The sequence below is a fragment of the Ahaetulla prasina genome, chromosome 6, assembly GCF_028640845.1.
Source record: "Ahaetulla prasina isolate Xishuangbanna chromosome 6, ASM2864084v1, whole genome shotgun sequence".
Classification (NCBI taxonomy): domain Eukaryota; kingdom Metazoa; phylum Chordata; class Lepidosauria; order Squamata; family Colubridae; genus Ahaetulla; species Ahaetulla prasina.
The window spans coordinates 75,996,088-76,241,908 of NC_080544.1; the positions used below are offsets into that span (position 1 = coordinate 75,996,088).

A 245,821-nucleotide genomic window follows, 5' to 3' on the forward strand; every position below is an offset into this window, starting at 1 on the left:
GCATCATCTTCCTCATCAGCGTATAGCTTTTGTTCCTCGTTAAACCTTTCTTTGTTCAGATTATGAGGTGCCATCATTTTCCCTAGCTCCTGAAATACAGATTCTAAAGTGGCAAGACTTTGGGGTGTGTACTGTTCTTCCACTATTTCATTTGTTCTTTTATAAGGACTATCTCTTGAATTTTCTTCAAAGTATGTATGTGGAGCCTTAAAATTTTTATGTGTTTGCGCAGGCCAAGTACGATCATCATAATCATCCATTATTCCATCCAGAAATATATTGTCTGAATTCAGAGGATTAAGTTTATTTTCTTTTGAGACAACTTTGGATTCTTTCTCTCTTTGTCTTATGGTTTCCAACATTGTCTTAACCCACTGGGAATCATCTTCTGGGAAGGTCTCCCTTAGGTTGTCGGGTAAATAGTGTTGGATTTTGCTTTCTTTTGACTGTAGAACAAATGGAGCATTTTGAAAGGAATTATAATCTGGACTTGTTTCTATATTGCTGGTTTGTTTTCTTAGACTTTCTATGTACTCCAGAGCTTTGATCATATCTGGGCTTGGAAGCCTTTGCAGGTTTTTCATTAGATAGTCTGGATCATTTTGAATGTTTTGTAAACTTTGAAATGAAGCGGCATTGGCATAAGAGATCAGCAGAAAAACTTGGGCAAGAAGCAAAAGTATTCCAAGCCAGGAGATTTTATCAGCCATATTTGAAATGTTTCCTTAAAATAAAGGGAAAAAAAATTGAAAATTAACAGAGAGGTATATTTTAAATATCTTATATGGTCAAGTATGGACAGCAATAACAGTTCTACGCTAAAGTAATTTATAAGTTACTTCAAGTTGAATTATATTTATTTATTTAGTTACATCTACAGATCAGAAAAATGAAACTGAATTAACCATAGTCTATACAAATAGTTACAACTAACTATGTTTGCATAGGTTGTCCATGAGGTCGTGATGGGTTGGACATGACTTCGCAACTAACAACAACAATGTTTGCACAGAAGTTATTCCTTGTAATTTAGTATCAGGTGTGAAAAACCAGGTTCACACATGAAGGTCCAATTAAACTGATTTATTGCTAAATAGTCTATGCACACAAATATTCTCAACTAATGGTTACCTCCTGCTTGGCATTAGATAAGAATCCACAGAATTCAAGGGGGCTTGAACTTAGTCTGCTTGTGTCTAAATAGGGATTCTAGGCTAATCCCTCTTTTAACTCCACCCCAGATTCTGCTACTCCTACAAATTGTTCTGTTTCCCTTATTGTTTGAGGAAACAGTCTTAGATACTTGAATAATCATGAAGCCTATCTCTGATTTTTACATTATTCTTTATGTGGGACAGCTCTTATTTATTAAACAATACTACTGATTTCCTAGACAGACCTTTAAATTCCTTATATTATGTATTGTTATGAACTTACCACTACTAAATTTTGGACAAAACGTTTTCAGAAACTAGAATTAGTTCCCAAAAATGGTTCAGGGGCCATCAAGGTATCTGTGAACATTTACCTTAATGTTTGCCAGGCTTTCTGAGCCACCTGATCTTTCACTTTTTTTTTTTTTAACTTTTAGTTGGAAAAAAAGGAAGCTGACATTTTGCTAAATTCAGGATCAGCCACTACTGTTATTTTTAGTTGCAATAATTTTTCTGGGCCTAATGGGTGCCATAAATTTGATGAGTGGTTACATTCCAGTGTTTGTCTAAAAGTGTACTTACTAGCCTAGAAAAGGAGAAACTAAGTCAGAGTAGTAAGTTTCCCTTGCGTTTGAGGGACCTGATGGATATGGCAAGATTCTGATAAAATTGCAATTTCTAACTGATTATGTCCTTCCATAGCATTTGTTTTCCTTTAAATGAAAAAGCCCAGCCCTTCTAGCAGCCATTTTGTGGGAGTATTCATAGCAAATTCTCAAAATTCCAAATGTGCCCACTAATCCAAAATGGTTACATCAATCAATAAAAATAAGTCTATTGTGATCACTCTGCAAATAATAAAATAATAAGCTCAGACATTAATAAAGTAAAGTCATATAATTGGAGCAATTGATAAGTACTGTTAGTAAATAAACACAATGAATATAACAAATGGGAATAAATATTTTATGGAAAATAAATCTCTATCTCTGTCACTAAATATTTATAACATACTCCCAAGTGCAAAATTAAAGCAATGTTGATAGTCAGGCCAGTTTTTTCCCTTGACAAAGAATATAGATTTTAATTGCTAGCCTGGATTATGTTTTTATAATGTTTAGATGTGCCTGAAATTGCAGCCAGATTTATCTAGTACATAAGCAAAGAGAACAAGGTAAATGCTTAATCAAAATATAAATATGTCCATAAAATAATATATCAAATATTGACAAATGTAGGTTTTCCTATCTACAGTTTATTGATTTACTCATTCCAAAACATTGCAATGAGAAAATAGAACCTCAAAGTAAAAAATAATCAGACATTAATAAAAATGAAGAACTAGACTTCTAAGATAATTTATTTTGAAATTTTGCAATATATTTTATTGTTTTAACTTTAACAGAAGAACATTTCACAAAGAAAGATTAGTAAACATCAGTCAGACTGAGTGGCTAAATGTGCTTCCCTAATATTTCATCACATATATGTTGTTAATAAAAAATATTTTTATCTCAAATGCATTTAAGCAAGCCTAGTGTTCTATTCAGATAGGGAAATTCTGAATACAACACAAACCTTCTGGCTTGAATAAACCATTTGCTAGACTGTGGCAATTTGCATTGGTAAATAAGTATTTATGTTAATAGTGGGAATTATTTTTTAAAAATCCTGTTTACAAAAAGAATAGTACACAGTCCACATGGGATTTAACCATTCTAATTATAAAATGATTGATCCAAGGTATTTATTTATTCAGAGTTATAAATGTTACCTCTATAACATTTGGCTGTATCATCTATGGGAATAAGTAGCAAGTAGAATAGTGATTTGAACATTATATAAAAACTGTTATTGTTTCTGGGTTACTGGACTAAAAGGACAGCAATCCTGTTTATTTAAATCTTGCTGAAAGAAAATCTAAGATTTTAGAGAGAAATTGTAATAAACAGACCAGAGAAAAATCAAATCCAGAATGGACATGTGCTTGATTCAACTTTTTTTTCCAGTCCATTCATTTTTCCTCACCCCTTTTACATATTTTACTTTAAAATATCCTGTTGATATAATAGTCATTCATGAGGTGGAGGAAAAAAAAATCAGTAATGCTAGTTTATCTGTTCTGAGTAAACGCACATATAACACACAAGGCTAATTATGCCATTCAAGCAACATAACTTGGCTTGCAGCACAGCATGACATGATTTTACATATTGAGCTAATTAAAATACTGTAACAGAATTGCTTTATTTTTTTATCCAACAATGCCCCAAGTAAGAATTTAGATTAATAAAAATACTAGTTAATAATCTGTTAATTCTCAAGACTCTATTCAATATCATTTCAAAATAGGAGGGGGGATTCTTTCTTTGCCAAGGTCCTTAAAAGAGAATAGCTTTTCTTACTTTACAATAAATATTGCAGCCCAAATGCTTGAATGGCTTTAGTCAAATAGCTTTTATGTTCTAATGACCAATGAAAGCCTGTGGAAGAAATGTAAATGAGATAGCAGATAGATTAAGCAGATAAAGAAAGAAAAATGTGAATGATTGTATGAAAGCCAATTTTAATGGTAGTTAAATATAAAGAAATCTGTAGGACTTAATTGATATACTTAAGTCCTAGTGAATTTAGTGAAGTTGTTTAGATTTCACTATAGTTGACTGGAATAATAACAAGTTAATAGCACCATTTTAAAATTGTTGAATAGATTTCTAGTTGCTTTGGATTGTTTCTACATATTTTAAACAATATATAGAAACAAAACTCTTGTTTTTATCCTGTACTCTGGCAGTCACTCTGAACTACAATTGTGCTTAGTAATGAAGATTTATTGCAAGGTAAAGTAATGTTAAGTTCCAGACATGAACAATGAGCAAAATGCATTGAATGTTTACAGTATTTAAAATATTCTTTTATCTTATTGCATGCTTCAGTTGATATATTTTTATGCTAAAAGTGCCATCTTTTAATTAAATGGATAAATACCAAAATGAAATATTTAAGGACTTTCCACTCTCCCTAATAGTAGCTGTATTATTTTCTACTTTAATACATGTGAAAGCACAATGAATTCCAAACACAATTTCAGTATCTCCAAATAACTGCTTATTAGAAAATCCTCTAGTTTCCCTTACTTCTGTATAGACATAAATAATATCCTTGAATAGAATGATAATTTTTAATATAGTCAATGCACTGAGGTTTTTAGATTTTAATATATTCAATAGAATATACTCTTTTCTGAGTATTCAGTAGGAATTATGCAGAGATCCAGTATACCTATTTTATCCATAAAGATATACATTTAACCATAAATTTATAAATTTTTACTTTTATCCAAATTAGAATATTAGAAATTTTATCTTACATGGAAGAACAGAGTGTTAGCAGCATTATGTTTTAAAATATAGTGACTTATTTCTGAGATTTAGTTGCACTAACTCTGATTAAAAATGATGCTTTATAAATACATGTTTCTGAACTAAATTATTAAAAATCCTCAAATTTTGTTTCCTATATAAGGGTTTTTAATAACTCTCAGGTATAATTATCAGCACTCTCATTGATCTGGTTTCTTATTATTTTTGATATATGGTTAAATCAAAAGGTATGAAAAATATATTTAACATTTACATAAAAGCCTGTTTCTGTGCTACTAAGTGAAGTGCATCAGGTTTCAATTTCATGTTTTCTGAGTAGGTAATTTGTTGCTTCTAGCTTATTCCCTGTTGGGAAGCTGCCTACAGAGAACATATACATTGATTCTTTCATTTGATTTCTCAATTAAAAGAGAAAGCATATATTCTTACCTGTGTCTGAGGCAATCTAAAGCATGATATTGACTATATCCATTCGCTCCGAGTTTACAGACTGTTTTCAGCACCAGGAGAGCTCCCTCCGCTTATAGTGTACATCACCTGACTCTTACTGACAGACTGACGTCACCCCAACTGGTTGGGGGGAAAAAACAAAACAAAAAACGACTTTCCTTTTGAGAAAGAACATTACAGAAAAAGCGTCGTTTGGCTTCACTATTTGAGGGGGAAGAAGGAAAAGATTTCCTTTGTATGTTTACGCCACCTGTCTTCCTCTAGGGAAAACTGCATTCTTCTTTACAAATTAAGCAGCCCCTGAAAACCTTTTTAAAATGACGAGTCTGGTCAGCAGTTTATATATTTCCCTGTCTCCTATTCCTTGACAGGAACCTGCAGGAAGTAACGTTGATCTGGACCTCCTGAGAGCAGAGAGAGATTTACAGGAAACTAACAAGAATTCCAGATTCCCAAATATTTAGAAACTGCTGTAGTAGAAGCACCTCCACTTGCACTCTGTAGGTTTCAAATGATGCAGCTGAAAGTATGAAAGCTTGAGAATAATCATGAAAAAAATGTGACAGAACGGTGATATATTTGGTACTGAATAAAAATTATAGGTTTTTCAAAATTATAAACCTGTCCTTTGCAGCAGGTTCTATTTGGTGAATCTCAGGACTTTAGGAAAAAACAAATGCAAGAAAAGGATTTGATTACTATGGCTGCTTTCTATTACATTCATTTGATTTGTTTTGGAGGAGTTCCTTTTAAAGTCTGTAATGAAATTATAATGAAACACACAGAAACATACACACATGATGAAAACAATGAATCTATTTTTCTCTATGTAATTATAATATGACTGCTAATATTGCAACAGACTATAAATTTTAAGCTTTCATCTGTAGCAGCTCCAATTTTATTGAGAGAGGTTTATGTGGAAAAAGCCAAACATAAATATAATCTTGCACGAAGACCTCAAATTCAGGAATCTGTCTTTTATTTTCCAGTAGTTATTCATTATAGGGATTTGCCACGATAACATATTATTGGAATACTATTTTAGATCATCGAAGTAGCAGCCTTTTGCCTCTTAATGATCCCATGGCCAAATTTATTAACTTTTGGTTTGAAACATCTAGAAGTACCAACTGCCAATCCCTGCTTTAGATGAAAAGTGATTATCTAAACATGGTTTATAAGGAAGAAGTGAAGATTTGTCTCATTCCTGAGTGAAGAACATACAGTATATTTAACTTATCAAAAAACAGATTCTGGTTGAATATTAGGAAAAAACTTCCCAACAATTTGACAGTGGAACCTGTTATCCAGAATGATACATAACTTTTATTCAACTTGATATTTTTTATTTATTTATTTATTTTTGTCACAACAGTATACACAATCATCAACATAAAAATAACTCATCATGAGAGAAACAATATATATAAGTAAAAGTATAAGTAAAAGTATGCATGTCATATTATAATGAAGAGAACAATAGGACAGGAACGGTAGGCACTTTTGTGCTCTTATGCACGCCCCTTATAGCCCTTATTGTCTTTTATATTTTTCATAAAAGTGCATAGTAGCAACTTTTTATATGCATGTGTGAAAGGAATGTGATCCTGGATATTGCTTTAATATTACATAGCTATGGCGTAGTAATAAGTCATCTGTTTGGCTGGCAGAGGCCAGGTTTTAATGTTATTTTTTTCTGCTACTGAGGATGTGATCCAGTGAGGATGTGATCCAGTGGAGATTACATGGTGTGAGTAGAACAAACATGTGTGATCAATTATCTGTGGATTTTTTTAGGTGGGTTGAGATTTTAAAATGGCAATAGATGTATTTTGTCAAACTCTTAATATTAGGATTACCTTTTTTTTGCAAAAATAACAAAATAAAAAGAAAAATCAGCTGTTTTGCTGCTCTGTTGTCATGGGTACTCCTCCATTTCCTCTTCAAAATAGAATCTGGAGTGGAACTATGAATTACCCATTCTTGTTGTGATGGTTGTTTCTGTTCAGTAGACAATTGATAAGAGGAAACGAATAATTTTGTTTTGCCTATTATTTATTTATCTATTCATTCATTCATTCATTCATTCATTTATTCATTCATTTTATTATTTACTTATTTATTTGTTTGTTTGTTTGTTCATTCATTCATTCATTTAACATTTTGGAACTGATTCTACAGTTGAGAAAAACCTGAATAGACAGCCAGCTTGCTCTCTTCTCAGTCACTGCCCTTATGGTCAATAATTTCTTTCTCTGCCCAATTACTGGAACAATGCTATGTTATCCTGAGATATTTTACAAAAGTTTAAGTAATAATTACCCATAACCCAATGCTAGAGATCTAACATACATGTATTCACAGTTTTCAGAACAAAGTATTCAAAATAATTTGCATGAAGTCAAAATGGTAGATATTCTTAATTTTTTAAAGTAAGAATAATAATAAAAACAATGAAAATTCAGAGCACATACTGGTAGGAAATTATTGGAATTGAAATCTAATACATTCAGAGTGTACCCAGTTGGGGAAAATATTCTAGTTGACCATTGACTTTTTAAAATTCTCCAGTTCTAAATCATTTGTGTTATACCTCTGAGGTATGGTCCGTCTTTCTTCTTTAAAAAAAGATTTTTAAAATGGTCAGTTGCACATTGTCAGTTGCAACAATTGATGGCCTGAGTAAAAGGAGCACTAGCATCCCAAGTTGTAGTATTGTTAATATATAAAAACAGAACTCTACTGGATAAAATATTCAAGGCACTAAATCAGCAACTTCAATATGAAAGCAACAAAAACCATCTTGAGGCTGTTCTTTTTTTAAATTAGTCTTTTTAAAAATGTCACTTTTCCAACCTTTAATTTTAATCTAGTTTGATTTTTTTTTTTTTGCAAGATGATGACAAAAAAAGTACCCAAATACAAATCTATTAATACCGACTTTGCAAATATGTTTTGAGCAAATTTTATGTATCTCCCAAAGAATTGCAGAAGTCTTCTTGGATCAAGGAATTGGGATTTCAGTGGGAGCTCTGAGTCAGACAGCAGTGTTTGAGTCTCTCTGTATGTGTGATATGTGTGTGTGTGAAAAAAGATAATGGGAAAGTCTGAGTCATATTGTAGAGAGGATAGAGGAATAAAGTAAGGCAGTAAATGTGAATGAATGGAGGAATGATTTTGTGCTGTCATTTCTTCATATCCAAATAACATTTATTTTTAGTACTTCAGAATTGAAAAGAAAATGTCTTATAATGTTAGATTGATATATGTAATTATATAGCTATAGACAGATGCACATATTTTTTTTTGTTTGTTTACATTTATACCCCGCCCTTCTCCGAAGACTCAGGGCGGCTTACAGTGTATAAGGCAATAGTCTCATTCTATTTGTATATTTTTACAAAGTCAACTTATTGCCCCCCCAACAATCTGGGTCCTCATTTTACCTACCTTATAAAGGATGGAAGGCTGAGTCAACCTTGGGCCGGGCTCGAACCTGCAGTAATTGCAGGCTACTGTGTTCTTAATAACAGGCTTTACCAGCGTGAGCTAAACCGGCCCCATATGTTCACATCAGTGGTGGTAGTCAGCTGGTTCTATCCGGTTCAGGCAAACCGGTAGTGGGGGTTGTAGGAGGCTCCGCCTACCCACCTGGACATCATCACATTCTGTTTTTTATGCTCTGTGCATGCACAGAATGTCCTGCGCATGCACAGTGATGTTGCATGCATTGCTTCGCTCATGCAAGCACACACGCGCTTCACATTTGCAAACCAGTAGCGAAGGTAAAAGAATACCACCCCTAGTTCACATACTTAATTTGCCATTTAATCACTTTTAACATTTTAGGAGACATTTGAGAAGTACTTGTAAATAGCTACAAAGAACTATTTCAAAGAGCTGTAGTTATTAAAAATTTGGGCTTTTCTGACTGTGTTGAACCTCCATGAGTCAACTGGAGCTATCTAGTTCTGTGCATCCATTTGCTGTCAGACTGGCATCATTGTTATTTTAGCCAATGGACGTTTCTGTTTATTTATGGCTATGTGGATGCTGGGTTGAATTATGGTTACTGATTAATACTCTGTTATGAATTCACGTTCAATTTATATTATATATATAGAACAAAATAGAATTCTCATTCATATATATATATATATATATATATATATATATATATATATATATATATATATATATATATATATATATATATATATATATATATATGTTTTCTGAGGTTTTCGCGGGTGTTTGTATGTAGGTCTTTGGTTATTCGGGTTTTCTCCCGCGTAAAATTGGAAGTGTCTTGGCGACGTTTCGACGAAGTCTCATTCGTCATCTTCAGGCTTCAACCGTGCTTCTGGGAGCAATGTGTGATTGCAGCTGTTTCTTCCTTTTAACTGCTAGTGGGGTTTGAACTGATTGGGTGGGAGCTTGGCTGTGCTCTGATTGGATGGGGTTTTTGTGCTCTGATTGGCAGGGGTGTGTCCTGTTTGGGAGGGGGCTTGGTTGTGCTCAGTTTAGTCTGAGTTGCAGGGGGATTTGAGCTGGTGAGCTGCATAGCTGTTGTTTGGCTTTGTGGTCGTGCTACATCTTCATAGTGGGTGTCAGTCTGCTGCATGTATGGATTGGAGGGGTTTGAAATGGCTAATGTTGCAGCTGCGGTCTGGCTTCTGGTCCTTGGTTGTGCTTCATGATCAGTGTGGGTTTGGGTCTGCTTTCTGGGTGGATGTGCAGTGGTGACATCCTGTGTGGACCTCGTGAGTGTGGGTCTGGTGTCATTCCTCGTGTTAGGGACTCGTTTGTCAATAAGGGCGGGTTTCCAAATGGCTGGTAGGCGGGAGGTATCATCTCGTTTGTTCATGCTGTGTGGGCGTTTTTCTATCTCGATGGCTTCTCTGATTATTCTATTGTTAAAGTGTTCAGTTTTGGCGATGGTTCTGGTCTTTTTAAAGTCAATATCGTGTCCTGTGGCTTTAAGGTGTTGGACCAGGGAAGAACTTGGTTCCTCTTTTTTGACTGAGTTCTTGTGTTCTTCAATGCGTGCACTTATTCTTCTGTTGGTTTGTCCGATGTATGTGGTGGGGCAGGCGGTGCATGGGATTTCATATACTCCTTGATTTTCTAACTCAATTTTGTCTTTGGGGTTTCTTAGGATGGTGGATATTTTTAGGTTTGTGCAGAATGCTGTCTTGATGTTGTGGAGGATCTTGCTGATTCTGTCTGTGGTGCCTTTTATATATGGGAGGAGGGCTGTGCCGTTTTCTTGTTCTCTGTCTTGGGTTTTAGTGGGGGGTTCTTTTTGGATTAGTTTGGTAATCTTATTTCTCTGGAATCCATTGGATGTTAGTACGTTTGTGAGAGTGTGTAGTTCGGTTTTTAGGTGTTGTTCGTCAGCTAAGCGTTTTGTTCTAGAGATGAGTGTCTTGGCTACGGAGTTGATCTGTGCTGGGTGGTGGTGTGAGAGTGCGTGCAGATAGCAGTTTGTGTGTGTTTTCTTCTGGTAGATGGTGTGTCCTAGGGAGCCATTGGGTTTCTTGTAGACTAAGACATCTAGGAATGGATTCCAGAGAAATAAGATTACCAGACTAATCCAAAAAGAACCCCCCACTAAAACTCAAGACAGAGAACAAGAAAACGGCACAGCCCTCCTCCCATATAAGGGCCGGATAGCTCAGCCTGGTAAGGCCTGTTATTAAGAACACAGAAGCCTGCAATTACTGCAGGTTCAAGCCCGGCCCAAGGTTGACTCAGCCTTCCATCCTTTATAAGGTAGGTAAAATGAGGACCCAGATTGTTGGGGGGGCAATAAGTTGACTTTGTAAAAATATACAAAATAGAATGAGACTATTGCCTTATACACTGTAAGCCGCCCTGAGTCTTCGGAGAAGGGCGGGGTATAAATGTAAACAAAAAAAAAAAAAAGGCACCACAGACAGAATCAGCAAGATCCTCCACAAACACAACATCAAGACAGCATTCTGCACAAACCTAAAAATATCCACCATCCTAAGAAACCCCAAAGACAAAATTGAGTTAGAAAATCAAGGAGTATATGAAATCCCATGCACCGCCTGCCCCACCACATACATTGGACAAACCAACAGAAGAATAAGTGCACGCATTGAAGAACACAAGAACTCAGTCAAAAAAGAGGAACCAAGTTCTTCCCTGGTCCAACACCTTAAAGCCACAGGACACGATATTGACTTTAAAAAGACCAGAACCATCGCCAAAACTGAACACTTTAACAATAGAATAATCAGAGAAGCCATCGAGATAGAAAAACGCCCACACAGCATGAACAAACGAGATGATACCTCCCGCCTACCAGCCATTTGAAACCCGCCTTATTGACAAACGAGTCCTTAACATGAGGAATGACACCAGACCCACACTCACGAGGTCCACACAGGATGTCACCACCACACATCCACCCAGAAAGCAGACCCAAACCCACACTGATCAGGAAGCACGACCAAGGACCAGAAGCCAGACCGCAGCTGCAACATTAGCCATTTCAAACCCCTCCAATCCATACATGCAGCAGACTGACACCCACTATGAAGATGTAGCACGACCACGAACACGAAGCCAAACAACAGCTGCAGCTCACCAGCTCAAATCCCCTGCAACTCAGACTAATCTGAGCACAACCAAGCCCCACCCAAACAGGACACACCCCATCCAATCAGAGCACAAAACCCCATCCAATCAGAGCACAGCCAAGCTCCCACCCAATCAGTTCAAACCCCCACTAGCAGTTAAAAAGGAAGAAACAGCTGCAATCACACATTGCTCCCAGAAGCACGAAGCTGAAGCCTGAAGATGACGAATGAGACTTCATCGAAACGTCGCCAAGACACTTCCAATTTTACGTGGGAGAAAACCCGAATAACCAAAGACCTACATACAAACACCCGTGAAAACCTCAGAAAACATATATATATATATATATTCAGAAAAGTTACTATATTTAAAAAACAGAGATTAAGCTTTGGACGATATTACAAAGGAAGTTCTCACTGTTCTTCAATGGGGATTTTTGTTGCTTAGAATTAAGTTAAACCTTGGTAAAAATGGTTCTATTGCTCCAGACTGATACACAGTCCATTAGCAGATACTGTACATCTAACCAGACAATAACTTAATAACAAAAATAATCTATATGCATAGTTATTTAGAGGAGGAAATACAAGAATCAGCACTAACATGGATGATTGGAGCTGACAAGAGGTCTTGAGAAAATATAATATGGATTAGATCATGCTCAATAGTCTCGGCTGACAGAAATAATATGCCAACTACAGCTGTCATTTTAAATTCCTCATTCATCTGTTTATTTTATTAAGACAAGCTACAATACTTAATCTGAATATGAGTTGTGATTCTGCACAATTGAATGCTTACAAATAACTTCAAAATCAGTAATCCAAAACAAAGCGCTAAGAATGCATTTTATTTGTTCAATTATTTTTAGATGTACAAGATGATTCAGATTAATATAAGACATTTCTCTTGCTAGAATGTTTTTGTGAACTTCCTGTTTCTTGTTTCTTTAGAGAAAACTTCATTAATTCATAACCTTCAGTGCTATGATATTCATCAAGCCATGCAGTGTTAGAACAACAGGTAGTTGTGTTTCAAGCCTGCCCACTGCACTTCTGTCAGATACCACAAATCAATCTGATTTATAGCCTTGCAAAGCAACCAATCAAGTCATGGAGAATTGGAATCAGTTTTGGTAGAGTCCACCTCCTTGCTTCTGCTTGATTTATACTCATTTGATCTTCTTCACAGAAGCAAAAACATTTTTCCATAGATTGTATGGAGAAAACCTCTAAACATACAGTAAGTAGTGAGGCTGTATTAATAAGTTTAGAAGACTCACTAAAGTAGGTAGTGCAGATATAGAACAGGACCAAGCAACAGCTACTTCAATAGCATCTGCTGAATATAATGGTGCACTTTTCTGTAAATTCCCTGCACTCATATATAGTAGAAAAGTATTTGTGTGTTTTAAAAATCATTATAGCTATTAGACACATGAAGAACACTGCCTGTAATAATAGAAATAAATAACCTAGAAGAATAACTTTTTGTGGTTATCCTAATGTGAGAAGTTTGTCATATTTTGAGGATAATTGGGAATGGAAAAGCTATATATTTTATTCAAAAACTGGTTACCTGACTGAGGAAAGAGGGGGAAAGCTATGTAAATGAGGTGCATGGTGATACTGACAATTAAGAAATGTCACTCACTCCTTTTTTTACCAGTACCAAAATGCAGGAAGATGCCACTACATTTTATTTTATGAGATGACACATCCCTTGTCTGGAGGTCACTATTATTAGTTTCCTTCATTGACTTAAGGTGCCTAACACAGGCTATTTTATTTCAAATTCCACCTGTTTACAGGCTCTTATTCCTGACCAATAATGTGGTTTCTTATTACTGATCCAAATTCTTGGCACCTGGTTTTAACTTCTTTGGTACTCCTAGCAAATTCCTAGCATTATTAAGGATATATGTTTGGTCCATATATCTCACTTTTTGTTAAACCTGGCTGACAATAGCTCTCCAGAAGTTCAGACAGACATTTTCCCAATTCTAAATCAAGATATTAGGGTCAGAAATTGGGCTATTATGCATGTAAAGTGCACCATCTACTAGTGAAGAAGTATGAAACAATAGCAATCAGAACCTTCAAACCAGTTTTTAATCTCTTTTAATGTGTATATAATGAATTTTTACTTGGCTGTACACCGCCCTGAGTCCTTTGGGAGAAGGGCGGTATAAAAATCGAATAAATAATAAATAAATAATAATAAATAAGTTCCAAAATGAAATAGGATTTCATGTTCTGGTTCAAATTCTGGAAGTAGAAGCTTTCTCATATTAATTTAACTTCTTCCTAAAAGCTAATGAATAAATCTCTAATTAGGTAATTGGAAACTATCTGATGTTTATAATATCATGGGATACAATGCAAGCTACTGTATAACTACAATATATAATTCTATATATTTTTAAAATATCCATTTCTGGGACATCTGGACATATTCTAATTCATATCCTGTGCTTCCATGAGACTCATCATCATATTTTTAATTTTTGACAAGAGACATAATAATGGAATTATTACTAGGTGAATGATTCCCCCCCCCCCCGCAAATTTAGAAAATAATTATTTTGGAACACAGATAGACCTAAAGAAAAGGATTCATTAATCCGTAAATATATCTGTGTATTTGTATATTCATCATATGGTACTGTTATTTCTAAATCTGTGAAGCCACCCTATATTGGGTGAAGCAGCCTAGAAAATAAATCAGATCGGTTATCTTTCCCTTCCTATGATTTCTAACCCTGCTTATTTGTTCTGTGACACCTCAAAAATCAAGACTTTTTGATTCAACCTGTGCTCACTAACTGAAAGCCACCCTAAAGAAAATAGAAAAATACCACTGCACCACAGATAGAAGGATTATCAGGTTGGAAGGATCCTGACCAAAAGTATGCTATGATCAATGGTATTGAAACCTGCTGAGGCATTCAAGAACCACTTCTGGCCCTGGTCATCAACAAATATGATCAATGCTGTCTCTGTATTATATCCCAGCCTGAAACCCAACTGAAAGGGGTCCAAATAATGCTTTATCTAGAGCCTCTGAAGCTACAGACCAACCTCCTTTTCAGCAACTTTGCCAAAAGGGTTGGAGACTGGATAAAATTGGTTCCAGTACTGTTGAATACAACAATGGCTTCTTGCACTTATCTGCGTATGCGCGACTAATGTAACAGTGTTTTAAACTCATTGCTCACCCTTTGGACTTTGGGCCTCATTGTCTTATCCTTTTGATCAGCAGCATAGGGTCAAAAGAGATGCAATTCTGCCACATTTATTTCAAAGTGTTTCAACCAGTCATATTCTTTAAGTATAAAGGAACTTTTGCTATGCAGATGATGGGAAGAAAACTGGTTAGGCCTTAGATGGCGAATGCTGGAAAGTGGCCTTCTATATATGAAGACTTTCTAAGCTTATCTATCTAAGCAAATCTATGTATTTATCCCTCACTCTGACATTGGGGGGAAAACAATTTTCTTTTACACTTATTACTGATGACCATGGAGACGTCTTCGGACAGCGCTGGCTCTTTGGCTTTGAAATGGAGATGAGCACCAGTCGTGCACACCAGTCGTGTGCAGCGACTAGCACGTATGTGCAAGGGGAATCTTTACCTTTACTTTTACTGATATCTAAGTATAAATATTGCTTCACAGAATGACAATAACCGGTATGAGCCAGTGACATGAAATTAAAGAACATCTCACTCCATTCCAACTTTGCTTAATTAGTACAACAAACAGAATGTCATCCAATGTGAAAGTTATTCTTTTCAACTTAAATGGCTTTCCAACATGAATTAAAATGAATTGGGAGGTAGAACTGTTTTATTATTCAGTCAGTAATTTCTTCAGGAGAAGGAAGCTTTGAGTTTGAAAAGCATGCACAGTGGAATAGAAGTAATTTCAGCTTAATGGAAACTCCTGAGATACTTAGTGAAGAGTCACATAAGGGAGTAATACATGGAGCAGAGGATATGCATATTTTTTAAAAACCCATTTTGGTCAAGTTACCAGGTTGCAACCCAATGAACCCAAGTGTACATACAAAGAACAACATACACCACCCTTCCTCATCATCACTCATTCTGCTGCCCATAAACTGAAGCAGCAAGCCTTAAGTTTTCCCATAGCATCTGGCATGGAACATGAATACTTAGGAAAGGGCAAAGGAAGAGAAGATATAATGGTAGCAACCTGCTGCCATTGCTATATGGTTACTGTTCTGTTACATTCTATGTTGCCTTTCATTTCTGTCTCCAGAAAATCAAGAAAATGGTATTAGGATACTAGCATATCTCTACACAGATGTATCTATTCTACAAGCTGCACTGTCTATCAATGAGATTCCATGTGTAATTCTAGGTGTTGGCTTTCACAGTAAAATCTCATATGAATTAGGACTTTGTTACATATGAGACGATCTTGCTATCATGATTTCTGCACAACCAATAAAATCTGAAAGAGTTGGTACAATCCATATTCCACTGTAAAACACTGACCTTGTGGGCCAAAGGAGACATTCTGTCTTGGTAAGTATACCTCAACGGAAGAAAAATATCAGTCTGTGGTTGTATGGCCCTGAGTTTGCTTCCGCTTGCACGCCCTGGGATATGGTGCAATGATTTACTCCCTACTTTATTCCTGGTTCTTTTATATTATATTATCCTTCCCACTGTGCTATATATTATTGTCTGGTTTTCTTATTTTTGCTACTTTTACACTTTAGAAGTAATGTAAGCCACATATAATTACTTTGGTGAATGAAGCAATATACAAATTGATTATTAATAATATTTTTATTATCTTTATTATTTTATTATTTTATTTTTTATCAATAAAAATAAGAACAAGAAATAAGAATAAAAATAAGATTCCATTTAATTCCTATAGATACAGGAATATCAATGAGTTTAACATTTGAAAGTTGTGACCAATTATTATCTCTTCTTTTTTAAATTAAGGGTCTATGAACAATTTTGTGGGGGAAAGGAGAGGAATACTTTTATATATCAAATATAATGATGCAATTATTAACTATAAAATAGCAATAGCAATAGCACTTAGACTTCTAGTATATACTGCTTCACAGTGCTTTACAGCCCTCTCTCAGAGGTTTACAGAGTCAGCATATTGCCCCCCAACAATCTGGGTCCTCATTTTACCAACCTCGGAAGGATGGAAGGCTGAGTGAACCTTGAGCCGGTGAGATTTGAACTGCCAAATTGCTGGCAATTGGAACCCAGTAGAAGTAGCCTGCAATACTGCATTCTAACCACTGCCCACTATGGGGCCACCATAAAAGCTGGTGTCCTAAGTCAGGAAGGGAGGTCATTTATCTGTTTCCCTATTGAGGCAATATATGTGCATTTTAAAGGACTGGTAAATATTCCTTATTGATTTGTACATTTACATGCTATATCATACATTTCTTTTATCCAGTCTAAATATTATGTTTTTCTGGAAGTAGGGGGAACATTCTACATGTTGGACCCTTTCAACAATTCTACATTGGAAGGGTCTTGGGAATTTTTCTAGATTGCCCCAGAAATTTGCTCTCTTTACAAATGATCTTTCCATTTAGTAAAGGAAATTAATGATCTATGGCTTCAGCTAAGTTCATGGCTTATTCAGAAACGGAAGGCATGTATTGTATATTCAGTAAAATTTTGTCAGAGGTTTGCAATATGGTTTAAGTATCCTTTTTTGACTAATAAAAGAAGGAAAAATCTTTGCAGCATTTGCAAAATAAGAGAACATATGCTAATTTTGGGGTTTTTTTGCATAAAAAGGAATGTAGCCAAACTGTTTGTGTCAGGAAAGCCTCAAAGAAACAGAAGGTTTGCCTGGAGTGCTCATTTGATTATTTGTTTTGAACATAATATAAAACTAGAAAGCAAGTGGGACTATTTTCAGAATCAATTCAACTGCTTTTGCCTCTTTGTTTTGATTTTTAAGTGTAATAAGACTTTTCCTACTTCTAGTCATCTGTTCTGTCTGGCAGTCTGGCACCTATTTAGATGGTAACTAAGATAATGGAAGTTATATCCTGTTTCCCCCAAAATAAGACATCGCCTGATAATAAGCCCAATCAGGCTTTTGAGTGCATGGCAATAAGGCCAAGTGCTTATTTTAGGGTTCAAAAAAATATAAGACATGGTGTTATTTTCAGGGAAACACAGTAACAGAAAAAAAAATAACAGCATAACAGTTGGATCTCTGTTGGAGATCTTCTACACCAATCCCCTGCTCATGCAGGAGACTCTATACTATTTCTGACAAGTGGTTGTCCAGTCTCTTCTTAAAAGCCTCCAATGATGGAGCAGCCACAATTTCTGAAGGAAAGCTGTTGGTTGACTAGTTGATTATTCTCACTGACAGGAAATTTCTTCTTAGTACTAGATTGGATCGCTCCTTGATTCGTTTCCATCCATTGTTTCTTGTCTTGCCTTCAGGTGGTTTGGAAAATAGATTGACCCAATTTGTAGGAAACTGACTTGGTCCTCTGTTGGCAATTCTTGAAGTTTTCTTCATCAAAAGGGTCTCAATATTTGTATTGGTTCCCTCAGTTCTAAAATCCTCTTCATACTTAAAGCTGAAATGCTCACATTCCAATGTAACATTTATAAAATACTTTCCAGTTGCTCAATATATTTTCCTATATACTGAAAGACTTGGAATACTGGAAATTTAAATCTAAAATGACTAAAGAATATCATTTGGGAAGAGCTTGCCTAAAAGTTTCTGTATATGGATTTTGCAGCAATTTGAAAGCAATTACAGATGCCTCTGATCGCATAATATCAGCAGTGATATACAACTGAACTGACTTGTTTCTGGCTCAGTTTCTAGATTCAGTGAATTTGAAACCATACCCAAGTTAGTATAGGATTTGTGCCATATACATTTGGGTGGGGGTTGTTTGGTTGTGTGAAATTCCTAACTGAAAGAAATGTGGAAGACAGTGATTGAAAAATGACTGTTGATAAATGAAGTGATGGGCTATGAAGCTGAATCCAGTAGAATGGTTTCTGAAGAGGGAAAACAGAAAACATGAGGGATATTTAACTGTTTGCAAGTTGACAAGAATTAGTAAAACAGTAAGAGAATGTTTGTTGATAATAGCTCTTAGGCCAGATTGTTTTTTAGGTTGGAAGGCAATAATTGTGGGGATAGATTTTCCATAGCTTTCCATTATGACACTATCTGCCATTATATATGGGGTCATAAAGATGATTACTAGTGAGGAACTACTTTTCATAATTGTAGAGAATATGAAAAACGAGTTTAACAGACAGATGCAGGATTAGTTGCATAAACAAAATTGTATAAAATGTTGTTAAAACCTAGAACAGGAAGATAATATTTGGAAATACCTCAAGCATGCAGTTGCTATCCTGAATCACTGTAGTTTAAGAAGGGAAGCTGTGCAGCACAAACAGATTTACAAGCTTCTGTTAATGTAACAACTCCCAATAAAAGTAGATTTAGCCTTTTTGTGGAGTTGATTTCCTGGTCTGATCTATTTAATGCAGCTAACGATAATAGACCAAAGTATATTTGGATATTCTAGAAAAAAGTCCTATATATAAGAGAGCAGAAAGGAAGAGAAGAAATAAGAAGATGCAGGGCTGAATTGGAAGAGAGCCGCAGGTGGGAGATACCAGAGACCAAGTGTGCACCATTTGTGATGGGAGGATGGTCTGAGGAAGGTTATAAGAGGAATGAGTGATTCCTCCCCCCATGGAGTGTGAGATGGAAGAGAAGAAAAAAGACCTACCCAGAGGTGAGTGTTAAGAGATAGGCTGCTTATCCAACAGTGAACATATAGTGCAGTGGTGAAATCTGAACACCAAATGCGAGGTGCGCATGCAGTGCACACCAAAAGGAGGCATGGGGTAAGTAGAACAGCATGCGCAGGGGGGGGCGTGATCAGCTGTGGCGCATGATCTTTTTTTATCTTTTAAAAGCATTTTTTTTACAACCTGTTCGGTGGAAGAGGTTGTAAAAAAATGCTTTTAAAAGTTAAAAAAAAGGCTCTGACGATTGCACGGCTCAGCTGGGCATGGGCAGGGGGAGGAGGGATTTTTACTACCAGTTCTCTGAACCACCCGCTGCCATTGCTACCGGATCGGCCAATCTGGTCCAAACTGGGAGCATTTCACCCCGATGTAGTGCACTAACATGGGAAACTGGGGAGTGGATTGATGGCTCTTGAGGCTCTAGTTTATGTTAGTAGATGAGTAAATATGTTGGAGTGGGTGAAAAAAATAGCATTCCATATTATTTGATATTATTCCATATTATGGGCGTTACGGAAACCTGGTTGGGCACAGAGGGGGGTGTGCCCCTTGTTGAAATGTGCCCACCGGGTTTCCGAGCATTTCATCGACCGAGGGCCCAAGGTAGGGGTGGGGGGGTGGCGGTTGTTATTAAAGGAAGTCTAGAGCCGAGGGAGACCACTGTGCCTCAGATTACCGGCTGTGAGTCCCTCTTTGTGAGGTGGGGTCATAGGTGTCAGATGGGCTTGCTGGTCACGTACCTGGCTCCTTGCTGCATGACAGCAGCCCTGCCCGAGCTTCTGGAGGTGCTTGCTGGAGTGGCAGTTGAGACCCCTAGACTTATGGTCATGGCGGACTTTAACTTGCCATCGGCTGGCATGTCATCGACAGTAGCTCGGGAGTTCATGGCTTCCATGACGGCCTTGGATCTGACTCAAGTAGTTGATGGCCCTACTCACATTGGGGGAGGCATGCTGGATTTGATTTTTATCTCTGGACAGTGGTTGAAGGATCTGGACTTGAGAGATTTAGTCACTGAACCTTTGTCATGGTCAGATCACTCTCTCCTTCGTCTAGACTTTCGGACCACCACTCAACACCACAGGGAGATGGAACCAATACAATGGTTCCGTCCCAGGCGCCTGATGGACCCGGAGAGGTTCCGGACGGAGCTTGGGCCGTTTTCTGAGAGTCTGGCTCATGGTTCGGCTGAAGAACTAGTCGCGGCTTGGGAACTTGCCGCTGCTGGGGCTCTAGACCGTGTCATGCCTTTGCGGCCTCTGACCCGGCGCAGATCTCAACCAGCCCCTTGGTTTTCCGAGGGGCTGAGGGAGATGAAACGCTGGAGAAGATGCCTAGAGAGTTCCTGGAGGTCCAGTCGTTCCGAGCCTGATCGGACACTAGTTAGGTCATATAATAGGACCTACCTAGTGGCACTAAGGGAAGCGAGACGTTGCTACGTCTCCTCCCTCATTGCGTCGGCAGATAACCGCCCGGCCGCCCTGTTTCGGATGACTCGCTCTTTCCTTCAACAGGGGGAGCGGGATGACCCGTTGCAGGGACGTGCCGAGGAGTTTAGTGGTTATCTATACGATAAAATCGTTCAGCTTCGGGAGGGCTTGGATCAAAATTGGGTGGATCCAGACGAGAGGTCGGAGAGCTGTCTTGTTGAGACTGTTTGGGATGAGTTTGACCCTGTGGCTCCCGAGGACATGGACAGGTTATTGGGGAGGTTGAATGCCACCACATATTTACTGGACCCGTGCCCCTCCTGGTTGGTGCTGGCCACACAGGAGGTGACATGAGGCTGGCTCCAGGGGATTACGAATGCTTCTTTATTGGAGGGCGTTTTCCCTGCCGCCTTGAAAGAGGCGGTGGTGAGACCTCTCCTCAAGAAGCCTTCCCTGGACCCAGCTGTTTTAGGTAATTATCGTCCGGTCTCCAACCTTCGCTTTGTGGTGAAGGTTGTAGAGAGTGTGGTGGCACGTCAATTACCCCAGTACCTGGATGAAACTGTCTATCTAGACCCGTTCCAGTCCGGCTTTTGGCCCGGATACAGCACGGAGACGGCTTTGGTTGCGTTGGTTGATGATCTCTGGAGGGCCAGGGATAGGGGTTATTCCTCTGCCTTGGTCCTATTAGATCTCTCAGCGGCTTTTGATACCATCGACCATGGTATCCTGCTGCACAGGTTGGAGGGATTGGGAGTGGGAGGCACCGTTTTTCGGTGGTTCTCCTCCTATCTCTCTGATCGGTCGCAGACGGTGTTGACGGGAGGGTAGAGGTCGACCCCGAAGCACCTCACTTGTGGGGTGCCACAGGGGTCGATCCTCTCGCCCCTCCTGTTCAACATCTATATGAAGCCGCTGGGTGAGATCATCAGTGGTTTCGGTGTGAGTTACCAACTCTATGCTGATGATACTCAGCTGTACTTTTCCACACCGGGCCACCCCAATGAAGCTGTCGAAGTGCTGTCCCGGTGCCTGGAGGCCGTACGGGTCTGGATGGGGAGAAACAGGCTCAAGCTCAATCCCTCCAAGACAGAGTGGCTGTGGATGCCGGCACTCCGGTACAGTCAGCTGCAATTGCGGCTGACTATTGGGGGCAAGTTATTGGCCCCAATGGAAAGGGTGCGCAACTTGGGCATTCTCCTGGATGGACGGCTGTCTTTTGAAGACCATTTGACGGCCGTCTCCAGGAGAGCCTTTTACCAGGTTTGCCTGGTTCGCCAGTTGCGCCCCTTCCTTGACCAGGATGCCTTATGCAAGGTCACTCATGCTCTCGTGACATCTAGCCTGGATTACTGCAATGCTCTCTACATGGGGCTTCCCTTGAGGAGCACCCAGAGCCTCCAGTTAGTTCAGAATGCGGCTGCGCGGGTGACAGAGGGAGCCCCTCGTGGCTCCCATGTGACACCACTCCTGCGCAGACTGCACTGGCTTCCTGTGGCCTTCCGGGTGTGTTTCAAGGTTTTGGTAACTATCTTCAAAGCGCTCCATGGCTTAGGGCTGGGTTACTTACGGGACCATCTGCTGCCACTGATTGCCTCCCACCGACCCGTACGCTCTCACAGGGAGGGTCTCCTTAGGGTGCCGTCTGTTAGGCAGTGCCAACTGGCGATTCCCAGGGGAAGGTCCTTCTCTGTGGGGGCTCCCACCCTCTGGAATGAACTTCCCCCAGGACTTCGTCAACTTCCTGACCTTCGAACCTTCCGCCGCGAGCTTAAAATACATCTATTTATTTGTGCAGGACTGGACTAGAATTTTAATTTTTAAATTTAATTTTAATGGGGTTTTATCATTTTAATTTTAATTTTAAATTTTGGCCTATTTAAATAAGTTTTTTAATTAGTTTTTATTTTGTATTATATTTGTATTTTTATCGGGCTGTAAACCGTTCTGAGTCCTTCGGGAGATAGGGCGGTATAAAAATTCGATTAAATAAATAAATAAATAAATAAATAAATAAATAAATAAATAAATAAATTTGAAGACCTTTTATGATAAAAAAAAACATTTTTAATAAACTTCATATTTGTTTAAGCCTTGAAGCATGTTTCTGTATTCCCCTAAACTGAGCACACTAAAAGGTTAGAAACAAGAAACAGATGGAAGCCCATCAAATAATTATAAAAATAAAAATTAGATGTTTTGACAAACAAATAGAGGTAAATTGTTGCCTAACTCATTGGGAATACATATGCATATATTATTCTGAATATCATTTGCTATTGTGTTTTTAGGAACAGCAGTTAAAGTTGAAGTAAATCAAGAATGCAACATATGAAATTTATTACCTTGAGACTTTATCTGGTGTTCTAAGTAAATTACTTATCAGCTTGTGTTAGTTTGGACCATCTGTTGATGATGTAATATAGATGAGCTTCTTGAATACATTTAGCTGCTTTGCAATATTTATATTTCTTTTAAATTGTATGACATAGAAACATTTATTCTTAACATGCTGGAGCTAACGTAGAAATATATATAATAAACCTACATAAGGATGAGTGGTTTATATGACATTTTCATTCTATTTTAATTGGTTAACAAACTTTGCTGACATTCAGTGAAATTACCTCAAAACTGTCCAGTTTTATCTTATTAGATGATGACTTGTCTACCTTGCATGATTCACTTCCTTCTTTGGAGGAAGTACTCTCCATGGGTTATTAAAATACAGATTAGTCATACTCTTTATTATAAATATAATTTATAAATAATACATTCTTTTTATGTATTTCAACATTTATTATAATGCTGTTCTTTCAAGAGGTCAATGAAACATTCTCTTCTGTAAAGTGAAATTTCACAGGAAAGACAAATGACTCTTTGTATAGCCTTGGACTTGTTTTCCTTTGTCCTTTCCTTTGCCTCTGTCAACTTCAAATCATATTGGCCTATCTCAACGGGTCTTGTAATAATGAATAATAGGAATAAGAAGTGCTTCTTATATCAAGAATGTCATAGAAATCATAAATAATAGTTCTTATTAGTATTAGCAAGTTTATTTGAGAACACATTCTAAACATATCAAGAACTGGCTATGCATTTTATTTCTGTTATTTGCTTCCCCACCCTGCTCAAAAAAGTCATATAAGATGTATCTGAAGAGATCAAAATCATGGAAGCAATATGAGTGGGTTTTTTTTTTAATAATAATTGGGTGTAAAATGCTCCTAGTTCAGACCGGATCATACGATCCGGTAGCGATGTGGGCAGGTAGTTCGGAGAACTGGTAGCAAAAATCCCTGCCCCCCCCCACTGCCTAGCCTCGCTGTTCCTCTTCTCTGTCCCTGAAGCTCTCGGTGGTGATATAGCTGCAAACGGCCTTAAATGACTGCTGCGACTCTTCAAAGGGCCGCACTACAGCTGATCAGCGCTGTAGGCAGCTAGTAGACCAGTGCCTCCATTTTTAAAGAAGGTAGACTGGTGCCTGCCAAAAAAAGGCACTTGGTAGACTGGTGCCTCTCAGTAAAAGGCAATTGGTAGACTGGGGCCTCTATTTTTAAAGAAGGTAGACTAGGGCCTCTCAATAAAAGGCAATTGGTAGACCGGGGCCTCTATTTTTAAAGAAGGTAGACCGGAGCCTCTCAATAAAAGGCAATTGGTAGACCGGAGCCTCTATTTTTAAAGAAGCTAGACCGGTGCCACCCAAGTTTTGTATACTTTATTATTTTTATTATTTATTATTATTGACGATACCCATTCAGTCACCTGACCACAAAGCCACACCCACCAATTAAGCCACGCCCACAGAACCAGTAGGGAAAATTTTTAGATTTCGCCCCTGGTAATAATGCAGAAATGGGAAATTCAGCAAAGGAATATTGGCTGAAATTTCTTTTTCAGCATAGGGCATGTTGTAAAAATACAGTACTTGTCATCCTGGCATTTCTTTATTGTTGCTTCTGTGAACAACTCACAATGGAAACCTCTATGCTTCCTGAATAGAATAATACATGGATCAACAGTTTAATCATGTATGTAATTCCTGTGTAAATGGAACAGGCAGAATAGAGCCTCCCAAACCTTGTTTCTATCCTACAATTTCCTCTAATTTTATTACCTTTATAGTTCTTCCATCAGCATGAGAGATGGAAATAAAAATACAAAGCTTTAAATTGTTAGTATTTTTCGCAAATAACAGGACACTATGATTTTGACAACTCAGCAAGGCCACATTTATCATCTATTGAGTGTCAGATAATCTGTAATGTTATAACCTCCAGATTGTTGGATGTGTGAGTGTGTGTGTGTGTATTCCATTGTAGTACAATATGCATACAATTTTAACATCTCTCTAAGGCAAATACCCTGATTGCTGCAGTTCAGCATTTGAAATTAGATGGTTGAAAGATTTTTTTTTCCAAAGGACTGGTCAATCTACCTTATTTGTCTGCTTGAAAACATGCAGTATGTAAGCCTTCAATACTTAACCAAGTCTTTATAAACATACTCTTACTTTTTAGTACATATATGTAGGAATTCATTGATCTTGATCTTCGATCTGGGGATTAATTGCTTGAATAGTAAATTCACCCTACTTTAGATCCAGATTTCTTGTTGATTTCTACTTGCACATCTCATTTTATTGCACATTTGTGCTCCCTGAAAAGTTATAATTGTCGTAATGATTATTGTAAAGGATCCTACAACTTGATTTGGGATGGGATATATGGTTTGCCCTTCTAAGAGGAAGCAATCATACTTACATGGGAAGTAATATCCCCTGCCCATAGAAATGTACATGTCTTTTACTTCATTTAGGGAGATTATTTCTCTCGTCTCACTAACTAATTTTCAGATCTAATTTCCCCGTCTAGATATGATATGATAATGTAACTCTGCAGTGGCTTTTTTACAGGGAATATTCCCTTGGTAAAATAATGAAAGGGAAATTAATCAAGAAAATACCTTCATTTGATAAATACTATGGGGCAGAATTGAAATGGTAGAGGAGAACAATGAAAACCGAATGATGTGACTCCAGAAATCTAGATATGATATTTTTATAATACAGGATGAGAAGATCTCCCAGTCAAAATCTATTTCTGTAATTTTTAAAGTAGCTTTACTACTTCATAGCAGGAATTATAATTTACTGCACTTTTGGGGAGGGCCGTGAGTTCTGTGACCCCCACAGTAACATTTAATATGGTTGAATATTTTATGCTCTTTAAATCAAATGTGTCAGCTTATGAGGCACCTGTGGAAAAGCAATGCAGAAATTGCTTGGCAACAGAAATCTCTGAGGATAAAGTGAATTAGTGCTGCTAGGATCTGCTTCTTGCCTTGTACAGTGTATTATCCAAAACTAAACAACTAAACATAGATTTGCTTGCTTGCTTATTTTATTACTGTTATTTTCTGTCTTTCCTTCAGGAGATCAAGATGGAGTATGCAGCATTTCTTCCTTTAATTTCTTTCCACAACAATTGTATGAGGTAGGTTGGGTTAGAATAGGTGAGTGGTCCAAAGTAATGCAGTGAACTGAGGGCTCACTTGACATTAGTTGTGCTCAGTCCTTTCCAGAAATCTGGCAAATATTGCCTTATGGAATTGCTTCATCCATCACTTGCTTCAAATGGGGAAAACATGCAAAATCTAGCATTGCGATTTGTTTGAAGCTAGAAATCTTCAGTGTGCTCTCAGCTTGTTTTCAGTTATTACTCAACTAGATAACATCATTAGTTGGGTCATGAAGTTATACCTGGTTGGGTATTGAAACGTCTGCAAGCAAACAGCCAAGCTCAGCCAAGAAATCCACAGTTCAACTTTGGGCCACAGATATTCTCTTATAAAGTTAGGATTTTAAATTGGTGCTAGTCATCCAAATTCTTTGAAAAAATTAGATTATCCTTATTTTTCTTCTGTTATCCACTTTTTAAAAGAAACCCTCAAGATCTCCCCCACTTTAGAATTTAGTCCTTATTCAGGTGAAAGAGATTCACCTGCATTGCAAAGGCCATCTGTTTTTCTATCTCATTTTTCAGAATGTCCATTAAAAGCAGAGGGAGTTTGTGTTGTTGACTTTTTCTGTTAATGAATCTTTTCAACCTACTGTAGTATCCTTGACTGTTCATACTTTATATTATGAAAAAGTCCACAAAAGAAACTCTTGGGAATTAATGAAAAAGTGGGAAGCCTGGTAGAATACAGACAAGCAGAAAAAATAATTGTATTATGAAAGACAGAGCGTGTTCAAAGCCCTTAGGCTGTTTTTAACTAAAATACAAGTAAAACACAATTCAGAATCTGCATTAAAACCAAGAGAACACTCACTCTCTCTCTCTCTCTCTCTCTCTCTCTCTCTCTCTCTCTCTATATATATATATATATAAATATATATATATATATATATATATATATATATATATATATATATATATATATATATATGTTTTCTGAGGTTTTCACGGTGTTTGTATATAGGTCTTTGGTTGTTGGGTTTCTCCCGTGTAAGATTGGAAGTGTCTTGGCGGCGTTTGACGAAGTCTCATTCGTCATCTTCAGGCTTCAGCTTCGTGCTTCTGGGAGCACGTGCTCCCAGAAGCACGGCTGAAGCCTGAAGATGACGAATGAGACTTCGTCAAACGCCAAGACACTTCCAATCTTATATATATATATATATATATATATATATATATATATATCTCCCAGAAGCACGAAGCTGAAGCCTGAAGATGACGAATGAGACTTCGGCGAAACGTCGCCAAGACACTTCCAATTTTACGCGGGAGAAAACCCGAATAACCAAAGACCTACATATATATATATATATGTGTGTGTGTGTGTGTGTGTGTGTGTGTGTATGTGTATGAGAGGGGGAGAGAGAGAGAGAGAGAGAGAGAGAGAGAGAGAGAGGGAGACTGACTCACATAAACCAGGGCTCCCAGCCCCTGGGCGGAATGTGTCTTGCGCTGGCCACACCCACAACCAGTTTAGTGAAGGAGAAAAGAGTCCTGATACGTCATGTGATGCTGCTGTGACAACCTGAGTTTGACACTCCTGATATGGAGTGGTGTGTCCACTCTAGAAAACAACTCCAATGGTGAGTTGTTTTCTATCAAATTAAATGAATATGGTGGGGAAACTGTAAGATAACTGTTAGATAACTGAGGTTTTATATAGAATTCTCATCTTATGAAACAAGAAATAATTACTATTAAATATCAAGTACCAGCATGAGGCTTAATGTTGTCATAAAACTTTAAAATATTTACTTCATGAAAAACAGGAGTAAATATGTTTTTATTCTTCTTATCTACTCAATTACATTTCTTCTCCTAGATGAGTAAAGATCAGTTTTGAACTAGTGCCTCAATATGAAGCAAATGTACCTCCACTACCTTTTGTTCAGATGGTCACAGATAAGGGTAGCTCATTTATCTCAGTGCAACCAAAGGTGAAATAAAGAGCAGAAAAAAATTATATTGAAATATCCTCAGTGAAGGGACAAGTTCATTCCCCTGTGGTTGTAAAGTTGACTCAATCTTGCTGAAGGAAATGAGTCATTTAAGTTTGAGTGCTTCAAAATGCATTTACCCTCTTAGTTTAAAAGCCTAAGTAACAAGATTCCATTTTGATTGCATTTTCAATAATGAAATTTAGCTTTAAAAAAAGATGAAACTTACTGTAAAATGGTGCTGTGAAGCGGTTTTGGACACTATGCCATTTTTTGGACATTTGTTGCCTTTGGAGGGAAGGTGGGATATGAATAAAGAGGATATCCAAAAAGACCAAGCAATAGATGAAAGCAACTCTAAGAAAACTGCCAAGAATGGAGAGAAGAAAAATTATAATCACTGGCTGTGCACATGACTGGTGAACCCATTTTTAGGGCATTCATGATTTATTCAGTTAATCCAATTTCCTGAATTTTCACAACACATTGAACCATAAGCTTACCATGCAGGTTATGCTTTCAAAATGCAGGAAAGATGTAGTTCAGCACGTCTTCTTAACTAAGACATGGTCTTCATCTTCTAACATAGGCCATTCAGAAAATGAAGCCTATAGTCTCAGTTATTATGAAATGCAGGGGAATAGAGAAAGCACAAAGCCACAAAACTCATCTAATCAATCTCTAGAAAGCTTTTTAACTGAGACAGGCTATAACATATACAAAAACATTTAATGCAGATTTAATTTAAAAAATATTCATGGTCTAAGATAGAGAATTTATCAGTTTTCTAGTATTGTTGAACTTCATAATCTCCAGTTTATATAGGGAATTTTTAAGGTGATGGTAGCTGCAGTCTAACAACATTGGGAGGACTATGGGGTCTTTGTCTTTTCCTTTGTCCACAAAGCATCTCAAGTTCCATTTAGTCCATATGGAGTAAAAAGCAATCCGAAGAGTCTTCTCTCTTCTTTTGGTTTAATGTAAATTAGAGTAGTAATATTATACCTATGAGAATCAGAATCAGACCTAGGGACATGAATTTAAGCTTTTCCTCATAACAACCATTTTTATGTATTCATCTGACAAATAACCAGTGAAATGTATACAAGATCCACTGATTTCATAAGAAGACTGAACAGTTATTGCTAACACTCCCTGATACTGATACTATTAGTATATAAATGCTAATTAGTGACCATATATTCAAAGTTAATAAATGGAACAAATTGAACTTTTGATGGCTACTTTTAATAATTAGGTTCTGAAGAATTAACATTTTTCTCTAAATTTTATTGTCATAGTACTTACGTAACCTCCATAAATGATACATATAAATTCAGTTGAATTGCATATATGTTATTGATTTGTTTTTATATAATTTAATTTTTATTTGTTGTTATAAAGATTGAGATACATTTTTCCTACAGTACTTTGGAGTTCTATCTATAAACTTTGAAGATTTTGCTGAACTCCTTCCCTGTTTCTTTAAAATTCTTCAGGCATTTTCCCTACATTTGATGCTTTCCGAGTATTTTTTTAACTTCAATTTCATTGGCTTGAGTTTATGGAAGATAAAAGACAGCATAAATTGGAGGATTCAGGTGAGAAAGCCTTGGGCATTGAGCCTAGTTTGCTTGTGGAAAAATATCAAAAGAATAGATCAAGAGGATTAGATTGAACCACAACTTTTGTAAGTTAGGTAATATTTTGTCATGCCATATGTCATTCTTGAAATTTATTTATAATAGTGCAAAGGCACTGTTCTTGGTAATTCCTCTGTCCATATGCAGTTTGTACCTAAACAAAATTATATCTTATGTTAAAAATAGAAATTTAATTTTTTTTTCACCCAAACTTTAGGCAAGGTTTTCATGAATGACTAACAGAGCAGATGCTGCAAACAAGCTTGGAGCTTCTGTTTGCTGCCCTATTAAGAGCAGTGACTCATTTTGGCATGACGTCAAAGCAATGAAAACAAAAGAGAATTTAAAACTAAGTATCATGGTCCAAGAATCTCAGCATCTGCTATATCATGAACAGAAGCTTGGCCAAAACTAATTTTTGACTAGTTGGGAAATTGGTGATGGAAAACTCCAGCCATAACTTTCTGGTGTGAAGATATGAGTGACTCTTCTATTTTTCTCTGAGAGAACTCCCATAACAAGGTAGCAATTCATGAACTTAATAGCATACATTTAGCTTTTTAGTATTATATTTGGATATGTGTTTCTGTAAAGTTAAGGTTGTTTCCAGTTAACTTCAGTTAATGGTGCAGAACAGTAGTCATACTTCTGAAACCTGCTTTACTTTTTCACCTAACAGTTTTCTATCAATATCCAGTACGTTTCTGAAGTGCACAATATAAGGTTAGAACCAGCGTCAGCAATCCAGAGTTCCAGAGCTGCATGGAGCTCCCTGTCCCATCTATGGCTGGCCCTGCCCCTTGCCTCTCCTCCCAGTCACAAACCCCCTGGCCTGAGAAGGCAAAGGTGACAGTGGAGGATGGAGAAGTGGCAGGGGCTGATTTTCTAGTGCCTCACTCTTGCTGGAGCTTCTTCTGGCCCTTGTTGGTGCTGGGCATGCCTCGGTCTCTTGGGGAGACATGCAACCACAAGCTTTTTGAATTATTGAATTGAATAATGATTTCAATTCATTGAATTATTGAATTATTGAATTATTATACCTGTTGTGATTATGAAATTATTCTTAACTCAGCAGCAAAAATTTTATCAGCCCAATTTTTACAGAATTATATTTATGCACCATACTTAACTGTATGTTTTATATGTATTTAAACATACAATATGAATTTTAAAAAGAATAATACTTGTGGGTTTTAGCTCCCAGAATTCTGGGAAATTAAAATCCATACACATTAAAGTTGACCAAGTTGAGAAACATTGATCTAAGATCCAGTATTAGCCCCTCCCCCCAATTCTAAAAAGTACCATACTGAGTAGGCTGATTTGCCCAATTTTTTGGATAGCTGAAGATTCAGAAAAGGACAGGTGCAGGTAGTAGGATTCATATAAGAAATTTAAAAAATCAAAAGTATATGTTCCATTTAAAAAGCCTTTAAACAGAACCACAACTACTACAAAACCAACAAAAACAGAAGAAAAAACAATAGAAAGAAATGTAAAAAGCAATATAACAAGAATGGATTCTCATGTGTGTATATGGATGTATGAAATATTACACAACCAACTTAATAGAAGACCATATGTTTTAATGATCCAAACATAATATTCATTTCTAAGCAACTGTTTTTTATAAATCACAAGTAACTTCAGAGTTTCAATCTACTGAATTTGGGGGATCATAAATTTACATTTCCAATGTTAAAGGATTACAGAACTCTGTTAAGAGCATACAAATTATTTTCATTGTCCAGCAATTTCTATGTAATACCTATGCAGTTCAAAAGAGAATAGAATAGAATAGAATAGAATATTTTAATTTGTATACCGCCCTTCTCCCGAAGGACTCAGGGCGGTGAACAGGCAGATAAAATACAAACATACACAATAGTAAAAACAACCCTTAAAAAACTGATTTAAATTTGCCCAAATATTAAAATAACATACACCCCCATATAATTACAAAAATTTAAATTTTAAAAACCCATCAAAAGTCAATTAAAATTTAAAGATAAAAAATCAAGCTAGTCCAGCCACACGAAATAAATAGGTTTTAAGTTCGCGGAGTATAAAAACAAATTAAACTTTGTCTCAAAAGAATAAAAGATGGCCTTGGAGAAGGAATAAGGTGGTAATAGCGAAAATGAATGTAGCCTGGGAAAAGACAAAGGTGTTAGAAAAAAACTTAAAGTAACCCTGCCTTGACTCTCCTTGATATAAGGAAAGAAAATATGCTGCAGCATTTTCAAGCTATTATATTCTAGCCAATATCAATAGAGTTCCAGTATTACTTGTGGAGTCTGTTGTCTGACCTCAAATGGCTGAAAGTAGAGGAACATGCTTCCTGAAAATTAATAGGAAGTGCCTACTTTGATGTTAGTATCCTAGTTCATTAATCTATAGTCTTCTGTAAAGATTGAACTGGAAAATTCTGGAGTTTTGGGGCTCCTTCCAAGCCAGGGTATGAGACAGTAAGGATGTTTACAATAATATTTATAATTTTTAACCAGAACTTAGTTGCCAATACTTTGGTCTTAATTCCACTTTTCCCTCCCTTTTAACAACTATAAAGTGGAATTAGGGCAACTGAATGGAGCTGTTTATTGACTGGATGCCCTTCCTGATGCCTACATGGAGTTCACAGCAGCTATTTTCTTTGCGCCAAAGAGAAAAAAAAAATCTGCTGCTACCTAGGATTGAATTCACAACCTCCTGATTGTGAGATGAGAGTTCTATCTCTAGAACCACCACGCCACTCTTGATCTTAATTCCACTAATATAAATATAAAAATTGATATAAAAATTGACAGAATCGATTACTTGGCTCCTTCAAATATATTTAATGTGTTTAATTGTAGTCAATCATCACATTAGTGAATATTGAAATATGTATAGGAAGTCCTTGACTTACAATCAATCATTTACTGACTATGCAAAGTTAAAATGGCACTGAAAATGTGACTTACAACCAGTTCTTATGCTTATAGCCATTGCCACATTCTCAAGGTCGCATGATCAAAATTTGCACATTTGTCAACTAGCATGTTTATACAATAGTGTCCTAGGATCATATGATTGCCATTTGTTGGCTTCCAACAAGCAAAGTCAATGGAGGAAACCAATAGAGGAAGCCATTTTAATTTCTTTTTTAATGACCAGATGATTCACTTGCTTAGCAATGAACATTTTGGGCTCAGTTGTGGTTGGTAAATCAGGTACTACTTGTAATATAGTTGCCAATAGCAAAACATACTAAAGTAAATTAGGCATCTTTGTGATTGTATGAATACTAAAATAAAATAACTAAATGTCTGCCTGACAGTTATGATGATCAATAATATAAAATTATACACACCTAAATAAATGCTCCATTCAAATTTCTTTTTTAGTCTTTGCAAAATAATTAACTAGGTTATTTGTTATATAAATAACAAAATAAATAACAAGTCCCTTAGGCAGTACTTCACATGGAGCCTTTTGCCTTTCTTTCTCACCAAGATACAATGCAACTTTATTCTGCAACCTGTAGATTGCAGATAGAGAGTGAACTTATAAGGATAAATATTTGTTATTTTTGAGGTTGCTGCAAGTGTTTTGCTAGAAGCAAAATTTACTACTACATCTTCTCTTTTCACAGGAACTGCCCAAATAGCTGCTGATGGATGAGAAAAGGCAACACATAAAAGTGTTTTTGAAAATCAAAGACATAGCTCCTTCTACTGCTCTCCACCCAGAGTTAAAATGGTAAACAGATAAATTCAGGGAAAAAATTGCAATTGTTTAAAATTGCATGAAGCCAAAGACACACCAGAGTAGATTTTCTAGCTTCCCCTTCAGGCTGTTTGTAACATTTTTAAAATAAAGCTTGCATGGAAGAAAACTTAGTCAAAAATTGATGTCAGAAACTTAATCGATCACTAAAGTTGAATATTATTTATAGTTTGGAAAGTGTCACAATTTCACAAATTCAGAGAAACTGTATACTACCAGAAATCCAAGATTCCTACTTAAATTGGCTGTCATTTTGCTTTCCTTTTTCAGGCTTTGTTTTTTTAATGGTGCTGTCTACTTATGAAATGGGAAGAGAAGTTCAACTGGACCAGAGGTTGGTGAAGTCATTGCTGAATATTCAACACAGGAAACAAAACATGCAGTCAAAGATAGTGGAGAAGACAGAACTAACAGCAATGTGGCCTGGGCATTTTGTAGCTCAAACTGAAAGATTGGCAGAAAAGATTGGATAAAGGCAGATGTGTTTCTTTCACTGGATTTGCACACGGTTTATTTAATCATTCTTTACTGAATAGATCACAGTGGCTGGGTACATTCAGTACCCTAAACAAACATCAGATTAATCCCACTGGGGATTAATGTGGAATGTGGATCCAATGACAGCAATGATATCAGTTGACTTCCTTCACGCTCAGAATCTGGACAGCACTGTATTTTAGAGAGCAATTATGGCTCATACCACCTAGAGTGGTAGCTAGTTGAAAAATATAGGAAGGGTTGAGATCTCTAGACACATGCAAAAATAGCTGCAACTATTATGTATACTACTTGCTGAAAAAAGGTCAAGAGAAATGCTTTTTCAATATTCTCTTCTTAAAATTCTATTTTTTAAAAAGCTACTAATTTTTGTAACTGAAACTGTTGTTTTTAAAATGAGCCATTTAGTATTGATGACTATAAGAAGCTATCTTATACCAAAGCAAACTCTTCAGCAGGCTTTACGACTTTGACCAATAACTTTTTTCTGAACTTTCTAACTGGAGTTACTAGTGACTTAATTTGGAGTCATTGCAATTCTAACATTGGGTTCCTTTCTATCTTCTAATTGTTAAACTGGTTAAGGTTTTGGGGTTGTTGTTTTTTTGTATTCAGCCTTATATTTTACACAGCACATAAAAACCCCTTTCAAATCTCTAATTATGTATTGAAAGAGGAAATGAAATCTCATGTGAATAAACCTTTTTATAAAACCGTCATTGCCTTTATTTCCAGAACAATTCTATTGCTACAATGCAGACTTTAGATCTGATTATAACTTTTTATTCTCTGGTCCCAGCATATTTAAGTTTAGATGCTCTGTCTAGCTGGACAGCAGGATTTGTTCATAGATTAAATTCATGAATTCAAGAAGAAACTGGTTCAAGTAGAAGGACACAATAGCTGCTGAACATATTCTCTAAACCAGGATTGTCAAACTCAAGGCGCGTGGGCCAGATCTGGTCTGTGGGGTGCTTAAATATGGCCCACGGAGCTGGTCTGGAAATAGCAAAGGACCGGCCTGCAGTGCCTCTGGCAGCCAAAGCGGAGCACAGTGGGACCACGTGCAGCCCCTGTGTGGCCCATTTCCAGACTGCATGGCCTCCTGAAGCACTTTGCTGGCCAAAACAGAGTGTGGGGGGCTGCATCCACCCTCTGCATCCCGTTTTAGCTGGCAAAGTGCTGCAGGAGCCTGTCCAGGCCAAAAACCGGCCATGAAAATGCCCTCCACCCCCTGGCCGGCCTGCAGAAAAGAACTATAATGCTGATCCGGCCCCAGAAGAAATCCAGTTTGACACCCCTACTCTAAACAAAGCTGTTCCAGGAAGCACCAGGAAAAGATAATAAAACTAAAGGAGTAAAAAAAGAATTCTCATGCCCTGCAAATTATATTTCTGTACTTCAAATACAATCTTGTGTAGATTAAAAAGAATATAAAACTTGACACCAGTTTGTCTGTTGCAGCGTGAGATAATTCCTTTAAGGAAAGCTGTTTTCTTGCTACCTGGGAACTAATGAATTGCCTTCCCAGTGATGAGGGGTAGATGCCCGGCCATAGCTAGCAAGAGGTCAGTGCTGCAGCTTGGTAGAGAAGAGATCAGGATTCTTCCACTATAGATTTGCTTTCAAACTAAGGTCAGTTGTGTAAGATTTTGAACATTCTTTCCCCCCATCCTGCCCTCCGCCCTTCAACATTTGATCCAGGCCATCAGCCCAGCCAAAAGGGGACCAACATGCTTGCTAATTGTTTCAGGCAATTAGCAAGCATGTTGATCCCATGGAGATGCATGCACCAAAAAACTGGGCATTTACAACTATTTTTCAAAGCAAAACAAATCAAACCAAGCCCAGCATCTTTTCTATTTTCTTCTTTAATTCATCCCGCCTTTACTTTTTGTTAATCCAAGGAAATGTACATACCCAATGCTTCCATCTCTTTTCCCTACAATATCACATCTGTGAGACGGACTGAGTGAAAGAGACTGATCCAAAGTAAACCTGTCACTCAAATGATAAAGGGTATATACTGCAGTAATACAAGTTTGCTTAACCAAGCTACTGAATAAGCTACAATTGCCTAGATTCACACAGCATGCCAAGTGGTATATTACAGTATATTTAGGTAACAACAGCTATAGTTCCGTAAGATGACATTGCCAAATCAAATCCATTAAGTCATTAGTGTATAATTGATGACTATATTCCATAATTTTGGAAAGGACCAGGATCATACTGGATGGGATGAGGATGCAGAATGAAAAGAGGCAATTCCCTTTCAATAGGTTTTGCAGAAATTTTGATGCAATGTTCCTTCACTCTTCAAAACAATATTGTGCTATTTAAAAGCTTATCCTACACTGTATTCCCCATCTCAAAATGTCAGGAAATAACAGACAGATTTTTGACATTTGGGGTGAGAAGGCATTTCAAAAAATGATAACAGGGCTCTGGAGTCTCAGCTTGTTCCCTATTGGCTTAAGGTGTGACCCAGACTTCTGTGAAAGGCATTTTCAATCCCTTTCAAAGTCACTTATTTATCTTCCATTAGTGGATCTGGAATCCTATTTTCTCTTCTTCTAAAAACCGTTTTCCTTTTTTTGATGGTTGCCAATCTTTCCTCTCCACAAAGAAGATTGTCAGGAAAAGGGCAGATTATCCTTGCAGAACTCTGAACAATTATTTATAAAGGACTTTGTAAATTAGATTTAGCATCGCATAAAGCCACGTCAATTCTTGACCTAGCAAATCAAATATACATTGTGTTTCATGATATTTTTATCCTTTTGACAATTCTGTGAAATGGATCATGACTGAATGGAAATTTGAACTTGAATGCCTTCAATACTAAACTGATACTATATAGATAGAAAGGTAAATATATGATAGATGATAGAGATAGATAAGAAAGAAAGAAGAAAGAAAAAGAAAAAAGAAAGAAAGGAAGAGGAAAGAAAGAAAGAAAGAAAGAAAAAAGAAAGAAAGAAAGAAAGAAAGAAAGAAAGAAAGAAAGAAAGAAAGAAAGAAAGAAAGAAAGAAAGAAAAGGGAAAACTCAGGGAAAGCTGATTAAATTGAATGACATTGACGCCAAAAAAGCACTTCATAAAAAACTGAGTAAAAGTTCTGACTTGTTACAGCAGGATGTCAAATTATCTGGCTATAAAAGGGGATTATCCAAATTCGTGGGGCAAACTATCAGTGACATTATTTCAAGTGGTCATGTTTTACCTCTAATGTTAAGAGGTATTTCTTGAAGAATAACTGCTGAGAAGCTCAACTAAGGGAATGGAGTCACTGCCATATTCTGCTTGTGATTTTTTTCATAGTCATCTGGTTACCTGTTATGAAAACAAAATCCTGGACAAGATATAGCTGAAATTGATACAGCAGGATTTTAAAGCAAACACATCTATGATCAAATATTGTAAGGTATATATCTGATATTCTTGTCAATGACACATACATGTATGCATGTGAACCCAATAGAAAATGTACAAAATATGATTAAATTTGTGTCTATGCATAATTTTTCAAGAGACAAATTGTCAGTAATGCAGGAATTACATCCCACTAACATATTCTTAGTCATATAAAAGGTTTCAGCAGAAAAGGACTTGGGAGGGCAATGACGGGAAGAGTGAAAAAAACCAGTAAGGGCCAATAAATGTGTGCTTGAAAGGATAATAGTTTCCTGTTTCCTCTTCTGATGAGTTCTATAAGTGTTCAGTCAGCACTCCAATCTATCTCTTTTCTTTCATTTTGTTTCCATTGTAAGAAAAATAAATACCGACATTCATTGTTATAAAAATTTGTGTGTTGCGGGGAGGGGGGGTATTTCTTGTTACATGCACGCACACAGAGACACACATACACACACAATACATACACCAGGACATCTTTTAAAAGGTATTTTGCCTCAGAGCACACATTTCTAAATGGACTGAATCCTAAAACAGAGAGTTTTATGTGCTTCTTAAGGCATTTTTCTTAGCTAACAGCATCAATGTGAAAAATATGTGGAATCACTGCGTTCTCATCCCGGGAGTAGTTGAACAGATGCAGATAAGATCTGTTTGGTTTGAAATACCAGGTGAAATTATTCTCCAGAAGTTCTGCAACCATGCCCTACTGCCTTCTGATTCTGTTATTCTTTTTTGTTACTGATTATTTTCATCTGTCCTGTCCAAAAAAACCAACTGAAGGGCAAAACAGAAATGCAGAACATCCTGTTCTCTCTCTCTCCCTCCGCCCTCCCTCCCCTCCCCTTCTCTCTTTCTCGGATTGGATGGCATTGGTAGGGATCTATCGTTTAACATTTTTTTTGCATCACCTATGTTTTTCTTTTCTCAAACAAGTTATTTCTCATAATTAAATGACTGTCACCTTTGAAAGTGAATTTTAGTAAACAGTTCTTACATCATGTGCATGACTGCATGGCTACATGAGCTCCTTATGTGCTCAAGAATTTTATAACATTTTCTTTAGTTTTGTATTTTCTAGGATTTCACCATCAGAACCTGATAATAACCTGAGAGGCTGTTGTGTCTCGTCCAATCTCACCTCAGCCGGGGACTTCTTATCTGCTTCCAAACACGGAAGAAGACATACCTCCAGCCCCCAGCCCTGGCTCCATGCCCAGACAGGCTGAAGAAGAAGAAATACCTCCAGCCCGCAGCTCTGGCTCCATGCCCAGGCAAACGGAGCAACTAGACCCCTCCCCCTCCTCCACAGCATGTGAGCCTGAGGAAGGTTTATTACCAACAGCTGCCGACTGGAGTGACCCTCGCGTCAGAAGACTTGATAGGTGGAGGCAACAGAAGGAAGGGAGGGGCAGGCCTAGATAAGTGCTGAGTCATGGAGCCACACCCCATGGCCTATATAAAGGATCTGCTTTCTGGCATTCTCTGAGTCAGGCAAAGTCTAAACATATCTTGCTGAAGTCACTTTCTGATCTCCTGCCTGCCCTGAGGACTTTGCTAGGACTTTGGCAGAGCTGCAGAGGCACGCCTGATTCGGATTTTCCTGACCCGGCTGTCAGTGGAGGAGTGGGACACGACAGAGGCTTTTCACTCTTCATTGTCCAGGGTTAAAGGGAGAGGTTCTTGGAAAATCTTTCTTTGTTTGTTTTGATAAATTTATATGACACCCATTTCGTCAGACTATAGTACTTGGTACATTCTGGCTAATTAGATTACAGTATTTAAGGAAGTTCAATCTGACTTGTAGTTATATTCCATGACAACTTTTTACCATGGGAAACCTTAGAAAAATGGGTTCTCTAAGATGAAATCCCCATACCTCCTAAATCTATAAAAGGCCCTGATGCAGTAAATTGACTAATAACTCAAGAAAGCCTCTAGCCATTGTACAACTGCATTTATATGTTTGTAGGTCTACAGCTGTAAGGATAAAATTCAGCTATTTCAATTTATTGCTTCACTGAAGAAGCTCAAAGCCAGGATAAAAATTATCTAAATTGGGGTATAATTGCTCTTTCAGCTTGCAGAAATGCTGATTAAGGAATGCTTGGCAAAAATTTGTATTCAATCTTGTAAAAAATTGATTTACCTTCAACACAAAGGACTATAATGTATTAAATTATCTACAGTCCAGGACACTTGCTGTCAAAAAAAAGTTAACAATTAAATCTATCAACACCATATGTTTTGTAAAAATATTATTAATATAGAAAAAAATGATCACATAACAAGTTTTGTTTTTACAAAATTATATTGAATTGATCAGAAACTGGTCCAGAGTCATAAATATATCCTTCAAAGATTCGAGTATCAATTTCTTAGAAGTAAAAAGTTGATAGTAAGAGTTTCCATAAAACTTTCAATCTAGACAGCCAAGAAAGATTAAATTAAAATAAACTCATATAAAGTATAATATACATGTGCTGCTATACTGACAGCACTGTGGCTGACCTTCATCTTGACAGTTGCATAGATAACATATCACTTTTAGAACTTGGGCAATGTGTATTTAAACAAAATCTGGCACTTGAAATGTTATGCCATGTTATATGGTCCCTTTAGCTGGTTCTGTAGTTTTGATTTAAAAAGCAGGCTTGCTCATATATTCTTCCATTGTCTGCAACAAAGAACAGTCAAGAAAAAAAAGTAGTTATCAGAAGTTACACATAGAATTCATAATGTAAGAACAATCAACCCATTCAAAACCAGATAACTGAAACTAATTTGCTAAACTAAAGAAAAATTACATTATTAATAGACTCATTCTGTTCTCACTAGCTTAATCTTCCAGCCTCGACTAATTCTGAATGTTAATATTATTTACTTTCAGTACAAAAATAAAATAAGTAGTTTTGAAATCATGACTCTTATGAACATGAAACATTTTGTTAATAAAATCCATAATCTTTCAATCAAATAATTCTAGTGTTTTCTTTCACCAACCTACAATCATGCTTGAGATAAATACATATCCATCATCTGGCAAAAATTAAAAAATAATTAAAAATAATGAATAAGTTAAACATAAAACAAAAAAAAAACACTCGAAGGGCAGACTCGATGAACCCATTAGGTCTTTTACTGCTGTCAGTTTTCTATGTTTCTATGCAGCCTAGCAATTTAAGCTTTTCTTTAAACACTGTCAATCTCAATCTTGTCGCCGGATTAAAAATGGATTATCAGCATATTTAGCATTAAGTCAACAAAATTTGTTTGTTCTGACGTGGTTTGATCTGGGTTCATTTTAGATGCTTCTATGGAAGTATTTAGTAATTTTCCACCATGATAAAATCATCACCAATACTTTTTAAAAAATTCTAGCATTACTTGTGCACAGATCAGCCTCAATGATGTGCTTATGTCCCATTGACTAATTTTACTATGTTACGTATTCAGCTGAGCTGCTGAACAAATGAGACTTAAGATTGTTTCACAAATTATACCTTGTTTTTCCATAACATCATTAGGTACATGCTATTTGAAATAAGTAGGGTATCCAACAGTGGTGGGATTCAGCCAGTTCGCACAACTTCGGGAGAACCGGTTGTTAACTTTCTGAGCAGTTTGGTGAAATGGTTGTTGGAAAAAATCATTAGGGCAGAGAACCGATTGTTAAATTATTTGAATCCCACCCCTGGTATCCAAGTATTAATTTATACAGTTGATAGTAATTATAATGATCATGCTGGACAGATTGGAAAAATAGTCCTGTCTCTTTTAAATCACTTTTTACTTAATTCTGGCCATGAAAGCAAGTATTTGAAAACACTAGAAAAGTTAATGAGTAGGCTATGCATTTTAATGTTTGAACTGACTATTAGGCACCCATAATATCTTACAGAAGTGTGTGTGTGTGTGTGTGTGTGTGTGTGTTTTGTACATTCCATAACATGATTGAGACAAAAGAAGGCATTTCTATAATAAATGAAGCACTTGTAGAACTTTTATTATTATTATTATTATTTGACTTTCTTGATTATCTGGCTGGCATCAGCAATAATTCTCTTATTCCTTGGGCTTTTCTAAAGCCAGTCAGATACCTGGCATCTCTGCTTCCATATAGGGCTGTCATTTGTTTTGGGTGATCCTAAGCATTAATTTTCTAGCATGTATAATTAAGTATATTGTGTGAATACTTGCTCATTCTGTTAAGCCTTTTCTGTTTGGTATTGATATGCAGTCACTTCTTCTAAGCTGCTGGCCACCAGGTCTTTCTCTTGATTAACTGGCCTTTGGTTAGAAATTTTATAGATTCTTCTGTTGCTTGTCATATTTCTATAGATATTTCATCAACTCCTATAGCCTTCAGACTTGATAATAAATAACTGATCTAACTTCCAGTATTAGTGGTGTTTATAAATATAGAGGATATCTTGTGGAGGTTGACATATATAGTGTACAGACTTTCAAAATACTGTTTTGGCCTTTGTTTGATAGTCTTTGAATTAATTCTCACCATCCATTGGCATTTTAGCATGCCAATTCAAGGCTGAAATCTCCTTCTGATTAAGAAAACTTTTGAAATACTATTCTTATTTTTCCATTTTTTTTGTTTGTTTTCATCTTTACTGTTGTAACAGTGCTTCTTGTTCCTTCTAATATGCCTTAGAAATGTTGTGTTGAGTTCTTCCATGAGATCTTTGTCTTCCTTGTCTTTAGTTTCTTTTCTTTTCTTTGCGATTTCCACCTTCATTCTGACATAAAGTATGCTTTTTTCTGTTTCCTGATCTTTGACAGTATGTTTTCCTATTTATCTTTAACACCATCTTTCATTCATTCCATTATTCACCTAGATCTGTGAAGTACAGAACTTCAAATGATTCCTGATGTTCTCCTTGAAAATAGTGGGTACATTTTCAAGATCATACCAGAGAAGCTGGCTGGCTTTCTTGTTCAACTTTAGTTTAACTCCCTCCCTCCTAGGAATCTGGGCCACATTCACCACATTTCTACAGTCAGATCCTGGCTTTTTTTTATTTTTGTATAAATGAGCTTTTCTACATCCTTATTCAAACAATCAACTGGTATAATATAATAAAGTGAATTTCATTTTTGTGTGCTCCAATTGATAATGACCATAGTGTACCAAAAATCAGGTTATATAAGTCAATCACAATATTATTTTTCAGAGAAAACGTTACTAAGAAATGTTTACTAATCATTCATCAAGAGTAAGGAAATGGTTAGAAGAAAATCGAAACCAATTCAAACATTTAATGTAATTTATAATTAAAATTGTTTATGAGGCCTGTACACCCTATATGTTAACGTAAGTTGGTAAATTTGAAGAATGTGTTAGTGATAAATAACTGGATTGGCAGAAATTGTTATGTCATTCTGCTTTATTTGCTTTCCTGGACATACAATTCAACTACATTTTCCTCCTTATGGTTCTAACTTTGGAATTACAGTCTCCAATATTATTTGCATGTTCAGTTAATTTCAAATTGAACTTCAACATAAATTTCAACTTCCTTTTTTCTGTACAAGTGGTATCAACATCAACCTGAATAATTGTATATTAAAGGCTGTCAATGAAGATTAATTGATAATTTTGGTCATTGGTTTAATTGTAGTCATGTATTGTTCTTTGCATATATCTTTCCTAACTAAAAAAGCAACATCATTCCATCATTGTTTTTCATGCCCTAAACAGTAAACAGTGTGGTCTCTTGACTGAAAGTGTCTAATTCTACTTTATCTCAATTTGTGGATGCTTAAGATATTAATGAGTAGTTGATTCATTTCATCTTTCAATGTGCAGAACTTTCTCATATTCATGCTTTTGAGTTCTATATTTTTGTTTTAATTCTGTCCTTGAAACTTTGAATTTTCTTTTTCTGCATGGCAACATCAACAAGATTCTGAAAGCTTTCATCTAGCTAAATCTAGCTACATAGTTACAGCTACACATGCAATTAATATCTGAAATATATCCTCAGTAGCATGTTGAGAACCATATATTGATATGGTTTTCTTGGTAAAATATACAAGTAGTAGGAAAATCTCTCTTTGCCATTGTCATTAAAGTGATCTTTGACCTGTATTGCCCTAATATGGGTTCTTGCTTGCTTTGTTGGGCAGCTGGAATGATTTAGGCGACTTTGCTGGGATTATACCCTGTTGGCATACATTCCCTGTGTTCTTTGATCAAACCTCCTATGAACAGCTTCTTCTCTCAAAAAGGAACATTATTTCTATACAGCTTTCTGTGGTGTGGCAAATAGCACCATCTACCCCACCTTGATTGATTGTCTAAACTAAAAAGCTAGTAAGAACTTAAATAGAAAATAACCATTTATAACGTGGAATGGGAAATCAAAAAATATCCTTGAAGGCAATGGCAAAACATTTCTGAATTTTGAACAAGAAAACTATAAGAACATCATGAAGTGACTAGGGATTGAATTTTTTATATAGTATTCTGACTTTGATATTGTCTGTTATATCTCTCATAAATTAAAAAAAAACCCCTATGTTTCAATTTTTTTTGTATTCTTCATCTTGTTAGAGTATGACTGATGGCCTAAAGCGGTGTGTCTCAACCTGAGCAACTTTAATAGAAGTGGACTTCAATTCCCAGAATTCCCCAGCCAGCCAGAATTCTGGGAGCTGAAGGCTCCCCATCTTAAAGTTGGTCATGTTGAGAAACACTGGCCTAAACAATAAGTAGGACAATAATGTTGTTTTTTTAAAGTAGAGAAAGGGAGGGGTTTGTTTTCTTCTCTCTTCTGCCTTACCTCTTGTAACATATCACCATCTTCTATGGCTTTCACCGCAGATTTTTTGGATGTCTCTTGAACTTCCCCGCCCATTAGAAATTCATCAAGTATAAAATATGCTTTCTCAAAATTGAAAATAATATCCAATTCACATACCTATTAAGGATTAGAGAAATAAATATTTAGAGTCAGTATCCTGCTTCTGAATATGTTAATTCAGACCCATCAAAACCCTGTGTGGGTTCTAGGGCTTCTAAATGCACTTCTAGGACACCCAGGGAACAAAGGATATATAAAATTAAATGTATCCTGGTGGTTTCAGGTTGAAATAATTAAGGACTATGCGACATTTCAAGATCATTTTATATCCCTAACTGTTGAGAGACTGCAATCCTTTTCATACTTTTCTAGAAATAAAATCCTATAGTTGGGTTTTATAAAAAGCCATCTAAAGGGTATGCACTGGCTATTATTTCTGTCTTTTTATAGACAAGCCGACCTTTCTTCAAATTCATTCATGGGAGCTGTAATATGCTGTCATAATAAACCAAATGAAAAGAAAACACATTATGCAATGTATTTCTTTTAGCATGAATTGGAAGTGTATACAGAAATTAATTTCTGGAGGGGAAAGGGGAGTTTTAAACGAGTTAGCCCTTCAGTATTCTGATATTCTCTCTATTCTACATTAAATGTTTATAGAGATGAACATTACATTAAGAACTGAAGTGCACAGAATGATCACATGTAAATAAGCAGTTATCAAGAAAAAAGATAGGATACAATAATAATAATAACAGAGTTGGAAGGGACCTTGGAGGTCTTCTAGTCCAACCCCCTGCCCAGGCAGGAAACCCTACACCATTTCAGACAAATGGTTATCCAACATTTTCTTAAAAATTTCCAGTGTTGGAGCATTTACAACTTCTGCAGGCAAGTTGTTCCACTTCCAGATACATAGATACTGATTATATACTTCCAGATACACAGGCAGGTTGATAAGAAGTGGTTTTATTTTAAAGGTTTGGTTACATTGTCTTCCATAATGCTATAACATGTGAAACTAAACGTGGCTGTACAATATGCTAGCAAAAGCTTTAATTTTTATGACAGATGATTAGTCCACTGGCAATGTATTATAAAATCACATCATTTTCTAAGATGGAAATATGTGAAAGGTCTTCACTTAGACTTCATCTTTTCCGTAATATTTTAGCATTCTTCCAGCAATAAAAAATGGAGAATCTCCACAGCCAGGTACATGAAACTGTCTTAGAAGATAACCCAGTAACTAATATTTAATAATTATATATATGTGCTTTCTGCAGATTGTTGCTAGCAAAAAGTTTAGCAGCTGTATTATGAACTAGTTGAAGTTTCTAACTAATTTTCAAGTTGCCCCAGAAATTATATGTTGCAATATTCTATTCTTAAGAGCTTGAAAATTAATTGCAACCAAGTACAGTATTCTCTTTCTAGGCAGGCAGGCTTATGAATCTCAGATGGTCACATATAGTCCATACTACTGACATTATGAAACCTTGGGTGAAAAAAAGTTCAGATATAATCCTTCAGGGAACAAACGATTGTCCATTAATTTTTACTTTATTTATATAGATTTTATCTGGGATATCTTTTTGCTATACTGTCCTGACCATTGGACAACTAATAAATTTTAGAAATATATAATTAAAATATGATAAATTGCAAATAAGTTAAATTATCTTTCAAAATGGACAGATTGTGCACCAAAAGTATTTCTATCTAAAACCTCAGAATTAAAACAATTTCAAAGTACTCAATGTTTCTATGCCTGCATACCTACTCTCCACTGAAGGAAAAAAAACAACCATAGCAAGACTGAATTCACTTATAGGCTTGTGGAATAAACCCTGATTGGTTAGATTTTAGCCATATTTTAAACTACAAACCACAATTTGCAAAGAACAATCATGTTAAAGTTGTTATCAGAATAGATGCAAAGAAAGTTATTTATGGAGCAATAATAAAGAAATAAGCTTACATTGCCAAAATATCTGTCCAATAGCTCTACATAACGATGGACAACTTCTAGGGTCAGTAGCTCATTGTCTTCTTCTTCTACTGCACAACAGAAATACAAACTAGCATACCTAAATTATAAAATAAGGAGAAATAAACATGACCATTAGTATATATTAAATATCAGTTTCGTTCTTTCTTCAATTTGGCTTGCACAGTACATCATAAAATAATTTGTCTTAAAAGCACCCTGAAAATATTATAGATAATATTGGTATAGGTAAACTGTTTTTAGGAAACAATTTACTTCATTAAAAGAAAGGGCAATTGTTTCTTTTTAAAAAAATCCCACATTCATACGCTTTTATTCAGCTTTTTCAAGATCATGATGAAATTTTAAATGCTATTTTGTGACCTTTAATAAATGGACTGCTCTAAGGTTAGTTAGAGCAATCCATGTTTCTCCATGTCATATAACATATGTGGGTATATGCATAATTTTGTACATTCAAAGTGACAATAAACTTATTCTAAGTCTAAGTCTAAACATATTCCTGATTAGCCCCAAGTTTCTCTTGAATATTCCATGGGCAGTTCCAGATCACCCTTTTTATCGCTTAGCAGCAGAATTTGCTAGGAACGTACAAATTAAAAACCATGAAATAATAGCAGAGATATATACATACATGTAAGAGAGAAACTGTCACACATAAAAGCCCTCAAATGATTCTGAAAGCCAATATTTTTCATCATATTAGCAAAGGTTAAGGTTAGAAAAAATTGTCTGCTGGCCAGGTCAGTGTTTCTCAGCCTCAGTAATTTCAACTCCCAGAATTCCCCAGCCAGCTCTTCAACCAGAGTTGAAGTCCATGCATCTTAAACATGTTGATGTTGAGAAACACTGGACTAGTTGTTTTGGTGATGTCATGACTTGAAAATGTTACCCAACCCTGAATGTCGATTTTTCTTCAGTATATTGATATGATTCCTGTAAATTTTCTCTTTCCACAAAACGCAATCAATTTTTAAAGAAGATGAAACTGAACTCATGTGGTTGTTCTTCAGTCTAGTGAATTGCTATTTATAAGCACTCTAGCATTGACTTACAGAGCATGTATTCCTCTTTCCTTTTTTATCACACATGGAAATGATCTGCTGTATATAAAAAGTTGATTTATAAAACTTCCCACACCTTTTATAAACAAGCTTGAGATCTTTCCAGTCAACAAAGCTGCTCATTTTTTGATTTCGAGCCAGAATAATCTGCACAATTTCTCGGGTGATTTTTTTCTTTTCCTTTTCAGGAAGTGTAATAAACCATTTCTGAAGTCTTAATTTCCCTTGTCGGCTGAACAGCAGGATAAAATGTATCTAGAATAAAGAAAACAAGTTGGTTATAGGGACACAAGTGTAGAAAGTGCCACAAGTTTTTCTTTTTTTCTAAAGACAGCTTGTTACCAGGGCAGATATATCCCACGGAGAATCTTGCTTGTTATTAATCAAAAGTGTAAAAAAAAAAGGGGGAAGGTACATTTTGCTACTTACCATCTTTTTCCTGGCCTGAAAGTCTTCAAATATCTACATCTTCAACATCTACAATTTCTGTCTGAGATGGTCAGTCCTTTCACTAATAATGCTTTCTTTAGTTTTACTGCTACTATGACCTTTGAAAAAAGAACTGAGCTGCCAAAGAAAAGCGATGGAAGGGATGACAGCACAGCACTGGAGTGTGTATTATCATAACATCAATGTACAAATATGCAGTAAAAGCAAAGCATCAACAATCAAATTAAACAAAAAAATATATACAAAATATCAGAGCTAAAGCAAGTACAAAACACATTTTACCTATGTTTGAATTATAAACCAATTTAGTTTCTGTGAACTTTGACCGAACCCAACTACCTGTCTTCAACATTTGAATAAAACAAAAGTGTAACATAGTACCAGGATTTGTGTTTGCTCAGTTACTTTTGGTTATTTCCACTTTGAGTCACATAGAAAACCTTTCAAAAGATCTTTTTAATTTTCTAACATTGGAGTTCTGCCATGACAATGGATGCATATCAAATAACCCCACTGAAAAATACACACAACGCTGCAATGCAAACTAGTGACTGCTAATACATTTTGCTAGTTCCAATTACCCATTGCCAACTTTGCAAACTCGGTATTTTAAAATCAGTAGGTCTATAATTCATCACCTAGGTAAACTATTAAAAACTACAAGTTTGGGGGTTCAAGAGGGTCTGAACATCATTTCATTCTTCACGAGATGGAGAACGCTATTTCTATCATTAATATTAGACAACCTTCCATTAAATCTGTTTTTTTTTTAAAAAATAATGCTTGCCATTGTAATATTGTAATGTGAAACATTCTTCCTATCTATTTGAATTCCCATTTTAATCCCCCTCTTTCCAACTAGATTATAACCATATAAGCAGATTGCCCAATTGTAAGCTTATAATTATAAAACATTTTTGATTCAGTGGCTGGGCTTAAGTTCACCCAATATCTTTCACAACTCCATGAAAACAGTTCTTCCACTCTAAATTCAGCACCCTTGCCACTATGTTTTATGTATTTTATACTTCCTCTTAATAACCTACTACTTAATAACCTACTACTTAATAACCTACTCTTAATAATCTACTCTATAGAGTAGAAATGTTGGATTACCAATGATTATTTAATATAAGATGGATGCAACTACACTGAAAAATGACAAAATTAAGTCCAGTCCTTGAATTGTGGAACCAAAGAATTAATTAAGGTAGATAGGTATTGATTTGTTATAAGCTTTTCCCAATATGTAGATTACTTTAATTCTAAAGTAATTTAATGCCCCTTTGATGTAGATGAAGCTGAAAAGATGAAGATATTATTTATGGATTCAGTAATAATTCATCTATAAATTGACGATGAATCTCAATGGGATAAACTATTGAGTCCTAATTCCCAGATATTGAAACTGAATCATTACCAGACACCAGTCCTATGAATCAGCAAGAGCTGATTAAGGGTAGTGGTTGATCCAGTTTGTCTGTTAGTGGCCAGAAGTGCCTTTCACCAGTTACGAATGGCTTGAGCCATATGTGATTTGGGTTTTGTAGGATGTCTGATGTTATCACTGCTTCCTCAAGTATATTCCCAACTTCATTATTACAGAATACTGTTCTTATGGATGTCTCTGAAAATGACCTGGGGCTTTCAACCACGTCAGAATGTAGGTAGTAGATGGTTAGCAGATACAGCCAGGTGAAATTGCACCAGTGCTGAGATCACTTATATGCTCTCAGGCTAATTCAGAATGGTAGCTTTTACCCTGAAAATATAAGTGGATAGCACCAAAGGATGCTTTTCTGTGTATCAGATCCAGAAATATCCTAATTCTACTAGGGAGGCCCTTCTCAAACATTTTAGTGTCAGCAAGGGAAGAGCTTAAAACACACTTATTCATTTGCGCAGGACTGGATTAGTTTTTAAATTTATATTGGTTTTAAATGGGTTTTTATTATTTATATTGCTTTTTAATTCGGCTTTGTAGAATAAGTTTTTTAAATGTGGTTTTAGTGTGTATTTATATGTCTTTTACTTGCCTGTGAACCGCCCTGAGTCCCTCGGGAGATAGGGTGGTATATAAATGTGATTAATAAATAAATAAATAAATAAATAAAACTTTATCTGCCCTGGTGCTAGATTAATTTTTGATTCTCTTATTATTTCTGTGGATGATTTTGTCTCTTAATATTTTATTTATGTATTTATTTTTCGCATTATAGAAACTTCTTTCCCTAACCTATCGGTCCTTTAAATAATGCGAGTTCAACTCCCAGATCTACTAATTAGCATGAAAATTGCTAAGAATTCTAGGAACTGAAATCCACATATCTGAAAGATGTATCGTATGTATGAAAGCTTATATGTCATTTAGAAGATACTAATTCTTCAGATATCTAGATACTTTCAAGTCTGTCTTTAGGACACTGCTCCATTATTTTAGAATAAAAGGCAGTTACATTTTTAAAAATAATTCAGCAACAGCAGCAATACCATTCATAGTTCACATATACTGATCTTATACTTTCACAAGGGACAATTGACAAAAAATGAAGAATTGGAATCAGCAAATCTGATTTCAAGAACTTGAAATCCCCCCCAACTCTTGCTATGATTCTTGCCCTCTGCCTATTAAGCCAGTTAAAAAATGGAGGAAGTATCATCTGAATTTAATCTGTGTCTTACAACAATTCTTCCTATCTCGGTTCATTTAGCATTTACTAGGTGAACATAAAACACAGCTAACTGAGATTTTTTTAGTCAAGAAACCAGTGAAACTTTAGTAATTTTATCCTTGCCTTGTGTTCTGGGCCTCTATTTACAAGGTGAAACAAGGTGTGTTATTGGTTTAAGTAGTGAGTCATTTTAGTGCTCTCCCATTTCAACAAGACTTTACAGTATCTGGATGATAATATTGTTCAGCTTGTACATATCAAGGGCCAATATGAAAGTTCAAAGAGGTAATAGGAGAACAGACTGTGCCTTTCACTCCCTGTCTTTCTGTGACAATGACATAATCAAGAGAGAGAATGTAACTGTCAATTGATTTAGGCTCTTGTACCTCGATGAAGTTTCTGGCCTATAGATTTGGATTATCAGCATTGAAAGAAAACGAATTACTGACAACATTTTCATGCTATACGTAGGTAAAAGACAAGACACAATTGATGCTATAATAGCTAAAACCTACAGCTACTATAGTTATAGTTTTATTATCGCAAAAAGTAGATTTTCTTTTTCCCTTCCCAGTCACTCCCTATTTCATAGGTCTTTTAAGCATTTTTAAAAGAAGAAAAATATTTGTATAATTGTTCTGTTTTGCAACAGATAAGGTCCTATTTTTTTTATGCTCTGATAAAAATAGCTCATAATGTTGAGATGCCCCTAGTTTGGAAAAAGGCCACATGACAAAAAGAAAAGCATATGTCAGTGTTGGCGAACCTTGTCAGCACCGAGTGCCAAAACAGGAGTGTGAGCATGCGTGCCGGAAACTGGAAGAGCAGCCGTCTGCTGTGCATGCGTCCACCAGCTGACTGGTGCACATGTGCATGCTGGGAAGATGATATTCCGGTTTACGGTACACACATGCGCACCGGTCGGCTGCTCTTCCATTTTCCAGTGTTCCCGCGTACGTGAAGACCAGCTGGCCAGTGTGCCAGAACCTGGAAGAACAATGGGTGACGGCTCGTGTGCCCAGAGAGATGGCTCTGTGTGCCACTTTTGGCATGCATGCCATAGGTTCGCCATCACAGGTGTATGGTTATATTGTTCTTTTGTGGAGTAAGCACTATCAATTGAGTTGGGAGCACTGACAGACACCCTCCTTGTGGCTGTCAGTGAAATTCAATCTACAAAATCCAGCTGATATACTCAACCTTCAGTTGAATATAAAGGAGGTATTGAAGGTGGCTGAGCCTGTATTCATGTCAATCCAGTTTTAAACAAGTTTGCAACATCCTTCCAGTTTGCCAAGCTTCTGTTTTTCAGACTAAATTGTAGTCAATATTATGAATTATAATGAAGACTTTTGAGTTAGATGCAACTGAAAACAAGAATGCAAACTATCCTGAAAGTTAAATGGAGGGTGGGGGTAATGTAATGAAACCATAATTCACACAAAGACGAATATTAAGTTATGATAAGTTTAATTGTAAAGAATTCATTTTGGTAAAAAAAATCAGCTTTTTCTAAAATAATACAGAATATTGTGCTCACTGGCCTTATTATTTTTATAAAAGGGAAAGGAAAAGCATTCATGGCAGACAAGAATGGCATGATTACTAAGAACTACAAAATCAGAATGGAGTTGATACGCCTTCTTCAAAGCACTTTTCCTAGTAAGAAATGCTGGATATTTTTACAATTTTGAGGGACAAAGAATTCAGGTGAGTATATCAACAGGACATGTGTCACAAACAATAGCCCTTTCTTTGATTGGCTTCTTTCAAACTCTATGAGAGTTCTTGTGCAGATTAGAAGAAGATAACAAGAAACAGAGAAAGAGAGAAAAAAAAACATAATACATGACTCAGCATCATTCTCTCTCTCCATTCTAGTTAGAGATCTCTTAGAAAACACTTCCTTCTGATCAGAAGATTGTCCTACCAGTAACTCAGTTTCCCTGTAGGGAAAATAAAAAGGAATGTGAGTATTTGATTTTAAGTTGACCTTTCTCTAGCCTTCTGAATTGCTGAATTACTCACAAGGCTTTCTAAGAGTTCAGATTCAGTTCAAAATTGTTTTCAATTTTGAGTCTGAAAATAATGGAATCTCTTCAAAGGACCCCAGTTCAATTTGTGTTTCTTTGAACAAAGCAGGTTAAGTTAATAAATCAAGCTATAATACCAGGAAACAAGATAAAACTATATCGTATGAAAGGTACAGCAAATTACACATAGAAGGTGCAGTTTTGGTTCATATTGTATGAGAAAGAATTGACAGAGGCATGAGTGAATGGGGGGAAAAATTTGGAACAGAGACAAAAATTTCACCTTGATGGGATAGAATATGAGCAGTTGGCAAGAAGAAAGGGAGACATAGATGAAAAACTAAGTAGAAGAACATCAACATTGAAGCTCTTGAACTTCTAAAAGGAGTATCTAACACTTCACAGATTTAACCACTGGGAAGAGTATGGGAGAGGCAAGTTTGTCTTGTTTAAATTTCAGACCAGAGTTGGATTTCAGCAGGTTCTGACCAGTTTTGGAGAACCGGTAGCAGAAATTTTGAGTAGTTCAGAGAACCGGTAAATATCACCTCTGACTGGCCCTGCCCCATCTATTCTCTGTCTCCCGAGTCCCACCTGATCAGGAGGAAATAGGGATTTTGCAGTATTCTTTCCCCTGCCACATCCACCAAGCCATGCCCACCAAGCCACACCCATAGAACTGGTAGTAAAAAAAATTGAAACCCCCCACTGTTTCAAACTACTACATTTGGATAATCAAGGGAAGCCCTATAAGAAGTAAATGAAATTGTAATATGTTTTCAACATTATTTTTTTTACTTTTTTTGCTGCTAGAGCTGCTATGCTATGTTTTATATCTGAGAAGATGCCAAGTAGAACAGTGCCTACTTAATACACAGATAAGCATTATACATATCAAAATTAGCTTATCTTTGTTGCTAGACTCTCCCCCTATTTTTGACTTATTAAGTAATCCATGTGGAGTCCTTGGTGCTTTCAGAGTTTAGTAGTTTTCTTGCAAACTTGCTTGTACTGATGATTTACCTAATGAAACCTAATGAAACACCTGCAAGAAAATCACCAAGTTCAGAGAGCACCAAGGACCCCTCCATCTAACCCCGAGCTACAACTATTCTCTTCTTTCATTAAATAATCCATCTTAAAAAGATAAGTTCACTAATAAAGTATTAAGTATTAGAAGTTTTTAAGTGCCTCTTTGATTGGAAACAAAAGCAACCACAGCATCAAAGAAGAGGAAGGACTATACCAGTGATGGCTAACCTTTTTGCCGTCTTGTGCCAAAAGCAGGGGGAGCACAGGGGGTCACGGACGTGCATGCCCATACCCATAATTCAATGCACCCCGCCCTCCCACGCATGCGCACGCGCCCCCTGTGCTCGTGCGCAGGCCCCCCTGTTTCCTCCTCTTTTGGCACATGATGGCACAGTGGACCTAGTAGGCACGTTTTTTGCCCTTCCAAGGCTCCAGAGGCTTTCTAGGAGCCTGGGAAGGGCGAAAACAGCTTTCCCCACCCCCCTGGAAGCTCTCTGCAGGCCAGAAATGGCGTGTTTTTCAACTTCCAGTGGGCCCAGAAGGCCTGAAAGTCAGCTAGTTGCCATGCAAATGCGCGCTGGAGCTAAACTAGGGCAACGTTTGCATGCCCACAGATATGGGTCCACATGCCACCTGTGGCACGCATGCCATAGGTTCGCCATCATGGGACTATACTGTTGATAAGATTAATGCATGGGTGAAATCCAGCACGTTCTGACAGTTTTGGAGAACCAGTAGCGGAAATTTTGAGTAGTTTGGACAACTGGCAAATACCCAGAGTGGGGTGGGAATGGATATTTTGCAATATCTTTCCCCTGGAGTGGGATGGGGATGGAGATTTTGCAGTATTCTTCCCCTCGAGTGATGTGGGAATGGAGATTTTGCAGTAACCTTCCCCTGCCACATCCACCAAGCCACACCCACAGAAAGTAAAAATTTTGGATTTCACCATTGGCCTAGGAAAGGAAAAAATAGCTTTTCTGCAAGCATATGTTTTGATAGATGGATAGAAAACTCCTAATGGCTACAAGAGAGAGAATTCAGATAATCAGCTGTTTGATATGATAAATGGGATCAAATAATTGAAGACACAAATATAGGGATTTCTTTTGCTGGATTAATACATCTAGGAGCATCAATCCTTTCTGTTTTATTCAGCTAGCATTATGCTGTGTCTCCTTACCCACAGATATGGCATGCTGTTTATTCTGTTAGTCTTCTACAGAGATTATATGTTCCCTGGAGTTAAGGACTTTGAAATCTAGTCAATTTAAATTTATTTTAATAATCAAAAGGCAGACTGTGATATGCAAAAGGAGAAATAACATGCCTAATAGCCTGTGGTGAATCAAAAAAAAATTTTTTTTTCTCCAGCCTTCCTCTGAAATTCTGCATTAAAAAATGTTTTACTTTCAAATTGTAACATACTTTGAAGAAATGATCCTTTCCAGAAGTGTTAACTTGCAGCCATAATCTTTCCAATATCCCCCCCCAAAGCATGTTGTAGCCCATCACATCAGGAGGGGATCAGGTTGAGGACAATTGCTATGGGTTTCAATTGGGAGAGAAAACAAACACTTTCAGGAAGAGCTTGGCCAGTTCCTGATTAAAACAAAAAGCTAGTCTACAGGGTTTTATCTGATTCATCAAGACAACTCTTGTGTTCTTAGTTCAGAAGGAAAAACACTTAATAGATGAAAATATTTGCCTAGGTGCCAGATGCTATGTGTGACACTAATAAGTAAATCTAAGTAAATCCTAAGTCAGCAGTTCCCTTTCTTAAAAACACATTCTCACAATATAATTAGAATTGAAAAATTGGCTCTGGTGGAACTGCTTTTTTTCAGATTTAATTGCCACACTGAAAAAATCAGCAAGCTGGCTGGGCAGGCTCTCACTGTAGCCAGCATGGGTGGGTCCTGTTGACAGCTTTCACTCTTCATTAGAAAGAACCGAAACACTTTTGACAGATGTCCTTTGAATAATGTGTAAGTGCCATTCATTTCTTCCCAAGCTTTAAATCTGAGTAATGTTTTGTTCAACCCACTTATGGCTGTGTGCTTTCACATACGCTTCAAATACATATGTTTCAAATACGTATGTTCAAACTTTCAAATACGTTTTTTGTCCTCCTCCCCCAAAAATGACCAAAGAAGAATAAAATTATTAAGGCTATGCAGAAAATGGAATTTGAAGAGCAAAATATGAAATGAGATGCACATGGAACAGCCACTGTGTCTTTTCCTAGGCTCTTCTGTTTGTTCTTCACGACCACTGAACATCTCAGAAAAAGACAGAGTTGGGCTTCTTAATTGTACAAAGTATGTGAACCCTACTATATATAGTAAGTTCAATGCAAAAAGGGCAAATAAAAACATTTACAATATCCAAATCAAAGGTCAAAATCCATCATTTCCTGTCCTTGAGGTAAATCCTCTTCAATTGAGTAGATTTAGTTGAAGAGTTGAACTAAATTTAATCAAGAGTTGGACTAAGAGTTGAGACCATTGACCAGAGTTGAGCTTAGAATGTAGTCAACCATCCTAATCAATTGGTCACCTCATCATTTGTTTAACTTCCCTTTTTTTCCCCTTCTCTTTCCTTGACTGCTTCCATACTTAGTCTTACCAACTTTTCTATCCTCATTCTGGGGAAGCAAAATGAACCTTTGCTTAACATTACCAAACACACATCATAAAATCTGTTAAGGAAGTACAAATTCCTGGACATCTTCATATATTAACCCCATAACACAAAACTCTAGCAAAGGTGTAGAATGAACAGGAGAACTATGTCAAGGCAAGCCTCACTTGCTTGGAAACAAAACTCCTGCTTCCCCTTGTAGAGTCAGTGCTGACATTATAATGGCATTGTAGGTATCGCAAACCATTGCTTACTGACATTCTCCACTTCACATGTGGGTAATAGCATCAAGTTCAACCCCAACTCAGTGCAGAATCCATTATAGCTTGTATGACAGATACAATCTATATTCAAAAATTTCCAGTGAAGAAAAACTAGCACAACCTGTAACAATCTATTCCACTAACCAAGAGCTTGCAAGTTGAGTCATCTGTAGTCTGAATCAGTGGTGGGTTGCTACCTGTTTGCACCAGATCGGGCTCCGCCCACTTGCCCGGATGCTTCTGCATGTGCTCACAAGCGAACCGGTAGCGACGAGTTTTGAAACCTGCCCCTGGTCTAAATATACAGTACTTCCTGATATCATTGATTCTGGTTCTGCCCACTGGATCAATAGAAAATAAATCCCATGCTGTCTTCCAAATGGCAGCCCTTCGTATAGCTGAAAACTATTACCATATTTTTCTTTGCGTATCTCTTCTATATGTTAAGCATACCTATAAACTGTTTTTTATATAGCTTGGTTTTCAGATCAGTCACCATTGTGTACTCCTCTCCTAAAATTGCTCCAATTTATAATTGCTCTTTTTATTTTTATCTATATCCCACCTTTATTATTTTTCCATACACAAGGCAGTGAACATATCAAAAACACCTTCCTCCTCCTGTTTTCCCCACAACAACATCCCTGTGGGGTGAGATGGGTTGAGAGAGAATGATTGCCACCAGATCATCCAGCAAGCCTTCATGGTAAAGGCGAGACTTCACAGACCCTTGCTTTTTAACCTGGTTCCTTAACCACTAGACCAAACTGTAACCAGAACAGGACAAAACATTCTAAGTAGGATCTAATCAAGGAAGAGCAGAGTTGGGACAGTTACTTTCCATGATGTGGACATTAGGTCCTGCAAATGTACCTTAAAGTGTCATTTGCCTTTGTAGCATCTATTCACCCTAGTGGTACACATCAAATTTGTGATCAACAAGAATCAGATTCTTTTCACGTAAATTGCTGTGAAGTCTGCCCATCTTATACTTTTGCCTATCCAGTTGCAGAAGTTTATGCTTCTCTACTAAGCTCCATCTTATTTACTTCAGCACACTCACTCAAGAATGTCTAGGTTTTTTGTTTTTAATTCCTTCTCTCTTCTTAAGTATTAACCATTCTACCTTTTAGGTCTCCTAAGCACTGATTTAGCTTCCTCATCCAAGTGCTTGATAAAAATATAGCAAGGCACAAGACAGAGCTCTGTGGACCCTCACAACTAAGTGGAACCATTTCGATCATTCTTAGAGTATGGTCATTCAGCCAACTGCAAATCTTTTAACAATAGTGTCATCTAGCTCTTATTAGAGTATTTGAAAGTCTTGGTATATTATGTCTGCAGCATAAGGTAAAGGTAAAGGTTCCCCTGGCACATATGTGTTAGTCGTTCCCGACTCTAGGGGGCAGTGCTCATCTCCATTTCAAAGCCGAAGAGCCAGCACTGTCCGAAGACGTTCTGTGGTCATGTGGCCAGCATGACTAAATGCCAAAGGTGCACGGAATGCTGTTACCTTCCCACCAAAGGTGGTCCCTATTTTTCTACTTGCATTTTTTATGTGCTTTCGAACTGCTAGGTTGACAGAAGCTGGGACAAGTAATGGGAGCTCACCCAGTTATGTGGCACTAGGGATTCGAACGTCTGCAGCATACCAATCATCTATTACACTCAGAATTTTCTCAAAAGAGAAGATAAATTTAGTTTGAATGATATCAAAACAGTATATACTGGTTGGGTTCACAGAATACAGTGAACAACAGACAATGATTTTTTTAGACTACTATAAGTTGTGAATGCAGCCACAATGTTGGAACAGATATTTTTTACATTCATGATTTTCCCCTTCCCCATGCTGGTGTTGATGAATGCCTTAGCTAAATAAGTGCTCATCACTTGCTGACTCAAAGTAGAGTTGAACTTTCCTATACCTCCTGTATTTCTAAACTTTTGATGTCCCTCTCCTTTGCTACATAACTTTCATAACAGTTGCTACCAACCTGCCTTCCATTGAGGACCTGCATACTGCATGAGTCAAAAAGAGAACTGTGAAATATTTGCAGGCCCCTCACATCCTGGACATAAACTGTTTCAACTCCTACCCTCAAAATGATGCTACAGAGCATTGCATACCAGAATAACTAGACACAAGAACAGTTTCTTCCCGAACGCCATCACTCTGCTAAACAAATAATTCCCTCAATACTGTCAAACTATTTACTAAATCTGCACTACTATTAATCTTCTCATTGTTCCCATCACCCATTTCCTTCCACTTATGACAATAGGACTGTAACTTTGTTGCTTGTATCCTTAAGATATATATTAGTATTGATATTGTTTCCTGATTGCTTATTTGTACCCTATGACTATCATTAAGTATCATTAATTCTTGATGATCTAAGAGCATATGCACCAAGACAAATTCCTTGTGTGTCCAATCACACTTGGCCAATAAAAAATTCTATTCTATTCTAATCTCCAATCAAGGAACCAATTTACCAACCAACCCACCAACCCACCAGTTATGGCTGTGTGTGATGAATGATGCAGCTCAGCCAAACCAGCTAATGTAATGTAATATGATTTAGCTTAAAATGTACTTAGCAAATACTGCCAGTGTATTTAAATTTAAATTTAAGAAATTAAAACTGAACGAAGTCGGCTACCATTACTTTCCCCCACTCCCTTCCAACCTGATATTGCCTAAGCAACAGGCAAAGAGAGGCTTTTCAAAGATAAGCGACTTTTGCCCCGTCCTTCTCTTCTGTTGAATTTTGCTGCAGCGCCCAGAATGGGAATTGAATTAACCTTCCAGCTACAAAGAAGCAGGAACGGGAAGGGCAATGAAAAGCAATCGGAGGGGGCCAAAGAGCGAATCAAGTCTCCTAAAAATTTTTTTGTCTTATTCCTCCCAGGCAATCGATCGCTGTCCCAGCCCAGCGAGCGAACGGAACAGCCCCTGGAACTTGCGGAGTTTGCGGGACGTTTAAAGGTAAGCCTCAAGCCCTACCCGCCCGCCGCTCCGTTCCGAAGGTTGCGGCTTCACCTGACTCCAACAGGTGAGATTCCTCCTGTGTCCCGAGAGCTCCCGTGTAGGTTCTCCTCCCTCCCTCTCCCGCCAGTCGCTTCCCACCACTCACCATGGCTGCCGCCGACCCGCTTCCCCGGAGGTTCGTCCCCCCCCTCCTCCCGCCTGATGCGGGTCTCCCCCCTCCCCCCGGCGCCACAGGTGAATTTCCAGTCGCTCGCTCCTCTTTCCCATCATGCCCTAAACTGAAAGTTCTTGACTCCTCCTCCTCCTCCTCCTCCCCCGCCCGGCCTCCCGTGTAACTCGGGCAACCGCCCCACGGGCACTTTGGGGGCACGCAGGAGAGGGCGCTCCGCCCTCTCCCGAGTAGGTGAATGGGATTTTTACCAGCGACGCCTGCCTGCCACCCTTCGTAACCCACGTTTCCCCGAGAAAACCCCAAAGTGCCCTTGGGGGCGGTTTTCACTTTATCTCTCAGGGCGCTGGGCAGAGGAACATACATGTAAGCACCGGGATAGATAAGCGGAAGAGAGAAATGCAGGTGCAGGTAGCTTGCAAAGGGCTCTGCCTGCTCCAGAGATTGGGAAGGTGTCTTTTCCTGATACCCCACGTACATCTGCTTTCACGTTTAAAGACTGATACCTGAGTTTCTTCTTGGTAGTTCTAGGCTACGGGAGTTCCAGCTTCATAAAAGAGCTGGATGAATTCCTGGAAGTTATGGGGGGGATCAACGGTTATTTGTTTTTATGGCTTGGTGAATGTTTCTGAAGATTAACTGCTGGCCTAGTGGGCGTCCTTGTGCTGTTGGCTGGCCATATCACGGCAGACTTTGGTCGGGGTGGGACAAGGGGCCCAATCCAGCAATATAGGTTTTAGTAAAAAAAAAAAAAAAAGTTAGGTTGGCAGATTTCAGTGATGGGGGCATTTTTTTTTTGAGGAGATCAATATTTCTGGAAGCAGCTTCATAGAAAAAAAAGGGGGGGCACATACCTGGGAAATTTTTTTGTCAAGTTTTTTTAAAAAAAAAATATATATACATCAATATTATTACATGGACAGTGTGGCATCTGGGTGTCCTTCATATTAATACAAAAATAATATTGATACAAATGATAATTTCTACATTAATCAATCTTACATAGTTCTAATGTTATTATACATATTTAGGTCAGCATATAATTCTTCATTCTACAGTTATTCAATATTTGCTACCCCCTTCTAATAATGATAACGTTTTTGTTGCGCTTACCAGATAACACAAGTCTAATTTTAACCTCTATCTTTCACTCTAAGTATGTATATATGAGAATATGTATAATACAGTGGTGGGATTCAAATTTTTTTACTACCAGTTCTGTGGGCGTGGCTTGGTGGGCATGGTGTAGCTTGGTGGGCGTGGCTTGGTGGGCGTGGCAAGGAAAGGCCACTGTAAAATGTCCATTCCCTTCCCACTCCAGGGGACAGTTACTGCAAAATCCCTATTTCCTCCCGATCAGCTGGGACTCGGGAGGCAGAGAATAGATGAGGGCGGGGCCAGTCAGAGGTGGTATTTACCGGTTCTCTGAACTACTCAAAATTTCCGCTACCGGTTCTCCAGAACTGGTCACAACCTGCTGAATACCACCTCTGGTATAATAATATTCCCCCTATTTCTAATCTCTTATCTGTTCCAATTCTTAATACAGCCAATCTTAATAACAAAAAGAATACTTGCTAACCATCATCTCTCACCCTTAAAAGTTACACTTCTTCCCTTTTTGACCTGCCTTCCATATTCTTCTGTTAAATCCTCATCTACATCTTTCATATTCCATCTAACCATCGTTTCCATCTCCACTGTTTTTTATAACTGGGAAATTTCTAAATACAATCCTCCAAATATTTGGATTATTTCAAAAGTCCGGATTTTGCCAATAAAGAACTATATGTTATTGTCACTTGAATATTATTGCTTTAAATCTGAAATTTAATTATTAAATTATGGTAGTAAGGAATCTAGTAACCTGGGATTACAATTCCCATAGTCCCTTGATTATTACCTATACTGGCTGAAGTGACAGAAACTGAAATATATTTAAATTTTAAGTTCATTTTGTGTGGATAAACATCTAAGTAAATGACTATATTTATTACTGTTGAGATTGGGTGTCCAGTTACAGTGGTATTCCAAAAACATACTAGCAAATGCAAGAAAATATGTTATGACACTATGTAATATAAACGATCAGTGGTTTGCCAGTTCAGTTTGTGTGTGGCCTTAAGCACAATCCATCTGATAAGTGCAAAATTTCAAGTATATTTTATTTGGGCTTATGCCATGTGGCCATGCCTGTTAAGGTAAAAGGCTTTGCTTTAAATTAAATGTTATGCTTTTAAAGCCATGCCGCAAACTGGTCATAAATCCAGATATTCTGGTTGAACTGGATTTCCTTCTTGAAAGTGTTCTTTTTCATTCCTTTCATTTTAAAAATAGCTGAAACTGTACCGCATTACTAAGCAACCTTTTGGCTGGTGGGCACCTTTGAAACTTTTGAGAGGTTAAATAAAATACAAAGCATACAAGCTTGTCAGATTACTCCATTTCACAGAATACACACAACTATCTTAGCTTATCTCCCCACCCTTCTCTGCATACTTTTTAGTTAGTTGCACCCATTTTCAGACAAAGCATGGAATTTCAACGAGGAGTTTAATTTTTTTTAAGAATGCCTGTGATAACTCTGGGGCCCAAATTCATTCTGAAAAATAAAGAAGACCTGGTGCTTTGCGCCAGGAAAATTTTCTATTTACTTAGGCTCATAACCAAATAGTTGAAGTGGGGAGGGTCATTCAGGCCATAAATTCCAACTACTCCTTGCATGCCATGTAGTAATCTAAAAGGAAGTATCTATTAGGGAACCTCATCCAATGGGGAAAATACTTTGCTTCGGTCCTGAAACAAAATCATAGCTGCAGATTCTGCTGTTTTTAGTCTGTTTGGTTGCTTTAGTTTGGCAGAACTCAAACCTGGAATGTTTGCTGATATGGGTTTGGAATGGAAAGAAAATCTTGCTATGGATAGTGTCTCTCAACATCTCCCAGTGCAGCATCCCATTACTTTCCCTCCCATCTTCCCAATGTCTTTTTTTTCTCAGCTGGCATCACTGTCCATGCCCCAGCAGCACAACTCCCGTGAATCCACCCCTATCTTCCAAATGCCTTCTCTTTCCTCCTGTACTTGGCCACTATCAAAGGCCCAGTATACCTTCCCCTCTGAACAGCTGCCCTGATCTACCCAGAGCCTTCCCCTCAGTCAGTTATATTCTTTATATTTTTCTTTTTCATCTTCTCAAACCTTTTTTGTCTGGAAGAAAATAGTCCCAATTACTTCCAAAACAAATGAGAATGCTTGTTTCGATTTGTACAAAAAAACTCCCTCCTATTCAGCTGTCCATGTAGAGACTGAGTCAATTTAAATTAGTATGAATGCAGTGTAAAGCAAGGGTCTCCATCCATGGCAATTTTAAGACTTGTGGACTTCAATTCCCAGAATTCTGGGAGTTGAAGTCCACAAGTCTTAAAATTGCCACAGTTGGAGACCCCTGGTCTAAAGCACAGGGCTGCATATGACCTCACAAAGCCTTGGGTGGACTTCTGACAACTCCTCCAAACTTCCTGTGAGATCAGATTAGGTTAATATGAAAGGTATGGTAAAAACAGGAATGAAGAGCTATTGCGAATTCCCTGTTTGAGGGAACATCCTCTAGCTGCCTCTAGTGTCTCTGGTTGGCAATGTTATAAATCTAATAAATATTTATTATAATGGTTGTATGTTTCTAGACTTGTCAGGTTTCAATTTTCATGCTTCCCAAGTTCTCCTTTGCAATTTATTATGTCTGCTATCTTCCTCATCGGCTCTTTTTTTTTCATGGAACCTCCACATAGATATTCTTGCTGTTCCTATTGCCTAGCATGGAAGTATCCCATATGTCTGCCAATAGTTTGAAGGGCTTGATTTCCTACCATTGCTTAATCATACAACTTTCAAGTCTCATCCAAATTCCAGAATAACACTTAGATAACTAAATAAGTTAAATAAATAAATAACTTAAATAACACTTAAATAACACTTTAAAACTTTTAAATTAGGATTTTTTTACAATTTCTAAATTTAGTTTCCCCCCCCCCCCCATTACTCATTTGCTAGAACACTTGATGCACATACTAAACAGTGAAAGGTCTCCACAGATCATAAATAAAGAAGCAAAATTTACAGGAAATATTTTTATTATACAATAGTCAAACCTTTTTTTCATTTTTTAAAGACAAAAAAGGGAACAACAAACAGTAATAACAGTTTTTCAAATAATGAAAGATACAATGTTTCACAAGAATACGGTCATCAGACAAAAATACATTAGTCCTTCTGGTGCCCCCATGAAGAAAGGATTCAGGGGGGAAAAACATAGCAAATAAGTCAAATCTGAATGATTGCACATTTAGAGTACAGGGCCAATGTTCTTACCATGTACAACATGATCCTTATTCTTTCACCACGCACAAAAGCATTTTATTTCCAAAGCAAGCAATAAGAGTTTTTACAGTTTTATCAGAAGAACTTCAACATTGGATATAGAAATAATATAGTGTTTTTCCAACATTTCTTAAACTTTCCACTTTAATATTGCTATCTACCCTATCCCCAACCAGCAAAATATTCTTCAGTCCTGGAACAAATTTGGCAAAACAATGATGGATAATTCTGAATGGAACTGCCAAATCTTTCAATGTATTTTTGTGCTATTTGTACAATAAGTGAAAACAGTAGGTGGCCTTCTTTATATGTAGAAATATTGAGACCTGAGAATATTGTTCTCTGCCAACAGCAGGTTATCCCAAGTTTAAGAGGATATTACGAGGGTTGGGAGGAAAATTATAAATGCTTTTGTGTAAGGTGATGCTTTTCTTACCCAGATGTACATTTCATTGTAGGTAGGACACTGAGGTGAAATTATTAATTCTGGTATAATTCAAACAAGTTAAAGTTCTCCTTTTTATACAGTATAATAAGGCAGGTAAGTAGAATAATGTAACCATTCTAACAAATCCATTTTTTAATAATTTACGTTATTTGTATAGTGATATTGCTGAAATGTTTGGTTCTTCCTTGCTTTTTTATCTGTTGTCTACTACCTTCATGTATCAAATTAGTATCAAATAAGTATCAAATAAGAAGTTTAGGAGCAATAATTCAATAATAATAGCATTGATTATACCCATCTTATATGACTTTCCAACACTAATCCCTCAGGTTATATAATTCCCTTCCTCATATGTATTGCCTAAGGAAGATTTTTTTTAGGATTCTTTGAGGCTTACATTTTAACATGATGGTATAGGTTCATGATTAACATAAAACAACTTTCCTTGAGAAAGATGGAAAAACATTTTTTCTTCACTTACTTTTAAATATCCCCTAAAAGAAGTGTCCGATTACATTATTTGAATAAAAAAAAATTGTTTTAATTGGAGGGCAGTAACTTCATTGATGTTGATGATTCTACACCAGATTTTATAAAGCTACATTTAGTCATAAAATTTAACCTTCAATATGAAAAGAGCAGCAACCTGAAATTTCTCTTTAAAATTCTGTACTATAACAAGGTACTCTCATTTTCAAAAGTAATGACAAATTTTAATGTACACATTTTTCCCCATTATTTTACTTATTTATTTATCTATCTATTTATTAAATTTACCTATTACTACCATTTTTACTTGCAGCAGTCCACATGCAAGCTTTTCTGGTACAATGCTAGTTATTGCTGAAATTGAATTAAAAATCTGATTTGGAACTGGCTTTAGAGAAACTTGATACCTGTACATCACAAATTGGGTTTCTGTTCAACAAACCTTTACTGTCTATTTCACCAAGCCTCAATCAACTGTACCATTTTACTACATACAAAAAGTATGATTCCAATCCCTCATTTAGCTTCAGCCATTATTGAAACCATTTTTAATGTTTTGCCAAGGATCTACCCACCCCCTCCTCAGTAGACAATTTAAAACTGGAACAACATCAAATGTAACAGAGAAACAAAACAGTCCAAAACACTATCAATGCTCCCACTCCTATTGCATTCCCCCCCTCCTGCTGGCAAAGTTATATTCAAAAAAACTGTGAGTCATTATTCACAGTAACTATTCATAAGACAAAACTAGTCTACAGGGACAGTTTACAAAGAATACGCTACTGCTATTTTGAACATGTTTTGTTGTCACTACAGTTTACTGTACTCATTTTAACCCTTAGCCACAGTACAATATCATTTCAGCAGAGAAAGCACACTGAATGCTACAAGTAAATCAAGCTATGAGTGATCTTCCTAGGCCGGATATTTTGTTGTATGTAAATCTTCCTATTGTTCATTCCACAGGCCATCAGCTTGTACCTGCTACCTTCCACCATTCTTCGTAAGCTCTAAACAAGGATTCTGTCCCACAAAACAAAAATGTCCATCTTAGGAAAACGATATTCTCAAAGTCAAGCAGCTGGCATGTGTGGCAGGAATATGAGAGGGAATATATCCATTTGATGCATACAGTATACTATTCTGAAAAACGCAGATCAACGGGAAGTATATCCAGTTGCAAGGCTACAACCCACTACTGGTGTCATGTCCCAAATCTAAAAAATGAGATATAAAAAAGACACATAATCCACATTCTGAATATGCATTTTTAAAATTTCTAAATGTTTATTATATATTTGCATGGTGATAGCTACATTATGTAAGTGTAGATCAAGACAACTTTGCCACTTCAAAACATTTAAATCTTACCTTCTCGCACATGTAGACTTCTAGAAGGGACTCAAAGATAGCCCATTACAGTAGAATAAAAGAGGAAATAGAATATCGCAGCAAATAAGCAATGCGCAATGTATATAGCTAAGTTATCATTAATAAAAGGCAATCTGTTGCAGAATTCAATCTGGTCCACTGGAACCAGAAGTTTAATTTTCAGAACTTTTAAACTCTTGCTGGAGCCCATCCTCAGAGAACTTCTCTCTCACCAGAATATGTGAGCTCCAGGACAAGTACAAAAACTCAGAAGACTAACCCTCTGATTCCGGTGACCAACTCAGATTGGATCCTGCAACATTATCCTGGAACACATATCTTTGCCTTCATTTGTAAGGCAATCTGTATTGAGACTGATTGTGGAACATAAATTCAAATCTCAACCTCAGGTTGTGTAGAAAATGTGGCATTTCATAAGCTACAAAAAGTATATGCTATGTATTAAAACAGCTCTGTTTTTCCCCAGTGTTCATAAAATACCTAAATAGGGAAAGAAAATAGAGTGAATAAGAACAAGCTGCCCATCTATAATCCTGACATTCTCCAACGCCATCAAATTGATGGTGATAGCAGACAGGATAATCATTAATGCGCATCAGCTTCACCATGCTGCCACAGAAATGCAGCCCATCCTCAATTGCCAACAAGATGTGTTTAAATGAATCTTTCTCTACTTCCATCCAAATTTATAAAAGCTTGGCAGAAAGACTTTTAATTATTAGAAACTTAATATCATTTACCAAATGCAGGCAGACGGTTCATATTATAAAAAACATATAACAGCCATATTCACCCACTACAAAAAAAAAAGTCAAAAGTCCATGTTTTACTGCACTGTTTTAAGAGTATATATGAGCAATAAAATTCATAGGCTGTTACATTTAGTTAATATTTAAGGCTTTTGTTTTATTCCATTTCTTCCTTGGTTTTTTAAAATAATATATAATAATGGTTCTAGGAACCAAAAAAGCTTGCATCATCTTCTGTTTTATTATTTTATTTTAATTATTTTAATAAAGATTTATTAAACTATGAATTTGTGAGCGTAAGTCCCTTTCCAATCCCTCCCTGGCAAATTTCCCAAACAGACAATCAACATTATTTTTCAAACATGCAAAAAGAGCTGGTCTTCAACCCATATATGTAAAAAAGCCTCTGTTCTACTGAAAAAGAGGAAAAAAATTCTCCAGGAGAAATAAATATACATCCTGGGTAGTGAGAAGGACAATTATTATCCTTTCAGGTTAAATCTGGTTATTTTCAGAAAACAGACAGGAAGTACAAATAAAGTTCGGTTAGAAACTTCTGATTCATGGAATTGTTACTCAGTTAAAGACAGGTAAATGTTTATTTACTGTAGTTGGGCTAGGTTTTCTGATTTCAGTTTTCTCAATGAAAGTTTATTTGTACAACTTGATTTAACGGTACTATGGTACTGCCCAAATTATTTACTGATCGATACTTCCTTGGGATCTGCCCATGATCTCATTTTGTTGCTGTGTAAATCCTTTGGAGTCTATAGAGTTATTTCTTGTAACATTAATGGCTTTTGATATTATCTTAAGCTGAACAGAAACACTGTTCCAGAGTGGGAGTGAAGCGACCCTGTACTTGCCTTATCTCACGGGTGTTTCTTCTGACCCTTTTTGGTGTTGCACGCACATCGGTCACTCGGGGAGATGCACGATTTGCTCTCTACCCCAAGACAGTGGCCCGCCCGGCTGAGGCCGATACGCCGCGTCATAATGGGCTCTAAGAGGAGGAGAAGATGCCATCTCCCCATTGTGAAGCGCGCTAAATTTAACTGTGCTGTGTAAGGCACTGTGAGAGCAGTGGGCAGGCTATGGAGGTGGCAACAGAAGTGGCGTCAGCTGCAGCCGGGCTAGGCCAGTGTTTTGGGGTAGAAAACCAGTTGCATGTCTCCCTGAGCAATTGAGGTACGCGAAACATCTGTCCCTGTCTAGGATTGAACTGTCAGCCTCCCGAGTGTGAGGTGAGCGTCTTCATCTCTAGGCCACCATGCCACTCAATGAGTGCATTCTTAACAGATACAAATATATACTTGATGTATACAAATGTTCTAAAATGAAATTTTACAACTGTTTTCTTACAGTGTGTAGCCTGAAAGTGGTTGGATTTAGAAATGACCAAATAAACCAGGCTTCAACTTGAGAACATATGTAACCTTCTAACCTAAACATAAAGATTATTTTCCCTCTTTCCTTCCTTCCATTTGCGCTTCTTAAAGATTAAGATAAACAGCACTGGAAGACAATAAAGCACAGCTAGTATGAAATGTATTTTATATAATTAACAAAAGAATAGCTTACCTTTACTACACGATCACTTCCACATGTCACCATAAGTCCTCTTGAAATATCCATGGACATATGGCATATGTTGTGTTTTCCTTCATGAAAAGTTGCCAAAGAAGTGCGACTGGAAGAGAAAGAAAAGTGAATTTAAGTAACAGCAACCTTTCAGATCTATTTAATTCAGGGGCAAAAGACAGCAAATATTTCAAGCTCAAGACCAATGTAATATATATATATATATATATATATATATTTGTTTTCTGAGGTTTTCGCGAGTGTTTGTATGTAGGTCTTTGGTTATTCGGGTTTTCCAATTTTACTTCCAATTTTACGTGGGAGAAAACCCGAATAACTTCAGGCTTCAGCTTCGTGCTTCTGGGAGCAATGTGTGATTGCAGCTGTTTCTTCCTTTTTAACTGCTAGTGGGGGTTTGAACTGATTGGGTGGGAGCTTGGCTGTGCTCTGATTGGATGGGGGTTTTTTTGTGCTCTGATTGGATGGGGGTGTGTCCTGTTTGGGTGGGGGCTTGGTTGTGCTCAAATTAGTCTGAGTTGCAGGGGGATCTGAGCTGGTGAGCTGCACTGCTGCTGTTTGGCTTCGTGTTCGTGGTCGTGCTACATCTTCGTAGTGGGTGTCAGTCTGCTGCATGTATGGATTGGAGGGGTTTGAAATGGCTAATGTTGCAGCTGCGGTCTGGCTTCTGGTCCTTGGTCGTGCTTCCTGATCAGTGTGGGTTTGGGTCTGCTTTCTGGGTGGGTGTGTGGTGGTGACATCCTGTGTGGACCTCGTGAGTGTGGGTCTGGTGTCATTCCTTGTGTTATGAGGAATGAGAAGCCATCGAGATAGAAAAACGCCCACACAGCATGAACAAACGAGATGATACCTCCCGCCTACCAGCCATTTGGAAACCCGCCCTTATAGACAAACGAATCCTTAACACAAGGAATGACACCAGACCCACACTCAGTGTTGGACCAGGGACAGCATTCTGCACAAGACAGCATTCTGCACAAACAGAAAAATATCCACCATCCTAAGAAATCCCAAAGACAAAATTGAGTTAGAAAATCAAGGAGTATATGAAATCCCATGCACCGCCTGCCCCACCACATACATTGGACAAACCAACAGAAGAATAAGTGCACGCATTGAAGAACACAAGAACTCATTCAAAAAAGAGGAACCAACTTCTTCCCTGGTCCAACACTTTAAAGTCACAGGACATGATATTGACTTTAAAAAGACCAGAACTATCGCCAAAACTGAACACTTTAACAACAGAATAATCAGAGAAGCCATTGAGATAGAAAAACGCCCACACAGCATGAACAAACGAGATGACACCTCCCGCCTACCAGCCATTTGGAAACCCGCCCTTATTGACAAACGAGTCCCTAACACGAGGAATGACACCAGACCCACACTCACGAGGTCCACACAGGATGTCACCACCGCACATCCACCCAGAAAGCAGACCCAAACCCACACTGATCATGAAGCACGACCAAGGACCAGAAGCCAGACCGCAGCTGCAACATTAGCCATTTCAAACCCCTCCAATCCATACATGCAGCAGACTGACACCCACTATGAAGATGTAGCACGACCACAAAGCCAAACAACAGCTATGCAGCTCACCAGCTCAAATCCCCCTGCAACACAGACTAAACTGAGCACAAACAAGCCCCCACCAACACAGGACACACCCCCAGCCAATCAGAGCACAAACCCCCCCATCCAATCAGAGCACAGCCAAGCTCCCACCCAATCAGTTCAAACCCCCACTAGCAGTTAAAAGGAAGAAACAGCTGCGATCACACATTGCTCCCAGAAGCATGAAGCTGAAGCCTGAAGATGACGAATGAGACTTCGTCGAAACGTTGTCAAGACACTTCCAATTTTACACGGGAGAAAACCCGAACAACCAAAGACCTACATACAAACACCCATGAAAACCTCAGAAAACAAATATATATATATCTATATATATGTGTGTGTGTGTGTGTGTGTAAGCATGTAATAAAGGATTTAGAAAAATAACAATCAAATCCCAACATTAAGACACTATCAAATCTACAAGCCAGGCCATTTATATTTGCTAAAGACTCTGTTCCAATATGTTTGCAATATTATGCACACACTTTCATAAACAAATACACCCCCCACAGAACTAATTTAAAACATCATTTTGAAGTTATAATGCAAACACAGAAGATCTATCTAGTTAACACTGATTTTTCTGTATCAAGAATGGATGCTTTTGGAAATAGATAGCATTCAGTATTCTTATAAGGGAGAACAGTTAATCCAGCAAATACCCTAAGCAACAGGAAGAATTAAAGTGGGTATGTTCTTCGCTTAAATTGGACAGATATTAAAGTTCTAACAAATTAACAATGTTATAACAGTAAAGCATAGTGTTTTCTATATAGAAGTCACACTGTTGCAAGAAAAAAAATGGTTAGTTAACATGCTTTCCTCCTAGCACTGATTTTAACCTTTAATTTAGGGGCACTTCTGTACTACTGCATTGTTTCTATATCTGAGTTATTTTGTTATCCATCCATGAGTTGGTACAAAATAATACTAATTCAACAAACCTCATGATTTTCTGGGAAGAATGTGAAAAAGATATCACCTGTATTTTATGAGAAGGTGATGAGTTACTAAAATTGTTGACACTTGCTGTGATAAAAGAGGGAGTCATTTCTTTATATATATATTATTTTTCTTTACCATATTTTTAATTTTTCTTTACAATTTTCCTGCAGTTTATATTTTTTATTCTCTCTTAGTTTATATTAAGTTTTATATTTTAATTATATATATATATATATATATATATATATATATATATATATATATATATATATATATATACATATACATACATACATACACACACATATACATATACATATATATATATATATATATATATTAATAAAATTACTATCAAAAAAACCTTCAATATTTTCTGAGCAGTGTGATTAGGAAAAACAAGGATATCTGCAATCAAAGGTAAAAATAAAAATCAATATTTTGGAAGTGGCAAAGCATTCCTTTTTTGGAGATAAACTGTTGAAAATTACTGGTAACAGGTATGAAGGAACTCAGGAAACAAAATGCAAATAGCAAAGCTAACAATGGAAGACAAATATTTGCCTGAAGGCTACTTAGTAGGAAATCGGTATATATGTTCAACGGTCACCTAACGTACTTCCCCTGATACTCATAACAGGTCCGGTGACCTTGCCTCCAAGACAGAAAACAGGAGCACAGCAAAAAAGTAAAAAAAAAAAAAAAAAGATGGAGAAATAGAACCAGTATTACTCAATCAGGAATTCAAACTGCTGCTTGGGAAAGTCTGTACACTGATTCTGTTTCACTTGGGAAATTAAGGTTCAACTACTAGACCAAAAGAAAGTTGGCAGCTAAAGAAACAGACTGCAGCAATGAAACTAAAACATTAGAAACATTAGAAACTATTTTTCATGTCTAAAAATAGAAGAAACAGAGTAAGAGTGTTTTATAAATCATCTGCCCCACAGATTGATAATCGTGTACCAGAAGAAAGAAGAACACAAGGACTTTGCTTCTATATTGATTGATTGATTGACTGATTGTACACCATCAGGTCAGGATTGACTTTTAGTAGCCATATAAGTTTTCTCTTAGATCGTTCTATGTAATTTGTAAATAATTTTTTTAACATTGCTATATAAAAGCTACTATCTAATATTCTGGCTATCTAGTCAAAACTGATGTGAACAAAAGCATTATTAGAGCCCCTAGAGCTTCCAACTATTTGGTTAAAGCTATCATGACGCCAGCCAGGTGACACTGAACCAGTCACTTTCTTTCCGTCCTAGATAATGACAAACCATTTCTGAAAAACCTTGCCAAGAGAACTGCAGGGATCTGTCCAGGCAGCCTCTGCGAATTGGACATAATTGTACAGAAGGGGGAAAAAGAGAGGTAGAAAATAGAAAACCATTTCTGCAATATTGCTACAAAAACTGCATGGACATGTCCAAACAGTTGCCAGAGTCAAAACTAACTTAAAAACAAGTTAAAAACAAATCGTAATTTTGCCTAGTAATTAATTAAACCTACATCAAACTCTAGACGCAAATTACTAGGCTGAAAGTTAACAGGCAGAAAGCAAGGCACACAGCCATGAAAGAATGGCAAGTCATACCTAGAATATAAACTAGAATATAAACAATTTCATGAGAAATCGTTAAAGGACTCAAGACACCTAGGATGGGTAAGGCAAAGTAAATAGCACGTACATCTTGACTGATGAATGAACACTCCAAGCTTCTTGACTCATCATCTGTTTATTTAACAAATGATTGCTCCTGCAATTTCAATGATGCCATGAACTTTGATCATTTCTCTCTTTCTGCTCTGTCCCCTATTTCTTTTTCTCTGCTATTTTCCTCCTAGATTAGAAAGTTTCCAGAAAAAGAACAGAAGCTTGCAAGAGGTTTTAATAGACAATTTATAAAGAGCTTGTGAAAAATATCTTCCTCCTGATATAGAAGAATGCTTGTTTTAGCCATCTTATCAATACAAATATGTCAGCTCACGAAAGGATAAGAAGCAAGACCGAAACAATGAAAGCTTTAATTTTGATTCAGGCTGAAGTATAACATACACACTATGGAAAAAAAAGTGCAATGTATGTGACACTAAAAGTACTAGAACTACAACAAAACAGCATTCAATGGAAGGTGAATTCCTTTACCTTTTTCTTTAATTGTGCTACTACTGCAAAACAGCTATTTAAATAGTAAAACAACTTTGTAAAAATGGAAAGAACAATATAGTTTGGATTTATGCATGGATTTATGCATGCTTATCCAATTGAATGCAATTAATGGAATTCTGAAAAATATGTACATTATAACTTCAAAATAATGATGACGATTGAACATTTGTAACTCAGTGAAGTAAAAATTATCGTTTTATGATATGAATTTGATAAATTTCTCATCCTTCACTTTTGCTAAACGGAAATGACAGAAATAACTTTTTAAAATACAAATTTTGTTTCTAGCAATCCCTGCATTAGGATTGGTATATTGTCAAATTTTGGATTTGTCCCTAGAAACTAAGATTTGATTGAATCATCTCCCTTTTTCTAGAAAAAAAGCCATTTTTCTACAGGATTTGAATTGATTAATGAACTGAAAACAATTCGAGCTGCTGATTGTTATTTATAATCTTTTACGTGGTTTGGGACTTAGATAACCTCAGATCATCTATCTGTAATGGTTTCTGCCTGCTTAGTAAAAACTGGGAGAATAGGTTATAACCTAAAGGACTTTCATCTATAGAGACTGTAGGAACAAGACTTTTCAATTACACCTTTCACTCTTTGGGAAAGCATCCCATCCATCTCCTTGTTATAACTGGTTTTCTCCCTATTAACTGTCTATAAAGCCATTAAAACCTGACTTTTATTATTCCAAACAGTTTTGGATGAGAAATCATTGTGAATGGAGATGACTCTTCCTATGGTATATTTGGCGTACGGTTATTTCTCTAGGACTATGTTTACAAATAAATCATAGTTCTTGGAAAGAAATTAAGAAAATCTATTTTTCCTTTGTCGTATTATAATAGTATTGGATATATTACTAGAAATGAACTAGCAGATAGTAAAACGTAACTGTGCAACCGATTTTATTTCCTACATACGTTAACTTTAAAGAAAATGAATTTAAAAAATCTTATGAAAGGAAGGATATCTATAGTTCTTATCTAACGTATGTACTATTTTGGCCTCAAATCTCAGACTTAAAACTAAAGGTCAGTAAGCCATAGTCTTCTAAGCTATAGTACTCACTCTTCATCTTTGATAGACTCAAAACAAGAGTCACAAACCCGGACTTGGAATTCAAAGCCCATTATGGGATAGCTGGAGCGTTTCGTGCTGCATTTGCCACATACTGCTTGACCACATTTCCTACAGTGATGCTGGATAATGGAAATGAAAATGAGAAGCAATCAGAAATATATTCCAAATTAAGCCAAATATTAAGAAGGAAGCAAGCAAATTCTCATGTTTTCAGCCAAATGAGTTCAACTGTACATTCAGTGACCTTTCATCAAAGAAGCCTACTATTTCTGTAGGCCTATCCTGGTTAATCTCCTAAAGACAGCAGCCTAAATCTATCCCAGATAAAAAAATCAGTTAATAAGCAAAATCATTATGACCATTACAGATTTGTACATAATTTGAGCTAGACAAATCTAATACAGACCACTAATTTGTGCTTAGATGCATAAAAAAATTACCTAATTTATCCCATTCAGAAGTGCAGTTTTTAGTGTTTCTACTAGCATGATGAAGTCCTACTTGTTGGGAATTCTGAAACTTCCAATACATCTAGTGCATTCTAGGTTGGAGAAAGGTTAACTTAAAATCCAGAAGGACTATGTTGCTCTGAAAGGCCATGAAAGATGAGAAGGAAGTATGCATGGGAGCCAAGAACTATTTCAAAAAGATACATCCTAATTATTAACTTCTTTAGCTTTCATATAGTTATAAATAAAACACTGATGGCTTCTTACCTGCCTCAGACCCAGAGTCTTTGTATCCCACATTTGCTTTATATTCCAGAAAAATGGCTGTTCACATTTCTGACAAGAATCACTTTCTAACCACTGTGGGGCCTGGAAAAAAGAGTTGACAGAAACACTTAAGTATGTCATTCTGAAAAAAATAAAAAAACTCCCCGGCTTTAAAGTGGAATTAAACTATACCTTTTTTATTTAGATATAGTTAGAAATAGATAAAGCACACAGTTCACAGATAAAGGCAATTACAGCAGTGTCCTTGGAAGTCAGAGTGGTTTATAAACTTTGCTTCCCCAAAGGACAGTATACTTGAGTCATTTTCCCACTTTATTTTCCAAAATATTCCTACAGTATGCCTTTCCCAGTTAATTGCTAAATTGGACTAATTAGCTAACAGAATACAGAAATGTTATAATTAGGGGATATTAGCTTTTCATCTGTCCTTTTGATATATAAACAAATAAAAACTTTTAGTTTTGTTCCTACCTCTTCTCTACTAACATCCATATTCCAGACTGTGATCCCTCCATCTGCTGAACAAGAAACCAGTTGTCGTGTGAGCTGGAGGTAACAGAGGGCCTGCACCTTGTCACTGTAAAGAAAAAAACAATCAGCTAGATAAGTTATGTAACATTCGTGTTTTGCATGTTTGACTTGAACCCATTCAATCTTGTGGGTAGTTTTGTGAGTGGGGATGCTTGCTCAAATATCAAACTGCATACTTGGATTTTTAAAATATATTACTATTAATTTGCATATAATACCTGAATGTCAGTTTTATATTGCATAGATTGTAGCTTTATGTGTACAACAGTCTTTCCAAACACATTGCTACCAAAAATAGCAGACTATAAACTTCAGATCCCCAGTCAAAATGGACACTAGATATGGAAGCTATAGTCTAGCATACTTGGAAAAAGCCAGGTTAAAAAAGGTATTGCTATCATCTTTGCAGATATTTCAGAGTTACTTATAAACAGGTACTAAACGTTGAAGGGACACAGTGGCTCAGTGGCTAAGATGCTGAGCTTGTCGATCCAAAGGTCGGCAGTTCAGCGGTTCAAATCTCTAGTGTCGCATAATGGGGTGAGCTCCTGTTACTTGTCCCAGCTTCTGCCAACCTAGCAGTTCAAAAAAATGCAAGTAGAAAAATAGGGACCACCTTTGGTGGGAAGGTAACAGCGTTCCGTGCGCCTTTGGCATTTAGTCATGCTGGCCACATGAACATGGAGAGTCTTCAGACAGCGATGGCTTTGAAACAGAGATGAGCACCGCCCCCTAGAGTCGGGAACAACTAGCACGTATGTGCAAGGGGAACCTTTATCTTACTAAAAGTCAGAACAGATTTTGAGGAATACATTTTTGTAACTCTTTGTGCAAATTTCAGCTGCTAAATTATTTTACTGATCCAGTAAAGCAGATATTGGCTCAAATTCTGCAATTTTTGATAAAAGTATTTTGATCTTTTAATCTTTTTCCCTTCCTCAACAAGAAAGAATCATTCTTTTTCCTGCTGTTTAGTGGAGACACTATTTATTCATACATGAGGAAAAATATTAAGTGGCTGCATATCTTAAATGTTTGTTAATGTACTGTTACATTTGCAAGAATGAAGTATTTAATAAATGGTGATAATGTGTTTTGTAAAACAAGGATTTTGCAGAAACAGAATTCCAAAATTTAGTCTTTTGGGGGAGCATGGGGATGGTCATTAGCACTGCACTGTTTCTTAATGATAGAAGACTCTACTGAAGCAAGAGCCTTTATTGACACTTGGGGAATTAACAAATAATAAAAAGTCTTTGTCATGTATCATCTACCAGCAAATGCCTTAATTGCAGAAAAAAATCTACTGCATTTTTCTGGATCATTGCAATTTATTTGCATATGTCTCATGCTTTTCTATCAGCATGCTACGTGTCTGCACTAAGGTGTAAGATACAACTAGGTAAAACTAAGAAACAAACAGAAAGATCTAAAGCATCAAATTTCAAATCTTTACCTCAAACTTCATGTGTTTTTGAAGATTATCAAAACAGCATACTGCAATAGCACATTTAGAAACAGCATTATACAAAATACTTAGTTGATTTGTATCTGACAGAAAAGAGAACCAATAAAATCCTTCATCCCTATGTGAGTAACCCCAAAGGCTAATCAGAATTAATACACTCTAGGAAACAAAATTGCTACATACTGATGACCTTGAAGAAGCAGGGTCCGACCTCTTCTTCCACCAATGTCCCACATGATTATGCTGTTATCAGATGCTCCAGAGAAGAGTAGTCGCTGAACAGGATCCCACCACAAAGAAGAAATACTTCCTATATATATATATATATATATATGGGGTGAGGGTGGGGAGAGGGGAAGGATGAAATGTTGACAATATACACTTACTGGATGAATTTATAAAAACAGAAATCCTATGGCAATTTGTCTCTTAAAGGGATACTTTTATTGTAGCAAAATGAAACAGCTGAAAGAAAACATGACAGAGCACAAAGTGGAGAATTTTTTTCCTCTCCCGATTAAAAAAAGGTCTATGTTAAAATTGTATTTTTACCTTGGGGACATTTTTTAAATGAATTCTTCACAGAAAATCTCGATCTTCTTCAGCTGCTAAACTTAAGCTATTTTAGTATTTTTGAATTTCAAATTAAATGTAGTCATGGGAAAAATTGTTTACTTCCTGGTAAAATGAAAATTACTGAAAATTCTATTGTTAAAAACATTATAGAATGCTTTTAACATTATAGACTTCCACAAGTGTTCATTTGTGGCAACATGCATAGCCATGCATAGCCATTAAAAAAACAACAACCAAAAATCAACTAAAATGCAGGAGGAGACCTCTCAAAGGTGCAATTTCTCTTAATCCATTTCAGCTGGATTGAAATTATAGAAGTCGGTAGAAGCTGAAGTGTGCCTTCATATGCAAGATCAATGTTTGCCTTATCAAAAATTCCTTCCTTCCCCTATCTTTTTTAACAAACTGAAGAATGTTAGACAGTGAAGCAAGTGTTGGTTAGAACCAAATTAAAATAAAGAAAACTCAACTTTAAAATCCTTAGTGTTAATTAAACCATTAGGTGAATTAGAATGAAGTCATTCAGAAGTCATTTCAATTTACTGCAATGGGCCCTACAGAAGTGTTATGAGAATTAACAACTGGAGACCTATATAAACTATCTTATGCCTCATAGAGAAAAAAAACAAGGTATACTACGTATAAACAAACAAACAAATGTTCCAATTAATACATTTTAACCAAACTGGGTGTCTATACGCCTAATAAAATTATATTCATCTATAAAAGCATTATATGTGGGAAAACTCAGAAACTGGGAAGGGGATTTCTTATGTTAAGGGAACATTTACATTTTCTAAATAATGATGTTAAACCTAATTAGTGCTTACGCTAGCATTCCACATGACTCTCAATTCAAAAAAGATAGTCGGTAGGTACCAAGGATTTTGAAAATTATTATATGATCTTGGTTTGCACATCTAGGGTTTAACTGAAATAAGGTCCTGGACAGAAGGGCACCTGGAAACTATAAATAAAGCACTGTCAACTCCTTAGAGGAAAAGCAGCCGGTGCAGCAACACAGTACAGGATAGTTGTGCCCCAACATTTGACACCAGAAGCTGTATTTGAATAGCATTTTACTGGTAGATTGCTTTAGTCAAGTCTTCTGTGTGCTAAGTAGTGGCTCATCCCACCTGAGCAGAAAAAATTAGCATGTCAGTGTATGGCCATAAAAATCTGATAAAGATGATTAGTATTAGATGAATAAAAGAAAACAACAGAAAGGATGTTAAAGGAGAGATAGGGAAGAAAACCTTTTAAGAATACCAAAGATTTTCTGAATCCTTTATAAATCTCTTCCTGTGTTTGTGATAGTCTTAAGAAATAATATTCTCCAGAAATTAGTAAAACTCTTTATTTAGAATTTAATAATACAGTAAAAATTGGGTGAATTCAATTTGGTTGAAACTGCTGACTAGCTGACATAAGAAATTAATACATCAGTTATCATGAAAACTGGCTGAGATTCAACACTTGAAAGTCTGACATCTAGTGTTTATATAGATCAAACACAAGAAAAGTTTAAAATGAAGTGATAATTAAACTGAAAGAGGTTGGCCATTCAGTGCAGGAATCCAAAATAAAGCATCCTAGACAGATACTATCTAGCTTCATTTGAATATAGTCCCCTAATTCTCTTAACAGGTGATTCTGACCTCAAACTGCTCCTACTGTAAATATATTTTTTTCTGAAATTCAACCAAAATTTGCCGTCCTGTAATTTAAACCATTGTGTTCTATACTCTGAAATAATGGAAAAGAGCCTTTGGCTTTCTTTGGACATTTAACTTTTTAATTAAAAATGTTCAGTTCAAAATTGGTTTATATTTCTGGTTGAATATTAATATTTCTGGTCAAAATTTAGTTTTGTAAATTTTTGAGCAGTTATCTCAGTAATCATACAGCCCAAAATTACTTAGAATCACATGATTTCTTAACTCCAGCTTGCATAGCCCCTGTAAGGATCTTTAATATCATTACACTTTTTTTGTCTTCTGGATCTTCAAAGAAAACTTTGCTATCCCACTAACATGTAGAACTTAAAAAAGAAAGTCACTTCAGAGTGGTAAGTTAAAATACCCAAGTCTCTAATTGTGGAAAAAATAAATAAAGGTTCTAAGGCTGGATTCACATACACATCGAGACGTGGGTTGACAAACATAGTTCCAAAATAAATCATAATTGGCTGGATTTGTGTATATGTATGTTATGAGATAAAGTTTGGGATGGTGTAGTAAGTATTTGTATGTTGCAGGACAGGTGACCCTAGAGAAGAGAACACCAGCTAGAACAAATTCAAATTCAAATTTCAAAATCCTCAATGGAACTACATCCACATGGAGGGAAGTATGCAGTGGAGTACCCCAAGGCTCTTTTTTGGGCCCAGTACTCTTCAACATCTTCATCAATGACTTGGACAAGGGGATAGATGGGGAACTCATTAAATTTGCAGATGATACCAAGCTGGCAGGAATAGCCAACATTCAAATTACAGAAGGATCTTGACAGACTTGAACACTGGGTGCTATCTAACAAAATGAAATTCAACAGTGAAAAAAGTAAGGTCCTACATTTAGGCAAAAAAAAAACCAAAATGCACAGGTACCGGATATGTGGTACCTTGCTCAATAGTAGTAACTGTGAAAGGGATCTTGGAGTCCTAGTGGACAACCGTTTAGATATGAGCCAGCAGTGTGCAGCAGCTGCTAAAAAAGCCAACACAGTTCTGGGCTGCATAAACAGAGGGATAGAATCAAGATCACGTGAAGTGTTAGTGCCACTTTATTATGCCTTGGTAAGGCCACACTTGGGATACTGCATTCAGTTTTGGCCGCTGCGATGTAAAAAGGATGCTGAGACTCTAGAAAGAGTGCAGAGAAGAGCAACAAAGATGATTAGGGGACTGGATGCTAAAACATATGAAGAACGGTTGCAGGAACTGGGTATGTCTAGTTTAATAAAAAGAAGGACTAGGGGAGACATGATAGCAGTGTTCCAATATCTCAGGGGTTGCCACAAAAAAGAGGGAGTCGGGCTGTTCTCCAAAGCACCTGAGGGTAGAACAAAAAGCAATAGGTGGAAACTGATCAAGGAAAGAAGCAGCTTAGAAATAAGGAGAAATTTCCTGACAGTTAGAACAATTAATAAGTGGAACGACTTGCCTGCAGAAGTTGTGAATGTTCCAACACTGGAAATTTTTAAGAAAATGTTGAATAACCATGTGTCTGAGATGGTGTAGGGTTTCCTGTCTGGGTAGGGAGTTGGACTAGAAGGCCTCCAAGGTCCCTTTCAACTCTGTTGTTATTATTATTACTATAAATTGTTTTGTTGTGGGTTAGCCAGCATTAAAAAAAGGTGTAGGGAGCTGCAAGAGGAAGCTCAGTTAGGTAAGCAAAGATAAAATGGAGAGTTAACTAAATAAAAATTGATATGAGAATTGTTTTTGGAGGCAAAAACAATGTTTTCTATTTACATATGAATAATCTTTTTTATCTGAGATAATTAATCAGATGTTTTGAATCAATGTTTGAATATAGTAATGAATTGTATAAAGAAAAACATTTTCTTTACAAAGAAGATAGAAGTTCATAGGGTTGTGTGTTTTTAGTATGGATTTACAACTGATGGAACCATACAGCAGGCTTAGTTACAGTGTCATCAGTATGGGAATAAACAAAAGTAATCTTGTTTCTGCCTACTACATTCAGGGAAGCTAATGAAAAAAATTTAGACAATATCAGGAAAGTAAAATATAATTCAGGCATAATAGCACCGTAGGTGGAAAGCCAATCAACATGTAACCAGTTCTGGTTGGGATTATGCTGCCTCTAAAAAAATTTCTTAGTTGAATCTCTTCCTGAATTTGATTTGTATAAGGACATCAATATTAGAAATGAATTGGGGTATTCAGTTTCAGCTTCAGCAATTATATGACCGCAACTGAATTCAGAACTATCTCCATCATTTATCCATTTATTACATGCAGCCTTTATTACTGCTAACATAGGATTGCTTGTAAAGATTGGTCAAGACACAATGGAGACTTGATAAGAACCAAGAAGGCTCTTTCACCTTCAGTCAAGTTCAAAGTTTTGCCATGTTTAAAACAAGTCTTGAAATTGCCTGAAATTTAGTAGCCTGAAATGCTATGGTACTAAAAATGATAGTATGTGCTAAATGTGTTAAAGAAGAACAGAAAATGACTGATAAAGGGGACAATCCTATCTGATGAATTAAGTAAAAAATAATAATTGTATAAGATACAATCCACTCAAAGTTGGAAGCAGGTTCACGATGAATTTTAGAAGATTAATGGCAAAAAATAACGAATAACCTAATTTGAGTAGTCTTGACAGATATGAAGTAGGTATAAAGTCCATGTCTCAAGTTTAGAAGGTTATCCAATGAAAAGTAATCAAAATATTACTCAACATATAAGAAATGTATTTGAAGAATTTGTTTTAACAATTACTGGATAAAAATATTATAGGATAATCACATTAAAAAGTTAGACACAATGATATCTAAAAAGGATCCAATGTGGGTCGGTCATTAGGACCAGAGGTTTAGTCTTCTGAGCTTTTGGACTCGTGCTGGAGCCCATCGTGAAGGAACTTCTCTCTACTATTTTGGTAACTTCTCTCTACCATTCTGGTAAAGAGAAGTTCCCTGAAGATGGGTCTAGCACGAGTCCAAAAGTTGGAAGCCTTAAATCTCTGGTCCCAATGACTGACCCAGGCTGGATCCTGAAACATTATCCTGGCACACATATATTTGCTTTCATTTGAAAGAAAATTCATTTCAAAGTTGTAATTCAAAATTAATTGCCTACCTTGAAAAACAAGTGCATAAAATCTAGTAAGATTTTTTTTAAGACTCAAGATTGTATGCCTAATTTATAGAAGAGCTAATTAATTGCTTTGCTTTATGCAAACATTTTAATATCAATGTGTTTATGTATATTAGGATTTTACTGAAGTTGTTCAATAAAACACTCATTTTAGACTTGGTTAGATTTATTTTATTGTTTTTAAAATATTTTTTAAAAAACTGATCAAACATGAACATAAATATTAAATTAAAATTTCAAGCTATATTTCCTCATGGCGGCCCACTAGAACTAACAATTTCAATAATTACTATGAGGAAATACTTCAGTTTTTAGAGAATTTTATAAATCTTCATGTTTAAGTACCAGAATGAGGTTTAATCCATTTGGAATGAACATTTGATATTATAAAGAGGCAACTACCTTGATCAGCATGAACTATACCACCCACATATTAGATGGAGAAAGTATGGCTGCCATTATTCATCTTTTGATAATCTTTCTCTTAAATATTAGAATGCAGCTGATCCAAACCTATGCTGGAAAAATGTACTGGATATGTGGGTTATGATCAGTGGTGAGATGCACTTACCTTCGCTACCGATCGGAAATGTGCACGCCCCTTCTGCACATGCGCAGAGGGGGGAAAAACGGGACATAATGATGTCCCGGTGGGTGGGCAGAGCCTTCCGCCACCGACACTACTGGCTCATGCGAGCCGGACAGATCCGGCTGGATTTCACCACTGGTTATGACTGCCAAATACTACAAATTTTTGAATCAGCCTCCATTAACCTAAACAAAATTTCAAGCTGATGCAATAATTTGAAAGAGAATAGTGGATATCTCACTCCAACATTAAGGATTCAGTTGCATCTCTAATATTTTATTTTATGTAAAAAAGAAAGAATTGAGCCTCATTCAATTGAAAAACAAGTTACCTTCATGACCCTTGAGAGTTGTGATCACTGAACTCGTGCTCTGTTCTAACTTCAACAAAGTAATCTGTCCAGAGTAGTCTCCAATAAAGGCATGCTGGGTTTCGAAGTCATATCTTAATACAATCCCAAGTCAAGGAGTATGTTTTCAAGTCTCAGTAGTTCCAGCAGAAGGTAAAAGACTGACCATAAAAAGTAATCTATTTTAATTTCTCTTGAAAGTAGCTAGTAACCTGCAACCAGACCTGTCCATTTAGAATCCCAGATAAGAATTAGCAAATCTACTTTTATTTTGAAATAAATAAATAAAATATTATGGATGTCTAAAAATCACTGTCAGTTAATAGGTCTAAAACATGCATATTTTTCATTGATAGATTTTCATAGATCCAGCTTAATGTTCACCTGCAAGCAAGACAGAAGAAAGACAAAGAGAGAAATATAAAATTGCACTCATGTACTGTAGGTCATAGTAGTTCCTCTATACAGGAGGTGGAATATCAGCAAAAACAGCATGATGAGAATTGAAAGAAGAAATACAAGTGAGCATACAGCTAGCCTAAGTGGGGGCAGATGAGACTGAGGAGAAACCCTGATTCAGAGAACATCTAAGAAATGTCTTTCCTCTAAGCTAAAATCCATATTTACTGATTATGTAATTAAATTGATACACTTATTTTGTTACCATCTCTTGTACAGTCATCTCTTTTTCCATTCTATAAATCTAATAAACTTTTGTGAAAAAGCAATCTCCTATCATATGAAAAATTCTTTACACATTTATTTTCTCACATTAGCCCTATTTTAGTAGTAATTTAAGAAGTATTTTAAACGCTGTCTGATTCCCCAAACAAGCATTACAGGCCAATCAATATATTTAATGAATCAAAATAAATCCAAATAAAATTGGATAGATCATAACATGACTAGACCAAGAATGTATGCATTTAAGTCAGCCTGTTGCCCAGCTACATACATACATGCATGCATGCATGCATATCTGTGGGTATATATATGCATATATGCATATACACAATATATATGTATATGTGTATACGTACAGTATATGTATATACATATATAGTATAGCACAGAAGTGAGTACACCACCTCACATTTTGTAAATATTTAAGTATATATTTTCATGTGACAGCACTGAAGAAATGACACTTGTCTAAAATGTAATGTGAGTGTACAGCTTGTATAATAGTGTAAATGTGCAGTCCTCTCAAAATAACAGCCATTAATGTCTAAACTGTGAGTACTCCCCTAAGTGATAATGTCCAAATGGGGCCCAAGTAGCCGTTTTCCCTCCCTGGTGTCATGTGACTCGTTAGTGGTTCAAGGTCTCAGGTGTGAAGGGGGAGCAGGTGTGTTAAATTTGATGTTATCTCTCTCACTCTCTCATACTGGTCATTGGAAGTTCAACATGGCACCTGATGGCAATGAACTCTCTGAGGATCTGAAAAAAACAAATTGTTGCTCTACATAAAGATGGCCCAGGCTATAAGATTGCCAAGACCCTGAAACTGAGCTGCAGCACAGTGGCCAAGACCATACAGTGGTTTAACAGGACAGATTCCACTCAGAACAGGCCTCACCATGGTCAACCAAAGAAGTTGAATGCCTGTGCTCAGCGTCATATCCAGAGGTTGGCTTTGGGAAATAGACATACAAGTGCTGCCAGCATTGCTGCAGAGGTTGAAAGGGTGTGGGGTCAGCCTATCAGTGCTCAGACCATATGTTGTACCCTGCATCAAATTAGTCTGCAGGGGTCTCGTCCCAGAAGGAACACTCTTCTAAAGATGATGCACAAGAAATCCCGCAAAAGGTTTTCTGCAAATAAGCAGACTAAGGACATGTATTTCTGGAACCATGTCCTGTGGTACGATGAGACCGATAAAAATATTTGATTCAGATGGTATCAAGCGTGTGTGGTGGCAACCAGGTGAGGAATACAAAGACAAGTGTGTCTTTCCCACAGTCAAGCTTGGTGGTGGGAATGTCATGGTCTGGGGCTGCATGAGTGCTGCTGACTCTGGGGAGCTACAGTTCATTGAGGGAACCAACATGTATTGTGACATACTGAAGCAAAGCATGATCCCCTCCCTTCAGAGACTGGGTCGCAGGGCAGTATTCCAACATGATAACGACCCCAAACACACCTCCAAAATGACCACTGCCTTGCTAAAGAAGCTGAGGGTAAAGGTGATGGTCTGGCCAAGCGTGTCTCCAGGCCTAAACCCTATTGAGTATCTGTGGGGCATCCTGAAATGGAAGGTGGAGGTGTGGTCTTTAACATCCACCAGCTCCGTGATGTCGTCATGGAGAAGTGGAAGATTACTCCAGTGGCAACCTGTGAACTCTATGCCACGAGGATTAAGGCAGTAAAAATAATGGTTGCCACACAAAATATTGACACTTTGGGTCACATTTGGACATTAATGGCTGTGTGTTGTGTTATTTTGAGGGGACAGCACATTTACACTGTTATACAGTTGTACACTCACTACTTTACATTGTAGCCAAATGTCATTTCTTTAGTGTTGTCACATGAAAAGTTATATTTAAATATTTATAAAATGTGAGGGGGTGTACTCACTTCTGTGATATACTGCATATGTCTGTCCATATTGGAACACAATAGATTTGTTTAACTTGCTTTAACCAGCTAATTAGCAACCATGCATTGGAGGCTTTTGGCATCCTTCTGAAACAATAATGTCTGGCTATTAACTATTTCAGGTGATGCAAAAAAAGGAAGGTTCTTCTTTGTCTTCCAAAATCAGTTTTCTTCAGCTCTTTCCTGCAAGAGCTGAGAAAGGAAGATAAAGATGATGGTGTAGAATCAGCAACAGCCATTCCATGATCTTATCAATCCATTTATTTAAATAAAATGGATGTGAAATAGAAAGAAATGTTGGCTAGTCAATAGAAAGCATTCTTCTACTCAAAATCATTTGAGAAAGGTATCACCTACCACCTATCGAAAGTCTATTTGGCATAAGTGGTAAATAATGTATTAGTCTCAAATTCCAGCATTTCCTTATGGTAATACTCCAAGTAACATTTTTATAATACTTTTACAATTTACAGTAATAGCAAAATCTTTTAAAGGTGATTAGTTTCTTAATAGAACCAACACAGCATGAAATACAAATGTGAAAAAATATTAAGACTGGTTAAACAAACTTTAAGAAATTGCACATCTGCTATGATACAGCTACTTTGAAGGATACTGTAGGCAAGATGCCCAGGAAGTGAAATAATGTCTTCCTAACATATTTCCACTTCTGGTACACATCCAGCTGACAGATTTATCATGGCCAGTGCTAATCACCCATTCTGCTTCCAAGCAAAAAGTGATTGCTGACACTCTGTTCTGGTGTGCTGTACAGACAAGAAATTATAACACAGAGACAAAAATATTTATACATGAAATGGAATGGATATGATCGAGCCTAGATTTGTTTCTCTTTCTTTAGTATTCACCAGGCATTAATTCATTTAATTTCCTCCCCTCACTACTCATTTCCTTCAAACGGAAATAAAACATTACCCTTCATTAATGCAAAAGAGAAGTATAGATGAGAATTCCTAACTGTAATTACACTACATTGTGAAATTAAACCAAGAAGAAGAGAGAAGAACATTATGAAAAAGAGAGACATTATAAAATTAGTTTGAAATCAGAAGTCTTGTTTTGGAAAAAGCCAACGATTTTTATATAAAAGCTATTATGTTATTTAATATAAGGCTTATCTTAAGGCCACACTCTTATCTATGGCTTAGTTGCAAACAGGATTGTCTTATATTGTGTTGGCATTTCAGTTAAAAGAGCTTCTTATGAATGGCACAACATATTGTTCTAATATTTCAGTTTCCTCTGTGAGTAGGTACTTGCACACAAACATGCACATCCTACTACTACTACTATTACTACTACTACTACTACCACCACCACCACTACCACTACTACTTGAAGGGGGAAACAAAGTAATGTTCTGGAATTCATTTCCTTTCAAGTGAAGACAAAATGAGAATTGCATGAATTCTGCCCTGACACATGTGTAGGGTAGTATGCTGTGCAGGTGATTTGGTAACAGGAAAGAAAATAGAATAAGAGAATGAGGGGTCCTTGGTGTTCACTGAGCTTGACTGTTTACTTGCAGACATTCCATTACCCAAACTAGATAACATCAACCCTATGCTACAAAAATTCTCCTTCATAAGAATATAAGAATTGTTTATAGGATTATAAAAGTTACAATTGTTGTTTTTAGGTTCTACAGTTATAGTTCAAATCATTCAACCAATGTTGGTTCATATATATGCTTAATGCTTATTTTATGAAAATAGCCATGTGAATTAAAATTAAGTCAATATTCCATATAAATTATTGAAGGCTACTCGTATATGCAGGGATACTTCAATGTCTCATTACCTGGATAAGTCTTGACAAAATTCATCTTATTAAAGTCTTCTGAGATGTGAAATTCCTGAAATCATAAACAAACAGTAAAATACATAATCTAGAAATCCTGTTGATGCCAGAAAAAATACTTTCACAACCAAAAATAAACAGAAATGTGGGAACCAGAGTCCTTCTGAATGATTAACAGCCTGTGTCAGCTTAAAATTAAAATGTCAAGGTTTGGGCTACTTTCATTTAAGAAACAGAGATGAGTTTGGCTACTGAAATAAAAACTTGTTCTGGGTGGATCTTCTGGTAGAAATTTATTGGATGCTCTTTGGAAAGAAGACTACAGTGTGTCTTATGGTATCTGGATGTTATGGTTCTACTTTCTAAATATTTTTGAAAGGCCTTTATATTAAAATTGCAATATTTCTTTCAATTTTTTTTTACTTTGAGAATGAAATCGTTTACCTTTTTATAAAGAGAAGTCTCACTGCAATCAATGAAGTTTATTTCTAGCCAGGAGTGCATAAGATTTTACTATAAAGATGTTTTATGCTGCTTTGAAAAACTGGCTCAGGAATAAACTATTAAAACAAACAACATTTATGTAGGAAACATTTTATCCATTGAAATTGCGACTTTGAAATGTGGAATAGTTATACACTTTTGTTCTTCAGTTAATATGAGATCTGTTCCTACAAATTTCCAAAGCATGTCTAAAATCATATACTGAAACTTCACTTTTAAAAAAAAATGTACAGAAGAAGAAGTGCAGAAGAAATGACTACCTCTTAAGCTAAGCTTTTTTTGTTTTAAATATATTAGCTTTGCTCTGTAGATGTATTCATCTCAGAGCTTTGGAGAATATTACCTTGCTTGCAGTCTGATTTCCCATACAGACTTGTTTCATTTTTTTTTTCTAACTACGAATGTTAGTTTTGCTATTAAAGTCAGGAAAGACCTCAAAGGTATACAGAAAAGTAATGATAAAAGCTGATAAAAACTGTTCGTGGTCTGAAATACTAACAATATTTCCCTTTTTCCTTTCGGCAAAGTCAATTTTAAGTTTCTTGTAAATATGACTGATTTTCATAACTTACCAAATTAAAACAAACACTAGATAAGCAGCAGAGCACCTCATACTTCTCACAAGAAAATGAACTAAAGATACAATTTGGATACTGTTTCATTAAAAATACCTGCAATGGGAAGTAGAAGCTTTTGTACAAAGTACAAAAAAAGAAAATCTACTGTATTCAACATATTAATAACAGAAAGATTAAATTCTTTCCATTTTCAAAAATAGAAGTCAAAGAAAAGAATTCTAATCTAACTCTCTTCCTGATAGCCTCCCATAGCACAATAACTGACATGTGAGAAATTATACTACTCTCTATAGGACAGAGAGGGATACGGTGGCTCAGGGGCTAGGACGCTGAGCTTGTCAATCGAAAGGTCGGCAGTTCGGCGGTTCAAATCCCTAGTGCTGCCGTGTAACGGGGTGAGCTCCGGTTACTTGTCCCAGCTTCTGCCAACCTAGCAGTTTCGAAAGCACGTAAAAATGCAAGTAGAAAAAATAGGGACCACCTTTGGTGGGAAGGTAACAGCGTTCCGTGCGCCTTTGGCATTGAGTCATGCCGGACACATGACCACGGAGATGTCTTCGGACAGCGCTGGCTCTTCGGCTTTGAAACGGAGATGAGCACCTCCCCCTAGAGTCAGCAACGACTAGCACGTATGTGCGAGGGGAACCTTTACCTTTACCTATAGGACAGACTTGACATCAAGCTGAACTTGGATGATATTACAGAGCTAAGTAAGGTTGAAATTGGTTAGTGTCTGGATGGGAAATCACAAACATCAGGCTGTAAACTCGATTATGAAATTAAGAAAATATCCTGGAAGGCCTTACAATTATTACAATATTAATACATAGATTTGAATATGAAATTACTAAAAGTTGCATTCACCTCAAAGAAAACTGCTTTCTAGATTCTACTGGAAAACTCCAGAGATGTTTCATTAAACAGAAAACCAAGTACAGGCCACACAGATCAGCTCTAGATCTACTAATGCCATCAAATTAATTTACACAAAACCAGCATGCTATTCTATAATGTGTTATTGCGGGAATCTCAAAAAATGTTCTTGAACAATGATTATCAAAGTTTATTTGTGCACGTTTGCACTGAAAGCTTGGATTGATGAATACTAAATATTGATGTGCAATGTGAATATTTTTAGCAGCAGTTAAATATATAGTCAGCTAAAAATGAATACTTACCATAATAGCTCCGTTATCTTGGCCTACAAATATTCGTCTGCTGTCGTGATGATAAGCCATAGTTGAACAAGGAGCTGCCCAAAGAAATGTTGATTTGTAAAGTCAGTATTATACTAAATTGAATTTCTGTCTATCAAAGCAATAGTAAAAAATTGATTTTAGTTAACCAAATGTGAAATCATAAACATTTGGCTCCTAATTCATTAGAAACAGATATCAACATAATTGCATCTAAGTGCACTTACATGACATTGTATGGTAGATGCTGGGCCAATACTGTCCACTGTCTCTCTTCAGCCATACTCTAATTGTCCTGTAAATATAAATGGGGAGGGGGGGAATGTTAGGAAAATTATTCTCCCAGTCAGACTATTTGGTTTTCCAAAAAAGATCTGCAGTAGGAAAAACTATTCTGATACCAAATTGTTTTGACAAATGATTTTTGAATGTGTATAGTTACCGGAATATAACATTTTTGCTAGTAAGAGAGAACATGGCAAATGCTAAATCCCACCTTGTTATTAATTTAAATTTATATAGCCACTCATCTCATATAAGCAACTGAGAGGTGAGTACAATTAAAAGACATCAATATAATACAAAATCATACATGACATATTGAAGGCAAGAAAGATAAATGGTGTTTTTGCAATCAATTCTTGCTCATATCAGGATATTCTAATACTTATTGCCCTACTATAGCTCATACTTGCCCATCAAATCTATTTACGTATGATGTTATCTCAAAGTTTGGGCTGATAAGAGAGTTGCAGAACATTTGAGATGAGTAGTAGAAAGGCACAGAGGATTGTAGAACATTGAGTTTTTCTAGTAGAAGGTCATAGACAGATACAATTCCTAATATTCCATGTCAATGCTTGGCCATTGTGATTCTCTAAATGTCAATTTGATTTCCCAATAGCCTCAACCAGCATGTTCAATGGTGAGAAATGCTGTGAGCTAGTCTATTGTCTTCTGGAATGCCACAGGTTTACTTTTTTTTGCATTGCTCTCACTGCATACAGAAACTAAAAGAATCAAAGCAATAATAAAAACAAAGTTCACTTGACAGCAAAGACTAAGCTATAAAGATCGTTTTGGAAGATAAACTTCTAAAAGGCTTGTAAACAGATGAACTAGTAGTTAACCTACTGAGAGTTTACATATAGTGATTAATTACACCTCAGCCATCCAGCTGACAAATGAAATGATATATATGATATATATGAAGGGGACCCTTAAGTTGTGTTATACCTCACAGTGCTTGACCTGTTTCTGTAGTACCTAACAATGCACATTAGTAATAAAACCAATTTAATCTTTCCATGGTTCCAATTCCTATTTGAAGCAAGAGCTGAAAATAAAAAAGAAATATCAAGACACCAGCGTAGTTCATCCATATTGAAAAAAATACATATTATTCCCCTAGCTTCAGTGTAATTAATGCAACTGATGTGGTATTCCCTGAAGGCTCTTGTGAACTACTAACAATTAACCCTTTGGTCTGATGAAGATCATTATCCAATTATTTAAGAATTATTTTAGAACACTGCAGGATAATTTCTCTATAATACTTAATACTCTATTAGCTACTTAAAAATTGTAACTTTATTGTGAATATCAAATGCATATGTTTAAGATCCATTCAAAGAAACATCTAAAAAACTCAAAGTATTCTGCATACAAATTAAACAAGTTATTGAGTTTTAATAGCTATCCAAACAATAGATATTGCTATAAGATACCTATATCTTACAGAAGAGGCAGCCAAGCATTCCAAGACAACATGTTTGTTTATAACAGTGCCTCTACTAAATCAAAAAAAGATTTTGCTTAAATAAAGCCAGCTGCACAATAAAATCATGGCTGAGAAAAATAAATAAATATCCTTTTGTTATGTGATGTTCTAATAAAAATAGAACTTTTCTGATTTAAGAACCAGAAATAAGGAATATATTAATTATTTATAAAGCAAACTCCAGTTAGTATCATTTTAAGTATTATGAATAGCTTTCTAAGCATATTTTCATCGCAGAGTTTACCACACATTATGCAGTAACTTGGAAAATATTACTCCAGACCACATTGTTATTTCTTAGTATTTTCTTCCTATGGTCAATGTTAAAGAGACAAAAATACAGGAAAAAATATGCATGTGGAATGTTTTCAATGTTTTAGAGAAAGGTTTTCCTTAACATGCTACCAAAATGCACCATTCTGCAATATTGATCGTTTTTGAAATTTTGCAAATTGTACTAAGAACATACTTCAGTGGCAAAGCAATAACTAATCCTAAACTTCCTCTCTCTCTTGCCATCCTATAGATGCAGCAGAAGACCGGAGTTTACGACTCCCGTCAAGTAAGTAACACTGTCTGGGGATAGTAAGAGTTAGTCTAACTCCCCCCCCCCTTTGGGAATGATGGCAAAGAAGCAACTCTATAAGTTTACTCCCACTTATAATAGAAGCCCATCAGACCAGCATTGCTCTCTGTTTCAGCTTCTATCCCAGGGCAATAACCATACTGAATTCTACGATATCGGGTTTTCAATTTCTCTTGTGAACTACTAACAATTAACCCTTTGATCTGAGGAAGAAGATCATTAGCCAATTATTTAAGAATTATTTAAGAACTCTGCAGGATAATTTCTCTATAATAACCTAATACTCTATTAGCTACTTAAAAATTTTAACTTTATTGTGAATATCAAATGCATGTTTAAGAACCATTCAAAGAAACATCTAAAGAACAATTTTGCAGATCCTATAAATCCAATGTTTGTTTTTTTAATAGTTATAATGTACACTGTAGACGGCCTTTAATTTCGTTGTACCATGTGCAATGACAATAAAGTAAACTAAACTTAACTTTACAGCGTGCCTACCATCCCTGTCCTAATGTTTCCTCTATTTGTATGTATCAAATCTATGTTTAAACTTATTACCTAACACGTTCTTGACAAATAAATAATAAACGAACTCTGCGCGAACAATGAAACAGGGCCGTTGGATGTGTTTTCAATTGTCTGAAAAAGAAACCGCCCTTTTCTTTGCTTTTTCCTCTTGCCCTAAATACTTCTGTGCCTGATAAACCCCGATTCCCCACACGTTCCTCTGGTTGTCGTGGGTGAGAATGATGGGACTGGTAGAATTAGAATAGAATTTATTGGCCAAGTGTGATTGGACACACAAGGAATTTGTTTTGGTGCATATGCTCTCAGTGTACATATGCTCTCAGTGTACATAAAAGAAAAGAAAAGAAAAAGAAAGAAAAAAAAAACCTTCATCAAAGGTACAACATTTACAAATGCTGGTCATAGGTTGCAATTTAACTCTTAATGATAGCAACAAAAAGTTACAGCCCTACAGTCATAAGTGGAAAGAGATTGGTGATGAAAACGATGAGAAGATTAATAGTAGTGCAGATTTAGTAAATAGTTTGACAGCGCTGAGGGAATTATTTGTTTAGCAGAGTGATGGCCTTCGGGGAAAAACTGCTCTTGTGTCTAGTTGTACTGGTGTGCAATGCTCTATAGCGTCGTTTTGAGGGTAGTCCGCCCAGATGGGAAGGGAGCAATGGCTGAGTGGGATGGTCCGTCCGTCTCCCCCCCACCAGAAGGGGGTGTGTCGCATGCCGCTTCGCAGGAAAGGGAAGGTCCCTTCGGAGCAAAGACCCCAAAACAACTCGGGGATCTTAAAAATTTGCACACGACTGAGTTGTTGTTTCTTCTTCTTGTTGTTATCCCGAGCGCAGCGCGCCTTTTCCCGCCCGTCCCTCAGAGAAAGGGAAAAAGCAGCAGCAGCCGCCGACCTCGCGCGACCCTCTCGGGGAAAAGCTCCTTTCCTTCCCCCGCCGCCCCTTCCTCACCTGTCCTCACTGGCCGTGATGATGCCGTCCTCTTTGGGGATGGCGAGCGCCGCGCTGACGGCGTCCTGGTGCCCCTCGATCTTGCTCAGCAGCACCGGCCGGCTGCTCTGAGGCCGCGAGTGAATCTCGGCCGCCATCTCGCCACAGCAGGCCGCGGTGGGGCGAAAGTCCGAGCAGCCGCCCAGAAGAGAGCGGGGAGGGGGGGGTCCTAATCGCGGGAATAGCGGCGCCTCCAAGAAAAGCTTCAGCGGCCAGCCATTTTCCGTAATGACCGAAGTAGCGCCGCCCCCGGAAGCAGTCGAAGGTGGGAGGGGGAAGGCGAGATTGACCGGGGATAGCGGAGGCAACCGCGGGGCTCCGCTGGGTGGAGAAATAAAATGGGCGGGGTGTGGGTGGGTGTGGCGTTAAGGCCAGCGCGGCCGGAAGGTCCCTCATTTGAAGAGTTGTAGGCGGAAATTCATAATCGGGGTAGAGACATGGGAGGAGGTGTAGATTATGTACCTTTATATATCGGATCGCCGACCGTTTCCGCCTGTGCTGTCAGGAAAAGATCTTTTGTGTAAAACAATGGTCTTCAAACTTGGCAGCTTTAAGACTTGTGTACTTCAACTCCCAGAATTCTCCAGCTAGCGTAGTGTAGCGGAGAATTCTGGGAGTTGAAGTCCACTAGTCTTAAAGCTGCCCAAGTTTGGGGACCCCTGGACTGTAGAATAAACCTTGGTGGCTTGAAGATGTGTGGACTTCAGCTCCCAGAATTCCCCAGCCAGCTCAGCTTACAAAAGACAAAAAACACTTTACTGGGGATACTTAGGAGTAAGACACCCCCCCTCAGAAAAGTCAGAAGATGCTGGTATTTACTAACAAAACTGACAAGTAATTGAAGGACTTTAAGACACAGCTCTTCAGGCAGTCACTTGGTCACCTCTCAGTTGGACTGCTGCAAAGTGCTCTATGTTGGGGTGTCCTTAGACTATCCAGAGACTAACTGGTCCAGAATGCAGTGGCAGGGATAATAATGGATGTGTCACAATATGTTCATGTGTTGGAGCAGTACTTGGTTTGCCATTTGACTGCAATTCAAGGAATTGGTTTTCACTTATAAAGCCATGCCTAACAAAAGGCCTGATACTTAAGCCACTGTGTGCCCTCATACATATTCCTGCCTGTCCGATCAGGCCAGATAGAATAGGCACACTCCAGGTCCCATTTGTTAAGCAGGATCATCTTATGGGATCTAGGAGCAGACTTTCTCTGAAAACTCGTTAGTTGGGAAGTCATGTTGGATGGATGTCCAATACCCCATGGACAATGTCCCCATGTTCCTCCAGGCTTTCCTGTCCTTCTCGCCCTTCGTAGCCCTTTGTAATGATATCCATACTCTCCCTCCTCCTGCCCCAAGATCTTTTGTAAATTGTGGTCTTTTGTAAATCACATAAGATCAGCTTGTTTCCCCATGCCCTGAGGGTAACTGGCTCTTTGGCTTTAACTGTTTGAGTTTATATTGGATATACTCTTTTTTTTCTACTGATAGTATTTATTTTCCTTAAAATTTTATCTGTAAACTGCCCAACATCACCACAGAGTTATGTGTCCTTGAAATTGAACTAATCAATAAACCTCTATCAGTATATATGTGCCAACTTATGGATGGGCCCTGGGTTGCCTTCTGTTTTTTAATCATACATTATAAGCAAATCTGTAGTACGAACAAATCTTACAGAAAGTTTCAAAATTATTTTCTCCTAACAAAGACCTGATTATCAAGGATCATTTATGCTTTTTTAAAAATACATTTTTAAAAATTTATTTAAAAATACATGTTTAGATTTTAGACATTTAAATAACAGACACATTGTTAAAACTTTTCCTGAGAACTTCTCCTAATCACCCCTAATTTAAATATGATGAATTTGAATTACTGAAACTTTATTGTATTTCTGTTGGTGCACTTTAATGTGGGCATTTAATGAAAACCATCATTAAGTATACATTTTTTTAAAATGTGCTGTCAAAACTTTTTATTTATCTTGCAAAGCAGTTGGGAGTTGAAGAACTGCACTTGGGAAAGGAAGCTGCTGAACAATGGGTGAAAGTGAGCCTGTTACCAGATGGGGAAAATATATTTTTCTTCGCTGACTGGCAGTTGCGTTCATATCTAAGTAGGGGAAAAAGGCATGATTTCACCAAAAGTTTTATTTTAGAATGGGAGGGCAAAATAATATATGCCTTTGAAATTATAGGACAAACCCTTCCCACATTTACTGAGTCAACCATGAGTAGAAAGGCCTCTGAGCCAAACCCAGCTCTCCCAAGGAAATTTACACAGTGGAACTTCCCTCAAGCCCTTTCAAGGAAAAAAAATGTCATTTTAAAATCTAGCCCCCAAAAAGTAGTAGAAGAAAACTGGATAAAGAGAAGCAGTATTATCCTGGGACACGTATATTCGCCTTCATTTGTGAAAAGCAATATTTTCCTGAGATATTATTTTGCATCGGAATTGTATTGTACACTATTGCATTTGTATTGTGTAACAAAGATTAGATTTTTTTAGTCCAAGGGAAAGGTTAGCTGTGTAATTTTTTCAGGTGGTGGAAGTAAGGTAACAATGAGAAAAACTCAAAGAAATGTACAGCGGGTTCCCAAGTTGTTTTCAACTAATCACTTCCAAATTTACTTCAGCAAGATAGTTATACTTAGCATTACTAATGCCAGCCATTGCCAGTACAGGACATCCATGACATCACTAATTCGTGATCATTATATCATGAAATAATGCCCATTCCTTGTTTACTTGTGAAATGAAGGAATAATTCATTTACTCTTTAATCAAATTCTCTTTTCTTTTGATTCTCTTTATTTACTTCTGGGACAGAAGTGTTTTATGTTTGAGAAAGCCATTCAAATATTTGAAAAGTAGTAAAACATATTGAAATCAATATCATGTTTTCTACTGTTTTCTGTCAGAATACTTGTGCATAAATCATAGCATTTAATATCAAATACAATATTGCAGTGCTAACTTTTCCCGCTATTATAGTAAGCTCAAGTAAAGCAAATAAACTGTTTATCTTTTTATATAGACATCAACTGTTTTTCTCTGTAATTATTTGTAATGATGTGCAATTAAATCAATACTGATAGTTCTCAACTTATGATCACAATTGAATCCAAAATTTCGGTTTAACAACTAAGCAAGTTGGTTGTTAAATGAATTATGCCTCATTTTACCACTTTTCTGGCTGTGGTTGTTAATCACTGCAGTTGAGTTAATAACATAGTTATTAAGTGAATCTAGCTTCTTCATTGACAAAAAGTTGCAAAAGGAGATCAGATAACCTCAGGACATTGCAAGTCTCATTAGTATGAAGCAGTTGCCAAGGATCTGAATTTTGGTCAAGTGACCATGGGGATGCTATAATAATTATAGTTATGAAAAATGTCATAAGTCCCTTTTTTCAGTGCCACTGTAACTTTCAACAGTCACTAAACAAATAGTTGTAAATAGAGGATTACCTCCAGTAGAATGACAATATACTGCAACGTATATTTATTTGGATTGTTAGAGTAGTGATCTGTCCACAAGATGGTGCTGAAACTGTATTTTGGTTTTACAGTACTATATGAAAACAAGTTATTCAAACAGTAGGACAGTTGTGCCCTCTTGTAGGAATGATTTTTAAACTTTATAAGCAGGAGATAATCATTCTCAAACATATGCAATAAAAAGGTACTTTTAGCAAAAAAGTAAAAGAAACATGTCAGGCTTCTTTTTATTAAAGCATTTTTTGTTATTAAAGGCAATAGAAATAAATAATAAAAAAACAGATGGTTTTAGAATATCACATTGTAAATTAATGGCCTTGATACTGATACATCATAACACTTAAGTAGCTTCTGTTATATCCAAATACTAATGTAAATTATTAGTATAAACAATTGAAAGGATGATTATATAAAATTTAAGCATTAATTAATACAACTGTTCCCCTATTTCTTTTTGTTTTTGAAGAGAATGTAATTGGTCATATTGGAATAATGAAACGGCATATAAAATCTTTTTGACCAATTTTATTACTAGATAATTTTTGTGGAGTCTTTGAACTTGGTTGTTTCCTTGCAGATGTTTCATTAAGAAACTTGGTAACATCATCAGTGCTAGTAAGGAAGTAGGATTTGCTCCCATGTTATATACTAATGGCTTGTCCTGTCCTTGGTGGAAGGAGAGTTGGCGGTTCCTTGATTGGACTGTTATTTACTGTTAGCTTATTTGTCTGGAATTGAGTTTCTTAATTGGGATACTGTTTGCTTCTTGATTGTTGGTCTGGTGTTAATTTGGAATTAATCTCTGTTCATTGCTGTGAACAGAGGAGAGTTGTGCTTAAACTCTGTGTTGCTTGCTAGTGAGGTGTTTAGGGTTTTTTTGTTTCTCTTTTGATTGTTTCATTTGAATGTTATATAAGGTAAAGGTAAAGGTTCCCCTTGCACATATGTGCTAGTCGTTGCTGACTCTAGGGGGCGGTGCTCATCTGTTTCAAAGCCGAAGAGCCAGCGCTGTCCGAAGACGTCTCTGTGGTCATGTGGCCGGCATGACTCAATGCCAAAGGTGCATGAAACGCTGTTACCTTCCCACCAAAGGTGGTCCCTATTTTTTCTACTTGCATTTTTACGTGCTTTTGAAACTGCTAGGTTGGCAGAAGCTGGGACAAGTAACCGGAGCTCACCCTGTTACACGGCAGCACTAGGGATTCAAACCGCTGAGCTGCCGACCTTTTGATCAACAAGCTCAACGATCTAGCCCGAGCCACCGCGTCCCTTAATGTTATGTATACCTAATGTTGTGTCTGCGCGCCCTGAGCCACCCTGCTGCCAGAAAGTGACTTGGAAAGTGAGGGGGAAGGGCCGTCAGGACTTACTTCAGGAGCACTGGCTCCCCTGGCTCAGCTCCAGGAGCCAGAAGCAGGCCAGGTGGAAGAAATAATGAGGTCTCCATCCCCTGACTCTTCCCCCCCAGGCCACGCCTGCAGACCTAGCTGACAGCAATCAGGCATGGTTGAATCCTAGGTTTCGTAGGCAGGAGAGGAGGGAACAACAGAAGCAAGGGTGGGGCAGGCCTAGGAAGTGCTGAGTCATGGAGCCACACCCCACAGGATATAAAAGGCAGCAAGAGCTGGTATGTCTCTTTGTAACAGGCAAATCCGCTGATTTAGCTGAAGTTTGTGACTCACCAGCGTCGTGGAAGATAACGAGGGCTCTTGGCAGACGCTGGCTCTTTTGCCGCCAGAGCTGATAGTGCCGGCTAATTAAGCCATCATTCGGACAGAGGCGGAGGAGGACAGAACACCTAATGTTATATAGGTATTGTTTATTTCTGTGTGTCTGCTGATTGCTCAATTATCTGAATGTAGATTCAATATATTTCTGTTTTAAAAAATGATGACTTAAGGAGAGAGTATTACAAGATATTACCCCTTTCTGGATATTCTCTATTTTTGTACACTTGAAAAAAGCACCAAACTTTGGTGTTCTTTTTTCACATTTCTTTTATATAACATACTAGAACACACATGGACCCGTGGAAAGATTCATTGGCAAAGATATGCAAACATTCAGAAAACCCAAAAGCAGACTAGTACATTTTCACAATTGCCAGCAATAACAATACTGAGCCTTCCAAGACAAATATTCTGCAACTCAAGTTGCAGTTTGTTCTCAAATGAATAAAACTACACAGCTGCTCCTGACACACTTCTATGTGTTTGTAGAAATAGTTCGTCTTCTAATCAAGTAAATTTTAACTTTAATGTACAATTCTCACTTATTTTCAAAAGCAACTGGAATTGTTTCAGCAATTATAATGTAGCAAACAATATTTGGTTTCCAGGTTCCATTCCACAAATATTTTTATTGCCAAATCTTACCCCAAAGAGTAAATAAACTCCATCAATTACTACACTCAACATAGACATAAAATAGGGGCAAGAAAAACCTTGAAAGTAATTGTCTAATTCTTTATCATGTCACAATTTGTATGCCTTCTGATCTAACATTTGTTTAATGAGTATTAGGAAAAGTGTAAAGCAGCAATTAAGACAATCAGAAACATATTAAATACTTTATGTAAACAAGCATATGGTATGGTAATCTGTACCAGCAGCTTCATCTCTATGGCTGAAGATCTTGATTTCTACAGGATTGGTTCTTCAAAGTAGAATTATCCTGCCCTGGGTGTATGTTCCTGATTCTCTTTCCCCAGATGGTTTAGGATGTGGGCTCGCTTTTCCCTTGGTTGCTCTGACCCTATGGAATGCCCTCTCCTTGTATTCCAAAAGAGATGAAAAAGTATTACAGTATCTTTCTTGGGACTCTAGATAATACTTTGATAAGAGTCGTAGCTGCTACATTTGGTCTATAGTGATTATGTAGAATTTTTTGTATTTGGCAATTTTAAGGTAACAATAGTTTTATGGTCTATCCAAGTATTGTGAATCATTTAGAGTCTTGCAATAGAGTGACATACGAATATTGTTAAATAAAATAAAGTTACATAACATAACATATTTTTTTTTTAATGTTACAGATAAAACTCGCCAATTTAACACGGGGTTTTCAAATGTTTTCAGGCAATAGAACCCATTTTTAACCTCTAGTGGTAGAAAATTGGCAGAATGTGATTTTTTTTAATTCTTTTTTTTTTCAATTGAGTTCCTGGAAAATCCCAGGGTTGAATAGAATCATTTTAGAAAAGTCAACTGATTTAACAACCAATACTGATGTCCATGATTATATATAACATTTTTTCCACATTCAGCTTTCTGGAGTATTTATGCCTGAAAACAGAAAAATATGCAACATATCCATGTAGAGGCTGTTACAAAAATCTTCCATTGAATTGTACCAAAATTATCTTTAAGAGAAGTATATAGGAAGGACATACAAAGCGCATGTTATCTGGAACAATTAAAATACTTTCCAATAGATGAAAAAGTTTCAACCTTCTTTCCAGGACATAAGGAAAAAACAGAGCTTTATCCAAGGTAATTATATTGTTGGGGAAAATAATTTTAACATTTTAAAAACAATTTTAGGGCTATTTCAATAATGGACAGTTTCTCCTATATCTGAAGGTCTTGGTTTAAAATACTTGTAGCATACAAATATATTTCAGAAATATAGTTGACATGACATTATTCTCTAATAAAAAGGTAAAGTTTCCCTGTCCAGTTGCATCCGACTCTAGGGCATGGTGCTTATCTCTCTTTCTTGGCTGAAGGAACCAGCATTGTCTGAAGACATTTTCCGTGGTCATGTGGTCAGCATGGCTATATATACCAAAGGTGCATGGAATGTTGTTACCTTCCCATTGATGTGGTACCTATTAATCTACTCACATTTGCATGCTTTCAAACTGCTAGGTGGGCAGGAGCTGGGAACAGCACAGGAACTCACTTTGTTGTGCGGTGCTAGAAGCTTGAACCTGGGCTGTCAGCTTTCCAACTGACAAGTTCAGCATCTTTGACCGCTGAGCCATCACACCCTTATTGTCCAATACAATACAATGAATTACTAACATGCAGACAGAATGGAACATTTTGAAATTTTACTTAACAGAAGTATTCCAAAATGCAGGTCATTCTTTATAGGAATTTTTTATCACATGGAAATTTTATCATAGTAACAGTTTACTTTCAACTTTCTGAATTTTAATTGTTTCCTTCCAATATCATTTTGACTCTTGCACTAAATTCAACTGTTCATTATGATTTTATTTTCCTTTGTACAAAAAATATAAAATTTAAATCTATAGAAAGTGTATACTAGCAATGACAAGTTTACATTACACCAATGCAAAGGCATTAATTGGGACATTAGTTGTTTAAATCTTAGCAACATGCACAATCTAAAATAAAAAAAAATGCTAAAGCTTTCATTTGCTTTTTAATGGCAAATGCCTCAACCAACTACTGAATTGTAGTAGTAGAAAGACATAAGCAAACCAAAATCAGGCTTGTCCCTTTAATTTCAACTGGGTTTAAAGACAATATGAAATAGAACAACAGATTTTCAAAAGTTGTTAGCACAGAGAGCTAATCAGTAGTTTTAAGGAACTTTACAATGTTTTCAAAAAGGCATTTTATTCTTCCATAAAGAATTCCAGCTACTTAAGGTTCTTTTTCAAAAACTAGATGACCAACATTTCCAAAGCTAGTTCATAGCTGAAAAACAGGGTACAAAAATATTTAAACAGTACAAAGGCATCAATCTTTAGTTTTCTTCAGAAGGAAAGAATCTCTTCCTTTACTCAAGGTTTGGTGATTTGTCCCATAAACAAAACAGCACCTGAACAAGAAATGTTATTGCAGAAATTGTATTAATTCACATATACAAAACGTTGTTACAAAACCTTAAGACGAAGTTTTCACCTGAACAGCAATTTCTAAAGTTACTGATTAATATATAACTATTAGATGGCAGTAAGCAGTTACATTTTCATAGGTCTACAAAGTGCTTGAAATGTTATGATTTGACTGTAAGCAGATTCAAATAGCACTAGCAGTAGCACTTAGACTTAAAGCACTGTTTCACAGTGCTTTATAGATCTCTCTAAGGTGTTTACAGAGTCGACATATTGCCCTTAACAATCTGGGTCCTCATTTTACTGACCTCAAAAGGATGGAAGGCTGAGTCAGTCTTGAGCCACTTAGAATCAAACTCCTGGAGTGAGCAGTGAATTAGCCTGCTGTACTACATTCTAACCACTGTGCCAGCACAGGTCTGTAATACTTACAATACTGTAATACTTCAATCTGTTATTAAGTTTATTTCATTAAAAAAGCTCTTAAACCAGGTAAAATATTTTTAATTCAATGAACAATTTATTTAAAAACAAATATCCCAGTAAGAGTCTATTTTTTTAATGACTTGATAATTTTTAAAATTTTGCTTATGTCAAAATCAGGGACATATTTTTCTAAATGTTCTGCAAGGGCATGGAAATTCATTAAATGTTTGCGTCTGCTCACCATGGGGGAAAAAAATAAGACCATTAAAAAAATAGCTGACAAATGAATCTCTTGTTTCTCATAAATATTTGCAGATGGGAAATGACCACTCTACTTACTAGATTTAGATGTTTTTAATAAGTTACTTGAGGGCTTAAATATTTTTTTAATGTTTAAGATTTATTATGTTAACGTAGTTGCTAAAAATCTCATCAATATTTGTCTAAAACCACTGTAAAATGTATCTTTCAATAAGACTTTATTTTAATTTATCAAAATGCAAAGCTGTGATTAAGAATGATCAAATATCTCATTTATGCTAATGTTGCAGAATGTATTTCTCAAATTTGACTTTATTATTTATGTATTTATATATTCCACCTGTATTATTTTTACAAATAATTCAAAGCATATTCACTAACACACTTTCTTCCTATTTTCCCCCAAAAAACAACTCTGTGATGTGGGTTAGGCTAAGAAAGAGTGAATGGCTGAAGGTTACCCAGCTAGTGTTCATGCCCAAGTCAGCACTTGAAATCACGGTTTCTTGCTTTCTAGCCCAGTTCCTTAACCACTAGACCAAACTGGCTTTATAATACACTTTTAGAGCGTGTTACATTAATAGTGTACTTTAATTTTAGTCTTTTTCTATGCCTTATTCTTGTATTGAGATTTACTGAATGCATGCAGCATTAGTAGAGAAATGTACAAAGTAGATGGAGTTTAGTTTGTTCACAATAATAAAATGGCTAAAGAAAAAGTCTGTAAATAAGAACAGACTGTTCCTAGGTAGGAGGCTGCTATGCCTCACTTCAGTTTCATGTTAAGGGTGGGTACTTCATAGGGAATCAGTTCCAACAATGGAGCAGTTGGAACAAGAAAAAAATGATTGTGAATGAAGAAAGCAAAAGCTAGGACAATATGAGAGCAGAAGCCTAGACTTGAAGAGATAAAAAACCAGTTTAGTTGTATGATAAACTAAAGGGTGTTCTGTTGCTCTTGTGGGACCAGGTTAGTGACAGACTCATCAGAAAAATCTACGTGGTTACTGGGAGTTGAAGCTGACTTAATAGCACAAAATCAGTCCTTTCACAGCTGCAGTCTAGGAATGTGACATTATATTATATTATATTGTGTTGTGTTGTGTTGTGTTATATGATGATATGATATGATATGATAATATATGATATGATATTATATTAACCTCTTTGGGTTTTTTGTATCTTCACTTCCCAAATGTATGACGTTTTGTGGGTAGTAATATGGCCATCTGGTTATCTTACTATCACCAACTTACTATCAGCGTTTTTAGTGTTTTGTCTCTTTTGCTTTCTTCGCTTTTTAAACTGTACTATGATGCTAGTTTGTCCATTTGTACACACATTCTTAACGCTTCATGGTCTTTCCTTCCTGCTGGCAAATTACATTTCACAACAACTTCCTAATAAATAAACCTTGCAGATCTATTAAGGACTTGTTAAAACTTGGACATTGCATATTAATGAGAACTGAATATACTGGTGATAAATAAACAGGAATGAACAAGAACTGAAAGCATTGCAAACTCATCTTCAATATCTTGATAATGGTAATGCCAGTAAAGATAATTAACTATTATCTTGTACTTTTGAATAGTTTTCTATTTGTCTTTATTAATGCAAAGGTAGTATTAATAAACAGATAGATCTTAAGGGTGGAAAGAATGGGAGGAGAGTATTTTTTCTCCAAGGTAGAAGCAAAGCAACAAGGCAGAAAATATGTTCTATGGTGGATCTGTATAAAGAGCCACAATTAATTTCTAATTCCTCCATTCATTCTTTCTCTCACACACATCTGTAGAATATTTGTATGTGGTATAGGGATCCAAGGGTTTTCATGATTAGCCACTCAAAAGCACTACATCACGAAGAACTGTGAAAACAATAGAGTGACACTGAAATGTCCAACAACCATGGTTTATACCAGGGGTATCAAACTTGCAGCCCATGGGCCGGATGCATCACATGCTGGCCACCCACCCCTGGTTAGCGAAGGGGAAAAATGTCACGATACATCAGGTGATGTATCATCGCAAGTTTGACACCACTGGTTCACACAATGGGGTCTCAGAGTGATTCTCATTTATTTTGACCTGGTCAACTAAATCATATACTTTTTTCCAATAAAGACACTGGATACTCACTTCATTCAATTCAGACATCACACACTAGTTTTTTATACTGTTTGTTTAACCCAAATATATCTATTAAGAGGATTAAGATAAAACTTATTGCTTTGTAGATCAGACTATTGCAGAGTATGGATAGCTTTAAAGGTTCACAAATTTTCTGTCACTGAAAAAGTACAGTATGTTCCTAAGTATGTCTAATCATATCATAATTAAAATTCTACTTTAAAGCAGATTTTATTTGGTCTTTACTGTATATGAATTTGTGGAAGAGGGGAAGAAAGAATGATAAAACACTAAATGTATTTTTTGTGGATATTGTTAAAATGTACCATTATTTGAGTCCCCTTCCGAGTCATGTTTGGAGGGGAAAACGGTGGCTTCCCTAGCAGCTGGCTTATGTTTAGTTTAGAATATCAATGAGAAGTGGATTAAAGCTCTGAGATGTGTGGCTGACAATTGGCCACTGTTCATCTTCAGAGTTGCATAATGTGCCTTTGATGTCCTAAGCTGCCCATATCTGAGAATTGATGCCAGAACTCAGCCAAGAGTTGGCATTTTATTTCAAAGCATGCATCATAATATGTAGATTAGCTAAGAAATACACTAATAAAACACAGAATCTATTTGTTCCTGGCAACAACCCCTAAGTGTTTAAATCCTGCACAGCTGCAGATTACTCTGTTGCTGTCAAGAAAAGACATTTCTTATTAACAATAAAGAAGAAGGGAATTTGGGAACCTTATTTTGAAAGACACGGAAGCAAGTCTGAAATGAGCTTCAGGTCTCTCTATGGAGGAATGCTGTCTGAATTTAGCTAATATATAAAAAGAGTGACATAGAATTACCTGTAGGGTTGTGCCGTATGAAGAATAAAAATGGTCGATCCGCTACAAACCAAGGAGGTGATGACCGAGCTGTTACAATTGCAGCTAGACAAAGCAGAACAAAAACTTGAATGATTATTTGGTCTTCGCTCTGAATCGCTACCATATGAACTTAATTTATCTTTTTACAAGTTAGATAAAAACATTCAATGAGTTAAAAAACATACTTTTTATAAAATAAATTATTTTTTTCTCAGTTAAAACAGATCTTTAAAATGTGCAACCTTCTATCATGAAGAAAAACAACAAAGAGAATAATGCAAATGATCTAGTTTTAGCAAAAACAGGTTTTTTCCCCCTGCCAGTCACATTTGTTTAATTTTGTACAGTGTTCTAAGGGACATATTCAAATTCAAATATCAATATTTAATTATAAATGGATAAAATTCATGTATTCCAAAAGGCTCCAAGGAAGAACATGAAAATTTTAAAGGAAAAACAGGACAGTGTCATACATGCTTTTGATACTGAATACAGATCTTTTAAGAATGCATGTTTAAAAGAAGATTATATTGTAAGCTCAACCAATGTTTTTGTAAATTTGAAGCAAATACGTAACATTTAAGATTTCAGTACAATATACCAGCTATTTTGTTTATAAAATAGTTGGTATATTGTATAATCACATTTGTATAATTAAGTTACCTGTGCCAAGTTAGACAGTAAAAATGTTTTCTAAATCTATATACATCATTCCTTTAAAAAGTATTACAAGTAGAGATGTTATGAAATGCAGTATTAAGTTCTAAATTACTATATTTTAGTGCAGAACTGCATACATGGTTATATCAGAGCTCTATGGAGAACAATTTAAATCAGAATTGTTGGCCAAGATCCAGCAAAGTTTCTTCTGTTGGCAGAATTAAACACAGAATCCTTAAATTGTATTTTGGCCTGATTGTAATCTTTAGGAAATAATATGCTATGTTACATTGTTCAGGCCAAATTCCAAATGCCTCTTTATTAATTTTTGCTTTGTATAAGAATAAATTGACTAGGCTTTTTAAAAAGTGAGGGGAGCTTTTTGGAATGGATTAAAATATAGCTTCTTAATGCTATTTCAGTATTTGTAGAACTTTTTGGTGATTTGGTAACAATACTTACTTGTTGCTGCAGAAGCTTTGGTTCCATCTTCAGCTACTTCGATTTTTGCTTTTTGCAAGAGCTGAGATACATAAATGTTTTCTGATCCTACGGGGTCAATCATAACATACATGTTTAATGTATCATTGTTTCAATCCTTCAAAAAACAATTTCATTTTCAATTCTAAGAAATCCCAGAGCAACAGAAATTAACAAAAATCTGATTTCATACACATGACTTGCATTGATATCAAAATATTTCACACATGGTTCTGATTTTATTTATTAGAATAGAATAGAATAGAATAGAATTTTATTGGCCAAGTGTGATTGGACACACAAGGAATTTGTCTTGGTGCATATGCTCTCAGTGTACATAAAAGAAAAGATACGTTCATCAAGGTACAACATTTACAACACAATTGATGATCAATATATCAATATAAATCATAAGGATTGCCAGCAACAAGTTATAGTCATACAGTCATAAGTGGAAAGAGATTGGTGATGGGAACTATGAAACGATTAATAGTAGAACAATATTACAGATATTGTTATCTTCTTATCTAATAAAAGTATTCATGTGATATGAATCAGTACAAATTAAAACATTTATTGTAGGGCAAGACAAAGCAATTACATGAAAACAGTGATCAAGAGATATTAATCACTTACTGTCGTTATTTCCTCGAAAATACACCCTACTCCAAAAATAAGCCCTAGTAAAGGGAGTGGGCATGACCAATACAGGAGGCAGCCCTTCCCTTCCCCGTTCACCTCATGATTCCTCAGCCCACGGATCAGCTGAGCTAGTGAGGGCCGGGAGCTGCCTCTCATTCCTTCTCTCCAGGCACGGCCTGTCCCTTTCAAGTGATCAAATGTTACTTGAGAAAAGGACGCACATCCCAAGATTGCAATGCTGAAGTCTCAGAATGAAACCTTTTTGACAAATAGCAGGAAAATTCCTGTCCCCATTTTACTGCCATTCGCAAAAAAGGCTCCATTCCAAGCCTTCAGTGTTGCAATCCTGGGATACGCTTTTTATTTATTTATTTATTAATCAAACTTCTAGACCGCCCTTCTCCCGAAGGACTCAGGGCGGTGTACAGCCATATTAAAATACATAGATAGACAATGAATTTAAAATAATTTTAAAATGAAATATTTAGCAATGCTAAATATTTATAAATAAAAAAACGCTGACAATGGAGCATTTTTTGTGAAAGACAGGAAAATGGGGAAGTGGATTTTCCTGCCATTTGCAAAAAAGGCTTATTCCAAGCTTTCAGCGTTGCAATCCTGAGACCTCCCAAGCCGTTCCACTGACTTGCCTGACCAACCCTGCCTGGGTGGCCATTTCTCAAGACTTCACTTCTGAGGAAAGATCAGCGGTCTGGACGAATCATTTTTCCTTTGCCTTGACTTTCCCCCTGCCCTGGCTCCTGACTTTCCCCCTGCCCTGGCTCCTCTTAGCCTAAATTTTGCTCCTGAAAGCCTGCGGTCTACTTCTCTGGTTGAGCTCCACCAGCACTTGGTTCTGGAAGAGACCCTTGGAGAGCCGAAGGAGGGCTGATTACAAGGGGTGAGGCAAAGCCAATCACTTCCCCTCTGCCTTCTCTCCTGAAAGTGCTCCTTGGGCGCAGCCACTTTTGCAGCAGGAGGCCAAGTGATGTGAGTTGGGTGAATCAGTAGAACAGCTCAGGAGGTCGCTTCACACCTGGGACATTGGAAGAACCCTGCAAGGAGACCTTAATGCTGCCCACAGAGACAGTAGACCAGAGTTCATTGAAGACATTCCCTTTGCAGCCAGCCCACAAGATGCTCACCCTTGGGGATGAATCAGATGCTTCACTGGAGAAACCACCCCACCCCAGTCCAGGCTTCCTAAATCTCTTCTTCCCCAGATCATCCCCCTCACGAAGAAACCCCAATGCAAACACTGCCTCCAGCCACCTCTTCATTATGGTGAAACTCCTCTTTGAAAGGACGATCTGCAGGTGGGGTGGGGGAGATTTCCTGAACATTGTCCTTTCAAAGAGAAGACCTGCATAAACACACATCCAAAAACGTTCCCTCCCTGGCTTCAGAGCCTTCAGTCTTGCAATCCTGTGCATGGAAAGCAGAGGTTTGTTCTGAAGCTGCGGTGGCAGAGCATTGCACAAAGAGACGTCCACAGCTACAGTAGCATTTCATTTGCTGGAGGAGGTAGCCAGAGCAGCACCCACGAGGCAGGTGTTTCGTGGACAGAATTGCCACAAAATTGCTGAGACTGTCACCATCAGATTAGGAGGGTGTGCCTGCAAAAGCGGCCACACTTGGAGGTGGCAGCCTGGGCGGCACCCACGAACCAGCTGTTCTGTGGATGGTGGGATGGCCTGCTGCAACCCTTTTGCTGGCATGATGGGCCACTCGCCCTGCCTAGCACTTATTTCAGTGGTCAAAAGAAAATAAGACCTGGTATAATAATAATAATGATGATGATGATGATGATGATGATGATGATGATGATGATGATGATGATTTAATTTGTATACCGCCCTTCTCCCGAAGGACTCAGGGCGGTTCACAGGGTGGTTATTATTGGGGAAACACGGTATATTTGTTTATTCAAACACTCCAAAAGTCTGTATGAATGGATCCAAGTTCCAGACAGAATGAATTATTTTTTTTTCAGAATTAGTCAAAACAAAAGCTTTATTTTTTATTCTTTTAGAGCAGAAAAACCAACGCGAATGAACATTTTTTAAAAAATAAATCAAGTACCGTATATGCACACCCTGAACAATTTAAAGTTTCAGATACACTAATCTATTTTTTAGTGAGGCATATAACTTTCACAGGAAATAGCCCAATTAGTTAGAAAGTTATTTCTAAACACCTTATAAATCTAGGTGCAAAGGTTTGTTGATTAACTGAAGAAACTATTTTCTGAATACCAAAGGTTGATTGGGGATATTTAGCAGTAGCAATAGCACTTAGACCTATATACCGCTCCCCAGTGCTTTACAGCAGGGATCCCCAACTCAGGTCCACGAACCAGTATCAGTTCACGGCACATTTGGAACCGGTCCATGCAAGCTGTGGGTGAGTGCATGAAGCTCCATTTGTGCAAGCGGCAGATGCACAAGCGAAATCATCCGTCCCCACGACCGCCACTGCTGGTCCACATAACCAGAAATACTGCTGCTTTACAGCATTCTCTGAGAAGTTTACAGAGTCAACGTATTGCTCCCAACAAACTGGTTCCTCATTTTATCTTCACTGGAAGGATAGAAGGCTGAGTCAACCTTGAACTGGTCAGCATCAAACTGAGTGGTCCTTGGTGCTCTCTCAGCTTGCTTATTTTCTTGCAGATGTTTCATTACCCAAACTAGGTAAGGTCATCAGTGCTAGTAAAGAGGCCCCTCATGACAATCATGAGGGCTAAAAATATTCCCCTTTATCAGAATCAAACTGGCAGTGGGCAGAGTTAGTCTGCAACACTACTTTCTAGTATTGCACCATCACAGCTCCTATTTACCACTACCATTCAGAACTATCATAATTAATATGTTACATAACTACAATTTTGACATAATCAGAATTAAAGAAATATATTCATGTAGCAGAAACCAGCATCAGCTTTCCAACCATAGCTCACTCAACCCATAATTACAATATTATTATGCACCACCAGTAGGTGAGATGGGAGGTCATATAAATTTGATAGGTAATAAATGAATGGATCTCAGGGCTGAACTAGGCTAAAATGGGGTTGCCTAATTTTTTGTCTAAAGAGTCAGGTATACAAAGCTAGCATATGTTTTGCTAATTTTCTCTTTTTATAAATCAGATTTTTCACATAACTGATGTAAACCAAATATAGAACATAGGAAAAAAAGCACTTCTGACCATATACCAGTCTTATGTAGCCTGATTTTCTTCAGACTCTTGAACTATAATTCTTACTAGCCCCAATCAGCACGAGTAATCAAAAAAACAAAAAAACAAAACAAAGGCTGTGGTTCAAAATATGAGGACCTACGTGCTGAAAAATAATGTAGCACCCTTGGTTTCCTTTTCAAATTCATTTTCATGAATAATATGCATAAAGTCAAAGCATCATTGTTTTATTTATCTGTAATTCCCGAAGGCATAAGCAAAAGCAATAGATGGTGACTCACTTGTTATTTTTGCAAAGTTTGCCTTTGATTGATCAAACATATCTCGAATGCCAAGTTCCTTGAGAGGTTCTTTCAAATCTGTTTCTGCTTCTGCTGTAAACCTAGGAGAGCCATATCAAATGTATGAGACTGCCTGTAAAACTAGCAATCGTTTTTTTTCCATTAAAATGAGAAAAAATTACATACTTGGGCAAAATGACCTGTACCCTCTTTTGAACCATAGTTGTCATCCAGCTCTGTATCGTTTTTGTGCTAATGTGAGGAATAATAGCAGACAAGGGAGTTGAACTTTGTGCAGGCAAAGCAATCAACATGCTGATACTTTCACCGTGATATGGCAATTCTATAGTATTATACCACAAGTCATTAGGAGTGCTTGTTGTGCCTATAAAACAGGAAGTAAATAAAAATACCTTAAACACATATGGATTGGAATCATGTAGTGTTATTCTCAGTCAGCCTACAGATGCAGATGTGGGAGGGGGGGCAACATAAATACAAAAACTCTGTTTGTATTTTGACAAGGTCAAATGGACATGGAATGCAGGTGGTAAAATCTAAGAATGGAATGGAGGAGGAAACCATTTTCCTGACTCAGGTCTAAGAGAACTTAATTGGGACATTTTAAATCAGCAAGGTCAGAATGTTTTATTGGTTTCAATATCACAGACTAACATGCAAACTATGTTAATCAAGGCCAATTTACTCTTCAAATTGGCCTGCATGATAAGAAACTAAAGCTACCACTAGGAAGAACCCAGATATTTACAGAATTAGTGTTGTGGCTCCACCCCCCCCCCCCGGGCCTGCCCCCTGCCAGAAAGTGACTCAGATAGTGAGGGAGAAGGTCCGTCAGGGCTCTCCTCTGCAGGGCCGGTCTCTCCTCTGCAGGGCTGGTCTCTCAGCTCCAGGAGCCAGAGGCAGGCCAGGTGGAGGAGTGACGAGGCCTCTGTCTCCTGTATCTCCCCCCCGCCCAGGCAACGCTTCCAGACCCAGCTGTGGACAATCAGCCCTGGTTAGATCCCAGGTTTCATAGACAAGAGAGGCGGGAACAACAAAAGAAGGGGTGGGGCAGGCCTAGAGAGTGCTGAGTCATGGAGCCACACCCCACAGGGTACAAAAGCAGGAGGGGCTGCTCTACTACTTCGTGACAGACAAAACAAACTGATTGGAGAAAACTTGAGCTGAACTATTTGACTGAATATTTGGCCTGGATTGCTGTTTGTTCCTGACTTCCTGGTTGCTCCAGTAACGAGCTTCTGTGACGCCGGCATCAGGGAAGATAAAGAAAACCTTGGCAGATGTTCGCTGGTCTGCTACCAGAGCTGATAGCTGCCATGGACTAAATTGCCGGCTAATTAACATAACATCAGAGTTGTAAGGGATCTTGGAGGCCTTCTAGTCCAACCCCCTGCCCAGGCAGGAAACCCTACACCATCTCAGTCAGATGGTTATCCAACATTCTCTTAAAAATTTCCAGTGTTGGAGCATTCACAACTTCTGAAGGCAAGTCGTTCCACTTATTAATTGTTCTAACTGTCAGGAAATTTCTCCTTAGTTCTAAGTTGCTTCTTTCTTTGACCAGTTTCCACCCATTGCTTCTTGTTCTACACTCAGGTGCTTTGGTGGACAGCCTGACTCCCTCTTCTTTGTGGCAGCCCCTAAGATATTGGAACACAGCTATCATGTCTCCCCTAGTCCTTCTTTTTGTTAAACTAGACATACCCAGTTCCTGCAACCGTTCTTCATATGTTTTATCCTCCAGTCCCCTAATCATCTTTGTTGCTCTTCTCTGCACTCTTTCTAGAGTCTCAACATCTTTTTTAATTGAGTCAGTTCACGTGTCTCCCGGACTGAGGTGGTGGGGACAGAACAATTAGACTACAAGTAGTCTTTGTTTTACCATCACAATTGTGTCCACAATTTCTGTTGCTAAGTGAGACATTTGTTAAGTGAACTTTCCCCCAATTTACCACTCTCTTTCCACAGTTGTTAACTGAACCACTGCAGTTGTAACAGCGTTAAGTAAATCTGGGTTCTCCATTGACTTTGCTTGTCAGAAGGTCACAAAAGGTAATCACATGACCCCAGGACTCAGCAACCATCATAAATATGACTCAGTTACCAAGTGTCTGGATCTTGATTACCACAGGGATGCTGCAATAGTTGTAAGTGTCATAAACGGTTGTAACCTTGAACAATCACTAAATTAACTGTTGTAAGTCAAGGACTACCTGTACTACTATAATATTCAGTATGACTTTAGTCAAAATTTTTGATCTACTTGTATATAGCCAATGACTGTGCAGTTGGAAAAAGCTTTAGCACTGTATTCCCTACTGAAAATATTAACTTATACATTCTCCATTCTTTCATGACAATGCATACAGGAATGGATGTTGGGGATACATGTTTCATAACAAAGCTAGTGACAGTATCTTTATGATATTCAAAGATGCTGAGGAGATTAGAGAAGACTCCAAATGGATATGTAAGCATCCAATATGTGATTATCTTGATTTTTTGAGGAACACTTTCTTGGGTAGCTTTGTGAAACAGTTTTCTAAATAATCTGCACAATCCCACTAAATATTTTATTTAATCCTTAGTCTATAGAGTTGCAAGGGAGGGTAAATTTCAGAATTTTAAAATGTTATTGAACGTACCACATCGGAACACTGACAACTGAGCCAGCATAGGCACTTGGTAAGACTTTCCAGCACCTTCATTGAATGTTCGCTTTTTTGTGTTTTCAGGTTGAAATCGGGATCTCCATAATCCCTTAAAATATACTGCATTTATCACTACTAGTCTGGTCAGAACACTATCAATATCATCTGGGGTTAGGACACTGTCGATCATACCTAAACAAAAAAACAAAACCCAACCTCAATTCAAAAGTAGAAAATAAAGGACATATTTTGACATGTTATTTATATTAAGTAAAAACTGAAGCAATTTAAGAGGAATCACATGGTGAACTATATTCTTATGCTACTCCACAATGCTTGAAACCAAAATTTTAGCCATTGGGAAAAAGAGTAGAGAAGAAAAAGAAAATTATCACATACCCTCAGTTTTATTTTTGACCCACTGGTTCATAGCGTCAGAAGCAGCATTTGGATCCTTGAAATTTATATTTTTGACAGGGCACTGAAACACTTCACTGTTTCTAGAAACAAAAGGTGCTTCCATTTTCAGCCCACTGTTCGCAAAAACTATATTTGCAATTTTAACAATATCTTTATTCCTCCTTGAGACAATAGCTTTGTTTATCTTCTTCAATACTTTACCAACTCCTAATTGAAAGACAAATGAAGAGAGTATATAGACACATACATACACAGACACTTTAAACAACTGGAAGCATTCAGTGGCTAAAAGGACTTCTCATTTATAAATCGTTTGTTCACCATTGTTAGAAGATTATGTGGCACAGTCATATCCCTCACATTTTCACTTCTCTTTATGTGGGATTTTGCTCCTGATCTGTTTTATTGTACTGATTGTTTTGGTTTTATTTTAATTTCATAAATGAACTAGTTATTAATAAGGGAGATATATAAAACCAATAATTATTTGGGTTAGAGAAGTCAATTAAGAGAAAGTTAAGCACACTTGGTTTTCAGAATCTAACTTGATTTTTTTATTAGAATTTTATTTATTTAGATTTTTCTTTTATCCCACCTTTATTACTTTATAAATAGCTCAAGGCAGTGAACATACATAATAATCTTTTTTTCCTTCTATTTTCCCCCACAACAATGACCCTGTGAGGTGGGTTGAGCTGAAAGGAGGTGATTGGCCAAAGTCACCCACTTGGCTTTCATGCCTACAGTGGAACAAGAACTCACAGTCTAGAATGCTCAAACAGTGGATCAGAAGGGGATCAGCAATGACGGAACATCTAAGCAAATGTTCAAACATTAAACTTTTTTTAGTAAATATAAATAATATTTAATTAATTAAATAAATAATTAGATTTATTTATTTCACGTTTATGCTGCCTATTTTCCCCTATAAATTGACTCTTATAAACCTAATAATGGTAGCTTTCTTTCCAATTAAGAATCTATGGAGGAATTTTCTGAGTTTTGATAATGCTAAAAACAAATCTAGGAAGCAGGAATTCTTTGTGATCTATTACAGTTCATCATCCATCAGTAGATGCCAATCTGTTGCTGTTCACCTGTGATTTTCTAGAGTCAAGCAGGTCAGTTGAAACAAAAACAAAGTTTCTTGTTGCATCCTAGAGTCTTTTTTTATTATGATACTAGCACTCTCTTCAGTGGATAGCCTTAAATCACGAACAAAAGCAGCTCTAATTGTTTCAATGGAATCAACCGCAAATAAATTTGTTTTTAAAAAATCTTATCCAACTTTCGCCTCCCACTATATTGATACTATACAATCTAGGATTTTTGGGGCCAAAAGCTGTGCTGGAAATAGAAATTCTAGAAGTGGCAGTCCTAAAACATCTGAAGATTTATTGTTTCAGGAAGACTGGTTTAGGAAATTTCTGGGCTGAGGATTATACATCCTGGAATATACCTAGCAAAAATCTGATACAAATGTGATAACTAAAGCTACAGTCTTTTAAGGATTGAAGCTTCTCTACCACACAATCAAATACACTGAACAGATCGGATCTGCAGGAGAGACGGAGAGAAGCCCGATTGGGCTTATTATTAGGGGATGTCTTTTTTGGGGGGAAACAGGATGTTTTCCCCAAAATAAGACATGCCCTGATAATAAGCCCAATCGGGCTTTTGAGCACTTGGCAATAAGGCCAAGTGCTTATTTCAGGATTCAAAAAAATATAAGACAGGGTCTTAGTTTTGGGGAAACACGGTATATGTTGGAGTACTTAAACCATCATCCTATTCTTCTGCTCACATATTTCATAAGTAATAAAATCCTCAAGTTTGAAAAGGGCATCCCATAGTGAACAAAAAGATCATTACATCGTTATTAGTCATTGAAGCAATCTGTGACAAGCTGGTAGTTCTCTTGTTAAGCTGCAATGCAAAACGTTAAAGGGAAAGTTTCTGGATGGCAAAAACAACAAGAATGTGGGCTGAAAAAAGCACCCAGAAGAGCAGAAAAGTAGAACTCTGTAAAGTTTGATTGACAACTGTTCCCCTCCTCTCCCCAACAGGCAGATGATGCTGTTAAAATTGCCAGAAGCACAATAATATTTTATAAATATCATGTAAATGCTCACGTGGATATGTATGCATCCTGCATCAGGAGCAAGAGGCAGGTGGCATTTTGTGCTCGGCACATTTTTGGCAATGAAATTCAATCCTGCTTACTCTGAAACCAAGGAATCAGTTCTTGTTAGATTTACTGTGCTTAGCATTCATGCCAAGCACTGGAGCCAAGAATGCCTTCTGGTATGAGAGATAATGCTTCACTGTCATCTACTTAGTATGCATTAGGACATGATAACTGCTTAATGTACTGAGCAACAGTAACCACTGTTTTCCTACAGATTTCTTTGCATGCTTATGGGACAATTATGGCACAGATGAATTTATTTCAGAAATCAATACAAAAAGCCCATATCTTGAAATAATAGATCAAAATCACTGACCATTTACACTGTATCGCATCACTGTAGTCAGCTGCTTCTTTGTCTTGCCGTCGGCTCCAAGCTGAAGCATCCCAAGCACTGATGCAATTCCATGAGGAGAAACCACAACATTATCACCAGCTCTGGTTTTGACCAGCTGATTGAAAACTTGGATTCCAATGTCCGATCCTAATTCCTCCAGTGACAAATGGTTTTGAGGAAAGCACACATAGGTTGACGTCAAGGCAGCAAAGAGGAGAGGGAAATGCCAATACATGGTTCCAATCTAGAACAACCTGAAAGAGAACAAAGAATGTATATGACATGGAATGACCCGAAGCATGTGAGTCTGGTGTGCAGATACTTCTTCTAAAACTCCTAACTACTATGGCCCGTAGTACTTTACCCAGCTTCACGATTCAAATTTTAAATCAGTACTCCTCACTCATATAAACTACACCACCACAAGAGGAAAAGCTGCCAGTTATTTGCAGCAAATTGTTAATGGAAGTAAAATAAATCCAGATTCAGTGCATGATGATTTGTGCTATTGTGTCCACGATCCCATACTGAGCAATACAGCAACTTTAATCACAATATAGTTTAAAGTATGCTAACTTTTTCTACTTGCTTCTAAGAACATCCTTTTACAGGAAAAGTATTTTTACAGTTCTGAAGTCATAATTTGCCTGTTAATTTAATCGTATCTTAATTCTATTCATTTTTTTCTTCCTAGAATAAAATCTGAGAAAATCTTATTTTACTTCTGAACTCCAAGTTTTGATACAGAATAAATCAAATGTTGAAGATTTTCACCCCTTTAGCCTGAATGCCCTGGAAACACAGTGAGTTATCTTTAGGGATGTTAGTTACATAAACATTGTACATTCTTTAATCTTCTCTTGGTTTTCTGGGCATTGTTTAAAGGATAAAATTTGATTTTGCAGTCAATAAGCAACACTGATCAAGGACGGGCATCCATTTGTGTATGTTCTCAGAGACGGTAAGAAATTGAAACAAAATGAATAATTTAGAGCAGGAAAAAACTTGAGATCTTTTGTTTAAAGGCTTTTTCACTCCCATCATGCTTTAGTAGGCATAAAGATTTCTATAAGTATTCTAATAGAGATAACACCTTGAGTATTCAAATAGGATAAGAGGATAATCTAACTGCTGTGCAAACAAAGCTCTTCTGTCTGAAATCTTAAGGCAAACACCTCATTTGCAAAACTGCCCTGAAACTTATTCCCCACAGTAATTTCTTTCATTGGCAGTCACTCTACAACACTATTTTCTCAATCTCAGCAACTTTAAGATGTGTAGGCTTCAACTCCCTGGAGTCTCTAGATGGCATGCTGAGTGGGAAAGTTTTTGAGGTTGAGAAAACATTGCTGTACAATATCATCCCAATAGTTACAAACTTCCAGAAAGTGAGTAGGTAAGGCGCTGTTTGAATCTCTATGGTAAGCTTGTTCAATAGTAAAGAGGCTACCATGGACAAGGCCTTCTACCTTTGACTAACTCCCATTAATTACGGTACATTAGGAAGGTTTCTAAGCAGGAACTCTCAGGATAATTGGATCAAATGTATAGAGTTAATTTTTGTAGGAAAATTCTTGATGTAAGTGCTGTACTGGATTTAAGGGGCTAGGTCTTTGATTAAGAATACTCAATAAAGGCAGAGATAATTTTTAACATAGTGCACAAGTCTCGCAAGGGACATAGCTGTCTTAATACTTTAAAAGCAAATGCTTTCTTTGTACTAACATGTTCCAAAAAAGCACCTTCTTTAGCTATAATATGTACTTTTTCATCCTTATATTTTAATTTTATAAGAATAAAGCAACCTAGAAATTAGAAAGCCGCCAATACATTGATCAGAAGGGACTCAAAAAGTACTCTTTTTTCAATAAATACATGTTTTTAATTCATCTAGAAAAAAAATCACAGCTTTTTAATAAGCTGGCCTAATTATTCAATTAACTAGTTCACAATACTTTTAGCAGACTAGATATAATAGACTAAGTGAAGTGTGAAGACTTCATAGTTTAGCTCTTGCTTTCCTGCTTTGTCATTTGCATTTCAGTGAACAATGCTCAACAATTTTACACAAAGCAATTCAAATATAATTATGTATTTAGATTATTACTTTAACTTAAACTTGCAATATAACTTATTATGAAATAAGTTATATTGCAAGCTTATGCCCATTAATACAATGGAACACTATACGATTGAAATGCTGCTCAGATTTTATTTACTTTTCACATTTTTGAATTACCCATCTCCCGTGGAGAGCGACATTTGTCTAAAGCAAGCTCATGCTATGCAAAACAATAACACTTTATTTCTTTTTCAGTGCATATGCTAATATTTCCTTAAAAGTTGGTAGATGGGGGGGCGTGGCCATGACCGTGGTGGGGTAAGGACCTTTCCTTCACTTCACAGGGCTTAATAATGAAGATTTATGAGGATTAATGCTGTTTGGAATGCACCGTTATGGATGAAAGTTAATAAATCATGAAGTGGAAGTGTTAATAGCCCAGCAGACTGAATTTAAAACTGGTAGGTCATTTGAAACTGCTTGAATTAAGGAGTTTTTACTGCGTGGAATGACCGAACTGGCAGACACGATGAGTTTGGAATAAACTGCTGTCTTTTGCTTTCCTTATTATAATTATCGTGTTCTGTGTTAAATGCTGAGGCTAAGGAATATCAAAGACTGAATTTGCTAATGAGAAGAATTTTAATTGAAGAGATCGATCTTTTGTGCTGGACTGACTGGCTGAAGAAGATTTTATTAGGTGGATAATTTTTTTTTATTATTATTTTTCTTTTGAGAGGAAATTAATAGCTGGTTTATATTATAGAAAACAAAAAGGACTTTGTTTTGAAGTTCAAGCTGGTTTTTTTTTCTTCTCTGCCGACGTGGAGAAAAATGGCGCTGATTAAGCTGTGAGGTAATTGTGTTTCTTTGTGGAGTGAATATGACTCATAAGTTACTGATAAGCTACTAACGAGTGCAAATAAGCCGTTTCGCTTCAATTAAAGATTGTCGTCCCTTGATCTTCATCAAGACCCTCTGTAAAATTGGTTTGACTGCTGTCCTTTGATCTTCACTAAGACTTTTGAAAATTGGAATCCCAGTTTGAGAAATTTTTGGTTTTTTGTTTTTCAAAATGACTCAACAACTTTCAGAAACGCAGCAAATTGCTGCAGCTTTAAATAAAATTGGGGAAAAATAGCAGGACTATCAGAGCGTATAGATAATTTGACATTTAAAACTGACATCTGAAGTGCAAAATTTAAAGCAAGAGATGAATGATAACTTTGCTAAACAAAAGAGGAAATGATAATGATTAAAGATGAAATGGAGCAGCTGCATGTGCATGAGGCAAAAGTAGATCGGCAAATTGGCAAAATATTTTATAAAATGAGCAGCAAGATAAGAGAATTTGTCTTTTGGAAGAAGAGATGAGGAAATATAATTTTGTTATTAGAGGAATCTCGGAAGAAAGGAGGATAAATTGAAACAGCGGGTTTTGAAATGGATTAATGATTTGGATACGCAACTTACGCTCACATTAGCAGACCTGGCAAGTGTTTTAGAATTGGATATAGAAGGCAAAATGGTTCTAACAGGAATGTGCTTGTCAGGTTCGCAAATCTTGGTGATAAGTTGGAAGTTATGGCCAAGTTAAGAGAGTTGGGAGATGCTTTGAAGTTTGAAGGAAGACTATTCAAGTCTTCCCGGATATATCAAGAGAAGAAAGGGCATGGAGATTTTTTAAAACCAATTACAAAAGTTTTGAGAGATAATGGAATTAAATACAATTGGAGGCCACCACAACAATTGAAATTTTTTATAAAGGAAGGATGCATAATCACCCCAGATATAGATGCATTATTATATTTACGGAGCTTGGACTGATTGAGATGGAGGATTTAATGGAGATAAAAGATCAAATGCTTCAGATGGGTGGAACATACGTGGAAACATCAATCTCAGAAGAAGAAAAAGGGGCTATTGGAGGCAAGACTCTAAAGGGTTAAAGAGGAAAGAAATATCACCTGTGTTGGTTGAACAGAAGAAGAGTCGTGAGGATACAGTAGGAGAAGAAGCAGATAAGAGTCTTGGAAAATATGAAGCTGAATGCGGTCATCGCTATCTTTTTTTGAGTGATGAATTCAAATAGACAGCCCGAAAGAAGTGCCCGGCATTGGCACGTCCCTCTCCCCATTCTCTTTATAGAGGCGAAACCGATGAGGATGTGGGGAAGAAGATTGTTTGTATTTTATTGTTTGTTTGTTTTGTTTTTTTCTGTTTGCTTATTGTTGTTTATATGGTAGTTTAATGTCGGGTGGTGGGGGCACAGAAAGGAAGATGCGGGATAGGATTAAAAATTTATATTTTAAATGGGAGTTATAAAAATAATGTCATGGAATGTGAAGGGTACAGGAATCAGATTAAAAGAAGAAGATTGGAGCTTAAGATTAAAAGGATTTACCAGACATTTTATTTTTACAAGAAACCCATCAGAAATCTGAAGATTCAAATAGAATGTATATAAAAGGTATGCAAATATATGAAAAGCATTTGGAACTTCAAAAGCTAGAGGAGTTGCAACACTGATATCAGATAGGGTGTACTTTGAAAACATAAGGTAATTTTGGATGAAGATGGAAGATATGTAATAATTGTTGGAAATCTTAATGAGGAAAAAGTGACACTTGTTAATTTATATTTACCGAATGAAAACAAAGAGAATTTCTTGAAAAATAACAAAATTTTGGAGAATGAAAGTGTAGGAAAGTAATTGTGGCTGGGGATTTTAATTTAATCAGAGATAAAATAGACAGTACTAATCCCACCCGCTGTGGAGGAGCAAATAAAATGGGGATTTTAAATATGTGGATGCTTGAAATGGCGTGGTTGATGTGTGGAGAGAGGTTAAAGGAATTGAGAGAGTATACACTTTTTCTCTAAGATATATAATACATATTCTAGAATTGATTATATTTTTCTTTCTAAAGATTTGTTGAATAATGTGGATAAGGTAGATGTGGGAATTTTAAAGATTCTGATCATGCAGAAGTTATGGTGGACTTAGATTTTAATTTTGAGAAAAAAGAAGCTATTGGAGATATGACGAAATTGTATAAAATGAAAAGGATAAAAATGGATACTTAAAAATTGGAGGAAAGTTGGAGATTAAATGATAACGGGAGGTTAAATTTGAAATTGTTTGGGATGCGATGAAAGCGGTGTTTAGAGGAGAGTATTAAATTATCAAGTAGGAAATATAAAAATTATAAAATTAAAATGGAAAGAGATAAAAATCAGATTAAAGAATTGGAAAATCAATTTTGCTTACTAAAGAAAAAAAATTCTTCAGGAGCTTAATATGTTAAGAAATAAAATGATAGAAGAAGATACAGAGTTAGTAAAAGAAATTTGAGATTTTAAATAGGAATTTTTGAATTTAGTAATAGAAATTCTAAATTATTGGCAAAGATGGCGAAAGATAAAAGAGAGAAGAGAAATTGGAGTTTTGATAGATGATAGAGGTATAAGATGTTATAAAAATTAGAGAAATGTGAAGTGGTTAGAAATTTTTCAGAATCTATATTCAAAGAAACCAATTAATCGGGGAAAATTGCAAAGCTATTTAGAAAAGTATGTGGTGAAAATTGATCAAACATATAAGGAATTGATGGAAGAAGATATAACACAAGATGAGATTAATGGAATAATACAAAAATTAAAATTAGGGAAAGCTCCAGGTGAGGATGGATTACCTGTTGAGTTTTATAAAGAATTTAAAGAATTAATAATACCAAGACTGCAAAAATTATTCAATGGAATATTACATGGTGGGAAGTACCTTCGTCATGGAATAGAACGGTGATATCCCTAATTCCTAAACCAGATAAAGATTTAGAAAGGATTGAGTCCTATCGGCCCATTTCTTTAATTAATCAGGATGCAAAGATATTTACTGCTATTATAAGTAATAGATTAAATAGATTTATAGATAGATATATAAGTTATAATCAAGTAGGTTTTGTGAAGGGTAGATACATGAGTGATATTGTTAGAAGAGTATTAAATATTATAGATGTAGCTGAATATAATGGTGATAAAATTGGTATAGTATCATTGGATATTTTTAAAGCTTTTGATTCTGTACAATGGGAAACTATTAAAGTAATTGTGGAGGCTTTAGGCTTTGGTAATAAGTTTATACATGTTATTTCAAAATTGTACCAAAAGAGCAGTGCAAGAGTGAAGGTGAATGGAATATTAACTGAAGAGATAAAATTAGAAGCTGGCACGAGACAAGGATGTCCCTGTCCCCAACATTATTTTTATTGGCTATGGAAATATTGACAAAATGATAGAAAAGATGAAGAATTAGAAGGATATAAGGGTATAAGATAAATTTGTATGCGGATGATACTTTAATTATTTTGAAAAATGTAGAGAAAGATCTGAAAAAGATATATAAGCATTTGATAGAATTTGAGGAAATGACAGGATTGAAAGTAAATTGTTCAAAGTCAGAATTATTGATGGATAGTAATGGTAATGAGTCTGAGAATATGCAAGAGCAATTTGGGATAAGGATTAAAAACACATTGAAATATTTGGGTATAGTGCTTTCACTTAAGGTTAAAGAATTGAAAAAACTTAATTATGATGTGGTGATTAACGAAATTGAGAAGAAGATAGATAAATATAAAATTTTAAAGTTGTCTTGGTTTGGTAGAATTGCAATGTGTAAGATGATGCTGCTGCCCAAGTTCAACTTTTTATTCGAGATGCTACCACTAAATCTGACAGAGAAAGATATTGAAGGATATCAGAAAAAACTGGATAAATTTTGCAATGGTAGCAAAAGACCCAGATTAGTGAAGAAAATGTGGTATCAAAATCAAAAGGAAGGCGGATTAGGAATCCCCAAATTATTTAATTATTACTGTGCGTATGGTATCCGGATAGTGGTAAAAATATTAAAAGGTGAAGATAACTATTGGAGAGACTTAGAGTTAAAGGATATAGAGAAATTTGGATCAAGGTGGTTTTTAGATAAAGCAAATTTAAAATGTGTAAGTAGAAGTTATTGGTTAAAGGGATTAAGTAAAATGTGGAATAAATTTGTTAAAATTTTAATTCCGGATATAATCTTTTTGGGGGAGACAATTGGAATTTGGCCAATTAAAAATAATATAATACGCAATGAAGTGATTAAAGAGGAAAATATAGAAATTATTAGAGATTGGATAAAAGTTATGGAAAATGAAAGGAGGAATAAAGAAATTATTGAAAAATTAGGGTTAAGTTGGTTTGAAAAATACAGATAGAAAATGGACAAAAAACTAAGGAAAATTATTCGATAAATAGATGTGAAACTGAATTTGAATATTTAGTATCTCGGATTATGAAAGATGAAATTGGGCTAAAGGGACTCGTTAGTAGGGTTTATAAGATTATAAATTCTGATGAAAAATTACAAAGAGTGATGAGGACAAATTGGGAAAAAGATCTTAATATTGAAATACCAGAGTCAGATTGGAATGTGAATTGGAAGAGTAGAATTATGAGAACTTTATCTATAAGGATTAAAGAGCACAATTATAAAGTTGTTTGGAAATGGTATTTGACTCCAGTAAGATTGTCACAAATGGATAAAAAATTAGTAAAAATGTTGGAGATGTGAGATGGAATTGGGGACTTATGAACATATGTGGTATAATTGTGATAAGGTTAAAAGTTTTGGCAACAATTGGAGAAAATGATATTTGAAATGATGGGGAAAGTAATAACATTGAGAGTGGAAACTATATTATTGTTGGTAATTAAGGAAATAGAATTAACAAAATATGAAAAAGAATTGATTAGAATTATGATTATAATAGGTAGAATTATAATAGCTAGATATTGGAAACTAGATGTGATTTTTAGAATAGAAGAGTGGAATTCTGAAATGTGGAAATTAGCTTTAAATGATAAAATGACATGTGATATTAAAATTAGAAGTGGTGTGTATAAAGAAGATATTTTTTGGAAGACTTGGAAACCATTTGTGGACTTTGCGCTTGGAACATTGGACGCTTCAGTACCTGTACCTCGAGAACGTGGATTTTGGCAATCATGAGGATATATCCGAAGACCCAAATCTTCCTTTTATGTATAGCACAAGGGTGTAATAATGTATTTTCTTTTTGTTTGTTTGTTGCAAAAAAAGTAATTAAAAAAAAAAAAAGTTGGTAGATGGGCATTTCTAAAGCAATATCCAGTTCTCCAAAGTTAAAAAAAGAAAACTCAAGCATGCAGAACATGGCTTCTAGAACTGTTTCCAACCTTATTATCAGTTATGCTTATCATCAATCAGAAAGCATCTATCAGTTCTATCATTAGAAGTTTTCATTCAAAGTAATAAAGTAACAGAGAAGTTTGAACATGCAATTCTATCTCAGGAGACTAATCATGATGTGCATACATGCCATTGCCTGCATATTTGCATGTGAAGGTAGTATATGCATGCTAGTGGGTATATGCATATGTTCCTTCTCTGCCTTCCCATTGCCTCTATGTGTGTTTGTACATTAAGTGTACCTTGGGAATCATGGGAAGGGTGGGTGCATACTTCATCCTGGATCATATGATTGAAAAAGGGAGTTTACAATGGAGATAAGGGCAGCATATGTGGGCAGTTAGACAGCATTCCAATGCCTTTTGGATAATTTCTTCCCAAAATTCAGTTGGTTGGGAAAAAATAAAAAAAACAGGGCAAGCACACAAAGCATGTCTTCTCGAATGCTTTTCAATCTCTCTATCTGCAATGGCCACAAAAGTATCTGTAGTTTCTTCTGTGAGGGGAAAATGTGTTGCACCTGTAGCAGTGTTTCTCTTTTTCCTTTGTGTTGCATCTCAGCGCGTTTACATAATAGTGAGCATTGGGAAGCAGAGGGCAGGCTGCATATGGTCTGCTCTGAGTCACATGTCTTGCAGGTGGGAGGGCTTAGAAAGGAGCAGCTGCAAACATTTTAAGCAGCTGCCCAAACGTCTCTCATATAAGGATGGATATGGATAAGGGAAGCAGGGTTTTTCTCCATAGCCCCCACAATGATCTAGTCCATTTTCAAACTCTTTCTCCTGCCTTATCAAATTTGCCCCATTATGTTCTTTCATAGAGTTCACCTACTGAGAGATAAAACTACTAAGTTTTAATAAAATTTCAGTCCACATTCTGTTGGGCTGGAAAAAATAAAATTGGTCCATAGCTTATTGAGGAAAGATTTCAACATTTACAGTAAACTTTCGTAGACGTCCATGGATCAGCATTTCTTTTAAAAAAAGGCTACTGTTAATAAGGCAGCAATTTCTAAATGCCTTTTACAAACAGTTATGTAACAGCCATAAAAATATTCTAGGACCTGTTTTTCTTATTCTAAAATTCCTAATTACTTTTATTTTTAAATGTGTATGCTGCGTAAAAGAACCAGATTATGCTGAGACAGTTTATAATAGGTTAAATACACACAAAATAATGAAACAATTCAAATGTACAATGAAACACCTTTACTCAGCCTGGGATTATGGGAAATATAATCCGACACTGAAGCAGCAGTCTATAAATGCTTTCCAGGACTAAATGGCAATGCAACAATTTGTTTCACATAAAAACATAATACAGCGGTTCTCAACCTGTGGGTCGCAACCCCGTTGGGGGTCGAATGACTATTTGCCAGGGGTCGCCTAAGACCATCGGAAATATGGGAAGTATACTTGCGAGTTGAAGAATCGCGCTCCAATGGTTAACTTCACAAGCCAGCTGCAGGCTCTTCAAATTGCTAGCCAAATTTGGCTTCAGGCACAATGAATTAAAAAAGAGAGAAATCTTTACTCTGATGTCTCCCTCTCAAGCCAGCTGCAATCACTCCCAATCGCTAGCCTAATCTGGCTTCAGGCGCAATAAACTTAATAGGGGAGGAGTCTCCGCTTTAATGCCTCCATCCTCAAGGCAATCGCAAGCAGTTCAGATTGCTAGTCAATACGGTTTCAGGCGTGATAAATTAAAAAAAAACAGTTTGCCGCTTTTTTCCCCCTTCTGCGGTTGGGGTCGCCACATCGTGGGGAATTGTATTAAAGGGGTCGCAGCACTATAAAGGTTGACAACCACTGACCTAATAGGATGGAGTCAAGAATATTTACTCTTAAAATGTATTTTTTAGAAAAGTTGCCTACATCTTATAATAAAACATGGCTTTCATTAAAATTCTATCTATTCCTTCCTCAGGGTCGATTAATAGGCAGAGCTAACAGTACTTATGCATGGCTGAGTTAATGATCCTACATGAAGGAGAAGTAAATTTGTGAAACATTGCATAATATTTTAAAGTAATACAGACCTGTACGAAAGGATGAACTCTACTTGAACCAGAACGTAATCCATTAGCAATTAACAACAAGATGACAGAGCCGTTTTCAAATTAATTGTGGTCCAACAAATCTCATCCCCAGAAGACACAAACAATTCTAATGGTTAAAATAACAATAATTTATATCTAGGTTATGAAAAATAAGAAAGAATGCCCAATCAAGTACGTATGTATAGTGAAAGGACTTCCAAGGAGAGCAATGGCGAACTGAACACAACTTTGCCTTTCATGGAGCCAACAACTGGTGAAATTAAGCCAGTGAAGCCAGTGATTGGATCAGCTTTTCGGTAGCGGCGCCGGATTAAGGAGATGATATAGATCACCCATAAATTTGCTCCATACATAACCTCTTGCAAGGAGATAGTAAAATAACAATTTCAAGCAGGTTCAAGTATTTATGTATTCAGTCAAGGATCTGCAAATTGCCAGCAAGTTTAAGAGCTCCGATTGTTGGGAGTGGGGGAATCATTGTGCCTAACCTACAGTTCAGCACCTTTCAAAAAGTCAATGGATTCACCTACTTTTTTTCTTAACTATTGTAGAAAGCTGCTTATTAATTGAAGTTAAGAACCTTCCAAAGAGCAGGTTTCATTATGTTGCTTGGAAAATCTCTTTTTACACCCCCCCCCATCCTGATGAAAGAAGCACCATGTAACTTTAAATATTAAAAAGAAAAGCTTTAGTTTTTGAGAAACAACAAAGGGGAAATTAAAACGTTGATTTTGAAAAGTCAAGAGGCTAGATGAACTTGAAAAAGTATTTCTTCTGGGCTGTTTAAAAATTTACATAATAATTTATGAAGTTTCTAAATTTAATTGACAGAAACTCTCCCATGGGAAAGTCTTGTTGATTGGAAAAATAAACAGATGATAAGAGCTGTCCTGGAGGGAGGAACAATTATACTTAAATTATAATTAAAGGCGAAGAGACAAATTAATACAATGGAACACTATATTATTGACTATAGGAGAAGAACAATGTACACAGAAATTACTTACAAGATTGTCTAATACTGTAATAGAGGACATGGAAGAGTAACAGATTTTGTTGGATAAAACAGAGGCTGAGATTGATTTGAATGTAGATTCAAATTGGAGTTTAAATTACAAAAATAACATGAAAAAGATACTGTGGATCTGAAGATAGACTTTAGAATGCCAAGTATAAGAGTGCTATGGAAAAAGATGCCAAAAAATGGATTTACAGATAAAACCAGATGGTACCTTAATAATTATACAAAAAATAAATCAGAGAGTGACTTGCAAAGCTTTCTTATCTTGGATTTACAAAAGGAATATGTGAAATCAAGGAAACCGTTTTTGAGAGGAAACTATTCAGCTCTTCCTGAAAGGATATTTTTTTGAGGGGATCAAAGTTTTTTAAAAGTAAAAGTGGTCTTCAAAGTGAGCTTAATCAAGGTTAAAATATGTATTTTATGCTTTCTGGTAGCTGTTAGCAGGATTTCCTTTTGATCAGGACTTAGTGATGAGGCTTTAAGGATTTGTTTGTAAGTGGGGAGAGATTTCTCTTGCTTTATTTATTTATTTATAATCCAATTTATTAAAGCAATAAATTGGATTATAAAATTCATTTTTTAAAAATTAAGGTTAAAATACAGATTACTATTTCTCACAGCTATTAAGAGACATTTGATAATTAGGAGTGAATGATGAAGTATGATAAAGCATGAGATATAGGAAGAAGAGTATTTTTTAAAATTGAAATTCAGGTCACCCTCAACCTATGACAACAATGGAGCCTGGCCATTACAAGTAGTGACAACCATTAAGTGAGATACCCTTCTTCATAATCCTCACTCCCTGCCCTCCCTGATTACCATTGTTACAGGAAACCAGGGGGTCATTAAGTGAATACGGGGTACCTCATGGATGAAGGAAGCAGAGGACCACCACCCAAAAAGGTCCATAAAGGAGGCAGACAAGGAGCAGAAAGTTTTGCAAACTCTAAAACAAGACAGCAAAGGTAAGAGGTCAGATAGATTTGGGCATAGCACCATGTTCCAGTGCCAGAGATATTCCAATGCCAGAGTTCCAACACCATCCTTGGCCATTGAAACCCAGTTTATGGACTGGACCTCTGCCCCAATCCACTAGCCATTGGGAGACTGTATACCTCTCTTGGCTCTTGCTAACTTTGGTGACGCCAGCCTACACTATGCAAAGTCAGCAAGTTCAAGACAAGTTTCCCAAAATCTTTCCCTTACTTAACCCCCTCCATCCTTCAAAAACCCACATTTCTTCTATAAAGAAAAAAAAATAGCTGGCAGGGAAAGAGAGAGGTATATCTTCAAATACTTTTCATGTATAACCTGCACCTTCTTTTCTTAAATCATTCTATTTTTCACTACTTTATTTTTTTCCCGCAACATTTTCCCCCAGAATTCTGTCCCATATTCAAACATCTTACCACTTTTGCATTCTTCATTAATTTTTAAAAACCATTCATAATAAATAATCAAATAAACTATGCTTAATTTTTGTTTCCTTTTCCAGATATACACATGAGTACGATTAAACTTAAATCATATATGCAAAACTGATATTTTTCTAAGTAACTGCTTACCAAAGTTACCACTCACATTAATTCTTGGATTTTCAAATGACAGAATCATTTTTAGCACTCTCTCATCTTGTTTCCCCTCATTCTTTAGGTCACCCAACAGAATATTCTTTTTCTCTGCAGATTGCATACATTAAGAATTTGCCTACATTTTTTTAAAAAAAATCATCCCTAAATTATTACCATCATTCATGACAGGAAATTGCATGTGACATCAGGCCATCCTTTCTGACATAGACTTTTGACATACTTTCTCACATATAGCAGTAAAGCCACATTTTCAAGTATTATAGCTTCTTGTTGAAAGTCAGCAAGATGCTTAATAAGCAAAGACTCCATAGTAAGATCAAATATTAAAAATTGAGTATATAATGTGGGAATTTCTTGAGAAGAACTCTTAGCAGATCTGTAAGATAACTTCAGTGGTGTGCACAACTGCATGAAAAGTCAACAGCTCAATTCAATGCAACTCACCAGATTCACCAATATTCTAGCTTCCCAGGCAGAGACAGAGGGAGGGAGGGGAAGGGAGGGAGGGAGAGAGAGAGAGAGAGAGAGAGAGAGAGAGAGAGGAAAAAAGAAAGAAAGAAAGAAAGAAAGAAAGAAGGAAGGAAGGAAGGAAGGAAGGAAGGAAGGAAGGAAGGAAGGAAGGAAGGAAGGAAGGAAGGAAGGAAGGAAGGAAGGAAGGAAGGAAGGAAGGAAGGAGGAAGGAAGGAAGAAAAAGAAACAAAACCTGTATGCCGAGGTGTTGCTTTCTACTTTTATGTGTAATTCTTTTTTATAGATTATTTAAGAGAAATTTTGCATTCATCTTTTCTTTTTAATATGCTTTATTTTGTGTAACTTTAAAGTTTAGACTTTTTATTAATTTAAACATTAATTTAAATTTAGAAGTCATACAAGATTATTGCTATCAAAATTATTCCTTGATAAATGTTTTTATCTGTAGCATTTTGTAAGCCCTACTGAGCAGAGTAGATAAAGAAACACTGCAAATTTCATGGAAGACTAGAGCCTCCTTTTATTTGGATTGGCTGTAGGAATATTATCTTGGAAGTCTGACTGTGCTCATCTTCCTCTCTTTTTTAGAGTCATCTGAAACCTTTACATGCACTTTCTACAGACTTACTTTATGTTTTTCTTCTGGTTTTTTTTTTGGGGGGGGGTGTAACAATCTCCCCTCTCTCCCTGGAAATTATCAGCTTTTCTTTCTACTCATTGTAATTGGCCTTGAAATAGACAAAAGTCAGAACAGATCAGAAGAGCTAAAATTTCTTCTTTTATTCAATTTATAAACAGCAGAGGGTGCACTTACTTGCAGATGAAGACACCTATTAAATATTAGAATTTTTTAAAACAAAAATTATTGTTTCTCCATTTACTAGAACAAATTCCACTATTCTGGTTTATTAGTGATAAGTTACTTTATCCAACATATTGTAAAGTGCTCATTTACTGCTTACAAAAAGAAAAAATCCATTCAGACCAGTCTACTATTGTCCAGAAGGGTCAATAAAAGGCTATCATCATCCCGAGCCAGCATAATCTTGGACAACTTGGGCCAGTATTTTTAAGATATGGAGCAGAACATCAGGATGGGGTTAACTTGTAGTCACAGGTAATACAGATGTCTCAACATGTTTTTTAAGGAAGGGATAAAAAAGTTGCCAACCTAAATTGTACTTTATCATATGCAGCATCGCTGCTGTAGCACAAATTATATCCCTTTTACATATTCAGAAATATTAATCACTTAAGTCTTCATTTTCTCAAACAGGGTCCACTATCATCATGCTGTTTAATTGTTGCAGGATCTGGATTGGTCAATGGAACCAGAGGTTTAGTCTTCCAAACTTTTGGACTCGTGCTGGAGCCTATCCTCAGGGAACTTCTCTCTGGCCGAGTGTGTACTTTGGGCTATTCTGTATGAAAGCTCGGAAGACTAAACCTTTCGTCCTGGTAACTGACCCAAATTGGATCCTGCAACATTATCCTGGAACACATATATTCGTCTATTTAATTGTGTACTATCCTATGAAACACACTGTTTTTTATGGCAGGGATGTGTTAATGATAATTTAGCATTAACTAGTAAGAATACCATACTTATTTAATTAATATGCTGTAGTCATCTATTTACTACTTATGAGAATTCATTGATTATCACTAAGATAATATCTACAGAACTTTGTGTTTGGCACATCAAGTCTATAGGTTTATATTTTATAAGACACAGTTATATACACTGTAATATACTTAATTAGAATTGATAAGTACAGAGTTAAATCCAGAACTTAGAATGATACTGTAAATAATATTTTATATTTTATAAAGGCTACATTTTTAGTTCTCTTCTAATGTACTTATTCGTTTAATATTACTTCCAAATATTAATATTCGTTTAATATTACTTCCAAAACATTCACCCTAACATTCTGTTAGGCTACCAAAGTTAATACATTACTGTCCACAAGGGCCTCTGGTGGCTCAACAGACTAATGCAGTCTGTTATTAACAGCAGCTGCTTGCAATTACTGCAGGTTCAAGTCCCACCAGGCCCAAGGTTGACTCAGCCTTCCATCCTTTATAAGGTAGGTAAAATGAAGACCCAGATTGTTGGGGGCAATAAGTTGACTTTGTATATAATATACAAATGGATGAAGACTATTGCTTGACATAGTGTATGCCGCCCTGAGTCTTCGGAGAAGGGCGGGATATAAATACAAATTTAAAAAAAATACAAGGGGTATGACAAAATTGCACCTATAAAGTTCAACAAATTTGCTTAAACCTTTATTTTGGGGCCAAAATATACACACCCAAAGTTTTGAACAAATTGTAAATAAATTTTGTTTTAGTTCATGCCTATCATTTGTTCATATTATCTTGAATTATTCAGATGGACTCTAAACCTCTTTTGGGGGGAAATGTTCTGTTTCCAGAGCATGTATTTTGTCACTGACCTAATTCTTAATTCCGAGCAGTTTCTGAAAGGATATTGTCAGCAACTACTCATTAGAGAGCCAAATGCTTTGGCAAGCTTTAACTAGGATAGACATTCCACTTCCAGAATGGAGTGAACAAAAGGTTCATCCCATTTCCGATTGTTTAAATACCCCCTGATAGAAAAGTCACTCAATTAGTACAGGTGAGAAATCTAAAGGCACAAGTAGAAAAAAAAGTGACTCATTTGGCACATCTGATCAAGAAAAGTGCATTCAACCCACATTGACATGTGTCAACATTTGCTGTGCCTTCAAGATGTTGTTTTCAAGTATTACATTTAGGTAAGCTTAAGTTCCTAACTACAATGTAATTAGCTTGTGCTTTTCTGTTTGAGAAGCACACACAAATTATTGGCATGTTCTTTTAGAAAATAAATACAAATATTTCAAACTTCAGGTAATTGTATTCAAGCATTGTTTTCTATTCTCTCAAGTTAAGATAACTTTCCCAACATCTACTTAGATTCAGTTGTTGGAAGAAACATCCATCTGGGTTCAGTTCCAAGTGGGGACAAAGACACTGGAAACATGGAGACTGCTTGGAAAGATGGTTTAATGGTGGCCAGGATCACATGGCTTGAGATCCTGAACAGAAAAGGGGCTGAGATCCTGTGTGCTCCCTGGCTTTATGCTTTTTCTGAGCTTTGAACTTTCTGGGGCACAGGAAGAGTATCCTGATTGGTTGTCAAACTCCCAGGTGGTCTAAGGGTCTTAGCTAACATTGTAGATTGTCCCTCAAGTTTGCCTGAGCCTTGCCATGTGGTGAGTTTCTGTTGCTAGATGGGTTCTATTATGTTGCAGATGATGATGGCCCATTGACAAAGGTGGGGAGAATGAGTTTCTACCTCTGACCCATTGACAAAGGTGGGGGGAAATGAGTGAGCTTGGTTGAGGCTTTAATGGCCCATTGACAAAGGTGGGGGGTGGCAGGAAGTTGCAGGGAGCTGCTTTGTCTTTAAAACATGTTTCTCCATTTCTCATCCAGGGAAATATATTCTGCCTTTTTAAATATTTTCTAAAATATTTCATTCTTCTAGGAGGGGGGTAGGTGCTAAATTCCTACACAGTAGTACAATGCTTATTATCAAACTCAAACACTACAACTGATAAAACTTTTTGCAAATAAACAATTTTCCAATTACTTAGCATTGTATGCAAATAGTCATTTTTAACATGTCTTTTTAAGATGTTTTAAAATTATACAAAGATGCCTATATAAACTTCATACAGATTAGACTATATCAGTGATGGCTAACCTTTTCTGGACTGAGTGGCCAAAGCGCATGTGCCTGAACCCCCAAAATGCAATGTGCATGCATCCCCGTGCATGTGTGCATGGCCCCCTGCATTTACCCCACCCATGCACATACACACATGCCCCACACACATGCATGTGCAGCTCCCCACATGTGCCCTGCCCCTACACATGCACACAGTCCCCCACATGTGCCCCCCACATGCACACATGTCAGAGACCCAAAGACCAACTGGCCAGTGGGAGGCCCGCTCGCATGGGCAGCAGAGCTGAACTGGGGTAACGGCTCACATACCATCATTAAATAGTCCCATGATGGTTTTCCATCATGGGACTATTTAATTACAGCACATTTTGCATTCTGTGATATAAGTACCACATGAAACTTCCAGAGACATAATATTAAGGCTACAAACATCTGTTTTGTTCTAAATGTGTCTTAAGAAAGTCCTATACCAAGAAAACTATTCTGTATTTAGAGGTGTTGTTAGCGAGATTGGGAGAAACCAATGTAGTAGCTTTATTTATTAATTTATTAAGACAACTTTAAGTACGCAATAGGATTTCTACTAGAAATTTGAGTCATTTGGAGAAAAACTGGTGGCACAGTGGTTAGAATGCAGTATTACAGGGTAAGTCTGCTCACTGCCAAGAGTTTGATTCCTTTGATCCTGACCAGCTCAAGGTTGACTCAGACTTCCATCCTTCTGAGGTTGGTGAAATGAGGACCCAGATTGTTGGGGGCAATATATCTGTAAACCACTTAGAGAGGGCTGTAAAGCACTGGATATGTCTAAAGTGATAGATATGCCTAAATGCTATTGCTCTGCTATTAAAAACCAGAAAGCAGCATGACTATACCCAAGTCAGGAAGAATTGCTACAATGTGGGAGATTCATTGTTGCAATAGGAATTGTGACTTTTAGGATGCTGATAATCATAACTTTGTCCCACATGAACATGCATAGACCCTTGATGGCCCTCACTTACAACAAATCGCAGGTGTTTTTAGATGAGGAAATAAGCAAACTCTTGCTACCAGATGAGGATAAGTTCTTCCCAATAGCAGAAATTGAGAAGAAAAATGGAGCAGGGCACGTAAACTGGAAGATGAGGTTGAAAATATTATTGTGGAAACTAATAATTTGTATTTAATTTCAAGAGTGTTCTGATTTAGCAAAGTGAAGAGATGCACAGGATCAAATTGTGAAAAGGCAAAACATATAGATGACATCTAATAAATCCAATTGCAACACCAAGATTTGGTACACAGGTTATGTTCCTGTGTATATGATCTATATAATCATATTTCTATACTTTCATAGTGATTAACCAAATTATGGCTCAGCATGACTTGTGAACTCAGTTTATTTCTATCTAATGAATTTTTAGAGGTCACTGCTGGAATATTGTGGGCAGTTCTGTCACTATGACTCAAAAAGGATACGGTGGAGATTTATTTATTTATGTATTTATTCATTAGATTTGTTTGTGGAATTAGAGAAATTTGCTGAATTATAGAGGGTTTAGACTTCAACAAAGATGACCAAGGGGCTAGAGCAACCTCCCTAAGAGGAAAGAGTGTAACATTTGAGAAAGTTTGCATGGTATGGATAAAATAGCCGAGGAAAAGTTAATTTCCCCTTCCCAGTTTAGTATAATTGAGATCAACCAATAAAATTGAATCATGAAAGAACAACAAAATTTAAAACAACATATAATTAAACTTTGGAATCTGCTACCATGAGATGTAGAGCTATAAACCTGGCTGGCTTTAAAAAAAAAGATGGGTTGGACCAATTCCTCAAAGTCACAGGAAAGCAAGCCTTTAAAGGTAGCCTGTGGCTACCTTTAAAGACCATTTGTTGGGAGATTTGTGGGTTTCCTTGTGCAGTTGGTTGGCCTCTCTGAGAACAGATAGATGGATTAGATGGGCCGGCTAATTCAATCCAACAGGGCACTGCTTATGTTCACGTTACCGTAGGTTGCAATTTATTTTCCCATTTGCCAAATAGCAATTATTGATCACAATTCTTCCACTTCTTATTCATCAGTCCAAAGATGCCGTAGGCTCTGCTTGCTTTAGGTTTTCTACAAACTAAATCTAACCTTGGTGACTTGCTCAACACCTACTGACTATCCCACAGTATTTTCCCACAGGACTGGCATTGAGACCTTTCCTAAAATACTGTAGAGTTTCACAAACTACAATACCTTTTGTACAGAGCTCTTCCATACTGAGCTGACAGTGATCATTTCCTGGGAATTTTAATGGTGCCTGACAAATTTCTTGTCTTAAGCCTTGTAACTATGGGATAAAATGGACTCTGCCTTACTTGGATTAAGTGGATTATCATAGCAGGAAGAAACACATACTACAATCTGAAATGCTGAGTCAGCACATCAAAATTATAAGAACTAACAGTTCAGGTGAGTCAATTATTTGCCACTATTCTAATCTACGTCAGTGACTCCAACCTGTTCCTGGATCATCCTCAAATCCCAAAAGGTATTTCAATCAAATTGCTAGTTTGATTTACATTGCCTGGAAGCAAAGGAAGGCTTGATTTGGCTTTTTAATAAATCTCAGGAATATTCTGCAGCCATGTCCTATTAGCAATGTAAGAATGCAGAGAAGGTATTATAAGCAATTGCTTTGTGGGAAGACAAGGGAAATGGTCAGAACTTTCTGATAGTAGCCACACAAACCAGAAACTCAACTCCACTCTGACAACTTTATCATTAAAATATCCACTTTGCCCCACTTTTACAACTCCAGCTAAGATCCGAGAGAGACATTTTAGTTCTATTAATACATAAAGAAAAAGGCAAATCAAATTGATCTGAATGCCTCTCCCTGATTGCTACCAGTAACAATTCCAGAAATTAAAAAAATTAAGTTTAGCAACCTAAATCAGAAACCGCCCCAAGCAATGATTATCTAATAGCAGAACTGTAAGAACTTAGAATGGTAGACCCCAGTATCAGTCATCCTTTTCTCATTGTAAGAGTGACAGAACATTGAGGCACAGCAGGAATAATCGCTATAACAGTGAGAAGAAAATTGAATGACCATCCAATTAGTTTATGGAGGATCATCTGTACACCAATCATCTGAAGACAAAATTGTTGGGACTGGCCAAAAACCTTTATTGAAGAATTAGGAATAATTGTGTAAAAAAGAGAAAGTCCTAGTATTTGCTAAACATCCCAGAATTTACATATGCTTGTTAAATGATCACAAAATTGAGCAAACCAATATTTTCAAATACCTTAGAATCACTTTTCAAGTCTCAAGTGAGAAAAGGGCTCATTCAGACCATGTAGTCTAGAATGCAGCCATATCAAATTTTCCATTGATCAAGGGATGCCATACTAATCCTTGATGCTTTCAACTTATTCTACGCCCAGGTGTGTTCTCAGCTAGGCCCTATGGTAACTACTCAGAAACTGCTATCTAAAGATCTACAAAGTATCGTTCAAATTTCCACCCGGTGTCTCAAATGTAATTCTCCAGAAGGCCGGTGTATATAAGATTGAAAGAAATATTCAGCTTTTTCTCTATTGGAAAGTAGGTAAATTTCTGCTCACAGACATGACCTCTCTGACAGATAATTTTAATGCTATATGGAGAAGGGATCTACTTGAGAAGCTACACGTGTATGGAGTCTCTGAGGAAGTTCTCCTATTCCTAGATTAAAAACATGCCCAAAAGGTACCCACAACCCATTGGACACAGAAAACAACTAGATCAGTATCAACTATCCAGAGGTTTTCTTAAGGAGTTGATCTTCTTCACTCAGACCTGCAGGATATAAATTCCATTTGTTTCCAAGTTGAGGAAGTCTTGAACTAATTGCACTAAATCACTTAGGAATTTAATCTCTGAGGTTTAATGCTCTGCTTTCCCTGTACTTGAAGGCAGGTATATTCTCTCTGTGTGAGTTTATAAATAAATATCCTGTGGTTTCTGATTGTGTCTTTGTGATGTAGATGCTGCTGGATGTACACACAGTTTCTACAGGGATTCCAGGGCTCCTTTTATTTACTCTGATATAACAAATCTCCCTATACACAAAGAAGCTTTTTGCATGCAAATCCTCCTCTTGGACCAGACAGATCGAGACTTCTTTGGCTGCTGCTAAATTCTGCCATACAGCTACTAAATCTAGGCAGGAACTAACAACTTCCAAGGATAATATTTTCCAGACTCCTGACATTTAGTTCTGCCTATGGATCGGCCAAAGTCTCCATTATAAAAAAAACCAGGATTTTACTCTTCCTTTTTAGATTATTCTTAGCTCAAATTGCTAAAACACTGAGCTCTTCAATCGAAAGGTTGGCAATTCAGCAGTTCGAATCCCTAGTGCTGCCATATAATGGGCTGAGCTCCCATTACTTGTCCCAACTTCTACCAACCTAGCAGTTTGAAAGCACGTAAAAAATGCAAATAGAAAAATAGAGACCACTGTGAGCCTTTGGCGTGGAGTCATGCCGGCCACATGACCACGGAGACGTCTTCCCACAGGGCTAGCTCTTCGGCTTTGAAAGGGAGATGAGCACCGCCCCCTAGAGTCAGGAACGATTAGCACATATGTGCGAGGGGAACCTTTACTTTTCAGCTCAAATTCTACGTGTTTTTAGTTTAGAATTAACAATAGTACGTTATACCCATCGGCAGAAAGTAATCAGAACATAGAACGTTTTCTGTGCTGTTGTATAAATCGTTTTGCTTTCTTTTTATTCTTGTTTTTATGCTGGCCCTTGGCCGAAATTAATAATTACTTGCTTGCTTTCTTGCTTACCAGCCTCAAACGGTTCGCAGTTGCCAACATCCCCTTCTGTTCCATCAGAGGAGACGAACTGCCTTGTTCGAAAATTGCAAATTTAACTGACCAAGTCCGTGAGAAACACACTTCGCTGCACACGCACACACACAAACTTTTCAAACCCAAGTTATTATGTTCCGCAAACTCAACGTTGTCCCCACCATTACATTTCAGCCCATTTGTGCTGGCGGCCAGGCTTAACAGACTCAAGGCTGTCATCCGGCATGCAAGAATTTGAACATAGCCTCTCTCCCAGCCGCGGGCAGCCGGGGCAAGGAAGAGCGGTGGGTGCGCGGGTAGGGGGCGTTTGTGGAGATCCCAGGGATGGGTGGGGTGGAAAGGAAGAAAGGGAAAGGAAGCAGGCCAATCCCGCCCATGTGGAAGCCGGAGGGAGGAGAAAAATCCCCTTAGAGCCAGAGGAGAAAAAAAAACAAAAAAAGGGAGCAGAGGAAAAAGGGCGCGCGCTTTTGGAAACTCGCTTCCCCGGAGACTCATGCCTGGAAAAACCCAAACGCTCCCGCTTGAGACCTACCTCACTTCGAAGGGGCCGGAGAAAAAAGCTGCTGCAGCTCCGCCTCGTCCTCCCACCGCTCGGCTCAGCAACTAAAGCGAGCCGCCCCGAATCCGGCATTTATCCCGCCGCGGTCGAGAGCGCGCAGAAGCGACCAGGCGGCGCCCACTTCTCTTCCTCTCTCCCTCTCCCCGCAACCTCCGCCTCCTCCGCTCGACTTTCTCCGCCGCCTTCCAGGCTTTCACTTTCTTCCGCACGAGATCGCGCCGCCAAAAAGAACGAAAAAGGGGAGAAAAGAAAAAGGAGGAGGAAGGAGGGGGGGGGAAGGATCTCGCTGGTCCTGATCCCCTTCCAAGCCAGCAACCCTCCCCACCCCCCGTCATGAAAGCAGGGCCGCCGCTCGCTCTTTCGTCGCCGCCTGCCCCCTCGCCCCTCCACCCAAGAGAGAAAGCAAGAGGGCGGCTTCGGGCGCCGGCGCCAGAGCCACTTAGCTCTTGTTGGTGTGGCTCTGCTCTGTTTCGCTTACAGGCGGAATTCGTGCCTCGCCCGGTTTTCAGGATGGGCTTGAGAGATAATTATACTTTGCTTTCACCGATAGCAACTATATCTTTAAAAAAAGAAACAGATAGCACCCGTATCTTTAAAAAAAAAAACCTCAAGTGATCCTAACGATGTTTTAAATTAATGGCCCTCCAGCCACAAAGTGTAGTTACGTCCTTCATCCGTTCAAGATGCAAGATATATCGAATACGATGTTTCTTCCATCCTTTCCCGATTTCCCCTTTTCTCCCGAGCAGCATAACTTGGCCAGTTGCTCAGTCTACCTAAGTAAGAGTTTTCCAGTTGAGGTTTTTGTTGGGTTGGGTTGACTCCGCAATTGGTAAACATGCCTAATGCAAGTAGAGCTAGGCTGATAAGAGATAAATTTCCCTTGTGTGCATGAATAATGTTGTTTGGGTATACAGGGAACAGTTGCAGTCACACTAAGCAGAAACAAAACAAGTTAGGAAAGGTGTGATGCCTGCAGCATGCTAAGCCACACAAAGGTCATGTATGTGTCATGCATATGTCATAATAGGGTATTCAAGTTTAGCTAGACAAGGGAAATAAGATTGTCATAGAAGAAATAGAGACTACCCACTTTTGACTCTAGCCTCACCCAATACAAATCTGAGTCCTCTATCAAATAGCACCCGTAATTTTTCAGTAACCCACTGAAAAATACTTCCAAGGGAAAGTAACTGAACAAATTAAAATGTTTTACACTTCTGTGCATACTGCATTGCATTGCTACATGTGTGCGACTGGAAAATTCAGTCCCATCTTCTATCTGTTAGAAGATGTGATCAAGAGTTGTTGCTTCCCACAGCAAAGACAAATAAATAAATAAAATTTCTCATTACTTGAGTTGATTATTAGAGCTAAAATTACAGCTTGAATTTTCATTTATTCTTACCAAGCAGAATTTAAAGTAGATTGCTTAAAGCTGAGCCTTTACAGAGACTGATTCCTTCTCTCTATATGCAAAACAGAAGGAAAGAGTTGCTAACTATAGGATTCCCAGGCTAGTTGCAATTCATTAATGCAACAAGTAACCATCGTTGCTCACTTAAAATGAATCATGTAATGCAATGTGCATAAGGCCGTAAAGACCTCCAGGCCACAGTACTTGTATTCCCTGCACCCATGTTGCGTACATTTTTTCAGACATGTTCCACCAGCCACTCCACTGTCTCCCTTCCCCAGAAAGGTTGCTATGAAGAGCTTGAAAGCTGCAACAAACAAACAAAATTTAGCATGTCAGCATTTTGGTAATCAAGCACTTCTCTCTGTATTGTAACCATAGTTGCCAACTGCTATGGCAGCTGGAAAGAGGAGGGGTGGGAGAAACAATGCTACCACCAGTCACCAGAATGAGGGTCCTGAGCCCCAGTGATAATGGTTGCCTTGACACCCAGACACAGGGTGATTCAAGGGTTCCTACCAAGAGGGAAATTAACGATCAACAAGGTCAGCAGAATTGCAACACTGCAAAAGGTTGGTGGGGGAGGAATAGCTTTGCTCTGGCATCAAATTAGCCATGCGGAGTGAGAAGAAGAAAAAATACATCTTAGCTCTCAAACCCAGTTAATGATGTGCAGGTTTGGAGCTGCTTCTGCATTGTTGCAAAAAGGCACCTCTTTTGGCCTGATTTTATATACCTTTTTGATATCATTTATATATATCCAGAATAAGGTGACTTTGTTTTTGTTGAGATGAAGAAGCAACATGTCCCTTCTTGAGAAGATGTTTTGCAGCCTCCTTATCATGTCCTCCATTATTTAGAACAGCCCTAAGAGCCTTGTATGCAGCCTTTGCAAATAATGAAGAAAAGTAAAGCAAGGAAAGAGAGGCAGTGAATATGTTATTTTTCTGTTAAAAGTTAGGGCCCCATGAATCATAGAGCAGCTTTATAAGGATGCTTTGTTCACCCCTTTGTTAAAGCAAAACTCCCCATTAAAGGGCAGAATCCTATTCTATAGTCATTTGGCCAGCATGTCTTTAAATTCAAGAAGTGCAGCGATGGGGTGGCATTAGCTTAACCTTTTGGAATAAAAGGGAACAATGAAGAAATTTAAGCAATTTTTTTTACTATTGGACAAAAATGTTATTGGCGAAAAGACCCTGCAATCTTTCCACCTGCATTTACATCAGCAACAAAAGAGTTTTAGTTGACATTTAAGAGACAATTTAAGATCTGGCAAGATGTAGTTTTACTGTATTAAACTGCACTTTACTGAGCAGAAATAGAGACTGGATATTCATCTGCTGTGATGTACTACAGAATTGTTGAGTTTCTTCTATTTTAAAGCAGGAACTGAAGTCAATCAATGCCAATTGTTCAGGAACAACTGTCATGAAAAACCCCAAAGAAATTTGTTCTGATGTGGGCGTAAAGGAACTCTCGTTTGGGAACATACGGAAAGAGCCATTTCAGAATGTTTAGTTACCCTGAGGAGAGCATCTACATATTGGTTGGATGAAAATCTGCTTATTTGTGTTGCTTTGAAATGATATCAATCATTTGTTGGCTCAGTTTGATTCAGTGTTGCAATGCTTACGTTAATAAGTGAAGCTAATAGCTGCATTTTTAGAAACATAGGAATTGTCTTATAACATTTTTGTTAGTTCATCTCAACTTTATCTACATTAAGCTTTAGAATTTCAAGTATCTTATTTTGACAATTTGCTGAAAATGCTTGATATTAAATTTAGGACATACAAGGTATGCAAGGTATGTGTTTCTACCACATCAAAGCTAATCTCAGGGACCAGCAATGTCAGTCATGTACTAAGATTCATTCCCTGACTGGAAGCCCATTGGCATTTATCCTCTGAGTTTGCTGTTCCTTTCCATGCAATGGGTTAGGGTTAAGCTTGTTAGGGGTCATCGGTTCCCTTGTACGTCTTTCTAGTCAACCTTATTTGATCTCAGCAGATTTGGATTTGGTTAGTAGTTGGATGGGAAACTGATAAAATTGCTAAATGTATCCATTGCAATTGGCTAAATGAAGTTTCCAGTCTATAACTTGTTACTTATACTCAAGACCTTCCTCCCCCACAGGAACAAAAACACACAAAAGACTCCTGTGACCTGCATGGCCAATTTCAATCCCTCTCCTCACAAGGAGAACTGGCAGAGGGAAATTCAGTTGAAGCTCTCTTCCGTGCCCAAGGCAGTTGCCATTTTACACAAACTCCCAGAACTCAATTTGTTGTACATGACCAGTAATCTCCATCATTTCAATCCATTGTCTGAATCTGATTAGAGTATTTCCAAACTGTTTACTGAAGGATGTAATGTGTCTTAACCAGAACAATATGCTTATTCAAGGATTTGTACTGGTCTTAAACCTGACATAATGTTGTGTCTGAAAAAGAAAAGTTATGAATAAAAATCTTTTATTGGTCATAGTATTTTCTATGTACTCCTCCACAAAAGGAGGAAATCAGTTTAAGAACTTTCTGTTACACAAATATTGGGTTCACATTGTGTGCTAAACCATATGGTTGATTTAGCATATTGCATGAATGGTTTATAAACCATGGTTTGTATATTGTACAAATGCAGCCATTTACAAGCTGTAATTTAATGCAACATGTAACAAGTGACAACAGTCCCAATAATTAATGGACCTCAAGACCTCTAATACTAGCAAGTATGTCTAATGGAAGCAGCATCTCTAAAATAGGTGGATATTTCCTGTTTCTGACCTTGACACCAATTTCTGCAGAAAGTGGGAATGAGTGTAAAAAAAACCCTAGAGTGGAAGTTGTTTATCCTGAACTTCCTACCTCATATGAGATCAGTCCCACCATTATTGCATATTAATGTATGCTTTCTTATTCACAGGCAATGTAATGATTCCATAATGAAGTCAAAGTTATGATCAGCAGTGGAGATGCCAGAAATTCTTGAACTATAGTTTTTTATTTTGCTTTTGAAAATCCACATGCTCATTATAATGTTATTTCTATGTAACTGGCACTTGTTATATAGATTATAGCAAAATTTAGCTAATGGTATATAACAATGAATTATCCTGTTCAATTGTTCCTCACTGCTCGATAAAACATTTAATTAAGAATTATTTTGACTTTGCACAGAATCGTTAACCTTCCAGTAGATTTGTTACTTTTAGTTCTAGTTCTTGAGCTTCCATTTATCTCATTCTCTATAGATAGTGCCCTACTTTTACACTGAATTGGTTTTCAATCTTGTAACTTTTCCAAGGTCACTTACACTTTGCTTTTCAGTGTTATTTTATTATAACTTTTGGTACATCATTTCATAATTTTGTCAGAAGGGTTATGTATATCATAAAGGGACTTGCCTTCCTTTAATGGAAAAAAGGTTATGATACTTACTTATTACTGGATTTTCTAAAATTCTGTGGTAGCTTTTAGGGATGAATGTTGTGGATAAAATCATTGGATTAAATACTTTAAAAAGTGGCAGTTGCATTTACTTATGCGATATATATGCCATCTCTCTGTTTAAAATGATAACTCAAAGCAGATTAAATTATACAAAGAAACAATGAAAAAATACATTAACGCTCGAATAATAAAAACATTGATATTTAAAGCTTGGTTAAAGTGATGCTTCTTTTAAGATCAGGATTAATTTCCCTGCTGGCTACAGAATTATGGGAGCGGAAGTCCACAAGTCTTAAAATTGCCAAAGATGGACACATCACACCAGTTTTAGAACTTCTAAAGGCAGAGAGAGGTAGAACCAAGCCAGAACTGAAACAGCTTTCTGGATGAAAAGAGAAACGTTTTCAAGAAAAAACTAAGAATGTCCAATTGTCTTTTGAAAAGCACTTTTGGGACAACTGTTGATCAGGAATTCAATAATTCTGATAGTTGCCTTGAGGGAACATATGTTCAGATGGTGCAATTACCTCAGGGTACCTTCAAGGTTCTGGAAAGTCTCTGAGCCACAAAGGGTATACAGATCCCTCACATCCTGGAGATAAACTGTTTCAACTCCTACCCTCAAAACGATGCTATAGAGCATTGCACACCAGAACAACTAGACACAAGAACAGTTTTTCCCGAAGGCCATCACTCTGCTAAACAAATAATTCCCTCAACACTGTCAAACTATTTACTAAATCTGCAATACTATTAATCTTCTCATTGTTCCCATCACCAGTCTCTTTCCACTTATGACTGTATGACTGTAACATTGTTGCTGGCAATCCTTGTGATTTATATTGATATTGATTGTTCCTGATTGCTTATTAGTGCCCTGTGATTATCAAGTGTTGTATCATTAAGTGTTAAATTTGTACCCTATGACTATCATTAAGCGTTGTACCTTGATGAAGGAATCTTTTCTTTTATGTACACTGAGAGCATATGCACCAAGACAAATTCCTTGTGTGTCCAATCACACTTGGCCAATAAAATTCTATTCTATTCTATTCTATTCTATTCTATTCTATTCTGTTCTGTTCTGTTCTGTTCTGTTCTGTTCTGTTCTGTTCTGTTCTGTTCGATATTTCTGTACTTCTTTATCTTATCTCCTGGGTGCCAGCTTCTCTGTGTGACAAAGTGATAGCAAAGTAAAGGTATAAATATATCTCATCTTCTGTTCAGGGTTCCCTCCTGCTTAGAGGGACCCATCTTTATTCAGCTGAATAAATGCGTATTGATGCAAACACTGGAATCCTGTCTTTATTTTACTGAGCTACACCTGAAAACTGGCAAAACACTACTATGACCTGGATGATAGAGAATCTCCACAGACATATGGAAGTGAGGATCTTCTCCTGTCTGCCTAACAGACAAGTCTTAAAAGAAGGGAATTCTCAGATGATCAAATATTCATGGTCAGACAGGTCTGTAACTGGACAGGCAGATCCTCTGAAAGAATCAGTTGTTTATGGCTTTATAAGTTAAGTCCAACATCTTACATTGTATCTGGACGAAAATAAACCTATGATGGCAAACCTATGGGATGCGTGCCACAGGTGCCACACAGAGCCCTCTCTGTGGGCATGCTGCTCTTCCAGGTTCTGTGGTGCACATGCACACTGAACAGCTGGTCCGGCTGTGCATCTGTGCCTGCTAGTTGCTCTCTTCCACGCATGGGAGCATATGTGCGCATGACAGAACCCAGAAGAGCAGCTGGCCACTGCATGCATGTGCACTGGCCAGCAGCGCTCTTCTGGGTTCCAGCACTCCGGTGCATGTGTATGTGCTTCAGTTTCGGCACTCAGTGCCAAAAAGGTTAACCATCACTGCAATAGACAATCTGTGCAGAACTTTCAGGAGTGGCATTCTATAATATCAATACATGGAATCAACCTATAGCTGATCTAGTACATGTTTATTAGAATGTATATCTTTCCAAGGATCCTTCCACATAGAGGGCTGGAACTGACAAGGAATCTAGGACCAGACACGACTACTCAGTGAGCATAGGCCAGATTGGCCAGCATAAGAAATGGAAAGCAAGCAGTTACAAAAGGGTGAAAAAAAGAAACTGCCTTGGGAGTATACATATCTCTAAAATCAGATACATAACTACAATATTGGGTAGAAGATGTGTTTCACTGTAACTATGGTTGCTTGTGTCTGCAATAAAACATGTTATCTACTGAAGACTTTTGTCTTCCTAAGGGAGAGCCAAATCCCAGAGGAAGAATTATTTCATGGCCCTGGGAGTAACTCCTGAATTACAACTCAGTACAGTAATTTGTCTCCTTCATGTCTGGTAACCAATTTCTGTAGCTTCTTTAAAAAATGATATTGAAACTCTGGAAAAGAGAAAACAGCAGAACAAATTCTTGGTGAGCATGTAGCAAATACATATAACCCAGCTCAAGATGGTTCTGTTATATTATTTTTAAGGCTCTTAAAAATTATCACTCAAGATTTGAGATGTACTAATACCACAGAACTAGGGAACAATCAAGCTGTTTATAGTAAAGCTGTGCAAGTATTTAGATTTACCAAAAGTTTTGAGGCTGGTAGGATATAAATATAGTGCCTCTCAGGAGCACCTAGAAACAGTGATGTCTGTTCAATTTAAATAAAACCATTTAATCCAATCTTCACGTTCAATGGACATTAAAAAACTGCCTGAAAATGTGTATTAAAATATCTATATTAGTACATTTGCAAAGCAAAACGTATTGCAATATTTGCTGAAGTGCACTATCTCCACAACTGTTCCAGTCCTGCACTTTTGTTGATAGAGAAGTAGGTTGCTTCACTTTGAAATGCATTTTGACTAAAAATGTGGAGCAGCTTCACACAGTACCAACAATGTCACAGAGAAAGTTGCAAATTTGTAGTTTGTCAAATGTTTATGGCAGTTCAACATTGGTAATAAAGTTTGGACCTATTGAAATATAACTAGTAGATAATTTACAACAACAACAAGAACAAGAACAAGAACAAAAACATGAAGATAGGGAGGGGTGAGTTGTTGTTAGAAGAGTATGTACAATTTCTAAATAATTAGCCAGATTGTAGTATCTAACAGATGTCAGGTTTATTATTGTTCTATATGAGATGCTGTTCAAACATAACAAAAGGAAGTTCAAAATATTTGATCAGCTTCTAAATGAATGCAACTGAGCCTCCCCAGCCCAATATTTTTGATACACACACACACACACGCATACAAACATACTGCTCTTATCATGCATTCCAAATGGAAAGTGCAACTGAGGTGTGAAGAAACCCAAATGGCACATTAGAAGCATATTTTTTATTGGAATATAGTCTGGAGCATCAGGAAAATGCTGTTGTTGGCAAACTGTTATTGAGCAGTTATAGAAATGCTTCCCGAAAGGCAATTAAATTCCAAGAAACATTCCTGCTCTTCTTGGGAATTGCTCAATTAGCCACAAGCCAGGAGACACCATTATTTTTTTCACAATGTCAGTACAAGTCCTCAGGATGAGATTACTCATTTACACGCAAATTTACCATATGTTGCTAGAAATTTGAATATACTGGGATTGAATACCGTATTGTTCTGAGAGAGCATGATAGAACTATAATGATCTGCTGAGCATCACTATTAGAAAAATTAAAAAAAAATATTCCAAGCCACTGGTTCTTACTGTTAATTTGATTTTATAGTAAATGATTAAAGCATATAAACTAAAATAAAAAAGAAAGAGAAATGCTCAGATTAAAACAGCCAACATTAAAAAATAAAATATATTTAAAAAGGAAGATCAATTTAAATCATCAAAATTGCTAGGCCATTAAACATCTAACAGCTATGGCAATTGCAACAAATTTAATAACTCTTCTGAAGAACTGTCATTTTAGGGAAGGCATATAATCTCCTATTCCAAACTGCTGGGCTGCAGGATAAGTAAAGCATTCATTTATTTAACCACACTTTGTAGGAGAAGCATTGCAATACCATGTGAGAAATTGTTTATCTTTTCTCCAGTAGACAAGGACAAAGTTGATCTTGCACAGCTACATTATGAAACATTTCTTCTCACAGTGAATATTAAGGACACTGTAAGGGTATAAACTGGATTAAGCAGAGGATATTAACCAGTGGTGGGATTCAGCCAGTTCGCACCACTTCGGGAGAACCGGTTGTTAACTTTCTGAGCAGTTTGGTGAACTGGTTGTTGAAAGAAATAATTAGGGCAGAGAACCGGTTGTTAAATTATTTGAATCCCACCACTGGTATTAACCTACAAAGTGGCCCTTTGGCTGAATTCTGGTGGATGTTTTTTGGTCAAGGTTTCATTGTTTCAGTGCACAATTTAACTGCTTTGGGCCCATGCTATCAAAGTGGGTTTATCAGGTTCCTCTTGTTAATCAATATTATCATGTCCTTTTTTGGATGCCCTATTTTACAATAAACTATACTCAATCTAATTTGTTCATTTTCATTTACAGTTTCATTATGCCTACAGGCTCTAATCACACATTTTTCTTAAAGAAAAGGTTTTATTTCAAATCAGATTAAAGAGGCTATTCAATCTGCTACATATCGTGCTCACTGCATTCTGATCAGTGCATAAAATAAGCTTTATAGGATAACCATCTCTGGATTTCAAACAAATTCAGTCCTGCATATATTCTAATGTTTAGCTTAATAATACTTGCATATAAAAATTCTCATGTATCACCATAAATGAAGCAACTTGACTAAGTTGTGGGGATTGGATTGGGTTTCATATAATATATTACCAGAAATGGCATGTTATGTCTAAATATACTGCAAATCCTTGATGGAGGATGTCAAAGAGATGAAAGCTTGTGATGTTCCTGAATATATTTAGTTTTGTGGCACAGAATGTTAGATTGGGTAGACCATTGGACTAAACCAACATGACTTATGTTTTAATTTTGATAGGAGATGTTTTGCAGGAGAAGTTAAACTGTTTGGGAGAGAACAAGCTAAAAGGAACAACCATAGACCAAAATGGGTATACAAGAAGAAATGTCCCAGAAGCAGCTGGGGCTGATATTTTGAAGAAATCTTATTTTGTGAATGTATGGTTTGGATGATTGGAAAAAATATTTCTGAAATATTGTAGATATATTTAATGACTTTATACAATGTTTCCCACCCCCCTTTCCTTCTAAAAACAACAGGAAAGTAGAGTAGATTTAGCAGTTTGTTGCAAAATTTCAGGGGTATGATTTTTGAGAGTTCCAGGATCTTTAAAAAAAAGGAGGGGAGAATTTAGTGGCTTCATATCACCAGTTTTTTGAGTTATCAAGAAAATAGATTCAAATCTCAATAGAAACAGTTTGAACCTGTCAAACTAAAATTTATTCCACACGCTATCAACAAACTAGGTACAAGACTAAAATGGTGAGAAATTTGAAACAGTTGATATAAAAGGACCGTGTTCAGAACTAGAAGAGAGAATATAAAATAGGTTTTTGGCAGATGAGGGCAAAAACAGAAATTACATATAAAGAAATTATATGTAAAAGCAGCTGAAAAATATAGATGTTTATTTTATTTATTTTGTACATTGCAGTTAGCCAATACAGTAGTATTAAATTCATGCATTATCCAAAATTAAAATTAATAAAAGCAACTTTATAATTCAGACCAATTCCTCTCAGAGGAAGAACTATGAATTAATTATACAGCTTGTGTATTTGTACATGTGTACACGTGTATTTATTATTTATTTTATTATTTAAATTTGTATACCGCCCTTCTCCCGAAGGACTCAGGGCGGTTCACAGCCAAGTAAAAATACAATACTATAAATACAAATTAAAATACAGTTAAAAAACTTATTAAAATTGGCCACAATTAAAATTTAGAACTAAAACCCATTAAAACCCATTAAAACACTAACCCAGTCCAGCGCAGATGAATAAGTAGGTTTTAAGCTCACGGCGAAAGGTTCGGAGGTCCGGAAGTTAAGTCCTGGGGGGAGTTCGTTCCAGAGGGCGGGAGCCCCCACAGAGAAGGCCCTTCCCCTGGGTGTCGCCAGACGACACTGTCGCGCCGATGGCACCCTGAGGAGCCCCTCTCTGTGAGAGCGCACGGGTCGGTGAGAGGTATTCGGTAGCAGCAGGCGGTCCCGTAAGTAACCCGGCCCTATGCCATGGAGCGCTTTAAAGACATTCACCAACACCTTGAAGTGCACCCGGAAGGCCACAGGTAGCCAGTGCAGCCTGCGCAGGATAGGTGTCACTCGGGAGCCATGAGGGGCTCCCTCAATCACCCGCGCAGCTGCATTCTGGACTAACTGTAGCCTCCGGATGCCCCTCAGGGGGAGCACCATGTAGAGAGCATTGCAGTAGTCCAGACGAGACGTCACAAGGGCGTGAGTGACTGTGCACAAGGCATCCCGGTCTAGAAAGGGGCACAACTGGCGCACCAGGCGGACCTGGTGGAAAGCTCTCCTGGAGACGGCCGTCAAATGATCTTCAAAAGACAGCCGTTCATCCAGGAGAACGCCCAAGTTGCGCACCCTCCAGGTGCAGGGGGAACTGATATGCCACCATACTCTCTACAACCTTCGCCGCGAAGCGAAGGTTGGAGACCGGACGATAATTACCTAAAACAGCCGGGTCCAGGGAAGGCTTCTTGAGGAGGGGCCTCACCACCGCCTCTTTCAAGGCGGCCGGAAAGACTCCCTCCAACAAAGAAGCACTCGTAATCCCCTGGAGCCAGCCTCGTGTCACCTCCTGAGTGGCCAGCACCAGCCAGGAGGGGCACGGGTCCAGTAAACACATGGTGGCATTCAATCTACCCAGCAACCTGTCCATGTCCTCGGGAGTCACAGGGTCAAACTCATCCCAAACAACATCACCAAGACCGCCCTCAGACGTCCCGTCCGAATCGCCACAATTTTGGTCCAGACCATCCTTCAGCTGAACGATTTTATCGTATAGATAACCGTTAAACTCCTCAGCACGTCCCTGCAGCGGGTCATCCCGCTCCCCCTGGTGAAGGAGGGAGCGGGTCACCCGAAACAGGGCAGCTGGGCGGTTATCTGCCGACGCAATGAGGGAGGAGGCGTAGCAACGCCTCGCTTCCCTCAGTGCCACTAGGTAGGTCCTAGTATAGGATCTAACTAGTGTCCGATCAGCCTCTGAACGGCTGGACCTCCAGGAACTCTCTAGGCGTCTTCTCCGGCGTTTCATCCCCCTCAGCTCCTCGGAGAACCAAGGGCGGTTGGGATCTCGCCGGGTCAGAGGTCGCAAAGGACAATTGGGGGGATATGATATGTTAGCCATATTTTGTCTCAGATCCAACTTAGCTTAGCTGCTATCAAGACTGTAAATAGTAAAAGTACTTTTCTTTATTCCAAATGAAGTCAAGGTGAATTCTTTCCTAATTATAGTCGGAGGTAGCCTGACAACTGAGCTACACCTGAAAACTGGCAAAACACTACTATGACCTGGATGATAGAGAATCTCCACAGACATATGGAAGTGAGGATCTTCTCCTGTCTGCCTAACAGACAAGTCTTAAAAGAAGGGAATTCTCAGATGATCAAATATTCATGGTCAGACAGGTCTGTAACTGGACAGGCAGATCCTCTGAAAGAATCAGTTGTTTATGGCTTTATAAGTTAAGTCCAACATCTTACATTGTATCTGGACGAAAATAAACCTATGATGGCAAACCTATGGGATGCGTGCCACAGGTGCCACACAGAGCCCTCTCTGTTGGCATGCTGCTCTTCCATGTTCTGTGGTGCACATGCACACTGAACAGCTGGTCCGGCTGTGCATCTGTGCCTGCTAGTTGCTCTCTTCCACGCATGGGAGCATATGTGCGCATGACAGAACCCAGAAGAGCAGCTGGCCACTGCATGCATGTGCACTGGCCAGCAGCGCTCTTCTGGGTTCCAGCACTCCGGTGCATGTGTATGTGCTTCAGTTTCGGCACTCAGTGCCAAAAAGGTTAACCATCACTGCAATAGACAATCTGTGCAGAACTTTCAGGAGTGGCATTCTATAATATCAATACATGGAATCAACCTATAGCTGATCTAGTACATGTTTATTAGAATGTATATCTTTCCAAGGATCCTTCCACATAGAGGGCTGGAACTGACAAGGAATCTAGGACCAGACACGACTACTCAGTGAGCATAGGCCAGATTGGCCAGCATAAGAAATGGAAAGCAAGCAGTTACAAAAGGGTGAAAAAAAGAAACTGCCTTGGGAGTATACATATCTCTAAAATCAGATACATAACTACAATATTGGGTAGAAGATGTGTTTCACTGTAACTATGGTTGCTTGTGTCTGCAATAAAACATGTTATCTACTGAAGACTTTTGTCTTCCTAAGGGAGAGCCAAATCCCAGAGGAAGAATTATTTCATGGCCCTGGGAGTAACTCCTGAATTACAACCCAGTACAGTAATTTGTCTCCTTCATGTCTGGTAACCAATTTCTGTAGCTTCTTTAAAAAATGATATTGAAACTCTGGAAAAGAGAAAACAGCAGAACAAATTCTTGGTGAGCATGTAGCAAATACATATAACCCAGCTCAAGATGGTTCTGTTATATTATTTTTAAGGCTCTTAAAAATTATCACTCAAGATTTGAGAGTACTAATACCACAGAACTAGGCAACAATCAAGCTGTTTATAGTAAAGCTGTGCAAGTATTTAGATTTACCAAAAGTTTTGAGGCTGGTAGGATATAAATATAGTGCCTCTCAGGAGCACCTAGAAACAGTGATGTCTGTTCAATTTAAATAAAACCATTTAATCCAATCTTCACGTTCAATGGACATTAAAAAACTGCCTGAAAATGTGTATTAAAATATCTATATTAGTACATTTGCAAAGCAAAACGTATTGCAATATTTGCTGAAGTGCACTATCTCCACAACTGTTCCAGTCCTGCACTTTTGTTGATAGAGAAGTAGGTTGCTTCACTTTGAAATGCATTTTGACTAAAAATGTGGAGCAGCTTCACACAGTACCAACAATGTCACAGAGAAAGTTGCAAATTTGTAGTTTGTCAAATGTTTATGGCAGTTCAACATTGGTAATAAAGTTTGGACCTATTGAAATATAACTAGTAGATAATTTACAACAACAACAACAACAAGAACAAGAACAAAAACATGAAGATAGGGAGGGGTGAGTTGTTGTTAGAAGAGTATGTACAATTTCTAAATAATTAGCCAGATTGTAGTATCTAACAGATGTCAGGTTTATTATTGTTCTATATGAGATGCTGTTCAAACATAACAAAAGGAAGTTCAAAATATTTGATCAGCTTCTAAATGAATGCAACTGAGCCTCCCCAGCCCAATATTTTTGATACACACACACACGCATACAAACATACTGCTCTTATCATGCATTCCAAATGGAAAGTGCAACTGAGGTGTGAAGAAACCCAAATGGCACATTAGAAGCATATTTTTTATTGGAATATAGTCTGGAGCATCAGGAAAATGCTGTTGTTGGCAAACTGTTATTGAGCAGTTATAGAAATGCTTCCCGAAAGGCAATTAAATTCCAAGAAACATTCCTGCTCTTCTTGGGAATTGCTCAATTAGCCACAAGCCAGGAGACACCATTATTTTTTTCACAATGTCAGTACAAGTCCTCAGGATGAGATTACTCATTTACACGCAAATTTACCATATGTTGCTAGAAATTTGAATATACTGGGATTGAATACCGTATTGTTCTGAGAGAGCATGATAGAACTATAATGATCTGCTGAGCATCAATATTAGAAAAATTAAAAAAAAATATTCCAATGCCACTGATTCTTACTGTTAATTTGATTTTATAGTCAATGATTAAAGCATATAAACTAAAATAAAAAAGAAAGAGAAATGCTCAGATTAAAACAGCCAACATTAAAAAATAAAATATATTTAAAAAGGAAGATCAATTTAAATCATCAAAATTGCTAGGCCATTAAACATCTAACAGCTATGGCAATTGCAACAAATTTAATAACTCTTCTGAAGAACTGTCATTTTAGGGCAGGCATATAATCTCCTATTCCAAACTGCTGGGCTGCAGGATAAGTAAAGCATTCATTTATTTAACCACACTTTGTAGGAGAAGCATTGCAATACCATGTGAGAAATTGTTTATCTTTTCTCCAGTAGACAAGGACAAAGTTGATCTTGCACAGCTACATTATGAAACATTTCTTCTCACAGTGAATATTAAGGACACTGTAAGGGTATAAACTGGATTAAGCAGAGGATATTAACCAGTGGTGGGATTCAGCCAGTTCGCACCACTTCGGGAGAACCGGTTGTTAACTTTCTGAGCAGTTTGGTGAACTGGTTGTTGAAAGAAATAATTAGGGCAGAGAACCGGTTGTTAAATTATTTGAATCCCACCACTGGTATTAACCTACAAAGTGGCCCTTTGGCTGAATTCTGGTGGATGTTTTTTGGTCAAGGTTTCATTGTTTCAGTGCACAATTTAACTGCTTTGGGCCCGTGCTATCAAAGTGGGTTTATCAGGTTCCTCTTATTAATCAATATTATCATGTCCTTTTTTGGATGCCCTATTTTACAATAAACTATACTCAATCTAATTTGTTCATTTTCATTTACAGTTTCATTATGCCTACAGGCTCTAATCACACATTTTTCTTAAAGAAAAGGTTTTATTTCAAATCAGATTAAAGAGGCTATTCAATCTGCTACATATCGTGCTCACTGCATTCTGATCAGTGCATAAAATAAGCTTTATAGGATAACCATCTCTGGATTTCAAACAAATTCAGTCCTGCATATATTCTAATGTTTAGCTTAATAATACTTGCATATAAAAATTCTCATGTATCACCATAAATGAAGCAACTTGACTAAGTTGTGGGGATTGGATTGGGTTTCATATAATATATTACCAGAAATGGCATGTTATGTCTAAATATACTGCAAATCCTTGATGGAGGATGTCAAAGAGATGAAAGCTTGTGATGTTCCTGAATATATTTAGTTTTGTGGCACAGAATGTTAGATTGGGTAGACCATTGGACTAAACCAACATGACTTATGTTTTAATTTTGATAGGAGATGTTTTGCAGGAGAAGTTAAACTGTTTGGGAGAGAACAAGCTAAAAGGAACAACCATAGACCAAAATGGGTATACAAGAAGAAATGTCCCAGAAGCAGCTGGGGCTGATATTTTGAAGAAATCTTATTTTGTGAATGTATGGTTTGGATGATTGGAAAAAATATTTCTGAAATATTGTAGATATATTTAATGACTTTATACAATGTTTCCCACCCCCCTTTCCTTCTAAAAACAACAGGAAAGTAGAGTAGATTTAGCAGTTTGTTGCAAAATTTCAGGGGTATGATTTTTGAGAGTTCCAGGATCTTTAAAAAAAAGGAGGGGAGAATTTAGTGGCTTCATATCACCAGTTTTTTGAGTTATCAAGAAAATAGATTCAAATCTCAATAGAAACAGTTTGAACCTGTCAAACTAAAATTTATTCCACACGCTATCAACAAACTAGGTACAAGACTAAAATGGTGAGAAATTTGAAACAGTTGATATAAAAGGACCGTGTTCAGAACTAGAAGAGAGAATATAAAATAGGTTTTTGGCAGATGAGGGCAAAAACAAAAATTACATATAAAGAAATTATATGTAAAAGCAGCTGAAAAATATAGATGTTTATTTTATTTATTTTGTACATTGCAGTTAGCCAATACAGTAGTATTAAATTCATGCATTATCCAAAATTAAAATTAATAAAAGCAACTTTATAATTCAGACCAATTCCTCTCAGAGGAAGAACTATGAATTAATTATACAGCTTGTGTATTTGTACATGTGTACACGTGTATAATGGGGATGTGGTGGCTCAGGGGCTAGGATGTTGAGTTTGTCGATCGAAAGGTTGGCAGCTCAGAGGTTCGAATGCCTAGTGCTGCCGTGTAACGGGGTGAGCTCCCGTGACTTGTCCCAGCTTCTGCCAACCTAGCAATTTCAAAAGCACGTAAAAATGCAAGTAGAAAAAATAGGGACCACCTTGGTGGGGAGGTAACAGCGTTTCGTGCGCCTTTGGCCTTGAGTCATGCCGGCCATATGACCACGGAGATGTCTTCGGACAGCGCTGGCTCTTCAGCTTTGAAACGGAGATGAGCACCGCCCCCTAGAGTCAGGAATGACTAGCACATATGTGCGAGGGGAACCTTTACCTTTACCTTTTTACACATATAGTATATGTACATACTATAATACAGTAGTATGTTCAAATTTCCTTTAGAGGATCAGTTCTTAGGGAGAATTTCCATTCTATTGCATGAAGTTGCTAATGTTTACTGTAGAGAGACCACATAAACAGTAATTGTGGCACTGAATGATTATCTGACTACTTGTGTCTCAATTTTGCTTCCAATGAATCGATAACGCTACAGAGCACTGCACCAGAACAACTAGAGACAAGAACAGTTTTTCCCCGAATGCCATCACTCTGCTAAACAAATAATGATTGGTCTCATCTGAGACAATGACGAATCCGCATATAGACGAGAGGTCGAACGACTAGTCTTGTGATGCGACCGAAACAATCTGGAACTGAACACACTCAAAACCATAGAAATGGTGGTAGACTTTAGGAGAAACCCTTCCATACTTCCACCTCTCACAATGCTAGACAACACAGTATCAACAGTAGAAACCTTTAAATTTCTAGGTTCAATCATATCGCAAGATCTAAAATGGACAGCTCACATCAAAAACATCATCAAAAAAGGACAACGAAGAATGTTTTTTCTGCGCCAACTCAGTAAGCTCAGTAAGTAGTGGATAATTAGAACTGCAGAAAAAATAATTGCTACCAACCTGCCTTCCATTGAGGACCTGTATACTGCACGAATCAAGAAGAGAGCCGTGAAAATATTTACAGACCCCTCACATCCTGGACATAAACTGTTTCAACTCCTACCCTCAAAATGATGCTATAGAGCACTGCACACCAGAACAACTGGACACAAGAACAGTTTTTTCCTGAAGGCCATCACTCTGTTAAACAAATAATTCCCTCAACACTGTCAAACTATTTACTAAATCTGCACTACTATTAATCTTCTCATCATTCCCATCACCAATCTCTTTCCACTTATGACTATATGACTGTAACTTTGTTGCTGGTAATCCTTATGATTTATATTGATATATTGATCATCATTTGTGTTGTAAAAGTTGTACCTTGATGAAGGTATCTTTTCTTTTATGTACACTGAGAGCATATGCACCAAGACAAATTCCTTGTGTGTCCAATTACACTTGGCCAATAAAAAATTCTCTTCTCTTCTCTTCTCTTCTCTTCTCTTCTCTTCTCTTCTCTTCTCTTCTCTTCTCTTCTCTTCTCTTAATTCCCTCAACACTATCAAACTATTTACTAAATCTGCACAACTATTAATCTTCTTATCGTTCCCATCACCCATCTCCTTCCACTTATGACTGTAACTTTGTTGCTTGTATCCTTACGATTTATATTGATATTGTTTCCTGATTGCTTATTTGTAGCTTATTTGTAGCCTATGACTATCATTAAGTGTTGTAAGTGTTGTACCTTGATGATGTACCTTTTTTTATGTACACTGAGAGTATATGCACCCAAGACAAATTCCTTGTGTGTCCAATCACACTTGGCCAATAAAAAAATCTATTCTATTCTATTCTATTCTATTCTATTCTATTCTATTCTATTCTATTCTATTCTATTCTATAATATAATATAATATAATATAATATAATATAATATAATATAATATAATATAATATAATATAATATAATATACTTTTAACGCTATAAAAACTTCAGTATTTGCTTTGATATTAATAATTTTGACAAATTTAAGTGCGAAAATGATTCACAGTGCATTTAAATTTGGTTTGTACTATTGGAAGGAACACATTGGCCTTCCTTGCTTATTTGTTGATACTGGATATACCATTAATGTTAGTATAAAGTTTAATAGCTTCTAATTCCCTGGCAATAACAAATTCAAGCCTTTGAACATGGTCTCTTTGAGATTCTGATCAGCCTCAGGGTCTTTTCCCACCACCGTAAAACTTTAAAGTACCTTTAGAAACTCAACTCTGTTTTAAAAATATGTAATGAAGAAAAACTAGAATTATAAAAGAACAGGAGATAAGAATATGGTGGAATGAAATAAGAAAATAAGATGAGAAAAAAAGGTAATCATAGATTTGAGATTTCTGCAAGTCATCTCTCACCTTTTCATACAATCTTATCACTGAATATTTGTGGGTGGCTGTTTTGATGTAAAGGATTAATAAGGCTTCCGAAATGATGAAGGATTAGTACACGTGGACAGATCTGCACCTTTAGCTTACCCCAGCATGAGGATCAGCAATTCACTATTTCTGGGGGAAAGGACCATCCTCTTGCCTACTCCTGGTAAACAGCTAATAAAAATGCTGCCCATGTTTCCAGATTGATTAAAGTAAATACCTCTGCTTCAAATGGCTAATGAGAATATATTTCACCTCCCACTTCTCAGAAAAACTGGCTGCTATGTTTTTACATATTTATTGATGGAAACAATGTAAAAATGTTAAAAAGACAAATGAAATAGAGAAAAATACCTCTTTTTTCAATAAAACTGTGATGGTTTCCTTCTTTCCTTCCTTCCTTCCTTCCTTCCTTCCTTCCTTCCTTCCTTCCTTCCTTCCTTCCTTCCTTCCTTCCTTCCTTCCTTTCTCTATGTTAAGAAAGATAAATTGCCGCAGAAGCATAATTCATCATTGTAACCCAAGAAAACAAAGACACTGAAATCCAGAATTATATTTCTTTAGCTGGCTTCACTTTTATATGGTTTATACCAGTATATAGGAGACAAGCAATGAAATGTTGCAGTGTAGAAAAACTCTCTCAACAGAAAATTGATCTCATAGGGTTATCTGCTATTGGAAAGTCATGTTCTGCTAATTCATGAATCTCACATTTCGTAGAAATGAAACACCACCAACAAAATATTTGTCTACCAATTTTCATTGCTTTGGGAAGGTATACAAAAGATAGGCTTTCTATAACAGGGGTCTCCAACCGTGGCAATTTTAAGACTTGTGGACTTCAACTCCCAGAACTCTGGGAATTGAATTAACTCTTATAGACTTCACAGAAGATAATGCTGAAAAAGCTCTTCACAACCTGAAACCATCATTATCAATTGGTCCTGACGGGCTATGTGCATACCTCTTAAAAAAACTTTCAATAAATATAGCAGAACCACTAAGCATAATCTTTAATAAAGCTTTCACGACTAGTTCCCTTCCAAAAAACTCTGGTCTTTAGCTACAGTCATCCCTATCTTCAAAAAAGGAGACCCCAACCTAGTTGAAAATTACAGACCTATCTCTCTATGTTGCATCTCATGTAAAGTAATGGAATCTATCATAAACCAATCCATTATACTCCACCTTGAAACTAATAACCTACTCTCTAATAACCAATTTGGTTTCAGAAAAAAATTGTCTTGTAACCTACAACTTCTCCACTGCAAAAACATATGGACTACCAACTTGATCAAGGAAAAGCAATAGATGCAATCTACATAGACTTCTGCAAAGCTTTTGACTGAGTAGTACATGACAAACTTCTCTTAAAACTAAAATCCTATGGCATTTCAGGACCTCTCCACAATTGGATAAATGCCTTCCTATCAAACAGACAACAAGTGGTCAAAATTGGCAATGCTCTATCAAATTCTGTTTCTGTCAAAAGTGGCATTCCGCAAGGTAGTGTTCTTGGACCAACGCTCTTCATACTATACATAAATGATCTCTGTGACCTTATCTCTAGTTATTGTGTTCTCTTTGCTGACGACGTCAAACTATTCAATACCACTAACAATACTTCTACCCTTCAAAATGACCTTGACTTTGTTTCCAATTGGTCTAAAACTTGGCAACTTCAAATATCAACCAGCAAATGCTCAGTCTTACATATTGGTAAAAAGAACCCTAATATCAAGTTTGATGGACATTACCTTACTGACGACCCCCTCCCTGTCAAAGACCTTGGAGTTTTTATATCAAATGACCTAACTGCCAAAGCCCACTGCAACTACATAGCCAAAAAAGCTCTAAGAGTTTTAAACTTAATTTTACGTAGCTTCTTTTCCAAAACTCTGGTCTTTAGCTACAGTCATCCCTATCTTCAAAAAAGGAGACCCCAACCTAGTTGAAAATTACAGACCTATCTCTCTATGTTGCATCTCATGTAAAGTAATGGAATCTATCATAAACCAATCCATTATACTCCACCTTGAAACTAATAACCTACTCTCTAATAACCAATTTGGTTTCAGAAAAAAATTGTCTTGTAACCTACAACTTCTCCACTGCAAAAACATATGGACTACCAACTTGATCAAGGAAAAGCAATAGATGCAATCTACATAGACTTCTGCAAAGCTTTTGACTGAGTAGTACATGACAAACTTCTCTTAAAACTAAAATCCTATGGCATTTCAGGACCTCTCCACAATTGGATAAATGCCTTCCTATCAAACAGACAACAAGTGGTCAAAATTGGCAATGCTCTATCAAATTCTGTTTCTGTCAAAAGTGGCATTCCGCAAGGTAGTGTTCTTGGACCAACGCTCTTCATACTATACATAAATGATCTCTGTGACCTTATCTCTAGTTATTGTGTTCTCTTTGCTGACGACGTCAAACTATTCAATACCACTAACAATACTTCTACCCTTCAAAATGACCTTGACTTTGTTTCCAATTGGTCTAAAACTTGGCAACTTCAAATATCAACCAGCAAATGCTCAGTCTTACATATTGGTAAAAAGAACCCTAATATCAAGTTTGATGGACATTACCTTACTGACGACCCCCTCCCTGTCAAAGACCTTGGAGTTTTTATATCAAATGACCTAAATGCCAAAGCCCACTGCAACTACATAGCAAAAAAAGCTCTAAGAGTTGTAAACTTAATTTTACGTAGCTTCTTTTCCAAAAACTCTACACTACTAACCAGAGCATACAAAACATTTGCCAGACCTATTCTTTAATACAGCTCATCCGTCTGGAACCCATACCACATCTCTGACATTAATACTATCAAACACGTCTAGAAATATTTTACTAGAAGAGTTCTTCGCTCCTCCGAAATAAAAAAAAACCTTATACCACCAGGATTGAAATCCTGGGTTTAGAAAATGTAGAACTCCACCAACTCCAGCATGATCTGTGTTTAACACACAGAATCATCTATTGTAATATCCTTCCTGTAAAAGACTGCTTCAGCTTCAATCGCAACAATACAAGAGCAAACAATAGATTCAAACTTAATGTCAACCGCTTCAAACTTGATTGCAGAAAATATGACTTTTGTAACAGAGTTGTTAACGCTTGGAACTCACTACCTGACTCTATAGTCTCTACTCAAAACCCCAAAATCTTCAACCAAAAACTGTCTACTATTGACATCACCCCATTCCTAAAAGGACTATAAGGCATAAGAGCACAAAAGTGCCTACCGTTCCTGTCCTATTGTTCTCTTCATCATAGTATTATATGCATACTTTTACTTATACTTTTACTTATATATACTTTTTCTCTCATGATGGGTTATTGTTTATGTTGATGATTGTATATACTGTTGTGACAAAATAAAATAAAATAAAATAAAAAAAGAATTATTTGGGTCTGAAGCAATGTTTATAATTGAGGGCTGTCTCCCTCTAAAATAATTAGTGCAAAGTGTCCTTTTATTTTATTTGATTCCTAAGCACCATTTTTTGCAAATGCTGTTTCAATCTTAGTTCTAGAAAACAATAAAATGCTCACCTCCTTTGCCCTAATGCACCCGTTGGAGAGTGGCTCCCCACCCCCAATTCTCCCATTTCTTTCTAACAGTTTCTTTTCTGATATTCAAAGTAATCATGTCTCCTTTAGACTGTTTCTGCATTCTACCAATGTCTACCAATGCTTGTTGTCTGAAGCTGATATCAACACTTCCATCATATCTAAAACTAAATTGGCCGATAAATGAGCCTCAAGATCATCAGCCAATCATTCTTTGTGCTTTAGAAATGCCAATTGCTAGTTTCAGTGCTTTCCCAGAATTCCAACCATCTGAATTAATAAATAGCCTTTCCCACTTTCCTCACAAAGAAATGCCCATACATTTCTTCACAAGTATTTATTAATATTCCACTAGTGATTTGCAACACATTCTTCCTGATAAACCAAAAGGGTTTGACCGCAACTGGTACAAGGATTGGAGAAAAATGATGTTTTCTGACACTAACAGCAGTTGAAGAGAAACATCAAAGCATTCTGCTCACTATGGTAATAGATTAACACCTCTATGAAATGCATGATCCCAGCATATCCAGAACTTAAAATGGCATGGCAACAACCTTGTGGAGCAACATGGCAACAAAACTATTTTGGGGCATTTCCTGAGCAGGAAACAGAAGTTGAAGCTGTATGGGATGGGAGTTTATAACAGGCAGCCTCACCATTGTAAAAAACAAATGGCTTTCAACACTCAGATTATACCTGTTGCTGAAAAAGAATGAAAAAGATAAAGCAGATTTCCTAGAATGGCATATAGAACCATGCAAAACTTCAAAGGGTCTTTTGTTTTGATGCCACTTCAGTTGAATTACTCCACTGAAGCAGATTAATGAATTGAGCAAAGACTGCTTTGATGCTGGAAGTGGAATCAGAGGGCTATGAAATTCTTCACAGATGTGGTGGCTTTTGTGAGATTGTTGTAAATAACAATAGAAGTTTGTTCAGTTACTTATGGATGAAGTTTTATACTGCTTCAATCATAGCAGACTCTAAGCGGTTCATAGTCCAAATATATATATAATGCAATCAATAATACAATAAAACAGTAAAAATGCAAAATATCTGTTGCAATTTTACTTCCATATATAGATAATGCTGGCAAGAAGGCTGAATGTATGAAGAGCTTTCTAACATTGCTGAAGTACTGATCTGAGGGTTAGCTGTTACTGAGCAAACTTGGCCTTTTACCAGGGTCTCCCAGCAGATAGGGCTGCTATCTGAGAAGAGATGGCAGCAGTGTATCCTCCCCAGAACTTTTCAAGGCTGGTCCAAGACTAACCCCACCCATCAATCTTCTTGGTAGTCCCAGGTTCTCTGCTAACTATAAATGTAGGGTGGGGACCTTGGCAGAACAAGGAGATTCCATCTCCTTGGTGTGCTCCATAATTGTACAGCCTGGGGAAGCAGAAGAGGCATACACCACAGTGACTGACAATGGGAAGGGCCTTGACTCAAGGCTCTGTTATAGCAGCTAGAGGGCAAAGTAGGAACTGCAAGTAGGCTAAGTAGCCAAGGGAGTGTGTCATGGGGAAGGCCTTCTTAACTTCATCAGGAAGCTAGTTTTCCTTGGATTGAGGTATGTGTCTTCTCTAGTGCTTTTTACGAATCTGTATGTATGTTTACTTTATTAGGATTCTTTCTAACATTCAGGAATGGAATTATAAGAAATAAAAATAACTCTGTTTTTCTCTATGAGGAAATTTCATTTGTAGGAAGCACATTTAAACTTGCAAGATTCTGTTACTATTATCTTATAATAAAAGCAATATTAGGATGGTAACTTTGATTTCCTAGTCTGATCTATCTTGGAGGACTGACAGCATGCCTAAATAAAACAGCTTTTATATTTTATGTTTTGCAGCTGTCAACCCTGGTCCCAGAAACCGATGATTGTATATCATTGGAGAACTTGTGGTCAAAAAATACAATAGTGATTTGTCTGTCAGGACTGCTGGCGAGATCTTGGAGCATTTCCTGCACTTATTTCAGTTTAACTTAGCATGGCTTGAGAAGGATTTAATTCAAAATATTCTTAAAGATTGTCCAATATACAATCAGAACCGGGGTGAAATGCTCCCGGTTCTGACCAGATCTTGCGATCCAGTAGCTATCATGGCTGGTGGTTTGGTGATCCGGTAGTGATCACCGAACAACTGGCAACACCCGCCACCTGGGTGTCATTACTTCCTGGTTTTAACCAGGAAGTAATGTTTTTTTACCTTCTCTGCAAAAGGTCTGCGCACACATGTGATGTGTGTATGACTGAAGCGAGCACACGCACGGGGCTTGTGGAATTCCAAGCCGGTAAGGAAGGTAAGTCGATTTCACCCTGATCAGAGCTATATAAGAATCTTTATTTCATACTAGGAAAGAATTGCTTCAACATGGCAGAATTTCCTTTTTATATTCACTGATCATAGTTAATTCTGGCACTTATTCCTTCCACAGTTTCCGTAGTTAAATAAACTTTTTGTCCTGTTCAGCTGTGAACCTAGACTATTGACATAACTAACATTCTGTTCTGGGGGGAAAAAAATCTAATTTTTTACTTCCATTTTGTCAAGACACAGTTTCTGACCCATATTTTCTTATTGAAATCATTACTGAAATCAGATACTAAAAGTCAACAATAAAGGAAGATTTACAACCTCTTACAAAAATGATGCATATGCACATTAAACGATGGGCCCAGTCACTTATCCTGTTTGGCCCTATGAAGTGTGCTGATTCCAAAAAATATACACTGGTAATATGGATGCTCTGGCCAACAACTTCAAAGTCCTGACAGACGAGAAAGGAAAGTTGAAGATCAACTGACCATATGCCATTGCTTGACTGCCTGGTTTGGCTTATGAATTGTTATCTCATTTATTATGACTGAACTCTGCATATGCTTTTAGTCTACATTTAACAATGCCAAAAAGACTATTACTTTGCATGGGTTAGCTGCTGAGCTTGACCTTGTTTATATCATTGCAGTCTGTGCCAATGAGTCATATTGCCTCATTAACCTTTCTGACAGGCAGAGGTCTTTTGGAAAGTAAGGTGAACATTGCTTTGCACTTCCTTCTTTTTTGTAGTGCTCTTTTTCTTTACTATGGCCAGCTACAAGCTTTAACTTTTTTCTCTTGATCTAATGAATTAGTAAAATTGATCACCAGGAAGCATGTAGCACATGACCATTTCTGTCTTATTTGGGATTTGTTGGGTGTTATTCTGTGAGTGAGCAATCATTGACCCAAATACCTAGGACATATCCTCTACCCATCAGCCCCCCAACATTTATTTATTTATTTATTTATTAAACTTTTATACCGCCCTTCTCCCGAAGGACTCAGGGCGGTGTACAGCCTTCATTTAAAACAGTTAATATACATATTAAAATAACAATTAAAAAGCTTATTCAATAAAAGGCCGAAATTAAAATCGTCCAATTGACCATATAAAATACCCAGTAAAATTACCATTAAAAATTAAAATTTAAAATTTAGAATTTAAAAGTCAGGCCAGTCCCGCTTGTATAAATAAATAAGTTTTCAGTTCCCGGCGGAAGGTCCGAAGGTCAGGCAATTGGCGTAAACTGGGGGGAAGTTCGTTCCAGAGAGTAGGTGCTCCCACAGAGAAGGACCTTCCCCTGGGGGCCGCCAGCCGACACTGCTTGGCGGACGGCACCCTGAGAAGACCCTCTCTGTGAGAGCGTACGGGTCGGTGGGAGGCATGTGGAAACAGCAGGCGGTCCCGTAAGTACCCGGGCCCTAAGCCATGGAGCGCTTTGAAGGTGGTAACCAAAACCTTGAAGCGCACCCGGAAGACCACAGGTAGCCAGTGCAGACTGCGCAGGAGCGGTGTTACACGGGAGCAATGTGGTGCTCCCTCAATCACCCGCGCAGCTGCATTCTGGACTAACTGAAGTCTCCGGGTACACTTCAGGGGTAGCCCCATGTAGAGAGCATTGCAATAATCCAGTCGAGAAGTGATGAGAGCATGAGTGACCGTGCATAAGGCATCCCGGTCAAGAAAGGGGCGCAACTGCCGAACCAGGCGAACCTGGTAAAAAGCTCTCCTGGAGACGGCCGTCAAGTGATCTTCAAACGACAGCCGTCCATCCAGGAGAACGCCCAAGTTGCGCACCCTTTCCGTTGGGGCCAGTGACTCACCCCCAACAGTCAGCCGCGGTTGCAACTGACTGTACCGGGATGCCGGCATCCACAGCCACTCCGTCTTGGATGGATTGAGTCTGAGTCTGTTTCTCCCCATCCAGACCCGTATGGCCTCCAAACAACGGGACAGCACTTCGACAGCTTCGCTGGGGTGGCCTGGGGTGGAAAAGTACAGCTGAGTATCATCAGCGTACAGATGATAACTCACCCCAAAGCCACTGATGACCTCGCCCAACGGCTTCATGTAGATGTTGAACAGGAGAGGCGAGAGAATCGACCCCTGCGGCACCCCACAAGTGAGGCGCCTTGCGGCCGATCTCTGCCCCCATGTCATCACCGTCTGCGACCAGTCGGAGAGGTAGGAGGAGAACCACCGATAAACGGTGCCTCCCACTCCCAACCCCTCCAACCGGCGCAGCAGGATACCATGGTCGATGGTATCAAAAGCCGATGAGAGATCCAACAGGACCAGGGCAGAGGAGCAACCCCTCCAGAGGTCATCCACCAATGCGACCAAAGCTGTCTCCGTGCTATACCCGGGCCGGAAGCCGGACTGGAACGGGTCTAGATAGACAGCTTCCTCCAGGTACTGAGGGAACTGCCGTGCCACCACACTCTCTACAACCTTCGCCACAAAGTGAAGGTTGGAGACTGGACGATAATTACCCAAAATAGCTGGGTCCAGGGAAGGCTTCTTGAGGAGGGGTCTCACCACCGCCTCTTTCAAGGCGGCGTGAAAGACCCCCTCCATCAAAGAAGCATTTATAATACCCCGGAGCCAGCCTCGTGTCACATCCTGAGTGGCCAGCACCAGCCAGGAGGGGCACGGGTCCAGTAAACATGTAGTGACATGCAGCCTCCCCAGCAACCTGTCCACGTCCTCGGGAGCCACAGAATCAAACTCATCCCAAACAACATCAACAAGACGAGCGAGCCTCAGTCATCTCATCCGGATCATCGCAATCTTGGTCCAAGCTATCCCGAAGCTGAGCGATTTTATCGTATAGATAACCGCTAAACTCCTCGGCACGTCCCTGCAAGGGGTCATCCCGTCCCCCCTGGTGAAGGAGGGAACGGGTCACCCGAAACAGGGCGGCTGGGCGGTTATCTGCCGACGCAATGAGGGAGGAGGCGTAAGAACGCCTCGCCACCCTCAGTGCCACTAGGTAGGTCTTTGAAAAAGACCTAACTAGTGTCCGATCAGCTTCAGAGCGGCTGGACCTCCAGGCACTCTCTAGGCGTCTTCTTCGGCGTTTCATCTCTCTCAGCTCCTCAGAGAACCAGGGAGCTAATTGAGATCTGCGCCGGGTCAGAGGCCGCAAAGGCACGACACGGTCCAAAGCCCCAGCCGCAGCCTGTTCCCAGGCCGCCACTAGTTCTTCGGTCGTGCTGTGGGTAAGATCCTCAGGGAACGGCCCAAGCTCTGTCTGGAACCTCTCAGGGTCCATCAGGCGCCTGGGACGGAAACAACGCATTGGTTCCGTCTCCCTGCAGTGGTGAGTAGCGGTCTGAAAGTCTAGGCGGGGGAGAAAATGATCTGACCATGACACCGATATCGTCACTAAATCTCTTACTACCAGATCATTAAACCACTTTCCAGAGATATAAATCAGGTCCAGCGCGGATCCCCCCGTGTGAGTAGGGCCATCCGTTACTTGAATCAGGTCCAAGGCCGTCATGGAAGCCTGGAACTCCTGAACCACTGTTGACGACAAGTCGGCCGATGGCAGGTTGAAATCACCCATGACCAAAAGTCTGGGGATCTCAACAGCCACCCCAGCAAGCACCTCCAGTAGCTCAGGCAGGGCTGTAGTCACATAGGAAGGAGCCAGGTACGCGATCAACAAACCCATCTGATTCTTACCCGTATGAAGGGATTCACAGCCGGCTATCTGAGGGACAGTGGTCTCTCTCGGCTCCAGACCCTCTTTCATTACAACCGCCACCCCTCCACCCCTACTCTGGGCCCTCGGTTGATGGAATGCTCAGAAACCTGGCGGGCACAGTTCAACTATGGGCACCCCCCCTTCTGCGCCCAACCAGGTCTCCGTAATGCCCATAAAGTCCGTGGACTCCCCCTGAATAAGATCACAAATCAGGGGGTCTTGTTAACCACGGACCGGGCATTACACAACATCAACTGGAGGCCCGGGCTCTGAGGATCCTGACCTTCCGGGGAACGGGGAAAGACTGGGGGGCCGGAGCACGTGATCGCTTTTAAACAGCGAACACGTGCTCCCAACGAACGATACGACCCCTTGCTTCCGCCATATCTGTCCCTCCCACTTACCGTACAGATGGAGCCAACTTCCACTTCTGGAACGTACCCCTCGCCCCCCTCCCTCGGACCTGATGAAAAAACGCCGTGAACTGGGACTGAACCTACCCTCCCCGACGGGTTCTTCCCCCCGCCCGTCACTTCCCTCCCCCCCTTTAAAAAACCCTTATTAAAAAACCTATGTACAAAACCCCATAAATTCTTCTTCCTCGCATGCCACCTCTCCAGCTCCCAAGACCCCTTGTTAAGGCCGGCCCTCGATAACCCAGAGGGCCATTCCTGCGAGGCGGGGGAACCTCGCAGTTGAAGAAATTCGGCAGCCGTATATTTCATGCATAAAGATCTAAATAACAGCGGGGAGAGAAAAGTTCCCGGTCGGTAGATGGTATCGCGGATGATGGGCAGAACCAGAACAGTCACAAACAACGGCCAGAAGGCCGGTAGGGCAACAGTTAGATGGAATAAAAGTTGGGCTGGTGGATTCTGCCCATAATGTCGCCCATCGACTAAAGTCAAAGTTCCACCTGCCAGAGCTGTCCGTATCCAAACCGGCGGTAACAATGCCGCTCAAAAAATGCGGCAAACCATCCAGGCATCCGCAGAGATGACAAATGCGGTCAATGATGATGAATCGTTGGGTCGTTGGTATCAGTGCTGCTAAACAGAGCCGCTAAAAAGATCAGCAGCCCACTCTCAGCCGCCGATGTCCTGACGACCGGCTGCAGCAACCCTCGGTCCAGCCAGGCCATTTCTAGCGCGCACCAGTCCGCGCCCTTCCAAAATGGCCGCCGTCGTTCATCACCGTTAGTAGTGGCCTCCGATGGTATCAAGGCCACTGTTGGTATCATTGCCGCTGGGCGCTTCTGCCGGTGACAAACATTCCGGGTAATCGGCCGCTGATGACCTATGCGGCCACCTGGCAGCGAACCGCGATCCGGACCGGCTCTTCTCAGCGGGCGCTGCTCTGCGCCGCGCCCAGCCAAGATGGCCACCGCCATCCGCCGTCCGCTGCCTGCCCGGCGTTTCAGCCCCATTCCTGGCAGCCGGGGGTCCAGCAGGGCCCACAGGTCCCCATCCGGCTGTCGGGAGGATGGTCTACAGGGTGATGAGTCCAGGCAGCTCGGCAATGGGACCAGGCAGCTCGGCAACAGCTCGGCAACAACCTCCGTTCTTCTCCGTTCTTCTCGGCGGGCGCTGCTTCATGCCGCGCCCAACCAAGATGGCCGCCGCCATCCGCCGTCTGCCGCCTGACATTTCAGCCCCGTTCCCGGCAGCCGGGGGTCTAGCAAGACCCAAAGATCTCTGTCCGGCTGTCAGGAAGATAATCTGCGGGGCAGTGGGTCCGGGCAGCTCAGCAGTCACCTCCGCGGCTTCCCGGCCAGGAAAAAACCCGACCCGCTGTCAGCATGTCTTCTAAAACGCCGCCATCCTGCACATGCGCAGAAGAAGAACTTGGAAACCTTCTTAAAAATTAGTTCTTTAATTAAGGTTTAAATTAAGCTAAGGCAGAAGAAAGCTATGTAATTGTGACAAAATACATTTCTTGCTATCACTGAAAACTGGATTAAGTCTCGCATCGGGGAGATCAGGTTTCAAATGCTAATTGTGGCACAGAATTCATTGAACATTCTTGAGGCAATCGATTTACATTAATTTACCTCATTAAGACTGTTGCGAGTATTCAAGGGCAAGAACTATTTTATTTATTTATTTATTTTATTTATTAAATTTTTATACCGCCCTTCTCCCGAAGGACTCAGGGCGGTTTACAGCCATAATAAAAAAAACAACAGCAATATACACATAAAACCATAATTTAAAAAACTTATTATACAAATGGCCGAATTAAAACATTTAGAATAAAACCCCAAATTTTAAAATGTTAAAACATTAAAACTAATTAAAATCCTATTAAAATCCTATGCCAGTCCTGCGCGAACAAACAAATAGGTCTTCAGCCCTTGGCGGAAAGTCCGAAGGTCCGGCAGTTGCCGAAGTCCAGGGGGAAGTTCGTTCCAAAGGGTGGGAGCCCTCACAGAGAAGGCCCTCCCCCTGGGGGCCGCCAGCCAACATTGCTTGGCAGACGGCACCCTAAGGAGTCCCTCTCTGTGCGAGCGTACAGGTCGGTGGGAGGCATTTGGTAACAGCAGGCGGTCCCATAAGTACCCTGGCCCTAAGCCATGGAGCGCTTTAAAGGTAGTCACCAACACCTTGAAGTGCACCTGAAAGACCACAGGTAGCCAGTGCAGACTGCGCAGGAGAAGTGTTACATGGGAGCAACGTGTGGCTCCCACTATCACCTGCGCAGCTGCATTCTGAACCAACTGGAGCCTCCGGATACTCTTCAAGGGGAGCCCCATGTAGAGAGCATTACAGTAGTCCAAGCGAGAGGTAACCAGAGCATGAGTGACCGTGCATAAGGCATCCCGGTCGAGGAAGGGGCACAACTGGCGAACCAGGCGAACCTGGTAAAAAGCCCTCCTGGCGATGGTCGTCAAATGATCTTCGAAAGACAACCGTCCATCCAGGAGGACGCCCAAGTTGCGCACCCTTTCCACTGGGGCCAATGAGTTGCCCCCAACAGTCAGCCGCTGCTGCAGCTGCGTCTTGGAGGGATTGAGTTTGAGCCTGTTTCTCCCCATCCAGACCCGTACAGCTCTACTACAATAAACACCTCAGGCATAGTTTTCTCCTTTGACAGAATAAATCCTTTTACAATTCAACAAATTAAGTTCAAGGATTTTATGTTGTCATTTCACGACAACCAAACCAAATATTGGTGTTCTATTTAAGGAAAATCCTGTCAGATAAATGGTCACAGGAAATATAAATTATTTTTTAAAAACTGGGGGAAAACAGTTTATTCCCATTTTTTAAAAAAATAATTTATATTTAACTGTTATATTTAACAGTTTAACATGAAATCTTTATATTTTTGTTTTGTTTTGTTTTTGATTCACTAGATGACATTGGTATCAATCAGCTGAAAAGGTTTGAGCATCATGGCCCTTGGCTTAATGAACTTGATCTCGTGTGATTCTCATGGTGATTTGAGTTTGAAAATCTGATCTCGAAAGCCTTATGGATATGCTTACTTTTTCCCTCAGGCTCTGTTTCTCACATTGTGTTTGTTGTAAGAGAAAGCCACTGTTCTGGAGTTTGTTGTTTCCTGACCTCTTTTTTCCTTTTTCTTTTGATGACTCCTTTAGTAACTTTATATGCTTGGTCTGAATTATGTACATTCCTCTGACTTCTTAGAGCAGGGCTGTCAAACTCCTGGCTCATGGGCCAAATCCGTTACACACTGGCCATGCCCATGCCCAGTTTAGCAAAGGGGGGGAAAAGTCCTGGTATGTCACGTGATGATGCCATGATGTTGTGAGTTTGACACCCCTATCTTAGAGGTATTTTTGTTCACTGTTGTGGCCTTTGTTTTCTAACTCGATTCTATCACGTGCTCACTTCTGTTTCTTCCAGCATATTTCCATACAGTACTAATCTGAAGGTCCATTCTGTCTTACAGAAATTGAAAATCCATTGATGACCAAGTAGGCCTCCATTCTGTTGCTCTCAATGGTAAGATGGACGATGTATAAATTTAATAAGTAAGTAAATACGCTAACTTTAGAGGTATATTAAGGATGAGTCTTTCAATAACTTCATTCACTGAATACAGAAAATGCAATTAATCAGGGAAATAAGTTTTGTGTAGTCTCTATGACAATCCTGAGCGGGGAAAAATAGATTGATGTAAAATACTGTAAAATTGCCTGTAAAATATTCACATCTAAATTGAGTTATTTTGTTCTGCCATAAAAGTTAACCAGATGCTCCAAAAAGTCCCCACCAAATTGTTGCCCTTCCTTTCAAGGGATAAAGAAAAATAATTAAAAAATTATTTATTTATTTATTTATTTATTTATTTATTTATTTATTTATTTATTTATTTATTTATTTATTTATTTATTTATTTATTTATCATACTTTTATACTGCCTTTCTCCGAAGACTCAGGGCGGTTTACAGCCAAAATAAAAATTGCACAAAAAGAAATAAGTTAAGAACATTATTTAAAAATCTGATCCTAAAAATTGGCCCCATAATTTAAAACTAATAAAATATAAAATAAACCCTAATAAAACCACCCCTATTAAAATTAGGCCAACCCTGCCCGTTAGAATAAAAGAGTCTTAAGCTCGCGCTTAAAGGTCCGGAGGTCGGGGAGCATAGAAAGAATTATTCTTTTATTGTATAATTGCACAGATATTTCCATCCATGACTGCAGTTCCAGTTCTTTAATTTTTTTAGTTTTAAATACCTCCTGATGTACAAGTATGGCAGTTGCATTGATCTCTCTTATACTTCTATTATTTATTTCCTAAATTAGGTATCCTGAATTGTATTACTGAATTGGAAAAACCATATGTAACCCTTCCCCCCAAAAAACAAATTCCTGAAGAAATGTTTAAGTAAAGTAAAATTGTTCTTTTTGATATATAGAACTTTCAATTGCATCTAGGGTATTGGGATTTAAACATGGAAGTATCCATTTACTGAGATTGCTAATTTATTTATATCATACTAGGTTATATGATACGCAAAACACATCATCTTTGAAGAAAGCATATCAAACTGTTGATCTTACTCTTAAAGCAAGAGTAATTTCAAAAATTCAGTATGTATGTAATTTCCAAGGTAGTTGTTAAGCAAAATAAACCAGTGTGTTGCTGTAACCTTTGTACTTCCTGCAACCATAATATGAGTCAGAATACTTTAACAACTTTTCTGAATAGCCCAAGGCTGCATTTTGATCCCTGAAGGCAAGTTAAATACACCCACATAGCTTCTGTTCACTGAAAATGGGCTTTGCCCTATGTAATATTCCCTTACATAGAAGAGTTTATGTTGCAGTTATAGGCAAGTGATAATCTTTACTATAATTATAGTTGCATGTCTTTAATGATTTTCATTTTGTGTCCATACTTGCCCCATAATGTTTTAAATAGTGGGCCTAGAAAAGGTTACCACATACGGTACAATAGTTGCATTCATTTACACACATATTAGGGAGTAAAACTTTCTGAATTTGGGGATGTATTTCTGGATAAACATACAGGCAGTCCTTTACTTATGACCACAATTGAGGCCAAAATTTCGGTTGCTAAGTGAGACATTTGTTAAATGAATTTTGCCCCATTTTACAACATTTCTTACCACAGTTTTAAGTGAATCACTGCAGTTGTTAAGTTAGTAACATGGTTGTTAAGTGGATTGGATTTCCCCACTGACTTTACTTGTCAGATTGTTGTAAAAGGAGATCATGTGACCTTGGGACATTGCAACCGTCATGAGCCAGTTGCCAAGCATTTGAATTTTGATCACATGACCATGGGGATGCTGCAATGGTCATACGTGTGCACAATGGTTCCAAGTCACTTTTTTCAGTGCTGTTGTAACTTTGAGTGGCCACTAAACAAACTGTTGTAAATAGAGGACACCTGTATGTAGCTTGTTGCTGTACCGAACCCCAGGCAACAATTTTCACGCACAGAATTGTGTAAAATAGAGACTGATTTTAAGTGAAAAAGCTTTGAAAGGAATCAGGCTGTTTGAAATGCAATGTCAAATACAAATACAGTTGGAGTTCTATTTCATTTGTTAGGTGCTATGTGAGTGCCTTCAATAATAATAATAACAATAACAATAACAACAACAACAACAACAACAACAACAACAACAACAACAACAATAATAATAATAATAATAATAATAATAATAATAATAATAATAATAATAATAATAATAATAATTTAATTTGTATACCGCCCTTCTCCCGAAAGACTCAGGGTGGTTCACAGCCACAATAAAATACAAAAAACAACACATACAATGCTAAGAACAACCATTAAAAAACTTATTCAATTGGCCACATTTAAAATACAATATTAACCCTATAACATTTATAAAAATTTAAAACCCATAAAATCAATTAAAAATTTTAAAAAAATTCAAGCCAGTCCAGCGAGGCGGAATAAATAAGTTTTAAGTTTGCGGCGAAAGGTCCGGAGGTTAGGTAATTGTCGAAGTCCAGGGGGAAGTTCGTTCCACAGGATAGGAGCCCCCACAGAGAAGGCCCTCCCCACCAGTCGACATTGCTTGGCTGACGGCACCCTAAAGAGTCCCTCTCTGTGAGAACGCACCGGTCGCTGGGAGATAGAAGATGGCAGTAGACGGTCCCGTAGATATCCCGGTCCTAAGCCATGGAGCGCTTTAAAGGTAGTCACCAATACCTTGGGGGGGTATTCTCTCAAGCACTTTGAGAATGAACACTGCAGGGTAGTAATAATCCTTTACTCTGAGTGGGGTTGTGACATTTTGTGCTCTTATTCAGTAATTTAGAGGTTTACCAGGACTCACGGCTCTTTTTTCAATAGCATATGGTAACTGTAGTCAGGGGTCTTTGCACAACTGAAATTTTTAAGAAAATGTTGGAGAACCATTTGTCTGAGATCGTGTAGGGTTTCCTGCCTGGGCAGGGGGTTGGACTAGAAGGCCTCCAAGGTCCCTTCCAACTCTCTTGTTGTTATATTGTTATATTGTTAAGTGCAGTTAGTGTTAGCTCAGATCATTAAAATCTTTGATCTTTAAATTCGATTACTGCAATATAGTCTAGGCGGGATTGTCCTTAAAGATCATCCAGAAGCTGCAATTGTTCCAAAATAAATCAGTACAAATAGTTATGGCTATTTCTCATTATGCCCACCTATGCTCTCTAGTGCAACACAAAGGGATTTTTATCTGATACCTGGCATAGAACATATCTGCTTCCAAGAGTATTTTCTTATCCCATATGCTCCACTATAAAAGTTACACTTCAGGTCCTTCCTTGAAGCAATGGAACTTCTTATTGCTCAACAGCCATGACTTCTTGATGGCAGCTTTTATCTTTTAGGCCAATTTTTCTCCTGGTATATGGGTGAACTGGACCTTGCAGGCCTTTAGGAAAGTGGTTAAGATATGTTTTTCACCTCTGGGCCATTGGGCCAGAATCACTAGAATCTCCATTTTTAGGAGATTTTATAATAAATTTCAGTAGACCATTTACAGTATGGACTACTTACGGTAGTTTTAATGATATGTGTTGAGCTTGTATTTATTGGCCTTATTTTTTTCCTTTCTTTTCTCCCTTTACACCATTGTTTAAGCTGAATGGCCATATAAATGCAATAAATAGATAAGTAAATAAGTTTTGGCCCATCTGCTCCCATATGACTCTTTATCCCAGAACCTACTTCATAATGGCAGTAATAGTAATTCTCACCATTCCTGATTATTGACAGTACAACTGTTATTCATAAGAGCAGTAGCTCAATTCTTCTGGATGACACCTGGTTGTTTGACTCTGCTATATTGCTGACTATAGAAAGTAGCTACTATAATATAATATAAATATAAATATATATATATATATTTTATATATTTATATATATAAATATAAATATATATATATATAAAAGGATTAAATTCAAGATCCATGGTGGTGCAGTGGTTAGAATGCAGTATTGCAAGCCAATTCTGCCGACTGCCAGCACTTTGATTCCTACTGGCTCAAATTTAACTCAGGCTTCCATCCTTCTGAGGTCAGTAAAATGAGGACCCAGATTATTGGGGGCAATAGGCTGACTCTGTAAACCACTTTGAGGGGGCTGTAAAGCACTGTGAAATGATATATAAGTCTAGGGGCTATTGTTATTGCTAGATGATTAGGGAACTAAAGGCTAAAACATATGAAGAACGATTGCAGGAATTGAATATCTCTATTTTAATGAAGAAGAACTAGAGTCCTTCTGTTAATAGTGTTCCAATATCTAAGGGACTGCCACTAGGGGTCCACCTTTCTCCAAAGCACCTGAAGACAGAACAAGAAGCAAGGGATGGAAACTAATCAAGGACAGAAGCAACCTAGAACTAAGGAGAAATTTCCTGACAGTGAGAACAATTAATCAATGGAACGACTTGCCTCCAAAAATTGTGGGTACTCCAACACTGCAGATTTTTAAGAACAGATTGGACAACCATTTGTCTCAAATGGTATAGAGTTTCCTGTTTGAGCAGTGGGTTGGATTAGAAGACCTCCAAGGTCCCTTCCAATTCTGTTACATATACATATACATTTATTTATTTATTTATTTATTTATTCAAATTTGTATACCGCCCTATCTCCCGAAGGACTCAGGGCGGTTCACAGGCACATAAAACATTTATATACAATTAAAATAACTATTAAAAGACTTATTCTAATGCCAAATATTAAAAATGTAAATATAAATCTTAAAACCAAATTTAAACCCCTGTGAATTTAAAAATCTATAAATTTAAAATCTAAATTTAAAAATCTAAGCCAGTCCTGCGCAGATGAATAAATGCGTCTTAAGCTCGCGACGGAAGGTTCGGAGGTCCGGAAGTTGACGGAGTCCTGGGGGGAGTTCGTTCCAGAGGGTGGGAGCCCCCACAGAGAAGGCCCTTCCCCTGGGCGTCGCCAGACGACACTGTCTAGCTGACGGCACCCTGAGGAGTCCCTCTCTGTGAGAGCGCACAGGTCGGTGAGAGGTATTCGGTAGCAGTAGGCGGTCCCGTAGGTAACCCGGCCCTATGCCATATATATACATATCTACAGTACATACACAGTACATACACATATACTTGTGTGTTTGTGTTAAAACTTATATAAAACTTTAAAAACTAATGTAAACTAATATAGTTTCTACAATTTTATAGCTTATTAAATTTTTGATTATTTAATATAATTTTATGTGCTATTACATAACATAAAACTATAAAAATAAGTCATCTGAATTAAATTGAAGAAACATGCTAATCATTGTACATTTAGTTTTCTTAATTCAATTTCATTAGGATATTGCTTTTTAAAAAATCTTGTTTTGAGAACAGGAACCCAAGGACTGATATTTGGGTGGATTAATCAAACAGGTAATGATATTGGGCTGGAATTACAGGACCTTGGATAGTTCCAAGCACATTGTTCCAAGAAATGTTTTTTTGGAGCATTCTAAACACCCCTCACCCCCAAACACAGAATGGATTTGTATGGCATATTAATATACTGTGGTTTATTTATTGTTTTGTCAAAACCCAAAGCCTGGATTAAATTACATTTAACCTAGAAATGTCTTTAACAATTTGTGTCAGTGGTTTGCTGTAGGTAAGCTTGACTAAGCCATAGCCAAGTGTGCCATCTTAATTAGAACAAATGGTTTCAATGTCAGTTCCATAAAGATGATTTCAATTGATGATTCCAGGGAAAGATGCAACTGCTTTAAAATGTTATTGATTGATTTTGTGTTCATGTGGTATATCTGTTTGTAATCAGATGTGAAGGGGTTGAACAATAAATGGATAATTTATTGCTAAGTTTCAATGATTTCTTTATTAAACCAAAGCAGATATGAATAATTGTAAAGAACAGCTGTCCTTGTAACAGTATTTTATGTTGCTTGTGATATGTGAACACACACACACACACACACACACACACACATGAAGGAGGTCTTTGGAAAACAAAAATATTAGGAAATTAATTACACATCCCATTGTGATTCAAATTTAATTTGAGGCATCACATTTTTAAAAGAATTCCAACATTTTAAAAAAAACCAGGCCAATGCCCGCCTTCCAGGAAATACGAGATAATTACATAACATGCAAAGTTGGGAATAGTAAGCAACAGAACACATGAAAACCCAGGAGTATTCTCCATGTGCTCTGCCATGTAAGGAACATTTGTTTCTTGAATTTCATAACCACAGTTAACACTAAATGTGATTTACCACGTTCTGTGAATATATTCATTAGTAGCTTGAATTCTGGGAGGTTTTAATATTGTGAATATTAAATATTTAATATTTATGAAGGTGAGAGCCACTACAACTGGATAGGTGCAGGCTTAGAATCTTTCAGTATTTGAAAGAGTTCGTCATGTTCATCAGCTCATGGAAATATATTAATTGCTATGTTCTTGACGTACAAAACACACTGAACTAATTATCACAGGAGCAGATGGACATTTTCTGGTGATGTGGGTGATTATGTTCTTCTTGCGTGGTTCTGTTAATTTGAAGTTTTGAACAGCTTTGGCTGTTCCTTTCTAGAAAATACTTACTTGACAATCAATATTGATAAAATTGCTGAAGTGAAGTAGAAAAACAGAATACTGAAGCTATTATCTTTTAAATTGAATTACTTGGACTGCACATTGAGCTAAGCATGATTTGTTTTAAAAGTGGGTCTGTTGAACAAACCACAAGGGCTGAGTTCACACGAAATGTTAATGTGTTGGATATTCTTGTATTATAAATTTAACAAACTGAATTATCCAACTCAGTATTGCTGGTATTGATTGGAAGTGGCTTCCCAGAGTTTTTGAATTTTAGAGCTCCAGCTGCAGGTGGGCTGAACTTGTTATTTCTTTCATCCATTTGTGTCTACTATAACTATTCATTCTGAAATATTGTTTTCTCCATCTGATCTATGTAGCTTGGATCACCTTAGGAGACATTGAGAGCAGCTATCCACTTAAAATCTTCTTCTTTCTTCTATACTTGACAAGTGATAGAGGAGGGAGAACTGAGTCTAAATCTTATGATGTTGTAAATAGAAGGCACAATGTGATAAGCAGAAGGACATGATTACATTATGCAATCATTAATTAATACAATTTATTTATTAATACAATTGAGCGTGTCCCGAAATATTTCACAAGAAGAGTCCTCCACTCCTCTGCTCGCAACAAAATACCTTATGCCACCAGACTTAAAATTCTGGGTTTAGAAAGTTTAGAACTATGCCGCCTTCAGCATGACCTAAGCATAACTCATGAAATCATCTGCTACAATGTCCTACCTGTCAATGACTACTCAGCTTCAACAATAACAATACATGAGCACACAATAGATACAAACTTAAAGTGAATTGCTCCAAACTCGATTGCAGAAAATATGACTTCAGTAAGAGTTGTTAATGCCTGGAATGCACTACCAGACTCTGTAGTCTCATCCCAAAACCCCAAAAACTTTAACCTAAGACTGTCTACTGTTCACTTCACCCCATTCCTAAGAGGTCTGTAAGGGGCGTGCATAAGAGCACCAGCTTGCCTACCATCCCTGTCCTAATGTTCCCTTTATGTATTCAATTCATGCTTATACTTATATATATATTATCTAATATGTACTCGACAAATTAATTAATTAATTAATAATTAATTTGGGCTCAGAAATGAGGATTAGTGTTTTGTCCTTCAAGTCCTGTAGTGCAGCATTGTGGATGATCAGCTGAGTATTTTTTGTTTATTGTTCACTATATTAAAGGAAAAAACCTTTTAATCTATATAGTTTAAAATTGGTGCTAGTGGTTTTAATAAATCTTTAAACCATTTTGCTATATAAGAGCTTTAATTTAAAATTCTGAGACGCCCATCAAAATCATTAGTGGTTCAAAGGAAAGTATGAACCTGAACCTGCCAATCATGAACAACCTCCCGCTGACATCTGTTATCTTTACTTCACATGCTGAGTTTTCATTTATATATGCAAGTCAAAAAGCAGTTAAAAAATAATTTTTGCTTACAGTTTATAAACATTCTTATATAAAACACACCTCCACATGAACTACAAAACCATTCACAGGACAAGAAAGCACTTTCACATTTAGATATAAAACATATTATTATAAATACTGATTAAATGTTAAAAGTCCAAAAACTTATTAGCTAAGATCTCTCTGTCTTTGCAGATAGTTGCTTTGGTTTCATTATTGATCTAATCAATTGTCAACATTATTTGAAATCTAAAGTAGACATACCCAGAGGGAAAAAATAGGCCATAATTCTAAATAGATTTACTTGAGAATACACAGCTGGATTTCAATAAACATACTTTGGATTAAGCTGTAAATAAAAATATTTTTCTGATACCAAAATATAATTTTGTTCATTAAATGCAATGCATAAAATTTTCTAAGACATTTCCTTCTCCAGAAAAACAGGTTCTGTTTTTCTATCTTATTCTCAGGTTGCTTGAAGATATTTCCAAATTTCTCTTAGTTATATTTTTTTAAATTTTACTTTATTCTTCAGCTTTATTGTTGAATATGGGTAGAACTTTTGTTTTCTGTTACACAGTGTTCCATCACTCTAAAAGCTTCCTGCTATTCCCATTTCGTAATATCAATAGGGCAATGAGGGAGATTCTTCATTATGAATTCTGTTAAGATCTAATTGAAACATGGGAAGGCAGGAAGTCTTCAGATCACAAGACTGATGATTGTATAATCAAAGATAGAATATCCATGGTATTACTGATTGGTCACTTCATAATGCAATAAGATCAGAACATTACATTCTATTATGAACATTTTTATTAACCCATCTTCTTCCTGGAAAGAAATTTCAAAAGCAATTTATTTCATCATAATACGCAAAAACTGGTAGATTTTTTTTCAGTATGGTACACATTATTTATTTATTTGCAGATCATATTTATATTTCTTAGAACCAAAACGCATATAATTCTAGTTTTACAAGTTGTAAAAAAAATTGACACAGAGAACTACTTTACAAGTTGAACGTTCTAAATCATCCAGAATAAGTGAAACAATTATATATTTGTCTGAATGGCCATAAAGAATTAATTTATTTCAAATGCTTCTTGCAGATAGTTGTTCTATAACAAAGAATAAAAATTTCAGTAACAGTTTAAACAGAGAGAAATAAAACAGGAGACTGGCCTGAAAAAGTATAAACCATTCTTTATAAATTATCAATATAGTTTTGATCGACAAGTCCCCTGGTTTTTAATTTTGCAGCCTTATATAAGAGAATATTTGCATAGCCACTGAGAGATTCATAAGTACTTGGTTGCAAGTAGGCAAAAACAATATTGAGTTGAATGCAGTATGTGCAACAAAACTCCTCTCTTAATTCCACAAGTTTTGCTTTTTATCCTGAGGATTAGTGAATCTTTATTCTCTATACAGATTTTATAGTAATGATGCAATAATGCAGTAATGATGCAATAAGTACACAAGTTCCAAGGGATCAATATATCTGTTGGGTTCAATGGGAGAATACTATAATTCTGGATTCAGGTGATCCAAAAGTTAGTTTCTCCCTCATCTCCCCTCCTATACCTGTAGATCAATGCATGGCCTTAGGTCGGGTGTCAGCAACCCACGGCTCTAGAGCCGTATGTGGCTCTTTCATCCCCTTGCTGTGGCTCCCTATCGGCTGAACCCACCACTGGCTGGCCCCACCCCTCAACCTCTCCTTCCAGTCACTCCTCACCTGGCCTGAGAGAGAGAAAGAGAGAGAGAGAAAAAAAGACACAAGAGAGAGATACCTGTTTCCCATAGAAAACATCGGGAGCCACAAAACCTGGGTAGGCATGGCTGGGGGGGTATCATGTGACTGGGTGGGAGTGAGTGACACCAAGTTGACCACACCCACCCAGGTTTTGTGGCTCCCAGTGTTTTCTTTTCTGTGGGAAATGGCTCTTCAAGTGTTTAAGGTTGCACAGCCCTGCCTTAGGTTACCTTAGAACCAGGGGCTGGATTTTTCCCATTGCTGCATGATAGTATGGTATATTGTTCCAATGTCCCCATTGAAGGAAAGCACAAAACAGTAGTTTCCCAATTTTCAGTCATAACTGTAGTCCTATCCAGATGTACCATTTCTGACCAGACCTAATTACCGTATTTTTCAGAGTATAAGACGCACCTTTTCCCCCCAAAAAAGAGGGTGAAAATCTGGGTGCCTCTTATACTCCGAATGTAGCCCCACCCAGCTTCTCAAATGGAGGTTTCAGAGGCTGAAAGATGCTTCAGAAAAAAAGTCCCCAAACAGAGCTTCAGAGGCTTTTTTTCTAAAGTTCTGTTTTGGAGGCTTTCAGAGGCAGAAAAAAAAAAAGCAAAAAAAAAGCAAGACATAGCTCAGAACCAAGGAACCTGTTGCTAAAATTCACCTCTGGGAACAGTTGATTGAGGTATTCTGGGAGGCCCATCCACCTGCCAATCAGCTTTTTTCTTATTTTCCTCCCCAAAAACTGAGGTGCGTCATACTCCGAAAATACGGTATTTGAGCAATCAATAAAAAAGTGGATTGCAAACCAAGTTAGGGCAGGCTTGATTATAATTAAACAATATCATACCATGTGGATTTGAGGACTTTGAGGCCTTTTGGTGTGCCAAAATCTTTTAGAGAGTTTTCTGTGCTTTTCAAACAAGTGCTTTGCACATGTGTGTGTGGGTGTATAGAAAGCACAATACAATGATTTTTCTTATATGACTCTGCAATTTAACTACAGCAAAAAAAGTTCTGAATGCACACGGAGCACATTTTGTTCTATAGCGTTTTCCATTTCTTTGTTCCACAATTCTTGTTTTGCCTGTAATTAGTCATTTTGTTAGTGACTTTGCAACAAACTGTTCAGTTATAAAGCTTAGCAACCACTTCCAGTTCCGAAAGAAATCATCAAGAAGTAAACATGTGGTTAGCTCAAATGATTTTAATCAAAACTCTAAATGAACTGGACAAATTAGAGACCCCCGTTTAACCATGCATTGGGAGGTATTCACATCTGTAATTAGAATTCAAAAGGCTAGGATGTAAGCTACTTTCAACAGAAAACTTATTTAGGGGGACTAATGGAACATGCTCCCACCTTCCAGCTAATGATAAACTCAAAAGTTCTTGTAAACTAGACCAGAAGCTAAAAACTTCATATTTTTCCACTTACCGCTTTATAACTTCCACTTACAACTAAGGAGAAAGGAGAAAAATCTATGGTTCCACTCAAAGTCAACAAATTTAGCTATGATAATAATACCGTAGATTTCATTTCCCACCAGTAAACCTGATCGTAGGATACGATCAGACTGCCTGATGCTTGGCAGCAACAGATTCATAGACTTTACTTTTTCAATGTAGCAATCAGTAAGAAAAAATGGAGGGAAAAATAAGCTGCATAATAATATATTAATAAAGAAGTGAGGGTATATTGATGAATGGAACAGCTGGAGCAAGTTTTTCTTGCCATATAGTGTTTTTTTTTGTTTAACAAAAATAGGAAAATGTTTTTGTGAACCCATGTGATGAGTTTTGAAAGTTTATCACTCTACTTGTTTGCTTTTCCCAAACACATTTGAAATTGGAGAAATGCCAACGTTTGATTGCTCATACTACTCCCATATCCAACACAGCTGTTATAAATGATAGTTGTTCAAATAAGAAAATGAATATTTTAAAGTGAAATTGAAAAAGTCCAATATACATTTTAATATTCATCAGTGCTCTTTGAAATGCCTTTCCGTAGCTGTCAGATAATACAAGAGAAAGTTTGCACAAGTAATTCTTTTAGAAGATATGAGAGTTTGCATATATTGTCCTTGAAGCAAGGAGGGGAGAAAAAGAATCTTGATTCACTGAAAGAACAGCTACCAAAAATGTAGAAAAGCAGAAATCTAGAAAATGATTTATTTTGCTGTTGGGAAGCATTCCGTTTATGTTCTGGTAGAAAGCCATTTTAGAGAGGTCAAATTAGATACAGTATATTTGGCTTCTGAAAAAGGAGCACCAGCCTAATCATAGTTCATCATAGTAGTCTTATTTCAAAGCTGCTTGAGCCATTTTTGAAAGACAGCCAATAGTTACTAGTCTTTTGTAAAATTTCCTGCTATGTTCACTGAAACTGTAATTAATTATTTGCTCAACAATAGATCAGTCTTTTGGTTCAAAATGTGGTCCCAGCACTTAAAGCTGTTCTAACTCAAGAAAATTCAAAGGATCAGGAAAACACAATGTGAGTTTTTTGTTTTGATTAAAATAGCAAAAACCTTATTTTTTATACTTTCAGTGGTGTCTTTTCCTTTATTGCTTTTAAATTCTGTTAATAGAAGACAGAATCAGAACATAGAACATACCACAGTTTTCAGCTATTAGGAACTTTTAGATAAGACACATTTTATAGCACCAGGTGAATTTCTTTAAATACCTAGTGAAAGAATTTTTAAATACAAGTTTAAAGATCTTTTTTAAAAAAATAAACAGCAAAATGGTAATAGTTTTCTCATCACTAAACTGCATCTTATTGGATAGGGCCCAATGTTCAACACAAGAGCCTTCAAAATTTTGAGTCTATCTTCCAAAATGTTAGTAATTCTTCCCATCATGATGTCATCTAAAATTTGATAAGTGCCCTTCAATCACCTCATCCAGGTCATTTAAGAAAATGTTGAAGAGCACTGGGCCCAAGAAGAAATCTTGGGGTTCCTCTTGGGGTTTTTCCCTCCACATAGATGTAGTTACATTGAGGATCACACACTAAGTAGGGTCAGGCTTCATTATACTTGTAAGTTGAGGATAACATGTAGCACACAAGGTCAGTGAAATATGTGTAACACACACACACAAACACACACGAAGTAAGGAATGATGGTAGGAGCACAACAGACTTCCTTAACTAGCACTCTTTGTATATGTTTGCTTCAGTTTTCATAATCCCAAACAGCTTGTTCATGTTATGATATTTGAGCATTATTGGAATCTAATACACATCATAATGGCACCAAGTACAGGAAAGTGGCTGACAATCTATCCAGAATCTTTTGTTTTTCAAAATGTCTAACATATCACAGAGACAAGGAAATTAGTAGGGATGGACTGTTAGATATAAATGAGTGCTAGCTTTTACATACTGTCACACTTACTGTGAGAAGATTATGCTGCATCTGTGACGTTTTTGCTGTATAATCATTGCTGCATTATTTCCTGTCCATTGAGTTAACGGCAACTGTAATTATTTGACGAATAGTGAGGCCCATCCATGGATGAACTGAAGAAAAACAAAAGCTACTTGTGAAGAGAAAAATTCATCTTATTCATGTTTGAATCAGTTTGCAGTTGAGAAGAGTGTTGTGGTCCTCCAGCAGCCTGCAGAGCTGGCAGCGTAGTCAGACAGTGAGGAGGCTGGAGAGGACAATGGGTCAGTCCTGGAGTAAGGGGAAGGCCTGGACAAGGACTCTGTGTTGGAGGCAGAGATGGGGCCAGGGCCATCTGGGAGTGATGCACGGACTCCTGAGCCTCCAGAGGCAGACAGCAGAGAGGCAGAGGAACAGAAGCAGCCTGTTCCTAGTGCACACATGCAAAGAGCTGCCAGAAGGCAAGAGCAGTTGAAGCAAAAAGGATGACTCAGGAGTAAGGCCAGGAGATGATTGACCTCTCCCATAAGGCTTAAAAGAGCAACAATAGCTCTTGGGTTCTTTGTAGGAAAGCAACATTGCTACAATTGTTTCTTGTCGGTGTCTCCTGTTTCTGAATTTTGTGGGGTTCTTTCCAAGAAAAGCCTTTGGCAGGTGCCAAAGAAGACAAAGGTCTGTGATAAGGCCAAAGGATTTTTTCTGAAGGCTTTGTTTTGGAATGAAGTAATTCTCAGCTGTTCTAATAAAATATGTTTGTTTAGGACTGATTGTGTCTGGTAATAACTACTTGGGCCTAGGTCACAACAAAGAGCTCATTTGGTTGATTGTGTCACTCCTTTCAGTAAACCATAGAACCCAAGACCCAAGTAATAACTAGAGATATATCTTCTTCTCAATGTGTAACTTGGATCCATTTAACTGCTCTACAGGTTTCTGGAAGGATTCCTTTGTCAACAGTCTTAAAATGTCATTCTGTCATTCATTCCTCTCCTTGCACTGTCCTATCAAATATTGTTAGACTGAAAAAAACACTACAAACTATAAAAAAAATCTTCCTAGACATTTCATTACACTGTTATCCGTTAAAACAAATCCTCTTGAAACTTAATTATTGCCATTGATCCTAAGTATATGGTAGAAGACAAAATAACATATAGCACTTTTATGATCATTGTGTCTTTAGTTTCTTTGTTCATTATATATAACATTACATTATATACTTAACATTACATTTCTGAGCACTATATTTCTGTCCTATAGTACAGATCAAAAGTTATCTCTAGATAACTTATAAATTAAAGATTATAAAATTGATTTAGAGTTTACATAGCTTAAATGTTAAAATTATTACAAGGAGTAGTCATAAACCACAGAACAAGAACTCTAATTTGAAATAAGAAAAATTATATACAAGTTGAGTTTTAATTATTACACAATCTAATGCCCGATATAATACTATGTGTCATAAAAGACAAGGAAAGCTAGGCGGGAAGAGAAATCTCTTATAGCTGCTGGAGGCAATGATAACTTTTCTTGATTTAATGCTTATCTTTAATGTAATATTGCTTGGAAATGGGAACTGGAGCAGAGATTAATGTAGACATTGATTAAGGAACTTCCTAGTCATGAGAATGAAGAACAGGGTACATAACCTTCCAAAAAGAGAGCCATACTGCATCTTTGACCATTATTTTGGGATGTATATTCCAAAAAATGGATAGGATCAGGAAAAAGCAATATTTGATTTTATCAGCTGTAAATTAATAAACAGATCAATCAATTAATTGTAACTTCTGTGATTATGTTCCATGTGTTAAACCATTTCCACCTTCTCTCATTTGAAAAAAAATGCAATTTAATGACAACTTTTAGAAAAGTGTTAGGAATTGTATCCATACTTTTGTATTTCCATAGCCTGTATCAGAAAAGTTACAACTGAAGCTGTCTAAGCTTGCTATATTCAATATTGGACAGGATAAATAGACAAATGATTGGCCTCACACATGTCCAACTGATTCTCAGGCTGGCAAATCAATCAATCAATCAATGAATCAACCAACCAACCAACCAACCAACCAACCAACCAACCAACCAACCAACCGGAAAACACATATTTTAGTTTCTTCTTTAATTAAAAATAATAAAGAAAAAGTGACTATATTGTTGGTATATCCATTGTAGACGGGAGCATAATCTTCTATTGCATATAAAATAATTAATACTTTGAATGGAACAAATCATCCTTCCTACCCCACTTCTTCCAACAAGTCTAATTTCTGACCAGTTAAAACCACTTAGCTACTTTGGCAGCCTAGTACAATTTGTACTATTGCAACGTAATTTAAATTGCTTGAAATGGATAGCTGGTACAAATTATAGAAAAGAGAAAAAGAATGAACGTGCCTTGATGGGAACTTTACTTAATATTTAATGCATGGAAACAGACTTTCATCATCTGAATAGTTGTAGCTGTTAGAAATATGTCACTAAAACCTGCTTATTTTCCAGAACCTACTGATGTTTAACAGCATAATGGTCTATATTCTAAACTGAAGTCACTTTGGATCAGTGGCTTCATTTCGAAATGAGCCAGTGAGCAGAAATTTTAGTAATGGGGGGCAAAAAAAACTTCATGAAAATCATATCTGTGGAAATATTAAATGAAGCAATCCTGGAAGTGGGAAAACAGACACTTCTTTCTGTTCTGACCTTTTTGATGTTTCTGTGAGAACTTTTCTTTCTGAAACATTCCTTGTTAACAAAACATTTCAACCACAGTGAGAACATTTTCCTTTCCTAAGTTTTGTTTAGGAGATCGTGTCATCTCGTTTATTTTCAAAAATTGATGTAGTGTTAATGGATAGAGTGACCTTTATGGAAAGCCCACCAAACTTTTTTTTAAAAAGGTCCCTTTTGGTAGGGAGTATATGGTAACAAGCAGATCTACATTATAATGAACGCAGAAAAAGCCTTCCTGTCACCACTTGGCATAGACCTGGGTACAGTCTGATGGAGCTTTTTGGCTGCTGCTTTTTAAACAGAATATTTTCACCCACTCTCATCTCGGTTGGATAGAGAGATACATTCAGAGATACAGCTGTATAAAATATACAATTAGACCCAGTCAAATTGTACGTGAATATGGAACAGATTTTACTACAGCAAAATCCTCCAGCTATGTACCATTCAAAAATACAAGGCATGGCAACCAGTTCCATCATCTTATATTGGCTGGAATTGATGGAAATAATCCAGTGAGGCTTGAGTATAATTCTTCTATATTTTCTTCTTCCTGCATAATTTGCTTTGCTTTCTTCATGTTTGCAGTGATTCAATTCCATAATTTGAAACAGATACCATGCTTAGGCATGTTTTCTCTCGTCCAACATCTTCTTGTTTAAAATATTAATTTTCCCCCCGAATCATCAACTGCCAACAGCATGGCCATCAGAGAGCACAAAGGATTCCAGAATATAAATCACCTAAGACAGAAACCTCATTTGTATTGCTGAAGTTGCAGAACCATGTAAATTATATGTTGATGTTATCATATTGCTTTGTATTTATATTTATATTATTTCTATATTGTCTGTCATGTAATGTAGTTCTGGCAGCACGTAAAATTGTACTCCAGATAAAATTATATAAGAAGAATATCCACAATTTACTAGGAAAAATCTAATGATTTTCTGGAATTATATCGGTGGTTCCATATTTGTTTCTGTGATTTTAGTCAGGAGATTGAAGCCCTTTTAAAAGGATTTTGTAATAAGCTAGGAAATAGATTTTTTGAAAAAGGAGCAGTTAACATTGCACAAATATATCATCTCTGTGTGTAAAATTTCCCAAGCATGGCACTAAAATTGAATGACTTTTCTGTAGAGTGGTGAAGTCTCCATCAAATGTTTTGGGCAATTTGCAATTTGGCTGCCACATCTATCATCCCATTGATTGCCAGAGTTAATTTGGCTAGTCTGGCAGAGTCAGAATACAAATATGAGCCCGGTTGCATCAATATTTCTTAGTACAGCCTTTCCACGGACAATCATAGTCACCAAAATGGAGAAATCATTTTTTCAGAAACACTAAGTGCTGAGTACATGCCAGAATGTAACAAAAACAACCACAGGCATATACACCCCCACAAACACATATTCAATCTTCATCATCAACTTATGCTAGCATAGCATTCTGAAAAAGGCATTACCATGGTTTCTAAATCAAAACCTTTCTAAAGGCAACTGTTTGAACATGTCACTTTTCTGGGTTTCTCTAATAATTTCTCTAGCTTCCTTAATCAGTGAAAAGAAGAGTTTATCCAAGAATATTATTTATATTTGAAGGATTATAAGCATATTATCCTATTTCAGTAATAATTTACAATATGAATTAGGTAGGATAGCATTAATTGAAAATATATGCATCCTGGTTGAACCATAGAGAGCATGGCCCTCATTTATGTATAAATGAGCTGTCTATTTGTCATTATATTATATTACTTTCAACAATCATTTTATTTCCCTTTCTTGCCAGAAGTAGAGGAGTGTTTTAATTATTGAGATGGGCATTCCAGCACATTAACTGTATTACACAAATAGCAAGACCACAATACTTTTCTTAGACCGCAATTAATATGTCTTGAAATAATTGATAAATCCAAAACACTGAACAATTGTACCAAAAATGGTTAGAAGACAATTTTGACCAGCAATTGTATATTTAGCAACATACAGAGGATTTCCATTCAAGTCCTTATTATTTATTTATTCATTTGTTTGTTTAATTTAGATTACTGGCAAACTGACATGTGATTGGGTGGCATATGCAAATAGAAGCAAAACAAAATAATTAGAAAACATTAACAATAACAATAAAACGTATTATACCTAAAGCAACTTCATTGACTAAAAGTGTTTGGGGGGAAAATCAGGTTTTAAGAAACTACCAGAAGGCAGATTAGATCAGTGCCATCCAAACTGGGGAAATGCTGCTCTATAGAGCAGATGTGGCAGCAGAAATTACTTGTCTCTTGGAGTCCATCAGACAACACTACTTAAGTAATAGGATGCAAAGCATTCCACCATCACCACATGACCAGCAGTTCTTATGAAATGGCAAAAGTAATTGGAAATAGGCAGTTCCCAAAATAATGAGGTCTTATACCATGTAGAACAACTAGTACCTTGGATTGTGCCTGGAAGTTTATGATAAACTAATACAACTTACAATGTAGCAATATTAAATGGTGTATTGAGTGTGCTCTTCAGTACGGCTTTCTGGACCAGCAGAAGCTTGTGAGTGGTAGTCAGGGGCATGTCATGAATAGAAATTGCAGTAAGAAATGAGTAAGATGTGAGTAACTGTGAGGTAGGGCCTTCTGGTCCACTGGCATACAAGACAGATTTCTGCCAAGGCCAAAAGCAAGGAGCAGAAGCCATAAGCCCAGGATCTGTCTGGGGTAGTGCCACTCTGCTTAAAACCAGAAATGGAAATTCCCTGGATCTAGGTGGCTTCAAAATACTCCAGTTATGATAATAATACTGTGTTTCCCCAAAAATAACTCCCTGTCTTATATTTTTTTGAACCCTGAAATAAGAGCTTGGCCATATTACCATGCGCTCAAAAGTCCAATTGGGTTTATTATCAGGAGATGTCTTATTTTGGAGAAAACAGGTTATATATAAAGGATATATATAATTTCACTTTCTTAAATGAAGTTTATGCCAACACTGCTATGTTCTGATTCTGCCATTCATTTTGCTGTTATGGTCCTCCCCAAACCTAGCCCAGAGAGCACATCTGAAAAATGCATCAGTTAAATAGTAGCTATTAGTGCTCTTCCACAGGTGAATACCTTGTTTTTAAATAAATTGATGTATTGATTTTATGTCAAAAAGAAGCCTAAGGCTTAATTTATAAAATTATTAGCTTGCTGAAAATATATACAATAAAGCCACAAACGTGATTCCAGCAAAGGCTTAGCCACAACCCTTAAAATTAGTCCTTTATTAATTTATGGCCAGAGGCCATAGCACAGCGTTTATAGCAGGGAAGGGTGTGTATACATGTCAAACTGACAAAAGCAATGTTGTAGCAGTGCAAGACAAATGCACTCTTTTTCTACATGAATCATGGTGTTGCACACAAAGGAGGAAGAGCTTCTGGTGCAACAACATAGTAATGCTTTTGTTACTCTCATGTGAACAACAAGATCTGATTACTACTCTGTGCCAAGGATGATGGTAGGTCTAGAATTGTTCCAAATCATCTAAAGGGTAACACTGAGACAACCATGGTTGAAAAACTTACCAGGGTTGAACCAGGTCAATACTTGAATGGGTGACCATTGGGAAATATGATGGTTAGACTGAGAATTTGACAAAAAATCCTTGAAAAAAAGATACTGAAAAAGCATGCATGTATGGTTGCTAAAAACCCTACAGTACATAAATGTGTCTAAAAAGACACCAGAAATCAAGTTCAACTTGTAGACTTTACTTTTAAAAAAATCATCTGAAATTGTAGCTATGACAGTTAATAGTCTGAGAGCTATAAAACTGGATGAAGATTTAGACCTTTGTAAGTAGTGCAACCTTTTTCTTCATTCAATCATATTTTTTTCTTTGTACCTTAAATTGATGATAAATCCTGCACCTACATTTGAACTGATTTAGTTTTGGGCTCTCAGTGTGACACCTAGTACATCTCCCTTGATGTCTATCAGTTCCCATGACCTAGGTTACTTTTACATTTTTTTAAATAAAAGGTAGGTAGAAACAGAAGGCTCCAGAACTGTCAGCCTCCACTCCAATCTTCATATAGTTTTGAATGATTATATCAGTAGATAGAATGTAAAATGTTTATTTCTGTATTATAAACTGTTAAGGAAATGAGATGTATCATGCCTCCGTCCAGGGTGAGGGAAAGGAGCCTATTATGTGTGTCGGCTGACATAACAGGGGGGAGGGATGATTAACTATTGAGTGTTATCAGCGCGCGCTTTTCTAACCGACACTTCATTCCTAAGTTGACTGACATCCAGAGACCTGTGGAAGAAGATTACCACGAGGGGCCGTGAAGGAGTTGGCATTGGACCAGACCAGCCTGACCTCCTGGAGGAGGAGGGACAATTGGGGGGATATGATATGTTAGCCATATTTTGTCTCAGTTCCAGCTTTGCTTGGCTGCTATCAAGACTGTAAAAGTAAAAGTACTTGTTTTCATTCCAAATGGAGTCAAGGTGAATTCTTTCCTATTTACCGTCGGAGGTAGCCTGACATTAAGCTGGAACTCACTCATGTCTACCAACCAGGATTGCAATCGCAATACCGGGGGGGGGAGAAAACCCAAATGAGATGGAAGGCCTACTGCCGGCTGAGCTGGGGGAGGCGTCCGGAGGAATTTCTGCTGACACTTTCGACCCTGAGCTGGAAGAATGCAGAGCTCGGTGGATTGAGCAATTAAAACTGGAAGAGGAAGGTGGAAACCAAGCACCGAAAAGCTTCAGTCTGGAGTAACTAAAAGGAAAAGAAAAAAAAAGGAAAAGACTTTCGGATTGGCAGAGAGAGAGATAAGGGACAAGCTCCAGTTGGAGGAAGCCTTACGTCTGTTCCGTGAAGTGAAAGTAAGACAAACAGCTCGCCAAAGGTATGAATCCCTATTCGGTCCTCCAGGTGGGAGGAGAAGAGGAGGAAGAAATACAAAGGGGCCAGCTAAGGTGATTTCCAGGGTGGTGAGATTTCTGAAGAGCCAGGGCTGGAAACTCTCCCAGAGGAAGCTGAATTGGATGAGGGCAGGCGCCACCTGCTGACCAAGCAAGGCCACGAGGGAAGGAAAAAGCCAAAATTCCCCATATCAGAGAAATTTGATGGAAATGCGAAGGAGTTGGGACTGTTCCTGGCGAAAGTGAATGACCACATGATAGACTGGGGAAGATTATTGGTCACAGGCAGCACAAGTGAGAGCTGTGACTCATAATTTGACCGGAAGAGCAGCTGCGTGGTATGTGTCGTTACATACAAACCACTCCCCCTTACTGCAAAACTACGAGCATTTTATGACTGCACTGAGGAGGAGGTTTGAGGACCCCCTGGCAGAGCAAAAGGCCAAAGGTCGGATGAAAACCATCAGGCAAGGGAGGAGGCGGTGGCTGATTATAACCAGGAGTTCAGTGATTTAGTTCCCTTGATGAGAGGGTGGTCGGAGGTGACCCTTGTAGACATTTTCAAAGATGGTCTGAATGGAGATCTCTATGAACTGTGTCGAGCACGAGCCTCTCCAACTACGCTGTATGGCTGGTACACCCTGGCAGCAGAGATGGAAATCGAGTTAGTGAAGGACCGCGGCAGAAGACAGCGCATTGGAGGGCCATCCCTTGGCCGTTTTCCAGAAGGAACTTATAGGGACGTCCCTAGATTGGAGGGAGGAAGACCACGTTCGTCTGCGTGCTACAGATGTGGAAAAGAAGGCCACCGAGCAGCCGACTGTAGGGTTAAGTTGATGCCAAGCGCGACCTCTGGTGGTGAAAAGGAACCAGTGAAGCCAGCGGCTAAGGCGCGTAAACCAGCAAAAGTGGGGGAGGGCGTTGCCAAGAAGGGCACGCCCATCAAGGAGGATGGCGAAGTGTCGACCGATACTGATGACAGCAAAACCACGTCAGAGTCCGATGAAGACCTTCTGGTGAGTTGGGCACGGGGCCCCTTGGACATTCCAGTTAATCTACATGTACCCTCTTCGGGTAATAAGGGGGAACTGCTAGCACTACTCGATTCTGGATGCACTAGATGTATGGTCAGTCCCGAACTAGTAGAAAAAATGGAACTAAGGTTGAGAACCTTAAGTAGGCCCATGGCGTTTGCCCAGTTAGATGGCTCTGTGGCAGGGGAGGCCCGCCCATTTCGTAACGGAACCCCATAGAAATGATAATAGGAGACCACCGCGAAATTCTGAACTTCATAGTAGCCCCAGGAATGGACCAACCCCTGTTGTTAGGCTTGTCATGGTTGCGAAATGGAACCCCATATTAACTGGAGAACGGAGTCCCTCGTTTCCGTTCCAAAACCTTAAAAGGGAAAAGGAAACCCAAGAAGGGACCTACCGTGACCTTGCACCAGGATAAGTTAGGGGCAATGATTGAGCGGATAGACGGGGAAGAGAGAATACCCAAGGAATACTGGGACTTGCGAGAAGTCTTTAGTGAGAAAGCATCAGACGTACTTCCTCCCCATAGGCCTATTGACTGTGCCATAGACATCCTTCCGGGGGTAAAGCTTCCAAAGCCAAAAGCTTATCCCATGACCCAAAAGGAATTGGGAGAACTACGTAAATTCATAGACAAAAACCTAGAGCGGGGCTTTATCCAACCGGCTAGGCCTCGTGTGGCGGCGCCAGTGATGTTCCGGGAAAAGAAAGATGGCTCCTTTCGTCTTATAGTTGACTATAGGAACCTAAACGCAGTGTCGCGCTTATATATCCCATGCCACTCATGAAAGATATGTTAGCACATTTAGCGAAGGGAAAATTCTTCACCAAACTGGACCTGCGAGAAGCCTACTACAGAGTTCGTATAAAAGAGGGGGATGAATGGAAAACCGCTTTCAACTGTCCACTAGGATGTTTCCAGTTTCGAGTACTGCCATTTGGACTGCAGGGGGCGCCCGCAGTTTTATGCAACTAATAAATGAAATACTCCATCAGCATTTATTCAAAGGGGTTCTTGTCTACCTTGACGACATACTTATCTATACAGAAACAATGGAAGAACATATTAAACTAGTAAGAGCTGTACTCAAAAAGTTATTATCTGCAGAACTATATTGCAAGCTATCCAAATGTGATTTCCATCAAACCAAAATAGACTACTTAGGTATCGATTTCGCTGATGGGTTAGAAATGGATCCAGAAAAGTGAAAGCTGTCTTGAATGGGCCCCTCCACGCACACGCAAACAACTCCAAAGTTTTTTGGGATTCGCAAATTTCTATCGTCAATTCATCCCCTCCTTTGCTCAAATTGCTTTACCAATCACCAACCTCTTGAAAACTAAAGGAGACACGAAACCCAAACCATCATTACCCTCGAATGGACAATGGAATGTCAGGCAGCATTTGAAAAATTGAACCGACTTTTTGCCGCTGAACCTATTTTAAAGCACCCTGACATGGATGTTCCTTTTGTAATACAAGCTGATGCAAGTGATGTAGCAGTCGGAGCCGTCCTGCTCCAAAACAATGCTGATGGTAATTTACAACCCTGTGCTTTCACTTCTCGAAAATTGACTGAAACTGAAAGGCGATGGGCTATTTGGGAAAAGGAAGCATTTGCAGTTCATTGGGCTCTACATGGAGACAATTCTTAGAAGGTTCAAATCATCCTTTTGAAGTTTGGACTGATCACAAAAATCTAGAAGCTCTAAAGACTCCTAGAAAACTTTCACCTAAACAAGCCCGCTGGGCTCAATATTTTAACCGCTTTAATTTTACTTTACATTATATTCCTGGGGGAAAAAACTTCTTAGCAGATGCTCTCTCACGTTTACCCCAATACAATTGCACTCGCTCCGAGGTGGTTCAACCAATACTTCCCGTACAACAGTTGGCGGCCCCAGCAATAACTAGAAGCCACTCCAAAGCTGACCCCTCACTCCCAGATGAACTAACCAAGTCGTTTAAAGAAGCTTTAAACACCGATGACTGGTACTTAACCCATTCCATGAATGCACACTCCGTGATGGACTAGCTTGGATTGGAACAAAACTATATGTTCCTCTATCACTCAGAGAAACCATCCTACAACGATGCCATGATGCCAAAATGGCAGGGCATTTTGGATTTGTGAAAACTTTGCATCTTCTTAAAAGACAGTTTTGGTGGCCAAGGCTTAAAAGACATTCAAGCATATGTAGCAAGTTGCCCTATTTGTGCATCATCCAAAAGGCCTCCAGGAAAACCTCCTGGACTACTTCAAACTGTAGCCAGGCCAGGAACCCCATGGAAAGAAATATCCATGGATTTCATAGTGGAATTACCTGAAAGTTCAGGCAATACTGTTATATGGGTTGTGACTGACCTTTTCTCCAAACAAGTCCATTTTATTCCATGTTCAAAAATACCCTCCTCAAAGACTCTAGCAAAGTTGTTTGTACAACACATTTATAGACTTCACGGAGTTCCTGATCGCATCATTTCAGATCGAGGAGTTCAATTCACTTCTCAATTTTGGAAAGAATTTTTACGACTCATTGGCTCCGCCCAAGGATTAAGCTCCTCCCATCATCCTCAAACTAATGGAAGCTGTGAACGTTCGAACTCTGTACTAGAACAATATCTGCGATGTTATGTTAACTACCAGCAAGACAATTGGTCTGATCTCTTACCTTTTGCTGAAGTTGCCTACAACAACTCAATTCATAGTAGCACAGGATTTACTCCCTTTAAAATAGCTTCAGGTCAAGATTTTGTTCCTATCTCGGAACTCCCAAAGGAAGAAACTACTGTTTCCTCTTTGTCAGAATGGATAGATCAAATACAAAGCACATGGAAAATGACTCGCAAAGCGATCGACGACGCTCACCGTGCGCATAAAAAACAAGCAGATAAAAAAAGGTCCCCTGAGAATAAATATCAAGTGGGCGATAAGGTTTATCTTTCCACCAAATATCTTCAAACCACTCAGAAATCTAAGAAACTTGGACCCAAATATGTGGGACCTTTCCCCATAGTAAAAATCATCAACCCCGTGACCGTACAACTAGATTTACCAAAAACACTTAAAAGAATCCACCCCGTTTTCCATGTCAGTTTGCTGAAACCTGAACACACGTCTACTTTCCGTCCTAACCGTACACCCCCTCCTATACCAATTCTCATAGAGGGAGAACAACACTTTGAAATAAAAGAAATTTTAGATTCAAGAAAACATAGAAACAAAATTCAATATCTTATTTCCTGGAAACATTTCACGTTATCCCAAGCTGAATGGGTGAACAAAGAAGATGTTCGTGCATCGGAAAAGATAGCACAATTCTATAAAAAATATCCTGACAAACCCTAACTTCTCTTTTTTCTTTCTAGGACTGACGTCCTTGTTGCAGGAGGGCAACAAGTTTTGAATGATTATATCAGTAGATAGAATGTAAAATGTTTATTTCTGTATTATAAACTGTTAAGGAAATGAGATGTATCATGCCTCCGTCCAGGGTGAGGGAAAGGAGCCTATTATGTGTGTCGGCTGACATAACAGGGGGGAGGGATGATTAACTATTGAGTGTTATCAGCGCGCGCTTTTCTAACCGACACTTCATTCCTAAGTTGACTGACATCCAGAGACCTGTGGAAGAAGATTACCACGAGGGGCCGTGAAGGAGTTGGCATTGGACCAGACCAGCCTGACCTCCTGGAGGAGGAGGGACAATTGGGGGGGATATGATATGTTAGCCATATTTTGTCTCAGTTCCAGCTTTGCTGGCTGCTATCAAGACTGTAAAAGTAAAAGTACTTGTTTTCATTCCAAATGGAGTCAAGGTGAATTCTTTCCTATTTACCGTCGGAGGTAGCCTGACAAGAACAAAATGTCAGACTCCAGATATATTTTATATTTCCAAGTGTGCCTTTGGACCAAGGATGTCATCATACATTTTCTTAGAAAAAAAAAAAATGGGCAGATGCCAATTTACACAAACCAAACCAAACAATATGGAAACAAACATTGAGGAACTGTATGTGTGTGTGTGTGTATGTGTGTGTGTTTGTGTGTGTATATATATATATATATGTGTGTGTGTGTGTACACACACACACATATCTTTTCTCTCTTCTTTCTTTCTTCTTTCTTTCTTTTCTTTCTTCTTTACCTCCCCCCCCCTTTCCTCAAGGTTCTTTTTTCCATATTCAAAACTATCTTTGTTCTGACCTCCAAACCTTTTCCAGCTTGTCTGCTTAAATACAATCTCTAGGACTGTTACTACGCAGGAACACAATAAATCTTGTTATTTCAAGGAGTTTGTTCCTTGTTTCAATCAGTTATTAATTAGTAAAACCTTGTAGAATGGGCTTTATCTAATGTAGTCCACTTTTAATAGCATCTGGCATGGATGTGCATGTCATTGACATCAACTGCCATGACACTCTGTAGGATTGTTGCAGCCACTATGGTTCTGTGCTCCACTTTGTGCCATTGCAAGCTCTCCATTTTTGGACAGAACACAACTAGTATATCTCATGAATTAAATGATTGTTTTCAGACTTAACCTGGATTCACTCATTGCACTGCACCATAAATATATTTTGTTTAGTTTTGGCTCAGCGTCTTATATGAAACCAGCCAACTGTAGCTTATTCAATAAATAATGGTGTAAAGCCAGCTTTAGTCATGCTTAGAAGAGACCCATGACAAACTTAAATCCTATTAATTCTATCAAGTTTACTCTAAGTATGACTAACCTGGTGACTGTTTATATCCACTCAAATAACTGGCCTTTTTCTACCATTTTATTCAGAAACTCAGAATATTCTTGAGAAATATCATCAGCATAAATATACATTGTTCCTTTGAAGCACTTTCATTTTAAATCAAAAGCACATTCACAGGAGGGCATGTCTATCAAATTCATGAATATGTTTTCTAAGAAAGTTTGTTTCAAAAATATCACTTTCGTGATTTTCCTCTAAGTACAGAAATGTATGATTTCATGGTGCAACAAGAATTCACTCGCAACATGTCTATTCTTACTGCTGGTCTTGGGGAAAGTTTTTGTTTTTGGAGTGGGGTGGAGTCAAAGAAGAAGCTATGATGTTCTAATTACAGCCAATAAATTATATATTATAGCACATGTTGCTCTCTTTTCCTGGAACAAGACCTCAAAGGAAGATAGGACAAGCACAGATAGTAGTACTGAACTGAGTCAATTTACACAATTAGTTTTGGCATTCATTAAAAAAAAGCAACTTGATTTTAAAATAGTAAAAGCTTTCATTATGGCATGAAGGAATTCCTTGTCTCACAGGCCACAGAATGATTCTTTGAGAATCCTCAGAAATCTCACTATAAAGCCACAATAATGATTCTATTGTTAAGCATTTGCTAGCAACACCATTTAAAGGCTATTCCTTAGAAAAATGGGTTGATTTGGTCTGCCAATACGAGATCCAATATATAGCACGGCTTCAGTGGGAAGCACAAGCTCTCACCATTTCAGGAAGTTCATATAAAAAAAACAACCACTGAATTGTGTAGAGTATGAAAAAAATCTTTGAAAATTATTTATTGATTGGGAAAAATACAAATATACAGTGCTATCATTTCCTCAAAACAGATATTTCTTCCATGGCAATAAGAGATTTCCAAACTGTTGTCTTCCAAGTATTCATTGATTGAAACTCAGCTATGCTCCTGGGAAGTTCTGAGAATTCTGGGCTATCATCCCAGCCCATTCAATGGATGCCAGATTGTTGAAATTTGTATTGGACAATAACATTTACAAGAATGCAGCTATCAGTAATTGTCTTAAAAAACTGTTGAGCACCAGCACCCCAGACCAAAGCTGAACCCAGCTCCATTGAAACAATTCCCTTCCTTTCCACCAACTCTCTCATTTCTCATATACATTTAACCACAGGAAGATGTTTGCAAGAAAAGATCTAAGCAAACCTGCTCAAGGTGCTTCAGTTACCTTTCCCACTAACTGCATAGAGAGGGAAAACATCCAATAAGGTAGTTTTAGTGAAGTAACTATTGACTTGTGGCAACCAAGGAGAACAGAATGTAATTTTTCAAGTATAATTTTTTAGGGATCATAAATTAATGGTAGAACAGCTGAAAAAAGAGGTGGGTAGGGCCAGATCTAAAACTGGATAAAGTATCCATTGTTTTTTTTGCCTTTTAAACCCTCTCACTCTTTCACCTTCATTGTTTCCCTGTCTACTTGCTGAACTGATGGACCAAGGACATCATGTGCAGGGGTGAAATGTAAAATTTGTTACTACCGGTTCTGTGGCATGGCTTGGTGTGTGTGTGTATGGGGTAATGTGACTGGGTGGGTGTGGCCAACTTTTTTTTTTTTTACTTTTAAAAGCATTTTTTCTACAACCTCTTTGGCAGAAGAGGTTGTAAAAAGATGCTTTTAAAAGCTTCTGATGATCACGCAACTCAGCTGGGATTGCCAGAGGAGCCTTTTAAAAGCATTTTAAAAATCAAATAAATAATAAAAAAAAAAAAAATTTTTTACAGCCTTTTTGGCCGAAGAGCTTGAAGAAAAAATGTTCTGAAAGGGTTCTGACGATCCCAGATGAGCCATGCGATCATCAGAGGCTTTTTTTTTTTTTACTTTTAAACATTTTTTCGGCCAAAGAAAAAATGATTTTAAAAGTTAAAAAAAACTCTGATGATCACGCGGCTCAGCTGGGTATGCGGGGGGAAGGGGGTGCAGGGATTTTTGCTACTGGTTCTCCGAACCAACCACTGCCATCGCTACCGGATCGGGCGACCTGGTCCGAACCGGGAACATTTCACCCCTGATCATGTGATCTTACAGCATCAAGCTGTCTGTTCTTGATGTAGGTCACCAAAACTTCATCAAGAATACTATATTTTTATGTTTTAAAAATTATGTAAAGTAATTTAAAAAGTATGCATAGAACAGCACTGAAACATCAAAAATCATTGCATATTGCAATAACAAAAAGGAAACAACAAAAAACACAATTAAAATTATGATGTAAACACAACCATAATATTGATTGCTTCTTCTTCAGCCTTTTCTCAAACAAGGAAGAGTAACAGTGTTTCTTTTCAACCTTTTTCCCATCATTGCCATTGAAAAGCATGGGACAGACAGCAAATGCTTTGGTCACATGATTGGATGGAAGGTGTCAGACCCAAAGAACAAAGAATGACACCTAGAGATACTTCTGAGATTCCAAGCTTCTCTGCCACTTTGCCCTCTGGGAAGCAGCTCCTCCCTCCTGGGACTCCAGACCACATTCCACCCCATCAGGGAAACTTAAAATGTAGCTCAATATATTCAGCAACTGCACAGCTGACTCTTCCATAGGGAATTTTTTTCAGGAGTCAAAAGGCCATTTTTAAACATTCTTTCTTTTGCCAACTTCTCCCCCAGCATCAAATTTAGACACATTCTGTTCAATTTTGGAAGATATCCTATTGTGTACAAACAAACATATTTTTTACATATTTTTCTTCCAACATTTTATTGGGTTATAAAGAATTGTAAGACTAACACAGAGTAGACAGGAAACGTATATCAGCAATCCTCATCTCGTAATCAAATGTAAATGTATTTTCCAGTATGGTATAATATATAAAACGATATTGGGTCGGTAGCCCTCTCAACATGCAGTGATTAATCTAGAATCATAGCAATATAACAATAATGATATAACCAAGTCACCACTATTTTGTCAAAAGGGATAGATAGCTTTTTTCTCCCAAATGTCATACAAACACCTACTATCAATTTTATTTATTTCCTTCAACCTTTTATAAAGAAGAATTGCTAAATTAGGAGCTATGAGACAGAAACAATAGTACATGAACAATTCCTTATATGGAAACAATTACAAGGAAAGACTTACTGGTTCTTTCATAAGAAATATGATATCTGAAAAAGGAAGGAACTATCCATTTTCAAAGAGTATTTGCAGATATCCCATCAAGTTTATTGGACTGATGTATATTACAAATCCACCAAATAAGAAGCCCTGGTGGCACAGTGATTACAACATAGTAAAGGTAAAGTTTTCCCTCGCACATATGTGCTAGTCGTTGCCGATTCTAGGGTGCGGTGCTCATCTCCGTTTCAAAGCCGAAGAGCCAGCGCTGTCCGAAGATGTCTCCGTGGTCATGTGGCCAGCATGACTCAACACCAAAGGCGCACGGAAGTATTTTTTCTACTTGCATTTTTACGTGCTTTTGAAACTGCTAGGTTGGCAGAAGCTGGGACAAGTAAGGAGCTCACCCCGTTACATGGCAGCACTAGGGATTCGAACCGCCGAGCTGTCGACCTTTTGATCGACAAGCTCAACGTCCTAGCCCCTGAGCCACCATGTCCCAGATACAACATAGTATTGCATATAACATATATATATTGTGTGTGTGTGTGTATACATATATATATATATATATATATATATATATATATATATATATATATATATATATATATATATATTTGTTTTCTGAGGTTTTCACGGGTGTTTGTATGTAGGTCTTTGGTTGTTCGGGTTTTCTCCCGTGTAAAATTGGAAATGTCTTGGCAACGTTGACGGTTCATTCGTTATCTTGGCTTCAGCTCAGGCTTTTGCTCCCAGAAGCACGGTTGAAGCCTGAAGATGATGAATGAGACACACACACACACACACACACACATATATATATATATATATATATATATATATATATATATATAGGTCTTTGGTTGTTCGGGTTATCTACGGGACCGCCTACTGCGACCAGATACCTCTCACCGACCCGTGCGCTCTCACAGAGAGGGAGTCCTCAGAGTGCCGTCGGTAGCGGCAATGTCGTCTGGCGACACCCAGGAAGGGCCTTCTCTGTGGGGCCCCACCCTCTGGAATGAACTACCCCGGACTTCGTCAGCTCTCGGACCTCCGGACCTTCCGCCGGGCTTAAAAGCGTATTTATTTAATTGTGCAGGGCTGAGCTAGATTTTAAATTATTGGTTTTAAATTGATTTTAATATTTATATTTCTATTTTTAATGATAGGGCATTGGAATAAGTTTTTTAAAGATTATTTTAATTTTGTGTATCGATGTTTTATATACCTGTGAACCGCCCTGAGTCCTTTGGGAGATAGGGCGGTATATAAATTAATAAATAAATAAATAAAAATAAAATGATGATAATAATAATAATAATAATAATAATAATAATAATAATAATAATAATAATAATAATTATTATTATTATTATTATTATTATTATTTAATTTTTATACCGCCTTCTCCCGAAGGACTCAGGGCGGTGAACAGGCAAAATAAAAACAACAATCAAATACATACGGAATAAAATATAATTAAAAAACTTATTTAAATTAGCTCAATCTAAAAATACTTTTAAAATCCCAAAACCTAATTTAAAAATTTAAAACCCTAAAACAACTAAAATTCTATGCCAGTCCCGCACGGATAAATAAATAGGTCTTAAGCTCGCGGCGAAAGGTCCGAAGGTCCGGAAGTTGGCGAAGTCCAGGGGGAAGCTCGTTCCCCTGGGGGCTGGCAGCCGACATTGCTTGGCTGATGGCACCCTAAAGAGTCCCTCTCTGTGAGAGCGCACGGGTCGGTGGGAGGCAAACGGTGGCAGTAGGCGGTCCCGTAAGCAACCCGGTCCTAAGCCAGGGAGCGCTTTAAAGGTGGTAACCAACACCTTGAAGTGCACCCGGAAGACCACAGGCAGCCAGTGCAGTCTGCGCAGGATTGGTGTTATATGGGAGGTCCGACCAGCTCTCTCTATCACTCGCGCAGCTGCATTCTGAACCAGCTGGAGCCTCTGGGTACTCTTCAAGGGGAGCCCCATGTAGAGAGCATTGCAGTAATCCAAGCGAGAGGTAACAAGAGAATGAGTGACCGTGCATAGGGTCAAGGAAGGGCGCAACTGGTGGATCAGGCGGACCTGATAAAAAGCTCTCCTGGAGACGGTCATCAAGTGATCTTCAAAAGACAGCTGCCCATCCAGGAGAATGCCCAAGTTGCGCACCCTCTCCATCAGGGCCAATGACTCACCCCCAACAGTCAGTCGCGGCTGCAGCTGACTGTACCGGGGTGCCGGCATTCACAGCCACTCCGTCTTGGAGGGATTGAGCTTGAGCCTGTTTCTCCCCATCCAGACCCGTACGGCTTCCAGACCTCGGGACAGTACTTCGACAGCTTCGTTGGGGTGGCCTGGGGTGGAAAAGTACAGCTGCGTATCATCAGCGTACAGTTGGTACCTCACCCCAAAACCACTGATGATCTCACCCAGCGGTTTCATATAGATGTTGAACAGGAGAGGTGAGAGAATTGGGGCGCCTTGCGGTCGATCTCTGCCCCCCTGCCAACACCGTCTGCGACCGGTCAGAGAGATAGGAGGAGAACCACTGATAAATGGTGCCTCCCACTCCCAAACTCCCCAGCCGGTGCAGCAGGATACCATGGTCGATGGTATCGAAAGCCGCTGAGAGGTCTAATAGGACCAGGGCAGAGGAATAACCCCTGTCCCTGTCCCTCCAGAGATCATCAACCAACGCGACCAAAGCCGTCTCCGTACTGTATCCGGGCCGAAAGCCGGACTGGAATGGGTCTAGATAGACAGTTTCATCCAGGTATTGGGGTAATTGACGTGCCACCACACTCTCTACAACCTTCGCCACAAAGCGAAGGTTGGAGACCGGACGATAATTTCCTAAAACAGCTGGGTCCAGGGAAAGCTTCTTGAGGAGGGGTCTTACCACCGCCTCTTTCAAGGCAGCAGGGAAAACCCCTTCCAACAAAGAAGCATTAATAATCCCCTGGAGCCAGCCTCGTGTCACCTCCTGCATGGCCAGCACCAGCCAGGAGTGGCACGGGTCCAGTAAATATGTGGTGGCATTCAACCTCCCCAACAACCTGTCCATGTCCTCAGGAGTCACAGGGTCAAATTCATCCCAAACAGTCTCAACAAGATGAGTCTCCGACCTCTCACCTGGATCTACCCAATTTTGATCCAACCTATTCCGAAGCTGAACAATTTTATCGTATAGATAACCACTAAACTCCTCGGCACGCCTTTGTAAGGGGTCCTCCCACACCTCCTGTTGAAGGAGAGAGCGAGTCACCCGAAACAGGGCGGCCGGGCAGTTATCTCCCGACGCAATGAGGGAGGAAACGTAAAGACGCTTCGCTTCCCTCAATGCCACTAGGTAGGTCCTACTATATGACCTAACTAGTGTCCGGTCAGCTTCCGAACGGCTGGATCTCCAGGCACTCTCTAGGCGTCTTCTCCGGCGTTTCATCTCCCTCAGCTCCTCAGAAAACCAAGGAACTGGTTGAGACCTGCGCCAGGTTAGAGGCCGCAAAGGCACGACATGGTCTAGAGCCCCAGCTGCGGCCAGTTCCCAGACCGCGACTAGTTCTTCAGCCATACCATGGGCCAGACCCTCAGGGAATGGCCCAAGCTCCATCAGGAACCTCTCCAGGTCCATCAGGCACCTGGGACGGAACCAACGTATTGGTCCTGTTTCCCTGCGGTGTTGAGTGGTGGTCCGAAAGTTCAGGCAAAGGAGAGAATGATCTGACCATCGGTGACTAAATCTCCTAAATCCAGATCATTTAACAACTGTCCAGAGATAAAAATCAGATCCAGTGTGCCTCCCCCAATGTGAGTAGGGCCATCAACTACTTGCGTCAGGTCCAAGACCGTCATGGAGGCCATGAACTCCCGAGCCGTCGTCGATGACAAGCCAGTCGATGGCAAGTTGAAGTCCCCCATGACCATAAGTCTGGGGGTCTCAACCACCACCCCGGCAAGCACGTCCAACAGCTCGGGCAGGGCTGTTGTCACGCAGCAAGGAGCCAGGTACGTGATCAACAAGCCCACCTGAGTCCTACGGCCCCACTTCACATAGAGGGTTTCACAACCAGATATCTGAGGTACAGTGGTCTCCCTCGGTTCTAGGCTTTCCTTGATAACAACCGCCACCCCCCCACCCCTACCTTGGGCCCTCGGCTGATGGAATGCTCAGAAACCTGGTGGGCACATCTCAACGAGGGGAGTCCCCCCTTCCGTGCCCAACCAGGTTTCCGTAATGCCCATAAGGTCCGCGGTCCCCCCCTGAATAAGATCGGAAATCAGGGGGGCTTTGTTCACCACGGACCTCGCATTGCATAACATCAGGCGAAGGTCCAAGCTCTGAGGAATCTGGTCACTCGGGGAACGGGAGAAGTCTGAGTGGCCGGAGCACACGATCGCTTTTAAACAGCGAGCGCGTACTCCCAAAACACGATATGGCCCCCAGCTTCCGCCATAACTGCCCCTCCCACTTACCGTGTCGATGGAATAACCCTGATAAACTGGAACAAGATCCTCCCCCATCACCTCCGGACCTATTATAGTAACGCCGCGAGTACTCGTAGGAACTGGCCCTCTCCCCGACGGGTTTTCCCTCCCACCTCCCAACCCATACCCGTCGGTTCCCACCCTCCCCTTAAAACTCCCCTTAAAACTTCCCCTAAAAAATCTTTTAAAACAATTAGTTAAAAATCCCCTAAGCCTTCTAGTTTTGGCATGCCACCTCTCGGGGTTCCAAAACCCATCCTCAAGGTGGGCCCTCGATAATGTAGAGAGCCAAACCTGCGAGAGAGGGGAATCTTGCAGGGCAAGAAGGTCAGCCGCTGAAAATGTCAATTCTTAATGACCTCATTCAACTATTAATTCAGAATCATATAACAATCTTACTGATGTTAGCCCAATAATGAAGATGTGCAAAATATTTTGGGTGCAAATTTTTCCATGCAGGAACAGCTTGCTTCTGGTATTCCATATCCAAATTGAAATACATATTTGTCAGTGTTCAGACTGAAATATGCATGTTTCAATCTGGATATAGATCAAAAAGTGTCTGTTTCAGACAGAAAGTGTTTTGGCTCAAGTGAGTGGGCTTAATTTTTCCTAAGGTCATGTAAATAACTAATATCAATTCCATCAGTCTCCTTCAACTTTCTGTAAAATAGGCTTATTTGTTTAAATTTAGAAGCTGCCCAATCCCACAAGACTCTGGGGTGCTTATGTTATAAAATGAAAAAAACATAACCAGAAAGAGAAATTATGAAGAAGCAGCACTGAATCTCTGAAGGAACAAACACAACACTCTGAAGAAAAACCAACAGGAGCTCCACACATTGATCTAAACATCTAAGCTGTGGATAATTAGCTTATTTGCAGGTTAAAATGGTAACCGTGACTTATAGTTTTCATTTAAAAGAAAAAAAACAGCCACCACCTTGGATTTACATTTCAGCTGAGAAGTTAAAATTAGCCTTGGCTATCCTGGCTTGGCTTGGCTTTGTTTTACAAAATTGAGCCCCATCTGCAGAAAGGAGCTATAACATGTCCCTTTTGACTAAAGCCTGGACTTACGTTAGGAATCTCATGAAGAACTGCTGCATAGCAACAGCTCCTTCTGGGTGGTAGATTCACAGGAAAGCAGGGAGGATAAATAAACAGGCTGGGATGAGAGCAAAGCCATGATTACAAAGATTGTGCAACTGGACTCTTCCATCAATGGGATGTAATAGAAACACAAATAGGCTTGTGGCTGAAAGTTCAGGAAGGAGAAGGTCAAAAGTGCCTTCTAAAATTTGTTGTGGATGCTCTTCTGTGGTATAGGGCAGTCTGTGGTGGCTCTTTCCTTACGTGCAGCTGACATCAACAATGGAACTGCAGGGCATTCCTAGAACTCTCTTAAATAACTTTTTTTTCTTCCTTAAATAGACAGGATGCACTTTGTAAAAAGGAGAAAATGTATTGCTTCACAATCCTTACAGGAAATAAAAAGTCAGATGACTTATTGCATAATGTCTGAGCAAGAGGAAAGGTATGTTAATGTGGTGTAGTGATTAAGATGTAGGACTAGGTGTGGGGACAACCAGGTTATAGTTCACCTCAGTCACAGAGTTCACCATATGAGCTGGGGTCAGTTACTATGTTCCAGCTCAACCCACCTTGCAGAATTGTTGTGGGGCAAATTGAAAGAGCTCTCTAGTGGAGCTTTTCTTCTAGTGTTTTGGTGTGCTAAATCATGATTACAAAGAGATCATCTTTAAAGAATTTTCAATCAAACTTCTTTAGCCATGTCAATTATATCCTAAGGAACAACATAATGAGGTAATTACATACATTCCTTCCCAAGTGGTATACCTGCTGCTGTAGTTAATTTGTACAAATGACGAACATATTATCACTAAAATGTATAAATTTTTGTTGTAAAGATCAACAAGTGAAAAATATGATAAAAGGGCTAAAATTTTTAGTATAATATGGAACAATGGGAGAATAAGTGGATAAAAGGATTAAAATTCACATTATGTTATAATCTTAAAGAAATTATAATGATGTACTTTTGGTATTTGTCATTGGAGAAACTGCCCAAAATGTATATAAGTATTTTGAAATGATGGACATGTAACAAAGCCCAAAAATTGGATTCAAATGCACACATTAATTCAGAAGATATTAAAGATTAATATACAACTGAACCCAGAACTTTTGGGACTTATGGACAAATGGGAAAAATTTCAATTATAAGATAATAGAAGTGAGACTATTAAATGAACCATGGTGGACAGCTGTGACATAACCAAAATGGAAGATTGGATAGTGAAGTTGATGGAGCTACTTGAGATGGCAAAATTAACATCTTTGATTAGAAAAAAGACACTACTTTTAATGACAATTGGAAGCACCTTTTGAACTTTCAGATGGAAAAAATGACATTATGTTATATGGGTTTGATGATTATAAAAAATAGTAGATAATAGAAAAAATGAAAGTTATATCAGAAACTTAGAGTAAGTGATTATGGTAATGTAAATTAGCTTAAAACAGTTGTAAAAGAAAATTTGAAGTAATTTCTTTGTATTTTTACTGAGTTTTTCTCTGGAATTTTGGCTTTGATTTCTCTTTCATTCTTTATCCTTTTATCTTAATTATTAGTTCTTGTTAGTTTTTAGTTCTCTAGTTTAAAAAAATCCAGTTAAGTTAGCATGTAGAAGAGTGGGCAGTGAGGATGGGTAGTAAAATTATTGCCCCATGAACTGCATTGGTTGCCATGGGTGCAATTCAAAATGGTGTTGACCAAATCCTTCAGAACATAGGGCTTGCTTGGCCTGCACAGTCAGACAGAGAAGAGGTGTTCCAGGTCCTATCAACTGATGGCACTCAGCAAAAGCATGCCTTTTCTGTCATGGTACCTGCCCTCTAGAATGCCTGCCTGCCTGCCTGCCTGCCTGCCTGCCTGCCTGAGTGTCTGCCTTCTGTCTGTCTGTCTGTCTGTCTGTCTGTCTGTCTGTCTGTCTGTCTGTCTATCTATCTATCTATCTATCTATCTATCTATCTATCTATCTATCCATCTATCTATCTATCTTCTAATTTAAATTCTGATCCCTCAAAACACCTTGTGGTTGGTTTGTTTTTTTTTATCTGTGCTACACTTTAGACAGGCCTTTAAACCAGGGGTGAAATGCTACCGGATCAGACTGGATCGGGCCGATCTGGTAGGTATCAGAGTTTGGTTCTGGTTTGCTGATCCGGTAGCAATCGCTGGCTGGCCACGCCCCCGAACCAGTCCACGGCCCGCAGTCCAGCCTTCGCAAGCTGGACACCGGGAAGGCAGCTCGCCACCTGCTCGCCTTTAGGTCAGGGGCCGGGACCCATTCCCCAAGGCCCCAGAGCCGCTGCCTTCCCCAACCAGGTCAGGGAATGCACCATTCCCCGACTCCGGCCTTTCCCCAGACCGCCGCCCGCTCTTCCTTCGCCCACTTGCTGCCCGCTCGCCACCTGTTCGCCCTTCGCCTTTGTTCAGGGCCCAGAGATACCTCATTCCCCTGAGACCCTGGAGCCACCCCCTGCTTGCCACCTGTCTCAACCGGGTCGGGGAATGCACCATTCCCCGACACCAGCCTTGTCCCGGAGCCACCGCCCGCTCTTCCTTCACCACGGAGCGTATACTTACTTTCTTCCAGCGGCTGGCTGGCAGGAAAGGCAAGCATCCAAAAGTTACTGGAGTCCCTCACCTTGAATATGCCGCCGCCATTGCTGCTTGTTTCATGCATCGGCTACGCAAGCGCACACCATTTATTTCATTTATTTATCAGCAGCAGGTTGGGTGTGTGCTTGCACAGCCAGCGCATAGAACAAGGCGGCATATTCAAGGAGAGCAATTCCAGTAACTTTTGGATGGTTGCCTTTCCTGCCAGCCAGCCACTGGAAGAAAGTAAGTATATGCCTGGTTGAGGAAGTGGCGAGCAGGGGGCCACTCCGGGGCCTCAGGGAATGGGGCGTCCCTGTGCCGCGGCCCCTGACCAAAGGCGAAGGGCAAGCAGGTGGCGAGTGGGCGGTGAGTGGGCAGCAGCTCCAGAGAAAGGCCGGAGTTGGGGAATGGTACATTCCCCGATATTTTTTTCCCCTACTGGGTTCTGTGGGCGTGGTTTGGGGGGGTTGTGACTGAGTGGGCATGGCTGTGAGTGACATTGAGTTGGCCACACCCACTCAGTCACAGGACACACCCACCCACCAAGCCACATCCACAGAGTAGGTAGCAAAAAATTTTAGATTTCACCCCTGCTTTAAACTCTTTGGGCCTTGGGGAGTAAGAGAGGCTGTCAAAACAAAAACATGTTCAAGTTTCTGCTGCTTCTTAATTGTAGATGTCATCAAGACAGAAGTTTCATAGAAAAATGAAAATGCTATTTAAACAGACTGAAATTATCATTTGTGAAGCAGCTGCAAAAATGTAGGGGTTGCTGAATTAAATGATGCTAAAGATTTTGTTGAGCTGCTCCAGGCCAAATTTGAAGACCAAGACTGAATCAACGAGAGTGATGCCAAGATAAAAGTGATGAGGTAAGGAAATCGAACCATTAAGGACTTTAGATGGGTCGCGGGAAACCTTGGACATTGGCTGAACAGAATATTTCTGCATTATTTTAAAGAAGCCATTGATCAAGAAGTCAGGACTGCCAGTGGAATCTGGGGGGTGCCAGAGTGACTCCAAGACTGGTATACTATGTCAATAGCTCTTGATAGAGAAGTTCACCTATGCCACAACCCCTCAGCTGAGAGGTCCCCATGGTGAACTTTTGCTAGACATCCTCCAACAAACCCTACTTTTTTTTTTAATTTGCATTTATATCCTGCCCTTCTCCGAAGACTCAGGGCGGCTTACACTATGTTAAGCAATAGTCTTCATCCATTTGTATATTATATACAAAGTCAACTTATTGCCCCCAACAATTAGGTCCTCATTTTACCTACCTTATAAAGGATGGAAGGCTGAGTCAACCATGGGCCTGGTGGGACTTGAACCTGCAGTAATTGCAAGCAGCTGTGTTAATAACAGACTGTCTTAGCAGTCTGAGCCACCAGAGGCCCCAGAAACCCCTCCTGCCTTATGCCACCAGACTTGAAATCCTGGGTTTAGAAAATGTAGAACTCCGCCGCCTTCGACATGACCTGAGTTTAACTCATAGAATCATCTGTTACAATGTCCTTCCTGTTGAAGACTACTTCAATCACAATACACAAGCACACAATAGATTTAAGCTTAATGTGAACCGCTCCAATCTTGATTGCAGAAAATATGACTTCAGTAACAGATTAATGCCTGGAATGCACTACCAGACTCTGTGGTCTCTTCCCAAAATCAAAAAGCTTTAATCAAAAACTATCTACTATTGACTTCACCCCATTCCTAAGAGTCTGTAAGGGTGCCTACCGTTCCTGTCCTAATGTTCCCTTGATTGTATCCAATTTCGTATAGTTCTTACATACTTATGCTTATATATATGCTTATATATCGTACAGTTATTTCATGCTTATGCTTATATATACTGTTGTGACAAATAAATAAAATAAAATAAAAATAAAATAAATAAATCTACAGGGATGATCAAATGATACCATTGTAGACAAGGGGGTCATCGAGCTGTGGAGTGTCTGCACCGATTCCACAATCATGCCCCGCCATGTCAGCCTGAGGCAGAAAGGACCCATGAAAGCCCTTGAATGCCAGCAGAATTGCCCGGCAGGCAGTCAAGACTTCCCCTCCCCCTGGAGAGAGTGAAGAGACCTCAACCAAAGACCTGCCACCCACACCGGCTAGCAGTAGCAGCAGTGAAGACGACCCAATGGTAAGTGGGACCATCCACCCCTTTGCGGTCAAGTCAAGCTGATAGTGCCAGAGATAGGGGTGCATGCAGAGGTAGCAGCAATAATAGACACCAGCTACACCCATTGCTTGATTAGCATCTCCATTGTTGAGCAGCTAGGCATAAAGACACACCTCTTAATCCACCCCATACGCTTTCAGCAAGTAGACGGGACTTTAATAAGTGGCACCCCTGCTATACAGGTCACTAAGCTTGTCAGATTGGAATTGGGGACTCATTCGATTTGTACTAGCCCCAAAAATGGCAGAGTCAATCATCCTGGGACTCACCTGGCTAGACAAAAGGGCCCCTACAATCAAATGGGAGGATGGCTAAGAAAAGTAAGGATGGGGTGGGCCCCTTGCCGCCCGTCCCTCCTGAAGCTGAACCCACTGAGATGAGCCCTCAGGGGCCCCACCAATGAAAGGCGGCCACAGCAGCCATCGAAGCCCTACCTGGGACTCCCCAGGTCCCCAAGGAATACAGGGACCTGGCTGAAGTATTCAGTGAGGAGAAATGCAATATCCTTTCCCCTCATCGCCACACTGACTGTGCGATCGAGATCGAGGCCGGAGCCAAACTCCTTAAACCAAAGATGTACTCAATGACCCCAAAAGAGATGGCTGAGCTGAGAAAGTACATCGATACTAACCTAGCCAGAGGGTTCATCCATCCTGCAAAATCCAGAGTAGCCGCCCCGGTGGTGTTTAAGGAAAAGAAAGATGGGGGGATGAGACTCTGCATGGATTTTTGTGTAATAAATGCAGTATGCGTGGAAAACACCTACCATCTTCCCCTCATAAAAGTCCTACTGAACTACCTTCAAAAGGCAAAGTGTTTACTAAACTTGACTTGAGAGAAGCCTACTACAGGGTACGCATAAAGGAAGGGGATGAATGGAAGACTGCTTTCAACTGCCCATTAGGTAGCTTCCAATTCAAAGTCATGCCCTTTGGTCTCCAAGGAGCCCCTGCAGTATTCATGCAATTGATTAACAAAGTGCTGCATGAACATTTATACAAGGGGGTTCTTGTCTACTTAGATGACATTCTCATATTCAGTGAGACATTAGAAGAACATGTGAAACTAGTCCAACAAGTACTAAAGAAACTGTTAGCTGCAAAACTTTATGCGAAGCTGTCCAAATGTGAGTTTCACAAAACTTCTCTGAACTACCTGGGCTACCGAGTGTCAAACAAAGGTATAGAAATGGATCCTGGGAAAGTGCAAGCTGTACTTGACTGGCAGCCCCCTCACACCAGGAAACAGCTGCAAAGTTTCCTGAGGTCTGCTAACTTCTTCCGGCAATTCATCCCAGCCTTCATGGAAGTGGCTCTGAACTGAACTGAACTTACTGAATTGCTAAAGACAGGACCCTCCCCCGCAAAGCCATGGCCAACACAGCCACTAGCCTGGATGCTAAGCTGTCAAAAAGCATTTGAAAGCTTGAAACAGCAGTTTGCAGAGGAGCCCATCCTTCAGCACCCAGACCTAGATAGATAATTCATTGTCCAGGCTGATGCCAGTGACACTGCAGTGGCAGCAGTGCTCCTCCAGAAAGACCCCCAAGGACCGCTGCTTTCCTGTGCATATGTGTCCAAAAAACTTACAGACACCGAGCGGAGATAGGCAGTATGGGAGAAGGAAGCCTTTGCTGTTTGTTGGGCTCTTCTATCATGGCGGCACTTCCTAGAAGGAGCCAAGATCCCGTTTGAGTTATGGTCAAACCATAGAAACCTCAAAGAGTTAAAGACCCCATGAAGGCTCTCCCCCAAACAGGTCTGCTGGGCACAGTACTTCAAGCGGTTTGATTTCAAGCTGAAATACTTCCCAGGGGGGAAGAACCTGCTTGCAGACACCCTGTCAAGGAAACCCCAGTATGACAGCCAAAGGGAGGATATCGTCCATGCCATCATTCCAGACACACAGAGTGCCGCGCAAGTCACTACCTGGAGTCAGGTCAGCAGGCAGACTGACCCCATCAATGGGAAGCTAACTGCCGATTTGAAGGCAGCACTATCTACTGATCCATGGCTACCCGACAATCAAGACACGGTGACAAACCTGTGATGGACTAGCTTGGGAAGGTTCAAAAATTTATGTCCCTAACAGCGTGAGACTCATGGTGCTTCAGCGTAGCCATGAGTCTCAATTGGCTGGTCACTTTGGATTTCTAAAGACCCTTCATCTGATTAAACGGCAGTTTTGGTGGCCAAAGATGAAGGCTGATATGGAGGACTATGTAAAAAGTTGTGCCACATGTGCCAGCAATAAGACAACACCTGGGAAGCCTCCCGGCTTGCTTCAACAGGTAGCTGAGCCCAGCCGCCCATGGAAAGAAATAGCTATGGACTTTATCGTAGAGCTCCCAGAAAGTGGTGGAAATACAGTAATATAGAATGTGATAGACCTGTTCTCCAAACAGGCCCATTTTATTCCTTGTTCTGGACTTCCCTTGGTTAAGAGATTAGCCAAGATGTTTGTCAAACAGATCTACCAGCTGCATGGAGTTCCACAATGGGTGATCTCTGATCAAGGAGTTCAGTTCACCGCTAACTTCTGGAGGGAGTTCCTGAGGTCCATTGGGTCATCTCGGGGGCTTAGCTCAGCCTTCCATCCAAGTACAAATGGAACTGCAGAATGTACTAATGCCATGGTGGAACAATACCTAAGATGTTATCTGGATTACCAGCAAGATAATTGAGCTGATTTGTTTCCTTTCGCAGAAGTGGCATACAATAATATGGTGTATAGTAGTGCGGGACTGATGCCTTTTCAGATTACGAGCGGCATGGAATTTGTCCCTATGCCAGAACTGCCAAGAGAACAGCCTTCTTCCATGACTCTAAATGAATGGATGGAGTCATTAAAGAAAGGCTGGGAGAATACCAAAAGAGCCCCGAATGAAGAATACAAAAAGCAAGCAGAAAACACCGATCTCTTCAACCCCCCTTTCGGGCGGGAGATCATGTGTACCTTTCCACCAAATACATACGTTTAAGTTTGAAGAGTAAGAAGTTGGGACTGAAATATTTATGCCCCTTCCCCATAGTGAAAGTGATTAATCCAGTACTGTACAGTTAAATCTTCCCCACATGCTAGGGAAAATTCATCCTGTTTTCCATTGCAGCCTGTTAAAGCCTGCTGTGGGATCTAAATTGAGACCTCAACCTGCTGCTCCCCCAAGGTCGATTGTGGTGTAGGGTGAGATTCGTTATGATGTGAAGAAGATTTTGGACTCCAGATTGCAGAGGGGACGTTTGCAATATTTGGTTCATTGGAAAGGATACACCTTGTCTGAAGCCACGTGGGTGAAGAGTTGGGATGTTCAGGCAGACACCTTAGTTAGGCAGTTTCATGATAAATTCCCTGATAAGCCTAAGGGTCCTCCTGGGGGGAGGAGAGGTGGTTAATGTGCCAATTGCATTAACCCCAACTTCATTCTTGTTCCAGGATTCGTTCCTTTTTTGAGGGGGGGGAAGCCTGTCAGTTTTGGAAGGCAATTTTCTTTTTGCTTCTTAACTGCCACATATTTTAGCTGGGGAAGTTGGGAGGGGTTGTTGTTGGAGTGGTAGAAAGTCATAACAACATTCCGTATTCAAGGACTTTTGCCTGCGTCTGATATAGACTGCCTGAAGACTGTATCCAACTGAGTGTGAAGAGTTGATTGGACAATGTGATGAACTTGTGGGTGTGGGGCAGGGCTGTGAACTGTCAACTGAGTGTGGAAAACCTGGAAGCGTTCAGTTTTGGGTTTTCCCAGCTGTGCCAACATGACATCTCTAATAAATTCGAACTTTGAGGAACCTCAAGCCTCAGAGCTCTATTTCATTGGGGGTGTTCCTTGGAACCCTGACAGCATAGATGCCAACAGGCGTGGACTGAACTCTTGCATCACATCAAAAAGGAAAGAAACATCAACTGGAAAGCAAACAAACACCTACACTGTGTGCCCATGTAAAGGGAAAAAAAACAGCACTCTTAGTGGGAAAGATTTCGCAAACTTGAACATTCTTAAAACTGTGATTTAATAAAATATTAGCAAGATCACTAATTATTGGAAGGGATTTGTGCAAAGGGGAATTGTATGTTTTTCTTACAGACTTGTGTAAATGCCTGCAAAATTCATATCACAAATTGATTTAGGATAGGAAATGAACAGATTGCTGTCATAGCAATGTTCTAAAGAGTAACAACTTAGCTTTTTTTGTAGAACAAGAATTAGTGCCACTGGGCAATACTTTTTTTAAAAGGTACAAGAATAGAATGTCATTTTGAGGAGAGTAGGACATAACATTGGCTTTCTAAATATGTAAATAAGGGAAAATATTGGGCTGAGCCTGATATGTACGTGGCGTGTTGAAAGAATGTACAGGAAGTATCTACATCATAATCTTCATCATCCTGAAAATTATTTGATTGTTTTACTATCTAAATAAGATATCATTTTGGCCTATGTTTGAAGACTGTGAAGAAACTTAAGAAGTTCAGCTTGAAAGGCATTTAAAATTAGAATTTTGTTTAAAGAACATTCCTAATCACCAATCATTTTAATTTTCAAGACAGAAAAACTGGTTTTCATTTTGAAACTCACAAATGTTCCAATGATGTGGTTTTTTAACCCTATAAAGATGGATGGATGGATGGATGGATGGAAACTTTCTAAATCCTATCCTTGATACTTTAGATAAAGCTGGAAAGGATTCTTACTTGAGCTTTCTTTTTCAGTGTCAGAAGAACTTATAATTCAAATAAAATAGGCATAAAAATATAGCACGCGTAAAAAATATGTAAATAATAGAATTAAAACTAAATGACATTTGCCCAGTAGTGGGCCATGTCAACAGGATTTTCTCTCATCAATGGGAGGTTTTTCTCTGTACATGTTGAAGGACATTTTATGCACCATAGTATATGTGAAATAGATCTCCACATTTACACAGAACATCTTCTTTAGGGAATCTGAGTCTCAGAGGAGCCTTTGGGTTAATGCATGGTATACTGTGGTAAATGAATTCATAGAAAGTACAGTGCTACAAATATTCTTGTGTCTGATTGCCCCATACTAAGTTAGTTTAGAAGACAGATCATTTTTCTGAGCTCAGAATACTTGGCAGCTTTTTTTCTCTTTCATGTGGCTCCCTCCCTTCCTCCCTTCCTCCTTTCCTCCCTTCCTCCCTCCCTCCCTTCCTTCCAGTGGTGAAATCTGAACCGGTTTATTACCGATTTGCTAGCTGAACATGTGCGCTGCACATGCACATGCACATGCACAGTGTGCACCATGCACCAAATGTGAGGTGCACCTGCCCGTGCACGCAGTGCATGCCAAAAGGAGGCATGGGGTAAGTAGAACAGCGTACGGGCAGATAATCAGCTGCGGCGCGCAATCTTTTTTTTTAACTTTTAAAAGCATTTTTTTAGCAACCCTATTCAGCCGAATAGGTTGTAAAAATGCTTTTAAAAGTTAAAAAAAGGCTCTGATGATTGCGCAGCTCAGCTCTGATCGTCAGAGCCTTTTTTTACCTTTTAAAAGCATTTTTTACAACCTATTCGGGCAAATAGGTTGTAAAAAAATGCTTTTAAAAGTAAAAAAAGAGGCTCTGACGATCATGTGGCTCAGCTGTGATTGTCAGGGCCTCTTTTTTAAGTTTTAAAAGCATTTTTTAAAAGAAACAGCAAGTGGGCAACCGGGTGACTGGGTGATTGGGTGGGCATGGGCAGGGGGGGCCAGGGGCTTTTTGCTACCGGTTCTCCAAACTACCTGCCGCCATCGCTACGAGATCTGGTCTGAACTGGGAGCATTTTACCCCTGCTTTCTTCCTCCCTCCCTCCCTCCCTCCCTCCTTCCTCCCCTCATTTGCTTTCTTATAGTATATGGGAAAAGATTCTTAATGAAGCAAAAACAAAAATCCACTTTCAGAATAGGTAGAATGCAAATGAACTAATGCTCTAAAGCAGAGCTGTCAAACTCCTGGCCAGTGAGCCGGATGCGTCATGCACTGGCCACCCCCACCACATTTTAATGAAGGGGGGGAAGTTCCGATATGTCATGTGACACTGCCATGTTGATGTGAGTTTGACACTCCTGGTGTAAAGAATACAATTTGTACTATATTTAACTAAAACCTTATATAGCATTGTGAGATTTAAGTTCAAACGGCTTCCCATGCAAACACAAATCATTTTCATTGGATAGGTTGATATGCCATATAAAACTGTAGGCACATGAAATAGTTCTTGGATTTTCTGAAGTATATTGCAAAATGTGAATGGCTCCTTCAATCACAAGAAATTTTAATCAACCAGGAAATACAGGTAAATTATTTTCAAAGCAAATCTACACCTGATATAACATCTCAGTTTCTTCAATCATGTGAAGTTACTAACTAAATATTTCATCAAGTCTGGTAAATTAGATGGACTCTTTTCTATTAGATAGGACTCTTTTGTATTGTTTCTCACTTTTAATCCTGTTTACTTCCATTTAGATCTAAATTATGACTTGCATCAGCCTTCTCAGGCAAACCAGCTGGCTACCTGCAACAAAATTTGCTTGCGACTAATCACAATTATATTATAATTATTGGTCACAAGTATATTATAATGATACAAAGCCTTACAAAAAATCTGCATAATTGCTGGTAATTTGGTGTCTGACAATAACTGCTAGCTGTTCCTTAAGAATATTAAATACAATTTAGCAAAAGCATGCAAATTGAATTCTGTCTTATCCCTAGTATATGATAATATTTTCTTAGAAAACAGACTTTCAAAAATGTATGGAGTTTTGAAATGCTGAGGCAAAAAAACCCTTACATGCTACATTAATGTTAGAATCTGGTTTTATATATCAATGACAGAAAGAAGCTGTTAATGCATGCTCATCAACTGCAACTTCTGACGAAGGGAAATGGTTTATAACATTTTTAATCATTTTATGATTTTTCCCCCCCTACAATGTATGTTATATTTGGCCTGTCTAAAACCATTTTCTGGTTCTCACTTGAGCGTGACAGGAAAAAAGAAATTGTTCTTAAAAACTCCTCAGCACTTCTAAGGGCTGACAGGAGGGAAGGCAAATAAAAGCATCATTCTGTCCTGGAGCTGGCTATCCCACTGGAAAATTTAGTTGAGTGAAGGGGATTGATGGAAAAAACGAGTGGGAATGAATACCTTCATTGACTGGTCTGCTCTCTTGTCAGCTGCTTATTGGAAAGGATGTGAACACTGAAGATATGAAAATTAAACCTCTTATATTCAGTGTTATCTAGGCAAGCCAGATCTCCTGTGGTTAATCCTAAAGAGACTGTATCAATCTTGAATGCAAGCCATTCGTGCAAATTTCTTTCGGATATCATTAACAAAATATGGAAATACTGAGTTGAAAAAAAAGTTCCTTTACATCTAGTCTCAGTAAGCTTTATAACACTGTGGCTCATGAATTAAGGGGAAACTACATTGCGTGAAGACTTGAAGCAGGAACCAGGAAGCTGTTGGAGCAAAGGAAACCAATTGCTGTTGCTATGCCCCTCCTCCCACTTTCAATAAACATCTGTTCATTTTCATTATCAGCAGTAATCAGGCTGATATTTCTTTCATCATTATCCCATTTCAATGGTTTCAGTTTTACTTCATAAAAATCTTTTTGTAAAGCTTTGCTTCCATTTGATTCTTTGCCTATATTTCCATAGGATTAATGAAGGCAAAGTATACGTGTTTCAGCAAAGAGATGCAAGACTGAATAGGTTTTAAGATAAGCAAACTAGCCAGTGGTACAACAGCAGTGAATGTCTTTTTACTTTAGAGTCACAATGAAACAAATAAAAAACACTCCAATTTTCTATGTTTGGGGTACTCAACAGTATATCCACAGAAATGAATTGGCATTGACAGAAGTTCCTCTCTCACCCTACTTTTGATTTTTTTAAAAAAATTAAATTATAAACACATTTATAACTGGAGGTGATAATCATGGACTTTCATGATCTTTATTTCCAAGGATGCCCTTGAATTAGCCCTTAGGCATTCATATAAAATAACAATGGGATATGGCTGTAGCTCAGAATTTTGTAGATGTGACCACTTATCCCAAAAAAGAAAATGAAAATGAAGCTAATCTGGGCTTTGAAAGGATGAATAACACAGTTAAAGAAGGTGAAAGGGAGCAACTCATCTGTTTCTTTTGAATATATTGCTGTTTTATGCCTGGTGGCATTATTTTGGAAGCCATTTAGTGAATGAGCAAGTTCCCATGGCAGCTATTTTCTTTTATGGGTCCACTGGTCTCAAGTAATTGGATTTTATATGTATCAAAAGTTAACAACTTTTTTTTCTGTTGAGAAGGAACAGATTCACTTGTTATTAACACATTGTGACACATATACTGGTGTTGACATTATTGGAGAAGAGCAGTGTTAGGCAAAAAATATCAGGATGCTGGTAGCACCTTTTTCTAACATATTTTATTAAAAGAGAAAGGCTTTCATGGACTTCAGTTCATTTCATTGGATGCAGAGTGTCTAGACTGGTGTAGGATTTGAACTGAAATGGGATGGGAGGGTTGAATGAGGTGGAAAGAAAAAGGGAGGGACAGAAATGTTGGTTATGCAGGTGATCTCTGATGCAGATTACATCTGTTGGGGTAAGGCTGATAAAAACTGTAGTAAAAAAAGTGGGGCAAAAGAAACTCTGATGAGCACTTCTTCCCCATGCAATGAATCGCTGAAGTCTAAACTGAAGATTGGAGAGTGTATGAAAAATTAAGCTGAGAAAGACATACATTCCTAAAATTGAAGATTGCTAACTCATATGGTTGTTGCTTTTGTTGTTAGATTAACAGTACTGTACCATTTTCTTGGCAAAGAATTACTTACGTCCTTTGATTGACATCTCAAAAGTGCAGGAAAATCAAAACAAGTTAATTACAGTACTTGTTTTAGAATACTGTAAAATTGAATTAATGGGATATAATTAATGATGAGCACCCACCCAATGTATTTGACAATCTATTCTTCTATTACTATAAAAGTAAATCAAGTGACAACTTCTGGAGTGTCTTTTCAGGCTGCACACAAGACTTTCAGATGAGGTCTGGCTCTGCAGTTTCCATTGCCTTTAGGTGGTCCTTAAAAAACAACCATAGAATTAATGGAGAAAGAAATCAGTCAATGGACAAATAAATAAATTCTTGACAAGTCCCTATAGTTGTCTTGACAAGGTTTTCAAAAAGTAACATGCATTGCCTTTTTCCTAGGACTGAGAGAAAGTAACTAACCAAAAGTCAACTAGCTGGCTTTGTGCCTAAGGTAGAACTAGAACTCACAGTCTCCCAGCCAACCTGATACCTTTAACTACCTTTGGTATTACACCAAATTGGCTTTCAGACCAATACCTAAAGTTCATTTTTACATTTTAAGCTATAGAGAGACTATTCCTTAGCTATTCATTAGTAAATCTTTATTATTGTTCATTTTTTCCTTTCTGTTTATAACAAAAATGCAATTAGGTTTTGTTTTAAAATGAAATTAAATATGTTGTTTTTTGCAGATGATTACATAGTTTGTAAACTCCAAAAGTGGCAATTGTGCCCTTAAAAAAACCCACTTTTGATGAAATAGTCTTGGAATGCTCCATAAAATACTAAATAAGAGCTGGAGACCACATCCAAACTGCTCACTGCCAACCCCTCTCCTGCAGTCCAGAGTATTCCTTTACCTATTCCTGAATTGCCCAAATAATAAGACTAGAGTGCCATTCACCATTAGCAATGCCTTATATGTTCAAAAATTTTGTCCATTGTTTGTAACCAAAAGGTATGCTACTGGTAGACCCATCTATTTAATTAAAATGCTGCTCATTTCCAATCTTCCACACCTCTCAAATAGTCAGGGAGAGAACGTAGTATAACTCCACTCCTAAGTACCAGCATTGACAAAAGGTCACTATTTGCTTTATAGTGACCAGTTCACTTTCACTGATGCCACAGGGCAAATGATAAATGAAAGAAGTAAAGAAAACTGGCATTACACAATTGCCCCATTCATACATTCACTAGTTCAGGGATAATGAGCATTCAGACAACAGGAACTCCAGCTCATTCCTTCCAGAACTGTTTGCAAAAGGTGTTTATCATGGCCTGTTTGTTCAGGCCCTAAATGAAAGGATTGTACTGCACAATTTTAGGGTAGAATGAAATCTCCCTCTCCCTCCCTCCCTCTATCCCTCTTTCTCTCTCTCTCTCTCTCTCTCAATATGGAACACTGACCTGTTTTCTATTGAAATCATTAATATATCCTATGTGTCGTTTGTGAGGAAAAAGGGAATGAGGAACAGTTCTCTCACCCCAGATAAACTAACCTCCCAATTTCTGACTTTCAATTCTAGAAGGGAAGCTATCAGACAAAATATCTTCTGCTCATTTCTTCCTCTTAAAGAGAGAGAGTGAGAGAGAGAATGAATTCAAAAATTCTCTCCTTGAGTTTGACACCCCTGTAGTAGTGAGTTTCCCCCAAAAGCAAAACAAAAACCAGACTTCTACAATATTTCAGGTCTAATTTTCCTATTGAATTTCTAAGTTATCCTGTTTCATAACACATCATTTTAAACTCTCACTTTTGAAACAAAGAAATCAAGCTGAAAATCAAAGCTTCCTGGTGAGCTCTTCCTATTCTCTACTTGAGGGTTCACATGCAACTCATTCATAAGGACCCATAATCTGCTGTTCTCCCAACTCTTTTGGTAGCCTTTGGGTTGCTACCAAATTTTAATTTTACCATGGTGAAGTAATTGAATATATGGGGACAGTTATCTATTTAATTTAATTAAAATTTAAATTAAATCAAATTTAAATAAGGACCCTCCCATTACTTTGTCCTCACTTGACAAATTTCTTTGTGTTGAAACCCAGTTTCTTGAAGTGATTGTCCTTGATTTGTACAAAATTGAATTTCCCTTTTTTGCATTTATGGATACATTAGGCAAGGGAAACTTTATTTTCTCTTCTCACCTTCCATAAAGGAACTTTAAATAGCATTGATAGTGTTCCTCCATTGCAGTTTTCCCACTGCAAAACTCTGTGAGGTAAGTTGGACTGAAAAGAGAACTAGTGCAAAGTCATTCAATGAACTTCTGTGGCTGAGATTAGACCAAAACCTGAGTCTCCCTGTTGTGGTTCCTATTTAACACCTTAACCACCACATTATGCTTGCTTTCTATTCTTTCCTATGCTATTGTAAGTTAGAAGGTAAACATGCTGTCTGTTCAGAATGCTAGCAGGTGCTGAGAATCTGCTACCTGCTTTTGTTATAAGTAAGTGTATAGCAAAGAAGTATCTTTTCCATCATCACTGGGAACCTAGTGTTGCTTCTGGTTGGAAAAGAGATTATTATCATGATTGCCATCAAGAGATTCTGTCTGGTGTAAGAAATGAAACATAGATCAACAGTGACTTTGTTTTGTAAAATAGGGAAGTTAGAAGTCTGAGATACAAATTTAAGTGACATAGTAAGTCCCCATATATGTGGGATCAGACCAAAGCTGTATAAATACAGTCAGAGGATTCTATGATTTTGTGTAGTGGAAAGCCCATAAGGAAGAACAAATAGAGCAGCACTTTCCCTGTTTACTTATATTCTCTTGAGAAAGGTCTACATTCAATTTCTAACCCTGTAGTTCCTTGGAATTATTTTCAATATCTCTTACACCAACATATTTTAGGTTATGGTGAATTTAAGAGGCCCATAAGTTATTTTTGATAGTAGTAGGAGGAAAAGGCAAGGATAATTATGAATAAAATATATTTATAGTGAATGGTAGGTGGGTATGTAAATGGTGTCTTGAATAATGAAGTGGCCAAAGATAAATGCAATATTTAATTCAAAGGATTCCAGTAGTTTTATTATTAAACTTTAGTTTAAAGATCATTTAATTACAAAATTGATGCATACATAATTATTTAGTATACAGAAGGCTTAAAGATGTTGACTTGCTTCAGGACAGAATTTTGCCAATATAAACAGAAAAGGCTCTTTATACTTTTTAAGTATGAACATCTATTTACTAACATAATAATCTGGTATTTGTTAAAAAAAATGATCTATGACTTCTCTGTTCTCTGTCCTAGTGACAATCTTTGATATATTTCCTTTATATGGCAAATATATACATCTTTCTCTTAATTCAGCATTACATTTCCAGTAGTCAGGCTTATATCATAATGTGTACTTTGGCCCTAAATTGCCAGAATCTAAATTGTCAGGATCTTTAGCTAGATAGCTGTTTGATCTTTGTTAAGTATATAGATAACATGTCTATGCATACATTCCCACAGAGGCAAAGATATACCAAAATACCAATACCAAAATACCCGCAAATTATACTACTAAAGTGTAGCAGGGCCATGGGTGATTTTCAGTAATGTGATTTGGAGAGACTGGGAGGAGGGGCAGATAAGAGTGAAAACAGAAACACTAAACATCATGAAGTCCAAATGCAAAAATGTGTTTGTACCCCAAAATGTGAAAAAAGGTTCAACCCTTCCCATCCAGGTCCTCAGCATAGTTACCAAAACATTTCTCCCATTTTTTAAAAAAAATATGTTCAGGCAATACATTTTTTGACTCCCATATTTATGTGTTTGCCCATCCATTTCAGGGGTTAAGAATCTTTTCCTTGGTTTCTGTGAATGGTTGCTCATTATTTATGAATCTGAATTTATCATCCATACACATTTTCAGTTCAGTGAGTCTAAAATTGCATATGTCAGGGATTTCCCCCCATACTATGGATCTTTCCCATTTTACTGAATTGCCAAAAGAGCCAAGCTTTTTAGGAAAGTAGAAATTTTTCAGCTTCATCTCATACTGCCATAAAAAACTAATTTAATAGTTTTAGTGGAAGACTCAGAAAATGAATTTTCTGTACTGTATATCCTATTTCTGTATATCCTATAAAATAAATAAACTGCTTATATACATATAAGATTATAAACCATAATAATGAAAGGGAGGGAGGGAGGAAGGGAGGGAGGGAGGAAGCCTTGAAATAGACTGATGGGAAAAATGATTACTACACCAGCTATTTGTCATTTGCAGTATAAAATATACAATATTTACATGATTGAATCTGATAGGAAGAATGTAACACACTATTTGTACCTAATCCAAGTCCATGAGTTCCTTAACGTGAATGGGGAAAAAGTAGATATCATCACAGTATTAGTCTTGTCTAGACAACCAAAGCTGTGGCTTCAACATGATACCATCCCATTGGAATTTTTAAGCCCTGCATAGTGAGTCACTGAGATCTTAGTCGTTTCTGTCCTGAAATTTGATCACATCACAATTGTTAATTGTTCACATTTGCCATATGCTGTTACTTAGTATGAAAGTTCACTGACTAATGATGTTTACAGTTTAATCCTACCTCAAAAATCAATTCAGAAAAGCTGCCAGTTTGCTGACAGATTAAAGTAGAACAAAGAGCTGCTATTAGCACCACCACATAATGCAGGTTCAAAATCAAATCACCTTTGATTTTGGAATCCATTCCAATGAGAATTGTTTTTAAATTTTCCTCCTGAATTCAATTTCACACAAATGTGGGCAACTGAACTGTCTGAATTTTTTCTTAGGAAGGGGAAATTCTCCAGAAAGACTAGGGGATGATATGATAGCAGTCTTCCAATATTTGAAGGGCCACAAAGAAGAAGGAGTCAATCTAGTCTCCAAAGTATCTGAAGGCAGGACAATAGAATAGAATAGAATAGAATAGAATAGAATAGAATAGAATAGAATAGAATAGAATAACAGAATTGGAAGGGACCTTGGAGGTCTTCTAGTCCAGCACCCTGCTTAGGCAGGAAACCCTTCAGACAAACCCTTCAGACAAACCCTTCAGACAAATGGTTATCCAACATCTTCTTAAAAATGTCCATTGTTGGAAACAAGAAGCAATGGATGGATACTTATTAAGAAGAGAAGCAACCTAGAACTAAGAAGAAATTTCTTTTTTTAAAAGAAAAGATTTTTTTATTTTTTTAAAAACAAAACACATAAACATAAAAACATTTTCAATCCAATTACTGTGTGTCGGTGGAGTAGTTACATACAGTATCTCTTATGTGCATTCAACATAGAAATATCCTTAAATCATCTAATGTTACATTACTTCTATCTAATATCTGATCTTTTAATTAACCAATGGCTGTAACCTTTCGTTCTCTCAATCCATATACATGTCCACAAATATATATTTAATCTAATAACATCATTCATTCCATTGTTCTAAAACTATTCAGTTTAATGTTTCAGTTAATAATGATCTTCCTCTAATCTTTACTAACATAACTTTCCTTCTAGCCATCGATAAAATAAATTCCATATCTTATAATATTGCTTTTCCTCCTGCTCTCTAATTTCAAATGTCAGTTTTCTCATTCTGCACATTCCATTATTTTCCTTATAATTTCATTTTGCAAAGGTATTTTCTCATTTTTAGCAAACACAATCCTGGCTGCTGTTATAATATTCATCATCAGATATTTCAATTCTCTACTATATATTTCTGGTATGATCCCCAATAAGAAAACTTCTGGCTTGAAATCTATATGTTTTTAATCATTTTTTCCAACCATGTGTGTATTTTAGTCCAGTATCTTTTAGCTTCCACGCATGTCCACCACATATGGTAATATGATTCAGGTGTCTGATGATATTTCCAACATTTTTTGGATTTATCCTTGAACTTTCTGGAAATTCTTGTCGGGGGTAAATGCCACCTATAAAACATCTTATACAAATTCTCTTTATATGCCGTAGACATTGGCATTTTATAATTATGTGTCCGTAATTTTTGCCATACCCCTAAATCAATCCCATAACCAAAATTCTTCCCCCAAGCAATCATCGTTTCCTTAACTTGTTCTTCTAAGAAGAAATTTCTTGACACTTAGAAGAATTGATCAGTGAGATGACTTGCCTCCAGAAGTTCTGGGTGCTCCAACATCAGAGATTTTTAAGAACAGATTGAACAACCATTTGTTGGAAATGGTATAGAGTTTCCTGTTTGAGCAGGGCTTAGGATAGAAGACCTCCAAGATTCTTTCCAACTGTTATTCTGTTATTCCAAGGGCAGGATTTTCCCTTAGAAGGAAAAGCAGTGCTACTACTTCCTTCCAGATTCTTTCCTGGGTATCTCACTGGAACCAGGAACAGTAAGACTGAGGGAGACAAGATCTTCAGTTAAAGACGGGCCATTCACACAGATCCTATGGCCACCTCATAACTCAATAAGGATAGAAACTTGATACTTCAGTTATGAGAAATTCTCATAAATTACTTTTCATCAAATTTAATGATATGCTGATTCTATAGCAGAATTCATAATAGAGGCTTCAAGCAAAGTTTTATCTAATTTGAAGAGACTCTGAAATATTGAGTTTGAACACACCCCTATTATGATGGGGAGCTATTAATTATTAAACTCAAATTCAATTAATCTTTTAAAAGCCCTTAAGGCAAATAAAAAACCATAAATAGAGAAGAATATTTTAACTAGTATTGGGAATTAGCAAGTGTAATTAGTAGAAAGCCAGGACTTTATCAGCTGACCTCAACATTTACAAGGAAAGAAATTACATAAGAGAGGCTGAGATGTTATGGGCAAATCAAATACATTAAAAGTAATGGAAGTTTTTTAGAAGGTAAGACTAATCATACTGGCTGTACTGGCTACCTGTGGTCTTCCGGGTGAATTGAATATTGAATATTGAATATTTTAATTTGTATACCGCCCTTCTCCCGAAGGACTCAGGGTGGTGAACAGGCAGATAAAATACAGATACACACAATAGTTAAAAACATCCCTTAAAAAACTAAATTAAATTTGCCCAAATGTTAAAATAACACACTCCCCCATAAAATTACAAAACTTTAAAAACCCATCAAATTCACTTAAAATTTAAAGATAAAAATCAAGCTAGTCCAGCCATACGAAATAAATAATTTTTAAGTTCGCGGCGAAAGGTCCTAAGGTCAGGTAGTTGTCGAAGTCCGAGGGGAAGTTCGTTCCACAGGTGTTGGTTACCACCTTTAAAGCGCTCCATGGCTTAGGACTGGGTTAGTTACGGGACCGCCTATTGCCACCGTTTGCCTCCCACCGACCCATGCGCTCTCACAGAGAGGGACTCCTCAGGGTGCCGTCAGCCAAACAATGTCGACTGGCGGCCCCCACGGGAAGGGCCTTGTCTGTGGGGGCTCCTACCCTCTGGAACGAACTTCCCCCAGGACTCCGACAATTTCCTGACCTTCGGACCTTTCGCTGCGAGCTGAAGACGTACCTATTCTTTCGCGCAGGACTGGCATAGAATTTTTTAGAATTTTTTATTACTGGGTTTTTAAATTTTAAATGGGTTTTATGGTTTTAAATGTATTTTAATTGGGGCCAATTTGAATAAGTTTTTTAATTATTGTTTTACTTGTATTGTATTTATTCATTGATGTTTTTATTTGGCTGTGAACCGCCCTGAGGGCGGTATACAAATTAAATAATAATAATAATAATAATAATAATAATAATAATAATAATAATAATAATAATAATAATAATAATAATAATAATAATAATAATAATACCACATCTCCAGATAAATCCAGCCTGGGTGACATAGTCAGGATATGCTAAAAGGGCCAGTTGCAGATAGATAGGAAAATTGAGGTGGGGGGAATACTTTTCCTGTTCTTGCCCTTTCTCCCACCCCAGTGTTAGGTATGCTACTTGTAACACTGAAGCAAAAAAATAATAATTAAATAAATAAAATAAAAGGGAGGGATGAGATGAAAAAGATATTGCTCTAATTCCATATTACTACAGGGGTGTACAAAAACATGAGGGGAAAGGTTTTAAACTAGAGGATAATACTGGTATTGGGGAATAGTAGAGCCTGTGTTCTTACATTAAGGCAAGCATTGCAATCTTGCTGAATACAATTGTGGAATCTAAACTAAGGAATCTCAGATAGATTTGGTATCATCACTTATGTGGATCAGAATGTTCAGATTCAAACTCTCTTAGTACAATGATGCATATTGGACAAACTTAGGAACCTACCTTACCAGCAAAATTGCAGTCTAGGTATTTGCCATGTCTTTCCATGTAATCATACGTCCTGCTATGCTAAAACATAGTATATTGATACAGGGATGAACACAGCCATTTAATTAAGGTAACTTTAAAGCCATATGCCCTACTACAGTATTTTGATGAAATGACATTCAAATACAATATTGGGGAAAATAATCTTGCACAAAAACATATTAATTGTGAATAAATTGCTGTGCAGTGCTCCACATTTGTTCAACCATTTTAATTCAATTAGATGGAAAGGAAATTGGTGGAAAGAGTAGGAAGACATAATTTGGAAAACTCCCAGGTGGCTTTTTCAAATCAGGTAGCAGAGCCAAGTAGGAAGGCTCTGAATCAGGGATGAAATGCTACTGGTTCACACTGGTTTGGGCGAACCGGTAGTAAAAAAAAAACCTACCAGTTTGTCCAAAGCAGTATTTCTGACAATCAGCTGTGCCACGCGAGTTAGATTCGCTTTCTAGAATCTAAATCGCTACTTACCTTCAAACGACTTCTTTTTCTATGCAAAGCGTGTGAATGCACATGCACATAGTGCATGTTTTGTGCGCACTGCACTTGCGCGGGCAGCAAACCGATGGCAACCTGCAGAGGATTTCATCATTGCTGTGAATGCTGGAAGGATGTGCATCATTGAGGAAAAAGAGCTACCTTCTCCAAACCAAACTAACTCCAAAAGAAATTATAAAACACCTTTATTTAACCCTTGGGCAACTGGGCAAAAATATACCTTTGAAGGTCTGTTTGTGAAAAAGAACTCCACAGCTGTATTATGAAAACTGCTTGTATGGTTCACATTTTATAGCATCTTCATATTTTACCCCAAATTTTACAGAAAAAATAGATTATGTGGAGGAGAATCCTAAGTATAGCTCATAAAATTATCTGCTACAGTGTCCTACCTGTCAATGACTACTTCAGTTTCAACCACAACAATACACGAGCACACAATAGATACAAACTTAAAGTGAACTGCTCCAAACTCAATTGCAGAAAATATGACTGAGTGGTCAATGCCTGAAATGCACTATCTGACTCTGGGGTTTCATCCCCAAACCCCCAAAATTTTAACCTAAGACTGGCTACTGTTGACCTCATCCCATTCCTAAGAGGTCTGTAAGGGGCTTGCATAAGGGCACCAGCATGCCTACTGTCCCTGTTCTAATGTTTCCTCTATTTGTATCTATTTTATGTCTTCAATTCATGCTTATACTTATATATATTACCTAATACGTTCTTGACAAATAAATAAAATAAATAAAATACAACAATGAAGGCAAGTAAGAAACAGCTTCTCCCACTAAGTTCTCTCATGGTGATTGGATTACATTTTCAATCCTGCCCAGCTAGCAAGCAATGTGTTGGAAAAGGCCGAAAAGTACACAATGTATTTTATAGATTTCAGATTTGGATTAACTTGAATTTTTCAGGAAAAAGCTGCAGGAGGAAAAAGATACTTTCTATATACAAATTTTCCCATTATATATATATATATTTGTTTTCTGAGGTTTTCGCGGGTGTTTGTATGTAGATCTTTGGTTATTCGGGTTTTCTCCCGCGTAAAATTGGAAGTGTCTTGGCGACGTTTCGACGAAGTCTCATTCGTCATCTTCAGGCTTCAGCTTCGTGCTTCTGGGAGCAATGTGTGACTGCAGCTGTTTCTATTTTGTTTATATATATATAAAAAAAACATGGAATAAAAGACCCAGGAAAAGAGAGTGGGGGGGGAGAGGGAGGGAGAGGAAGAGAACAGGATAAAACAGATTAATATATCTGGCAGGTTGTAAAGATGATAAAATGTTTCCAGATTTTCTACTAGGCAAAAAGCCATTGTGTCTGCTTAACTGTGATGCAGTTCAGTAGCAGTAGATCAAGCTGGATTGGTCTGTAATTGTGGTCAGACAGTTTCCCATTGTGAAATTGTATGATGCAAGCTGCTGATTCAGAGCTGCGTGTAACCACAGCCAAGAAACTTTGCTCTTTTTTTTTTTTTTTTTTTTTGCCATGGTTGTCCTAGCAAGACCAAAGAGTAAATATCTTAAGAAACTGATCTCAAACAGACACAGGAAAGAGGAGGAGTTTTGTTATTACAAAGAAATAGCATTCTGCAGATGCATAAAAAGGAATGGAATCATTGAGTAAATCAGCAATTCTCTTGATTCTGAGTATTATTACAAAACTGGTCAGATCTCCTCTAGAGAGCATTGTAGCATATGTACCATTTATCCAGTGGAGAAGAAGTGGTCACGTATATGTTTAAAACAAAAGTGGCGATCCTTGGGTCATAGGATTGTCCCCGCCAATCAGAACACCCCATCTGAGTATTTGAGCCAAACGAACTGGGTTAAATTTAAGGCACACATCATCTCCCTCCAAAGGGCTAATTTTTCCCATTTAGGAGGAGCTGGACAGAAAACCTTTTTTCCCCTCCTTCATGACACTGCTAATCAAGTCCCAGCAATTGATAGAAGAGGCCAATAAAATTGTCCTCTTTAAAAAAGAATGTATCCCCAGTAACAAAAAAATTGTCCAACTGTGACGTGATAAATTATGCATATGTACAAATCTTTTAACATAAGATTCTGATGGATAAGACAAGATCCAGGTAGAGTAGCTTACTAGATGGAGTTAGAAAGCTGATCAAAAAGGAAGCTGATAAACAGAATTGAAGGACCATAGACATTTTCTGCTTTTACTCCTGAGAGAAATTGGAATTGGAATTAGGGCAGAAATAGATCATCTAAAACCTATGTGAATATTCCTGGATAATTTCTGGACCCAGAATCTCTTTTCTGTAAACTGTTTTGCTAAAAAGTGTGGTTTCTTGATGTTTTGAGGTAGGAAATAAATCATACTAATGCTGTAAGTAAGACTTAAAATAGGTTTAGCATGCGCTAAATGCGTTAAATAAATGTAAGTAAACAAAACGCTATTTTTTCAATATTCAGCCACACCCATTTGCATGATCCAAACTTTCCATTGGACTTAATATGGCTTCCTGGAAAAAAAATTAGGAACAGTCCCTGGCCACCAAAAGATTTCTCAAGGCTACATAAACAAGAAGATGACTGTGCTTTCTTGAAATGATTAAGTTGGAATATTGCTATTTTGTAATAAGCAAACTAGAAAAAGAAATTTCAGGATTTATTTCTGTGGAAAAAGATGGATCCTATGCCCTGATTTTCCTGGACCTTTTTCTGATACAGAGTTTCGCCATTTGCCAACTGTGGTCCGAGAGGAAGCATCAGAGATGAGGTGGATGGGGCACATGCTATCTCATATTAAGCATGTACTGTTTTTACAGCACAAAGGGAATATTTTTATATAAAATACATTTATAAACTGGACTTTGTCCACTGGGAACTGAAATTCAGTAGCCAAACACCTTCTATTGAAGTTTTCTTCAATGTTTTCTGTACATTGGGGATATTGGCATAGAAACTCTGGCAGGTGTGTATGTGTTATGTTTTTATTTTAGCAGGTTTTTTTGTTTTTAATGAGGTTTTCTGTTTTTATGTTGTTCACTGCCCAGATTTTCTTGAAGAGATGGTTGTCTCATACAGGTAGTCCTTGACTTACAATGGTCACATGGTACTAGAATTTCCATTGCTAAGCCAGATAGTTGTTAAATGAGTTGTGCTTAATTTTACAACACTTTTTGTCTTAAATTTTACAATCTTTAAAGTGGTTTCCTCCCTGACTTCCTCTGTGACTGTCTGGAAGGGTCACAAATGCTAATCACACGACATCAGGGCGCTGTAATTATCGTAAGTACCGGTATATGCCAATTTATATTCCAAGTAGTTCAGTGGTGGTTCAGTGGCTAAAACACTGAGCTTGTCGATCGAAAGGTCAGCAGTTCAGCGGTTCAAATCCCTAGTGCTGCGCAACACAGTAAGCTCCTGTTACTTGTACCAGTTTTAGCCAACCTAGCAGTTCGAAAGCACGTAAAAAATGCAAGTAGAAAAATAGGGACCACCTTTGGTGGGAAGGTAACCATATTCTGTGCGCCTTTGGTGTTTAGTCAGGCCGGCCACATGACCACGGAGATGTCTTCAGACAGCATTGGCTCTTTGGCTTTGAAATGGAGATCATTGCCCCCTAGGGTCAGGAACAACTAGCACATATGTGAGAGGGGAATCTTTACCTTTACCTATATGCAATTGTCAGTTATCTGAATTTTGAACATATGACCATGGAAATGCTGCAATGATCATAAATGCCACTCATAAGTCACCTTTTTCAGTGCTATTGTAACTTATAACAATTGCTAAACAAATGGTTATAAGCCGAAAACTATCTGCTATATATTATATTAATAAATGTAAACATTTGTAATGACAGATTAAGTGGATTCAGAATGAAGGTGTATTTTATAATATAACAGTTTGGTCCCTAAGAGAGAACATTTCCTTTAATAAGTAGCTGGAAATTTATTTGTTTGTTTGTATCCTTTTATTAATTTTACAAATAATTCAAGACAGCAGGCATATCCAGCACACCTTCTTCCTTCGATTTTACCCATAACAACAACTTTGTGAAGTGGGTTGGGGTGAGAGAGACTGACTGGCCCAAAGTCACCCAGCTGCCTTTCATGGCTAAGGCAGGACTTGAACTCACCGTCTCCCACTTTTTAGCCTGATGCCTTAACCACTACACTAAGCTGGCTCTTTTTAATATTGCATTAAATCTTTGTGTCAATTTATAATAAGGCATGATTTAACATTTTGGCTAGAACTTTCTTCACCTACAAAGAAACTGTTATGTAATTTTCTTGGAACAGTATAGAAATGGTTTTTCATTTCTTTCTTCAGTCCTGGCATTTCCTAGCCCAGTAATAATCACCAACTGATTGATTTAAAAAACTGATTGCCTTGTTTTTTTAATTTGATCAAGCATGTATAAGTGTAACAAGTGTAAACATAATTATAAATACATGTAAAGAATACAAATAAAAGAAAACATTAGGACAGGGACGGTAGGCACGCTGGTGCGCTTATGCACGCCCAGCGGTGAAATGCTCCTGGTTTGGACCAGATCGTCTGATCCGGTAGCAATGGCGATGAGTGGTTCGGAAAACTGGTAGCAAAAATCCCTGCCCCCACCCCCCCATGCCTAGCTGAGCCACTTGATCATCAGAGGTTGTTGGGTTTTTTTTACTTTTAAAAGCATTTTTTCTTCGGCCAAAAAAAAGGTTTTTAAAAGTAAAAAAAAAGCCTCTGATGACCGCGCAGCTCAGCTGGGATCATCAGAGGCTTTTAAAAGCATTTTTTCAACAACCTCTTCGGCCGAAGAGGTTGTAAAAAATGCTTTTAAAAACCTCTGACAATCCCAGCTGAGTTGCCTGATTTTCAGAGGCTTTTTTTCTTTTAAAGGCAAAAAAAATGCTTTTAAAACAAAAGCTTCTGATGATCAGGCAACTCAGTTGGATCGTCACAGCCTTTTATAAGCATTTTTTTACAACCTCTTCAGCCAAAGATGTAGAAAAAATGCTTTTAAAAGTAAAAAAAAGTTGGCCACGCCCACCCAGTCACATAACTGTCCCCCACCAAGCCACGCCCACAGAACCGGTAGTAACAAATTTTACATTTCACCACTGTGCATGCCCCTTACAGACCTCTTAGGAATGGGATGAAGTCTACAGTAGACAGTCTAAGGTTAAAGTTTTGGGGATTTGGGAAAGAAACCACAGAGTCAGGTAATGCATTCCAGGCACTCTGACCACTCTGTTGCTGAAGTTGTATTTTCTGCAGTCTAGTTTGGATCAGTTTACCATGAGTTAGTACCTATTGTGTGCTCTTATATTGTTTTGAAGCTGAAGTATTCATTGGCTAGTAGGACATTGTAGCAGATTATTTTATGTACTATGCTTAGGTCAGTCCAACTTCTCAAATTAATGTGTTAGCTTTAAACAAACAAGGATTTGATAGGCTGAACTATGTCTGAAATTGAGTAACTGAACTTTTGTCACTTCCTTAAAACCCATCTGACACCAATATGACCTGCTGTATATATTTCTATCACTCTTTTTTTCTCCTTAAAACAATTTCCAGACAAGCTCAGGTTGAAGCACTGAATCTGTTCTCTGGTCACTCTGCTTAATGACTGGGATTTGAACATTATCTTCAAAATAGTGTTATTGATTGCTTCTTAATCCCAATAACTCTTGGGTGAGGCATAAATGCATTTCATAATCTTAGACTTAAATGAACCCCTTTTCAGATGGAATCCAGTACTTGGTCTATGAGATGAAATTACAGAATTGCTGGCTGAAACTTCTGGCATAGCTATAGTGCCAAAACATTTTCATACCAATTTGTGACCAATTATTTCCCTAATACAGGGTAGTTTCCTGGTATAGGTTATGGATTTTTGAGATAATTTATTTAGATATATTCAAATGTTACTGCTGCATCAACTCATTTCCTCAAAATAAAATGAACTGGTATTATTTGATGTTCTACATGAAGAGATACTGAGAAGTCTTTATTATGCATTACAAAATGAATAAGTAAAGGGCATACCTTAGTGGTGGAATACATCCATTGCAAGCAGAGGGTTCCAGATAATTTTTTTTTCTCTTGGTAAAACAGAAAATATCTTGCCTCTAATCTAGGAGAGTCACTGTTAGATAACAACTGAATTAAAACTTTCAATGAACTACTGCTAAAATAATAGAATTTAACACTATTCCATAGATTCATAAAATTATTAATTTGGAAGGAACCATTTAAATTATCAAGTCCAATCTCCTGCTCACTGAAAAATGCAAATCAAAGTATCATGGACAGATGTTTGTCTAGCCTCTTTTTAATAAAGGGGAGCTCATAAATTCTCTGGTCAATCAATTCTACCATTGAACTGCACTTAAAAGGTACCCCTCAACTTACAATCATAATTGAACCTGGAATTTTGGTCATCAGTCATTGCATTAAGCCAGATGCTCACATGGTTGACTCACTCAATGACCACAATCCCAGCTACCCTAGTTGCAGTTATTAAGTGATTGTACAAGTGGTTAAGCGGATGGAGGAAAAGAGCTTTTGCCAAGATGGGGGGGGCAGGGGGGGCAGGAAGCTGCCCTCCATGCTCAGAAAGGAACTGCCGGGCCCCAGGACCAGAAGGAGTCCTTTCATCTTTCCCTTTCAAATGGTGATTACATGATTACAGGCCACTTGGCAAACACTGTTAGAGTGAACAGGTTGCTAAGAGCCCCGACTGCAATACGGTGACCATGGGGGTGGGGGTTGTTTGCAACATCCATAATTTTGGGCGTGGGTCATAAGTCCCTTCATTCAGTGCTTTCATAAATTGAAATGATCACTAGACAAATGGTGGTTAAGCAAAGACAAACTATATTGTTTCAGAGTATTTTCTAATATTCAATCAAAACCTGTGTCCATGTATCTTGAATCAATTATTCTGTATTCTATACTCTGGGTCAAGAAAAAAAGGGTTTTGAAACATTCTTTCAGGTATTTGAAGAGTGGTATCCTACAGTATATTCCCTTAAATGCCTTTCACAAGGATCTTTTTATATCCAGCTCCTGCAATTTCTCTTCACATGACTTAGGTTTTTTTTTTATCATCTTTGTTGATTTTCTCCATGTGACAAGCTAAGCCTTGGGGGAGGGGGGGAGTTAGGGTTTTATGTCTATGGAGATTGTCAATCATTCAGGTCATGATTGTCCCAAAGGTGCTTTTTCTAAAGGCAACTGGACTTTCTTTGTTTTTTCATGAAGACATTTTGCTTCTCATTCAAGAAGCTTCAGTCCGAACTTGGTGAATTTCATTTTGTTAGAACATCTACATGACATAAAAATCCACCTGCCAATCTCTTGTATGCTGTGTTTCTTAGCTCTTTAGTCAAGACAGAAACTAACAGCTTATTTGGTTGGTAGTGAATGTGATGGATATGATAGTGAAAGAATTATAGTTGTTCTTTTTAGCAGGGAGGGTAGAAAACAAAAAAGTAAATATTTCAAGCACATTTTAATTCTGGAACTAAGAGGTGGTGTGAGATAAACAGTTCTGGAATGCTTGTAATGTACAAAAACAAAAAACAAAACAAAAAAACAGACCAGTCTAAGAACTTTTCTCCCTATTGAGTTAAAGTGCTTTCCATTGCCTTTGACCCTATATAGTACCATCTCCCTTGTCAATTCCTGTATTAGTGCTGTTGCCTTCATTCTGAATCACTGCTGAAACATATCTTTGATTATGCCATTTGTGACATTCATTTAACACAAAGGGATTAAGGTACTGGTCTGGATTTGCTGCCGTTCCTTTGTATTACATCAAAAACATCTATACACATATCCTTAGTATCTTGCTTCTATATTTGCAACCATTTCCAGAACAATTGTGATAGTGTTGTAATGTCAGAATCTCACAAAACTTTAAGAGTAACAAATCTGCAATGTAAACTTTTGTATTTTGTAGAACAAACTTGTAGTGTAATTTTGTAATGTAAACAATGCAAGCATTCTTGCATTGGCAAGCTGATTAACTTTACATGTTATATATTCATTCTATTAAAAAAATCTATGGAGGATAATACCTGAATTTTCAATATAGTATAATGTATTTCACTTCTGCAATGTTAGACTTTATTCTTGAAGTGTTTATTAGGAAAAAGTATCTTGGGAGACTAAAACATTAAAATATCAATATGTTTTGGCATTGGTGATGACCTATTTATCCCTACCAGAATAGTAAAGTAAAATTTAATAAAAATTTAATAAAATAAATAAATAAAAATAAAATAAAATATCAAATTAAAATTTATTATGACTAAATATCAGCCAGAGATACACAAAATAAAATAAACCCTTGATTTAATGGACCTTGGTTTAGTGAATATCAGCTCTAATATTCCAATTCTGTATGTGCATAAAACAACCATTCATCATTTTAGAAATATAAAATCCCATTGGAATTTAACAATATTCCACTTTAACAAATAGCCATTCCTTATATTAATCCCTTAAACCAAACATTTACTATTTATGAACTGCTGATATTGTGAAATCCCTTATTTCATGTTGCAATAATATTGGCAATAGAGGCAGAGTTGGTATCTCTTCTGCCTCAGTATTTGACTGGTTGACCTACCTTTGCTCATAGAAAGCCAACCAGGCTAGTAACCCAGTTATAACCAGCAACAGGTTCACGTTAGAGATCTAGAGTAACACTACCCCAAAACCTCAACTGAGGTCAAATATTGACATACACAAATATTTTAGTAGAGAGTCTTTTGTACTTTGTTTGGTACATGGAAGGACTTAGATAAATTTTGAGCAACTGTTTCAAATAACAGATCTGTGAAATAATCACAGGAATGTTATGAAAGCTACTCTATACAATGAACAAATCTTTCAAGAAAACCTCCCATTTTTGACCACAAGATGGAGGTGCAGCACATTCCAGTAAATATGAATAAAGTCACTGGAAAAAGCAAACATTTAATTTAAATTAGAAACAGATTGTGGCTTCTCCTATTTCTAGATAAATTCAATAAACAACTTTCTCATTGTGACCACACTGATATTAAGATATGACTTAATTCATATTTCCCACATACTTACATTTCATGTACTGGTTATTGTTTATTTCTTTAAAACACCCTGCTAAAACAACTATGTATACTTTTTGTGAAAAACTACTCATGTGTGTATTTGTTAATCTAATCTCATTGTTGGTTTACTTAACTGCCACTATACTAGATGTTAAAACAATAGTGATTCCAACATTTCAGTTTGCTTTTACAATAATTATGGAAAGAAAACCAATTTGCTATTTGGTGGAACACAACCACAAACGCCTTTGGAAAATTTGGCTAACATTTATGTATTATATTTCTCCTATGTGAACATGTGTTTAAAAAAAAAAAACAATAATCCAAAGTGAATAATTTCATTATATGTAATAATATTTTAAATATTTATCATATTTATATAGCTATCTACCTCACAAACAAGTGACACGAGGTGGCCGACAACAAATCTAAAGCAATAAATATTTAAAACAATTATCATTAAATTATTTTTTAAAATTTAGCTATAAGAGCAGAGCTAAAACAAAGAATTATTGTTCTTTGTTCTATTCAAAGATGAAAGGATGTTAAAAATAATGGAGCCACAACATTAATTTTCCCATCCGCTGGGTTCCTCAGGCCTGCTGGAATAACGAGGTCATGAGGGATTTTTGGAAACTCAGAAGAGATGATGCTGTCCTCACCTCAAGGGTGAGAAGAATCCATGATGCAGGCACATCAGAAATGGCCCACTTCTAGGACCTGCCAGATGTAATTCCCTAGATCAGGGGTGTCAAACTTGCAGCCCGCGGCCTGGATACATCATGTCCTGCCCTGCCCACCCCCGGTTTAGTGAAAGGGAAAAAGGTTGTGATACGCCACGTGACGACGTGAGTTTGACACCCCTGCTCTAGATGATACAACCAGTAGCATGCTCACATTGTGGGTTCTGATGGGATGACCAGATGAAATCAGGGAAGGCAGTCTCTCAAATATACCATGGAGGCAGTGGTGGGATTCAGCCAGTTCGCACCACTTCGGGAGAACCGGTTGTTAATGTTCTGAACAGTTTGGCAAACTGGTTGGAAGAAATATTAGGGCAGAGAACTGGTTGTTAAATTACTTGAGTCCCACCACTACATGGAGGGCTTTCAATATTAACACCAACATGTGGAATTGGATACAGAAAAAAAACTAGCAACCAATGTAGTTCTCGCAAGAGAGGTGTAACATGTGTTCTGCCAGAAACACATATAAATGATCACACACACACACTGCATTTTGCACCAGCTGAATTTTCAAAATATCCTATTAATAATTTTGATTTTTTTTTTTGTTAAAATCTGTACCAAAATGTCAGAGATAAGTTTAAGAAGAAACCAGTAAAACTGGTGGAATTCCGGTAGATTACTAGCAAATACCAATATTCTTTTTTTTTTTAAAAATGAAGCATTTTAAAAAACGCATTAAGCATGAAATACCTTTCTTCAAACTGTCAAGGTAGTCCTGGCTTTTCAGAGTTCCTCCGGCTGTTCTGAATGTTTTCCCTTTTGTTGCACATTCATCTGAAGCACACCGAACACTTCTCTGGGAAGCAGGGAAGTTAATGAGGCTTTACCTGCAAATGAATGGAAAAACAGTTGGACTGGAAAGACGAGGCTACTTCATTCATGCCAATGTGTTTTTGAAACTTTTTTAAAAAACATTTTGCAAGCTCTAATGTTTTTTATCAATGTTCTATCAAAGTAGCAGCTGTCACTCCTCTTTATCTGGATTTCTCAAGCTCCACAAAGCCTCATGAAATATAAATTCCTTATGAAGCAATAAGCTTCCTAGGAGATAGCAGGCATCAAAACATCACATAAATTCCATTTTTTTTCTGCTCCAGAGACCAATTATTTTGGCTGGCCTTTTCTCAATATATTTCATGCTCTATATCAGGGCTGTCAAACTCAAGACCTGCAGGCCGGATCCGATCCGCAGGCTGCTTAGAACTGGCTCACAGGGCTGCCCTGGAAACAGTGAAGGACTGGCCCATGGTGCTCTGCCAGAGAAAATATTGGTAATATTGTACTAACTAGAGCATACAAAACCTAGACTAATTCTCGAATATAGCTCATCTGTCTGGAACCCGCACTGCATATTGGACCTTAATACAATTGAGTGAGTCCAGAGATATTTCACGAGAGGAGTCCTCCACTCCTCTTCTCACACACAATACCTTATGCCACCAGATTTGAAATTTTGGGCTTAGACAATTTAGAACTACGCTGCCTTCGGTCTGACCTAAGCGTAGTACACAAAATTATCTGCTACAATGTCCTACCTGTCAATGACTACTTGAGCTTCAATCGCAACAATACAAGAGCACACAATAGATACAAACTTAAGGTAAACTGCTCCAAACTCAATTGCAGAAAATACAACTTCAGCAACAGAGTGGTCAATGCCTGCCATGCACTACCTGACTCTGTGGTTTCTTCCCCAAGCCCCCAAAACTTTAACCTTAAACTGTCTACTGTCAACCTTACTCCATTCCTAAGAGGTTTGTAAGGGGGGTGCATAAGCGCACCAACATGCCCTGCGGCCCTCAATGAAATCAAGTTTTACACCCCTGCTCTATACTGTGTGACCAAGCCACTGGAGTTGGTAAAGCCTCTGAAATATTAAAACTTTCCATTCATATGAAAGATGTTAATGTAATACAAAACATTGGTATCAAGTCTGAATGACTAACTCAAAGCCATACTGAGGAAATATGCTAAACTACAACTTATCATGAATCAAGTCTGCACAGTATTTCTACATCCACCTGCAGCTACAAGTTCCAAATGTTAATTTTTCATGTTCAAGTTTTACATGGAAATTTATGTTAACAATACTTTACTTCAACAAGTTAACTCTATCCAGTTTGCATTAGCATTTTAAGCAAGCTATAGTCTTAGGTCTATCTATGCAATGGGGGAAGGACAGAGGACAGGACACTAATTTGGATTCCAATCTTGAGACTCCAAACTCTGGTTTCTGATGGTATTAAAATAAAGTCATTACTTAATAGTACCTTCTAAGTCAGGGTCTCCAACCAGGGCAACTTTAAGCCTGGTAGACTTCAACTCCCAGAATCCCCGAGCCAGCAAAGCTGGCTGGGGAATTCTAGGAGTTGAAGTCCACCAGGCTTAACATTACCAAGGTTGGAGACCCCTGTTCTAAGTGAAGATATTCTTAAACAAACTCACTTCTCCCCTGGGGGTGGGGAATAATCATATTTCCTTGATTCAGGAATAGGTGTATAATTTCAGCAGATACATTGCTGATGTTGGACAAGATTTCTTTCTTTCTTTCTTTTTCTTTCTTTCTTTCTTTCTTTCTTTCTTTCTTTCTTTCTTTCTTTCTTATCATTTGGAGTTTACTGTTTGTAATTTAAATACTGCATTTTTTTAAGGACTGTGTCAATTCATTTTCAGTCACTCAACAACAGCAGGTTAAGGACCCTGTCATAAATATATTAGATGATCAAATGCAAGGCCTTGTTGCAAAGAGTTGAAGCACCAGTTGACACAGAAAAATTGCCCACAGCATGCTATTTAGATATTAATTCCACAAGCAGAAACTCTTGATAGTCTGGATAGTCTGGGAACAATTTTCCATCAGTCATTTAAGAGAAAATAAGGCATGCTGTTGAAAAAAAGACTGAATTTACTACTTTCCAAATCCTCTCATTCCTTGGGATGCCCATAGAAACAGATGAACACTAGGTTGGCATAAAGAATTTACCCTCATGATTGGCAATGGGAGGGAAGAAGAAAGCTCTCCCTCACTTCTTGTCTTGGCCAGCAACTCTCTTCTACCCCTTTCCACAGTTGCACTTTTTGTTCCCGTCTCTGGCTGATCTTCGTTTATGTTTTATTTAGGTCATTTATAAGCAACTTGTCATTTTAAACATGGCACATATAGCTCAGGCAGCATTCAGTGTATAACAATATTTTGAGGACAGGATAAAATGAATTACTCTTTCTACATTAATCATCAGATATTCACTTACTCCAAAATCTTACGCTCAGGTCAGGACATACTAGGCAAAACTCCAACAGCCTTCTGCTTTGCTTCCAAGATGCTATGGGACACTATTTCAGTTCCTTGGCAACAAGCTGAAGGTTTTTTTCTTCTTCCTTTTTTGAAGTAACTGCTGTTGGTTTCAGTCAAGACAAAAGATGTTATTGTGCCCTGAGGCACGCTAAATAACTTTGCAGCATCCTGTCCTATATCACCTCCCAAATGTCCCTTTTGCTTCCCCATCACTATGGACCAACTAAATAGCACCCATACTACTAAAGCACAGTGCAACCTCAAATTCATTTAGACTGCTGCAGCATTATGCCCTGATAACAATAAACATTTTTTTTTATTCTTCTTCTTTTATAAAGCTCTTTGGAGCTAAACTCAGCATGGCTGAGAAGCAATGACTTCATACTGAAAATTGCAATTGCAAATAAAAATTGGAATAGCACTTTTGAGACATTCCTCAAATTATTTTCTCATTGGTAGCAGGAAAATGGGAGGCATGCTGCATACTAATTGACTGCAATGGAAGGGAAAACAACCACAGTCCATTTAGATTAATTTCTAAAATTACTCTAAGCATTTTCCTTTATATCCAATTATTTCCTCTGGGATAAACAAACTAAAATATCTCAATATACCTTCTGTGCAAAAATTCATACAAAAGCAGGTCATTCCATTTGTAGAGATGTTGTTGGCTTAGAATAATTTTTTGTGTGACAAATATATTAACACAGCTATTTAACAATCTGTCAATACAGGTAGTCCTCGACTTACAACAGTTCATTTAGTGACCATTCAAAATTACAACAGCACTGAATAAAGTGACTTATGACCATTTTTCACACTTACAACCTTTGTAGCATCTCCATGCTCATGTGATCAACATTCAGATGTTTGGCAACTGGTTCATACTTATAATTATTGGTGTGTCCCAGGGTCATGTTTTTTGCAAACTTTTGCAACCTTTCAACAAGCAAATTTGATGGGGCAGCCAGATTCACTTAACAACTGTGTTGCTAACTTATCAACTGCAGTGATTCACTTAACAACTGTGCCAAGAGAAGTCATATAATGGGGCAAAACTCACTTAACAAATGTCTCACTTAACAACAGAAATGTTGGGCTCAATTGTGGTTGTAAGTTGAGGACTACCTATATTGTAGCAGGAGGAGATGCAGAGCCTGGGGCCAGAGTCAAGAGAGCCTGAAGTGATTATGTTCCTCTAAATCCATGATGGCGAACCTATGGCACACGTGCCACAGGCGGCATGCGGAGCTATATCTGTGGGCACGTGAACGTTGCCCTAGCTCAGCTCCAGTATGCATGCACACACTGGGCAGCTAAGTTTCGGACCTTCTGGGGCCACTGGAAGTCAGGAAACAGGCTGTTTCTGGCCTTTGGAGGGCCTCTGGGGGGTGGGGAAGAAAGCCTCTGGAGCCTGGAGAGGGCGTAAAATGGGCCTATTGGGCCCATCATGCTATCGGGTGAAAAACGGGCCTACCGAGCCCACCGTGCCATTGCGTGCCAAAAGTGGGGGGGACCGCATGGTAATAGGTACGCATGCACAGGGGATGGGGTACATTGAATTATGAGTGGGGGCACGCGCATGTGCGACCTCCCCCGTGCTCCCCCGGTTTTGGCACTTGACGTCAAAAAGGTTAGCCATTACTGCTCTAAGTGGTTCAAGTCCAGCCTCCCTTGAGTTCTGTTAACTCTTACCTATGTAGCAGCAATTTAGTGCTGACTAGATTCTTGTGTATAGGCATGAGCAATAAATTAACTCAACTGGACTGAACTTGTGGTCCTGATTCTTGGCACCTGACATTATTTAATAAACTGTTAGAGAAGGTTAAGGCTGAAATTCAGAAAGCTAAGAGCCTGAAGAACTATAGCCCCCACTCACCAGGAGTATATTAGAGTCTGAAATTTGGAATAGATCATAGATTGGCAGATCTAGGCCTGAGTTGATACAAGATTGCTTTCCATGTTCCTTCTAAATATTTAATCATACAAACATGATTGCTTCTATCTGGGAGTATCATGAATTGATTGAGGTAATAGACAGTTCATTATTTATAGATCACAATTCATACTAAGAGCAGTGTGAGTGGGACAATGACATTTAGACCAAATCTGAGATCATGACCCATAGTAAGATGTGGAAGCACGAGGCTGCCTATCCTAACATATGCCTCCCTTTCACTAGTCTAACATTTCATCATCAGAATTTTAAAAGTAGTAGTAATTCAAATAATAGAGGATGATATAAAATAGACTTTCATGATTCAGCTAGGATGATTTATTTTTTAATCTA

At 37.9% G+C, this 245,821-nt stretch overlaps 4 protein-coding genes across 7 annotated transcripts in view; all 4 read right to left on the reverse strand.

Moving 5' to 3' along the window:
- The window catches only part of SCG2 (secretogranin II), a 6,217-nt gene extending 1,180 nt beyond the window's left edge, over positions 1-5,037 (reverse strand). Inside the window, exons 1-2 of the mRNA XM_058189057.1 lie at positions 4,967-5,037; positions 1-724 (exon numbers count right to left, since the gene is read on the reverse strand). The exon at positions 1-724 is cut by the window's left edge and continues 1,180 nt beyond it. Coding sequence (XP_058045040.1) covers positions 1-710 — 710 coding nt within the window. The 5' untranslated portion in view covers positions 711-724; positions 4,967-5,037. The remainder of the gene's footprint in view (positions 725-4,966) is intronic.
- A 34,663-nt stretch (positions 5,038-39,700) lies between these two features.
- On the reverse strand, positions 39,701-59,801 carry AP1S3 (adaptor related protein complex 1 subunit sigma 3). 2 transcript variants are annotated; one of them, XM_058189066.1, is made up of 5 exons: positions 59,768-59,801; positions 47,611-47,789; positions 46,441-46,549; positions 44,436-44,573; positions 39,701-40,312 (listed from the first exon to the last, which is right to left on the reverse strand). In XM_058189066.1, the coding sequence occupies exons 1-5, from the start codon at positions 59,768-59,770 to the stop codon at positions 40,277-40,279; spliced, it is 465 nt and encodes a 154-aa protein (XP_058045049.1). In that variant the 5' UTR covers positions 59,771-59,801; the 3' UTR covers positions 39,701-40,276. The 2 variants fall into 2 exon arrangements, with proteins under 2 accessions (XP_058045049.1, XP_058045048.1); XM_058189065.1 differs by lacking the exon at positions 59,768-59,801 and adding an exon at positions 47,964-52,511.
- A 4,102-nt stretch (positions 59,802-63,903) lies between these two features.
- Positions 63,904-94,637, reverse strand: WDFY1 (WD repeat and FYVE domain containing 1). The gene is made up of 12 exons (XM_058189061.1): positions 94,337-94,637; positions 90,714-90,781; positions 90,469-90,542; positions 88,209-88,263; positions 87,004-87,154; positions 83,769-83,881; positions 77,604-77,730; positions 75,893-75,998; positions 75,401-75,502; positions 74,673-74,803; positions 68,831-68,939; positions 63,904-66,325 (listed from the first exon to the last, which is right to left on the reverse strand). Exons 1-12 carry the CDS (start codon positions 94,471-94,473, stop codon positions 66,266-66,268), a joined length of 1,233 nt encoding a protein of 410 aa, XP_058045044.1. The 5' UTR covers positions 94,474-94,637; the 3' UTR covers positions 63,904-66,265.
- A 6,249-nt stretch (positions 94,638-100,886) lies between these two features.
- On the reverse strand, positions 100,887-185,986 carry SERPINE2 (serpin family E member 2). Of its 3 annotated transcripts, none has more exons than XM_058189064.1 (9): positions 185,869-185,986; positions 117,232-117,506; positions 114,707-114,934; positions 114,302-114,499; positions 111,822-112,020; positions 111,636-111,736; positions 107,494-107,580; positions 106,351-106,434; positions 100,887-102,673 (listed from the first exon to the last, which is right to left on the reverse strand). In XM_058189064.1, exons 2-9 carry the CDS (start codon positions 117,485-117,487, stop codon positions 102,636-102,638), a joined length of 1,191 nt encoding a protein of 396 aa, XP_058045047.1. In that variant the 5' UTR covers positions 117,488-117,506; positions 185,869-185,986; the 3' UTR covers positions 100,887-102,635. The 3 variants fall into 3 exon arrangements, with proteins under 3 accessions (XP_058045047.1, XP_058045045.1, XP_058045046.1); XM_058189062.1 differs by lacking the exon at positions 185,869-185,986 and adding an exon at positions 139,858-140,153; XM_058189063.1 differs by lacking the exon at positions 185,869-185,986 and adding an exon at positions 139,302-139,559.
- Between the last annotated feature and the right edge of the window lie 59,835 nt (positions 185,987-245,821).

Bases quoted from the DNA above. Each gene is read 5' to 3' on its own strand.
- AP1S3 (XM_058189066.1), bottom strand. The intron at 46,550-47,610 runs GTGTGGGAAGTT...TTTATAATTTAG, and splicing joins CTCAAGCTTGTTTATAAAAG to GTATGCTAGTTTGTATTTCT. The intron at 40,313-44,435 runs GTAAGGCAGAAG...TCTTTGTTGCAG, and splicing joins ATGGTGATATGTTACAAGAG to ACAATGGAAGAATATATGAG.
- SERPINE2 (XM_058189064.1), bottom strand. From the start codon at position 117,487: ATGTATTGGCATTTCCCTCTCCTCTTTGCTGCCTTGACGTCAACCTAT. The intron at 112,021-114,301 runs GTACGTTCAATA...CCTGTTTTATAG, and splicing joins GTTGTCAGTGTTCCGATGTG to GCACAACAAGCACTCCTAAT. The intron at 102,674-106,350 runs GTAATTCTATGT...TTTCTTGTTCAG, and splicing joins CATACGGCACAACCCTACAG to GTGCTGTTTTGTTTATGGGA.
- WDFY1 (XM_058189061.1), bottom strand. From the start codon at position 94,473: ATGGCGGCCGAGATTCACTCGCGGCCTCAGAGCAGCCGGCCGGTGCTG. The intron at 90,543-90,713 runs GTAAGTGCACTT...TTCTTTGGGCAG, and splicing joins CATCTACCATACAATGTCAT to CTCCTTGTTCAACTATGGCT. The intron at 74,804-75,400 runs GTAAGAAGCCAT...TCCATTATCCAG, and splicing joins AGACTCTGGGTCTGAGGCAG to CATCACTGTAGGAAATGTGG.